At 41.1% G+C, this 288,358-nt stretch overlaps 2 protein-coding genes across 3 annotated transcripts; one reads left to right on the top strand and one right to left on the bottom strand.

Annotated features, from left to right (window-relative positions):
- The first annotated feature begins 34,654 nt into the window (after positions 1-34,654).
- Positions 34,655-96,107, top strand: ARHGAP8 (Rho GTPase activating protein 8). The gene is made up of 12 exons (XM_075051824.1): positions 34,655-34,755; positions 37,978-38,115; positions 50,367-50,454; positions 53,236-53,367; positions 56,348-56,434; positions 60,265-60,363; positions 61,500-61,610; positions 72,562-72,635; positions 84,581-84,658; positions 85,330-85,458; positions 88,545-88,648; positions 95,267-96,107. Exons 1-12 carry the CDS (start codon positions 34,719-34,721, stop codon positions 95,462-95,464), a joined length of 1,275 nt encoding a protein of 424 aa, XP_074907925.1. The 5' UTR covers positions 34,655-34,718; the 3' UTR covers positions 95,465-96,107.
- A 20,776-nt stretch (positions 96,108-116,883) lies between these two features.
- On the bottom strand, positions 116,884-283,917 carry PHF21B (PHD finger protein 21B). Of its 2 annotated transcripts, XM_075051822.1 has the most exons (14): positions 283,864-283,917; positions 283,204-283,236; positions 282,855-282,920; positions 158,098-158,190; positions 144,985-145,335; positions 143,082-143,204; positions 137,180-137,231; positions 131,305-131,381; positions 128,429-128,483; positions 124,816-124,838; positions 123,279-123,437; positions 122,168-122,243; positions 121,116-121,219; positions 116,884-118,731 (listed from the first exon to the last, which is right to left on the bottom strand). In XM_075051822.1, exons 1-14 carry the CDS (start codon positions 283,915-283,917, stop codon positions 118,507-118,509), a joined length of 1,491 nt encoding a protein of 496 aa, XP_074907923.1. In that variant the 3' UTR covers positions 116,884-118,506. The 2 variants fall into 2 exon arrangements, with proteins under 2 accessions (XP_074907923.1, XP_074907924.1); XM_075051823.1 differs by lacking the exon at positions 283,204-283,236.
- Between the last annotated feature and the right edge of the window lie 4,441 nt (positions 283,918-288,358).

Here is a 288,358-nt window from a genome sequence, read left to right as displayed (position 1 = left end):
CTCGTTAAATTTCATCCCATTAATCATAGCCCAATGCTCCAATCTGTCCAGATCCCTCTGCAAGGCTTCTTGTCCCTCAAGAGATCAACAGCACCTCCCAGTTTGGTATCATCAGCAAACTTGCTAATGGTGCATTCAACTCCTGCATCCAGATCATTGATAAATATATTGAACAGGACTGGCCCCAGAATTGAACCCTGAGGAACACCGCCGGTGACCAGTCGCCAGCCAGAAGTAGCTCCATTCACTACAATCCCACAGCTGGACAACTTGTCCAGAAGGATGCTGTGAGGGACAGTGCCAGAAGCCTTACTAAAATCCAGAAAAATTACATCCACCACCTTCCTTTCACCCGCTAGGTGGGAGACCTTATCATAGAAGGATATCAAGTCAGTTAAACAGGACTTTCCTTTTGTGAACCCATGTTGACTCTGCCTGATGATCGCATTATTCTTTAAATGCCTTTCAATAGTACCCAGTATAGTCTTCTCCTTATTTTTTTTTCCAGGAACTGAGGTTAGACCAACAGGTCTGTAGTTCCCTGGCTCTTCCCTCACGCCCTTTCTGTAGATTGGAGTAACATCGGCTAGCTTCCAGGCAGCAGCAACCTCCCCGGATTCCCAAGACCTGTGGTAGATGATAGAGAAGGTTCCTGCCATAACATCTGCTAGCTCCTTCCGAACTCTGGGATGAATCCCATCAGGCTCCGTGGACTTGTGAATATAATGAATCTGGTCTAAGCTTTTGTGGGTTTTTTTGACAGCCCTAAATACTGTTGTGGAAATCCTGGTCTTTGATGAAAATGGTAGTGCATGGGCAGAACACCTTATTCCTATTTGTATCAGCATCCATTTCTAGAGGTAGTTGTCCTGCAATAAGTGTATCAATACAGCTAAAGCAGTACAAATTTTTAGTGTTGGTAAGATGTTACGTGTCATTTTCCTGGGATGCCTTTTTGCCAGTTAGGTATATAAAAAGTGTCAAATACCATAAGCCTTTGAACTTACCTGGGGCATGTACTTGCTATTGTTAATACAAAGAGCAATAGTAGTACCACCATCTTCTGTATGCAGAATTGGCTGCTTACCTCATCCGCATGTGAAGTCCTAACTCCATTCATCACGTGCTCAACTAAGACAAGAGTTCTTTAACCACTCCGGACACTTTAAATCAACCTGCAAATATACAGGGAGACTTCTTCCACTGCACCTCCTCATCCTACGAAACCACAGCATCCAGCATAGCTTTTTCTTGGTCCTTTTTTACTTCACTGATGGATTATAGATATCATCCATGTAAGTCTAGCTGCTTATCAGTCACACTCTCAAGTTTCCCGTTATCTCAGTTGCACAGTTACAAGATCGTTAGACTGTCTAGCATTGCTTTGGCCAGCTCATGTTATTTAGCTTTAAGTACATCTATTCCACTGGCTTATGAATGCTTCTTGTCCTCTGAATCCCCTAACTCTTTTTTAAATAAAAAATTTTTATGTTTTAGGGTACTGCAGATGGGATACAAATTTGAGGACTTGTACGACAGCATCATTGGGTTTTGTAAATACGGCATTATTTTTTCATGCATACCAGAAAACGAGAACTGCCAAAACACCCCAGTTGTTCCCAAATCTAATATCTTCTCCAGATTACATTTGCAGAAAGATGTTCCATGGCCAAAATGTGTGATAGGATAAAGGCATCATACAGATTTAGCGCAAATTTGTTTGGGAAGATATTTTATTCTCCCCTTCAGGATTACAGAGTCTGTGTTTAGGGACCAGTCTTGTGCTTAGCATTCTAAGTGTTTATGCAATTTGTCTTCCATGCTCGTGCTCTGACGTGTCCTTTTCATGGGATGCTGGAAACTCATCCAGAGCAGAGGTGTGTTGGACAGCCTGTGAGTATGAGCTTTGTCCTTTTGCATTATCTTTGTTATCTAGATATGCTACTTTGAGATTTAGGCAATTCACCTTTTAGAAATTTCTGATGAGTGGTTCACATTTTCTCTACAACAAGCTCTTCAAACCCCTTTCTAAAAGATGGGTTTGACCTCTGTATTTCCTGATAGCACTTAGGTATTTACCTTTCTGCACCTCAACTTTTCCCTTTTCGGGCTGAGGCTGCAGAGGTAGGAAAACTAGTACCATATGTGTAAGCACATTCAGCAAAAAATGCTAATAATCTCACACCACTGGATAGTGATTTGTCTTTTTGGTTTCTTTTTGGTGAGGCCCCAGGGAATTTGCATAAATCAAGAGACAGGTAGGCATAAAACAGTGACGAATGGCTCCCTTGGCTTGAACGCTAAGCAGCAGCTCCAGCTTGCATGATGAAACAAGGGTACTAAAATGATACTTATACAACAGTAAGAGATGTCTTCTCAGGGTGCTTCTTCAGCACTGACAATTATCCCTGTTAATGATGCGTTTGCAGTGGAGCTTGCTGGACTTCTTGGACCCAGCTCAGGCCAACCACAGCACCACCAGCGTCAGTGGAACTCTGCCCATCTCAACGAAGCTGGAGTTTTTTGTACTGTGATTTACAACGTGCTGCTTGGACGAAAGAGAATTGCAGTTGTACACTGGCTTTTAAAAATATTTTCACTTTTGAAAGAAGCCTGATTGACAAAGAATATGAGCTATTGAATTATAACACACCAGATTTTACTCGGAACACTCTAAATATGCAAATTTATGGGAGGGGAAGCAATATTCTTACTCCTATTTAGGATGGGTTTGATAGACAGAAATAATTCTCTTGTCACTTGTTACAGAGAAGAATTATTAATTTTGCTTTGTCTGTAGAAAGGCAAAAGCCAGCAATCATGTTACAAAGTAGGTTGCATAAATTGGTTGACTTTCAATGCCTCTTTCCCCATCACATCTTAGGAAGAAGAAAAGATTTCTTAATGGTGCCAGGTTCCATTAGAAGAGTAGCGCAACATAGTTTTAATTGACGCATACCATGGCTTAGGAAAATAACAGGCAAACTCCCTGACCATTCAATTACCATATAAATAAGAATGTGCATATCTCCCCTCATATCAGCATCTTGCTTTTTTTGTTGTTGACGAAAATATGTTAATGGCTAAAAGCAGCTTTTCATTTGAATAATGACTTAATGCTTCTGTGAATTTCAGATGGTGGATTAAGCCCTTTCTTTAAAAGTTTGCAATTTCCCTATAGTTCACCAGCTGCCTTTGCTCAAGCAAAAAAAAAGAAAAAAAAAAAGGCAAATGGGAGACTTCAAACCTCAGCACCTGCTAGGGTGCTGCTGTGGTTTATAAATCTGCTTAGGGAAATGAAGCATGCGAGTCCTCTGCTGCCTCTTGTTCAGAAGACTATCATTGATGGGAGAGAGGAAAAAGCCCAGTGGTGTGTGTTTTACGGTGTAGACCAGCTTTCTTTTTTGTGCCTTGCACATGGAGGTGATCCTTTGCCAATACACACTTCAGGTTTACAAGATCACCAAGGAAAGAAGCAGCACTACCTTCTTTTGACTTGACCATAGGAGAGGCACCAGATTTGAGTCAAAATTAATTATGTGAGGGGCACTGATGTTAACTGTTCAAGCAGGTAATTATTTATGGGGAAACGGTGCTAGCTGTGCTAGTTGCATGCGATGCCTCCTTCATTCTGCACTGCAGTCCGTTCCCGCTGCCAGAGTTCCATTGTCTCTCTTCATTTTTCAGCAGTAGGAGAACAGAAAACCCATTTGCTTGATAGTCAGTGGATCCCAAACAGCAGCTGCCCCATTTTCACTTACTCTTTCCCATACTTTGGACAGCAGACATCAAACTCGCTTCGATCCAGCTAAAAAATCAGTAACGCTCCAGTCAAAATGACAGAAAGGGTGGGCAGTAGCACTTAAACCATCCAGGAGACGTGTCTTGTAGCCTACAAAGATGTGGTTCAACAGCCAGCCTCTAAGCCTTTCTCGATTTCTGAAGGAAAGCTCCAAGTTCAAACAGGTATTGCAGCTCAAATCACTTTCCTATTTTAGGAAGAAAAATAAAGGCAATACCAAGCTCCCCACACCTCGTTTCTGAAATAATTTAGACTTGAACACTGACTGCTTAATAGGAGTTTTGAGCATGCCAGGGAAAGTGAGAAAGTGGTTCGAGGCTCTACCATGTATCAGTGGAGGATCCCAATCTGTAGTTATACGCTGCGATATGCAGAAGCGCAGGGCTCTGCAAGTGGTGGTTACTAGACTAAACTCGCTGTTAAAATTGCAGACAGTTCTGAATCAGCTGTTAAAAAAAAAGCTTCCACTAGATGGAAGGCTCTTCATTCTGCTTTCTCCTCATCTCTTCCCTCTACTCCCTGAGTCTCAGACCTGAAAGCCACTGTGCTTTGATTGTACCCCCATGTCATTTGGAAAAGCACTTTCCTTGCATTGGCAATTCACTCCGCAAGGGCCATCTTCTATGTCTGATTTTCAAAAGATGTACTTAGCACACCCATCTGAAAAATCCAAGCTGTTAATTATTAGCTCCGAATGATATATATGTTCAGGCTGAAAGCAGGAAAAGCATCAGGCTTTTCACAATAGTGATTTGTTTCTCCCAAGTGAGTTCCTCAAAGTATCTATATCTTTCTATCCCTTTCACTGTGGAATAAGAATCTATGCCCATTTATCTTGCTAGAGAAGAAAATAAGCTACATTGTACTATACACTTGGAATGGTGCAGATAAAGGAATGTGTAAATAGACACCTTTGCTTGTATTTCCTGCCAGCAGCCTTTGTGTTTCTCTCCTAAGGTTCTATATTGCAATAGTTGTGCTATAACAAAAGGACCTGTTTCATTGGTGTAGAAGGGGCTTTCCTGGTAGTGGAGTAAGATTTAGCGTAAACATCTTCATTAAATAGAAAAAAAATTTAGTTGGGTTCAAGCAAGTATGACACTGATCTAGAAAAAAAATCATATTAAAAACATCCAGTTTAAGTTTTTTTACATACCTTCTGTATTTTTGGGCCATTGATAGTACACTTGGATTCCTAATTTCATACATCTATTTTGAAAAGCAAAACATGATACTCCATAATAGCATACAGAGAAGTTTCAGCATAATAAATAGAAGTCAGCAGAGGCCATATGGAACATGAATAGGATTGTCTTGCTTTGTTGCCCATTATTGTCTTGGTCTAGTTCCATATGGTGATTGAGCTCTGTTTACATGACTTTGATGTGTAGGCATCTATGTTATTGGAGCTGTTAACCAATTAATAAAAATCTACTGCCATATGTGCTGATTCTACAGTTCGCTGTTTTATTTGCATTGGAAACTGATTTGAGAAGAACAACTCTGTTCTCAATTCTGTTCTGATAATAATAATGTCCTTTTATACAGAAACTGCACTCACAGTTGCACTGCTAAGTTGTGCTTATTGAGAGGGGGCTCTTGATGCAAACTGATGCAGAGCTTTGGTAGAAATTCAGATTGAAGCAGTTCATGACCTGAAACAAGCCGGTTCTTCTTGGTCTGTAACTTGGGAACAAATTCTGATTAATGAACTCACATCAGAAATCAAAGTTTAAGTCATCACCTTACGTGTAATTCAGGTAGGTAGAAGATGAGGTAGAAGGAAACCCATGAACAAGTTTCTGGACAAGGACTGATGAAAACGATGAAAAGAACTTGATTTTGAGATTGTTCACCAGTTGTTAAAAAAATTAGAAAGGCATTTAAATTTCACACTGGTTGAAGGCCAGATCTTTTATTGATTCCTTTAGAATCTTCATGAGGGACAGGTTTTGTAATTTCTTCCTTCTAGAAAGTGTGTGACTTTTTGGACGCGTCTGGTACGCATTGAGAGGCAGGGCCTCGGCTGAGTGGACCACTGCTTGGGGTCAATGTGCTTCTTTCTGAAACCTGTGGTTGCAGAAGGTATTTCTCAGAAAAATCCATATCTGTAATCTTTCTCCATTGATCCTTACTTATCTCTGCCCTCCAGGAATTACCAGCCAGGCTCACTTTGCTTTTTGTTTACATTATCTACTAAAGCAACAAATGTATTTGTACAGCAGTGCTTCAGTAGTACTTGTGGGTCGTACCACACTACTCTTGCAGTTATTCTGTGCCTCATAATAAGCTTGTTGGAAACGAGAGTATGGATGATTTGCCAGAGTAAATTGTTTTGCTGCTAAATTCAGTGACACTAACCCAGCAAATGAGGATTTGGCCCATATTAGCGTTTATTTCCTTTAAAAGGGAATGACTTTGAAAAGAGCCTGTGGATTCACAGGACTGCTGTTACCATAGCTCACTAATGATAATTACCGTGGAATTTCCTGTTTGAGGAAATCCAACTGTGAGTTCATAAACATGTGTGAAAGCAATGGAGAGGAAAAACAAAATTCAAACAACTCTTCAGTCCCTTAAATCTTGCTTTCGATTTGCAGCTTTCCTTTGGCATTCAATTCTATTTTGTAGCAATGAAGGGCTCTGACAAGTTGCTTGAATGGGGGAAGTATTATAGAAAGAAAACCAGAAACCAAGCAATTCTTTTTTTATTGACGTATATTATTTTTTACTCTAAGTGGGGTAACAGGAATTTCTTCTCGCCTTTTAAATTAATGTTTTTGCTTTATTATCCATACAGTAGTACTGCACTGCCATTTTAGAAATTAGAGATGCATTGAAAGAATACTGGAGGTTCCACTGAATCTGTGTATTTATGTTGCATTCATTGTGGTAACTGATATGTTATACATCATAAATAAAAAGACACGGTTCTCCATATTAAGTCATTTTGTGTTAGAGGGGTCTCATTTGCAACTTTCTTGAAAGCAAATTTTAACAATAGTGAATTATGCTCCTTAAGTGAACCTGTATATAAATTACAGATTTAGAGATGACAAATAGCCTACATTTGGTTCAGGTTCATATGAAATGTAAGGCTAGAATATATACACACAGTAGAGTCAAATTTGGTACACTCTCCTAAATAGTAGTGTCTTATTTTGAACACAAAAAGGTTGCATGACTTATGCTTAGCCTGGTGAGATGTCACAGCCTTACTTGAAAACATAACCTTGCTGTTTCTCTTGATCTTTCCTCCAGTTTGCATAAGGTCAGCTGGCCTCAGCATTGAGTCTTATCTTAGAGACCCACCACACAAACTTACTGCACCTTGAGAGAAAACAGAGGTGATCTTTTACCAGGTAAAAATCTGCAGCCTGATGTTATTCCACTATTTTGTCAGCAAAACTTGCTTTCTGTGACCAAAGTCTCGTCTATGCTTAGCTTTAGATCCCACCTACAGAATATTGATCATCTACCAGCACAGTTAAAATAACACACATGGTATACACCTTGCACAGGCGTTCAGGCGTTCTGCTAACAGGAGAAGATGAACAGCTGAGTTAGCACTGAAGTCTTCCAGCGATGCTCCTACAGTCCTTAGTCATCGCTGCTCTGATTTGAATTTTGCTGCTCAGAAGAACTCAGTGACTGGAAGCACCCCTCTTCCAAATTTCTAGATAATCTTTTACAAACTGAGCTCAGTGCCACAGGATGGGGTCCACATAAAGCCATCTCTAAACAACCTGTTTATTCAGATGTGCAAAAGGACACAGAGGGGCTGAGGTACATTAGGGGAGAGTTTCATGCTGGCTGAAGGATATGGAATTACGGTGGTCCAGCCAAAAGTCTGGACCTGCCTTCCTCCCCTCCCATTTATGCTACTGCTCTGAGGAATTAAATGTCGCTCTCAGCAAGGACCTCACCATGGTCTTCTCCATCTGGAAGAAAGCAGCCTGGAGTTTCATATCAATTGGGAGCTAATTAAGAAAGTGGCAAAGTCCAGGGAAAGCAATCTCTTTTAAGACCAAACTAATGCTAGACAAAAGGCTCTCTCTGGGTTCTGTAGTGTAAACTTAACACTTTATCTACCCACAAGCTTCACTTCTACATCTCATTTTGAGGTGGCAGTTGGCTGCAAATGGAGATGAGCAAAATGATTTTGTTTTAAAGTAATAAGATTTATTCTAAATCCATTGACTGGACGTGTTCATAAAGAGGAAAGTAGAAGCAGTGTTCTTCAGCTGTTCTTTTTGGGTTGCAGACAAAATGTTAATACAATAAGAATACAAACATAAAGAAATGTATTTGAAATGGAAAAGAGGTATATGCAAAGAAATGCCAGAGCATTCAGGCTGCGTACATAAAATCTCAAAGGCATGATTGCAAGTAAATCTGGGAACTAGGCAATCCGAATGCATGGTTTTGCAAAAGAAACGTGTGAGGTGGGCTTTGAAGTAAAAAAATATAACATATGGGTTTTTTCGTCCCGAGGTGTTAGTCTAAAATCAATCACAGGCTTGCTGCGCCTTAATTTCAAGTCAGACCTAGTGGCCACAGCAGCCCAGGAAAGACACGGAAAAGTCTGGAGACTTTTGTGGCGGACTTATACTTGGTGAGAAAACGGACTGATCTAAACAGACTACAGGCTCTTTTATCTGACCTCATTAGTACACAAAGCTTTAGAACAAACTCTGAAGGAAAAACTAATTAAAGATGTGGAGGTATATGAAAAACTAGTTAAAATGCAGCAGGACTTCACCAAAGATAGAACATAGCAGACTAAGCCAGTATCTTTGTCTGATAAATCATTTTCTCAAACAATGAAAATACGGTAGATCAAATCTATCTGGACTTCAATAAAACATTTGAGAGGATGCCATGCGAGAAAATATTAATTAAGATGGAGAGATGCGGATGAATGTAAGAAATGAAAAGTAAGGACAATAGCGTGTGCTGAAAGGGAAACTCTAGATGGAAGGAGGTTACTAATGCAGTTCCATAGGGACTGATCTCAGAACTAATCTTAGTTAAAATTTTATTAGTGACCTTGGCACAAAAAACATGAGTGTGCTAATGAAATTTTCTGATGACATAAACCTAAGACCTGCTGTTACAACAGAAAAGGATTGGAATGCCCTATGGAAAGAATTGGATGAGTCTGTGGACAGGAGAAAGAGAAATGACATGCAATTTAATAGTAGAAATACAGAGTTGTGCACTTAGCAGAAATTCCTATTAATTTTAGTAAAGTGGGGTTAGGAGGAGGCTTCTCCAGATGGACACCAGACAGAAAAGATATTGCGTGCATTAATCCCTCAGAAGCAGGAGTGAGTCCACAGTGAGCCACTTTCTGTTTGGAAAAGACGGCGCGAGGGGCACACCATGCAGCCAAAGCTGTAAGGGCAGTTGTACCAGGTCAGACTCCAAGTCCCATAGCCCCCCTTTCTGACAGTGGACACCAGCATAAGCCAGGGAAGGTGAGTCTGGCAGGATTTTCCCGGAGCAGTGGAAGCATCCGGCAATTTGTGACTCAGTGAGGCAGTGTCCTTGTGCCTCTAATTGTGTTTTGTCCTTTTTTTTCCCCCTACCATTGACTTATCTCAGCTTACGTCCCACTCTTTTACTGGCAATGACAATTTCCTAGCATGAGTTTGAGGGAGTGTAAAGAAAATGGCATGATCCCGGTGAAATTGTGGGACAAAAGACCAACGTGGAGTCTTTTGTCAGGACGATGAGGGTAGTTTGGACCTCTCCTAACCAAGTGGGGACATGGGTAGACCTAGAGGAGCTACTGGTGTCACACACCTGTAAAAAAGATACGTGAAAAGGATAAATGCCTGTCGTTTTTACACAGACTGGAAAATTACACTGGGCAGATGGAGCAATGCCACCAAATGCTTGAAGTGTAGAGCCCACCTGTGCCTTACAGCGAGAGGCCACATCTGACTCCTCTTCCCTGCATCACTTGAATAAATTATGAAGGGTAGGTTTCCCCCGGAGCTCTTTGTCAATATGTTCCTTCCTCCCCGCTGTAGTCAGATGGCGATGCTCGGAAACTTGGTAACCGATTTATTTTTCCCCCTAAACAATAAAGAGGCAGTAAAAAGAGATTAACTTCCAGATCGTGCTATTGCATCTGGTTTTGTTTCCTCCCCCTTCAGTCACCCAGCAGGCCTGCGGGGTGGGCAGGGGTCCACGGGCCGGGGCAGTGCCGCCCCAGCCCCGCACCCCCCCGGCCGGCTCTCTGCTTCTCCTGCCGCAAAACACCCGCGGGAAACGAAACCGAAAGGCCGGGGCCGACGACGAGAGCCCCGCTTCGTCTCCCCTGAGGAGCCCCTTCCACCCCTCGGCTCCCCCCCCAACCCACGCCGCCTCCACTTCACTCAGCGGAGCCCGGTACCGGCCCGCCCGCCCCGGGCCGGAGGCGAGGGCGGCCACAGCGCGGCCCGCGGCCTCGCCCCTCCTCCGCCCGCCCGCCCGCAGGTGAGGCCGGCCCCGGGGCGGTGCTGCCGCGGCCCGCCCGCCTCGGCTCGGCCCGGCCGGGAGAAGCACCTGTGGTGCCCGTGAGCCTCTGCCGCCGTCAGGGACTTGGGCCGGCACGGCTGCCCGCCTCGGGGGGTGCGGAGGGGCCGCGGTCCTTCTTCTCCTCAGGGGCCCGGGGTCCTTCTCCTCAGGGGCCCGGCTCCTTCTCCGCAGGGGCCCGCGCTCCTTCTCCTCAGGGGCCCGGCTCCTTCTCCTCAGGGGCCCGGCTCCTTCTCCGCAGGGCCCGCGGCGGTCTCCCCCGGGGCGGCAGCGGTGTTCTGCCGGTGAGGGAAGGTAAAAGCGGATGGGGCTTCCCGGGGCGGGGTCGGGTTGGGGGGAGAGGTGGGTGAGAAACTCGCTGCCGGGGTGGGGGGGTTCGGGGTCGGCGGGGCAGAGCGGCCCGGCCCGCGGCTCTTGCAGCGAGCGCTTGGGAGGCGCGTATAGATAGGTGTGGGTGTGAGTCAAACCAAGCGCTCTTCGTGCTTCTCGCGGTAACGACCTGTTTGTGCGGCCCTGTGGATGAAAGGTGCCCTGTCTAAAGACAAAGCAACCGGTGGTTGGTTTGGGGTTCCCCCCCCCCCATTTTGCTCCATCGGGTAGCGGCTGCACCCCGCGGAGGGTGCCCGGGCAGGCTTTCATTTTTACTGTTTCCCACAATAATATTGTCCAAAGATCATAATGAGAGACAGGTTTATACCGTAACAGGTATTATGTGAGGCTGTTGTTTTACACCGGTGTTACACCTCAGTCTGAGAACTGTGGTTATATGCACAAGGATATGACTCAGCTGAATCGGATTCTGTACGTTAAGAACGTGTGAAATAGTTTGACGGGTTTGCTGGGTGATAGGTGAATTTGCACTCTTGTGGCCATCCCTACTGACTTTGTGGGAGAACTTCACAGGACAAAAAGTTTCTGGTATGAGTCCTATTGCAGAATTAGAGCTCGTATCAATACGAAACCTCACAAGAAACAGAGAAAATGGGGTGAAGATTATGGTATCATTGTGTGGTAGTCTAGATACAGTACAAGTTGTGCATGTTGAGATTCAACACTATAACTATAAGCCATAAAATATCTCTTAAAGAATATCTCTAGGTATATATTGATACACTGTGGTTTTAGGGTTTTCTTTCCTCCTCTTTGTTACCAGTCCTTTGAAAATTAATTCCTCTTCACCCCCTTTATAATAGATATATGTAGTTAGTTTACTTTTCAGCACTCTATGTGTTGCATCGTATATTTGGCACGTAGTTAAAGTCTGTATCAGTGTGCACATGCACGAGGGGCTGACTTCACGTGGTACACAAAACATTCATTCTGACCTTTCCAGATGTCTGAGCGATGACCTTGTTTTGTAGTAAGTTTTCCAGGCAGAAGGTGACACAGGGTTTAGTTAAGGCCGCTTTAACTCCTGGGGGGGGCTGTGGTAGGCTGGGAGGACAGACTGGAACCGGTTCCTCTTGTTCGCTGCCATTAGCATTCCTGCAATTCTTCCCATCCAGCCCCCCTGCCAAACACACCCTGGTTGAAGTCCACCAAAAGGCTGAAACCCTTTAGGGCAGACAAAAGAGGTTAAGCCTTTCTTCCCACACTTGCAGGGCAAGTAAGCAGCTCGCCTGAAATCTACGGGAAAGGCCTATTCCTGGTTAGATGCCTTTTCCCTTCCCACAAGGGTAACTGGAGTGCACAGTCAGGAGTTTCCTGTCCTTGATGCTGTAAGTTTTATTAATGACCTTGCTGGGGTTTTGGCATTTTTTTTTTCCTTTTTAACACAGATAAGCTGTTGGCCTGTTACTCGGTCTCTGAGCTGAATGATTGCTTAGCTTCTTTTCATCTGGTCCTTTACTTCTGCAAGTCCAACCTAGGTGGCTGGATGCAGGAGTAAAGCTCCTCATGGAACAGTAGTCAGGGCCATTGAAGGTAGGAGCCTTACTTTCAACACCAAAGCCCCTTCCAAGGAGGAGTGACCTCTGCTTTTGGGAGGTGTTTTGGCATCTAAGTGTGATTTTTGTCACTGATGTGTTATAGACCTTTAGTATGCTGCCTAAAAGAGCATGCCGATTTAGCAAATTTAGCAGTTTGCTGAGAGGTCTCTGAATAGATCTAAGTCAGGCAGTGATGTTTCTGTAACCAAAGAAATTATTTTTTAAAGTTGCTTTTACACAAGTAGCTTATTCCAGTGTCTTCAGAGAAAAATATGCACTAATGCTAGATGGAACTAGCTTTAAGTTAAATGAAACTGAGTTCCCTGTGTGGTTTTCTTCATTGTTAGAGCAGGAATTCAAAAAGTAAATAAACATGAGGAGATGTAAACTGTATTTTTAAAGTTATTCTGGATTGAATCAACGTTTAATAATAGTACTGCTGGGGAAATGTGTAAACAGTATTTTTTGTACTCCCCTGTGAACTCCTAAGCTTTTTTTTTTTTTTAAGAATACGGATAGACCCATGAAGTCATTGTGTGACTCTGCTGAATGAGTATTCTACATGCTTATGGAGGTATTGGTTTTTATCGGTTTTAAATTTAATAGGTTTTTTTCAGATAACTTGTTCAGAGTCGAAACAGTCCTTGGTGTAAAGGGTTTGTGCACAGTATAGCTGTGTTCGTGCTGTGCTGACTGGATTGGTTTAATTTTGAAATTGAGATACAACAGAACAGTCATTGTTTAATAGGCATTGTGTTATTGAAACTGTAACTCCCATTTTATTTAAAATTGATTTTTTTTAATTAAAATTACAAATGTTTCTTTTTTTTTAATGAGACTTGACAGAACATTATAATTCTAGGGTAAGGTCTGTTACCCTGCAGATGGTATAAACCACAGTCCAAGATCTCGCTGTGGCTAGGGATGTAGGATGCAGCTCTGAGAGGTGGAAATTAGGGAATCTAGGCAGGCTACTGCTCAGCAATGGGTCGAGCGACCAAGGCTGCCTGGGGGTGACTCCCTAACATTAGTTTGAATAGCTTTTGCTGTTCACCATGTCCACAGCTGGGGTTTCAGATTTCTTGCCAGCCTCCACACCAAAATAACCCACTGCCAGGCAAATGATACAGACTGCCTGTGGGAACCACGTGCAACCTGCTTGTGAGTTACACCAGACTGGAGTCGCACAGGTTGACCCCCCTTCACTTTTGAAGAAAAAAGAAATTACATTTGTATCTGGCAGCTTTCCTGCATATCCCCCACTTCATTGGCTCAGCTGAACTGCAGAGAAGCACCTATTTCATGTCCAGGAATGAAGAGGTCTGGTTAGGGTTTATATTAAATATGAAAAAAACCCCACATCATTTTTTTGTGAAAAACAGGCTATGTGGACAGTATAAAAATTTTAACAACAAAATAAAATAAATACAGAAAAAAATAATTTGGAAAATATAAAATCATATTGGTTTTAACTGATATTTTTTCCCCAAAAAAACCTTTAGAATATGTGGGTAAAAGTACTGATGAAGGGAGACTTTGAGTCAGCAGTATCTAAGACTGGAAAGGAATGAAAGTACAGAGTAATTATAAAAGCGTTGCCTAAAGACCTTTATTTTAGGAACGCTGTTGGATATTACTATAATAAGGCACAAATTCTGTTGTACATATACACTGTTCAAGCCTGACAGCTTAAAACCTGACAACTCAGTTGGTGCCTTTTCAAGGAGACAATTATCAAAAAAGCTTTCTTTGGATCAAATGAGAGACTGGCAGTTAGTATTACCAGTATACTAAAGAGTGGTTTAGTTGAACCATCAAATTTTCCCTGACCCTAACTAAAATAAGCCTTTTAGTTCTCTTTTAAAAATGCCTTATATTTTATAACAAAATATAATCATTGACTTATAATATCTGGTTTAAGAAACAATAACATTTGAGGGAGGAAAAAATAAAGAAGAAATGATTATTTCTTCTCTGCTTCTACTGGAAGTCTTACTTTGTTCATACGTACTGAATCTTTCATTCTTTATTACTGAATTCACTTTATATGATATTGATGCAATCTATATTCTTTGAGAGTTTTTCTCCTGCTCACTGTCTTTTGGAGGCATAATCTTTGATCTATGATGACAATAATTTTTACAGCATATGCAGACAGTGACTGCAGATGGGGAATAAGTAGCGTGAGCTGATGAACGTCTAAGAATTAACAGTCCTCTAATCATGCAAACATGGGATGTGATGGGTCAAACCATGCATTTGTAAGCAATTTTGAATCCTGTGAGTGCTGCCATTTACTACACCTGAGGCTTCAAGTACCTCTGAGAATCAAGGACTATGTGTCCAATGCCAGGTGCTCAGCACTGAATTCCAGCTGTTATTTGGGTAGCTATGCTCAGTATTCTTTTATTCTCAAGCCAATTCTTTGTCAGGCTAGTCTCCATATTCTTAGCTCTTTGAAGAGCAAAGCATCTCTCTCTCTCTGTGTAAAAATGGTTTTGGGGAAACCCAAATATATATAGGTATTCCTTTAAGCTATTTTTCATGCTTTTAAACTATTCCAAAAGTAAGGATTGTATTTCTATTTTCATCGTTCAGGGAGCATGGCAGGTCTGTCAGTCAAGGGCAGCAAGCTAGGATCAGTTCCCTGAGGTGATTGCTCTCTTCATATAACTTACGTGTTGTCTCTTGGCAAACTCATAGGTAGTCTTCAAATCATCCAAGAAAAAAGTTTTGTTTAATGACTTAGAAAGTATCTCATTGGAAATTGTTGGCAGAAGCAAACATGGATTCCAGATCCATGTTAGCTCTGAGACCATGCCTTCTCCTCTTCCCTGTGTGAGAGCTTTGCTGCTATGACTATATCTACTATGTTACTTAACAAGAGGGAAAGACAATCATCTTTTCAGTAGAAATGAACGGTTCTTCAGATCATGCTCTCCTGTGCCGAAGCTGAAGTAGGAATTGCATGGAAAGAGAAAATACTATTCTGAGCCTGTAATTAAAACGATGTCTTTGCACACATGCACAGGGACATAAAAACCATTGTTGAGTGTATTAGGTTTGTGTGGCAAGGTTTTGGTAGCGGGAGGGTTACAGGGGTGACTTCTGTGAGAAGCTGCTAGATGCTTCCCCCATGTCCGATAGAGCCAATGCCAGCCAGCTCCAAGATGGACCCGCTGCCGGCCAAGGCCGAGCCCATCAGTGACGGTGGTAGTGCCTCTGGGATAACAGATTTAAGAAGGGGGGGGAAAAAAGTTACTGCGGCACAGAAACTGCAGCTGGAGAGAGGAGTGAGAACGTGTGAGAGAAACAACCCTGCAGACCCCCAGGTCAGTGAAGAAGGAGAGGGAGAAGATGCTCCAGGTGCTGGAGCAGAGATTCCCCTGCAGCCTGTGGTGATGAAGACCATGGTGAGGCAGGCTGCCCCCCTGCAGCCCGGGGAGGACCCCATGCTGGAGCAGATGGATGCCCAAAGGAGGCTGTGACCCTGTGGGAAGCCTGCTCTGGAGCAGACTCCTGGCAGGACCTGTGGCCCTGTGGAGAGAGAAGCCCACGCTGGAGCAGGTTTTCTGGCAGGACTTGTGACCCCGTGGGGGACCCACGCTGGAGCAGTCTGTGCCTGAAGGACTGCAGCCTGTGGGAGGGACCCACACTGGAGCAGTTTGTGAAGAACTGCAGCCTGTGGGAAGGACTCATGTTGGAGAAGTTCATGGAGGACTGTCTCCTGTGGGAGGGACCCCAAGCTGAAGCAGGGGAAGAGTGTGAGGAGTCCTGCCCCTGAGCGGCAGAGACAATGTGATGAACTGACTGTAACCCCCATTCCCTGTCCCTGAGCACCACTTGGGGAGGAGGTAGCGAATTCGGGAGTGAAGCTGTGCCCAGGAAGGAGGGGAGGGTGGGGGGAAGGTGTTTTTAAGATTTAGTTTTATTTCTCATTACCCTACTCTGGTTTGATTGGCAATAAATTAAATTAATTTTCCCCAAGTCAAGTCTGTTTTGCCTGTGACGGTAATTGCTGAGTGATCTTTCCCTGTCCTTATCTTGACTCACAAGTCTTTTGTTATATTTTCTCTCCCCTGTCCAGTTGAGGAGGGGGAGTGATAGAGCAGCTGCGTGGTGCCTAGTTGCTGACTGGGGTTAAACCACAACATTGAGGCAAACTCACCTCTGGTGTTCCTGAAGGTTTTCCTGCTAGGCTTAGGAAGGCATTGATATTCTTGTAACAATTCTGTGGCTTTGGATCCATAAATAAACTTATAATTTTAAAAAACATGGTAATTCTATTGTAGAATATAGTATTGACACTAGTGTAGGTAGGTCATCATCAAGGCTGAATCTCAAGATTAGCTGTACGGACTTCTGCGTCTTGATGTGATGGAATAACTGATAGCAATTGTAGGCTGCTATTTCTGAGGCCAGGCAATGTAAGAGGATGTAGCAGCTGATGTGCTGATAGGAAAAAAAATGGTGAGACAGAACAATCTTGGGTTTCATTTCAAGCTACATTAGTGGGCACAGATTTTCTGTTTATTATCCCCAGTTGGGACTCATTCAACTTCTCTCTTATCTCTTCTCTCTTATCTTGTTCAAATCCCATTTCTTTCACTTAGCCTTCTCAGTAACCCTTCCTGAACTCCTATCTTACTCACATGCTTCTTTTGAGGTTGGAAAATTTCAGCCCACAAATAAAGTTGTGAAGAACTGAAAATAGAGTCTCAGACTTGGAAGTTTCAGGTGATACCAATTAGGCTATGATAGCAATCCTGTCCATAGTAAAGAAAATCCCCAGCAGTGTAACTTCATTGCCCTTCAGCAATGTCTGCCTTAAGGGCTTTTTCTTTGATTTGTTCTTTCTGAAGATATCTTTTATACTTTTTTACATTAATATATTCTGGAAATATTTTTAAATTGTAAATTCTTAGCAAGGACTGTAGCAGACATTGTGTGCTGTGCGGTGCTTGTATTTCACTAGGTTTTTCTAACTTTGAAATTAAGCCTTCTGAAGACTTTGGGCTTCCTCTTCTACATGGCTCACACAGCCATTAGGTAATACACTGTCTTTGGCATGATGCTGCAGGATTGTGGTGATAAAGCTGAACATCAAAGCTTCAAGAAGAACATTCACCAGAAATTAGTTGTTCTGTGACATACAGTGACGTTCTCTGACATAGTAGTGACATGTGGTGAGAGCATACCGCAATGAAGATAACACGTAACAAGTTACAAAGTATACCAAGTTTCTGCAGATGGAGACTTTAAACCGAAACAATTTAAACTAAACCTTAAACTCCTTACAGAGCTCTCGGGCATTTGCATGCCATCATAGTAGCCCTCAGTGGGGATTTTGCTGGCCATCCCAGGCTCACGCTGATGAGCATGGAGAACTTGGGCTAGGTGCGAAAAGAGATGCACAGGAAAAAGTTACAAGGTTGTTTACAAGGAAGTAGGTTTGTTGTGGTTTTTTTTTCCCTCCCTTATCTCCAGTGAAGAAGCTCTGTAAATATCCACATCTTCTTAATATTCTCCTGATATCCTATAACCTACACTATTCCTGTATTGTCTGATGTTGCATGTCTACTAAAAATTTTCCACTAAGATGCCTACCAGCTAAAAAGCTGTAGAGCCACCTCTGTGTGAACATTAAAGAAAACGTATTCTATTTCATTTGTTAGACCACCGAATATAAGGTCTATAAACGCACAATAATGTGTACACTGAGAAACCAGTGTATTGGATGCTACGTCCTGAAATACTTCCTGGTATCTTTTATCACGTAACTAAGAAAAACTAGAGAAAATTCAGAACATAAAGCTAGTGAGTCCATTCTTATTTTTAAGAAGGCATTGAATTATTGTGGAGGAATGCATAACCTGCCATACAAGAAATTGGAAAGACTAAGGTGTTTCTGTTCAGACTTTCCACATCCATCTTTCTCTTACTATTCAGTATTGTAATCTACCATGTGAGGCAGAAAACAACTGCAGAAAGATTTTTTTTTTTTGCTAGATACATAATCTTTCATGTGTTTACACATACCAAATATGTAAATGAATTGAAACAATGAAAAAAGCCAAGAGTTCTTTGGGCCTTTTTTTCTCTAAATCTCACTCTCCTTTCTCTTCTGGTTACTAGTGTTACTAGTGGAAGTCTGTAGTGTCATGGGAGCTTCCACTTTTGGAAGCTGTCCCAAGCTTGAGAAGCCACTTACTTGAAGCTTGAGTTTGAGGCTGAAATTCAGAAGTTTGGCATGTTCACTACAAAGCTGGCTTTGAACAGAGCCTGTGCACTAAGGGCTGATCTCTGTAGCTTCAGAGAATACTGACGCTCTTAGCAGCTCATTTATATCTGGCTTCAATACGTGGTAGCATGGAAACCATCGTAGCTTTAGCTTTAAATCTCAGTTTGATACAACTGCACTCTTTTGCGTGGCTGTAGCGCTTATTGTCACCTATTGGATGAAATAGGAATGAAAAGTCACTTTTCTGAAAAATAGTCTGTTGGTTTAGGTCTACGGGGTTTGCAGTCTGTTTTAGAAGTTGTGAACTGGCAGCTTCAACCTACTTGTTAAATATTAGCTGAGATTGTGTTCGTGGTGGGATGCTAGGGAGTCCCCTGCTGAAGCTGGGCGCTGTGGGGGTGACTTGCCACAGAAGGTGGATAATTCTTGAGTTCCTCAGAAGAGAATTTTTAGTATAAGCAATGATCCTGTGCTTGGGAGGAAAATACCAGACGACACAGGAGTGAGATCCTATCCCAACTCAATCGAGGTCAGTGTGAGTTGCAAGTTCAATGTGAGTTACGCTGGTGATTTCCTTGGGCACAGACTCTCGCTCTGTGTATGCATGAATGCCATTAAACCTGTGGGTGAGTTTTCATGTTAAACTCTGAAGCCAGAAATAACCAGTGCCTGAAGGCTTAGTATCATCTTTCCTGCCCTGGTATGTCCACGGGGTCTTGTATATTTGGAAATGTTTTTTTCATCTTGCCTTAACGGTAGGAAAATTCTTTTGTGACAGTGTTTAGGTAGCAGAGTAAGTTGTGGTTATGTTTGCAGCTTTGTTTGTCTCTGCAGCTGGACTTATACATACTGTTTTGCTTGACAGAAAGATTAAGCAGACTTGACAAACTCACGCTTGTAACCTTATCTTTGCAGTCAGAAGCCTACAAGTCAGGATGAAAGATATGTTATTAAGACTTGCAAAGGAAAACACTGCAGGAAAAATGAGAAGAAAAAGGAAATTTTTGTGCTTGATTCAACAGTTGTCTTTGCAAGTAGAGCTTGTAGTACTGCATATTGGTGTTATACAAATGCAAGTGATATTATAGGTCTCTTTCATGAGTCTTAAGTTTAGTTCTGGGTGTGGTGGCTTCACGGATTGTTTACTGTAACCTGGTGACATCCCATGTATAAATATATGATTTGCTGCAGTTAAAATGGAAAGAATGACACTGGTGTGAACCTGAAAGCTAGTAATTTTTAAGTAATTAATTGTAATTAGCTTCACATATTGCATTTCTTATTTCCTCTGACAACCTGGTAACTTTTCTCATCCCTTATTTTTTTTATCACTTAAAAAAGGTTTCTCTCCCTTCTGCAAAAGACCCATGCAAAGAAACTGATTGTTTACTGAAAAGTCCATGAAGATATCCAAGTATAGAATGGTACTAACTAGGACCCATTAAAAGTACCAACTAAAAGAAAGAAATTGTAAACTGGGGAAAAATCTTATCCTTAATTTCCTGTAGTTATCTTTGCTCTTAATTGTACCAACAGTAGGTAAAAGTTTTTGGATAGAAATGTCATTTTAATTATAAGATGCCTTTGAACAGTTAAAATAGCTTCTTGTTCCAGCCCTAAACCTAGTAGGGCCCAATTATTATAAATGGTATTATTATAAATTCACCTTTCAGTTTCTTTTTTATTTCCTCTCTCTTCTTTCTTTCCCAGCAGACAAGAAGTGTGAATGAATTGGCTCTAGAGCCAAATGATCCTTATCTGCCCTTGGGATAACTTACTGAGGATTTTAAAGTCAGATGGTGAGAAAAATTTACACAGATGTGTAAGACGCTTCATGAAAGCCTACAGAAGCCTGACTAAATCTATGAAAAAAGGAGAGGAATCATTAGAAGTCATATACCAAAGACTGGATGAAAAAGCAATAATACTTTACTCCCGAATGACACTTTTCAACTGAAGCTCATAAAGAGCTCTGATACGATACCGTTGCTGACACTGAATAGTACGCTTCTCCTCGAGAAGTCCTATTTTTTCACTGAGTATCTACCAGGTGGGCACAGGATGGGGTACAAGTCGAAGGTTTTGGTTCTAGCAGCTGTAGTTGGGGGAGTGGAACCAAATTTCATTGTAATCGTGGTATCTGTGAAAGTACTTTGAAGCAAAATATATCTCAACATGAGCTAAGAGTGGCAAGTTCTGATTAGGTGAATAGTGGCAGTACTGCTTCCTGATTAATCAAGCAGCTAATGCTTCTTCGAGGCATTGATTCATGAAAACCTTGAACACATAGTTCATTTTAGCTGGACTTCTGTTGAGCGTATATGCGAGCTGGTGCTTTATGGCTGTCTGGAATGCTTTCCTCAGTCTGAGCCTAGTAGGGCCGTATATTCATTTTATACTGAGGCATGGCAAGTGACTTACAGGTGTGTGTTCTTAATATATAAATAAAAGTGAAGAAAAGGATAAAAATCCATGTTTGGAAGGTGGCAGAATATGCTGTCAAGTGCTTTGTTGCATTGATGGGATTCTCAAAGTTTATGCCTCAGTGTGTTCTTGAAAACTAATCTGGTAAGCAGTGTGCAAGGTTGGTTTTTTTGTTTTGGTTTTTTTTCTTGTTGTTTGTTTTTTTTCTATGTGGGTGCTGTATAATTTTAATTGACCCTCTGAGAGAATGGAAGTCATCTTCATCCGAGCCTGAATTCTTTCCAGGGTTTGGCACTAAGCTGTTTCTAAAAAAAAAAAAAGCAAGCTGGCTTAGTAATACTCATTCCAGCTGTTTCATATGGCATTTATTGATTATGGCCAACAGCTATGACAAAGACAGCACATATATTAATCAGTCTAAAGAAATAATATTTTTCTTGCCAACCACGTTGGTAAAACAAGTGTGTTACGTAGCATTTCTGGTGAGGTAGGCTGTGTGTCCACATCCTTGGAAAGGGTATAAATGTTGCTCAAGAAAAACTAGGGATTTATTTAAAAGGTTAAATTTTGAATTATGGCAGTTAGAGGAGAAAAGCCTCAGCTGACAGCCTTATTCACTTCTGATCATTGCATTAATGAGTAATTTGTATGTTGTTCTCCTCTGCTATATGGCCTTGCTGTTTTCCACAGCTGACTTACGGTATCCTCGTGCCCCTGCTTTTTTCTCAAACTCTGCACTCTTATGTTTATATATTGCTTATTAAATATTTATTAAACATATCAAAGGGAATATTGTTGGAAGGTGCACAATATGATAAGTTGCTGGATGCACAAGCTTCTTTTTCAGGTCACCTGAAGGGCTTGAGTGCCTGAAAACCTACCAGTTGTTTTTTAACCCTGCTACATTCTTTGATCTAATAAAAAACATTATGTTTCCCTCTATCCCTTGCTTAAATTCAGACCTTCGGTCGCTTCTGTTGTGGTAGTACTTTAGCCTGTAACAACACTATAGACTGTAGCAACACTAAAGACTACTTCAGCATGTAAGTAGTATAAAATTTCAGTATGTTTTCCATTTTTGTGATGTGCTGACAGAGAAGAATAATGAATAAACAATGTGGTCTCGTTAGATGTTAGCACAGGTTTAAGTAAGTGTGTATACAACGGATGCACTCGTATCTTTAGATTTGTTTAGTGATTAGCATATGTATGTTTGAAAGTTCAAAAAGATCCGGATACCAGTGTTGTTAAGTACCTCTGAAGAGACTTCTGGTTGTGTTTCATCGAGATTAATGGGCTAATATGTGTTATTCCTGCAATATGTTACCAGTGTTAGATTTCTTACGTGGGAAATAGGATTTATTATTTTCCAGATGTTAGAAATTTTGATTCTTTCCTAAGATGATAATTTGTGCCTGTTTGGGGATGCAGTTAAAGAGAGAAAAGTAATAAACCAGGTGCAATGACAGCAAGTAGTTTTACATGACAGTAGGGAATTGGCAAGACTTCTTTTGAAGTTGACTTTTGTTAAAGTATAGAAAAGGTCTGATAGCAGAATTCAGTTAATAATGATAAGTCATCATTTCAGCTACCACGCTACAGCTATCGCTTCATTTCTTTTTCTACAGTCTTTTTACCTGAGAACTGCTCTGTAACATGCATGAATATAGACAAATACCTTTGGATAAGGTGATGAAGTCTTCAGGGTAGAAGCCTTTATAATGGGGCAATGGTTCCACAATCATTATTACTAAATATTACATGCAAGCAGATCAGCGAGCAATAAAAATTTGATCCAGATCATGCAGTGATGCACAATCCCATTTCTGTCAACTTAGTCAAAGTACATTGAGGCAGCAAAAAAGCATAAATCCTTGTTTATGTCAGCTTCAGGAAGACAGGAGATACTTGATGCCACATAAATCTTTCTGATAAAAAAGCTAACCTGCCAAAATTGTTTGAACAAATTTGAATTTGTAGAGTTTGTTTATGCTGTGTCATTTCTTTCTTTCATGTGACCTCAGTTTTTCTGATCCAGTACAGGGAACTTGAAAGTCAAACAATGTATCATTGAACCATGACACAAGACACTTCTCATGCAGGTTTTAGCTAGTCTTTTTGGAGCTAGTCTTCTGTATGCTCTACCAGGTAAGAGAATTACACCTCTAAAAGACATGGGCATAGAGAACATGGGACAGGAGGCCTTTTAGCCATATTTCAATCTTCTAAGTCTGACTTGAGGGTTGGGTTGTGGTTTTTTTCCAGCTTTTACAGTTTAATAGGGAAAGATCTGACTTTTCCTCCCTTTTCCTCTTCAATTAATTTTTCTTCCTCTAGTTCCCATTACTCCATAGTCTTGGCTAACATTTATTATTTTATTCTGCAGTTTTGCACAAACAAGAATTCTTTGTGCTCTTCCACAAACATTTCCTATCACAAAATTTTGCTCACAAAAGTGAGAAAATAAAGCGTGTATGAGTTGCTAGTGAGTTTTAGTTTCCATGACAAGATGAGGAAGAAACATTTTAATATAGTCTTCACAATTCTAACATCAAGAAAACAGTTGAAACTCTTGAAGTGTAAAATTGTTCTTCACTTTTTGTTCAGTGGTAATTCCAAAGCATCTATAGAAATCTAGCATGGGATGTGATTTTTAAAAATTAAGATTCTGAAGATGGGATGTGCTGATGTGAATAGAGGGGAAATTTGAGGTGGACTGAATATGGAAGGAAGTTGGGTTCAAGGTTGGATTTGAAGTGGCTGTTGTTGCTGCTTGATTATATTGCTAGTAGCGAACCTGTGAACTCTTTCAGGCCCCCTTAAGCCCCTTGGCACAAGCAGATCAATAAATGAGTTCTCATCTGAAACACTTACTAGACTGCTTTGGCAGCTTTGTGGACATTGTGCATTGAACTCTTGTAGTAAAACGCTACCAGGCTTTACAGTACTAAATTTCCTGCTTTGCACAGTAAGTTATGATAACTTACAAATTGGATAGGTGGAAAATGTTTACTCTTAATACTTGTGAATTAATGGAGAAATAATTGTGTCGGGCAAACCAACAACTAATTGGGTCTTCAGTGTACTGATTAAGAAACAATCCAGTGCAAATGGAGAAACATGGGAACGATAGGTGCTGTTACCATCATTTAACTTGATTTGGAATTGAGATTTATAACTAAACATAGGCTATACGTTCACCATATAAAATGGCTTTTGGAATTCGCCTCCTGTGCTTTACAGTACCATTTCATTTTGTTGCAGCTTGGAGGTGGGAGGGGTAATGGTAAGCCTGGGTTACATCTTGACAAGAACTGGAAACATTGGCCTGTGTTGCATAAATATAAGAAGAATATTAATTTATTTTAAAAGCCCTAATTTATTCCAGCCAGAGGAATCCCCAGTGAATAATTATGCAATTAAAAAAACCCTTTTCATCATAATACACCAACCCTTTGTCCAGTAACTTGTCAGATTAAGACTGTATTTTTTAATTAAATTAAAAATATACTTGTCTGCAATTGAAAGTGTGTAATCCCTTGAGATGGAACCGCTAGTTAAATATGAGTTCAGCCCAACATAATTCTGCCACATTAGTGTGTATTACAGTATATTAATTTAGAGAGCAAGTTCCATAGATGACTGATCATTAATGTTTATTATGATTACATTATAGTAATCTTTGTTTAGTCAATAAACATTTACGCTGAATCAAAAAATGGTGGTGTAGTGTGTCATATTGCAGCCACTTATCCATGTTCAGATAATTTTGTCCTAATGATACAGCAAGCATACGTGGCTTTCTGTTAATTGGTTATACATTAGGCACTTTTTTTTTTCCATGTGCTTGCACTGTGCCAGATGAATGAGTGGATGTGATAAGAAAATAGCTGCACTGTTTCAGACAACGAAAGAGTATTTCCAAAACCTCTTTGCTGGTAATGGGTAGAAATAATCCCTTTACTTTAGTGCTTTCAGAACTGGGAATGGGTGATACATGCAGATCTTTATATGCAGTAGGGAAACAATTTTTATTTCACTCTGACATGCTTAATTCTTCCCATAAATAGATTTTTGACTCCTTCCGGCAGAGAAGGTATGGCAGGGTGGGGGGAAGAGATTGTCCTTACATATTTCATGGTCAATGAAATGACGATGTGTCACTGGTTTTGCAGTAGAGGAGGAAAACTAGTGATGGGCAGCCTAGTAGAACTTGTAGGTTCAAAGTGTAACCTGCTTTGTTTACCTGCCTGCTCCAGTCCTGCAACAGAGGTGATCACAAGCATTACAGAGGCAGGCAAGTTGCACTGCATTTGAGATTGGACATAGTATATAACTGTGGGAAAATGTTTTATTAGGTGAGTGAGGTCTGCATGGCTGCCTGCAGTCCAAAGTTAGGTCTCAGAGGAGTGGACAGAGTTGGGTTTATGCATCTCGTGGGGGTTGTTAGTGGCCCAGGACAGCCTGTAAAGGACGTCCCAAAGTGCAACACAGCCCCTGCCACAGGAAGGGTGTGATTGTGCTACACCAGGCAGTAACCTTGTACTTTTGTATCTCTTTACCACTCCAGCATCTGTACCATTTTAGGTAATTATGTTCTAAATTTTCTTATAAACAAATGTGTATGTGTAAAAAACCCTAATGAATACATTGTTCTCCCCCAAGATTCTCTCTGGAAAGAAAAATTATTCTGTCCAACAAAAACTAAACTTCTTATTTCAGGAGTGTGCTACACAGTGTTTACCATCTTCCCTGCTGAGAATTCACTTTCTTGCACAGTGTAGCAAATGTTGCTTTATCTATTTTATATACAGTGGATGTTTAAATGAATGCAGTGCTGGTTAAAAATTACCCAGTTGAGGGCATCAGAAGATGAAGTCTGATTTATCATCAGAAGAAGTACAATATAGCATGTAGGCACCTCCTCCCTCCCTTCAACATTAATAAATTTTTCTTCTAAACAAGGTTCGAACCAACAGGGGTTAAGAGGGTGCTTCAAAATTACATTTACCATCTTTGCTAAGAATGCTTACTCTTTCTGTTAAGTTACTGGTATCTTCTATCTTTGCTGTTATACATCCAAGTGGTGAACATAGAGTTTGCTTTGTATTCACACTGAATTCACGCTGGTAACTCAGTGATGAAAATTGTTTGCGTACCAGGTTATTGAGTCATCAAGCTTCACCAAACACTGTATCACAAATGAAGACTGTTGCTTAGAAAATTACAGTTCTAGTTGCCAGTATAATTCTAAGTACTAAGGGAATACAAACAAATACAATTACTCATTCAGTCAGGTTTTATCATTAACAGTTTAAGGAGAAAAAGTATAGTGGGATGAATTCTTAAGCCTCAGTAATTTAGGAAGTTGTACAAATAAGATCTGCCTGCAAGTTTCAGTCAGAATTCTATTCTAACATATCAGAGTAGCAGTAAGAAATGTAGTGGACTAAAGAAATGCTTTTTCTGCAGTTATGGACTTTTAATTCTCTTTGTTTCTGGAGGGTCTGCAACCTTGGAGGTTCATTTATTCATGTGCAGCCCAAGAGCGTGCAGTCTGATTGTGCCGGGGAGTGAGAGAGATGAGAAGAGAGAGCGCTTCAGGCAGGAGAACTGGGACATCAGCAAAGCAGAGGGTTGTGTTAACCAGCAGATTTGGTGGTGGTTGCAGGTGAAAAATTATGTACAAGGTAACTAAACCAAGGTGAAGGAACTAGGGAGAAGGTGGAAAACAAAAGAGTTGCAGTGGAAGGGAAATTAGAAAAACAAATGAGAAGGCCAGACAGAAAGAAGGAGAAAGGAAGAACTTGGTGGATGGGAAGACAGGAAAACAAGGTGAAAGGAGTTAAATCAAAGGAGGAATAAGGAGCCACTTGAATGGGCACAAAGAAGTATGACTAAAAGCACAGTCATGGAGACAACAGCAAGTAGCAGGTCACTGACTCCCCCTCCTTCTTCACATTGCTAGCGAGGATTGGGTTTACCAGAGAGTTGGCATTTGGCTGAACAGAAGATGGGATTATCCCATCCCATCTTGAAGTGGGAGTGTTAAAAGAGTGTAAGCACAAAAAAACGGGGCGAGTTGTAGCAAAAATTGGCATCAAAACCAGAGTCCCTAGACCTAAGAGCCATAATGCCTCGGAGTAAGGAAGTAGGGATTGGGGTGCAGGCTCTGTAGGGAGGTCGTGCAGTGTGGGGGTGAGGACCATGCAAGTGCCAAATACCCATAGCACATTGTCCACAATAATTGCTCTGCCAGGTTGAGACACCAGCCACAATTTCTGCATGGTGCTAGGCTATGCTGGGTGGCTCTGCCATGGAGAATTATTCTGTCATGGCTCAGATGTACAATGTGGATGTGCTTGAGTGGCCCAGGTGTTGGAGGAACAAAGCCACGTTTCTGTGTGGCTTCAAAACTCCAAAGAAACAAAGCAATTCAGGAGTTGGGGGGGGCAGGGGGGAGGAGGTGTAATTAAAGAATAATGCTTTAGTATTATCCAGGAGTAAATACTGAAAAAACCCGGCAGCATGGGCTTGGGCTTCCTTCCAGGTTTAGGACAATACATACTATCACCGAGTAAACCCTATTCTCCTATTTTCCAAGAGCTGAATGGGTGAGCCTAGTAGAAAATTGCTTTCAGATAAATCAGTGCTGTTTGATCAGTGTGTAACTTGGTATGATAGAGCAGAGAGACTAGTGGCAGGGAGACTGTCTTCCTTTCTTTCTGATTTTCAAGGCTGTGTCTCAATCCATCACAGGAATTAACCTTTGTGTGTGCTCCTTCTCTGATTATTATATGAAAAGCAGCTCAAAATCCCCCAAACTAATGTGATATAGAAAGGATAAAGTCTTTGTTTAGTTTCTTTTTAAGGCCATATGCATTTAATTTTTATTTTTACTCTCCCATTTTAACATAATATTTTTCATCTTAGCCTTAAAACCAAACCTTAACTTCTTACATTATTTCTGGGACAGAGTAGTGATACTACAGCATAGTGTTATTTTGTATAGAGATTGATAGTTTTAACCATTATAAATTCTTTACTAGTTTTGTTAATTCTGAAAGAACAGAGCTATCAACTTAACATGTAAGAACCTAAACCGAGTTAAAAGTTGTGCACAAGGTAAATGCTGAACAGTTGCAGGAATATTTCTAATATTTTGCTTTAAATTTTAGCATGACATTTTTGTGTGTTAAGTGATATGGAAATCAATTTATATAGATGCAATTAAGAATAGCGATTATGCTTTTAAAGTTGATTGAAATATCCATACATAGTTGGATAACCTTTTGTAAGCTTGGATTGGACTTTTCAAAGTAATAATTTTCTAATTGTAAATATTAATTTGTCAACCTGTGTATCATCATCCTTCATATTCTTTTTTTTTTCAATTTGCTGAATTATTTTTTTCCTTTGAAAATGAATTTTTCATGGAAAATTTGGTTAAAAATGTTTTGACATTGCAGAGAAATGTGGCCAGTTCTAAGAATTTGTGTGTATTTATCTTTACTGCACCAAAATCAATGGAACTTATTACAGTAGTAAAATTAGTTTGGGATTAGAACCAAAATGAAAAATTTAATAAAATGAAAGCTGTTTAAATTTTCCTGAATTTCAGGGTTTAGTAACACTTCTTATCAATATTGATGTGTGGAAGTATCACTAGAATATTTACTTTTCCAGGCTTCACAGTATTTTCATTTTGAAAAGGGTATTTCAGCTCTGTGCAAAACCAGAGATGCAACCGTGCAGCTTTGCTTGCGGCATGCAAAGCCTCATTATGCAGCTGGCATCCTTGCAGAGTATGGGAGTCCAGGCTATAAGGTGAATCTGTACCGGCTCTCACTGTGGAAGCAAACAGGAGGCCCCCATTATTTTAAGAACAGTTTCATCCATCTGTCTCTTTTTTTAAAAATTTTTTTCTTTTTTTTTTTTTTTCCCCCCTTACACCCCATTTCTGATCTGGTCAGCATGGTAGGTACAGTTGGGTGTTTACATCACACATCTACACATCTCTATCACAAAGAACAGGCTTGACTTCAGGACCCTATATATTCTGCAAAAGATGCAAGCTGCTGTCAGCAAGCGTGGCTGTAGGTTATAGGCTCCCTCTTCCTTCATCCCTTGGTGTTGGCGGAAGGTATAGCAGCAAGGAGGGCTGTACCACATCTCCTCCCTACCTGCAGGCTCTTGATGTGCAGTGGTAGCAGTGCATTACCCACTATCATGATGCTTGGAAGGCAAATGAAGCACCACCTCTCGCAGGAGAAGTTGCAGTTTGCCCAGGAGGAATACAATACCAAATGCATACAGCAGTGTAGGGGAATCTGGGTCCTGTGTGTAAACCTCTGCTATGAGTTAGGTTACATATACAGTATAAAGAGTGGCCTGACAGAAGGAGGAGAGGAAAGAGGGTAGCTGGAAGTGTTAGTATGGCACCTATAGGTTTAAAAAAAAACCCCAAACCCAAAAACACTTTATACTGCCAAGTGAACTTAGGGGTTTCTATGGTATGATAATTTGTAGGAACAGCATAGAAGAAAGGATTTTCCATATTTTCAGCAGTGACGCAGATCTCAGTGCCAACATTAAAAAATATTGGTATTTTAAAATGAACGAGTATGTACTCCATACCCTTAGGCAGCCCACCCTGACAGCATTCTGCACAAAATAGGAAGCAGAAGATGGAAGAACAAGAATAGCTGGCTGGGCATTAGTGCTGCTGCAGCAAAGATCTGGGATGGGGAGCTTGTTGGAGGAAGAGGCTGTGAAGAGATGGTGAGCAGTGAAGGAAAGCTGCCATCAATTGTACTGCTTGTATTACTTGCATGGGTGTACAGCTGCTCTGCTGTTGAACTAGAGTTTCTTTTTAAAAAGCTAATCCATGTGTTGTATATGTGGAAATACGGTAATCCTCTTGATTTTATTTATTCATTCTGTCAGGAAAATCATTCTAGGTTGTGACAGACCCTCTGAGTAGCAAGGCAGGCTTTTGACATTAGCTGAACTAGCCCCAAATCAGTCCTTAAAATAAAAGAGGCCCAAAGAACCACAGCCCTGCGTGCTCTCGCTGGCAGTCCTGGTGTCTCCTTGCTGTGCATGGTGTAGCTGATTTTCACCAACATATTGCCAACAAAGAATGGTAGGTCAATAAAGAATATGAAAATAAATGATGTCAAATGCCTGAAAGGAACTGCTAATGACAAATATGGACTTTGGTTTTGGTAGGCATTGTGTAGGAAATACACTGAGGAAAAATACTATTTCGTGCAGACAACCTATGGGAAGAAAAGGAGGATGTTTTGAATACACTTTTCATGACTACATTATACACTCAGCTCATGTGTTGCTGTGTTTATAAATTCCATAGCAAAGTTCCTGCAGTATTATAAATAATAAAATAATCTTCTGAAACCACTTTACCTGTTTTTGTAGCTGATACCCCTTAGCAAATAACTGGGTTTACGCACAATTCTCATCCTATCAAAATGTAAATTGCAGACTGATGTTACACAGTGAGCTGTGTCACACCTTTTAAAAGCAACAAAGGATATCAGTGGAAGGCAAGAACATCAGGAAAAAAAAAAAAGAAGAGAAACCACACTATTTAAATTTGAAGAAGAATGTATCTGACAGCTGAGTGAACAAAAAGAATAGGCATCAAAGACGTCTGCGCCTTGACAAATGTTGGGAGGAATCCCTTGCCTTTGTTTGGACTATCCGTAGATGCAAGTTCATTATCAAGCAGTTGTGCGTGCGTGACTGCCTTCATTTTTGATATAGTAATGCTCTTTTAGGGATGTCACTAAATAATAACCTTGCCTGTAGAGGCATATAGGATGTGGTATTTTGTAAAATACTTCCAAATTTCTATTATTAATAAAAGGCTTGTAGTTTGGCTCTTTTTGGGGCTTTTTTTACTGCCTTTTTGGTGAGGTGAATTGGGGGAAGGCACTAAATCTGACAGTTTACTAGAAACAGTGATACGTGGCATGGAACGCTATTAAGGAGATTATGTTATCTCCCAGGAACAGAGAATGCTGCGGTCAACGGGAAATCAATTTCCGAGGGTGCTACAGTAAATTTGTCTTGTAACTGGAAACTTTCTAATTGCTGCCCCAAGGGAACAGTAAGCTGAAAACCAGGCAGATGGCTTCTTCCCCACTTCCCTTATTCTTTGATTCCATTTAAATTATTTCTAGCTTCCTAGTAACTGTGTGTTAAACATTTGCAAATGTTTTAACGCTATCATAGTTGCTCTCACTTGTACAGTAACTTTGCTGTTCAGAACCAGATGTTTTTCAGTAGGTTTTGGGAGAGATTTAAATTTGTCCTCTTTAGATTGAGCCACTACTTCTAACTATAGCGTTAGCAATTAGTATGAAGGAGAAATTGTTTTTTTTATTCAATACTATACAGCAGAAGGATTGTATCTTTTTTTTTCCTTCAAATGGGGGCTCATGGAGATGGCTTTTTTCCCTGTTCCATCAGTTCATTGAGACTTTCATTACTCATGCCATATGAAAAGCATTCTAGTGTCAAAGATATAGCCTAGTTTTAATGACTTATGATTTTATTTATGATTTATGGTTAAAATTCAATAGGATGGAAAGGCCTCATATAAATAGGTACTTTAGAAGGAAGGTAGAGTGCCTTTTCCTCATAAGAGCTTTGGGAAATATTTGGTTGGGATGATGTCTGTGAAGATCAGATATATTGAACATTGGCTTTCTTTGTTCTGAAAGTTTGGCTGAATGCAGGTGGTAGTCTATGAAAACTATATTGAAAAACGTAACAGAAAAATAAGTCACAAAGAGCTTATTGTGGTCAAGTTCCAGCTTCAGCAAAGAGCAGAAAGGCCTGCTTGAAATACTCGGTGGAGTTGGAGACTAAGAGGTGTGAATACAAGTGTGAGCTGTAGATTGAATTCGGAGCCCCTTGAAAACTTCTCAGTATCATTACATTCCTACAAAATGTAAAGATTTTGTTTAGGAAAAAAAGTTGGGAGGAAATTGTTCAGATAAGATAGAAAAAGTCAGCTTTCCATTTTTGCAACTACACTTTGCTTCAAAAATGTTAAATTTTGTTTATTCAAACTAGATACTTATGTACCATTTACTGCTGAGCATCACAGATACACATGATCAGATAATATACAAAGTACTTATGAGCAAACTATGTCAATTACTAAATCATCTACAATACCTGCTACAATAGTTGCTAAAAAAAGTGTGTTATCACACTAGTTGCTAATTGTTAATTTTAGAAATGCCTACTAAATACCACTCAATAAACAAATTAATTACTAGTTGGAATATCAATCACCAAGGGTTTTTTTTAATCACAATTTAAGAACAACAATGGAATTATCATTTTTTAATACCATGTGGTGAAATTAACATGAACTGCAATGTATCTGGCTGTCCTGGTTTCAGCTGGGATAAAGTTAATTTTCTTCCTAGTAGCTGGTATAGTTTTATGTTTTGGGTTCAGTATGAGAAGGATGTTGATAACACACTGATGTTTTCAGTTGTTGCTAAGTTGTGTTTAGACTAAATCAAAGATTTTTCAGCTTCTGATGCCCAGCCAGCAAGAAGACTAGAGGGGCACAAGAAGTTGGGAGGGGGCACAGCCAGGACAGCTGACCCAAACTGGCCAAAGGGGTATTCCATACCATGGGACGTCATGGCCAGTATATAAACTGGGGGGAACTGGCCTCGGGATCGCTGCTCGGGAACTAACTGGGCACCGGTTGGCAGGTGGTGAGCAATTGCATTGTGTACCACTTGTCAATTTTGGGTTATATTTCACTCTTTTTGTTATCTTCCTTTTCATTACTATAATAATAACGTTTTATTTTTTATTTAAATTATTAAACTGTTCTTAACCCACGAGTTTCACTTGTTTTTGATTCTCCTCCCCATCCCAGGGGGGCGGGGGGAGGAATGAGTAAGTGACTGTGTGGTGCTTAGTTGCTGGCTGGGGTTAAACCACAACACTGGCCCAGAATTGCTTTCATTTTTTTAAGGAAATTGTTGCTTAGTGAGAAATTGCATAATTTTATCTTTTGAACTTCATGGGACTTTTCTCTGTGTATGTGCTTTTAAGTTGAGAGTTTCCTGTAAATGGAGATAATTATTTTCAACAAGAAATAAAAAAGGTTGTTAGAAAATAGTTGGTAAGTGTTGGAAAATCTTCAAAGTCGTAGAACCATGTTCTTATTTTATCTGCAGTTCAGCAAGTTATGGAAGTGCATGATTGCCTTTGGTGATAATGACTGTTATATTAGTATCAGTTCTGTGAAATGTTTTGAAAAATTATGGAAAACCTTCATTAGCCATCAGAAGCTCTTTGAAATATTATGGTTAGCAGGTACTTGTTTTACTGTAGTACTTGGAAGCTGTAGTCATACACTAGGATGCAAATTTGTTTTGCCTCCATAAACTGAAACCCAAAGGATAGACTTTGCATTAGCTGGTTAGAGCCCAGCTCTGGTTCACACACGTAGTACCTGTGGTTGCTCTAATGACTAATACCTCCTCAGGAAAACAAGTAAACATATGCTTATAATTAAACAGATGTTTACTTGCTTTGTTGATGTACGTTTTATTTTTAGAAAATTACTTCTATATCCCTCCTCTGGTTAAAAAAAAGAAAGGATGGTATCTAGCTTTCAGATTTGTGGGTCTGGAATAAACCTACTTAAGCTTTTGGGATGTGCAGGGTGGGCTGCAGCAAGCAGGCAAACTGTCTGGTCTTTCCTTGGTCCAAAATAATTTCCCAGTTTCAGTGCTTTGAAGGAGCAATACGAAATGTAACCTCTTGGCAGAGAAGAAAATGCTTGTGTACATCTTTTTTTCAACAAGCAAGCCATGAATTTGCCTGTTCTCTTTTTATTTAATGTGTTTAGATAAAACCAAACTGGTATAAAACAAGGGTTTTAAATTAAAATGAGAGTTCTAAAAGCTCAATTTCTTTCTCACCTCCACACCTGAGTCTGGATTTTTAATTTAAGGGAAATACTTATTTTGCTTTTTGGAGCAGCTGCTTGGGGAAACAGATCTTCTAAATCGTATTCTTTGCTCCTGATGCTCACTTTGGGTGTGTTACTTAGTATTCTGTTTACAAAGCACTCTGCAGAGCGTTTGACAAAAAGCAGTGATTGCACACAGGAACTGCTGTTTTTTCAGTTTTTTATATGTTAATGCTCACTTGAAATTTTCATGAAGCTCTTTCATGTGAAATGTGAGGTATAGAACGTTTCCTGTAATAAAACTTACAACTGCTATAGAATAAGTGACTTTGGTGTAAGGGTATAGAGTATATAAATCTTCTTCATCAGAGAAATAAAATTAAGAAAAAATTAAGTTGTTTCCGGAAGTGACTTAATCTGCAATTCTGATGTTTATCATTAAAAATGTGTAATATGTAATTGTTTTGAAGAACACCACCCCACCCCCCACCCCGAAATAAAAACAGGTCAATTTGTTGAAAGTCTTGCTATTATACATAGCTTTTCTTTTTTTGGGCTGCTGTTCTAAAATACTTTTATAATACTCTATGTTGTAAGAAAATGGTGGCTAAATGCCAACGAGCTGGTTCCTCAACAATAATTGGGCAGTAGGATTTCTGGGGTGTTCTTTTGTTTTCTTTTTATATCTGTATAGTGGGTAAAAATATGCCACGTTGTGATGACAGCTACTTTTCTTTATTTTTGTAGGCTTGACCCAAGGACCATTTCATCCTGCAACAATCATTTAGCAAGATCTGCACAGACTTGTTCCTAAGGAGAAACATGTCTGAGATTGACTATGAGAAGTTAGCTGAAATAGGTAAATATTTTTTGTTATACTTCAAATGGCATCTGTGTAGAGTTACAGGTTATTTAATAGAGCATCTTCGGTAAGTGAGAGGCTTCACCAACATTTTGTAATACTTCTTGGAGCAATCCAATATGAGTTACAGCCACTGTACTGATGTGTACACTATTAAAGCCATTAGGGTTGAAGGTTAGTTTAATACATGCAGCTTTTATGAGTTATTGGTAGATGTTCCTAGTGCAATTCTAGGCTATTGGAATATCACCATCATCACATATTGTGGCACAAATGGGAGTCATTACTCCAAACAGACAAGTATTGAATGAGCATAGATTGCTGTATTGCATGTTATCTCCAAAGATGTTAGTTGAGCTGAGCAATATGACCATGGCATTAGGGGTATCATCATTTTGAAAGATCAGCATTACATTTTTTTTTCCTTGAGTTTTTGAGGATGCTAGGCTGAACCTCAGAGCAAGAGTCTTCCAGATTTTTTTTTATCTCTTCCCTCAGCCTCCCTTTCCCTGTCCCTCACCTTAGCTGTGAGTTCCCCACATCATGACTTTCAGAGGCAGCTGGCCTTTGTACTCCTAGGGCCTGATTCAAAATCCATTGAAAGCAATTTTCCCTTCAGCCTTGGCAAATGCTGCATCAGGCCCCTCATGTTGTCTCCCAGCCTCAGTTAAACAGCAATAACAGTGTGAGTAGTAACAGATGATGCTCTGCTGTAGCTCATGGAGCAGGGAAATAAACTCCTCTATCATTTGCAGGAGAAAAATGGAGCTGAGGTCTCCCTCAGTTTGGAACAATGAATCTTCTTTATTTGTGTTTATTATGAAACACCTCTTTGAGCTCCTGTCCTCTTGTTCACACATAAAAAAAAAAAACAAACAACAAAAAAAACCCCAAAAACCAAACTCAAAAAAGGAGAAGTATATACAAAGAATTCTCTTATTAGGTTAGGGTTAACTAGCTTTTCAGTCGATATGATTACTGTCGGGACTTCTTTAGTCCCTGTGAATAAGTGCAGGACAAATGGGCATGCGTATTTACTTTGCTTCTGTAGTTCTTCTGCACATCTCAAAACCAGATAGCTTGATACCTATACTTTGTTACAAATCCTTACCCCTGCTTTTGGAAACATGTCTATTTCTATGCAAAGTACAAAATAATTTTTTACAGGAGGAGTTAGCCTCTGCCTCTCTGTACCAAAGGCTGTAGTTAACGTATTGGTTGTCTCTGTTGTGTTTAACTTGAATATATGTTTCACTTTTAATGAAGCCTGTTAAGTTTCAGTCGAATGTGGTAAATGGTTCACATCCCCACAGACTAGCATTTTCTATTTCTTTTTCTTTCTCCCCTTTGCAACTTTTTGTTACTTTAGGTGGTTACAGTGCTCAGACATGAAAAAAGAGCCCTAATAAACAAAACAGTATTTAAAAAAGGAAAAAATTGTGAAATTCATATACTATATTATGTTTGTATTATTCTTCCCAGCTCTTGGGACAAAAACATTCTTTAAAGTGAAAGAATACTGTTCCAGTTAAGGTTAGTGTAACTTTTTATATATGATACACTTTTAAAGGGTAGAAAAATACACATTTTTGAGATAATAATAATTTAAACTTTTTTGTGTGTATGAAGAGGACTCTAATGGTGTATTTCTAAAGGCAGATTTTTTTTTTCCTATAGGACTGTTGATTTATTTTCTGAGGAGACTTTAACATAAATTCAGACATAAAGAGATGTAAAACTAGTACATGTGTTCCTGACTCTTCTTTGTCTTTGAGAAGCACAGCCACTAGTGGCATTTTTCATCCTTGTGAAATGCATTTTTGGTACAAATCATGTTAAAAATAAAAATGAGACAATAAAGCTTTCACGTGACTGTTTATAGGATAGAAAGACACTGAGAAACTGTGAGTAGAAAGCATTCCGAAATATTTCGTAAGAGTTTTTGTCTAGGACTTATTAGCTACTGGCACATAAATCTGGCTGAAATCAATACTTAATATATTCTCTCTGCCCAAGTTTCTTGAGTGGTGGTCAAGGCATATGAAATATGCAGATGCTCAGAAGGCAAAATGTTCTTGAAGTACTTTTTAAAGCGGCACTAATAATGTTATAGATAAAACTGTTAATTCTGCCTTATTAAAACTTGCATGATAACAAGAGATAGATGAGGTACAGGGATGATGCACCTTATCAGAACATTAATTTTTCTCTTTACCTGTGCCTTTTCTTCTCTTAAACCACCAAGACACTTGTGTGTTAGTGTGTCAATTTAATGTTATGCCTATCAGTTTCTAGAAAACATTCATCTGAATAGTGTAGAGGCATTAGTGACAGAAATTATCCCAGAATCTGTGTTCATTTGGATACATACTTAGGATCACCTCTTTTTGAACCTTACAACAGTTTGGAAAAAAATTGGAAAAAAACAAAACGAAAAAAACCTAGAACAAGATCAACTGACCTTGTGTTGCTCATTTCAGTACAGAGTAGATTTTAATTGTGGGATCTAGTCCAGAATCTACTGAAGTTGGGGGAAGGAAGCCCATTGATTTTACTGGGCTTTTGAGCAGACTTTTACACCTTTGCTTGGCCTCTAGCTGGAGTATATGCTGGATGGACATCTGGCTGCCTTGTCTATTGCAAGTTCAGAAGTTTAATGGATTTCAAAGAAACAGTGGATTTCAGGGGAGGTGAGATGGAGATTTGTTTGCAATTTGCTACCTTTATGCAAAGTAATAAGTCCGTTCTCAGAGGGCATTCACACAGGGTGGTAATGTGGCGTAGCTGTCAACGCACACGTTGGCATACTGAAACTTTGACTTCTCCGTTTGGGCAACCTTGAAATAAAAGGCAAGAAGTCATAGATGAATACAAGCAACAGATTGTGGGAGTGTAGAAAATGATGAGACAACACCTGCAGTAGTGAATAGCAAGATCACAGCATGCCAGCTGTCCAGTCATTGTCGAGATTTTTGTGAGCATCACAGTAGATATTAATCTTAAGGAGAACATGAAGGTAGCTTTGAGGTATTGAAGGGTTGCTTTTCCCACACATGAGAAAGGGTAAAGAACAAGAAACTGGTTTGAAACTGCAACAAATAGTGATAAAGGCCTGTGTTTTTGTCAAACTGAGCTAAAATTCAACCCTTCAATAATGTATTGGAGGCGAAAGTTTTTCTCTGTTCATTAGCACTTAAGTGTTCTTTTTTGCTCCTTTAGAACTGCAGAAGGATGAAGTGGAAGATACACAGTCAGAACAGGAAGAAACATTTATGCCTCCACCACTTGAGGATCCTGAGCTAAATATCAATCACCCCTACTATGATGTTGCAAGACATGGCATCATCCAGTTAGCAGGTAAGTTTGGAAAATACTACGGCTTTATGTTACTACACCCCTTACCACATTTTTCTTACTGTACTCCTCAAGGTGATGCATAGGATGTTGATGCTTTCAGCCTTCATCAGCTGAATAGTAATAGGTAAACTCAGTGCTTTTCTATGGATGAGTTGCAAGTCAAATATTTGAGCTTAATCTTGCTTTAAAATATAACTATAGCAATATATTATAATCTAAGGCCTAACTGTGGCTGTAACAGATCTGTACTTTATTTGTGATAAGCTGTTTTGTTTTCTGAATAACCTGAAGTGTTGTGTAGCCACATGTAATCATTTTTCTAGTCCTCCCTGGAAAGGGTGTGCAACTGAAGAGATACGGGTTACTGTATAAAAACTAACAAAAAGCGGAAAGGAAACTGTTGACATAAATGTTAACTGCATTTATCACCTGACTTTCTGCTGTGACATGGAGGAGAAGCTATGGGTACATAGAATATTTGAATATTGGATCATTTTAATGTTTATGGTTATTTTTAAAACATTCTGGCAACATATAAGACATGCAGGCATATTTATAGAATCATAAAATAGAATCATAGAATCGTTTAGGTTGGAAAAGACCTTTAAGATCATCAAGTCCAACCATACACCTAGCACTGCCAAGTCCACCACTAAACCATGTCCCCAAGTGCCGCGTCCACACGTCTTTTAAATACCTTCAGGGATGGTGACTCAACCATTTCCCTGGGCAGCCTGTTCCAATGCTTGACAGCCCTTTTGGTGAAGAAATTTTTCCTGATATGCAATCTAAACCTCCCCTGGCACAACTTGAGGGCATTTCCTCTTGTCCTATCACTTGTTACTTGGGAGAAGAGACTGACACCCACCTTGCTACAACCTCCTTTCAGGTAGTTGTAGAGAGCAATAAGGTCTTCCCTCAGCCTCATTTTCTCCAGCCTAAACAGCCCCAGCTCCCTCAGCTGCTCCTTATTAGACTTGTGCTCTAGATCCTTCACTGGCTTCATTGCCCTTCTTTGGACATGCTCCAGTGCCTCAAGGTCTGTCTTGTAGTGAGGAGCCCAAAACTTAACACATTATTCGAGGTGCAGCCTCACCAGTACAGGGGTACAATCATTTCCCTAGTCCTGCTGGCCACACCATTTCTGATACAGGCCAGGATGTTGTAGCCTTCTTGGCTACCTGGGCACACTGCCGGCTCATATTCAGCTGGCTGTTGACCAACACCCCCAGGTCCTTTTCCGCCGAGCAGCTTTCCAGCCACTCTTCCCCAAGCCTGTAGCGTTGCGTGGGGTTGTTGTGTCCCAAGTGCAGGACCCAGCGCTGAGCCTTGCTGAACCTCATACAGTTGGCCTTGGCCATCGATCCAGCCTGTCCAGATGCCTCTATAGAACCTTCCTACCCTCAAGCATATTTATGATATAAAAGCAGCTCTTCAAAATATGCATTGCATATTTTTTTCCTTTTGGCTTATTTTTGGCATCAATGTGTTTGTTAAAATAGCATTCATAATCACAATCCTAAACTAAAGAAATGTATACAATAAGAAACAAATAGTGGTATTTATCGCTACTCATCCTACTGAAGTCTAAGACTGTGTAATATTGTGCACACTTTTTGTACCTCATGCTTTAGTGAGCCTAGATTATGATTTTTCAGGAAAATTATGAACTCAGGTTATACATAGGTACCTTCCTGAATTTGAGCCATAAACAGGATGTCATCCAGGTGAATATCAACTTCAGTAAAACCAGTCCTCTAGTAAGCTATGATTGACTAGGGCAGTGAAATCTGTGGTAATTTCACTTCTGACTTATAGTGGGAGGAGAATTTTACACATAGTAACTTCTCTTCTTGAAGCTAGTTATACACAGGATAACAACTACCTTTTACCTGCTTCGAAACTAACCCCCAAACATAAGACTCAAATCCATAAACAAGGGAATAACAGGTTCACATTCTTGTGATTCAAAAGCTACTGCCTGCTAACCCACTAGGATGTTTCTCACTCAAGCACCAGTTTTGGGATGGGGGAAATACCAAGATATAAACGTTATTAATGAAACCATTGAAATCAAACTGACAAAGTGTGAAATAGATGTGTTAACATACACACTGGATGCACCAGGGTCACTATAACTGTCCACCTAAGATTTTCTTCCATCTGCTGTATTAGGCAGTGCTACATGATAATGCCCTAAAAAAGATCTTCAAGATGTTTTGTCCTGCTGGTATATTCAGCGTGAAATTATGATGGGCCGTGTATTTACTGCTACAACTTTAATTATGAACAACTATTTAGTAAATGTTTGTTGCTGCTCCTTGTTCTTTGTTCACTCAAAGCTGCCCTGGAAGTCCTAAGAACTTGGTATTTGTCTGTTTTAGCTGGTGTTAATTCTAAAGGGTCCTTGTGTGTTTATTTTCCATGGAGGAACCATTGTTATTTTTGCAGCTATGTGCAGAGCTGCCAGGTGATGAGCTGAAACCCCCAAGTCTGTGCTTAGACAAAGCTCCTCTTCTCTCTTCTCCATCCCTCCAGGCTGGAGGAAAAGGGGACAAGTTGGCAATCTTAGTAAGTTCTTATTGACTTACCAATAAGACGTTCCCTACTGATTTAAAAAAAAAAAAAAGTTTACTTACTACCAAGGCAAACAAAAACTGTAACTTTCTTAGTCTCAGAAGGACTCTGTTGTTTGACTTGGAAGAGTTAAATGGTGGGGGAACTCCAAAAAGGGGAAACTTTTAGAATGAGAAGATGAAATATACTGGAACATCTCCTTTTAAAAAATTCATGCTTTTATTGCTCGTGAAACAGAGAACATGTGGTGGGGACAGAATGATAACCAGCCTGCCCTTTCCTGAGCTGTCCTGCCTGGCTTCATCTGATGCATATGCCTTATTCCTATGTTAGAGAATGGGAATGTGCCTCAGTATAGTAGAGTGAAAGCCACAGGTTTTTTTTAAAGGAACCTACCTGTAGCTTCCATAGGTTCATCTTGGAATTTGCTCCGTATCAGTGTTTGCTTGGAATAAAGTCCAAACACTAGGTATACTCCTGGTTTAAATTCACCGGAGCAAATGGAGGTATTCACAAGATGAATCTTGGCTTAAATGTTGGATTATCTCTGATGATTTTGTCCTTATATGTTGGGTTTGTGTGGCAAGGTTTTGGTAGTGGGAGGGCTACAGGGGTGGCTTCTCTGATAAGCTGCTAGAAGCTTCCTCTATGTTCGATAGAACCAATGCTAGCCAGCTCCAAGATGGACCTGCCGCTGGCCAAGGCTGAGCCCATCAGTGATGGTGGTAGTGCCTCTGGGATAACAGATTTAAGAAGGGGGAAAAGCTGCTGTGGCACAGAAACTGCAGCTGGAGAGAGGAGTGAGAATATCTGAGAGAAACAGCCCTGCAGACCCCCAGGTCAGTGAAGAAGGAGAGGGAGGAGATGCTCCAGGTGCCGGAGCAGAGATTCCCCTGCAGCCCATGGTGATGAAGACCGTGGTGAGGCAGGCTGTCCCCCTGCAGCCTGGGGAGGTCCACGGTGGAGCAGATATCCACCTGCAGCCTGGGGAGGACCCCACAGTGAAGCAGGTGGGTGCCCGAAGGAGGCTGTGACCCTGTGGGAAGCCCACGCTGGAGCAGGCTCCTGGCAGGACCTGCGGATCTGTGGAGAGAGGAGCCCACGCTGGAGCAGGTTTTCTGGCAGGACTTGTGACCCCGTGGGGGACCCACGTTGGAGCAGTCTGTGCCTGAAGGACTGCAGCCCGTGGAAGGGACCCACGTTGGAGAAGTTTGTGGAGGACTGTCTCCAGTGGGAGGGACCCCATGCTGGAGCAGGAGAAGAGTGATGAGTCCTACCCCTGAAGAGGGAGGAGCAGCAGAGACAAGGTGTGATGAACTGACCCCAACCCCCATTCCCCGTCCCCCTGTGCCGCTGCAGGGACTAGGTAGAGAAAATCAGGAGTGAGGTTGAGCCTAGGAAGAAGGGAGGGGTGGGAGGAAGGTGTTTTAAGAGTTGGTTTTATTTCTTATTACCTTACTCTGATTGAATTGGTAGTAAATTAAATTAATTTTTCCCAAGTCAAGTCTGTTTTGCCTGTGACAGTAATCGTTCAGTGATCTCTCTCTGTCCTTATCTCGACCCACAAGCCTTTTGTTATATTTTCTCTCCTCTGTCCCATTGAGGAGGACAGTGATAGAGCAGCTCTGGGGGGGCACCTGGTGTCCAGCCAGGGTCAACCCACCACACCTTAATACTGCACTCTTTTGTAGGGGGAAAAAGTCCTCTAACTATTGTTTGAGCTCAGAAAGGAGTGACTTTAGCTGCCATTTCAGTCAGAAATATATGATGGGGTTTTGCAAGTCTACTGGACAATTTAAATGCAAAGCACAAGCCAGGAGCCGTGCTTCAGATGGCAGTCTGCACCCTCTAAAGCAGCTCTGATGGTGGGACGTAAGAGGAGAACGCGGAGGTGTGCATATGAATGCAGAGCACGGGGAAGGTGAAATATGATCCAAAGACATGCTTCACCTCCAGTGTTAACTGGCATGGAGTCAGGTTTGAATGTTTTCTGGGTTTAGATTCAACTGAGGAAAGGACGAGCTCTTCAGATCTCCTTCCCATCTTGGAAGAGGCCAGTCCCCTTAGAAACAAATAATTTTTAAATGATCTGTACCTAGTTTGTAATGGTTTTAATATCTTTGAATAAAACAAATTATATTTTCAGTTTTTGGAATGGTTGTATTAAAGCAATTCTAAAAGCAATTCCTTCAGTTTTAAGTCTGTTATTGAAAGACAATGAGATGTATTGTTTCAAGTGATTGAAGAAAAAGAAAGAATTTAGCTGAAAATATTTGCCGTAATTTATCCATCTCTTACAATGATCTAGTTTCTACAGTTAATTTAAAAAAAAGTATCTAAAATTCCTTCTTGCTTCTGACAAATTAAAATTACTTATACCTGCCTTACATGACAATAGCTTTGACTATATGCAAAGAAGATTTTTTTGAGCTGTATTCATACAGTGTGAAAATACAATTAATTAAGAATAGAGGACATTTTTAAAAAGATGTAAGCTTTAATAATTGTTTATTAATTACAGACTGGTTATGTCACAAATACCAGTGTGCAGCTGACTGCCCTAAGCATATGTTAATGCAACAGTGCTTCACTGCTGTGTCTTTTTATTTCTATTTTGAAGGAGAAATGTCAATCTGTTGCCTAAAAAGAAACTCAAGATTATTTTTCTTTGTGGAAGAAGGAACATATAAGCATATATGAGGCATCAAGCTTCCTTATTTTCTATAGTTTGCTTCCATAAGATGATCGCTGACCACTTTTTGCAGTACCTTTTTTTTGAGTATGTGCTCATTTAGTAGGACTCTGTCTCCGATGCTTGTGTTTTCATTAATTGCCAGTGACATCCTTTTATGTGTTAGACAAAACTTTTTAATGGAATCAAAGTCCAACATTGTTTTAAATCTGTATTTCCCTTCTTAGCCTGTTATTGCTTTTCTAGTTATATTTAAAGATTTCAGGTACCCAGCCTGGGTCTTTGTAGAGACTGTCCATATTTTTCTTCAAGATCCAGTTGATTTCATGCCCCTTTCTGATATTGAATCAGTGCATTAGAAACTGATTAGAATAGTATTATGTAGATCAGACTGTGAAAGGTAAAGTTGTAATTTAGTTTTTGTAACATGTAAGGAGAAACTGTAGCGAATTACCTAATAAGCCTAAGACACAAGTCCTGATAATTTTCAGTCCATCTCAGTGACAACTTTTCTACTTCTTGCAATACCTTCAGGGGCAGATCTGTAGTCTGTAAATTGCAGGCCCACAGGAAAGAACTGGGTTTAAAGATTTTTTTTTTTTTTTTCTTAAAAGATTTACTTTGTTAATTTTTTTTATTTCCATGGGGTGTTCCTGAAATCAGTATCTCTGATGTTATTTCATGACTACCCTTTTGGGGAAAACAACAAATCAACTGAAGAGACGTAAGACTTGGGCGCTTTTCAAGAAGGAAGCTGAGGGCTCTGGTTCGTAACCTATTTGCAGCACAAGCAGATTGTAATGTGGGCTTTGCACATTACAAAGCATGTCCTAACCATCTGGGTGTCATGTTTTTCTCTCAATTGCTATGAGAGGAGCTCCAAAATAAAGGTTGATATCAATGAAAAGTATTTCCTGCTCTAGTGAAGAGGAAACTTTCCTGAGTGATAGAAACACAGGTTCAAATCCTTTAGGCAGGAATTGAACTTGGATTTTCCAAATTCTGCACCAGTTTTCCTCTTGCTTCTTTCTCCAACTATTTTCTTCTCAGAATGTGAAAGGAAATAAATCCTTATTTACCACATTCCTTTCTTTGAACATCAGACTGTAAGTTATAGTGTCTTTTTTTAAAGACACAGCTGAGTTAATGGTATAAAAATATATGGACATGCTTTCTTGTTGAATCTGAGAAAATATAACAGGTCTGCTTTAAACATCACTTAGTAGAGCAACAGGCTTGCTAAAATAAATGATGGCTCAAAGTGCCAAATTCAAATGTGAATGTGTACTCAATGTTAGGTTTGGGTATCCTGACAATATACCATAAGTCATTCTATACCCAAATATAGCTTATTAAAAAGAAAAGCCTAGCACCATTTCCCCTTTACCAAGTAAATGTAAATTATATTCCCTTTCTGTTTGACTATTCTGCTGTTTCTTTGCTTTCCTTAAATTTTCTTTTATGCTTTCTGTGAAACATCAAAATACTTAGTTTTGCATCACTGAAAGCAGTTTTGATTTTCAGTGCTCCTTTTAAGACTAGAGCATTGTTCTAGTCCAGAGAGTCAGTCAGATAGAACTGTACTGACATTCGAGAGGTTAGCTTCAGTATTGGCTTTAACTCACCCTTATTTCAACTTATTTTACATACTTTAAGAGGAGCACAGATGAGATGTAAATAATTAATTATATCAAAAAGCAAGCTGTCCCTTTGCTTTCAGCTGATCCAAAAAAAAAAGTGCTATGGCAAAGTATTTCTCTTAGACAAAATTTAAAAGAAAAATTGATCATGGAGGAATCTGTGATGGGCAGTCTTTGCTTTCTGAGGGAAACGAATAAGGTCACTGATGTAGGAAATCTCCTGAACATTCACTTATAGTCATTCCTATTTAGAAAGACACCTGAGCATGTAATTGATTTTAATTGCACTTTTAGCACTTTCCGGAATTAGCCAGGTGCAGTGCAGGTGCAATCCTCTCACAGAAAGTTGGTTTCTAAATAAACAGGTGGATGTGAGTAGAATCCAGAGGAATGAATGCAAAAAGGGAACTTTGTGAAATCAAAACAAGGTGACTCCTAGAATTTAGAGTTGGTGTCATTCTTTGCATTTCCTTGGTGGATCTGGTCTCTATCCCAAAGGATGAACACTCCAATGGGTATTTTAATACTTCATCTTTAAGCTGGCTAATATCTGTTGTAATATATTTTCATATGACTGGCTGAGGTGATCAATGCCAGGAGAAAGAGGACTCAAATCTCTACAGCTAAAGATATAAGCTTCTTCTGCTAATGTTGAGACTCAGCTGTGTTATCTTGGATGTGTATTTCTTAACTGACAAAGTTTGCCATTATGGATGGGCAGAGATCCATAGTGGATTAGTTGTGGATGTATTTACTGTCCATTACTCAGCCTAGGCAAAACACAGAAGTTTCATAATGGTTTTTTTGAGACCCCTGTATTTTCCTGAGTTGTGGAGTGTAGAAGGAGGCTTGAAAGCACAGTTTGTCTTGCCATTTAACATAATGTAATTGAAGTTTAGGCTCATTTTCTCTAGCATAAATTCTATTAATGAAACAAATATGTGAGCAAGTGTTTTCATTGGTGTGGCAAGTCCCCTGGATTTTGACCCTGCTTCTACTCCCGTTAAAACCAATGGCAAAGCTTCTGTTGACTTGAGGATCTTGCTTTGCTGTAATGTAATAACGACAAGCTTCAGTGAAGTAAAATGATATTTCACTTTTCACTTATAAAATAGTAAAGTTTGGTATCATCAGAACAAAAGCTCTTAAAAAGTCATGCTAAAACTACAGCATCCAAAAGGATCGCATTTGCAAGTCGGAATGAGCTATATCGTTAGAAAAAAAACTTTTCATTTGCAAGAAGCAGTTAGGGAGTGCTGTGCTATCCAAATTCTTAATTAAAAAGTAGAACAATCCCCCTTCCCACTTGCCCTTCCCGTGTCTTACTGTAACTTTTTTTCCCTACTGCAGAGTCTGATATCAAAAGCGATGTATGATTCATGTCTGTTTCAGGGAAATCCAGACAAATGAAACCCCAGCAGCCAGCTTGTATTTTAATGTGCGTAAATGTCATTCGGGACAGCGTGCTCTACACATCCCTCTTTACTCACTGAGGACAGAGGAGGAAGAGGAGGCTGGCATTGCCGTGCTGTGCTCCCAGGGGTGGCTCTGCAGCCAGCACAGCTGATAATCCTGAGGCTGCCCAGTAATACGTCTGCGTGATAGCAAGTGCCTGGTTCAAAGGCAGGAGCCTCCTACCCATGGGCGAGAGAAGGCTATCGGACCTTTTTGTGCACAAGGGCAGAATCTGAGCTAGTGACTTTTAAAAAGGCATAGGTAGGTAGCTGGAGGAGTGTGAGTACCCAAGCAGTTAAGGCACTCAGTGTTTGGGAATGCCTCCTGAATATCTGGAGCTCAGAACCAGTCCAGAAAGATAAGGGGAGGAGCACATTTTCCAGGGAGGGTAGAACAGGTTATCAGCTTTCATCTGAAAGTGTTTGGTGACATTAGCCTATGAAACAAAGTAGGTTAATATAAAACTACATTTTTGACCTGGTTTTGCGGGATAAAAATATGCTGATTTAAAATCCAGCTACGCTCTCCTTTGAATGTGAAGATAACTGCCATTCCTCACCTTACCCTTCAAACTGCACTTTCACATGTTTGGGTAAAAATTAAATCCTCAAGGTCATGGGATTCAAACTGTTGGACTGGGAAGCAAATGCTGTAGTAAATGTGATGGGCATTTCCAAGGGTGCTCAGTGACAGCCCTTCTGGTGGAGGGCAAGGAAAGCCTGCTTCTGTTTTGATCAGCACTTCATATGTCATGTTAAAATTTGATGTTGTTCAAAACATTATTGATGCCTATGGAGAAAGAACAGCCTTTTTCCTTTCATTAGCTGTCATCACCAATGGGAAGCTGGCACTGCTTTATTTAGTTTTTAATGGAGTTGAGGTTCTCAGTCACCTTTTCTGGTTTGCTATTGTTGCCTGTGTGGCACTGTGGGGTGGGAGAATGAGGTGCTCTGCTCTGCTGGGAATTTTGAGAAAGTTTCTCTGCCTCAGTTTTCCCATTATCAAAACCAGGCAATTATGTTTGTGTATGTTCTAAGTGTATCTGCAGTCTTTTATAAAGCTGGTTATTTTCCTGCCTTTCAATTCAAGCAGTCAAATGTGACCACCAGTAACAATTAGTGACTCATTTAGTAATTTAACTGGAAACCTTTCTTAGATTTATTTTGCTTATAAAAATGATTGTCTCTAACAAATAAAATATTCTACAGTGCATTGTAACAGCAATTTTTTCACAAACAAGTCATGATTTAGAGAACAATCTTTTATTAATGTTTTAATTTAATTTTAGTACATCATTCATATTAATGCATGTCACGTAATGCTTTTATAAGTACTCTGAGAATATCAAATAAGACACTTAAAAATAACTTCAGGAAATAAAATTGTGGTCTGTTAAAGAACAATATGCAGACATACTTGAGTGCATATAATTGTGGTGGTGCGCACATTCTTTCTTTAGTGGTGCTCAAGCACCTTATTTAACACACAAGTCAGAATTTATTTTTAATGTGGGAAGAGGCACCAGGCCTTGTGGGATGAAAAAACACCTTTGAGAAATATAATAAAAATAAGCAGTCAGCCAAAAAGGAACAGGCAGAAAGAACAAGCCAGCAGAAAGAGCTGTGTTTTGGAAGTCAAAGCTACAGGACTAAAGTGGTAATTGCCAAAAGTCAAGCTGAGTTAGATCTTTAAAGGATGTTAAAGCAAATAGCAACAGGTTCTTTGGTTGTATAAATAAAAAAAGAGAAGCGATCTTCTGTGAGATAAGAGTGAGGTGGCCATCAGAGATAATCCAGCTATAACTGTCAAACTAAATTAATAGTTCATCTTGGTTTTCAGTAAATACAATGATGTTGATATTACTAGGAAACCTTTTTAAGTCCTATATGTGATGTTCATCTGAAATTTATTATCTAACTTTTATCACCCATGTTTAGGAAAGATGCATTCAGATTGGAACAGGGTAGAGAATAGATAGGTTGGGGAAGAGATAGATGATCTAACTTGTTTACAAGCAGTAAAGTACAGGCTGGGAGGGGATACGATTATTGTCGACAGAGTCCTTTGGGATGGTAAATAGTACTGAAGGAGAAACGCTGCTTCAGCTGAGTGATGTCATTGTCACATAAATTGGGACAGACTTGCTGTGACTTGTAGACTGGAATTGAGAAAGCAGGTTGCTAGTTGTCAAAGCAGTGAGCAGGAGGAGCAAGAAACAGAAAAACCTAACTTTTTTAAGATAGAGCTCAACAAATCAATGGAAGGATTATGTGGTACAGTTCCTGGTGATAACACAGGCTTGGAATTGATAATGCAGAAGATGTCTCTCAGTCCACGTTCACACGTGAAAAGTCATTAAACGTTAATCTCGCCTCTTTCCTCCCTTTTCTCCTCCTGCACCTGTAATGGAATGGGTTTAAATAGATGCTGTCCATCATGACCTTTGTAAGTACTATTGAGCACAACTAGGTAGGAACTGGACAAAGCTAATACAGGGTTTTTTTCTTAGTGTGGAATCCGTCAGGTGAGGACGGCCACCTCTTCCTGAGTTGAATGAAGGAAAGCATATTACTATCAGTGGTGGGTTTTCATGGAAAGTGTGTGTTTGTAAAGCTGGGAGGTATTCTGTTTGTTCAGATCAAGTAACTTGAACCAACTTCAGTAATACAAACTAGAACAGCTTAAGAAGTGGTCTGAAGCTGTTCTACCCAGTTTTCACAGAAATGCTCATATGATCTTATTTATTCATTAAGTGACTCTGTTACAGATTTAACTTCCCCCATTTTACTTCTTTTTTTTGTTTATTCATTACAGCTACTTACTTAATTAGGGGTGAAAGGGGAACAACAGAATTATAAAGAATATCTAAAACCCCACCAATTCTTAACTTTATTGTACTTCTGCTTATATCAAAGCCAAACTTTGATGTTTTGGTGGCAATAGAAGCAAGTATTAAATATCATTATTTTTAACCTTGAAATTAGACCAAGAATGTCTCAAATATGAATTCAGTCTAAACATTTTCTAGGATGATTCTGTATTGCTTTAAAAGGAATGGTATCTTTCATGTAGATATATGTTAAAATCTTAACACGTCACAGTCTTCAGTGCTGAGTTACTTTCAGTATGAGCATGACTCAACCTCTGCGCCTGGCTTTCCAGATAGAGGAACTTAGGTGTGGGTTGGGCACGGCGTGAACACCAACCTTGTCTGTACAGTCAGTGTGGGTGAAGCTGTCATGAGTCAGACTAAAGGAACTTAAATACAGCAATATATGCTTTGTCAGAGGAGCTAAGGGATGGACATTTAGGGGTCTTCACGTTAGAAAAGCATACTTGTATGCCTTGCTTGTTGTGTTTTAAATGCGATCTGAATGCAGCAGTGCTTCTGGAAAAGAGTGGGTAAGAAAGCCTAAGTTGGTTAAAAAAATCTGACTTGGATGTGTAACAAAGCAAATTGCCAAAGTGCTTGTCAGCAGAGTGGTATTCTGATAAATTCCAGATATAAAGCATGAAGAGTTTGAAAACAGGTCACTTCCAAGACTACTAGGTAAAGCAGGCCTGTTCTCCACCATGACTGAATGCTACAGGCGGACTTAAGAGTTCCCTATCAGGAGCTGAGTACCACCAACCACCTTTGAATATGACTTTCTCAGCTTAGCTTCATCATTTGCCCAGCAGCTGCTTCATTTCAATGCAGCAGTGGCGAAATTGCTTTCTGTAGGCAACATGTGATTTGACAGTGAAGTTTCACAGTATGTTTTGAGTAACAATGGGAAATAGAGGTAGCCCCAAATATCATAAGATAAAAGCCATTTCTTCAGACCACTGAAGTCCCATTGCATAAGTAAATGAGCGTTGTCTTTACTAACTGTTTTGTTCACTAGGTGATGACAATTCTGGAAGGAAAGTGATTACCTTCAGTTGCTGCCGTATGCCCCCCTCCCATCAGCTCAATCACACCAGATTGCTGGAGTAAGTTTGTCTCAATCTCCTGCGTGGACTACTTTACATTTTTATATGTGAACTTCTATTAGCTTGTTTCCAGGTGAATGAGCTTTCAGAGAGGAGAAGCAGGAGTAAGACAAGGAGTGAAATGAAAAAAGGATGCAAGACCGACTAGTGTTAATATTAAGTGAATGAGATATGGACGAAACTGCAAGAGTTACTTCACCTGCAATCTTGACTAGAAGCAGCAATTCACTGTGTACTGAAATAAACTTGTCGTCTTGATTTTATTAATGAATTCTGACCGTATTTAAAAAAATTGAATTTATGAGGACCAATGAAAGACAAATTCTAGTATTTTAGTGCTCCATACATATGTTCTTGTGAGTAGCAGTGTTTGCCTTAATTTATTGTACTTCATCTCCTAAATCACTCAGCAAGAGCATTATTTAGTTACTTACATCTTAGTGGTTTTCTTCTTTTATAAAAAGATCTGCATTACGTACAGTATGTTATGCTTAACATTTTTATATGTGTCTCACTTTGTAATGTTTGGCTTTTTGCGTTAGAAGAGGTTGTGAATATGTAAAAGCACAACATTCTTCTTTATTAAGTTGCTGCAGGAAAGTACCAGGACATGTTTCTGCCCTGTAGTTTGTCACTACAAGGAGATCTCTTCTGCCACGAGAGTCCTCTCCTTCTTAAGCATTTTAAACCTATTTGGAGCTCTTGTACAGCCTCCATTGCCAGAACGTTTGAGCACCTTTCAACCATGAGTACCCACCACCATTGGAAAGGACAGAAGTGCTGTTATCTCAACTTTTCAGAAACAAAAAGGGATTAAAAGACAGGTTACTCATGAAATGTGTTTGAGACCATCTTGCTTCATTTTTATCCTCTTCACAGCTAGAGTATTTCCACAGCCTTAAGCCAAAGTTTCCTGTGTAGCACAGAGGGAGTGTTAGCACCTAGGAGGAAGAGCCACACCAGTCAGCTCCTCACCTAGAGGAGCTGCTTGCAATGACTAATAGGATATGCCAAAGAAAGGAGTATGACGAGTTTGCCATCAGATCGAAGAACCCTTCCTCAGATCTGTGAGGAGCTGCCTTGATGAAACCAGGGTTTCCAGCCCTTAGACTCTTCTAGACTTGAACACTTACATGTTTTCTGAGTCCACATCATCCATGTTTTTGAGTCCACTTATGTCTGAATCCACATCAAATCCACTTTGGAAGTCTGCTAAGAGAGAACTGAGGGCAGGTGTCTGAATGTGAAGCTAGCAATATAAATATCGAGTGATCTGCTTTTGAGTAGTTAGATGTTGAATTCTGAGGAAAAGCTACAGATTGGTAGGTATTTTGTGATTAAATCACTTAAAGAATGTATTTGGTAAAGCTTTTGTAATGTCCCTGCAGTTCTGTTACAGTCGTCAATTAACTGTTCCAAGGCTGTACAAAAAGACTGGTTATTTTATGCCAACAAAACTCTCCCAATTTTTTTTAGAAGTACAGGCTTTCTGGATGCAATGTGCCAAGGAATTTACATGCTGTAAAATAAAACATGTGGCACTCTGTACGTAAGAATATCTGTTTACATATATTTTAATGTCAAACTTTTTTAAAAAAGTCTTGAATGACTGTTACTACTACTTCTTCTATTAAAATACCATTAATACTTAAGCTGGGGATCAAAACAGCATTATATTAATTGCAATGGCAGTCCTTGTCCAAGGCTATTCACAGTCTAAGATTTACAGTATGCTGAGAGAATAAGTAGATAAATGAGACTGTGGGAGTACAGTGTAAGAGTGAAGTTACGGGCTTTTGCATACAAAGGTGGATAGTCAAAGTGGCCTTGATACTTGCAGACAGCCACAGCCTAATAAATGGCACATGGAACTATCTATTTTATTGAATGAAAATTGCTTACATACAATTAAGAGCAATAGCTGGGGCTCTGTCGCAGAATAATAAGATAGCATCGAGAATGACATGAGAAAGTTGAAATCTGACACAGCAAGACATGAGGCCAGATTATACTCCTCCATCATTGCTTTATTTGAATCATTGAGCTGTGTAATAGGCCATACAGTGTTCTCAATTGTTTGAGAAAGGGAAGAGAAAAGCATCTTAAACTATACCATAAAAGAACGAACACACAGAAATCTGCTTATAAAACATGCAGCATTATTTCAAGATGGGATAAGTAGTGTAGTTCTTTAAATTAGTTTTAAGGGAAATGATCTATGAACACAGTCCCCACAATGCAAACAAGGGAAAGGCAAGTATATTGAAGAAAACAGTTACAGTAACAAGTTGTAATTGGCAGTAATTAGGACTAATGGATTTTTCAAGAATTTAGGAAGTTTTAAATCGAGAGGAAAACGCAAGATTTATTGTTTTTTATTTTGAAAAGTCAAAATGACATTGTTTGCTTGGCTAAAAGGAAGGAATTTACAAAGACAAGAAGAAAACAAAATAAGAGTCACTATCAGTTAAAATGCATCTTTTAAAAAATTTCTTGGAAAGCTCAGTCCCACATTGTCTTCATCTTTTAATGATTCATGAGCACCATAGTTTTTGTAGCTAAATATGTTCTTTCAAATTTCAGGCTTTGCAGTGATGTGGAATTATTGGCAACACTGCCACTAGAGCAAGATGAACTTGTTAGATAAATACATTGAAGCAAACGTAAATTTGCAGTCACTAGCATTCTGTGCAAAAATAGCACCATTTCTTTCTCAGTTACTGCTTTAAAAATCTCATCCAGTAAACTGTCTTAAAACTAAAATGTTATCTTTCTCCTCAGGTACTTAAAGTATACTCTGGACCAGTACGTAGAGAATGATTATACGGTTGTCTACTTTCACTATGGCCTGAAGAGTCTGAATAAACCATCTCTGAAATGGTTACAAACAGCCTACAAAGAATTTGACAGGAAGTATGCCTCCAAAATATTTGGTTTACTCTTTCGGTTGTGTAATGTCTGTAACTAACTTCCACGAAGGAAGCGAATCTTTCCTGATTTGCCCACAGCCAAATGAGTTAATTTTGCCATTGCAAATTCTTACAGTGATATCAGTACTGTTGGTTATCTTTTAAGTGTCTTCTGTGTAGTACTAAGGAATGGCCAGGGTGCTGCAGTGGTTATATAAAACTATAAAAACCCTTGGGAACAAAACCAAGAGCCATTGCCTTTTCTGTGCGCTATTGAACAAGATACCTCTGACACCTTATTGGTCATCATTCTCGATTATCTCACAGTTGCGTTTGAACCTTTGATCATCCCAAGGCTAGGCTGTATACAAAAAAGGAAAGATAGTTTTTAACAGTCCATATCTCACAGGCCTTGCAGTGTTTGTTGGTTGTTATATGTAAAGCCCCAAAGGGACCACTGTGCTTGTATATGCCTGACCTTTCAGGGTTGAGGCCAAAGCTTCTAGATAAATAGTATTTTAATAGCTGAAACTAAAGTTCTGATGTTTATTCTTTGAAAGTGCACACTTACCAACAAAGCTGAGAGTTCCTATTGAAATTGGTTACTCTTTTACTTGTTGGCAAGTTGTTACCTGCCTGTAGGTTGGCCTCAAGAGGGCAACATGACTGAAAGCAAAAATACAGGTCTTTTCTGAGAGTGAGAGTGTGTGTGCGTGTTGTGGGGGATGGACGATACGTGCCTGATTTTTCCAAATTGGGAGCTGGAACAAGAAGCAAATCTCAAAAAAAGATGTCGTGAAAAAGATTATCGGGTGTTTCTAGACTAGACTGGGAGCAGTCCCAGTGAAATACCCGACCCTGCTTTGAAAATTGAAGTTGATGTGTATACAACGCCTTTTGGTTGTCTAGTGCCAGAGTGCAGACTCTTTTGAATCTCACCCAATAACCTCCTGAAACTTTAAAACCCACTAAGCTAGAAGATGAGGTTGTGCATAGCAGCCATCAGAGTGGCAGTGGGAAGCTGTCATCTGAAGCCTCTAACTGCTTTCATGAGATACTGCTTTCGCTATCCACTCAGCAACAGACCAAAACCGCTTATTTTTGCTAGTAGGTTTCTGAATATGGTTAGTACCATGTATCTGTTCTTTCTGGGACTGGGTAAGGGAGAAGAAAGGCAGAGGATCTCTTATATTTTTGTCTTTGGTGAGAGATTTGGACTACAATACTGGTTTTTGTCATGCACTGACAATTCCTGAAAATAAAGCATCGCACTCTTTTTCTTCTGGGAGAATCCCAAGCCAAGTTTACAGTTGCTGTATGGGGAGAGGCAGTACAAGGGAAATACCTTCTTTGTTGCCTTTTGCCATGCCTACAGGTGCACAGTGTGACTCTCATTTATGCCAAAAATCTGTTCTTTCCATTCCCACACCCTGACCGAGAAAGCAGGAGACCCAAAGAGGAACTGAGAAGTTTGGGTAGCTGGGCAAAACTGTACACCCATCATTTTATTCACAGTTGGAACTTCTTAGCATGCTGTCATTGAGAAGCTCAAAGCAATATTCACAGCCTAACATGTATGTTCAGCTGTACTAGCCAGAGGAAAAAAAAAACAAAAATAGCACCTTTCAGACTTCTTCTGTGTGTGTGTTTTGGGATCAAAGGAAAGCGGGCACAGAGGAGAGTACAAAGGACGGTAGTAGTTAGCTAGCATCATGAAAGCAAATGTTCAACAGGAATAGTTTCAAAAGAGTAGATCTTGCATTGAGGGTTTACAGCAGAGGCTCAGTAAAGTATTTTGGGCACTTAATTGTAATCTAGGCAACTATGAAGTACGTAACCTTCCACAGAAGCAATGGCTTATGCCCATTGCTTCAAGGTACAAAACAAACTGAAAATGGAAAATTCAGTAAAACAGCTCAGGTTTTTTGCTTATTAGTATTTATTGTTGATTTGGGGTTCTTATCCACAGTGGTGCCAATTGCACAGGGATAGTTGTTTGCTTGTGTATGATAGTGGCTTTGTGAAAATAATGCCTTTTTCATTCAGAGATGTATGGGCCCAATTAAAACCCAAAAGGAAAAGCTGTTGTACTTGCAGACTTGGTCCCTTTTCCCCCTCTTACCATAACCTGTTACAAGAAGGTTTTTCTTAGAAGTTCACAATCATTTTTTTCCATGATCATTGTTTTCTAACAATGAGCAGTGAACACTTGGGAGGGCTGCTCCCTACTGGGAGGCACACTTGGCAAAGTAATAAGCAACAATTTTTATATAAAAGCAGGATATTTTGTTATGCGTTTCTCAATTTCATTTTGCAATAACATTGAATAAGAGCAGTCTTTTTGTGCAGCCTGGTTTCCATTTTGGTTTCAGCCTTCTAGAATCTATTGTTTATGTATCATGATATGACACTGTAGAATCAAGCAAAGCTATAATGGAGAAAGGTTTTTGTTTCATACGAAGGGGACCGTCCAATACAGAACAGTGTGCAGTTGGCTTCACCTTTAGTAATTACTAGCAAAAAAAGACAATAAAAGATTAGGTGTAAATTTTACATCTGAAAAGTTAGAAATTTTCTCCAACATGAAACTCCTGTAAGCAGAAAATAAAGGGAGATGAAGGAAAGTAATTTTTTTCATTACAGATTTTTTTTATAGACTCTTCATTCTCTTCTCAATATTTTTTTTTCAAGTTGCCAAATTTTCTTTCTGTCCCCCTGATATTAAATCTATGACACAGCAGACATTGGTTAGGAATGTAACAGTGTTATCTTGGCCTACTATTGTATCATCAAAACTGACCATTTTTTAAAATTGGGCTTTTTTTCATTTTACATTCCATTTCTTCTGAATTAGGTCTTTTTAATGTGTTTGAAAAGAATGCTGTATAATGTTCCTGTAATAATAGCTCCCATTCAGTTGCAGCTATTCAGTTCTATGATATTCAACAGTCTCCTAACAATTTCTTTTTTTTTTTTTCCCCCAGGTATAAGAAAAACCTTAAAGCGCTTTATGTTGTACATCCAACTAACTTCATAAAAATTCTGTGGAATATCTTTAAACCTCTTATAAGGTACTTGGCAATTTATTCAACACATTTTCCTGTTTTGTTTAAGGATGGTATGTTCTCTAATAAGTTGCTTTTAAAAAGGCTTGAGGTAAAATATGTCAGGTAACAGCACAATACCCATTTAAACTGTCTTGAACTAATGAGTAAGGTGAGCTTAAGCTTGGGTATGAATAATAGGGTAGAGTTCTTTTCTTTATAAGAAAAGGAAGTCTCAGTTCATAATAGTTTCACTGGTATGTTAAAGTAAATATCACTTTAAAACATAGTTATTCTGTGGACCATGAATGACTTTTTTATCCTGTTTAACAGCACTTAGCACAATAGAACTGGGCCCATGACTGGAGTTGCTAGGTGGTACGGTAAAGCAGGTAATGAATGGTTAACCTTTGGTCTGATCTCAAGTGCTGAGATGAATAGGAATGATACTACTTGTGTGTTCAAAGTTAATGAATAAGTCCTGAAGTGCCAATAAGAATTTGAGATGGAGGGAATAATGGTGGAGGTGGATGTATTTTACTGGTGTATTCTTTTCCTTTGCATGGTAAAAATTGATGCTGTCTACAAGGAACAGGCAACAATGGGTAGATATTGCTAAGTGCTAGGATGGTTGGGCTTTCATAGTTTCTGCTCCTGAACTTCTGTCACTTCCAAAGTAATTCTAACATTTTGCAGATTATATTATGAATGTCCTCAGGGCTGGAGGATGAAAACAGCTTATCCTGAGAAGCCATAATGAACCAACTAAAAATGTCCATTACAGTAATTTGCAATTGATTCAATTTCTGACTGGTAGAAAGCTAATTAATTAGAAAGGGGAAGTTTAACTTCTAGACAGATCAGAACATGTAAGGAGCATGTGAAAATAAAAAAGTAATTACAGCTAAAAATCATTCCAGAATATGCTGTTCTTGAAACAAGAAGACTAACTATAGATCTCTATTGTAACTGGCAGTAAAATAAATGCCAGAGATCCAGGGACATAGAGCAATGGTGAGAAAAGTCTGACAGAAGCAGGTTGTCCAGCAGCTGATGGTGCCTCAGGAATGGGGATGGATTTTCTTTTTTTGTTCCTGATTTGCTGTAGGATGGCTATGGAGAGCTTTCTAGAAAAAACAAAACAGAACAGGAAAACCAGAAAAACTTTTGATGGACATTACAACACTCAGGTGAAACCAACTTCTTTCTCAGAGGCAGCTGAGGGCTCCTTGGGAATAGCTCCAGGCAAGTAGTTTTGGGACACAGGTGGTTTTCAGTCTGTGCATGTTAATGCATGCAGTGGAGCCACAGCTGGACAACAGCTATGCTATTTGAGTTAGAGTAGTAATTGGCTGCTAATTCTTACAAAAGTTTATGGGTACCTGTTCCAAATACTCATTTGCCCTAGATCTTACCTTGTCTGTGAAGATAAGATGAATACTTTTTTTCCTTGGATCAGATAACGCTGGTAATTAAATCCTCATTTACCTTGAATGTGAAAATCGGTGATCCTGATAAGCTTAAGCATCATACCTAGCATAGAAAAATCAAACCAGGGCTTGTCATCTTAGATGCATCATCATCTTGACCTTCTGAACACCGTGCTTTCATCAGGATTGGCTGTTCCTGTTTGTACTCAACTTTTACCACTGCGTACCTGGATACTTGTTTTGAATCTAATTTAGTAATACTCTACTGCCTGTTGTTAAAGCATGTGACCAACAGAAACAAAGCTATTTGTACACTGGGACTGACAAAATAATTGAAAGTAAACTCTGAAAAGGTCCATAAGTCAGAAGGCAGAATTAGCTGAAGCTAGGAAAAAAACCTCTTTACTCCCTAAAATCTTTAACTGCCAAATGCTCACATGCATTTGTGCTTTGGGTTGACTCAAGTTTGGGGTTGTCAAGTAAGGGAAAACATAAGGATATAATTTTAAAACTGAAGTGTGAAAGTGCCCATGTACAGTTTGACTAAATTGTACTCTCATTGAAGACTAAAACTTATTAACATTGTTAATTTACTAGAATAGTACAATTTAAAATTTCTTCACAGTACCTTTTCCTTCTAGTTTAGAATAATCATATCTTAGCAGATGATGCTTTTCTTTAAGTGTCAGTATTAAACCAAAGTTCACAAAAAGAAGGGGGAAAAATCATTTGGACTTTCTCTTTCCTAGGTTTGCTGAATTATAGCCCAGACTCGTTTGTAGATAGTGTTTCCAGTAAAAGTAGCAGATGTAAAATAAATTTCATTATCAAGAAACATGTATTTATTTTTCAGAGGTCTGTCAGTACATTTGGTACCTGTTAGTACCTGGCCTAAGTACTGTTACCTGAACAAGTTCTTAGCAAACACTAAGAACTGGAAGAATGACAGAATTATTAGAGTGAAGAACAAAAGTGATAAGTATTTTAGCATACTTGTATTTGAAAGTATTTAAGAAAATGTAAATACTTGAAATTTTCAAGCTCCAGATGTTGATTGATCTCCTTTCCAGTCCCAAAAGAGATGAGCAAGAAGGTAATGTGTTAAGTCAAATGTATTTTCTCCAAACTGCAAAAAAACTGCAAGAGCAGCACATTTCTATGTGTGAGTCAACAGAAGCCACCTACCTGTTATCAAAATAATACACTTTTAGGTGGTGGTGGTGATGTGGCATTTTTAACAGCAGTAATTCCTAATTGCCCACAACTTAGTTACAAATTATGTATTCTATAACGTGTCCTGTATTACCAGAGGTGATTGGTTACAGGGAGTTCTGTGCTAGCCTGTGGCTTAGGTAAGATGTTGAAATTGCAGGCTGTTTTGGATAAAAGACACACTGAAGAGCTCTGAAGTTGTACATGCACAGACTGATATCTGTCAGTGTCCCAAAATCGCTTGCCTGTTAACAAAATTTAGCTCATTTCAATTAAAAGCTTCTAAAATGCTGAAGTGACATATTTGTACTATCTCCCACTAGAGGGAGTGTGTGTATGTGTATTTGACAATCCAGGGATGAATTCATCAATGCAAGAGAATTTTTCTCCAATTTTATTATCAAAGTAAGTTGCAGCAAAGTACACTTTTTATCATAAACATCTGTTATTTTGCTTGACACTTCATTACAGGACAGATATTTTGTGTTGTAGAAAAATATGAAATTATTTCAGACCGTGTATATAAACGTGTCGCTGAACCTTGTTTGAACACCTCAGCCTGTAAGTAGTATATTCTCGCTGAAACTCAAATCCTAACTAGTGATACTTGATGCTTCAAATTTGGAAATCTGTTTTGTACAACTTGTATTAAAATCTTATTATTCAGGACATTTCCTAGAAGCTATCCAACCCTTTGCAAAATAGATAAAGCTGGTGGCCCAATACTTCAAGGTTATATATTATCCATGCTTCGAAAATCTTGCCTGTTGCTTATTACTTTATAGTTTGTGTCTACAGCCCTGTTATTTCGTCTTTTGGCAGGGGGGAATACCTAAATCACACAAACATGTTGTTCTGTTGGCCGTGGAACATTTTCTCCAAAGTTAACAGTTCTTTTAGTGAGCTTTCTAATGCTGTGTGAAACCTGTTTTTCAGTGTTTTTTAAAGCAGTGTTTTTCATATCTATGCAAATCACGAAACATTCAGATGGTAGTCAGTTATTTTTATTCAAATCAGACTCTCAGGCATGCACTGTATATGTTTGATCATATGAAATGAAATACATCTTATGTCTCCTGCTGCTTCAATTACAGTCTAATTTTGAGTTGCATCAGCACTTACATTTTTGTAATAGAAACTGAACCCTTCGTAAATGTTCCTCCCATGCTGATTTTTATACTTCTTTGTGATATTTTTTTTTTTTTTTTTTTTTAGCCATAAGTTTGGGAAAAAAATCACCTACTTGAACTATTTAAGTGACCTGAGAGAGCATCTCAAATACGACCAGCTAAATATCCCTCAAGAAGTCATCCGGTACGTGGCAAGTTTAAAATATGTTGTCTCACCTTTTCTCAGGTAGAGTTGCATCCTGTTCACTGTATTCCAAGCAGAATCTAATCCTATTTCTTCAATGATTAGAAGTCTAATTTATCAATTTGTGCTTGGTTGGATTTAATTCTGAAAGCTGCATTGCCATCAAAGACGTGCTGAAGTGCATCAGGTGTTTAGAGAAGAGAACGCTATATAGTTTTCTACAAATTTGGAACATCTCCATCTCAGTTGTGGAGCGTTTTCTTAGTATAACTGCAGCTTCTGTGTGAGTGTTAGCAAAACCAGTCCACGTGTCATTACTGCTTATGAGTATCACATGATGTTCATGGGAAAAAATGTAATCCTGACCTCTTTGCTTGTATATTGTACCAGGTTAAGTGACTTCCTTTTGCTAAGAGCATTCCCAGTCAGCAGAGTCTTGATTGATTTTAAACTTTATGGATACATCTATTGTTAGCAGATCCATTACTTTTAATATCGTGTGTGTATGTGTATTAGGGAGGAGTATTGGAGAGGGGGCGGCAGAGGAAAAGAAAAAGAAATGCATAGGGCTGGAATTGTCAAGTGCCAGTATTAGTATCAATAACAGTCTTTTCGACATAGCGCTTTACATGGAAATGCTTTGATGTACTGACAGGAAGTGATTTTATGTCACTGCTGAATGAAAGTAACTGGAAGCTTTGATTATGACTGTTATTGATGCCTGGTGGGTTTTTACACACCTTTTGTGTAAATGTGGAATAACAGAAAATACCTTACAGCTCTAAGGTTATAAATTGGATTGCATGGTTGCCAAAGAAAGGGGAGTTATATTTTGAGTAGCAAATAGGTTTGAATTTTGCTGTTAAATTATAGTGTGTTCCTATTTTTTGGACACATTTATTACTATGCTCCATTGGCTGAAGCAAAAGAGCTCTTCTATGTCTTGCTTAAGTATTCTACCACAAATACTACTTAAAAGTTTCCCTAATGCTTAAATTAAATGCAAGCTCTGTAAGACCTGCAGCATGTACACTGTTGTCAGGAGATCAGCATCATAAGCAATACTGGTAGCTGTTCATGTATATACTTTGTCAGCCATGGTGCACAGAAATTCAATGATTTCTTGATTTTTGCAGGCATGATGAAAATCTTCGGGGGAAACAGAAGGGAAAACCGCCACCTGTGGTTAAGGTTCCTCCACCACGGCCACCTCTACCTACCCAGCAATTTGGAGTCAGCCTACAATAGTAAGCCATGAGATTTCTAAAATATGAGATATCTATACCCTGCAACCTTCTGTAACATGCAGATCCATCAGACAAAATGTCTGCAAATATTTTGTTTGTTATATGTTTAGTTTCTCATTCTCTTTGAAAGCCATGAAACTATGAGGCTAGACGATAGGTTTTCTGAATTCAGGACAGGTGTCTCTGTCCCAGTGACCTGCCTGGTCTTCATGTTTACAATATCTTTGTGGTAGTTAGTGTTAGCATGGCTGCACAACTTTTCTCCCAGTGGACAGAAATTTGCCCACATATGACAGAGCCCTGAGCTAATCTGTTGCTGATGGATGCTGGCAGTATGAAAGTGTTTTGGAGATATTTAAATGGTGGATAGCAAAGCCAAAACAAAGCTTCAGGCTCCAAAATGGCTGCATAAAGCTAAAATGGATGCTTGAGCCTTTATATATTGTTGTTTTGTTGCTCACATATTGTTCTGATCAGAGTTTTATAAAATGAATAAAATCACTCTCTTCCAGAAATGCCCTGACAGCTGTTTACGTAGATTACAGCACTGTATGTGGTATAAAAAATGATTTACTTTACACAAGGAATGGGATGGCAATAGTACTTGCAAGATTCAATTTTGGTAAAAAACACCCACCCCCCCTCCCCCCCCAAGCCTTCTAGCTTCCTACCCACAGTCATTTCTATCATCTTTCTACGGCATTCTTCTCAAAAATAGCTGAAGAATATTGTTCACATTCAGCAAAGGCAATTTAGGCTGTCTGATACATGGACATTTGTCGAATCTCCTCCCACCCTCAGTCTACTTCTCTGGTCCTAATGATTCAGCTGTAAATGAGATATAAAATATAATTTTTCCCTGGTTAAATGTTAAGCATTAGTCCTCTCTGGAAGGCCTGAAATTAGTACAATCAATATCTATTGTGTAAGAGCTACTATGACATTAACTTTTATGATACCTCTTTAAGAGTTCACCCTAACACTTGAAACATGGCTAACTCACTTCCCTAATTCAGAGAATATCTTTTAGGTGGGATCCACTGGGTCATTAAGAAGGACAATGTTTTATGTCGCCACTTCAGTAGTAAAGCTGGGACTGTTTGCAGGCATCAGGGCACACTCTGTCACTTGCCTCCAGCTCGGCTTGGCTGCTCAAGCAGCACTATTGAACTTCTTGCAGGCTTTTGTGATCAGACAGCATGTTGTGTGCCACTCTTGCCATCTGCTAGTCATATTTTATTTCTCTGACTGTGCCTGAACAGTAGACAGTGTCTTTCGCTGGGCTGCATGTGGTGAGGGTGGGTGGCTGCCCTTCCTGGCTCTACCGCTTTCCAGCTGCGTTACCATCAGCAAACCACATCCTTGCTGCATTCCTAGCTTTCCCAAGTATAAAAAGAGTGGCTACTTATAAAGAGCTTTTCTGTGGAAGATCTGTGGGTGGAGAAACACCGAGTGAGGCATTACTATCATTTTTGACCCAAAGAGTTCCAGTGCTGGCGATGGAGGCGCTGACGGACGAACAGCCTCTGTGTGTGGGTGCAGCTCACAGCGCTCGGGTGTCCAAAATGGATGTACATGTGGATATTTGTTCCTTCTGTTTGCCCACCCTTGTCCAAATTCGCTCTTGCAGAAGAGATGGTCCTGCATCACCACGTAAAAATCACAAATAAACAAATCCCCTATGACTTCTAAATGAGAAATAAAGGACTTAATTTAGATGGCGTTTGTGAAGAAAGATGAAGTTAACAAAGGAGAGGGATTGATATGTGTGGAGACCACCTAAAATCTGAACCAAAAAAAAGTATCAGCTGTCATCCTGATGAATGAATTGCTTTTGCTAATTCCCTCTCCTTTTATGAGCTCTATAGACTGTAATGGCAAAATGGCAGTGACCTCCCACCTGTCTAGCAAAGAGGCAGTCTTCTCCTGGGTGAGGCTCTTCCATTTTTCTGAAGAGAGCTACAGGGAGACCCTGATTTTATTTTGTATAGGCTTATGGGAATTTGTGCTTTGTATTGCATTACAGTTAGTAAAAATTGTAATGTCAGGGATGCTGCTGAGAAAGCTGCTGTTGTTAAAGGACTGTTTCTCTGTGGAGTCTTTTTCTTTAGTTTAAGAAAAGAAATGATAAAGCCCATAGGCCTGAGGTTTCATCAGATTCAGTAATTCTGGGATGATTATTTTTATTCAGTCAGTAGAAGATTGGGGAATGGGATTTATCCAAAGGCCTCATAGGTGGCCTAATTTTGATAAGATGTTTGATAATAGTATCCCAATGACTTCTAACTGTGGAAGGTGGTAAAGCCATACCCTTTTGAATGTGCCTCCCTAAAAGCAGTAGGCAATGTTATCTCTAGTAATGCTTCCTCATTTAACTTTTTTCTCAGTTTATATTGGTTAATACATTTGGTTTCCAGAGCTATAATTGAAAACTAGATGAGCAAAAAGTGACTAAGCATTGGTTCAAAATATTTCACTTTTGCCCAACAGACAGTGGGGGAAAAACCTGTTTTGTTAGGACAGCAAAATGAAACTGAAAGAAGTTTCCATCTAGACACTGATAAATGACTGTCTGGGACCAGTGCCTCATCTTGGAGGAATCTGTTAACTCACAAAGACATTTTTAACCTTGTGGAGTCAGATTTTCAAAATTACATAAGGCAACTGGGCATTTAAAAATCATGGAAGGTCTGTGAGAGCTGGGAGTATAATTCTCTGATATGTAATCTATACTGAATTGGGTTTAATTTATGAGCGAGCTGAAGGGCTTATTATCAGGTTAGATCAAAACTTTTCTTTCTTATGCTACCCCCCATCCACTTAGTGTCCAAAATCTGAATTTAAAATGGCTGCATTTGATCTCTTTAACCCCTCAGTGTCACCCTAAATTCTTTCTGGGGAGGAAAAACCAAACACACACCAAACTGACTTCATCTTAAGTGTCCGTCCAGCTTTATTTACATTTGATTGTCTCGAATTTAAGCATGTACTTTATGTTAGGCACAGGTGTGAAGTAAAAAACCTTCTTCCTCATTGTGAGCTCCTGTGAGGACTCAAAAATTTGGTCTTTGCAGCTAGAACTTGAATCTAGTACCAAGATGTCCTGAATTTTCCACTGAAACTACACTAATTCAAACAATAATAAGTGAGCTTAGTCAAGGCAGTTAAATCATCCAAAGGTGGCTTACAGGATGTCTTTAGAATAAAGTGTGGTGGACCAAAAAAGATTGGTTCTCTCCCTGTTTAATTCTTTGTACCTACACGTGTAGAGTAGACTTGCCCAGTTTGCTGAATGACATTCCTTCCATAGCATTTCTGATTCCCAGCCCAGATTGCCTGGTTGCCAAATTGCACCTTTAAAGGTTTGAGCTCATATTAAAAACCATGTGATTTTCTTGAAAATATAAAATAACACAACTGAAACTAATGTTCATCTTCATGGGGATATCAGACAGAACAGTTTTGTCCACACTTAATTTTTCAGTTATAATGTAATGGGATTCCACGCTCAGATTTGACAGGTATTTAAGAATGTGTAGCACAGAGTGGGTAGGATAGTGTGCACATTTAGTGTTTATTATGTCCTTCTCTAACTTGCTAATTCAGGCTTCTTATGTGCAGATAGAGTGAGGAGAATAGCAACTGTAATGAGCTAGTTGAAAGGTTTATCAAGCCTCATGTCATCTCTCCGATAGAGGGCAATAGCAGATGGTAGCAGGGAGCAGTGTTAGAGCAGGGCAAGCGTACAGGGGTACTACCTCGGGTATAATGTCCCAGCTTGTAGTGATCAGAGACTTGCAGAGGAGAGTACTACAGTACTATGGAAATTACTTTCTTTTACTCAACAGTAGCTATCGTTTTTATAAATCCAGATGTTTCAAAGAACGTTCATGTTATATCTTGATATAGCAAGACTATTTTTCTGTTCTTTCAGCGATGCTACCTTCACATGCGAAATGTAGAGCAGCAGCAATTAGCTATTCAGAATATATCCTCACTAGTGTGCATTGCATGTCAGGGTGAAAAATAGGATTTCTATTCTAAAAGCCATTAGTAAAGATTTTATGTTTAAAAAGGCAAGGAAAAATTCGGGGGACTCTCTGCTTGTGTTGGTCAGATAAATACAGTTAAAATGCATGAATGAAGCTTCCTAAATTTGCAACACTTTAAGGGAATCAATAATTGACTATATGGACCAAGCGGCATCATTGTCCTCTGCTGTATGTTTAGCAAGCTCCTATAAACCCCTGTTGCTGCACCCGATTGCCTCTGCAATCAAGGAAGGCTACAGCTGAGCTCCAGCACAGAGTTGACCTTGACTAGCTATTGACATTGTTCTGTTTTCTCTGACTGGTTTTAAAATGTAAAATTAAATATCTTATGTGGGAAAACAGGATATGTGTTGTTTTTCTATCTATTGCCATGGATGGGGAGAGGAGGCAGAGAAAATGCACAAAATTGCCACAACTGTACAGCTTTTGCTTGTTGAATTGTTATCATAAACATTTCAGGGTGTTTTCCTTTTGGTCATAATCTTTCCGCTTGTGCATGCTGTGCATGCGTGACCAGGGAGGAAGAATGCATTCTAAACCAAATCTCAGCATGTCTCAGCAGGGAAAAAATGAAAAGGAGAGGAAAAGCAAAGAGAGAGAAAGATTATCAGCCAAGAATATTTAATGACACTTCAAAACAATGTGTAAAGGTCTTTTGTGATAACTGTCCACTGTCTAGAAATGAGTCATTGGATATATAATGTGTTGCAGTAACTAATCATATATCCTATAGGGAGGAGTACTCATTCTCCCTGGCTACTGTGTTTACCAGAATAGATCCCTCTTGAATCTGGCATGTTGCTGCAATATGATTCAGATCTGTGAATCAGTTACAGAAAACTATACTCTGCACTGAAATGCTCTGTTACGCTCATCTCTTAAACAGAAAGAGTAAGAGATCTCTCATTTCAAATTGCCTGTAGTAGTGCCTGATCTCCAATGTCAGTTTGCATTGTCCATCATAAAGCACAGCTGCTCATCACGCCATCCCGAACAAGGCAAGAAAAATGCAGATTACTTGACAGGATCCACAAAGAGAGGATAGAGGTGTAATTTCATTGACCTCTGAGCTGTTCTGATTTACATTAGCTGAAGTAATGTTCCTATTATTTTCTGTCACCTTAGATCCAGTAAAATGAATGCTATGTCCCACATTGTGAAATGCTATGGAAATATGCATCCCAGCTTTCCCCAGTGTTGCAAAAAACAGAACAATCCTTTGCATGTGAGTTTCAGTGAATATCCTACTCTATTTTAAGATACCTTTTATCTTGAGGACCTCTTTCATTGTACTGGGAATGGCACCTTTCCTTCAAGGGAAACAGGAATCCTGTAGAAAATGGTAGAAGCGCAGAAATTGTATCTTTTTTCCTAGAAAAAGAAAAATGATGTGTGGGTTTTATTATTACAAATTATAGCCCAGTTATTTGTCTCACCTCTCTGATAGATAAACTAGTGCTCAGCAGGAGCAAGTGCTGTAAATAATCAGTTTGCTATTTATACACTGAAATGGGAAACACATTTATGGGTAACAATAATAATTAGAAAACATTTATAAAAAGCTGCTGGGTTGCTATTTGGTGCCTCTGGAGTGAGCAGCTGTAAGAAAGCAAAAACAATCAGTGCAACTTCAGAGAGACTGAGAATGGGTTCCATGAGCTTAAATTGTCAATAATAAAGATGTAACAGCTTCCAAGCAAATTAAAGTCTTGATGATGTTCCCATTTAAGTGAATTAGGCTTTCGACTAATTTTAATAAAAGTTGCCCCGAATGTTTAGGGTACTGATCTGAATACACGAAACAAAATTATTTGACACACACAGAGTGTGTTATAACTCCCTTATTAGAAAGGCTAAAATAAATGTGGGGTTTTTTTTCCCTTACCTTGATTTGCTGCAGGCTGGTATCCCGAACATTGACATTGGTACTGACCTCACCTCCCAGCCCCTTTTCTTGTTTAGTCCCTTACTAGGGGATATCATTTCACTGGGGATTTCAACTTTGCGTGCTGTGCAAAGAACACCTAGAACTTCCTTCCTCGTGTGGCTTATTAGCAGGGCTAATTTATTAATGGGTCTGCACAGTCAATGCCTGTTTTGTTCTATGTTGTTGCAGCAGGGTTGTTATACAACACTGATCTGCTGCAAGAGAAAATAATTCACACACAGAAGCTGCCTTTCAGAGCAGGGTAGAGGGTTCACGTGTTCTGTGTTTGCATGGCTGTGTTCCTTTTGCTGTGGCCAACTTTTGCAGGGACTGGTATGAGAGCTCATGGTACTGAAGCAAAGTTACTTGTTAATTTTTTCTCTCCAGGGTCTAGGTGGAAGGCAGGGGGAAGGGGAGAACAACCCAGGTATCAGACCTGGTTTGAGAGCGCTGCACAACTCCTGCTTGGATGCTAACACTAGCACTGATGTTCTGCTCTACAGTGTAAGCAGCATGCACCAAACTGCTGTAAGATTGTTGAAGCTGGAAGGAGCAGGAGAGGCTAGGAGTGACAGGACACACACCCTGAAAAGGGCTAAGAGGATTTTGCTGCTCAGAGAAATATTTTATGGAGATACTTGATTGTCACTGCGGGTAAGAAGAGGATGCTGCTCTGAGGACTAGGTCATAAACTTGGTCCTGGTAGCATTTCAAGCCATGGCCTTCTCTAACCAGTGAGGGGTATTTTTGTGAAGTGCTTAAGGCCTCTGGTTTAGCTCTCGTAAGATGTCTGTGATAATGGGGAAGATTGAGGTTGGACTTGGTCTTACAAGTCAGGTCATAAATCTTTCTTCTGGCCATTATCTTGTTGTTATGATACTGCAGAGAATGATTACTGCAGCAAGTCCAATACTGTTTCATATTGAAATTAATGGTGCCTTGCCAATGTGTAAGGACAAGAAGTTGTATCATTTTATCAAAAGATCATACCTGCAAGCAGCAGCAAATGATGAGAATTACTAATGTATAAAAGGTCATACTTTAGGATTATCTGAATTAAACTCGTTCCTTGCTGTTAGTCTTTTTCTTTCTGCAAATGCATTACATACGTTGTAGAATTTATGTGGTCAAATGTCTAAATTTATAAAGTTATAAACATGGTTTTGTGAAACTTGGCTATATTTTTTGTCAAAATTCCTACATATGTTTACATCAAGGAAAATTTCCCTTTCCTAAACAATTCCTATTAGATGTAGATACAGCAGTGTCCACAAAGCAGTATTAACGCACACGAAGAGGAGTATTGAATTTTATACACTTTAGATTTTGGTATGGATACTTTGTGGGAAAAGCAGGAAAAATTTGTTCAATGGATTGATTTTTAGTAAGGTTCACAGAAGAGCTATGGACTTGTGTCAACCAAATTTGACAGAGGAATGAAGGTCTCGCAAGTACTACAAGCTCTTAAAAATCATTGGCTGGAAGGAAAGAAGCTATAGCAGGAGTTCAGTTTTCTGTTGTCTTTGGTCTGCTGGTACACTAGTTAGTGTTTAGATGGTGATTGGTTATGAGGTACTCCTTACCTTATGAGGAAATATGAGATAAAGAGGTTAGGGGAAGAACTGAAAATACCTGTAAGGCAAGTGAGGTTATAGATGATATAAGGAAATGATCTCGTATTACTATGATGAGGAAAGAGGTAGGACATAGGATACAAATCCATAGCAGATCAACTTCGTTAGTTTTGCAGCTAAGGGAACAACTTATTTCCTTTCAAACAGCAGGTTAGTCTAGGTATTTGAAATAGTAGAATGAGCTCTAGGAGCTGGATTAACAAGCTTATTACAATCACATAACAAATTGTGTTGTTTTATATAGCACTAGGGGAAGTAACACACAAAATATGCACAGTAGAGGGGAAAAAAAATACGGTCTAGGAGAATCTGGGTAACATACAGACACACAGACATTAGTGCCTAGGAAGAGATTGGATGATGAAAATAGGAAAGAGAAAAAGTAGGACTGGGTGGGCACTGAAACTGTAACTGGAAGTAATGGCACTGGTGGCTCAGCATTGTGTCCCTGGAGTGATGAATGAGATCAAAATGTTTGATGGCTGAATAACCAAATAGTGTGAAGTATATTCTCCTGTGAGGTTATGAGTGAGAGGCAAAAGCACAGGGTGATTCACTACTTAAGTCATGATCCTGCTCTGAGTCTTCCCATTGGAGGAACACCCCCACCGCCCACACAGGTGAAGCTGGGGGTGACCAATCTCCTACGCTTGGAGATCCAAAATTAACCAGTCTACATATCTTCTTCTAACTCCCTTCATAGGCATAGAGAAAACATATATGAGGAGGAGGTGGGATTTGACAATTTCCCTACCCTTCCATGCTGCCTTATGTTGCTGTAACATTTATTTTAAAGTAGTTTTTATGTGTAGAGTAAACACAAAATATAATACCGGATTTCTGCTTTCATGCAACAATGTTACAGCAGTTGTATCAAATACACTAAAGTTATTATCAACTGTTTTATATTAATAAAGTAATAAGCAAGCCAACTCAGAGAAGAAATAACACTAGGAAAAGAAAAAGACTCTAAGAATCATTCTCCTCTGCAAGTTGTATTGGGTTTGCATAGCCAGGTTTTGGTAGCGGGGGGGCTACAGGGGTGGCTTCTGTGAGAAGCTGCTAGAAGCTTTGCCCATGTCTGACAGAGCCAATGCCAGCTGGCTCCAAGATGGCCCTGCTGTTGGCCAAGGCCGAGACCATCAGTGACCATGGGATATCTGGGATAACAGATTTAAGAAGGGGGAAAGAAGTTGCTGCGGCACAGAAACTGCAGCTGGAGAGAGGAGTGAGAACATGTGAGAAAAACAGCCCTGCAGACCCCCAGGTCAGTGAAGAAGGAGAGGGAGGAGATGCTCCAGGTGCCGGAGCAGAGATTCCCCTGCAGCCCATGGTGATGAAGACCATGGTGAGGCAGGCTGTCCCGTTGCAGCCTGGGGAGGTCCACGGTGGAGCAGATCTCCACCTGCAGCCTGGGGAGGACCCCACAGTGAAGCAGGTGGGTGCCCGAAGGAGGCTGTGACCCCGTGGGAAGCCCGCGCTGGAGCAGGCTCCTGGCAGGACCTGCAGATCTGTGGAGAGAGGAGCCCACGCTGGAGCAGGTTTTCTGGCAGGACTTGTGACCCCGTGGGGAACCCACGCTGGAGCAGTCTGTGCCTGAAGGACTGCAGCCCGTGGGAGGGACCCATACTGGAGCAGTTCATGAAGAACTGTAGCCCATGGGAAGGACCCACATTGGAGAAGTTTGTGGAGGACTGTCTCCAGTGGGAGGGACCCCACGCTGCAGCAGAAGAGTGTGAGGAGTCCTGTCCCTGAAGAGGAAGGAGCGGCAGAGACAAGGTGTGATGAACTGACCCCAACCCCCATTCCCCATCCCCCTGTGCTGCTGCGTGGAGGAGGAGGTAGATAAAATCAGGAGTGAGGTTGAGCCCAGGAAGAAGGGAGGGGTGGGGGAAAGTTTTTTTAAGATTTGGTTTTATTTTTCTTGTTTTACTACTCTGATTGGATTGGTAATAAATTAAATTAATTTTCCCCAAGTCAGGTCTGTTTTGCCAGTGACAGTAATTGCTGAGTGATCTTTCCCTGTCCTTATCTCGACCCATGAGGCATTTGTTATATTTCCTCTCCACTGGCCAGCTGAGGAGGGGGAGTGATAGAGCGGCTTTGGGGGGCACCTCGTGTCCACCCAGGGTCAACTCCACCACACAAGTACAACCTCAGCTAGTAGCACTAGGTTAAGGCTATGTTTACATGTTGTAGAAACATCTCGAGTTTTCTGTAGATGAGCTGCAGCATTTGCAGCCTCTCATGGTACAGTCACAGATCACTGTGCTGTTTTGTGCTGGTGCTTTAGAGTTTGTTAATAAAACTGGTCATCTTTTAAATATGAAATTGTACACATAAATATATATTAAGTCTACTTTAAAATCTGAGATTGGTCCTTTATTTTGTTGTTGATTACTATAAAAATGTAGCAGAATACTCAGCAGATACTGATTGTTTCTTTTGTTTCACTTTTTAAATGGCCACGGACTTTGTTTTTTTAAATAAGGAAGATAATTGCAGAATTTTTTGTGCTGTCTAGATCAAGAAAATGCTACGTTTGATTTTTTTGCCTCAACTGTTCACTCATGAAAGAGAAAGAAATCTCATTTCATGGGAGTCATTCAAAGTGTTAATAATCTTGCTGCACCACTTTGCCTTCAGAATAAATAGTACAATATCCTTTTAATTATATATACACTGTGGTTTAAAGAGAGACAAATGACAAAGAAAAATCTGCATGATAAAAGGCTCCTAAACTTGCAGCATCCCTTGATCAAGACTTACTCAGAAGCATTCGCTGCAAACCCCTTCTTTGCCTGCCTCTAAGCTGCCTGGAAACCCTGTTCTGCCAACAGCATCCAAGCAAATCCAGTCAGAGCCACCACCATCACCACTGCTGTCGCTGCGTCGTGGTTAAACACAGCCCTGCTGGGGCATGCCAAGTGAGGGCAACAAAGCTGGAGCAACACCAGTCTCAGGTGGGGGCAGAGTTAGTCTGGAACACTATTCTGCTGCTCTAGCCTTGGCTCCCCTTCAGTACAGTAGGTAGCACTTATTTATTACTTGGTGCTGTTGCAGTTCTACAGCTTTTCTAGTGAGAAGAAAGTGTTTAGGAATGTCTTTGAATAGAAGTCCAAGTCACCTGTTTCAGTGGCTTGTTCAGTGCCTGTTAGAGTTGTGGAGGACTCTTGTGTTTGGTGTAGGCACCAAGGTGCAGGCTCCTTAATTTGTGGAATTTAATGTACGCTCTCAGATATCTCTCAGGTTTTTGCTGAGACTGTTCTCTCTTGGTTTTGACTCTTTGTTTATAAATACCATTTAAAGGCTGTTACTTTTTTTTTTTTTCCTAACAGTATCAAGGACAAAAATAAAGGTGAACTAATCCCTCCAGTAGTGAAGGAAACTGTATCCTACCTAAAAAGAAAAGGTGAGTTTTGTGTCAAAAGGGGATGTGTCTTTCAGAACAAGGACAATAGTAGGAAACTATAGAATGCTCAGTGCCTGATTCAGCAAAGTTTACAGCTGCACAGGTTGTGTTTAAATCCTGAAAACTTGAGTGGTAATTGGGCACTGCCTTGAGAGCTTTGATGGATAGGGAATACTTATTATCAGATTATTGTCCCAGTATGAAAGAAACCCCAAAACTTTTTCCCTTTAGGATTAGATTAGGAAATAGCAAATGAGAGAAGCTGTCTTGAAATACACATCGTCAATCCATATCATATTGTTGGTTTTAAGTAGAACTCCCAGTAAAAATCAATGAGAAGTTCTGTTTTTACAGAACCAGTGGCCATAAAAACTCATAGAAAAAATGTGTTTCGCAGGAGTAAGCCTAGAGTCCTCCCTTCACAAAATATTTTTACTGGCATTTACAGATGCTTTGACTGCAATTCATATCTATAGTTACATTATATAGAGATACAGCTTACAAAGACCCTTACAGCTTACATATTTAAAATGGGAGCATCCAAACCTGAGTTCCCTGTATTGCTTTCACGTACAGGGCAAAGAGACGGTAGACTTTGAACTGCTCACTATACCACTGAGCTCCCCAGTGCATTCCTGACCAACATAAAGGACCAAATACCAGATGCTGTCTGTAGAGTAAGTGCACTGTATTCCCTATGTAGGGAGAAAGGTGCGTGCAGGGAGAAAGTCAGATATAAGGCTGCAGTCTTGAAATTCCTTTTCCCTATGTAATGTGATTTTACATTTTGATCCCTGATGTTTAAGGCAATCACAGCAACATCTCCATAGCCCTTTGTGCTCCAAGGCCTCAGAGTTTAACAAATGTTTGCTAAATCTTGCAGTACCAAATCTATAGCCTAGGTACATTGTCTTACAGGTGATAGAACAGAAATAGAGCATAACACAGTTGTGTGACTGGCACAACGTTACACAGTGGTAGAACTGGGAATAATTCCTAAGATCCCTGAAAGAAGGGTGTGAATTTTTAATAGGTGTGTCAAGTGAAGAAAACCAAAATGTGTTTGGTTCAGTTATTTAAAAAAAAAAAATAAAAGGAAACATCACTGGTGTTTAATATGCCATTAAGTTTGGTTAATGTTTGAACAAATATTGAGGATCAGCACAATTTTTTTTTAAGACAAAAACCAGACTCAGATTTCTATATTGCTGTTAGATGAGTTTTAACTGAGATTTTCCTCATTTAAAGAGCTATTTGTATTGACAGCACACAAATAATATGAATTTTGAGTAAATTATATTCTTTCATAGACAGGCTCACCCAAAACCTATATCACACAATATTCTTAATTTGCATTCTTAAGCTGTCCTTCTGAACAAGGTAAATTTTGTTTTCAGTATTCAAATAGCATGCATCATTGATCTCAGTTCATTTTTAACTATTGCCACTGGGGTTTGGTCTGAGTTTGAGTTTATTTGAACCATAAGTGAGAAATTTAAAACTTTTTAAAAACTTGTACTGAATAGACTTCATATTTGTGAAGACAAAGTGGGGGGGAAGGGCGGGGGGGGCAAGAAAAAAGTTGCTTCTCAGCTTTATTGCAGTTTCTCGAGAAATCCTGGCTTCATTTAAGTCCGTGCAAGATCATACTGATTGAAATGAGGAGGGACAAGACAGTGTCTTGCCCTCATTGCTAGCCTATGCTCCTTCATATTTTAGCTTCTGCCATGGTAAATAAGAACGTTAAATAACTGCCCATTTTATTTTTGTGGGGGTTTCATACCTTGAGTGAAGCTGATTAATGATATTAGGAGAATGAATATCTGAGTGGATACCTGGTTACAGTTTGCAAGCAGTGGAGCATAGCATCTATAGGGATGCTTGTATACAGAACAGGTAGCTCCTCACCTCTTGAAACTGCTGATTTATCTTCAAAATACCTCCAGCAGCCAAGGCCAAGTACTGCAGTGGGGCCAGTTCTGCTATTAAAGGTATCTACTGATCTGCAGTAGATGAAGAGTTCCTAATAGACTTTATTGAAGCCCTCTTGGTCCAAATTCAGGACTTCGCTCAAGCCCATAAAGCTGTTTGGATGTGCTGTTGCCAGACTGGTGCTAATGATGAAAACTTTGCAGGTGTAGCTTCTATCAAATATTATGGTTGGATACAGGGAATGTAAATAGTTCACTACTAAGAATGTTGAAGGCAAGTGACTGGCAGCTTGAGACAATCCCTGTAATTATAATTGTAAGTGGATAATTAGAGCTTGTGTAGTGTATCACTGCATGCCCCATCTGCAGATGAAAGCCAGACTTTTCCGTGTTTTAAATTGTTATGAAACAATCATCCTTACATATATTTAGCTTATCTTAATAGGCAAATACCTCTTTCTCACTAATCACAGGAGTCAAGAGAGCTAAAATGAGGATGAATGTGCACTAACATCATTACTTCTCACAGCTGTTATTATTTAGAAATTGAGGGAAAATTTAGTCACTAAAATGTTAATTGATTTAAACTTTTGGCTGTGCTTGGGAGGAGGGCTTTGCATATCTGGCACTTCCTTGGACCTATTTAAAGATTTTAAAGAAATAGGAGGTTTATGGCCATCATAGTATTGTGCTGGTGACCAGTAACTAGTAATTCTTGCACTGATCTGGCACAAACCCTCCTCCACGTCTTGCTTTTGTTCTTTTTGGGTGTTTTGTCTCATCACTATTGCACCAGTCCCATATTCTTCCCTCTCAACAATTGCTGAGTCCAGCTCTGATACCCACAGTTTTCTGAAGCAGCAATGCCAAGTGCGCAGTACAGGGAAAAAATAGCAAGTTTTAGCTCTCATGTTTGTGATAAAAGAAAGGGTTGGCTCAACTTTGCCATTGCAGAATTTCTCCTAGATGAAACGTTTGTTATTCTGAAAGCAGTAATCATCCTTGGGTTTTCTCCAACTTCATCTTTTTTTGGCTAAAAATTCATCTGTTCAGTGCAGTATCAGCACGGTTTGTAAAGGATCGTGTCTGAGGAAATGCGATGATACTTCTGAACAAAGCCTTTGTCCTTCTTAGTGCATCTATGTAAGTCAGTGGCATGGTAATGCTGGCCACCGATACGTAGCCCAGCCCATGCGCTTGCTAGCTGGACTGTCTCATTTTTTTCCCCAGCTCTCTGTCCTTCTGTGCCCCTAGGAAGGAAGGGCATGGGCTTTGTCAACGTTGTTATTTTCTAACTAAGCCCAGGTTTGCTCAGAGCTGTCATATTCCCTATCATAAGGAGATGTCCCCAGACCAGATTTCTAAGGAGAGATGGCTTGTCAGGTAGAGTGTTTTCTGACATTCTCAGCCAGCTGACGCTTGAAAGCCAAGTACCTGCCATGCCAAGGCTGTTAAGCAGTGGGTGATAGACATGCATTTTTTTGCACTTGATTATAAGTGTGCAGGTATCTGTTGTACCTGCTGTCTGCTATGATTTTAACTCTTTCTCTAAATCTGGAATATCTCAGTTCTGCCATCAGCTCCAGCGAGTGTCGGTTCCTGTGCTGACAGCCCTGGGAGGCTGACTGGCAGCGTTCTTTGCACTCCAGACGCGGCCGTGAGCACAGTGAAAGCTTCAGTTCATCTTCCGGAAGTGACAAAAATTCACTGTCATTACCCTATTCCATTTGATTTTGGCATAGTTTCCAGCCTCACAGAATTAGCAGAGAGTGGGTTTTGGTTTTCACCCTAGGTGCAGTATTTCCACTCCTCCTTCCCATTGCTAGATTTTCACGTCTACTTACCTGAAATCAGTTTCTGAAACTCTGACTTAGATCACAAAAGCTTCTGCAAAATCATGCTTCGTCAACAGGGTTAAGATTTCTTGAAACATCAGCGACCCTCTGACATCCATTAAGTCCATTCTGTACTGCTCAGGCTCTTATTTCTTGAACAGGTCTGATGCAGGAGCTGTGGTGGTATTGAAACTAGACACCAGCCTGCAATAGTATGCTACCAGGCTAACGAAACTTTCAGTCTTTAAAGTTCACCCAGCCTTTTTCATCTTAATGACTCCGATCCCTTTGACAGATTGCTTCATGTCACTTTTTTCCTCCTTGATGTTTAAATTTTCTGCCTCGGTTTCAGACAACACTGTTTGCAGAAGTGTTCTTCCCAGCGTGGAGTTATCCTCATCTGTACAAATGAGCCAAAACTCCCCTTCTTGTACTGAGTTATTGAGTGGGCTCTGACAGCAGCAAGCATGTCCTCATCCCCAACAGCCAAATTAGCGATACGACAGTGAGTGTGGGTTTCTTCCTCATATATCTATCCGACTGTGTATTTAGATAGCTATTTCTGAGCAAAATGACTCTCGCTGGATCCAGTTAGTAGGTCACCCAGTACCTTAACAGAGACTAAAGAATCTACCGTAAGCAGAGATTCCCCTACTGCTTCTATTATATAAATGAGATAAATATTTTATAAATGAGATTATTATGGCTGATACCTCAGACACTATTACAGTAAACACAATAAACTAAGTTTCTGAATTTCTATAATAATTTTCAGGTTATTTTTTCAAGAAAGGAAGAGAAAGTAGCCGTTTCACCACTTTCGTTCTAGCTCCACTGTAGAGTGAAAAATGTTTTTAATACTGAATTTTAAAAATGTTTAATTTCAGTTCCTGCTAACCTTCACAGGGAAGAATTGGTTTCCTAGAATGAGTTCTGAGTATCTGAGAAATCATCAGCTTAGTAAGACTAAGCCTCAGAGTTCATCTTCTGGACCAAACTGGAGAAGTGCTCTTAACTTCAGAAGGAAGGTGGTGTTGGATCATTCTGAACCCAACTGATGATTTATTCAGGCCAAAGAGGAAGGACAGGTTTAACACAGCACATTTGTGACTAGATCTTCATAGTAACCAGCAAACCAGAGGACATTTTTTTCTATGCTTAGCCTCAAAACCACAACCTGTTCATCTGTCTAGTTTATAAATGCAAGGCTTGACTTGCACTAAATAAGATATTTTTTTTTGTATGTACTACCTTATCTCTACCATGCCATGAGAAATTACCTTGCTTAATTAAATATTCACTCTCTTGTCAGAACAATTCAGAAGTGTTTCTAACCTGGTGTCCTTCCTTTGGCAGTAATGATCTCGATGCTTTGCTCACAGGCCCTTTTCTCCAAGAAGCCCAACTTATGCCACAGGGTAGTAATTTTCCTGCTCTGATTTATATGTCCCCACATGTCCTCAGCAACCTGTTTTGCGCTGAAGTGAGACTGTAAATGGGGGCTGTCACTTCTGACCAGCTATTTTGGTAACCAGGGATATAAGTAATGCCGTGCTATGGAGGATGCGTCTTTGTGCGTATGGCTTCCACAGCGCTCAGGGATGGGGTTGTGTGAGTGGTCGAAGCTGCTGGTGCTGCCCATGCCAACCCAGCAGGGCAGAGAGGGGTCTGCTCGCTTCAGAGCTGCCCAACCTCCGAGGCAGTTTTATCTGTCGGAGGCTTTAGGATTCAGAAATGCATTTCTGCTTTTAAATTCTAGTAAGGCATCACAGCAGAAGTTCCCTTTCCTGTCGTTTACTTACATGTCTTTTTTTCCAGAAAAGCAGGTTACAGACTGGATATAAGGTATCGTGATAAATTAAAAGCTAGGTGGTGTGTGGCTGGTGGTTTTGGTGTTTGTTTAGGTCACTAGTAGTACAATTCACCAAGCTCTCTTAGTTTTTAAACTCTGACCCACAGTTTGAGTGTACTAACTGATAGACGCTAAAAATAAAAATGCATGGCAAAATCCATATTTTGTTTGCAAACCCCCCAACATCTGGAGGTCAGGTGATGGCTTTTAAGGGAATTTCTATTCGATTCATTGTGGTGGGTATGAACTGCACAGTTCAGACCTGCATGAAGATGTCAGGTAGGTTACAAAGGGCAGTAATGTTGCTCAAGCCTATCTCAAATATTAATATACAGTCATTTGTATTGGTCCTATGCAAAATACCAATTTGAAATATATAGGTAGGATTATTATTGTTAATGTATTTTATGTTTTAGAGAGTATCCCCAAAGGTATAAACGACATGCTTCTCCATGTTTTAAACAATTTAAAACCAAAGCTAGCCTGCTGGGATTATTACTAAAATTTCCAAAATCTGTTAACATCTGCATTCTATAGAATGGCCATATAAGGAAACAGCTACAAAAAAAATTGCATAGAGAACTGATTGCTAAAGAGACCATGTGAGATCAGCAGCAGCTCAGAAGTGATGGAACAATAAACTCACGGTGAAGGAATCACACTACAGAATTATAAAGCAGAAAAGATAACTGTCCCCTGTAGGAAAATTATCTCGCAGTAGCCCCATTGCTGAATCTTTCTCTCTTACCTCATCTCTTTTGTTGACTGGAAGTACTTTGCAGCACAAAGTTTTTGTTTGATGTTGTCTTGTGGTACCACAGGAGAGTCCTGGGCGATGACTAAGACTTCTAAATGAAATGGTAATAACCATGATATAGAAGTTTAATGATAAAGTAATAAATGTCCTATGGTATGATTATAGTGACAACTAAAGCTGTCCTTTATCTGTTCAATAGCAGAAGCAGTGGTAAACAGCAATTAATCTTTCCTCCTCATCCCCTCCATGAAGCACAACAAATCTTGCTGATGGAGAAACTTTTGTTTCCATTTTTTAATGTGAATGAATACATCCTGGTGGTGATAGTCAGAATGGGTAAAGATGGATGGTTATGCATTCTGAATACATTTGGATTGCTGTAGCTTAGCGAGTTTGCCTCCTGGCCTCCACTTCTTGTGATCAATCAAATATCTTTTAAAAATGCAACACTGTGAAAGCTTGACATTGGCCATATAAACATTTCTGAGTTCTTGGCTCTTTTGTTTTCATGTGAATGTTTTTACCTAGGGTTCATGGAGATGAGAAATCCCAAGACTGTTTCGTATGCCATCAAATAAAAATGAACCTTGTAATAAGCACAGTTTGTGGTTTTGGTGCTCAGGCATTGTAAATAAATTATGTTCAGAGGTGCCAAGTGTAAACTGAGAATATTCATTCATAAATCCAAAGGCTAGAGACTATGCTGCTCAAAACTGCAAGGAGACAAATACACTTTGGGTTCTATGAAGGATGCACAGTTCTACATTCTTGCTTCTGCTGCTCAGCTTTTCAGCAGGGCTGGAACTGTCCCTTCTCTTCCCCTCTGCCCTTGATCTGCTGTGCACCTTCTCGCAGTGCAAATCATCTTTACAAACTGCAGACAGCACGCTCACTTGTTCTGTATTCATTGCAGAGTACAAGGGAAAGGAAGGCTGTGCAATCTCCTCCTCAAACTGCACTGTATTCTAGCTTTAAAAAAAAAAATCTCAAATTTGCCTTAAGCATAAAAGTTCACAGTTGCCACCACTTTGGGCATTTAAGACGTTACATTGAACGTGGAAAATTAAAATTTGCTATAAACTCATCAGTCCTTGTATTAGAAATAAATGCGTTCTTATTTTTAAAAAGGAATCTTACTAGAATTAGGTAATCTGCAAGAAGATGTCTAAATCAGTTGTATTAATGAAAATGAAAACCACTTCCAAATCAGGATGGACACTTCCTGAGACTTGGCAGGACCGCAGTCAAAAAAAAACGTTTCCAAACTCAATTTGGGACAGAAGGAATTCAGATCCTGACTCTTCGCTATTTCTCTTCTGAAAGCAGACAAATTAACAAAGGTTTTTGATGCCAGCAACCCTCAAATCAAGGATGATTGAAAGAAAAAGAATGTAAATTTCTCATCTCTCTTTATTTGACAAGTTTGCAGCAATGTGACAACGTGTGTTGCTTTAATTTATCTTTACCAGTTTTGATTTTTTGTGTCTTTCCTTTGGGACAACTGATGGGGGGGTAGAAGGGGGTTAAGTATTATTAGCAACAGTTTATTAATTCGGAGTGTGACACAATTGTGTCATTGCACTGTGAAATTTTGTTTGCTGTGGTAAAAGCCATCTAATTTCAATGTGGAATGAAGTGCCTGCCTGTTTTCATTTATGATTACTGACATTTAAATAATTACTCAGTTAAGTTCTCAATCGCAGAATCACTTTTCATTGAATACAGATGGCTCCTTCACTAGTCACATCACTGTTTTTTCTGTACAGCACTTAATATTTAAAATAAAATTTTGCTCTTTTTGGTCTGGAGAGTTTAGTGCAGGGTAGCGAAAGTCCACTGATCTCTATCTATCTTTCTATCTATCTATCTATCTTTTTTTTGTGAGGGGCAGGGCAGAGTTATCTCAACAGAGGCTCTGCAGCGTTGATAGAATATGTGAGTGACATGCAGCTGTGTGTTTATCAGAACTGGAAAGCCCAGGCTAGCTGCTCATGTCAGTCATCCCCTAGCAGTGTTCTGGCAAGCACTGCTGCTCCAGGGTTGGTATTCTCTATGGACTGTGTTACCCAGGCTATTAATGGCAAAAGAGTTCAACTTGTATACCAAAACAAAAATATTTCTTTTTAAAGAGACAGCTGACATGAGTCATGCTGTAAACAGGATTTGATTGAAGAATACTACTAACAGAAATTAAATAGCCTACTTCAGTATTATTTTTTTAAAAGGACAGAAATGAATGCTTTGAGCTACAATGCCCAGGATTGTCTTCAGCCAATTTTGTTTCCTCATCCTGTAACTTTCATGGGTCTCGCATGTATTTTTGTCTGCAAAAGGAAGACAAATTGATTAATCTTATTTTAGTGTGGGCACCTTGTGTTAGCTTAATTATGGTAGCTCCAAGAACTTGTTTTTTTTCCTGTAGTGCCTGAAAAGGAAGAGACAGGTTTGGAGAAAGTATTTCTCGACTGTGTTTAATGCTGTGTATTTATCCATCACAGTGGAATAACCAACGAAAGGCTTCAGGTCTCTTTTCTCCTTCCCATCCCTTATTATGAGACCCCAGTTGGGGGCACATACTAATGCTGTTCAGGTTATGCAACACGGGAAACACCATCATTCAAATCATATTTTCAGGTAGCTTTCCCTCGCCCTGCCTAAACACAGAAAGCACTGAGAGCAATTAATAGACTTACAGACTTCTAAACAAAGTATCCTGCTCAGTTACTATGCATCACAGAAGTTAGAAAAATATATTATAAAACAACTATCTCTGTCCCCAGACTCATCGTTTTCCCCCTTCAATAGCATAATGGCTGTTGACTCATATTTCTGTTTACCAGTAGGCTGAAGTTATGACCCATGCTTTATTTAAAAATCGCTATAATATATTATTTTCTGGTCTGAGCATCTGTTATGCAACAAAGATGTGGCTGTTTTGTTGTTGCAGTTCTTGTAGTTTAGAAGGAGAATATCGCTTTTTCTTTTTTCCTAAGAACTGCACTAACCTACATTTAATTAGTGTCATGTCATTTGGATAGGTTGCCCACAAATGTAGGAACGATTGGAGATGTGGGCTTTGGTAGTTGGCTTGTTGCCACCTGTGATCAAACAAATTGCTGTATATCGATTCAGTTTCAGCTGACCTGGAAAATGAATTCTGGAAGAAGCGCTGATATCACCCGTATCCCCGATTTCTGCAGATGAGGATAAAAGTTGCTTTTTCCCCCTCAGACCTCCAAAAACCATATCCAGCAAGAGCTTAGTGTTATGTGCCATTACAGTAACGTTGATGGGATACAGGGCCAGACAAGTACAGCTGCTGTCTATGCTTCAGATTAATGTCTTTAATTAGACTCTTGAAAGCTTAGCCAATAAAGGCATAAACATGTTAAAAATTGATATTTACTACATCGTAGTTTATACAGTGAGATTCACATCAGATTAAAGCATTAACCATTAAACCAATTTCTGCAAACTGAATTGCAAGCATTTATGATGTCCATTTTCTGAAAGGCTTGTTTCTACAGAAAACCTCTAGTCCACTGACAGCCAGCATAAAATTCTACAAATTCTCAGGAAAACATTGTGTTTCTTGTTTGCTGAGGGCAATGCCTTGACGAGCTAGCTGTTCACAGCTGCCACTTCGAAAACCATGTCTTTAGACAGGTTGTGCTGTAAATATAATGGAACAGTTTTGCTACAGTGATGTTATTTGCCATAACTTTATTCAACTGAAACGTGATCTGATCGGGAATAAAGCAAGTGGTCAAATAGATCATAATTATTGTCCATTTGGTTCCTTTAGTAACTACACGTGTCCTTAGATATTGTATTTTGAAGTGTCATACTCCTTCCAGAACTGAGTGCGTGGGCTAAGGTTTTAATATTCAACCTGGAATTTAACAGGCAAAGGCATAAGTACTTGGAAAGTAACTAGGAGCTCTATTCAGCTAAACTCCAGCTAAGCTTCTAAATCTAGTCAGTGGACCGCTTTCAAATAGAGCTTGGGGTTCTTTGCAAAAGTCTCTGAAACATGCCTATGAAAATTTACTTCAATAGTACATAGTCAATTCTTTTAGTATACCGAACTAAATTCCCATGAACTATTCAAATGCTATTCCGTAAGGAATGGGTTCATTAAGGAATTTGCAGTAATTTACTCATTTTTCCTGTATAAAATACACATGCAACCTTGGTGAATTTACAAGAATGACTGAGTATCTTTCATTAATGTATGACTCAAAATTTTTCTAGAACAGCATAGAGATTCTTGGTCATGCAACTAGATGCATGTGTACTTTAGTTGAAATACACAAGTATTGGTTTCAGTCTGGCTACTTAGCTGCTGAGAGGTAAGCATAAAAAAAAAAAAAAGTCAATCTGATCTTCCACACTCACATAAAGAAACATACAGCAGTCCCTCCAAGTCAGTGGGTGGTCTGCCACCCTTCTCAAAATGTCAGCAAGTTTCTTTTTTGTCAGACCAGCATAGGCTAATATTTTAGATTAGTCTGCTTCCAGGAGGAATCTCCAAGGGAGACTACATGTGAGCCAAATTGCATTACCTGCTGGGTGGAAGGAACAGCACAAATTGGAGAGAAGGAAAGAGAGAGAGAGACATGATAATTTTACCAAACTCAAAAGCAAGAAGTAGCACAAGTCTCAAGAAAAGTAACACTTCTTGTCCTCATCCTGTTTTGCATAATAATTCACATAAGTAACTTACCTTGAAAGCTGTGGTCCAAATTAGATCCTTGATTGGATGCATTTTATTGAAGTTTTTCCTCAGTAGCTGATGTCAGATTTCAGTTAGTCCAAGACATGAAAGCAAATTAGATAGGTACCCTTGGGGAGATTTATGATAAATATTTCAGAACTGTCTCAAGACTAGAATTGCGTATTTCAAAATACCATGGGCAGGCAGAGCGTTAAGTCCCACTGACTTCCCGAGAGAGGTGGAAGGAGCAGTGGTCTGCCCCAATCTACCTTTAAGCTGGGGAGGCCAGTATCCCTCCAATGGTAAGAAATAGGGTCTTCCATCCAAAGATCCTATGAAACATTCCCCAGCCTAATGGATCTTGTCTCACCCACTGACAGAAGAGGGAGCTTAGGAAATCTGTGCAAATGCCCTCTGTAGCTTGCTAAAAGTTTAAGGCATTTAAAAGGAGAACAGCAGATTTACAGGCATGGTTTGGTGCTCAGTTTGCAGATACGCTCAGTGAGACTGGGTACATAAGCAGCCTGGTAAATCTAAATCTCCTGCTTCTATGTCATTAGATGCAATTGAAAGCTACTTTTAAAGGAAAATTATAGTTGGGAAGACACTCTAAAACACTTAAGGAAAGGTGGTGGCATTTCTATGAGACATGTTAAAAAAAGTGCTGTAGGCGATGCTGAAATATGATTTGATCCTACATTCTATTCTCAAGGACTTTTCCTTCCAAAAAATGAGTGTATCAAGTAGCTTTGTTCCCAAACCTTCTCCCTCTGTTCTGTTTTCAACTGAACCTATAGAAAAAAATGAGAGTGACAGCTTTTACAGATGAGACCTGCATTAACTGTTTTTTCAGGACTACAAGTAGAGGGCCTCTTCAGAAGGTCAGCCAGCATCCAGACTATCAAAGATGTTCAGAAACTCTACAATCAGGGTAAGCTGTCACCATACTGTTACCAGTAATAATGTGAGGGCTTTGTTGATTTTGGTTTTGTTGGTGAAACAGAAATGCTAGCTTTTGTGTAATTAGTTAATTATAAAACCATTTCTAACATAAAATATCATAAGAGCACTAGTGCAGAAACCTGAAAGATAGCAACAGGCACTTAATGCTTACTGAATAGCAGGTCATCAATTGATGTCAGACCAGAGCTTACAAAATCTGTAGCAGCTAATGAATGATAAGGTTTGAGTCAAAAATGGTCTGTTTTTTCATAAACATTTGTATTGCCTCTCTGCCCTTTGAATTACTTTAGTTACAAAGTACAACGTCTTTGTGTCATTTTGCCTCTGGTGGTTTTTCATGGTTATGGCAGAGAAATATAATTTTACCTGATAATTTATGAAATGTAGTGAAGTAATTTTGAAAGTCACCGAATTCCCCATGAAGTCATTTTAAGAAATGCCATTATGGGGAGAATCTCTTATAGCAAGATTAATAAAACTCTATGAAAAATACAACAAGAAAATGCCAGGAGTTACCAGCAGCAGAAAGCCAAGAGGTTTTGTGTTTAAAATGTACTGTGAAACAGTTTTTAAGTAGTAGTTCAAAGAAAAAGTAAAACATCATTTGATTGAACACCTTTTTTCTTCTTTTTCTTTTAGGCAAGTCTGTGAATTTTGATGATTATCATGATATCCATATTCCTGCTGTTATCCTAAAGACTTTCCTTAGGGAACTCCCTCAGCCCTTACTAACATTTGAGTGTTATGATCATATCCTTGGAATCACCAGTGAGTATAAATAGGTTTTAGAAAAAATTATACAGCAAGTTGAACTGGACCTGGCTAATAATTCACAATCACTGCTGTTTGCTAACCATGACGCAATCATGGGTATATATTTTTAGTGCTTCACTGCAGCCACAAATGGACAACCTCATAATCTGTACCAGAGCAAGGTGGTCAGGGTTACCAAGACCCTTTCTAATTTTTACAAGGTTTACTGGTTTATCTATGTATCATACTCTTATTATTAAGACTTGGATCAGACTTCTCATTGTCAAGGCTCCACTTTTATGTCATGGCACAGCACTGAGTCAGTCTTAGTGATGCAAGGTATGTCAAAGCAGCTTTAGTTTTAGCAGCAGGATTGGCAGAATTGTGGAAACAAAATTTAGTTGGTCATTTGTATGCTGCTTTCCTTTTTTTTCCTTTTTTCTTTTGTGGGGAGAGGATTGTTTTTATTGCAACTATTCCCATGGGATAATATACTGGGGAAGAAAGGATCTAAAGCCATGAGAAGACATTGATTATCTAAAGATCTGGAACCACATGAAACTATGAATTCTAAAACTTTAATTATGTGGCCTTTGTTGGGGACTAGGAGGTTATAATGCTGGCAAGGCAACCCCCTAATACATGGGGCTTGAATATCTGAGATCCCAGAATATCTGGGAGTTAGTATGTAGTACTTGTGGAGACTGGTATTTTGCCATCCAGGCTATAGTCCCCAAGCTAGCGGGGAACCCGCAGGACTTCCAGTCACAAGTCACAAGCACACATTTTTCCAAAACTTGCTTTTTGAGGAAATTATATCTAAATGGAGTACAACTTCCAACAGAGTCCGTTAGCGTACCTCTGGTAGCTATGGGCTGATGCTGTTGCAAAGTATAGGTTATCATCACTATAATGACTGTTGCTGTTGGGGTGGGCACAAAAATAATTCGGATGTGGTATAAATCTCAATTGCTACATGTTTGTAAAGTGTAGAAGTGCAGCAAGTTTAGTGTACCTAGATATACCATATTCTAGGTAAAATTCTCATACTGCGCCCATCACTAGCATCTACATGTACTGTTTCATATCATTAACTTTATTTATGCTTTTCCATTAAGAACTTAATCAGGTCATGTTCATAATCCTCTGAAGGCCTGTCCTGGTTTTCTATTTGCAAGTCTGTATAATCACCACCTTTCAAATCAAGGATTCATCTGTCCACACACTAAATATCTCAGGGCACTGAGAAAAACAGGTCTGTTCACAGGTAGGTTGTAGAAATGAAGGGAGTAAGGATTGTCACTCAGAACTGAGGAAAGAATAGAGGAAATTTGGAAAAAGTATATATAAATGTTAATTTTTGCTGAATTAATCTTGTGCTGACTTTGTGGATATGGATGTTACTTCGTGCTAGAGCTAAGTGAAAAATGTGAACATGTCTGAAAAGAATCTGAGAGCAATGCATTGTCCTAGGAACGCTGGGAAGTTTTGCTTGGTAAAGCACCTGTGAAATGTTTATTCATGTTATTTTTGTTTACTGGTGTTTTAAATGTAACAAAATATGTTGAAAAGTGGAATTTAAGACAATTTCTCCTTGGGCTTTCTTGTTATGCAGTGTGATGTCCACTATCTTTTCTTGGTGCTGTGGTGATATCCTGATTTTAAAAGATCTTAAGCTTGAAAGCCAGGCTGGACTGCAGCAAAGTCGTATTCTCTATGAATACAGTGCAGAAGGGAGCTTTGAAGAGGTGTGATCACAGACAGCTGTCTTGGGATGATTTGAAAATTCTCATTCTGTCTTCTGGAAGACACCAGAGCAGTGTGTGATGTATCTATTACATCTCTTAACCTGCAGACCCAGAAATACAGTCTCTCTGCTTTACAGTACTTTGAAATGATAGTGAAGCTTTTCTCTTTAGTGTCTCATCTGAAACATTTTTTTAAAGAGTTATTGATGGGAGCTGTGAAATAAATTACCCAAGTGACTAACTAAAAAAATTAATAAACCTTGAAGCTTATAATTGTCAAAGAACTTCTTCTTTGGTCATGAAAACTGCTAACAAGAGTTCCTTTACCCAGTATTGCTACAATTCCTCCATTATTTACTCTGCAGAAGGCTGACAAAAAAATTCTTGGGACTCAGATTATTGTTTTTTACGGGAACTGGTAGCTTTGCAGTAGGAAAAATATCAACACAGCTCACCACAGTATAGCTTCGTGTATTTAATTCAGAGCTTGAGGGAACATTGAACATGCTGGAATTTTGTGCATGCACACATACTTATGCACACCTCTAGCTGTGTCAGGGAAGGGGAGAGAGAAACGCAACAAATGCAAGAAAAACATCAGCACAAATCGTCTGGTTAGGTCAGGCATGATTGTAATCATCAGGCCTTTCTCCAAATTGGTGTTAAACTTCGAGTACTAAAATAATTACAATATTCCAGCAAAAAAGAGAAAAAGTCACTTGGTACAGCATTTGAAATATAATCCAGTGTTAGTGTAATTCTCACCCAGACTGTCTAGATGATGCAAGGAGTTTGGGGTCCAGTTCTGGTTTTGTCTGTCTGTAGAAATGAGTTAATGAACCTGCTCAGGTTCATCTCTAGAAAATTCTTGCCCACGCAAGTGGCCATCTCATAAATTTTTGCCAAGACAGAGTAGTTTCCTGCAGAATCACAGAAGTGTTTTTAAAGTTAGTAGTGTGCCAGAAGAGCATTTTGTGCAGGACTATGTCTCAGCAAGAATAAAATCAGAGCATAAAAAACAGACGTCTGGATTCAGTGTGTGGAGAGATAATGGAATTCAAATCAAGACCTTTGAAAGTCCTCTCTAACAAAGAAATTATTTTGGCTCTTTCCCTGAATCAAGAAAATACTCTGGAAGTTAGTCTTAGCCAGATACAGGATAATACAAAATATGATAGGGACATTCAAAGGGATAACCTTAACTGTTACTGTGGTCGTGGAGGTTAGTAGAGCTGAATTTTGTGGTCTGTTTTACAGATGAGTATCTAAAGTAATTCCAGCAGATATAAATAAGGTATTATTTCTCGGTAATATTTTGATGGTTTGGAGTTAAGACTGACTTCGACATTGCAGGTGTGGAGAGCAGTTTACGAGTCACCAGATGTAAACAAATCATTCAAGGACTTCCTGAACACAATTACGTTGTTCTGAAATATCTGATATGCTTTCTCCATATGGTAAGTATAGGCAAAATTTCTAAAATAGTGCTGGTCTTTTCTTTCTAAATCTGTTCTTGTTAATGCAGCATTTAACATCTCCACAGAAAATAAAACTGAATAATTTAAAAGTATGGTGAGGTGGTTGTGCAGTACTTGCCAATGGAGTGAACTCAGGATGCAGAACCCTTCAGTTCTGCTAAGAGTCACTGCTAAACAATGGTCTGGCCATCCCTTCACCATGAAATTCTTTAGATGTAATGAAAAGTACAGTGTAAATTTAAGTGGAACTGTGCCTGCACTGGAATATTTAAAAGTCCTGTCCCTTCCACTCCACATTCACAAATGTATGTTTTTATTGATTTAGGTTTTTGGTTTTTTCCTATTTTGGAGTGAAAAAAAGCCTGAAAATAGTGGTTGTGTAATTTTCAGTGCTGGAGAAAAATTAGGTGAAATCACCTTTTTTCTCCAAAGTATAAATCTTGGGCAACTAAAACACCAAATAAGTTAGTGTCATTTTAGAAAATTATAGAAATATTAAAGAGCTTTGGAACAACAATCAGCAAAATATTTTATATTAAATCTTAAAAATAACATTTTCCTGTTTAAAATAGTCTTTCATTCTGTAATTTACTACAGTGTTAAATGAAAAAATTCCAATGTGCCATTTTGCAAGGATTTTTGGTATGCTTCATGATAAATGAAATCATGTGTCTTTTGTCCTACTTTTTGATTTGCTTATTTTTTTTAACCCATTTTTGGAAACCCCACAAGTCTGAGGGTTTGGGGAACAGCCATTACAAATAGTTCTACAGTTAGCCTAGTGATATCCTTTGGTTGCCAGTTTATGTGCAGGAAAAGACAGTAATAGGAGTGTAAATTTCCCTTCCTTCTGCCTTATCCAATGCATTGGGTTTTGCAGATTGCATTTTTCAAACCCAGGTGCTAAAACTGAGGATTATGGTGTAGCTGACACCTAAATAAAGTGATCTAGCTTTCAGAAGTCCTAAGAGCCCACCAAAGCGATCATGTATGTGGAATGATACTGATTTTCACCAGCGGGGGAATTAGCCCTCAGTAACTGTTCTTGGGCTACAATCATGTTTGCCATATTCTAGCAGTAGCATATCTCAGAAACGAGTACATTTAATCCCTTTTTCTATCAAAACTCTAGAGAAAAGCAAGATTAAAGGAAACACATTGATACAACCCTCACTCAGACAGCACTTGCAAGGTTCCTATAATACCCACATGTTCGTTTACTGTTGCTTAGCTGAACTCTAATGCTATTAAGGAAATCCTCGTGTCATTTGCTATTATTTTAGCAACTGATATCTCTCCTCAGTGTTATGAATCGTGTAAGTGACTTTGTTCCAATAATAGATGCACCATCTCAATGCACTTCTTAAGAGCTGAGCACTTGAGGTGTTAATGAGGTGTGCAAAAGTACTACATAGTGTTTTCTGTAATTGGGCAACAGAACATAGCATTATTTTTTAAGTGTGCCTTGTTATGTAAAGCATAGCGTCAAGTTGATACTAGTGCTCAGATCTGCAATTTTTGCTGATCCATGGCTTTTCATCCTTAATGTCTCAGGGAATATTTGCATTTGGAAAGGTCAAGGGAATGTGAAACAATCTAGGAGCTAGAGATTTCTATTCATTGCAGATCGGTGTGCTGCACAAGCTGCCACAATTCAAACTTTAACAGAGCACTCTACCAATAATCCTAGTTTTTACCTGTAAGCATCAACCTTCTTACATGTAAGAGGCAATTTAATTCTTCCATGAGCTCAGCCTCGAGTAGTGCAAGAGGTACTTGTGGTAATTTCATGAAGTGGGATGAATTGTAATCACTAGATACAGGTTTTGAACACTCCAGGTTTGATACAGGCTTGTGGAAGGAGAAAAAGAAAAAAACCCCTGTTTTCTCTGCAGTCTCAACCCCCTTACTTAATAAAACAGCTCCTTCTAGTCCCAGGGTGCTACAGCAAAACAGTGCAACTCCTACAGAAGTAACAGGCTTGAATTTAAAAAATAGGCCCAAATCCTTTAACCTTAGATTACTGATTTTGCCAGTAATGAGCCTAGTGTGCTGTGAAAGGTATAAGCTGTCCATCTCCACTTTGCAGTGCATCTGGCTGCTAGAGAGGGATTTGCAGGGTCCTCTTGGAGATGCAGTGGACTGAGTTCCCCAGGCAGAATTGGGCAACCGGGAGCAAGAGGGAAAACAAAGGCCGGTTTTCACAAGTCAGTCCCTGAATTATGTCTGTAAAAAATGTCTGTTCTTGCTCAGCTGATCTCACAAGAGAGGAGTGTGCACAAACAAGTGTTTGTTTTCCACAAGCCCCGCGTTGCATATGCAGTGAAGTGGATTTATGAATGCAAATGCAAACTTAAAGGGCTCAAAGTTGTCATCTTGCAAATTACTTGGCAAAGCACTCTGAGGGCTACAGTTATCCAGTTCTGAAGCCAGAAACCATTTAGTCAAAAACTGTAATTGTAGTTTTCCATGACAGTCCAAGGCTAAACAATCAGGAAAGTTTGTATAATATCATCTAGATTGTGTTTTTATAACCATGTCTTTGGTTTTGGTACCAGCTGGTACAGCCCCTTCTCTATGTTTACACACTTTCCTTCTCTGCTGCTTATTTCTGTCCCTGCAGTCATGCCTGATACAGGGGAAGGGTGGCTGACTTGGCTGAAAGAACATTGCAAAAACCTGCCAAATTCAAAAAGTCAAACTTGGACCAACTAGAAAAAATGCAGAAGGTTTTGGGGCCCATGAACTATGCTTCAGATCTGTAACTGGGAAGGATTAGATGACTAAGCCTCATGGAGCAGGTACAAGCAGTTGGCACGTCTGCGAGGTAGCTGAGAGTGGGGGCTAGAAACTTGTATTTCCAGTCAGTTTGTGGGGGTGTTTTAATATCTAGTAATTTTCTTTTGAAAATGTTTTGTGGAGTTCCTTTCAGCATTGTGACTGAGAAACCAAACAGGTGGTGATGTCCTTATATTTTTCAAATGTGATGGTAATTGGCTATTTCTACCCTCTGTATTTCACTGTTTAAGTTCACTAGGTAGTGTAGTGGCTGTCTGGTTTCACTCCTGCAGTATCCATGAGGGTGCTAGGATGCCAGGATGTGGAATCCAAAAATTGTCACAATTTTGCTAGGGGGAGCTGGGCGTTTATTCTGGGACGGTGAAGATGTGTATTTTGCATTTGTTGATGTGGCACTAAATCTTCAGTGTTTATTCCCAATGATGAGTTTTGCAACGTACAAGTTTTATCTTTCTAGCGGACGGACTTTTGTTACTTAATGAGTTTTCCATACATGTTCCAGTGAAAGGGGGGAAAAAACCAGCAAACTGGAGCTGTGTAGTTCTTTGTTGTAAAACTTTTCTGTGAAGTTCAGATGATTCCTTCAAAAATACAGTTTAGGTCCTTGGAGAATTGTCTTTTATTAGCTTGTCAAATTGACAGAGCCAGTGTGTTTTCACTTGAAACAGATGACGGTTGCTAACTTTGTGAGGGAATCAAAGAAGGAGTCGAGGGGCTTAGTTCAAATGCTAAAGATGTCATTTGTTTTTCTTAAGTAGAATGTAGCTTTGGATGCAGTTATTTAGAAGGGTAGCCCATAAAGAGGTTGGCTGACTGCATGCTGCCCTTACATCATCTAGTGTTGGAAGAAAACATCAGCTGCCCATGATGGTGTTGTAGATGAAGTGGATGTACTCACGTCATTTGAGAAAGAAATCTGGCATTGGAGTAGTGAGAGGGTTGAGATGGTGTGAAGCCTGATCCCCTCGGGGAGGGATAAAGCCATTACCACTGGTGTGACAAGGCTTCCTTGCTTGCAACTCTTGACGAGCTGGCAAAGATTATTAATTTGCACACTTTTTCTTGGATCTGCTGAGGAAGGGATTGCTGTGCATTTTGGAGTGAAGCAACATGCTGTGTCTCCCTTGAATTCCTAAGTGTCAGCCTCATTGATGACTCACAGATAAGGCTTAGTGTAGCTCTGCCTCAGATGATATAATCACTGTTTCATTTCATCTTAAGGATTTTCTGTCTCAGGAGAAGCTGTGTCATGGCTATTTTTGTTGATCATTTCAACATTGATTGTCTCCTTGAAATGCTCACAGAGTGGTGGTGGGTGGGAAGAGATGGTTTCATTTGGGAATTAGAAGCATTCTTTGAAATAGTTGGCCTAAAGAGAAAAAATAAATCTAGCTCTACCAGCAAGTCACAGTGTTATTGCTTTGAGCTGAAACATTGGCCTTTGAAGGCATCGGCTTTGTGTTTCAACAGCTGGGTGTGTTTCAACTAGCGCTTAAAGACAGCAGCTGTACATGACTTGTGGGATGGAGTGTGTCGGGGAACACTCCCAAAAACCGGGGAAAGACAACTGCAACAGGTTTGATTCCTTCCACCCTCCGCTGTCCTCCAGTACTATACCACACGCTTCTGTGCCATCACAGGGTACCTGCCCTGTATAGACTTAAGGTACCTGCCTTAGGATATACAGCACATAGCTTTGGTTTTGTGCAATAGAAAACACAATGTGATAGGCTGTAGCTCTCACATTATTTTAGAGACTTTCAACTGAAAGAAGCACCAAAAAATAATTTCTCCTTGGTCCACAGGGGTTTCACATGTACGACACTACACAGTGCGGATGCAGCCAGTATGAGCCACCTGACTCAAAGGCCAGAATGCAGTCCCTAACCTTGTATATTTATTAGTATCCAAACACCAGCTTCATTGTCCAGCTGCCTTCAGGGTACCTAGGTCTAGCGTCTCCTTATTAACAGGGTGCTACTCATCATTGTCCTAATCATTTTCCCTCACCAGTTATTTTGGTAGTAGTTTAGATTTTGCTACATTGCTGTAGTATAATGAACTCTTTTTTTGAGCTAATCTCATCTGAAGCAGATTAAATGAACAAGATGGGCTTGTTGGTTTTTCTGCGTAGTTAAATAGTGCACTGAGAGCAGTATGTGAAGGTCAGCAGGTTATATGTGGTTCGTGCTCTAGAGAGAATGATGTGGGTTTTGCATAAGGTCATGAAGCAGGCATTGCCGTTTAATCTGATGACTTTTTATTCTCAAACTGTGAAGTCAATCCTTTGAAAAGGTGGTTATGGCACCAGTATCTCCCTCCTTTATCCATCCCTGCTTCATGACCTTAAAAACAATTGAAGCCTTTAACATTGTAGCAGAAGTAGCATCATTGTAGCTCTCATGTCCCAGAAGTGTAAGGCAAAGATTGGAAGGAAAAATAGTACCTATTATTGGAAAAATTAATATGGTTAGGAAGAAAATTTTATGCTTTTGGGCACATAAGTGCTTCTTCATGTCCCTCAAGGAAAAGAGTTCCATCCTGTGCACCTGTCTAAAGGACATTACATGCCCTCATGGCTGAGCAAATAGGCTCCTTGGTAGGTGTAGGTAACACACTGAGGAGGGTGGGACTGTGCTGTAGGAGACAGAGGGGAATGGAATCTGTGGTACCGGGCAGAGGGCAACTGGAGTTTGTGCATATGCTAAGAAGTGTTCACATGATCATAATGTTTGGATTTTCCTCTAGTGCCCTTAGGCTTTTCATAGCACTACAGAGCTGCCTTTTCAGTAGGCTTTATGGCAAGGCAGAAATGGAGAGACAGTGAGAAGTAGAATTTTTGCTTTCCTATTCCACTTGAAATTGTAGCAGGAAGAATACATGGGAGACTTTGCCCAATAATTCCTTGTTCCATTCTGAGATGACAGCTTCAGAGTAACCCGTACATCGCAGCTTGTGACTGCATGGTCTTCCCATGACAGATTAGTGATCAACAACTGCAACCATCAGCCTGAGAACTGGATGAATTACCTAGGTCAGGAGGAATCAAGAGCACCTTCAGCTTGCTAGCTCTTTACAATAACAGAGAACTTGTCAGATAGGACATCCAGACCATATTGGGCTTTAGATACCAGCCGTGCAGTGCAGGAGAGCAAAACACAAATTCCCTGACAAACTCACACAGAGAAAAAAACTACTCCTGCTACCCAGTTCTGGGCTCACATCCACAGATGGGAGTAGGACACATCATCCAGGTGCAGAACAGATTTCAGTGCTGTGTATTTTACCTACAGCCCATTTTCACCTCCATTGCTTCAGAGGAATTGGGTGGATGTGGGGATACTTGGAAGTGAAGTCATGCATCAGTGGGAGAAAAAAAAAAATCCTTCTAAACCCTTGCAAACAACTTCAGAAGTCCTCAAGGTTTATTCTATAGAGGACTTGGTACTGAAGCAGGTAGGATCACTGTTCGTTTATGCTGTCCTTCCCTGCCCCTCAGCAGAGATATCCATAGATTCCATATAGAAAGGTTGAAAACAATTTATTTTCCTAGCATGAGGAAACAATTCAGCCCTTTTGCTTGACTTACTGACATCTTATCTTGTCCTTGAGGGACACAGACTCCAGTGGCCCCATCGTAGCTCTAGGCTGCATAGTCGGTCCCGAGGCTGTTAAGAAGCCAGTGATGTACCTGAGGCCGGGGTCTACTCCCGTCATTTGATCATCCTCGATACAGGGTGGTGTCTTGTCTCTCACTCTGGGGCACCTGTCTGCATATTCATGTTTATGTTTTTCCAGGTTTCACAGGAGAGCATATATAACAGAATGACAGCATCCAGCCTGGCCTGTGTCTTTGGTTTGAATTTGAGCTGGCCATCGAAAGGAACAGCCTCCCTGAGTGCTCTGGTACCTCTGAATCTCTTCACTGAACTACTGATAGATTTCTACACGAATATATTCAACTCCCGAACAGTGCCTGGTGAGATCTTACCTTAATGGTCCCAGAAAGGAAAATGGAGTATGGCTGCCTGAGGGAAAGGTCTCTGTGCCTCAACTGGTGGGAGCTTTATATTCGGGGCTTTCTCCTGCAAAGAAAACTTTCAAAACAGAGTAAAGTTTCTATAGCTTTCCGAATACCAAAGATGTTGGGAGGAGCACACTGCCCCATATATTCTCATCACATGGGGGAGAATATGTACATGAACATTCAAAGACCAGTAGGTCAAAGTGAATTCCCTTATGAAACTTGAGCAGCTGACAAAAACTGGTATGTTAAAAAAAATCATGACACTACGTGCCAGTCTGTCATTTCTTTGGGCATCTGGAGACCTTACTATGTGGCATTATTTTCTGCATGGGCAGAGCTAAGTTCTGGACCACTCCTGAATGTGCAGCTTTCTTCTTTTTTTTTTTTTTTTTTTTTTTTAATTATTTGAATGCAAGTTTGTTAGAAATTTCCCTATTAAGTTAATAAAGATGGAATCAATTTTTAAGATACTAAAATTCCTGAATTATTTTTACATATATTTAAGTGTCTTGTTTTACACAAAAAGGCGTGGGCAGTTGCGGCACATCAGGTTTGCAATTACCATGGAGGATAAAGTGTTTCCTGGGTAATTTGAGTTGTGCAGACAGCTAACTAATTATGCTTGCAAATATCTAATATATGCAGTTAATCACTGTAGCTGCACATGCAAAATGCGTGGAAGTTTTTTTCTTCCTACAAGTTCAAATGTGGAGCAATAATCTTATGGGCTTTTTTCTCTAAATACTTGGAATTTTCATTAGTGGAGCTATATCAGTGAGTGCATAATACAGAATATAGACAAATTTTGAGAAGAGTACCCCTAATGTTTGGGCTGCATGCTTTTGCTGTTTGAGTTGATAGAAATTTGCTCTTCAAATCAGTTTCTCTAGAAAGCAGTAAGAGCAACAACTTGGATAATATACCTAATATCATTTTTATAGATTAAAAGTCTATTATTAGTCCCAATGTGAATAATTAGCCAACATAAAGGGAGACTTTTCAGTGTTTTGTTTCTAACTATGCCATTAATATTGCTTGTATTTGATGAACTCTTAACACACGGCTATTTCATTGTTTAACACTGGTAATGGGGTGGTGTAACGAAGTTATCATTATAGTTGTCTGCAAAGCAAAAGAAAATTAACCAGTGGTAAAAACCATAAGTGGTATTTTCCCTAATGCTCTGGTCTTCCTGCTTCCGTACAAAGCTAACAAAACAGAGGGATTATTTAGACTCCAGTAAAAGTAATAGTCTCAGGAGGACAATTTAGGCATCCCCTCCTCTGCAAACACAGAGCCACTTTTTATCCTGTAGGTTCTAGTGAGTTGAGGGTTTGTACTTCTGGCCTTCCTCTTAGCAGTTACGAATTGCCTGCCTGTGTAAAGGGTGCAACAAAATCTTATTGCAGAGAGTAAAGAGGATTTGTTCTTGTCAGCAGTTTCAGGAAATAACCAAGTATTTTGAAGTCTGTGGAATGCTGGATGTGCCAGACCTTCATTTGCCCAGTAGGTGTCATCTACAGCATTAGGCAATGATTAAAATTTGAAAAATACAGAGGCTTTAGAACAAGATGTGTTAGGACCAACTTCTCACGTCACAGTTGTGTTTTCCCCGGTTCCTTATGTGTCTTAAAGACAACCTTTTGGCTTTTGAATAGGTAATAACCACCTATGACACCCATTTAAATATAAAATCTTGCATAATACAAAGAATAATTAACAAGTATTCATAACTGTTGCATTTCAGCAACGTGAGATTGCCAAGGGTAAAACTGTTGTAGTTTTGTATTGCAACTTATCGGCTTTACATATGAGTTATCAGTGACAGCATCCTGGCCTTCTTGTATTGTGAAGAACAAACACAATTACACTCAACACTGCTCAGCGACTTGGCAGCATGGTTCTGTGCATCAGCACCCTGTTCGTATAGGGGAGGAGTTTGGCCTCTGGGGATTAACAAAACCTGAGTATTTTGCCACTCTCTGACCTTGGTCAAAATACATATGCATTAATTTTGCTGTCTGTAAAAAGAAGGAGCACCTGGCATTAGAAAAGTGCTTTAAGTGCTGATAAGTCCTTCAAGATGGTTGTTTTCCATTTCCCCATGTCCTCTTCCAAAAATCCAGCAACATCAAATGGCATTTAGTCTACAGGCTACGCTGCGTAATGGGAATGTGAGTCCCGAATAGTTTTAGCACAGTAACATACCAGAGGCCCGTGGGATGAAATTCTGAGTTCATGGAAGTCAGCCTTGCTCAAGAAGTCCCCAGAGCCTGGGGAGCCCTCACAGACCCTCAGAGCCCTCATAGATTTAGTTCTCCAACTCATCGCAGGTTGGGAGAGAGCAGGAATTTGGCAGCAGCAGTCGTGCTGGTGAAGTGACCCCTTGGGGCACAGCTGCCTCTGACCCTTTTACTTTTACAAGTAAAAGGTACAAGCAACGAGCGTCCCTTCAGCTAATTTGCCTGCCTGTAAGCATGTAAGTTGATAGTTAAAACCAGACTCACTCTTTCGGTATTGGTCACATGCCAAACTGCAGGTCTTCCTTTTACTGCTTTGTAAACTACCATTTTCCAGCAATTTAAAGCACCTCTCATTTAGTGAATGAAGAGTAAAATGGCGTCTTCTCATCTCAAGGTGCCTTCTTCCTTTAAAGACCAGATAACATCTGTTACCTGCCAGTGCGGGTAATTTGATGCTGCTTAAGTAGAGGCTCTGGTTCTGACTGCCGTTAGCACTGGTGGGGCAGAGTGAGGCAGGGGGACGGGGGGCTCCTGCTCCCCTCTACCTTCCTGCCTCCCCAGCAGGCAGCCTGAGACAGAAGTAAGGAAGGTACTTACCTCCACCTCAGCCTTCCCCTGCAAGCCTGCCTGCCGCAGGGAAGTGACTTTCCCAAATCGAAGGCACCTTGGTAGCAAAACCCTCCTAGTGATGAGAGCCCACTCTGTCCCCCCTACCCCAACGGAACTGGCGAAATCCGCCATCTGCGGCAGAAGCCCCTGCTCTCTGTCCTGAGTGCCAGACTTAACGGTGACATTAAATCAGCTCTCATGAATTATTCAGAAGGGTTTGGAGTGAAATTCATGTTAGAGAAATATATGTTTCAAATTTCCTGACTCTAAGAGGAGTCCTGGAGGTGTCCCCTGCAGTTACTTTGATAACAGTTTCTCTTTACAAATGATAATTGCACGATTCAAGCTTTTGTACAGTGTGGCCTTGTGAACTCTTCTCTCATATCAAAGAACAATTTTCAGATCATTTCCATAGCAAAAAGAAAGTGATTATGGAGATAATCTGTTGGAAACACACATGCTGGATTTCAGTTTAAAACAATATAATGCAGTCATGGAATGAGAAATCAGGTGTTACCTAGCTGACAATATACAGAGAATAAATTGCCTAAGCATTTTAGTTTACTGAGCTGTTAGGAGTTGAAAATTGGTCCCAAGATTAGTCTGATTATCAGGATGCCTCTAGCAACAAGCACCAAAGGGGGAAGGGAATACTTTTCTACCCTGAATCTATGAAGAAATGTAAGAAGATTGAACAATGTCATTAACCAAGGGAGGTCTTTACAGTTCTTACAAAAAACTTCCATAAATGAATATCACTTACATGTGTGCAGATGATCTGTCTGTGTGTGCTGTACTCCTCGAGCGACATCCATTGCAGAATCTCTCAGTTTTAGAAACTTTAATATATTCATCCATTCATGAGAAGACTAATAACAGGAAAGCCCCAGATACTTTATTCACATGTTCAGTGTGTACTTAGGTAGCAAGTTGAACTTTTAATGGGATTGTATTGGGTTTGCATGGCCAAGGCCGAGCCCATCAGTGGCGGTGCTAGCACCTCCGGGAGAACATATTTAAGAAGAGGGGGGAAAAAACTGTGCAACTGCAGCTCGAGAGGGAGTGAGAATATGTGAGAGAAACAGCCCTGCAGATGCCCAGGCCAGTGAAGGAGGGGGAGGAGATGCTCCAGGCGCTGGAGCAGAAATTCCCCTGCAGCCCGTGGTGATGAAGACCATGGTGAGGCAGGCTGTCCCCCTGCAGCCCATGGAGGTCCATGGTGGATCAGGTTTGCTGGAGGACTTGTGACCCCGTGGGGGACCCATGCTGGAGCAGTCTGTGCCTGAAGGACTGCAGCCCATGGGAAGGACCCATGTTGGAGAAGTTTGTGGAGGACTGTCTCCCATGGGAGGTACCCCACGCTGGAGCAGAGGAAGAGTGAGGAGTCCTGCCCCTGAGGAGGAAGGAGCGGCAGAGACAAGGTCTGATGAACTGACCCCAACCCCCATTCCCCATCCCCCTGCGCCGCTGGCAAGGAGGAGGTAGAGAAAATTGGGAATGAAGTTGAGCCTGGGAAGAAGGAGGGAGGGGTGGGGGGAAGTTGTTTTCAAGATTTGGTTTTATTTCTCATTATCTTACTCTGATTTGTAATAAATTAAATTAATTTTTTTCCCCAAGTCATGTCTGTTTTGCCTGTGATGGTAATTGTTCAGTGATCTCTCCCTGTCCTTATCTCATGACCGACCCATGAGCCTTTCCTTATATTTTCTCTCCCCTGTCCAGCTGAGGAGGGCAGTGAGTGAGCAGCTTTGGGGGGCACCTCATGCCCAGCCAGGGTCAACCCACCACAGTATTGATGGTACAGTCACACTCCTCACCCCCTTCATTTCCTGAATATTTCGTCTTCACAACCCTGGAAAATGTAGGTTTGCCAACATTCCCACTTTTCAAGTGGCTGTGGGGGTGTTGGGGCGTGGGGGAAAGCAGTCAGAGTTACTGCCAGCACCTGTAGTTTGTGAGGTGAGAAGCTCATGTTCAGTTGAAGCTCTACTGGCCAGTCACATTCCTGCTCATATTCTATTCATTTCTAACATATTCTTACCTACAAAGAGAAGTCAGAAGCAAACATACCCTGCTTTAAGTAGGCACATCTCCATTGAAGCCAAAGGTATGACTGAGAGAAGTATGTAAATCATGTGTTGAATGATCCACGTGGCTGGTGTGTGAAGGGGAGTATTCTGCCTTTCCCGGTAGAGTAATACTCATTTTCACCATCTGAAGAGTTTGATTTTTCTCTTTATCCACGCACAGCCTGGAAAGCCATTTCAGTGTATTGCACCTAATATAGCAAAAGGATTCCAGTGTCCTCCAGCATCATCCGAGAGCAGTGGAGGATTGTAGTGGGGGGCTACAAACACCGTCTTCTTCCTTGCAAACCAGAAAGCTTGAGAAAGGACTGCCTTAGCCGATGAGATTTATTTGGGGTTATGTGGGTGACCTGGACAGTGAACTGGCCTGGAGACCAAGAAGGATTCTTGCAAATAGAACCAGGAAAAAAAACCTTTTCCACAGTGGGCCTATCGGCACCTGAAAGCTGTTACCCCGAATTGTCTGGCTCTGCCGCCCTCTGCGGTGCTCCGGAGCGGGGGAGATGAGCATTGACGCTTCCCATTCATGGTCTCTTTTGAGATGGCGTCACCTTTCCCCACGCAGCGTTGCAATTATTGCCAGAGGTAAGGCGGGAGTTCTGCTGGAGCCGGGGGAGATGACACACATAGCTGACTGATCATTAAAGCTGGCTTTTTTTCTGTGGCCCTGATTTCTCCATGGTGCAATCATCATGCAGAAACTGCTTTCCTGCATGGCAGTCTGTCTGTAGTCCCCAGAGCAGGACTTGTCACGCACAGGGTTAGGGCTTGTGCCTGTTGTTGGGAGCGGCTGGATCTGATGTGTGATCCAAATGCTTGGGGGGCAAAACTGCAGGCTGCAACATGGAAACGTGCTTCTCCAAAACACAGCCTGGTCTACTACCTGCCTCATTTTCTTTTGCTTTGATCCTCAAAAACTTAGTCATTTAAGCTCCTGCTAGCACAGACATTAATGCCAACCTCTTCAAGCCTAATATGAAATCAGGTTTTCTGCCTTTTGGGTTTTTTTTTTTCCTCTGTTACATGGATTGTGTTCCCCAATACTGAATTGTACTCTCAAATTATTTCTGCACTTCAACCTTTAATTGCCCACAAAAGCAGTTTACAGCCTCTTACACTTGGGCCATGAAAATTATCCCCTTAATTAATGGGACAATAAAAAGCAACTGTAAAATGCACCAAACTGCATCATCTTTAGTGTCTGAACTGGATTTCTGCAGCAGTCATGGAAGAGTCTTTGGATGGGTGGATTTTTGACGCTTCACCCAAGAATTTCTTGACCCAAAGCTCTAAAAATAGTAAGAGCTGTAGTAAGGTACTTAGTTTCTCTGTTTCAAAGGCTTCCAAAGAAACATGTTCTCCCCCTGTTTCACCTGCCAGTGTTGTCTTTTTTTCCCCCCCTATATATTTCCCACCCCTTCAAAGCTGCATCCTCTGCCTATTGCCGTTTACATCTTTCTTCATCAGCAGGCTGCCAGCAGGCTGCGTAAGTTGGGCGATGGTGTTTGCGCTCACGCACGTGTCCCCCACTGCGTTTTGTGGGGATAGGAGTGGTCCGAGGCTCCCGTGGCCGTTCTGCGGCTGGATGAACTGAACAGAAACCGCAAGAGGTTTGGTTCTGTGGGGGAGTTTCAGATTATGGTGTTTGAGTGAGTGAAATATTGCCGAAATCGTGTTTCCCCCATCTCTGAAGCAGAAAGGTGGTTATGCTTTTGATAACTAGATTGAGCTTTTATATCTAATAACCCAACACTTGTTGTGATGAAGGGGAAAAGAAGCTAGGAAGATCTTTTCCTTTCTGTATTTCCCACCTCTCCCAGCCTTCCTCATCAGCCTCTATCTTTTGAAAAACTTACTATACTGGTGCATGCATGAAATGCAGCCACAGCTGATGTCCAGTAAAGCTAATATTGTATTTAATAACCATGCCCAGAATAGAAACAGCATCTCATCAGGCTGCATAGCTCTCCACTCTGAACACGTGCATAGAGCTGAGCAAGGCACAGGGCTGGTGTCGGTGTCTGCCTTGTTCCATGTTAGGAGTTGTAGAGGGGACTTGTTTCCCTCCTCCCTTTCCCTCTCAGTACAGGAGCTCCCTCATGCTCACTGGGCTACCAAACAGCAGCAGCCACTAGCCCCCCAAATGCTTTCATGTTAGTCCCATCTGCTTGGAGTACTTAATGCTGCTGCAAAACCACTGCGCAATCAAGATGTGGGACTATCACAAACCACTTCCACCTTTGCAGAAGGATTAGCAGACCTACATTCTATTCCCATCCCCACATTCTGTTCTGAAGCTTGAATAAATCTTTTTTTTCTTATCTTTGGCTTGTGGCTGACCTCCCAAGCAATACTGTGCCAAAAGCCTTCCAGGGTTCAGAGTGCATGCACACTGCCAGCCCTGATGGGTTAAGTGGCCATGGCACAAGGACAAAACAAATCCATTCCATTACAAAATAACATTAAAATTCAGTGAGATAATATCACTGTCTTCTGCACCAAAAGAGCTTTTACAAAGTAATATAAATGAGAGGATGAAAATAATGTGAGGCTTTCTAGAGCGCTTTCACAAGCCCTGACACCCGGCACGCTCCTGCCGGGAAGGCAATAAACACCCCATTCTCTGCATGTCACAGTATCACAACTTCTCCATGTAATTACCACTTGAAAGTTAATAGGACTCTTCTCCCAGCATGACGGCTGTGTTTTCTGTAGTCACTGCATGTCCTACATCCACAGCAATCACTGCAGACCTGGCTGTGGCAGCACCATCGTGGAGGATGTTGGTTGAGGGTGCCTCAGAACTCAAGCTATTGATTTCCCTATAGGGACCCCATTGCACCAAGGCACTGAAGACAATGGACAGTGCAGAGATGGCGAGGCAGGTCCTCCTCCTCCTCGCAAGAGTCATGATGGAAAACACCAGTGAAGAGCAGGAAAGGGTGGGACAGATAAGAAGGAAATCAAAGCTCCTGGCTAACATCACAACTAGGGCGATGACAACCAAAACCAGTGGCAAACCCCTCAAGCTCCTGAAACTCAGCCCAGCACCTCTTCACTGCTCTGGGCACCTAACCACAGTCACTGGCACCTTTTTGGTTCTTCTAAACAACCAATGTTTTGGTCGACAGGTAAGTTAAAAACAGAGTAAAGCCGTACAGACTGGCCAAGGCAGGTTACAGCAGGCCAGATATCAATCTTTTAATGACCCTTTAATTCAGCCTTATGACAACTGCTGGAAAAATGCATGTTGGCCTAATAATTGTTTTGAACACCCTTGTGCGTCCAACTAAATTTAACAAAATGCAGTAAAACTGTACATGAGAAGTGTCACCTGAAAAGTCATCACAGCAGTTGTCAGACAGTGGCTAAGAAGCGCCGACAGTAGCGAAATGTGGTACCGTGGGAGTGGATTGCTTTGGTGGGGCTCCCCTGGGTGTCTGCTCCTGGTTAATCAGCTGGAGCTGATGCCTATCACACACTGCTTATGCGCCGTGATCAGAGCGGTTTGGGAAGTTTTAGACTAAACATGATCTGGAGAGAAAGCATTTCAACAGTAATACCTTAAATCATTCTTAACCTGTTTAAATACAGGCATTGGCCTGAGTATGCAGATCGGTGTAGGTGTCCATCGGCCACAGCAGCCAGCCAGAGCTGCTCTGCTGGAATCGACTGTCGTCATATCCCAGACCGGACCGTGTCAAGTATGAGTGGGTTGACATTAAATGTGGTATGTCAAGCTCTTCATACATGCATCTTGCGTCACACCTCTTTCGGTCTTCCCATTAGGGGGTCCCAAAGTTGAACAGCAGAAGAAAAGACACCATTAAGCTCATGATGTGTATCAATCAGAAGACGTGCCATACACTTTTTATACATCCAACCCTTCTGTCTTGGGCACATTCCTTTTGTCTTTGCACACATCAGTATAGCTAAGTGCAAATTAACGGTTGATTTTATTATCATCATGAACAAACGATCAGCTGCTGGGGAGAGGATTTTTCAAAAGCGTTTCTGTTTGTCCTTCATGCCAGCGAACTTCTCCATCTACCCATAAGAGGTTTGTGGTGCCCTGCCCTGCCTCTTGCCAGTGAGAGCCCCAAAACTGGCCACAGGCTGTCCTTGCTGCTCGAAGCCCCAAGCTCCTTCAGCTTCTAAAGGAGAGGAGAAGGTGAGGTGGGAAAGGGAGAGCACCTGGACAGACACAATTCTGGTGAATAGACGCTTAATGCTGTGAGTGGGAAACATCATAACCATTTTATGACAGCTGGTTAGGTGTCTCCACCTGCGCTCTGCCAGATTTGGTCCCCTGTGCACTAGTGTGTTCTGCTTCTTGCCTTCGTCGCGAATATCCAGCCAACCTTCTCCTCATGAAGCCAGCCTTGGTCTTTAAACCAGGCATTTTGTCTGGGCCTAATCCGGTTTGCTCCATTCTTTGTCCATGGAGAGCAAGGCTGGCTGATAAGCTAATATCAGCACACTGGGAAATTTTTCATTCCCGCACCTTCCCTCGCCCAGGACTTTGACAATCATTTTATTTGCCAAAGACTTCCTTCATGTTGTACAGAGAGAAATTAAAAAGATGACTGAAAATACCCAGAAATCATCTAGAAAAGAGAGTCAAATTAATTATTTAAAAAAAATTGAATTCCCTTTGTGGCTGTTTTTTTCTCCAGCTGCGCTATCAAAAATGAGCTATCAAAGAAAACTATCATTAGTTTTTAATTCAGGATGACTTCAGACGGCGGCTCCGGCGCGGCGCCTGATGGCTCCTGACAGCCTTCTCATCCCCGCCAGCTGCGACTGCGGGTCTGCCTGTGCCCACAGCCCCCGTGGGCCGGGGCACTGGTGTGTGCTGGGAGCAGCGCCCAGAGCTGGGGCGACGGCGCCTTGGGGAAGGGCTGCTGCAAAATGGTGGGAAGTTTCCTCCGAGTGGTTGTTTAGGGGCGAGGGGGAGGCTGTGACGGGAGGGTTCCCGCTACATCCATCGTTACCAGGAGCTCCGAAGACCTCCTGGCACGAGGTCTCTGCTGGTCCGCCAGCCCAGCAGGATGGTGCCAGCAGCCAAAGGGTGGGAGTCAAATCTCACCTCCAACTGGGAGCATCTGAACTCGGCACCCCAAATTTAGTATTTATAATGTAGGAACAACTGAGGCGATGATACAAAACAACAGCCTGGCAGCTCGAGCTGGCACCTATGAGACAAGATGCGTACCCATATGCACTGCTGCTTAATTTCTCCCTGGGCCTGGGAGGGGGCAGGGGACAAATGTCAGAGCAAAATTTTACAGAGCACACCAAGCATCTGCCTGGCAAAAATCCTTCTGTGCCACAGCCGTGGTGCCTAGCTAGCTGGCCAGGCTTGAATGGGCATTTCCAAGGCTGAAATATCTGGTGTCAGCAGAGGGTGGCTTTGGTACTCTGCCGAGAGAGTCAGTCCCTGAGGGTAAATCCTGCCTCTGCCGGCATCAGTCCCAGGGTGACGCTGGGGAGTCCTTGCACCCCTGGTCCCTGGCTGACCACATCACACTGCAGTCACCAAAAGAAAGCAGGCCTTAAGTAGGAAAATTTCTTTTTAGCTGTGGTGTAACCATGATGATTTGGGGCCAGTGATTTGTTTCTGTCTGGGCAGAGAAAAGCAAGTCTACACCCTTTCTGTAGCTTTCCCCAGCAGTCCAAGTATTTGCCCAGAGCCGCTAAAAGAGAAGCATAAAGCTCTTGTGACCTGATCCAGTGCATGGCTGGGCATCCCCAGCTCTTGGCACCGTAGCTCCTGTGCTCCTCCAGCTGTGCTAACAGCTGGCAAACGGGTCCTGATAGTTCAAGGAGAGTCAACTTCAGTCTTGGTGCTTTAAAATCTGCCTCAATCCAAAAATCCTGATGTTCATCAGGAGCTTAGGGCTGTGGGGAGACCCCACTGCTGGGAAGCACTGCCAAAACCAGGGAGCAGCACCCCAGGCTTTTAGGTTAGTGCTCAATTATTTTCTGCACTATTTTCTTTGAAGGCGCACATCTCTGGCACTGCTATTATTATTATGCCCTGGTAACACATAGGATGTTGCTTTTTTCTCTCCAAGAGAATTTAGACTGCGGTTTATTTTTCTAGGCTGTTAGCTGAGCTCAGAGACAAGGTCTGGCCAACCCACTCCTGGCTGATATACCCTTCAGGCTGGCAACCATGTGGCCCTCTCATAGCACCACTGCAGAGATACAACCCAGCTGGACCGCTGCCGGCAGACGAGGAGTTACCCCAGTGACCTGGCATTGCCCTGTGCAACCTCATCTTCCAAAATTCAGCAGGGCGAAGCCCTGCAGCGCATCCCTGGCTCCTTGCAGCTGGGATGGCAGGGAGTCCCACCACCCTTCGGGCATCTCCTGGGGGCTGGGGCAGCTCAGGGTGGTTAAACTGGTGGCCCAGCTCCATCGAGGGATGGAGGAAGACCCCCCCACTTCTACCTGCTGCTCAGGGAAGCATGTGGGGCTGTCCATCCATCCATCCTCAGCCCTTTCTGTTCCCAGGGAGACCCAATTCATTACAGACAGGCCAACGCTAGCATCCCTATAGCGTGATCTCTGCATATTCATGCTAATGACCTCCTCAGCAAGTTTCTGCCATGAGTGAGTGGCACCCACACATCAATGCCCCCTTACAGATTAAGAGCTGCATACGCTTGGTGCAGCCACAGCAGCTCCTGCTCTTCTGGGCACATCCCAGTTTTGTGCTCCCTGATGATGCGGTTGCTTTGATGTCACTTTTGCAGAGGCTGCCAGCCCGGCTGGCCAAGCCAGGATGGTCCAGATCCCAGGGGGAAATGTCCCAAATTCACGGTGCCCTTCCCAGGTGATCTGCCCCTGCCCTGCTCCCAGCTGGCCCTTGCAATGCCATTTCCAATAAACTAATTACCTGTGTTGCTCATTAAGTGAGCTTTTGACTGAGGAAAGCAATTTGATGACCAGAGGGGTAAAACAGAAAATGAGGCAAACTACCTCACATGAAAGCCCAGCAATCCCCACCTTCATCTGGAGAAAAAGGGGACTAATGCGGGCCGAGTGCCCCAGGAGTGGGTGCCCAGCCCATGGCACGGTGGGGCTGGGACCACATTTTATTTATAAACCTTGTGAACCCACTCCTGCCTAATACACAGCCCCAAAAGGAAGGGTTGTGCTAGCATTTTACCATGGAAATAAACATTTATGTTACTTGATAATACTTCATCTTGCCAGTATGCAAAGGCTTGATGTCATTTGTACAGGGATTTATTTGTATTTACAATTGTACAGCACTGAATCATCTCTGGAAAGCCTTACCCAGCTCCGCGGTGTTTTTAAATTTCAGCATGTGGTTTTGCCACAGCAAAACCTGCTGCAGCTTTTACACCATAGGTCTCTGGTTTTGAAGGCAAATTTGTGGAGTAAATGCAAATCGGGAACCACCGAGTTGAGACCCCTGGAGGCAGTGACATCTGCCTGTCTTTGATAAGAATTTCTAAGAGTGAGAGTAAAGTACGTACTTAGAGTGAAATTAAACACTTTGATCTGTTTTTTTTGTTTCATTATTATTTCATGTCTGAGGCCTTTACATGTGCCTTTCAATTCTTACTAGGCTGAAATGTTTAGTTACTGCTCCAGCGCTGCATGGGCAGGGCAGGAGCCGGCAGGTGACGAGCATTGCCGGGACTCCCCTCCTGGCTCCGGTCCGAGCCCGGCCAAATGAAACAGGTCACAGACACACACCCAGAGCAGCACTGCCCCCCAAAAAGTGCCCCTCTGGCCCAAGCACATTGGGTGACCCTCTGTGAGGCAGCCCCAAATGCCCAGGGCACAGGGCAGGGGTGATGATAGAATCACAGAATCCTTTAGGTTGGAAAAGACCCTTAAAATCATCAAGCCCAGCCATAAACCTAACACTGCCAAGTCCACCACTAAACCACGTCCCCAAGTGCCGCGTCCACACGTCTTTTAAATACCTCCAGGGTTGGTGACTCAACCACTTCCCTGGGCAGCCTGTTCCAACACTTGACAACCCTTTTGCTGAAAAAATTTTTCCTTATGTCCTATCTAAACCTCCCCTGGTGCAACTTGAGGCCATTTTCTCTTGTCCTAGCTCTTGTTATTTGGGACAAGAGACTGACACCCACCTCGCTACAACCTGGTTTCAGGTAGTCGTAGAGAGCGATAAGGTCTCCCCTGAGCCTCCTTTTCTCCAGCCTAAACAATCCCAATTCCCTCAGCCACTCCTCATAAGAGTGGCTTTTTGGGTGAAAGCACAAAACCCTGGTGTAACGCTTGAGTAGGGGAAGGCAACGGAGGGTGAGGATTTTGGCGTTCCTCGTCCTCGCCCGTAGCTGTCTCGGGGAGGGGATGGGGAGGCGCAGGGTGTGCGGCGGTCGAGCCGTGGGGGAGCGATGCGTCGGCAGTTCCCCTGCAGAAGAGTCCCCCGTCGCCCTTGGGTAGCCGGGCCGGTCGTCGTCGTCCCCGGGCGCTCGGCAGGGGCTTTTCCGAAGGCTTAGGGCAAGAGCCAGAACCGTCGCCGAAACAGCCCAAGGGATTCGATGGAGGACGGCGGCGCGGGGGCCTCCGCGGCGCGACCTCGTGCGGGAGGGGAAGGCGGCGCTGCTTTTCCAGCTCTGCCCGGGTTTGCTCCACGTGTCCGGACGCCGTAGTCGGCGGCGCCGAGGCGGGGACGGCTCGTGCGTGACGCGGGGGAGGAGGGACGGGGCCCGCCGGGTCCTTCCCTCGCCTCTGTCCGGTGAGGAAGGACTGGCTTTCGGGCAGTTTGGGCTTGCGGGCGCTTCGGGTTTCTTCGTCCAGGCGGACCCCGCGGCTCGCAGGGGTGAGCCCGAGCTTCGTCCTCGCCCCGCACCAGAGAGGGTCTGTGTTTCCGCGGCGCTTCTTCCGCGGGCAGACGTCGTCCGTGGGACCGACCTCCCTTCCGCGGCCAGACGTGGCCGGAACCGGCCCAGGGGTTCCGAAGGCGTCGGGGGGCCACGGCGGGAGGAGAAGGGGCCGGCCGGCGACCTCGGCGGCGTCTGCGAGCGGCCTCGGCAGCCGTGCTGCGTAGGGAAGGGCAGGGGAACGGCCGCCCCGAGCCAGTCCGGTTCCAGCTCCCACCGGGGACCGGCGGGAAAGGAGAGAGGCCGCCGGCAACGAGCTCTCAGCCGCCCCAGGTCCGTCGACCGGTTCCCCGTCCGTCTTGGAGGAGCGCGGGCAGATTGGCAAGGCCGGCCGGCCACCCCTGGGGCGGAACTGGGGGAGGAGGCTGGTCGCTCGGCTGCGCGGGTGGAGCGAGCCCAGGGGAGCCAAGGCAGGTCCCCCCGTGCAGGCAGATCCCCCATCGAAGGAAACACCATTTGCACAGCCTGTTAATTCTTACTTTGTTTTGCCACCCCCAACCCATGTTTGACAGATGGGGACGTGGTTCCCAACTAGGACCCTTTTGCCTTTGCTTAGGCAAGTAAGGGGCACGGCCACGCGTCTCGGCCCTGGGCGACAGTAAGAAAGCACAGGTCGCATCAGTGAAACTGCAGGGAGCAGCCTGGCCAGCTGACAGCAACCATCATAACCTGCCAGAGCGTTTGCCAAGGGTTGTTCACATACCACCGTGAGTGCCTCTACTACGACCTTTCATTCCTCACCCAGCACAACCCAGAAGGAATCCCACCAGGCCAAGTGGCTTTGAGCTGTCTGTGCAGAAAAGCTGCTTTGGGATCACGAGCCAGGGAGGAGGAGAGAGTTCACAGAGACTGAAACAATTTTCCCCTTTCCCATGAGGTGTTAAGCCCATCCCAGGCAGGAGCTCAAATATGGAGGTGACCATCCCGTGCTGCTCTGTGTGTGTCTGTCTGTCTCTCTCTGTCCCTTCATCTGTCCAAAGTAGAGATGCAAAACACGCTTCACCTTGCAGTGCTGGACACTGCCCAGCCTGGCTGGGGACAAGCAGCTTTGCGGAGAGATCAGGTTGATGCTTTGCTCCTTGTACACCTGCTCATCGCTCCACTCGGAACGCTGGTGGCCTTCAAAGAGCCCTTCATGCTCTGGGTTTGTAGATGGTCCTTGTTCTGCAGCTAATTACACACTTTTTATTCTTAGTTACCCCAAAAATAAATAACAAAGAACTTGGCTTGATGTTCTCCAGCTATTAAATAAGTGAGGGGTGGGGTAGGATTCCTGAGCTATCAGACAGATATTCCTAAGGGCCTGACAGCCCAGACAGACATTTGAGATGCGTCTGCCTGGCACGGGCTGAGTGGAGGGACCACTCATTACAAAATAGGAGCCTGCCCAGAGCCAGGAGGGTTAGCATCCACAGGCCATCACAATTTTGTTTAATTTTCTGCTGATTCCTCTTGTCCCTGCTCTCACCTCCCACTCCACCACGCTGGCGCCTGCTAATTTCTTCCCCTGGTTGCCATTTCTTGAAAGGGGACCTTCACCCCTGAAGTTTATGCCAAAACCTGACTTAAAGGTCAACACCCCTCACACTGGGTCTGAACCCAGAAATCCCTTGTTCCCTGGACCAACTCCAGGCTTTTCGATAAACAGGGGAGAGAGAGAAGGAGGTGGAGAGAGACCACAAGTGTTTGCTGGAAACAAGAGCCGTGACCTCCTGTACAAGAGTTAATGCTAGACATGAGGGATTGATAAAGCAAATGTCCTTTTGTCTAAGGGCCAAGTCCTGCTCTCGCTCACCCTCCTCCAACCCAACCGACTTGAGGAGCAGAGGGGAGAAGCTGTGCAACAGAGGGTCATCTCCTCTACTTCAAATATGTCATATTTGACCATGACAGTGGCTGGTTTTGCTTTGGAAGAATCACATCAAATCAGTGTTGCTACCCCAGCCTTTTCTAACTCCAACACTGCTCAGCTTGAAGCCGCCGAGTGGCTGATGTCAAATCAAATCCCAACTCAGATGAATTCATGCAACCTGCACTTGGCTGGTGGTGACTCTCTCCTCCCCCATCCCCGATGCTGGCTGGATGAGGCCCCCGGAGACCCTCAGCAGAGGGAGAGGGGAAGGCGGCTGGGGCAGCGGTGCCCAGCACAGTCTCAGCTCTTCCCAGGCTGCTTGGAAACCCTGAGATAAATTTCATTGGGAGGACAAAAAAAAACATGTAGAAATATGTTGTGTGAAAAGTCCTTGGAATAAGCCATTTCCATCAGGCTGGAGCCTCCCAGAGCTGAGCAGGATCGGACAAATGAGCCTCAACACTGAATACAGCTAACGGGGCTTGGTAGTGTCCGTATCTGGGCAAATCCTTCCCACAGGTGATGGAGCTACCGCCAGTTCTGTCAGTGGCCATGAAGAAGAAGGGATGTGCCAGGTTCTCCTTTCCACTCTGGGCTTGACACTTCTGCTTTAATGACAGACAAATTTTATTCTTTCAGAGCATTATGAGAGTGTCAGTTCGTAGGAAAAGGATGGGCTGGGCAACTAAACTGGGAACCAGGAACTTCCCAAGGTCAGCATTACACTGAGGTCCTGGGTAGCATTCAAAGCCATGTGCAAAGTAGAGCTTTAAAAAAAAAAAAAAAAAGGTAGGTAGAGACATAAACTTGTTGGGAGCTCTTCCAATGTGTATTCAAAGCACCAGCTAGGAAGCCATTAAACGGTCCCTTGTCTAGCCATGAGCTTAAGAGAAGCCGGATAAAACAGAGGGGCCGTCACAGGTGAAGTACAAACATACCAACATAAGCAAAAGCTCTCACTGGGATGGCTTAAAAGTGCTTGGCAGCGTCACACGGCATAGCACAGGGATTAGCTCCTGAGCTGGTAAGGCTCATGCTGATGTTCCCTAATGCAGCTCGCCCTTCGGCGGCTGCTGCCCAGCACAGACGTGGGCTCCAGCCTTCAGCTGGCAACCGGGACCTTCTGCAGCGGCTGTTGCCCATTGGGTGTTCAGTCGCGTGACAAGGAGCCTCCCGAGCCACAGTGAAGCCGGGTATTTATTTTCCCTTGGCAAGTTTGCAGCTAGAAATGATGCACCGTCGACCTCCTCCATGCTTTAAGAATAGGACCCAGTAATGATGCTGCAATGATCCAGGTGGTACCCCCAGATGAAGTGAACTACTGGGTGGGACTTGGTTTATTTTTTGCAGTCATGAAGTAAGCGAGGAGGATAAGCAGCATGTTAACACAGTAACTCAACATGTGTGGTGTTTTTTTTTAATGATGCAATTTCAAACCACTGGAAAATTTCCGAGTGTACTTAAACAATAACATAATATCCACACCAGCATTTCATTTTTCTCAGTTTGCAGTTTCGTGCACTTATTTCTAATGCCACCCCTTCCAAATTCTCCTTGGGTTTTTAACTAAGACAAAACAATAACATTTCCATGGCCAAACAAAGCAGAAGTGGCCCTAAGAAGCATACAAAGACAACTGGGAAGGGCTGCTGTGAAGGAACACGAAAGCCCATCAGGGTGAAGGATGCTCACGTCCACATCCAGCGGCACAACCATCTCTTTTTCAGCAGCTACAGCTTAACCCACAGCCCTGGGTTTCAATGACCTACAGCACATTGGCAGCGGGACAAAGAGATGTCCTGGATGACCAGGAGAGAGAGGGGGTTGGATTTTTTCAAAGACCTCTTAACTCCCCTGGCACCTTGGAGGTTGCCTGTGCTTGGGTACCAAGGGAGGAGGCTCACTGCTGGTGCTGCCCGGCACCTGTTGCTCCTCTGCTCGGAGCTTTGCTCACCCGTATGCAGGGATAAAATATCCCTTCCTGGGGCTGCGCGCGGCTCGTTCTCCCTTGTGCTGCTGCAGCAAACCTCCCCACTTCGGAAAATGAGGAGTGTGCATAGAGGTGGGGAAGATGTAATTTTTAAAGAGATATTGGGCTCACTCATGAAACTATTGTTTCAAGCCTCCTGAAATGGAAAATAATGAACCTAGCATCACTCTGATTTTCAGGGCACTGAATTAGCCATGATTCTTGCTCGGCACCCTGGGCTCTCCTTACATTTCCCTTCGGCTCCCCGAGAGGGAAGTAAGCGCGCAGGAGTTCAAGAGTGCAATGAGTGAGCCAGACCACCCGCTCGCCGGGCCAGCAGGCGACGGAGAGCCGCAATCACGGCGGCACTGCTGCTCTGCAGTCTAGCCACAACCGTAGTGGGGGGCAGGAGTACACAAGATCAACGAAACAGCGCAGTTCCCACGCGGAACGGACGAAGCGCCAGCACCGAGATGTTCGCGGCAAAGTTTACGTCTCGGCAACTGGAACTGGATTGCCGGTCAGCTATGTTTCCAGCATGAATGTTGAGGGGAAAGGCTATTTATTGCTGCATCTCAAGCCCAAAGATGAAATACAAAAGTGAATTAAAATTTCTGTGGTAATTGCTTAATGAGTGAGGCTGATAATCAAAGGTTGGGGTGTAGCATTTCTGCTGCATTTAAACAGCACAGAAGTCATCTGCAATCTGCCTGTACAAATGCAAACAGCAACTTCAAAGAGCAATGGCATCTTTTTTTTTCTTTTCCTGCTCCCTGGCTAGAATCTCTATATGCCTGTGTATGCTTTGTAGTATTTTTTTCTATCATGACAATTTTTTGTTTGCTTTTTTAAGGGAAGAAAAAAACCCCACTTTTCCTTTAATGATATTCACCATGGTGAACTTAAAAGTGGCTTACAGAAGCGGAGCCTGGCATTTTCTGTTTGCACCAGTCAGTCACTAGTGATTGATCTCAGAAGCCAGGCTTCATTTCCTAAGCAAAATAAGCTGCAGTTGGCAAAATCTGATTAAAGTGAGTGGAATTTTACCTGATGTGGTTGTTGCCACTCATTTCAGTGTAATGTCTCTCTTTTCAACTACAGAGGACCTGCAGAACACAGAACAAAAAGTATGCATCAGTTTATAATGCACTCTTCTAAAAGTTTAAGTGTTCCTAATAGGCCATCAAACTGCTAGGAAACCAAGCATGCGATGAGTATGTCAGCACGTAGAATAAACTCCTAATATAGCTGTTGTAGGGTTTGTGCTGTCATCCTTACATAGAGGGCTACCGCAAGAGAAGCCACTAGTTGGACTGACGCTACCGTTAAATCCATTGTGCAAAAATTGCTGCCAGTGATCGTGAGCTAAATATAAAAAAACAATTGAGGGGTCTTGACTTTGCTTCCTGATTTTTGAGCCTTTAGGGCATAGTGGATCCATCGTGGCTTCTCCCTCTAGGAGTATGAAGCCTGAAAAACATCTGAGATCCTGACACAAACAAGCCATGCCAGTGTTCCTCACTTTGCTTGCTGGGAAGGGCTGGCATTGCTCCGTGTTACTTCCCAACAGACAGAAGAGTTCCTTTTCCTCTCTTTTCTGAGGAAGGGAAGGCAGTGAGAGAAGGAAGAGTAGGCAAAATTACGTTTGAAGAGGTGCAAATATAAAACTGACAGGCTTGGAGACAACACGTTTCATTTGAATGGCTATTTGCAGAGCAGCTCCTCTGCGAGATAACTAATGGCATGTGAAAAGGTCCTACGCACAGAAAACAGTCTGTCATGTTAAAATAAAGAGCTCTGAAGCTGTGAAGTCTGGCATAGCTGTAAAAATAACTTTCGCTTGGGAGGGGAGGCTGGGAACCCCGCAGCTCCCGATTCTTTTCAAAGACAATGCCTGGTGCCGCAGCAAGGAACACGGAGGCTACTGTGGCTCCTACAAATCTCCACCAAAACCTTAATTTAAATTACTATCGAAGATTAAAGGCTAGCGTAAGCCTACGCTCCCTTGCAACCGCATTAATTATTAAGGCAACACGCAGAGCTCTGTAATTGGCTCCTGTCTGTTAGCACAGTGCTGAGTTTCTAGATTAGGGTGGTGGCAGGAGGAGGAGGAGGAGGATTACCTACGATTTCTGGCTTTGCTGGTTTGGGGGGAGAGGCGTCTTCTAAAATTGGAAGCAATGTTAGGAAAAATCAGGGTGCCCTTCCCGTAGCAGAGGCCAGGAGGGAGGAGGGGGCAGCCCAGCTGCAGGGGAAGCGAGGATGCAGCGCCGAGCTCCCCTGCTAATTGCAGCCCAAAATTAAACAGTGACGCTGCCAGGATGTGAAGACAAGTTAACCCCCCCCCCCCTTCTCAGCCAAACAAAAAAATACCTTTTCTCCCAACTCCTGGCAAAAAAACCCAAACCATTAGCCACTGTGGTAGGTTTTATGCAGCTGTAACGTCTTGCTTTCATTCGGTTCATTTTATTGGGAAGTTCTGTCCCTTCCACCAGCCAGAAACCAGACAGCCCCTGCGAGGGACCTCTCCCTCATTCTTTACTACGTTTACAAAGTGACTGATAAACAACTTCACAAAATGGGCCTGCCCCACATTTGAAGAACACCTGAAAGTGCAGGTGTGAAACCGAAGCGCCTGGCTCTGTCCGCAGGTCCGCAGCAGCTGACTGCGTGTCCTCGGTCTGCGGCACGTCTCCCTCCAGTGACCCGCTGCCAGCGAAGACCACGCCACCCACAAGCGCACAGAGTGGGTAAGGAGCACGTGCGGCCACCTTGGCCGACGTACGGCAGCACGTCACCCCGTGGTAACCACCTTTTTCTGCCCCGAAGCCCTAGGCTTGCTCCCGAGCTGACTCGGGTCATCTCAATTTGGGCCAAGCCCACCACAGTGTTTAAATCCTGGTGAAACCTTCAAAACCACAACCCACAAGACAGGCAAGAGGAAAAGGGAGAGATCTGAGGTACCGCCAACGTCTCCGCGTGCAGATCCAGGGAAGAGTGGGATGGGAAATTATTCCAAGAGGTGGGAAACCAAGAAAGGGGGTGGACAGGGTACTCCTGCCCGGGAGACACGACGGCCTCAAGGCAGAGGCCATCTTCCTGGAAGAAGGAAAGCAGCGAGTATTGTAGTCATTCCGGCATCGTTTAAATCTGAAAACTGAAGACGGCGCTGGAGAAACCAGCACTGGTCACTTCCCCCCCTCAGCCAGAGCCTGGCCGGGGAAGGGGTCACAGCAGCGGCCCTGGGCAGGCCATGCCGCATCCCCTCGGCAGCAGATATCACGACGACAACACCGCCATTAAATTGTCAATCGAGTTTAATGCATCATAAAGAAGTAAAACTACATTGGCATATTTAAGACAAACACTTTTTTTTTCTATGCACACTATCCACTGGACAGTCCCCTTTTCAAAATAACTACTTTTAACAGTCCAAGACACTTCTTCAGAAATTCTTCACATATTCAACCTTCCACGCTTTTCCTTTTTTTATTTGTCTGAGAAGGAAAAAAAATCATTAAACCTGAAAACATTTACATTGCAAGCCACATTAGAATGCATAATTGGCATACAATAACCAATGTATTACAATTGTGTTTTACTTAGTTCACTTTGTTCATCAATAAAAGAATATAAAAATCTTGTTCAACCGAGTGTTGTGTATTAAAATAGATTTGTATAGTACTGCACAGTTTCTCCCGGAGTTGTGAAAATGGTTGAAGGGACCATGTGCTGCCTAGTGATGGGCGACGGAAAAAGCCAGTCCCTCGTGTGTTTTTTTTTTATTTAAAAAAAAAAAGATATTCGGCACCATGTGATATGCTGATGTGAGAGACTAGCCTTGTGTCGTGCTCTGGTGGCTTCTCGCTTTCCTTAAGTACCTGTTGTGCTAATTGACAGAGAACTCATAAACGACAGAGACGATGGCATCTGGTGTGTGTGCGTGACCTTGAGAAAAACCGGGGTGCCCATCACTACCTTCCCGGGCAGGCCGCAGAGTGACGGGGGGCTGTGCCTACGGGGGGGCCAGGCGGACCCTTGCAGTATCAGGAAGACTAGCTAGTGAAACAAGCAGGCGCACTGGGATTTTCTCAGGCTAATGATAAACGCTTCCCAAATGTGCTAAAATCCAACAGAATACTAAAAAGGAATCAAGTTTCAAAAAAAAAAACCCAACAAACCCTTTACGTTTTCCATAGCCTGTCCCTCCCCCCAGAACTCTTGATATTATCCAGTACGAGAAACAACAACCCCTTGAGGCAGGTTTTTTTTCCTGTACCATTTCAGCAGATATTTCTGCAAGCAAAAAAGAAAAATAATAATTAAAAAAATCACGTTACATATTTTTAACAATAAAAATGCAGTACAAAAATGTAAAGTTATCTTTTTGGCATATTATCTGTACTGGCAAGAAACAAAAAACAGAATATTTATTTGCTTTTTCTCCTTAAAAAAAAATAATCCAAAATTAACAAAAAAGAAAACCCCCAAAATAATCTCTTTAAAAACCAAAACCCAACCTGCCAAAGATATCCACTATTATGGTTTATGCTAAATCTTGCACAAAAACTCCATGAGAAAAATACACCGATAGCAAAATAAGTAAAAAGGACCTGCAAAAAAGTAAGGAGTTTTACAGTCATACTTTTTTAAATACTTCGGAACGCATATACAGAAGCATCAGCATGAAAATACTTCAATATTTTACTAGAAACGCTAACTTCATACAGTTTCTTTATTTAAATATCTGCAATTCTCAACTCTAATAATACTGAAAAAAACCGATCTTTTGTTTCGAAGGCTCTGTGAGTGTCCGTGACGCCGTTCTGCTCAAAACGGCCCCATCTCCAGGTCACCTGAATCAACGGGGCCAACTTTGTTCCTCTGATAAGAATCCATGTCGAGTCCTAAGTAGTTCAGTTTCTGGTTATCTCACCGATTTCCCTCCCACACACAGCTTTCAGCCCAACTACTTCTCTACTAGCTCACTAACTCTTTGCATTGAAAATTTTCCCCTTAAAGCAGAACTGGAAACCTGTCTGCCCCCCCAAAAGGATATCCCGCTTCCTATCGGCCATACTTTTCCTGTTCCTCCTCAGTCATAAATACATTAAGGCCAACATAACAAAAGAAATCTCATTAGCACTGAAGGTCTCGGCAAATACAAAACCGCAGCACAACCCGCTCCGTGGGAACCTGCTGCCACAGTGACCTACAAACTGGACTGATTGGTTTGCGAGTTTCTACGCGTATCAAAACTGAGACTGTTCCTTCTCTCCTTTGTTTCACTTTAATCTCTCCTCTGCGCATGTGTATAAAGTTTTTCCCCCCTTCCTTCGCTCCCGCAGCCGGCTCTGTCAGTTGTTACCCTGTGATTGCTGCAAGGCTTTGTGCATGGCAGCGGAGGCAGGGGAGGGTTTGATCCAGGGGACAGTTAGCAGGGAGGAGGTGGTGGTGGTCGTCATGGTAACCTGAATCATCTGCTCGTTTTGTATCAGTCTAATGAGGGTTTTGAGACGTTCCAGTGATGACTGAGTCCCTTTCTGCTGGGCCAACAGGCTGGTTTTTAGCTCTAAGCATTTCTGTCAAATAAAGAGAAGGGGAGAGAGAAGGAAAGACTGAGAATACATTCAAATTGGTGTCAAACATCTCTCCAAACATCCTTTTGTGTCTTGAGCGCACGTCCTGCTCAAATGAAAGATATTCTCCTTTGGGGATAGCAAAACCACAGCTTAACGAATGGAGTAATCACCAGTGCTGCATACGCTGCAGCAGCTATCTAAGGTAACAATATTCATCCCGGTCCAAATGCATTCAGAGGACGTTTCTGACCTCATCCTCTAGGCAGCCTGGCAGAAATGCCTTCTGCACTCCAAAGAGATTACTGGCACGGGATTGTAATAGCTGTATTACTGGAAAGTACCGGAGGCACCAGTGAGGTCTCGAAATCTTGCCAAAAGGCACTGATAAACGCTTGAGGGATAAACCTCACCATGATGCGTTTTGTACGTGCCACACATTTTAGGGAGTCAGTACTGTGAAGGTAAGTTGATCTCTCTAAACACGATGTCAATATCTTTCTGGCAGAAAACTTGACCTAAGACACTACTGTTATACCACTGCAGTCACAAGAAAGCCTTTCTCCTATGGGGCGGCCAAAGCGTACCCCACAATCGCTTGAAACGTTTCATACAAACCTACATGAAAATGAGCACGAGAGCAGGAGCCAAACGAAGGCATCCCAAATCTCCGTCTTCTCCACGAAGAGGTAAGAAAGTATCAGTAAACCTCCCTTCCCTCCCCAGCTGCGTCCTGCTGCAGCTAACGTCCCATCCTTCACGCTTTCAGCTGACCTGCGAGGGACTATGTGACAGCCCAAAGCCCGGAGCCTATCTGCTAGATGGAAGGGGACAGTAGCCTCTCTAATATCTGAAACCTCCTGTTTTCTTTCTCCCAGTGGGCCCAGGGGTCTGGCAAAACTGGTTACTTGTCTGCAGATGGCTCCTCTTTGGCTACGGTCTAGACTGCCCGGGGTAGGGGGGGATTCTCCAGTCCTGGGGAAGTGGGAAATGCTCACTTGAAAGTCAAGTTGTTTGAAAAGCAACTGTGTGAAGCTGCTCAGAGGTTGGTTTAGACAGATGAAATCTCAGGTGAAGGATAAATCATGTTCTGTTTTTACCAAATAATACCATTGCACCTGTGGTGTGTATGAGAGTGTTCTCTTTAATGTAAATCTCTGCTAAGGCAAATGTCAGAAATTAAATTGCTCTGTGCCGGAACACCTTTAATTGCTTTTCCCCTTTCAAGTGGATATATCTCCAATAAATATAACGAGCTGATATTACCATTTAAATAAGACAGTGTTGCCCACTGGAAGAACCTGATTCTGCCTAGGTAGAAATCTTACAGATTTTGACAGCCCTGACATACCCCTGATAGCTGACTGCATCCCCAAATGCTTTTCTTTTTCCGAACACCTCATCCCCACTGCACTCTCCTACCTACTAAAGATATCCCGTACCCCAGAGTCACTTCTTCATACATATGTGTGTTTCCATTAGTGCTGATGGTGGCTATACACACTTACGGGGAATATTCCCCACTGTGATGTCTTTTAATAAGTTATTGCTTTTCTTTCCACTCTATTTTAAATGTGATAAATATTTTAACGTGCCTCCTCTGGATAACTGCAGTGGTAAAACGAGTAGTGACCAGTTACTCCTGCAGCTGCCACTTTGATTTTTCCAGAATAAGGAAGTTTCAAATATTTATTGAGACTGCCATGCAAGCTAACAGCTACCCCGTAAGAATGGGCCTGAGGTGAGGTAGCCCCAAATAAGTTCCTTCAGCCATGGAGGATAGGAATTACGGCTTTGAGCTCAGCCCAGTCATTATTGTCAGAGACTGGTCCTCATAGCATGGTATGGGTGGGAGACGTCTCCAGCCAACGTGTAGCTTTGAAATGAGTTTGCGGAAAAAACGATTGTGAATCCATTTCCAGTCATGGAGAGGTTGTCACAACATTCAGCCCCTGAGACAAATAAAGATGGTTATTTCTACCTAATCTCGAGAGTTTTGAGCTAACAGACAAGCAGCTACCACTGGAGGACATGCTTGTGACTAAACTTTTCACCGGGAAAATGGAAATGCCTTAAAGTCACTGGGTAGATCAGAGCTGTGTATGGCACTACAAGGCAGGCAGCCATGGCTATTTTGAGGGGGGGGGGAGCGGGGTGTGTGTGTGCAACAGGAATTCAGGTGATTTCTCCTCCTCAGCCTGCCACAGCAGCTTGTTTTTGTGCATAAAGGAAAACCACACGTTATTCCTCAGAAACACATTCACACTTGAACATCTATAGCTTGGGAGAATAAATCGTTTTCTAGCCACAAAACACCAGTTTTTCAGGCATAAATTCTTTATAAACATCTCTGCGGGAGACTCTGTGTCCCCAGTCAGGTGTCCTACCTTCACTGCATTGTTGAGAAGTCGATCTTTTTCTTCTAACTGTCTATGCTCACTCTTCAGCTCACTGCTTCTCTTTAATAACTTTCGCTTCTCTTCTTCTTTGACTGCAGAACAATAAGATTAAGGATGCAGAAGTTAAGAAAAGGACATGCAGCAAATCTGTGCACTTGACAACAGAAAGCAGAAGCACCTATTTTGAATGGTGAGTTTCCGGTCTCATTAGCCTTTTGTTGGCAGGTACAGCCAAATAAATCTGGAGTTTCTGCTTGCATGCATGTGTCTACATCAACGGCTAGCACACAGGACAACCCCAAAGCTATAGTGCACCTTTGAGATGAATTAAAATTAATCCTTGGACCACATGGGGTCCTGGAGGTCTCCAAGAAAGAGGTGAATGGTATTTAAAAACAGGTCATCCACCTGGAATGGCAATAGTTAGCGACCCTGGCTGAAAAGCACACTACTAACAGTACCCGACCTCTGCAAAGCTCCTGACAAATATGATCTAATGCCCCAGACAGCCCATTGTAAGAGTGCGACAGGGAACTAAAGGAAGTAATAGTCAGTGCAGAGATATCATACGACACCTGACACTAATGATTGCGATACCGAAACAATTAGGAGCTGATGTTGTTGTAGTATCCAAGACACTAGTCTGGCATCGTGCTACATACCCAATGACATGGCTCTGCCTAGCCTGACTGTGAGTCTCTGCCTCCCAGCCTGATATGATTCTGCCTCAAAATCCTGTTTTCAGCCCTGTTCTCAGGAAGGCACCACTTTGATGATAGCTTCCTCCACAGAGTGAAGTTCCTGAGAAATCAGTCTCAGCCTACTTAAAGACAGAAGATAGCGAAGGAGCAGACCAAGGGGAAGGGGAGAGAAAGTGACCTGCTGTTCCCAGTCACAGCCCCTTACGGCCCTTTGCTTAATGATGCCATCATACCTGGTAGCATTACAACACTACTTTAATATTAGTGCTGTGAAGGACTCAAATGGCATCACCCGTCACGAGCAGGGAATCCCTTGTCAATAGCTGCGTTAATCCCTACCTGTTTTATGAGTAACATAGGAGTGAACAATAGCCAGAGTTCCAGTCCATGGCACATTGTCATCTTTCTTTAACACCTATAAGCCCAGGAAATAATAAAAAGTTAGGACTCCATAACAACACACATTAATGTTTTTCCTCCTCCAGCCTCACAGCGCTGCAGGACCAGATCTAGGTCCTGGTCTCAGAATTCGCAAGCTGAAAAGTACCGAGAGAATAATATGAGTAGCCATCTCCATTGGGGCTTACTCCTTTACACATCACTATAAGCAGTGCTACCAAACAGTGCTAAAAGGGGGTTACAAGTCTTCTGTTTCTTGTTGCCATGGCCAGAAGACATTCTTCAGCCCCTGCCAAGCAGATCTCCACACTGCCAGGAGCGTTGTCTCCTCAGCATGGGAGAAGTTGGTAGTCCATATGAAAACATGAGAGCGTGGATCTAATCCTGGGCTGCTCTGCTCTCTGCAACTGCATACTAGAACTTCCCCTTGACATTTTCAAAAGGAACAGAACAGTGATCTCAATGCTAAACACAAAGAACTCTAAGGCACAAAATCTAAGCCTCCGCTCTACAATTTAGTGACACCGTACTGTTTTAGTAATTGTTTTCCTGTTCGTGCAATCAGCATTATTCACAGCAACTAGACAAATTAGCATTTCTGACATGACTATGATCAATAGTCGTGTGTAATAAACATGATTTAAAGAAAAGGAAGTGTTCTCCTCACAGCTTTCAGATCCACTGGTGAACAGTGTCTCCTTCTGACACTGTCTCCCTCATCTGTAACATTTACATTACTTGTATGGCAACCCTACATGCTGGCAGCTTTATGGTAAAGAAAGGAAACAAAGGAAGTTAAGAGACATTTTAAAAGGACAAATCCCAGCAGATGCAATTACAGGGAAGCTAAGGCACTCAGTGTATGTTCTAACTCTAGGACGATGAAAATAGCAGAAACAAATGCTGCAAACTGCACTAAAAGCCTCTCAGTGTTACTTTAGCTACTGTAGTTCCCTAAGCTGTGACCAGAGGTTAAATTAGTTTAGCGGTACACAAATTCGAGGTCTCTCCCATTTTCTTTTCTTGGCATGCTGTGCTCCGGGTAGCTTACCTTCTGTTGGCACTTTGGACAGACCCAAACCCCCTTGGGGGCAGTTTTGAGGGGTGGGTCCAAGCAGTTGAGGTGATATGCTCTGGGACATGTGCCACAGGGCTGCAAGTTAACGCCGCGCTTGCAAGCAGTGCAGTGTTCATCGTGGTGGATCTCATTCTGCAGGAGAAGAAGGATGGCTTGGGTAAAGTCAATCCATTGAGAACTACTCTCTATACAGCATTCAAAGCCGCTATTGCAGCAGACAGGCTCATTCAAACACAAAATCTAATTGTCAAAAGGACCCTGGCCGCTGTAGAAGACGACAGAAATAACGGTGTATGATAGCAACAAATACAAACAAACAAAAAGCCAGAAGGAAGTTCCTTAAATTGAAACAGATAGAAAAATAAAAACCAACTAATAAAACACAGGAGGCAGTCAACGAATATAGCCAGCTTGTGACGCATAGCGTCATGGTTTTGATAATGTGTCACTCCAACGCATGTATCACCATGCACAGCTCTAGTCTGAAGCATGGGTCAAAGTCAATATGTGGATCCCTTGTCCTTCCACTCCAAACCAGAAGGAAGCAAGCAAGAAAAAGTTCTGGGGAAAAAGCACAGTTCCATGTTTTATGCCCATTGCCTCAATTAGCAGGTAGGAAAACGGGACGCTTGAGCAGAACCTTCTGCTGTGTACCCTCTCTTGTGAACTCCTCTAGAGGGCTCCTCTGTCCCTCTGTTCTCCCTGGCACTAACTGTTCTCTGTTCAGACTTGCTCTGACAACCTTTCTCCAACAAGACTGATTAGTACTTTGTCTGAAGCAATATATAAAATGAACTAAGACTCATCAACAAAGTTACAATGTCATGTAGTAAATTGCTATGCTAATCTGGTGGCAACATTAATTACTCTTTGTATAATTAAGTGCATTTTAATAAAGGAGATACTGATTTTGAAACTCTCATGGCTTGTGAATGATTATAAAACCCCTAGATTTTCCTTGTGCTTTTCCAGGAAGGAGAATAATAATTTTGTATCTTTCTAATTCCAAAAGCATATTTTAATTTTTAGGGATATTAATTATAATGTTTCGTGATAGTTATAGTCAGGCTTGTATCTTGAATTCTAACTCAGTCCTGTCAAAAAACTGCTCTCCAAAATATTTCTCTTTAGAAATTACCTGCTCCAAAAGTCTTAATTTTAACCTCAATGTAAAGAGAGTCAATCTATACAAATTAGAATGGTTACTCATTTTTCTTAAAATTTTCATTAAACCCACAAATCTGGACTAGAAATTTCTCAATCAGTGGATTCGACAAAGGCATTAAACTCAAGCCTTGCATATGAAAGCCCAAGAGTTCATCTCTTTGAAATTCTAACTTAGGGGCTCAAAGATTTAGTTAAGTGGGAAATGTTTCACACAAGCAATATGAAAGGCAAAGAGAATACTGCAATTTTGTACCTTGGCAGAGACTACAATAATCAGAAGCAAGCAATGAATTACACAGTAATGAGAAAGACACTGGTAATACGTAAATTTTGCTACACATACCTTCCAGAATGGATCCTCATTTGCTAGCATATGAAAGAAGGGCAGAGAACAGATTAGTGGGAAATACGTAGCTGCAATGAATGCTAGTTCTCAGCTATGGGAGTAATTTTAGTGAAGCTGTGACACAGGGGATCAGGACATTGCCAAAATTAACGTGGGCAGGAAAGAATGCAACAGGAAGCAACGGAGTTACCATTTGAGATTTAAAAATTTACATTGCAGGAATCCCATGTCAAAAGGTCTGATGCTAAAATGTCGTAGTATGAGAAACACATTCTATTTCAAATTTTCAGAAATTTTCATGCGGAGCTCCTCTCCACATGCCAGTAGTCAAAAAGTCTTTCTTAAGGACTTCAGCCTGCTGGGTGATAAACAGTCTGGCCCTGAACCAGCAAGGCACTTAAGCAGGCGCTTAACTTGGAGTATGAAATCAGTGCCACTAACTTACCGTTAAACACATGTTTAAATGTTCAGCTGATTCATGGCCAAAATGGTCAGCTACTTGTGGGAGTGAGCTTTATGTTATCATCAACTCTTTATCATCAAACTACTCCCACCCAAAATGCCAAGATTTCCTGACCTTTTGATGAACTGAGTCTGTAGTGATTGCATTCACAGCCTGATAAGAACAAGAACCATCAGAGCTCACCAGAAAGGAGGCCAAGCCTTTCATAAAAATATTTCTGAAATTCATCACGCTTTGGTCCAAAAATAAAAAGCCAGAAAATTTTAACAGCTTTATGGAAACCGCAGAGTGGGTCGTAATGTTTGCTGCTGATTTGTAAGAGGCTGGTGCACACTGTCCCAGTGACAAACAGCTGATGGAGAGGCCTTTCTTTGGGTTAAAGTAGAGACAACTAAACTGATATTTCTGTCCTTCTTCAGCTCCCTCTCTGATCACAGTGGGAATACAGCTGCCCCCATGTGATCCCTCATATAAAGACCAACCTGGGAGCTGCTTCCCGCTGTTACACATTCATTTTATACACTGATGCACGCATACACATGAAGATGCAGACACATTCAGACCTCACACACATGTAGAAAGAGGAACATAACAATGAAGGAACAACTTCACTGAAGTTAGACCAAAGGCTATAAAGCCCAGGGTCCTTTGCTAACAGCATTCAGTGCTGCTACTCACGCACAGAGTGCAAGAACAGGGCAAACAGAGTAAATTTTTCTACTCCAGAGGTATCCTTCCAGACACTAGCAGTTTATGGGCTTCCCTGACCTGGAGTTTGCATCTTCATTTTTATATTTAACAGCCTCAGATAATTTTTTTTTTTTTCCATAAATTTGTCTACTTTTCCCAACAATTGTAGCATCCTTTGGCAATGAGTTCCATAAATAATCACAGACTTATAAAATCTGTAGATGTCACTTCATATACACAAATACACAGAGATCCACCGTGATATGACACCACAATTACTCAGGGGATATAAATGTTATTCAGATAAACAGAGGCTTGATAATTGAAGATCTTTTCTACAAATGATACATGTCAGGGGATGTGACCTCGTTTCAGGTAAGACATTTTCAGATAAATGAATCCTGATTAATTGACATTTTGCTCAAAATTTACAAGAATTGTTCTCTTCTGCTTTTCTGGAAATGACAGTTGTTTCCTGTACTTCATAGGGATTTTGTTAGTTTGTTTATTTCTCTTTTCAGCTCACTTTAGAGTAAAAGTTTTAAACATTTTAAATTATGTTCACTTCTGCCTTCTAGTTGCTGAAAAATTAAACTGGAGACAATTTTTGTAAAGGGGCATTTTATAAGAGCAGTCAGCTCTGCACCTAAAGTGGACAACTACATCCCTACAGTGCCAAGCTGTCTGGGACAGCGTCCGTCTGCAGTTCAGAGCTTGCGCAGCATCTCGCACAATGGCTCTTGGTGCACGTAGTTAACAAACCCTAACAGAGGGGGGGAGTTCTGCTGTAAAGAAGTCCAGCTTAAAAATGTCAGAATATGCAGAATCCCAGCACAGATTCTGGATGCTGGAAAAACCAAAGCTACAGGATTTGGAGAGGAATTAACAATTAAGGAGAGAGAGAGTGCTGATTTCCAAGCAGGTCTGAGACAGCTGCATCATTGGAGCTCTGTCACTTGCCTTCTTCCTTGCAAATAAAATGGGAAACACGTGGCAGAAAGAAGGTCAGAGATATCAAACCCTAACTTAAATGAAATCCACCGAGGGGCTAACAGCACAGCTTCCTAACATTGCCATTCTCTCCTGGTTTTTCCCATGTGTTTACATGGGAAAAACAAGTGCTATGATAAGACAAATAATAAATTATAATTTTAATTTTGAAGATAAAACTAAGCCAGGAATAATGTTCTTTCCACTGGGGCTCACATGAGCATGGGCTCCTGCTAAGAGGCATGTCATCATAGCTGTTTACCATGTAATAACCTCTCTTGTCCTCTGAGACCCTATGCATGAGAGGCATATGGTAAGTAGGCCAACTGCCTGCATCTAGCACATGAAGTTTTGAAGGCAGAGAGAAGCACCGCTGCATTTCAGTTGGCGATCACATGGTGCAGGAACTCACGGCAGGGCCAGTAAGGTGAATCTCAAGCACTGAACATGACACTTGACAGGGATATCGAGCAAACGCTGAAAAACTGCCAAAACTTCATGTCATAATTGAAATTACCCCTGTAAATGCTCCTAATACTGAAATACTATTTGGCTTAGAAAAAGGCCTGTCCTCCCTTACCGCTAATGCACCACAGTAGAGCCTAAGTTATAAAGGCAACACGAGGGCAAGGACGTAATCACATTTTTTACTGGATTTCTCTCCTCTTCTGAAATGCAACTCAAGCTTCTCACTTTCTCTCTTAAAATCCTACATGGGCCTTGTCTGAAGAATTAAATGGTACTCAGTGTTCTCTGTGTTTCATCTCCAACCTCCCAACTCCTTGCCTTCTCTATATGTTGCACATTTTTCCTGGAATGGACTTCTTCACAGGAGCTAATCATCATCATCCCCAAATGGCTCCTCTGAGTTGTTCATTCTCAAGGCTTTTACCATGAAATTTTCAGCACCTGAAGTTCTTATAAATACAAGATTGGAAGGCATCTTCAAGGCCATCGAATCTAGATTTATGGCTCCAGCTCTTGGAGTCAGAACAATTGTGTGGTTTTCAGCCGTTGTTTTTAAAGCAAAAACGTATGGTAAATTTCTAGCCTTTGAGGATGGACAGCAGTTTCTTAAAGCTGATGAAAACAGGCAAATGAAAAGCCCAGAATAGTAATTATTTTTTAAATCCCAATTTTTCAACATATATTTTTAAGTACTTTGGATTGGCAACACTGCCTTCTTCAATCAGTCCTCTCACTGCATGGTGCTTACAATACTAGAGATTGGATTTTCCACTGACTGCAGAGACTTTGGATCCGTTTCTACACAGTTTTGACCTTTAGCCTCATCCTTCAATTGTTTTTGCAGGAAAACCATCTATTTTCACTGCACACTAAAAAGTGCAGGGACCTTACACGAAGTAATGCCCTATGGTACCCTAGCAGTAATTCATATGAAATCCTACTAATAAATATTTAACATGTCATTAGAATAGTAGTATATTCATTTAAAAATACGCTTACCTCTTGTTGAAAGGAACAAGGGGTTATTCAAATAATTTGATGCAAGGCGTTTCCGCTACAGGGGAAAAGAAACCAAGCACAGGGTCATTGAAAAGTGCTCTGGTCGTCTCTTACCATTTCGTATCAACTCTCTCCATGAGCTTCCCTCACACATAACCAGCTATCCAGAAGCCATTTCTGTGACCTGGAATATTCCTTGCTAACCCCTGAGACAGTCATACAAACGGTTGCATTATTTACCTTTCTAACAAGTTCTTCACAGAGCAGTTAGATGTGCATAAGATTTTATCAACCAGAGAGAAATGCAAATTGCAAATGTTATTGATTGGGTTGAAGGATATGTTACAGAGGTCGCTAAGAGCAAGGCAACGGCAACAGCAACTCCAAGCCTCGCAGATAAACAACGTCCATAAGGGAAAAACCGTGTAATAAATTGTTGCTGTGAGATGACATCTTTATTTGCGTATATAGAAATGGTGATGGGCTTCTTCCCACCTGCAGAAAAACATCACTACCTTCTGTGACACGTGCCTACAGTTCGTAGGAACATACTTTGCTTGCAAGCAATGTATTAGGGCCTAAGCAAAATATTCCTCTTTCAGAAGTTAAGGTGTACGACCTCTAGGAGCTGGCAGTGGTTTCAATCTGCTGAGAGCACCAAAGATTTTCAAACTTACAAACACAGACCACTGGAAATCCGTCTGAGATATTTAACTAATTTAATGCAGCCCATCGCCGACTTGTCAGATGGTAAAAGCTGTTCGTCAATAGCAAGCCAGGCTTCATTAACAGTCTATATAACCCTTAATTGTTTCTCTGAGCCATCCAATACTTGTACAGCAGGACTGGAAACAATACCATTTTCCTCCATTAAATGTTGTTAGACTCTGCTTGGAGGAAAATTAGAGGGTTTTTGCTAATAAATGATTTATTCTGTGGTGAGTAAACTGTTCTCTTATACTCTGGTGCCTGCCAGTCTGTTAATGAATTTTGAATAGATGTTTTTTCCTTCAAAAAATACCCAGCCCGAAACTTAACCCTTTCCTATGTGGGGGAAAAAATAAAAAAGCTACTGAGGGTGGGAAAATAGAATGGTATCTCAATTTTTTTTGAAGAAAAAAGCTTTGAAAAGAAAAAGCACAACATTCAAGTGAAGACATAAGACTGTGATCACATTTTTGTAATCAAGGAAGTTAGCATCACCACCACAGATGCTGAGCTCCTGCCGTTTTGAGGGGCGTTGGCAAATAAAAAGTCTAATTTATATGCAATTTCAATTTAAACAATCATGAATTAAAGATCATTCAGTAGACTAACCGTAAATTAAACTGCACCAAAATGCCTGAAATGCCACAAAATACCTCAACTCACTGATTAGCAAATCAATCTGAGCAGCTAATTGATCAGAGAAAAACCATCTGCCTCCATTTTACTTGAACAGCATTCCCCATGGTCAGTACTTAATGACAACTCCTAATGAGGACACAGCTGATCAGCCACAGGACTCTTGCACAGACATTTCTTTCTTCATGCCATCTTTCACTTCAGGATATGCTTTTGAGAATAGATATAATGAGAAGTATGAACTAGGGGTGCAGCAGACCTCCTCCATCACCTCCTCCATCCCTGCTCCAAGCTAATTGAGTTTCTCACAAACACTGATCCGACTACAGCCAGAAAACTCTGCTGCAAGTATTTTAATAAACTCATTGGGACAAAAAGGTCTAAAAGAAGACACTACAAATTTCATGCTAGCAAGGCTAAGGTTCCTCCTGTGTCAAATACTGGACATATGGACATCAGTATTTGCTCTGAAGAGGTTGCTAGAGAAAAGTTGAGGAGTTCTGAAGAATTCAAGTGCCCAGAGCTGCTCTGCACTATAAAAATCTCCAATACTTGAAAAAAAAGAACAATCATGCCACTAAGCAGCTTGACTACAGTGGTGGGTTTCTTCTTAGCCTCATCTGTCTGCTGTCTGCCAACAAACACAGAAATGTGAAATGTTGGCATACCAAAAATTCTGCATCGCTTGTACCTAAATAAAGAAATATCACTTTCTTTAGGCTTAAAGAACTCAGAACACAGACAAATCTTGCTTAAATGGAGAGCTGGCTGCAAATCAGTTTCATTCCTGTAGGAAATTCAAATAGTAACCCCAAACTGTGGTGAAATTTTAAAGGTGGAATTTTAATAAGCTGAATAAATGCATATATGTCAGTTGAGAAACAAAGAAAAAAACAATTTCAGAAAAAAGTTAAGTCTATTTAAATGCTGCTCTTACACCAGGTTTGCAATCCAATATTGTGTAGGACCAAATTTTGCTACTGCTATAAATGTTAACAGCATAAGTGTAACACACAACAGAGATTATCCAGAGCATTTTATTTTTAATTATGCATTATTATATTTATTATGCAGGCTTCCATACCCCCTGCAGAGTACACTGATTCTTAAACCAACACATCCCTTTTATGAATGTCACTAATAAAAAAAAGCAAAGTTCTCCATTTATTATTTGGCACGTAGGAAAAGAAACAGCAATGCAAGTTTGAACATAATGCAGCACTTCTGTTCTTCAGGTCTGACCTAAAGGGACTGTCTGCATGGGTGAAAGAGTAATTAGGTCCCACATTAATTTAGTCCTTTCGGCCTTTATTAAAACTAAGACGAATTTTAGTTTGAAGCAGGTGATGTTGTGGGGTGAAAACCTGTTGCTTAGATACTGAGATAAGATCTTTTCTTTCTTTTCCACATCAATATACCTTTACAAGTAAATGTGTGGTTCTGCATTCATATATACTTTTGTAATAAGAAGCACTTAAACCTTTTATTGCCATGAAATAGAACTGTGGTAAAAAAAGTGAATGATATAGTACCTCTGTTTCCAAGAGTCCACTGTAGGCTGGATTTGCTGTGCTTCTTCTCTTTCTTTCCTGACGCTTGCTCTGAATTTCTGTAACCATGGAAAGAAACATGAATTGTACGTTTCTCATTCATCAGGGAAAAATGTAGATCTAACTTGTTAAGCAAGATGCTCTTACCCTCAACCCCTTGGGCTTTGTGTTCAGTTTCAGTTTCTAAAGTATAATTGGGTTGCATCAGCATTGATATTTGCTGCAGTTCAAGGTTTGACTATTAATAAGCTTTTCCTTATAGGATTCAGAAGACAGGCATTTTTTATTTTTCCTTCTTTCAAGGTGGACTTCTGCTGCCCTACAAGATTTTTATTATGATCCCTTCAGACACATATTCAGCAAGCATCAACAGAGAGCTTTCAAAATACCATCAATGTCTGCTATTAACAAAAATGAAGCATTTAAAGTAGTTAAGCCTTGTAATTCGTATCAGATGAAAGCATAGAGATCCTTTTAGATTTAATTTACATTACTTTTCATCTGTGGAGGTTAGAAAAAGCACAGTCAGAATGGCATGGCTAGATTCAGTTCTAACTAGGGCGTGATGATTTATCCATCAAAAAATATACAACTTCACAATCCTGAGCATGCAAAATGTTGTTAGGAGCCGTAAATGTATTTGTGTCACTGGAAACAGCAGCGCAAAGATAGGCTCATTGAATTGCAGTCCTGTTTGGAAAAGGGTAAAACACAAGACAACTCCCTTCTGCTACATGGTCACACCTATTCAAGACGGTACTTGCTGAGGACTGCAGTTAGCAACAATTAGCCATGTGCATACTTCTGTAAACACACACAGAAGGAGTGAGCGGATTCCTCGACCACTGAAATCTGCAGGTTTAATGATACTTTTATCTGAGCTAGGATTTCATTTCCGTCATAAGGGATTTCTTTTTCCAGCTCTTGACGTCAGTTCAGAATGGTGAGATTATTACAACCATGTATTTTACAGCCTACTTTTTATTTTGATAATAAAGTAAGAGCAGACATACTTTAGCAAGGAGAGCCACCCAGCATCCATCTCATGACATGAAGCCTGCACAGCTGGGCTGATGCTCTATTCCAAAATGTTTCCTATGTGAATATTGTAAGGCAAAGTTTAGACTCTGCACTGAGGTGCCAAAGGCATCTTGTTAGTCTAAATGCCCCCGTGATGGTGATACCTCCGCTCTGTCTTGGTCTAAGTAAATCTCTCAGAACAAGAAGAACTGGCAGGAGCACTAGTTCGTCAGCCCAGAGGACCAGGAGCACACCCAACAGAAACTCAGGACACCATCTGGTTCTGCAGAAGGTCTGGCATCTTTCACCAATGTCTGAGCTAAAGAGGTCTATCTCAGAGCACCCTCAGCACCAGAAAATGGTGTTCAGGGTGTTGCGTACTATCTCCCACTTGCAATCCAACAGTAAGATACAGTCCAGCTTTCAGGATGTTTACGATACGTGCAAATTGGATTCCCAACACATAGTTCCGATTTCCAGGCACCCTTTCCAAACCTTGATCACTTCCCCACAGAGTAAAAGGGGCCATATACCACTTTAAGCGTTACTACAGTAAATGGTATTAGTATTCTCAGTCACGTCATGGACATGGTGTCCCTAGAGACGAGGCCAACACTTTGCATGGATTTTGTACTGGCCTGAGTTCCAAGATATTGATTTGAAACTTTTCATTCACAAAAGACTATTGGCTAAGCCGCCACTCTTGGAGTGATGGATGTATCAGAAGGAAACTGGATAGCCAAGAAAAACAGAAGAGCAACTACTTGCATATTCTGGCTGGGTTTTCCCACTGGCACAGGAACATGTCACCTCTCACGCTCAGAAGGTGTCTTCTCCTAGGGCAATTCAAAGAGTACAGGCGGGTCTGTATTCGCAGTCTGACACGAGCTAGACATATGCTGCCATGTGACTCAGAGAGGTATACAGAATCTCACTACCAAGAAACGTGTGATCCGAGGCTGTGCCGAGACGTGCGATAAATGCCATGGCTGCAACCACTGCCAGCATCTTGTTAACATCCTCGGTGCTATGCAGACTCCAAACCGGAGGATCTTGTATGGGTAACAGTTCTGTCCCACTGTGAAAGTATTTCCTATGAAACAGTTGTCTGGCTATGCTGAAATCTCTATCCTGAAGCTTCCAGACCCTTTGGCATCCTCTAAAGGGAATCGGGTGTCTAGCAGGGTAAGTGCTAGACACGGATCCCGTAGCCTGCCGCAGAGCCACCAGAAGAGATGGTTGTTCTTGATGGCAGCATCAGTTCCTCTAAGGGGAATGCTCTTAAGGCCAAAAGGTGATGGAGATGTCACAACAGAGGAACCATCTGCCTTGATGCTGGCAAAGAAATGGAGGAAGCAGCCCTCCGCTGACTCTTTGGTCTCGACGGCGTGAGCTGGAGCCTCGGTTCTCACAGCCAGGCTCAGTAACCCACGCCACGTCGTCAGTGAATCCAGGGCTTGCAGGACCTCGCCACCCTTGTGGCAGCGCAGGGAAAGAGTTAGGGCAGCCCACGCTTAGTCTTTCAGAGGTGGTCACAGGGATACAAGATCGGGACTTTTCACTGGCCCAGAAAAAGAAACAAAGAATTTGACGCGGCAGAGCTTTCTCTGTCCATAACTGGACCAGATGTCTTCACAAGAGGACTGTGATGGATCTGTAGCTCTCCGCCCCTTTGGGTCCCAGGTTTAAGAGAGAATTTCTTCAGTACATGCTCTCACCAAGGCAACAGAAATATTTGATGGAGTCTGACTCACACATGTGGTAGATACCTGGAATGCAGCTTTGGAAGAGGCATCGCTATGGTACAGAGATAAAAGCTGGCTGGGGGAAAAAGTAAGAGCAGTGGGAATAGATGGAAATAAAGAGAAGGAGAAATGAACTGAAAGGGCTCTAGATGTACTCCACCCTACACAGCCATCAGGGAGGGAGAGCACGATTTCAGCACTTCATTTATGGAAACTGTGAACAAAAAATATCCATGCTTGTGATATAAGGAGTAAGTACATCTAAGAGTGTATCCGTCCATAATCACACCAAGATAGAACAAAAGCATACGCTGGCATACTATCTTTTGTTACTTGTTCCTTCTGCTGAAAAGTATTGTGTACGTTTCAAAACAGGGGTTAATAAAATTAAAATAATTAATTTGTTTTAACTGATTAAAACATTCCAGTAACCTAGATGGAAATATTTCAGGGCTTTTATTTTGCTACAGTAAAACAAGATGTGCATTTTTAGAATGACCTGAACTAAAGAATTCTTTTAAAGTTTTGCTTTCTATCAACTTTTTTTTTTTTTAACACAATGGTAATGCTAAAAGGTGTTCTAATAACCTAAAGAAAGAGATTTAATATGTTACAACCATGCACTGCATCACAGAATTGGGCTATCTTATTCCTTAGTTTATTAATTTAAAAATTATAACCCAAACAGAAAAAAAACCTCTAAACTGTAATACATTTGACAGACGTGAATAAATTTGAAGACAGCTTTATGTTGGAGGCAAAGCTTCAGGGAGCTGCTGCCTTCGTCAATAAACCCTCTGTGTGGTCATTCTAAGAGGCCCATAATGACCATTTATCTTCAGGGAAGGCTGTAGCTCACAGAATGTCAGTCACTGGAAGCGGCGGTGTTCAGTTACTGGTAAAGGCCTCAAAAGATCCCTCACACTGGGACTCTGCAGAACAGAGCTCTTTTCCCAGTAAGGGGAAAGATGCTTCTCAGGACATTGGGTGGAAGGGCTGCTAGGCTGATAGAGAAATCCATATAGAAGTGGATCATAGCCCTTCACCACAAAATTAATAAATAAAATGAAGAAAAGCAGTAATACTGTGAATTAATGATACTGAGTGAATAAGCTCTTAATGACCCAATCTTGATACAGTTTAATTCCAAAATTGTGAAATCGAGAAATACATTAGAAGTACTAAAATAAACTGAACTGTGTAATGACCGCTCCTTCTTGATAAACAGCAATGGCTGTTAGCCGTAAATATGACATAGCACTAAAATAATAACCTTTAGCATGTGAAAGCTATAAGGGTATTTTTGACAGTTGTAATCACCAATACTCATGAAGAAATACCCTTTCCATAGTAAATAGCTCTTGGTGGGAGCCATTTATTTAAAGCTAGTAGGAATATAAAAAGTGAATTTGTCTGAAAGAATTGATTCTGCAGGATTAGTATTGTAGCAGTTAGGTTCAAAATGTGCGTCTCCACACTTACTGTAGAACAAACAGAGCAGAGCGGTACTTGGCGTTTTGAACATAAGCATTAAATCCACATAAACAATTTATTAGTTCCAATAAAATCAAAGGGTAAAGAATTATTCAAAATGAGGTTCTCTCTGTTGTAAGCATAATTTGCACTTCAGCATAATTTCAAATGTTGTCCTATTTTCCTTAGACAAAGAAAACAAGAACCAGTCATCATTTGCACTTTTTGGATTACAAATCTTCTCCCAAAATTGCTGTAGCTTTTTCATTTCCATTTCAATCCATTACCATTAAGGGATTAAAAAGGCCGATGGCTTAAAGTTTCTTTAAACTGCTTTCAAATTCTCAGCCACTGGCACATTAAATGATTTTCTAAAATGCAAATTTAAAGAGGAAAGTCACTGAAAAAAGGCAATGAGACCCACAGAAAACCTGCTGCATATATTGAGAAGACCTTACAATTAAGATGCTATTTTCTTCCTAATTCACAACCTCTCTTAAAACCAAGGAACAGAAGCACGGGGAATCTTACTAAAAAGAAATCAAGGTGTAAAATGGTAGGTACCTCTTGAGTCAGCAAGGTATCTAAGCATGTGCCTAACTCTAAAGCACATAAAACTTAAACTCAGTGCACTGGAAATTCCTAAGTATTTTGCTGACGGTGTTCCATGGGATGGGTGGTAAATGTCAATTATCATTAACATTTTTTGTGATCAAGAATCATTGTCAGCTGATGGATACCAGATTTTTCTCCTTATGCTGGTGGAACCACACCAACTTGTATTAGCTGAGCAGGTAACTAAAACACATCAAGCTGTAGACTTTTTCTTAAAAATAGCTGTGTCTTCTCCGTCCATGAGAACTAACCCATTCTGTCAAGAACTGAACACTATGCGACAGAGCATTTAGTTTATGTGCAATATTTCTTTGAACTCATATTCAGAAGCCTAGGAAGGCATGCTAGCAGATCTTGCACAAAAGCAGGATCAGACTGGAAGTTTGTTTATCTTTGGCTAAATGGGGGGGGAAATGGAGGGAAGGAAGTCTTTGTGACAGGTAGTTTTCTAATTTGCTTAAAATCTTATAAAACAAATGCCAGATTTTCACCACTATTTTACACATTATTCTGTGGAACTCTAGAGATGACAGATGATTAACTCAAGAAATGAAGATCCACCTCACATGGGGAAAGAGGAGAGGGCATGCTTGCTACAGAAGATCTGGGTAAATGTCTTTGAACCTCGCTGATTCGTCAATGAGATCAGTGCTGGTCAGAGCCTTCGCAGGCTTTTTGCTTCACTATCATCCTCCAGTTGTTAATGTCCTTTAAAGGACCATGACGACTGCGTGAGCCCAAATGCCAGCTTATGCTGAGCCTGCAGGTGCTGGCTGCAGAGCCCCTTGAGCTCATGCCCCTTGAGCTGTGCAATGGGGTAGGAGGCAGAGCAAAGTAGGGTCACCCATTATTTTGAGGCTGAAAAGCACAATTGTGCATAGGTAACATTTCACCTGATTTTTCACTACCCTTCAGAGGACAGAATCACCAGTTCCTCTTGGCTGCAGAACAGAGAAAAGATTTCACTCAAAAACTGAACTGTAAAACAACATATGCCATCTTACCTTCCAAATGTTCTGTTGTAACCAGTCCTAATGCTACCATGAAGGCAATTTTCTAAGGAAAAAATAAACAGGGGTTAGATTTTCTACTACAACAATCATGGAAGAAGTAAGTAAATAAATAAATCTAGCACTGCCAGAACAAAACCAGTGAAGGTCGTTTAGAAATGATTCTTATTTGAATGCAGAGTAATATGAAGAACTTTAATTGATGATTTGCTTCAGATATGCCTGGTCAGTCATGTCCTACTTTTACGACTATATGAACTTCAGCAGTTCAGAGACTTATGAAGCCAATGCTGTATGACTACTGATTTTATACAGCACGTGACCAAAATTCAGTCAATTCAATCAATTCAATTTCATATTGCTGGCTGCTTTGTTACTCCACTCTTTAGAGAATTAATTGTGTATTATTACTACTTTCTGGACATGGCACTGCTTTTATTGGATATGAGCAAGCTGTATGAAGTAAAACAAGGTATGATACACTTCCACTGAACTTTACAACACTAAACAAGACATCTGAAGCATATTGAAAGTCCCCTCCCCCCAACAAAACTTTCAGAAATTTCTCTTCCCAAGTTACAGAAAGAATATCATGTGCATGAATTATGAAGAGGTACACTGATCCAATATTTTCCCTCAATGGGGGAGTGAACAAACATCTCCCACTGACACTGGTGAACTCATTTTGTAGCAAGGAATCTGATCTAAAATATTACTCAGAACTCTTGCACACCGTATGTGCACAAAACACATCTTCATACTAACAAATCTCCAAAACTTGCCGATTCAGCAATAGAACAAGTAGTAGAGCAGATTCTAAATTTTGTGTCAGTGGTTTTTTATTGGGAAATTTTCCCTTGTGGGAGAAGTTTTGCTGAAGCTTTTATTCCATCTTTTTGATGGAAAACTGAAATTCTGCTGTGTTGTTCCAAGCCCAAACTGAACTGAACTCCTGGATTTTGAGTCACATCTGTGGTACCATGGGGCCTCCAGGATCTCCTCCTCTTTCTGCTGTGCTGGACAATCTTGTTGGATCATGTTACCCAAGTGGCATTTTCACAGGGTGCAGTTCCACAGGAGAGACAATCTGACTACAAAACCCAAGCTATTAGGAAATCTAAGCAAGCAAAGCCCACAATCCAACTCTGATAAAGCATCCAAAGACTATAGGAAGATGCAATTACCATACTCACCTAAAATAAAATGTGTAGATTCAGGTCAAACTAAAATACATTGTTTAAGCAGTAGAAGGTCAAAACATTCTGTTTCAATCAAAGAAGTGTCAGGAGAACATGTTTCAACACTTCCAAGTCAAAATTAGTTTGACCTTCTTGTTTTGTGAAAAGCTTGATGATTCAACTTTTCATTTCAGTTCAGGATAAAATCAACTAGTAAGTCACCAGAACTACCATTTCCTTTGCAATTCTGAATTTCACATAGTAAAATTGTGAAAGCAAGCACATCCTCATTCTGTAGATGAAAAGATCTAGTTATGGGGTGGGTTCTCCAAATCTGAGGGTCAGGATTGGACATCTATACCCCTCTTGTATCTGTGAAAATATCTTTGTCAAACAGGTGAACTAACAACCTCATAAGACAGGAATATTTTCTTTCCACAATCTCCTAGTATGCCACTCTCCCTGTAGATTAAAAAATGGTGATGTAGAATCTCATCACTGGCAATTTAGATATATTCATGCTATATTTCTGCCTTCTGTAACTGTGGTAATGACAAGCACATGTGTTCATTTGCATGTCAGACCTTGATTTCAATAATGTTCACTCCTTATAAGTCTAAAACACCAGCTAGACACAGTGGGAGCTCCACACCTGAAGGGAAAGATGAATATTTGATCCGAGATCCACTGTGCAGATCTGAGAAGAAAATTAGTCAACTGAGTAGAATTACAAGCTTCACCTCACCCCCAGCAAAAAGTAACTTTGTGGCAGGATACATCTCAGTGCTCTACGCAGAAGTAATAGCAACATTTAGGTATAGAATCAGAAAGTCAGAAGAGTTAACATGCAATTGTATTTTCCCAGTGGAGCGCAGAATGCCTGCATTACCTGAAGATTAAACTGTAGGGGGAGCACACATTTTCTGACATCTAAACTAAAATTATTTGAGTACTGGAATGCTTGTTAAACCATTTCCTCTCTTCATGCTAAAATTATTTGAATACATATCTAATTAAATGTAATGACAGCATACTTGCTTAACATAGGAAGAGCCTTCATAAATGGACTTGATAATTATCTCACTATTAAACACAGGAAGGGTTAGCTTTTATAGATATTTGAAAGATGGTTCCTTTTAAAAAAGTCCCAGTAGAAGCTGTGTTCTTTTTCACAAGCATATTATATTAACAGCATATTTGTTTTTATGGGTTTTGCTATATCACAGTCATATAGCTCGTTGGATTCAACTCAAAATACTACTTCCGCTGCAACGCCTTTCTTTCAATTATCACAGAGTCTCTTGGTTCTCCTCTGTGCAGGAATCCACAAAAGCGAGGCTTCAGTTTCTCCAGATTTTCAATCCAGGCCTAACACTAGCATTTAATTCACAATTGCAATTTGTCTCTCTTGTCCTTCTTAGGTGGGATTAAAACCACTGTTAGCTAAATAACCAGCACTTATGGCAGTAATTTTTCTTTTAAATAAAAAACTGCTAGACAGTCCTGGAAAACGTTGCCAAAAATATAAAAATTTACTAATATAAATTTTTTAAAAACTAAAGATTTGGGGGCAGAATTCTGTTTCTGTCTGTGCTGAACTCGGTCATTTTAAGAAAACAACAAAACAAACCAAAAAACCCCCCAAACCTCCAGGCGCTTGCTTCCCAGAGGAGCAGCTCCCTCGCATAATTCCGTCATTTCTTTGCAGAAGTCATTCTGGTGGGAGAAGGCCCATCACTAGACAGGCAGTTATTGCCCTCCATCCCCAGCAGAGCCCTGCCGATGGCAGGCAGCGGGTGGCCCGTTCCTCCCGACCCCCCTCAGCTCCAGGGCGACTGAACCCTCAGGGTTTATAGCCCAGGAGAGGGCTCTGACCGCCGGAGCTGGGACACCCTGGGTGGCGGAGACCCTCCATCCCGCTTCTGGGAACAGCCAGGCATCCCGGCATCCCGGCTGCAACACAGCGGACGTGAGGAGGTTTGCTCGAGTCTAATGATGACGTACTTGGGAAAAGGAGAAATCTTCGGCTTATGCAAAAGGCATACGTATTGCAGGGGGCTGTGTCCAGGATCGGCTTCACGGCTTTCCAGCAGAATGACCGAGCCAAGAAAAAAAGACAGTAATTATGCTCAGTCTTTTTCTGTTCATTCAGGTATGCTCAGTAACTGCATATGGGATTCCTGGCTACTGGTAAGTCTGGTGATTTCTGGTTTATTTGTTTTAAATTTTCAATTTAATTTGTTAAATCCCAGTCTGTCATGACTAACATTTGTGTAGAGCCATGTTGGAGTTCCTGCCTCTGTTTTGTGCTTTGAAGATAAATAAAGGTGTGGAGAGAAGTGCCTAGCGTGTTTATTTGCTTTTTAAAAATATCATGGTATCTTTCTTACTCTTTGCCTTAAATTTAATCATCTGTTTAAAAGCCATGAGTGCTTTTAGAAATGCGCAGTTTGTCTTTTCATGAAGCAAACCAAAGATTTTTACAAAACCATTTCATTTTGTAATTACATGTTCTATTTATGTCATTACATGTATTTACACTAATTATGCTGTTAGTTCTAATTACACTAATTGCATAAATACATGATAATCAACTAAAGTTTACTTTCAAAGAACAAAAGAGATTAACTCTAGACCTACATATTTATGACCATGAAACAAATCTATGAAAAGAAAAGAATCACCCTACTTAAGGGCATAGCTTCAGCATCCTACCCAGAAAATTGTGCCTGCTAAGACCTCCAGTATACACAGCAGGAACAACGTTATTGGTTACCGAACAGGTAGTCAGGATATTCTAGTTAGCAACTTAATGAAAAGCTCATTAAAATTATGAGTGCTGTACCAAAAAGTGTGCCCAGTCCCACGGTCTCTTCCTGCATCTCTCTGGAAGATTTTTGCTCAATGTCCTTGTTTCTGCTGGAATAAAATTAATTTTCTTCCTAGTAGCTGGTATAGTGCTGTGTTTTGGATTTAGGATGAGAAGAATGCTGATAACACACTGATGTTTTCAGTTGTTGCTAAGCAGTTTTTATACTAAACCAAGGACTTTTCAGCTTTTCATACTACCGTGCCAGGGGAGGCTGCGGGGGACACAAGAAACTGGGAGGGGACACAGCCAGGACACCTGACCCAAATGGACAAAGGGGTATTCCATATCATGTCACGTCATGGCCAGTATATAAACTGGGGGGAGCTGGTCTGGGGGCACCGTGGCACACATCAGCTTGGGGATTGGCTGGGCATCCATCAGTGGGTGGTGAGCAGTTGTATTGTGCATCACATTATTATTATTATTATTATTATTATTATTATTATTATTATTATTATCCCTTCCTTTTCTGTCCTATTAAACTGTCTTTATCTCAACCCAAGAGTTTTAATTTTTTTTTTCCCAATTCTCTCCCCATCCCACTGCAGGGGGATGGTGAGCGAGTGGCTGCGTGGTGCTTAGTTGCCAGCTGGGGTTAAACCATGACACTCAAAATTCTTTCCATGGGGATGAGTTACAGGCAAAGAAAAACAGATGGTTTTTCTCACATTCTCTTTTTAAGCAGGATCTACTAGCCTTTCTGCCCATAAGGTGCCACACAACAAATAATCTTTCAGAAATACCTCCCTAAACAAAACAGGACCCTACAGTCCCATCATTCAGTGGCAATGAAGATTCATATGAGGGTCAGATTTTAAACTTGGGAGGTTTCCTAAGTGTAGTTCTGCAGAGCTTCTGCATAAAGCTGTGATATTCTAGGCTAAAAGCCACTATTTATCCTTAACACTGTTTTAACTATACGAACCTCTTAAAATGGTAAAACAAATGACTGTCCACATGCCTCAAGTAACATCATATATTTATATTGTAATAATCCTCTTAAAGCTACAGCTCCAAGGATGCTTTCATGCTACACATTTATTAGACTAGTAAGGTTAAGATTTTACATGAGCTGAGCATTTCCACAATAGAAGTAGATTCAGTTTGTATAAATTCTCAAATTTTCTCAAAAGTAGACACAATCTAATGTGAATACATCTAGTCAAAACTCAAAATGCCTATTAAAGAGAGATCCCATTTCTAGAAGGACTTCTGATTTATATTTTTAGTTTGCATTGCAAATATAGTTCATGAAAGAGATTTAATCTTATAACCTGCTTTCTACTCTCTTACTTAATTTGAAGGATTTTAAGGTGTTTCAGACTAGAAGGAATCTGTGTACATGTGGGAAGACATATACACAGCAAATGCGAGAAACGGTATTGTTAAATACAATCTAAAAATTGCAAGATTCATTACAAAGAAGATGTAAAAGCTCAGCTTACAAAAGAAATGTTAATTTAACCTCATACTCTGCCTGTAAACCCAAAGTTATATATTTGTTATCATAAAAGAAAATATCTTAAGCTTGTATACACCTTTCATAAGAAATACAGCTATACACACACAAGGTGCCTTGATTATTATGAGACCTCCTATTCTTAACATTTTGTGACACTGGAAGGTTTGAATGATGCAAACCAAATTTGTCAGAGCACCTCACTGGTGGGGACATCCCCCCAGTTGCAGTGATTGGGTAGAGAGATGAACAGCTGGCAGAACCATGAGCACAAATGCAGTAATTACGTATGCACACAGAAAAATGTTTAGAATTGGCCTCCATAATTTAACCACACTGTAGATCACTTATTTAAGAAAAAAAAAAAAAAAAAAGAAAAAAGATCACCTCTGGATTTTCCTCCTTTTTCTTTTTGGTAGCAGGGGGTCCCTGAGCTGACTCTTCAGGAGGTTTCTTTGTCTCCACTTTACTTTCTGTCTGGGTTTGGACTTGAGGCTGAATAATGATAACCTAAAAGACAATGTACAAATAAAAGAAGAGAATTCACTATATGAAACTGGATTTTTCTGCCTGAAACCTTTGATTCTTCTTTGAAGTGTTACTTGATACCCCTACAGACAACAAATGCAAGTCACAAGCCAAAAAATATAAAGCTGGATACCTAGGTTAGGCTTCTAAATCCATATTTAACTTTCTAAAAATTATTTTTTATTGGTGCATTATAAGCCTACTGCAGCCTAAGGGAGCCACTTGATCAGTGCCTCTGAAAATTAGGACACTTTCTATTTAGAGGACTTCTGAAGCTGACTCAGCAGCCTAGCTTTAGCACTCCTGTTGTCAGTGATTTTAAGGTCTTTCCTTTGATTTTATTTTGCATACAGGTAGAAGAGATGGGATTACTACACATTCAAAACCACACTCTGACCTTAGTCATATCAGTGTTATTTCAGAGCAAGTACATGTGGATGGGAAGGAAGATTACTCTTCAGTACTACTCACGTAACTGAGATCAGAGTCCAGTCCTCAGCATTTATGTGTTATGAGCAGTGGATGTCCAGTTTTACATAAACAAAATAAACTATATGTGTTTTAACTTAAAATTAATTCTGGTTTAGTACCCATAGGAATAACTACATGGATCTCTTCTACATGCATGCATGTTAGTGTATCCAGCTGCTCGTATTTGAATTACCACATGAAGATTTACACAGTGCAGATAACATTATCTCAGAAGCTATTAAGTTAAAAGGAATGAAGGACGATTTCTGACCACAGAACTACACGTGTGATTTTATACCAATGATCAAAGCTTCAAGAAGGAGTATGGAAGACCTTCCCAAGCTCACCTTCTTGATGAAGGTTATTGGATTCAAATACTGGGCCTTCTCCATCTATGTCATTGCTAACTTTCAATTAATGTTATTTAATTGTTACATACTTTTTCTCAACTCAGTCACTCTAGAAGATTCAAGAGCATAAAAAGGGATGGTTTTCTTAGTGAGCAGCCAGTTTAAGTAAGAGAAAATAAATTATGTTAGAGATGTAGGGAAGAGATGCCTGCTTTTATTTACCTCAAAAGCCATCCTACATCCTGTATTCTTTTTTAGAACTGCTTGAGAACCTGTGCTGCCAACAAGACCCAAAGTAGTAGGATCCCAGTAGCAAATTACAGTGAACGTCTGCTGGGTACATTGGCAGCCTTTATTGAACCTGTTTCTGGTATAAGAGTGGTGAAGTACTTGCATTTCAAAGCTGAAAAGCAGTACAAAGAGGAAACAAGTAATTCATAACTTGATTTTTTCCTACTGATTCATCTGCTGATCATTTTTGAAACCCTGAGCTCTCATTTCATTTGGTCTTCCCCTGAAAGTGTAGAAGGGAATGCCTGATTATTTGATATAGTCCCCCGGGGTCAGTCGATATCACTGTATCACTGTGTAATTGAAGAGGGAGTCCGTAGGAAATTTGAGCCTGCACAGAATTCAGCGATATTATTAGTGAGGACTGGTTTAAGGAAATGGAAGATCATATGGTGCCATTAATGTCAGGCTACATAATGATGCATTTTATTCCCACTAAAAATTATGCTTGTACACAGACAAGATGTCTACTAGCATCCATGAGTCCCCTTAAGAATTTTCCTTGGTTTCCGATTATTTTCTTCAAAAGGAACCACTGACACCACTCTGCACAGGGCTGTGCACTCCCAGCGGAATATTCTGCTTACATCTGCAATGTAATTCCTGTGTTTGATAACCAAAAAAAAAATGCCGTGAAAAGCAGAACTTACCTTGCTGTCGGCACTAATGAGGAGTGGTTGCACTTTAATGCTATCGTTGACCACAGAGACAGTCGCGCTGGTGCTGATAGGAGTTGCATTGTTGGGGGAGGTGGAAATGATGGCGTACGCCACACCTGCACTGCTCAGAGGTGATGAAATAGCTGTAGACTCGGTGACACTTTGTGACTGGCTGTTAGGCGTCTGTACATGGCTGACGGTGTTGTTGGCAGTCGGGAGGGCAGGGCTGGGGTTTTTGATGCTGACTACGGTTGCCTTCTGGAAGGTAGGAGGCTGCTTGGAAGGTTGGTCTCTGCACGGGGAGATAGGGAGGCTGTCTGGAATCAGGGTCTTTGGCCTAACCTACAAACAGAGAGTTAGACGTTGTTAGGCACAGCCTCACACCATAATGAACAAACACTGCACACATGCACTGTCCCAGTAGAATCCCTAATTGCATTAACCATGGAACAGGAGCATCTAGAAAAACATGATGTAGCAACTCGAAGTAGCCAGCCATTCATTTACTTGTAGATATATTCCCAGCGCTCCTCGGTTGGGTCATTTTGGAGTCCTTTAACTCATTGCAATGCTGAACAAGAAGGGGGGAAAAAGTCAATTCCTCACTTTTATTAGCACACATCCATACAAATGCTACTCGAGTCACATCCAGTTCTCAGTAGGGATGTTTAAGCCAAAGCCTCTGCAAAGAATGGAAACCCCAGACGCAATGATTTCCTGTTCTGAAGGACACAACACTCTTGCTGTGAATTAAGGAGTGGGAACTGAATCATTAAGGGAGTTGTGGGAAAGCATTTACAGGAAGAGTAAGCATATGCATTTATACTGGTGGATCAGTGAATGAAGATCCACACATTTTTTAAGATGTGCCTTGTCTAATGGAGAGGATATCAGTCATGCAATCACTCAGCTCACCAAAAAAAAAAAAAAAAAAAGAAAAAAAAAAGTGAGGGGAAGAAAAGAAACCCACAACCATCGAACTTCATATTTTGTTGCTACGAGTAAAGAGCTAGTTTGCAGCTGCGGGTGGATGCAGAAGGAACTTCCATGGATGGAGGGGAAACCGTTTGCCAAGATTTGCAAAGGCTGCGGCTCTACCCAGAGCCATGAATGATAGCTGCGAACAATTGTTTTCAGCTAATGTGATGTGTTTCCAGTGGGGTAATTAACGTCACCCTGTCAACATGGCTCTGCCTTAACAACATGTTAAGTACAGTTCCAGGACTGAAAATAAATAATTTAAACTGCTTCACATGAAGTTAACTTCACTCCCAGCTTATTCGTTAACACGGCCAGATAAAACAGTCGGTTCCCTCTGTGCTTATTTAGTCCTGTCACTTCTCGCACCTTCCATACTGTGAAACAAAATGACAAGTTGTAACAGACAGACATGGGAAACAGCTGCCTGTGTCACTGCACTGGAGTCTACAGGAGCCCTTCCAATGATGCCGACTTCAATCTTGAGCCTAAGCAAGCAATTTAATGAAAACGCAGGGATGTACTGATGTGCAGAAAATCATCTCCCAAGGCTGGCCATCATCCTCTATCGCGTCAAGGAGGAGCCGTACCCGTTTGTCCCCGCAGCAAGTAGGAAGCGCAGCAACCCAGGCACTGCGAGCTCTTTGCGTTTCGATAACTTGGCCCTCGATTGCCGATAGGATCCTAATACCTACGAGCAGCGCAAATGCGTATCGGAGGCACGGTCCTGCTCGGGAGCGTCTAAATTGTCAGTAACCATGGTAGATGGAAAGTGAAAGAGGAAACGGAGCCGAAGAAGAGCGAGGAGGAGGGTTTGCCTGAGGTCCTGCAGCAGGCTCGTCACAAAGCCAGGGAGCCGCTGTGTCCGGCTCACAACTTCGGGGTAACACTGGAAGGCCTCGTAGACCCACTGTGAAATGATGCAAAACTGGGCTAAACTATGACTAAACATATTCAAGATACACTGACAGTAACTGAAGGGGTTTTTGCTCTTTTTCCTCTATCCCATCACTTTATGTAATGATTATTTATTTAGTTAAGATACCAGACAAATATGCTGCCCGAGTTGTTTAAGAGAGGAGTCTATAATTAGCTTCATTTCCATAATTAGTTAATGTTCTTATGTTCAAAAGTAGTGCACAACAGATTGACTTAAACCCATCTTGGCCCAAGCATTCTGCAGAACTAAGGCTTCTAAGATAAACAGCTCAGTGCAATAGGAGACATGATACTTAAAGCGACTTGTTCATGTCTGTATCAGAGTCAGTTATACAAGCAGATCTTGTAATATCAACTTTTATATTTTCATAATAATATCCTTTCCCTCCTATGTTATATCTTATATAAGTCCCTTGTATGTAAGCCTTTAACAAATTGCTCATGCTCATGTGCTCAGAGACACGTTCACAGAAATAGTATCATTATTCAGGAAAGGAAGTTTGAGAAACTTGGCAAAATACAGTTAAAATGTATTACCATGGCTAAAAAATCCAAATGTAATTCTTAGCTGCTCGGCTAACATATAAATTTTACCACCTCTCCTTAAAACAAAATCATTTTCTTGTAAATTAGTATAACATCTGTTACCAACAGAAATACTGCAAACACACAGATAAGCACATAGAGAGAGAGAGAGAAAGAAAGAGAGAGAGAATAAGGAGTAGTTCAGATCAAAGATTTAATAGAACAGTCACTGAGATCTTTAGAAAAAATCAAGTCTGACAAAAAATCAGCTCAAGAGTTTTTCTAGCCAAAAACTGTCATGTAGTCTACCAGGATCTACTGTATCTGTCACTCTTAATTGCACTTTTATATTTAATCAAAAGCTTAATTAAAGCCAAATGCGTATATATATTCCAGCTATATAATTATCTTTTCTACACTATTACACATATATATTGACTGTCAGATGTAATACCTCAATGAATCCTATACACGCCCTTAATACACATTCTGCAAGTTGTGGATGAATGCATACGACTTTGCTATAAAATCAGGTCTTCCTGCACAGACAATTAAACAGACTTAATTTTCCAAAGTAACATATTCTCTGTAAAGGGCTCCATGCTGAAATACCTGATACGACTTGCCAAACTGGTACAGCACAGGACCATATGCCGGGCGTTTTCTGCCACCGTGTGATACAAAGGAGGTATAGCGGTCTTCAGAGCCTCCGCCTCTGCAAACTCCCTGGCAAGTTCAGCTAACGTTGTGAGAGCGTATTTATTTGCAGTTATAGAATAATAAAAAGGGATCACTACAAAAGAAGTTTCAGGTGCTCCTGAGTTAAAGCTAAAATGAGTTAAAGTTAAAATAATGTTTATTTCTACAGCCTGCAGGCATGAATCCAAAAGAGAAAGCAAGCATAGAAGCCCCTCGTGCTCCAACACCTACGAACCTTCCCCCCATGAATATAAACACTAAGTGTAAGCACTTAATAAACAGCTAAGTGAAAGACCTTTAGCAGAGTTTCACATTAAAACCCAAACTGCTACAGTAATCTGTGAGAATAAATGGTGTCAACTGGGAAGAAAAAAATTAAGGAAACAGCTAGAGTAAATTACTTTTCCTCAGGGCAAAACTGTAGCTTAAATTTGGGAGATGAAAGGAGGACAGTGGCACTAGCAGAAGTTTGGAAGTTGACAGTCACTGAAGAAGAACTGGAGAAAAACTAGGGCAGGGCACGGACTGCGTTTCACATGAAAGGTATCAAAAAGATGTTTTCTACTGGAAGTAGCACAGCTTGGATGGCAGTGGTCCCCATTACAAGAGCCACAGAAATAAAAGGCGCAAAAGTTCAGCAAGGGACGAGAAAAGAGAAAGAATAACAGACAGCACGTATGTTACCAAGCGAAAACTGCAACTGTTGGCGAGCGCTGCAAATAACAATTCTCCTGTAGCTCAACCCTCCTCTCCCTGAATATCTTTCATTTAACTTCTGACAGCTGTCAAAACAGAATGTGATACTACCAGGGCTCTAAATGCAGGAGGAGAGAGCTGCTTCTTGAATATAATGATTTTACAAACCCATGTTGTTCTTGAGTTTCCTCAATACCCACAATAACAGAAACATTTGATTTTAGGCGGCAATATTCAGATGTCCAAAGGCTTCCATTACACTGAAACATCATTCCAGCTCTCAAGAGCACAAATTGTTGAATACCGCAGAGGTGAGCGAACTGCTGAGTGGTGGAGGTGGGAGAGCCTGATGTGTGTCACCACTGACAAAGGCAACTGTGATCACGGGCAATCTATTTCCTGAGCTACATCCCATCAGGTGAGCCGCTCCCATGCTGTAGTAAAGCAAAAGAAGGTAAAAAAGAAAAACTCTTACAAGATAAGCCCTCAAGATCCAACCCAAACAAGTATGGGGGAAAAGGAGGAGAAGGGAAGGAAAGCACACAATTCCTCCCATCTCTGTGGGCAATTCCATGTAGTCCTAAAGGACAGGATTTAATTAGAACAGTTACCTCTGTGCAGATCTGCAGGTGCTATGAGAATTGTTAAGGGCAATTCTGGTAAATGTGTTCTCCTTACGGCCTAGCAAAGAAGGGAAGTTAACAAGTGCACTTCAATTATAAAACCAAAAGGGATCACCATGATCCTCCAGCTCATAGACTGGCCATAGAATTTCTCCCAGAAACTGAAGGTTGATTTTAAAAGAAAATACTAAAGGCTTCTTAATGATTAATTCATCACGAGCCCCAATAAACTGTTATAATATTTTATTACGTGCATGACTGGCATTTTATTGCGAGGTTGAATTTGCCTAACTTCAGCTTTCAGTCCCTGGATCTTGTTACAGCTTTGTCAGCAACACTGAAGAGCCCTCCCCCTCCCCAATATCAGATATCAGCTGGATCGTGCTCAGCATCAATCAGCCCTTCATACTGGCAGGGCCGATCTGTATGAGACTAAATTTTTCAGCTCAACGCAATATCACATTGCCTTTGAGAGAAAGACCATTATTCACACTTTATTTTCACTTCACCCTTGTACTCGGAGCTTAAAAACAAAAACTCAAAATGGATTTGGCACAATTCATATGTCACAGAGGCAAAGTGCTGGGAGCAGCAGACAGAGCTTTCATTCTTGAAAAGCTTTAGAGGATCACATAGAAAACATTAGCAATGGCTGATAAAATGAGTGCAATATGGGGTAATTATATCCTTCACCAGAATGAACAGATGCACACTGACTTCAGTAAAGCTGTGTCTATTTATGCCAGCTGCGGACCAACTCTCTCCTTTTTTAATCAATAAAAATTATGCAAAAGAAAAGGTTCTGCGCAACTTTGCAGCAATGACACACCCTAAAATCCAGGTTGCCCAACTGACCTGAATACAAGTGTTTCCAGCTTGGTTGATTTTTGGTTCCTTTCCTGATAAGCTCCTATTATCTTCAGCCTGGTTTGAGGCCACAGGCAAAATAAACACAGTTTATTTTCTTGCCGCAGGGGGAAGATTTAAAACCACACCTGACCATGGATCCACATACACTTTTCTTCCTTCCCCTTGATGGGACTAAACAAAAAGGAAGTTACTCTTCAGCGTGTATCATGAGGAAACCCCAGGCAAGATGACCCATTTCAGCGAATTCTGTGTTCACATACAACATAAGCCTCTCCTTAGCATCTACCTGGAATATTAGCCTGGGAAGCCACAGAAGAATGATATGAAATGCAGGGCAAACCCCAAGCAACTTCTCCAGCCCACGTTTTCGATCCTGCTGCTCTGGACAGCGAGGACCAGGGAAGAAATCTTAATCTGACTCAAACCAACAGCAACTTTGAATGGACTTCAGTAAGGCCAGAACTGCAACTCGCACCTCGAGCCAAACCCCAGTCTCTCATTTTACATGCCATGCAACCCAAGAAACACCCTGTGGTATGTTCACACATATTCAAATTATGTGCACTATATCAGACATTTTCCACTGGAGTGTATACCTACTGTGCTTTGGTATTTCAATTTGTTAGTCATGGATAGCCAACATCAGTGTAAAGGTGACACACAGATAATATAACCCCTGTGCAATTTTTAAGCTATTTCATTTAGTTTTTCTCCTCCTTCAGCTTTGCTTGATACTACAGAAATGGAAGTTTTGCTGAGAGGGATGTTTGTGTGGGAATCTGCCAGCTCTGCTTTTTGTGGATGTTGGCATAAGGCAGTCAGGTGGGAGTTCTCTATTAAAAATGTTATCAGTGTTTTGAACACAAAACTGTATTTTCACAGGGACTTGACTGACTTTTGCTAATGAAATATACATTTTCTCCTCAGCTATACTGCCTGTATTTTCTGGTTTGGCATTGCTGCTATTGACTTGATGATTCATTAAGCGGCTCTTTTACATTTGCGAAGGGGAAAACTACTATTAAACCAGCAACTTAAAACCAATATTATTCAGAAAAAAACAACAAGGAGGGGTTGAAGTTGACACGGATTTCTGCCTTTTTTCCTTCTGCACAATGATTCTGTCCTTGAACATGCAGTTATCTATGTGCCTGTGAGGAAAGAATTTAATCCTTATTGTTTAGGATTACAGTAGAAATATAAAAGCTAGACTGTGATTATACACACCAGTCAATAACTTACTTCCATTTCTACTCTTTTCAGCGTAACAAGTCAGCTTGCTTCTCTCGCAGATACTCATCTATGATTAACTTACTTCAATTTAAATATAAAGTGTCCATGAAGCCTTTAGGCACAACCGAGTGAACATCTGTCTGCTTTCCTCCTATCCGTACACTTCCATAGGCGAGCTCTGGACTAATCCCCGCAGCTGGGCATTCGCTGGAGTCAAACTCTGGTGTCACTTTAAAGACCACGGATGTCACTGCTTTGGACTGTCCATCACTTTAAGAGCTTTTCCTGCTTCTAGGCAACAATAACGGCACATTATAATGATTTGACCTGCCTTAACTCATCAGCCAAAATCAAAAAACTTGGAAGACAAAATAATAATAAAAATAATGACAAAAATTGTTCTGTCTGCTGACAGCCTGAGCAAGATGGAAAACGCTCAGACATCAGGAGATGAAAATGAAGATCTTGGGGACAGGAAACAGCGCGGTGAATTCCTCCAAGCCCCTGCTGAAGTACTGCAGACAGAGAAAACCTTCCTGTCCATCTGTCATTTGGCCAGAGGCCTGCCGCAAGCTTCTACATCTGGCACAGAGGCTCAGAGACACAGCACAGTCCAGAGCCAAGCCAGACACGGACCTGAAGCCACATCGTTTGCAGGGATGCCAATGGTGTCAGCGGAGAGAAGGAACATTTCTTCTCATCTTCCTGATACTCTGCAAAGCAGCATTTAAGTTTTCACCTGAGCAAAAGGTACCATGTCAGGTGTTAAAATGGCTTGAACCTTTCCTGGGGGTTGTATGGATACTTTAGGCTCCTATGTGCAGACTATCGTGGAGAACCTCATCACTTTCTACAATAAACATTTTCTATGTTACACTCCTCTGACAGAAATATATAGTGGCATGCAATTAATAGTAGCATGTCTATTAAAAATAAGCAAACTGATAAAAAGGAAGCCTAAGCAGAACTCTCAGCTGCACGCGCTTCTTCCCAAAGGGAAAGGATAAGAGAAGAAATAGCTTACAACAGATGTTAATCTTTGTGCTTAACACATTACCGGAAGGTGCTTCAAATGCAGTGACAAGCACGGTATAAAAGCTTATATAGAATAAAACAGATTAACAACTATATTTATTAAGGGCTAGCCAGGCCTCTGCAAACCTTTCTTTTGAAAAAGCAATTTTGTTTCTGTTTTCTGCACACATACAGTCAATGAATATTAAATACTGTTGCAAAACCCTTAGCTTGGTTATATACCACGCTGATTAAGTTACCTTGAATTAGATTATCTCTCTTCTCCTCCACTAGCATTCCAACACATCCCCCTGGAAGCGCTGAGGGTTATATACCAGAAAGGTGCATGACATCCCTTAGGGGATTAGAGTCCCTTTCTCCTCTGATATTGTAATATCGACTTTACCCAATTCAATTATTCCTTACTCAAACAAACAATGAAGTGTTCTTGTCTCTCCATTGCACAATTCTGTGTAACTTTTTATACAAACATGTATATCTGCTAGCTTCTTCTCTAGTTTCACAAAAGGCTGACTTGCATTTAGTAATATTTTTCCACTTTCTAATGGCTATGCACAGTCTTAAAACATTATACTTAAAAATAATGATTAGGTTAGGGTTTTTTCAGACTTATGATGCAAACAGAGAGAAGCTTTGCCACAGACCAATCTGTTAACACATTTCTTCTACAGTACACAGTGGCATCATGCAACTTGTGTTCTGTCTATAGGAGTCGTTTTCCTTTCAAGATATCTTCCAGAAGCCCTATCGCTGGGGAAGCCACAAGTAGTGGTTGGTTTTGGTACACATGTGAAGAGAAGCAGCTGCTATCAGTGGAACTACGCTCATGAAAACTATGACACGAAATTTTAAAAATGAGAATGTGCGTTTAAGTGTTGGGAACATCTAGAGACCGCAGTCTCTGGCTGGGCTCGCACGGTACCCAGTGATGAACAAACACACGGTAACAGAACGGCCCCTATCCCAAAGCCGCCTGCAGCCCAGTGACTGAATTCAGACCCTACTGATATATGTATATTAAAATCACTACGGAAGATAAAAAATAAGCAGCGCTTGACAGCAGAACTGGGTAGAGCCGATTGAAAAACACGCACATTTCACCTAAAATGGTTCTACATACCTGTTTCTTTTCACCACTAACCTACGTGATAGCTCCACCATAGGCATCTGGTATGCGACTCTCTGCTCTACTCTAATCAGCATTGTCATGAGCAAAGCCATCCCAAGCCCTGCCTTCAACCAGGACTGGAAAAATAGGTCAGGGAAATAGCGTTATAATCTGATTTAGCTGTTATTCAAATCATCACAGCCCCTCCATTAATTTGAACGAGAATTGGATTGGGCCCAAATTACTGACAACAAAATGGGAGGTTTATTTTAATATCTTTACTGTTGCATTTAAAATCTTCCATTTGAAGAACAGAAAATAAGATTTCCCATGTGCCTTCAGGTGGCTACAGTCTGACTTCAATTTTTATGTAAACCAGTTCAAAATAGACAGACTGTCTGCACTGCAGCTGGAATTTGGAGCCCCAACTTGACATAAGGCCACTCTCTCCTTACAGTTGATGGGTGCCATAAAGCAGAGGAACAGCTCAAGAGTGAGAGAGTACATCACCCCTGTGTTTGAGTACTAGAACTCCAGAATTTGCTTCTCAGAGTGCAGTGGAGAGTCTGCAGTATCAGAACATGTCACCCAGCTCTAAACCTCAAAGGCCAAAGTAAGAAGAGAAAGACTATCTGGAATTAACTTCCTACACATCACAGCTCATAGCAGAAATGTTGTTTATCTGATGAAAGCAAAAATAACTTCACATTCTGTAAGAAAAAAATTAAAAAAAAAAAAAAAAAGAAAAGAAAAAAGGTCTGTCAAAGAGGCTTGTTTTGGCAAATAATGAATGCCTAAAGAAATATTGTTTGTATTGTGCAATGAACATGTAATTAATGTTTGTTTGCTCACCATTTAATAGCAGTTCTGCACTAAGTGATGGGATTTTGCTGCCATTTGTGAATGTGCAGATTTTGAAACTTCATTCCCCATATGGAAGAGCTCCCAGGGGGTCATATCATAAACCCATTCAAATGAACAAAACAAATGACAAGTATCTGTAAAAATGTGGAAAATGAGAAAGCTGTATGTATTATTTTACATAAGTATTGTTAAGTGCCTCAGTTTACTTGTGTGGTATTTTCTTGCTTGACTGCATAGAGGTAAATCAAAAGAGGCTGTCTAGATGAGGAGAACAAAAGCATCAAAAATGTAAAACTCCTTTAGATGTGATGAGAGACCCTTAAATGGAGGAGTCCCCTGTTTCTTTCCAGCCAGCCTGGCAATGTCTATGCCTGTCATGCCTGCACCCGAATCTAAAGGGAGTGTGAAATCCCAAAGAAATGATGAGATCAGCCAAAAGGAGAAATGTCAGGTAGCAATTGGTGTGCGGTCAAGAATGCAAACACTGACCTGGATTAATCCCACTTATCTACATGCACCTGAAACAGAAGTGCCATCCGTCTGGCTAAGAGTGAAGCGACTTCCACAGGGCGACTCAGTGACAAGTAGGCTCCTAACACGGCAGGGGTCCCCAAAGGGACCCAGCCACACTTTCCCCCCCTCCGTAGACAAGAAGAGAGGCAGCAGCACGTACAGACAAGACTAAGCCAGCTTCGGCGATTGCCACTGTGCCTGTCACTGCACTCGCACAAACTACACCTAGCCTTGGCCTCTTGAGTAAATAGGCAGGCATGCAGGTGGGCTTACTGAAGCCTTTGCTGCTATGGTTTCATTGCTATTAGGGCTCTACACAATTCCCTGTTAAAGCTGGACGTCGCAGAGATGGCGGTCGGGAACGGTACGATAACTTGCAGAACAAGATTCAGCTACAGCTAACGTGCATGAGTGCAGACATTGTACTGCTTTACTTGTTTGTGCGAAATCCTGTGGACTTCTTGGTAGAGGAGTGATCAATATTGTTTTGTTTTGAAAAAGCTGTCCTTTTAATTTGCTGCTACACAGGCACCCAAAGTAAAGTTTTTAGCAGATGCCAAACTCAGTTGGACCCTGCTTGTTAGTATGCTTGGGAAATGGTGGCAAAGCTGCCTCTCAGAAAGTCCGTCCTAGAATGGTCGGATTGTGCCACTAACTCCGAGCAAGGCACAGGAGCCATGCCTGTCACCCAGGGGACAAAAGGAGGTTAGTAGCCAGCCTGCTCTGTAACCAAGTCTGATGCATAATAGGATCACATGGACTGTGATAGGATTTAATTCTGCACATTTTCCAGTTCCTACTGGAAGATACTATACACCCCTTAATTTCCAAATTAATTTTTAATTTGGTGATTGTTTTCTCAGAGCGATGAGGGAGAAGAGGGAAGAGATGTTCTTTAGCATAATACCTTCGCGGTATTACATGGCCTTGCTTCCTGGCATTTTTGTATTTCCATCTGAAGTTCCCAGTTCTCCTGGACCACTAATTCCTACCGACCCTCAAAATTTGCCACAGATGACTGCACACTCACCTACAGTTATTACAAAGGAGAACTTTCACAGTGATACAGTGCTGCAGCTTACTCACAGTGGCCTCCCAGATCACCCGTATCCAGCTGTATCTGAGGAATGACAGCTTTACATCACTCTGACTTATGGCTGTATTAAATGTATTTTGGAGACTATTTAGTTAGAAGCCAAACTTTCCACTAATAGATGAAAACTTGATCTCTCTTTAGACACCAGGCAGAAAGCTTTGAGAGGTGGAAGCAGTTCCCCACCAGGAAACAATATGGGAATTCTAAACTTCTCTGTTAGCTTTGAGTGGGACAGGAACATATAGATGATGATGAACTGCAAAGGAGGACACAGCCTGCAAATGGGACAGGCTGTTGCTAAAGAAGGAGGCATTGGCCTGTGAAAAGCCAGGAAAAACTCAGAACATAAGAAGTACCTCTAATAATGTGGTCTTACATACAGCTGCCTACTTCATTTTTAGTTTTGACAGAAATGAGATTGCTATGTGGTTATTTCCCATGATCTCTACATGAAATAGAAAATTTAGCAAACTATGGCTTAGGGCTGCTGAGGAAGTGGTGGTGTTTCATTAGTATTAAGTATGATTGGATAAACAGGTCTGAAATTGAAGGTCATGCCAGGAAAGGAATGAAACAAAGTGAAATACAAACAAAAATGTTGCCATGAGCTAAACAGCAAGACAGAAAGGGTATGTGTTCTTTTCAAAAAGTTGAAGAAATCAGCTTCCTTCACTTTTTCCACTTCTTCAAAATTGAATCTAACACTGAATGAAAATTTTTCCACTTAACAAAAGCATAGAACATTGATGCTTCTCTAAGTGCAGCATTTGCAATGCCATCATCATTGCTGAAACACAACCTTAATGATAATTTAAGCCACTGTTACAGGTCTTTCAGCTGCTCTTGAACTTCATCTATTTCCAGGAGCAATCTGCTCATCCTTGACACCCCGAAATGGCAGAAATCAATGTGTTATTATGCTGTAAGAACAAATGAAAAGCAAAGTCTTGAACTTGATAAGAAAACTATAACCTTTCTTTATGTTCACAACTTTACCTTCCACAAAATGTAATTTAAAGAGAGAATTTAAGAACTTTATCTTGGAAATACTCCTTCCTCCAGGCAGATTTAGCTCACAGATCTTCTACTAGATTCTGCCACTAAGAAAACATTAGGGGGAAAAAAAAGGAACAATAGGAAGACCCAACATTGACTTCAATGCTAGAAAAGTATTCACATAGGAGAAATAGACCTCTAAGGGCCACACAGGGAGAAATATATTTATACTTAATTTATACTTAATAATCATGAATCCGAAAAGCAAACCATAGAACTGCAGCAAAACACGTGTTGAAAATGACATCCAAAACTTTCGAGAAAGGGGGTTGAAATGGGGAATAAAGTGTATGGTTAGGGAAACAGTGATGGATATTCAGAAAAGAAAACACGGTTTGAAAAGTTTTTTAAAATCTATGAATGTAACTCTCCTCTCACTCCTAGCCAGCCAATCTGGCCTCAGTCTGGCACCTGGGTTAGTTGGGCCAAAACTTTATGCTGGAATAGACAGGGATAAGGCTAGTAAGTTAGTAAAAGAATGTGTGAGTCTAAATCTTGAAGAGAAGGGTTAATACTTCCACCACTTTTTTTAATTACAGAATTGCAGATTTTCACTTCTGTGATTTGTGATTCATCTCATAAAGCATAAATTTACATTTCACCGTATGTACTTTGTTCTTCCACAATGAATCTACAAGTTTTTTTATAGCTTTTCATTGTGCTAACAGTATGGTCCCAGAAGAAAACTGATTTATCTTTTTTTTTCATGAAGTGGAGAAAATCACAACTCTGCTGTTCCACTCACTGAAGGTGAGTCTTTATTCAGCAAAATGAGCGTGCTGACCTACCCAGGCCTGGGCACCAGACAGGAACAGAGTAGAACACATATAAAATGACACAACCCCCCACTTTGGAACTGTATTTTGTACCTGAGGTAGCACTGCTGGTCCTTGTCCTGCCAACCTCTGCAAGGAGCTGACCTGAGGAACCTTAATGGGCACTGCAGTGATAGTTCCCAAAGTCTGTTGGAAGAAAAACAGTTGGACACAGCTTAAGACACTTGCACAGCTTCCCCAGATGGAATCTGCCCGACCCAGCAGTTCCCCTTCCAGCTCTTTGTCTCTTCCCAACTGGCGACAGAAGGGTATGATATACACACCAGCCCATTTGAAGCTCTCTCTCCTGCCTAGAGAGTCAGAGAATCTTCCTCCTCTTTAACCTTCTCTACAAAGCACTGGTAAGTAAAGCCTATTGTCTCCTTAGAGCATTTGGTAATTCTGAGTGCAAAGGATACCTCTCATTGTTCTCAAGTTTTTTTGGTACACAAAGAAAATACAAGTGTGCTGCCATGGCTGAAGGCTGTCTAGGCACTCGCTTGTTTTCAAAGGAGATCTGAAGAAAGGTGAAACACACCACAGTGAGACTTCAAAATGTGCATTGGTAAGACGATGCATTTCATGGTAGCCAGGGTCACAAGAGAAGTTCACTGTGTCTTAGTAAATAGTAAATACTGAATTATTAAAACTGAAAGCTACCTATAAATCTACTACAGCACACTGTAACATAACATTCAGCTAAGATGACATCCATTTGGGCTAACACAGCAGCTATTACTATTGACGTTTCTTTTCTCTACTCACCCTTCTTTTAGTTGTATAACAATTTTATTCAAAGCTTATTTAAAATACTTGAGGTAGCTCCTTCTATGAGTAAATATATTGCTGTATTCTACACAAAGTTTACATTGTAGATGGAGAAATGATATGTTAACGCAGTATTATCTTTAGCCCTTATGAATAGTTAGATACCAAGAGTAAGCAAAATATGTTTTTGTAATAGAGAGTCAAGTACATACAAATTCCCCCTCCCCCAAATCTCTGTGTCTGTTTAGCCCCAATCCTTTTCTGACTTTTTGTCTATCTGTAGCGATACAGATATCTATAGATGTACATTTATGAGTTCTGTTATAGATGGCCTGAACGGCACCTCTTTTTCAAGCCTCACCTACAGAGGCTCTTAAAATACTGGATCTGAGATGTTGTAAATAACTTCTACATTATTTTCTCCATTAAAAAGGACAGATAGCTTATAAATTTAAGATTGGGCCTTAGGTCTAAAGAACATAGCTAACTTTTGCCCTTCACCCTCTTTCATTCCTTTACTCCTGAATACAGTTCATTTTTTCATTAATTGGCCAGTATTCTTGAGACAAGGTTTTGTAACTTCTATCTAACATTTCTTAATCACTGTTGGGACAACATGGCAATATAAGCAAGCAGATGACTGTCATTATAAGAGCAAGAGGCACTTAATCACTGATCACAAAAACTTATCAGGCTGCTAGAAATGGATAATAAGGAAAGAAAAACAGATTCAACTGAATTTCTCTAAATGTAACTCCCCTCAGAACAAAAGTATCGTATCACAGCCAGTAAGATAAAGTATGCTGTTATTACCCCAATCTGGTAATGAAATTTGTCAATAAAAAGGAAACTACCATGTAATCAGCTCAAGGAAAGTAAAACTGTGTCAGGTCCGTGCCAATAAATTCTCCTCAGACCTCAACAACAAAGGGGTAAAACAGTTTATTTCATTCTAACTACAGTGTTTGATAAGAGTACCATGCATTTTCATGCAGAATATTTTTAATAAACTTGTCCTACAGAGTTTATATTTTTAACTCTGCTACTCCTGTTGGAGACATTTGGGGGCGTGATGTTATATATTCAGCAAAGATTAAAATTTGCATAAGATTTGCCTGAGTTAAACAACAAGGAGAGCTGTACAGTTATAAACATGCAAGACAACTTTTCCTGAGTACTCCTGGGTTATCAGTACCCTGGATTATCCATGGCAAAAGAGACTCCATTAAAATTCTGTCTTGAGCCAAGGGTAGAGTTGGGGACGGGGCATGGAGAAAGCAGTATTTCTACCCATGGATGCCAGAACAAGTAAGTTATACCTTCCTGCAGAAATAAAGGTATTGGCAGCAGAGTGAGGAAGAGAAGGGGGTATTTCCACTGCAGTTATCCCTATAGGGTGACACATGGAATAAAAACAGTGGGAAGGATACTATAAACTATCTGAAAGAATGACTTCTTTGCCCTGTCTACCATATCACAGCCTCACACATTGGGAAGGACAACATGATGAATTCCTGCGGTGTGGAGAGGAGAACTTGAGCGGCCACCTGCTGCTATTGCCACTGATTAGACATATCACAACTTCCTGCTTTATATTAGCATGAACTAAAATTAATTCAGGCCAGTTATTTTGCTTTTTAAGGTGAATACCAAAATGAACTTTCTAACCCACACTATAGGAACTGGAAGTTTATCACAAGTATGATCTATATTTTCCCTCCATCCCAACACTGTTTATAAATAGAATGAGTTTTCTTTCACAATGCAGTGAAACCTGTTTTCCCTGGAAACACCAGGAGCACCACAACTTCTCCTGGGCTGCACATACGTCCTCTACAGAAAGTTAAAACAAGTTCTTCCTTCTGGAAGGTCGTGCTTCAAGTGTGGCTGCACCTCTTGTCATTTTTATATATGCTACCTCTGACCTTGAAAACACACATCCTGATAGTCCTATTCCGACCGATACACATGGATTTGCAAGGATTTTCAAACTGGCCAACAGAATACCATGTATTACAATATGAAGTGCTGACACTGAGTGAAATTGGGAATTGACTATAAAGATAAGAATCAAATTACTCAGAAGCTAGATAAGATACAGTTATCAATTGGTAGGATGCACAAAACCTCCATGTCTGAGCAACTAATGTCTTGCCTTGTACTACTTCAAATATCAGTCACAAGGAAAAAAACAACACACTAACCCTGCCTAGAACAGAATGCCTCTGTCCTGTGAGGAAGGAGCTCATCTCAGCCCCTGGGTGCATCGTTGGGCCAATTCTGTTTTATGTTTCAAAACACTGAACAATTGAGCCAAAAGGAAGGGGAATGAGAGAAGAAACAAGGAACGCCATAAAACTACTCTGCACTGTTCTTTTAGCTTCACTTGAAGACAAAGCCAGGATGTATTGTCTGTGGGTATCAGAGAAATGAACTATCATTAGTTCTGTCACCTGCACGCTCACAAAATTCATCAGATTTATTTTCCTGAAGTAGGAGTTCTGCAGTGATCTCGAGAGAACAAAAACAAATTATGGCATTCTTAGGTTATGAAATTTTCAGTGACAAAGATGCAGCCTCCTGTTTACAAATGGTTTTATAGTAAGGATCTGTTATTTAATATTCAAGGAAACAATCTCAGTATAAAAATCATATGGCCAAGGGAAAATTCAAAATGTTAATCTCACATTAATAATAGCACTATAGTATGTTAAAACAGAGAGATATCTAAGAATCTATTTTACTTTTCACTATTTACATTGTTTTGTTATTGTTTCCCAGCTTGGGCAATAAATAGTTCAAGCTGTTGTATCAGCAGAATTCAATGACAGAAACCTCTGTACTTTTCCTGTAACACATTTCATCTGTTATCTCAGGGTACTTCACCTAGGTCAGTATTATTGTCTCCATTTTAGTGATGAAAAAAATCGAGATTTAGAGGTAAAATAATGTTGTCAGAGCTAGACTGTTGTACAGGTGGAAATGCAAGCCAGATTTCTTACTTTAGGTGTCCCATCCAAGTGACTGATTAACCTCATCTCATCTGTTGATGTAGAGTCACATCTGAGTTGCCTAATTTTTAGGTCAGATTTTAATGATCAGACCAGGATGTCTCCACGATGATGGGTGAAAGAGGTGAAGTATAAAACAGAGGGAATCGCAGTTGTGGTTTCTGCAGTGAAGGAGGTGCAGGTGCTAGAACGGATGGTTGGGCAGTTTGGCTCTGGGTACATTTTTCAGTGCATTTCAGAGCAGTGCTTTGTTCCAGTTTAAGTGGTAAATAAACGAGCAGATAAAACCACTTGCCTGGCAAACAAAAAAGTAAACGTCCTTATCTGATGTTCTTGGCCAGGCAATGAGAACTGGACTAACTCCCCATGGCTCAAGCTATAACAGGACAAATACTGCTCACGCTCACCTTAATACTTCAGTTCTAGCTGGGTCCTCAGCTCAAGCTCATGGGCTGCAAGAGGTGAGTAATAAAGGTACCTCCCCCCAAAAAAGGGAAATAAACTTTTTTCCTCCTGTTAACAGTACCACCTATTTTCAATCACAAACTGTCCAGGCTTGCCATGCTGAGCCTGGTGGATCAAACACTTGTCACTCACTGATTCCATACTATCATTTTCATCCATGTGGGCCTTTTTCTTTCTCCTTCCTTTTTTTCCAATTTGCCCGAAGAGCAAGCTGGTGCACATTCTTATAAACCTTTAATTAACAAGCTGAAAAGACATTTTTCTGGCAATGCCTGACCTTTAAGCACTTTGTATGAATTTATCGATACCAGCAGAAACAATAATTTAAAAGGTTATTTTATGAGTGCTGAATAGTTTATGGCAGCACTTTTGCCAAGATAAATGAGTTTCTTATTTCTACATTTACAGCTCTAAGCATTTTAATAAAAAAGGTCCATAAAAGTCAAAGATAACTCCAAATCTCTCCTCTATCTAAGTCTACTTGGGCTTTTCTGGTGACCCCCTGAAACACCTACAATGTGGAGGGAGCACTGAAATGTGCAGTGATGGGGGAAAGTGAAGAGCCAAGTTTCAGTTTGCCTTAGAATTGTTTTGATTTGATTGTATGCATTTAAGCCAGACTTACTATCTTTATACTGATTTTTTTTTTTCCAAATAAAACCAAATTCATCAGGTGTATCTCCTATGGTTTAACTCACTAAACTTTACATTCAGTAGCACTTATTATCCCAGGCAAGCATCTGGGAGATCATGACTCCTTGCTAACTTGTACTTCAAGCCCAAGTCCAGCCCCAGCCCTGGACTGGACCAGGAACCTCAGCCACTGCATCGCTGTGATGGGTTGACCCTGGCTGGATGCCAGGTGCCCACCAAAGCCGTTCTATCACTCTCCCATCCTCAGCTGGACAGGGGAGAGAAAAAATATAACAAAAACTTGCGGGTCGAGATAAGGACAGGAGAGATCATTCACTAATTACTGTCACGGGCAAAACAGACTCAATTTGGGAAAATTAACTCAATTTATTACAAATCAACCAGAGTAAGGTAATGAGAAATAAAACGAAATCTCAGAACACCTTCCCACCACCCCTCCCTTCTTCCCGGGCACAACTTCACTCCCGGATTTCTCCACCAAGCCCCCCCAGGGGCACAAGGGGGACAGGGATGGGGTTTACGGTCATCACATGTTATTTTCTGCCGCTTCACCTCCTCAGGCTGAGGGCTCATCACACTCTTCCCCCGCTCCAGCGTGGGGTCCCACCCACGGGAGACAGTCCTCCACGAACCGTCTCCAACGTGGGCCATTCCCACGGGCTGCAGCTCTTCACGAACTGCTCCAGCATGGGTCCTTTCCACGGTGTGCAGTCCTTCAGGAGCACACTGCTCCAGCGCGGGTCCCCCACGGGGTCACAAGTCCTGCCAGAAAACCTGCTCCACGGGCTCCTCTCTCCACAGGTCCGCAGGTCCTGCCAGGAGCCTGCTCCAGCGCAGGGTTCCCATGGGGTCACAGCCTCCTTCGGGCACCCACCTGCTCCGGCGTGGGGTCCTCCACAGGCTGCAGGTGGAGATCTGCTCCCCCGTGGACCTCCCTGGACTGCAGGGGGACAGCCTGCCTCACCAGGGTCTTCACCACGGGCTGCAGGGGAATCTTCGCTCCGGCGCCTGGAGCATCTCCTCCCCCTCCTTCTTCACTGACCTGGGGGTCTGCAGGCTTGTTTCTCTTACATGTTCTCACTCCTCTCTCCGGCGGCTGTTTCTTCTTGTCCCAACTTTTTTTTCTTCTTAAAAATGTTATCACAGAGGCGTTACCACTATCACTGATTGGCTCGGCCTTGGCCGGCGGCGGGTCCATCACAGAGCCGGCTGGTATGGGCTTTCTCGAACACAGGGGAAGCTTCCAGCAGCTTCTTACAGAAGCCACCCCTGTAACCCCCCCCGCTACCAAAACCTTGCCGCACAAAACCAATACAATCGCCCATTGTAGGAGTTAATGGCTAATGAACGCATGAGGCTGCAACACAAACCACTTGCCAATCCCTGTCACCAGTGACCTATACAGAGCAGACAGGTATTTGGCATGTCAGGGACACCTTTTTTGCTTGAGCAATCCACACACGCCCTCGGACAGGAACAGCAGCAGGCCCACTGTATAGCTGACCTGCAATCTTAGGTGCTGGGTAAATGTCATCCAGTAGCATGCTCCGAAGGGTCACATTTTGAATTGCAAAAACAGGTGAAGAGATGCAAATGAAATAATCTTTTTCAGTGGTCAGTTTACTCACTGAGAAAATAGTAATAAGAATTAAAAAAAAGAAAACCAACCCAAAAGCTCCAAAACAGGAGGACACAGTTGCATGAAAAGCCAAAAAAAGCAGCTACTCCCATGTAACCAAAAGAAAATGAAAAATTTAGAAGATATTGCCAAGTGCAGTTAAAAAAGAAAACCACTTCTCGCCCTCAATTCTTCTATTAATACCCAATAGCATTATAACTATTTGCTATATTTTCTCCTCCTATGCTTCTCCCACATTAAATCAACACCATCCCTAGATCAAGGTTCTCAAAGAAAGCCAAGGGATAGAAGTGTGGGGATAGCGGCAAGAGGAAGACATAAAAAGTGAAACAAAAAAGTATGGTATGGACCAAGAATAAGAATTCAAAGGATGAAGGCTAGAGATGGTTAGAGGATAAAAGGATGCTGAGGCAGAAACAAGGATGAGATTTACATTGTCGATGCTCAGACTAAGGGCCATACATTCAGTTTCCTACTGTTATGTTCTGATTTCTTTAGTCAATGCCTGAATTTTTAAATCCATGACTTACACACATTTGTGATTTTAGTAAACTTCTGCATTTCAGCCCTGAATGAAGACACATATATAAATATATATCTACAGATATGTATCTCTACTTTACTGAAAGATATTTACATTTTACTCAGTTTGGCTAACGGCATTTGTCAGACCATTGCTATGTTTGCTTTGAATTACAAATTCCTTTCCCCTCTCATTTGGATGTACTAGCAAACGCTTAAGGACCTGTTCCAACAAACTCATTGTTGAGCTTGGGTACATGGGCAGTTTAGCATTGTATCACAAATGCAAAACTGTTAGGGGACACAACTCTCCTCCCGTTCCAGAATTATACCAGTACAGATAAAATCACCAAAGTCAATCACTGAAGAGAATCAGACTCAATGAGTAACAGAAGGTTAAAAAGCCACACAGTTTCAAAAGCCTTCCACTACAGCATGTTACCAAAATAAATACTTAACGCAGGAACATACGGGTTTGTTATGTCTTAGCAGAACAGTTCAATTATTTGAGTTCAACTCACTGCATTGCTGTATTATTTGCAAACTATTTTATACTGACATCAATACTGCAGCACAAATATTGTGTTCCTACAATGTATTATAGAAACACTAATCTTTTTCTTTTTAAAGTACATATGCATCTCTCTAAGATCTAGGTCTTCTTCATGTTGCAAATAAGACACCTAAGCTATTAAAAAAAATGTTTTTGTCTGTTATGTGTTCAATATTGGCAACAACAGTTTTACAGAATGGATTTTTAATGTGGTAGTGACAGGGGAACAGATTGCTATGGCAACAGCAAAGATGAAAATTCTTAACCTGAATGGATCGTCACTGAAGTAATTGCAGGGTTTTTTTACCCATTCTACATCCATTTTACAACTTGAATGCTGCATTCAACCTTGAGCTTGCTTTATATAAATGCCAAGCACTATATGCAACCTCCAAGTTCATTTGACTTAAAACTTGCTGCACCTTCCCTCAATAATCCAGGATAGTTGCTGTCCTTTGGCTAACCTAAACATCTGAATGCTATTATTTTTCCATATAGTCCACCAGTAAAAGCACCATGTGCTTGGATATAACTTTGAGGCTCCTGGAAGACGTGTACGCATACATATTTTTTCTTGCCTTCTCAATTTAACTTCTATAAAAATCTGTGGAAACCATTCTTCATTTTCAAAATATGGTGAAATCACTGTGCACGGTATTTCTAATAATCTGGTGGAATAATGGCCTATTTCAGTTTCACACTCAGATTGCATCCCAAAGAGACTGCACTTCAGACACATATGTTGTGTAAACATAAATTTAATTGGAATTTCATAGAAATTTAAAGATTTCTCTCCCAGCTTTTAAAAGTGTTTGTTTTCCCCACTTCCTTTCTCTTTACTCAGAATTCATTAGTCATGCTCCTGTATGTACATTTATTATTGTTATGAAGTAGACAATCAGAATCACAACAAGTCCTGTTGCTTTTTTAAAATACCAGTACTTTTGAAACCACCCTTTCTTTGGGCACTAAAAATACCATTTAAACCAACCCTCATTATAGCCAATTAATGATGTCTCAAACTACACCAGATGCTTTTGCACTGAAACGGCCTACGACTGCTCTCATTGCCTGTTACAAGGCCCAGTACCAGGGTAGCCAAATTCCACACTGCTTCGAAAGCCATGGTGTGACCAAATTCTTAATTGCTGCTGAGGTGTTCGTACTCATCCCTCTCAACACCACTCATCTGCAAGGAAACCCACAGTTGTATCAAAGCTCATGAGGGTTTCAGAGGAGCATATGCAGAGATAAAGCAAAAAATCTTCTGCTTTTACCGTGGCTTTTAGGCTTTTCAGAGCTCCATCTAATTTACCTCTGCTTTTACCACAGCTCTCAGACTCTTCAGACCACTATCCATACTTCTTGCCACTGGCACATTCCCATCTGGGTAAACTCAAGAATACAAACTCTGTTTGAACACACTGTGGGTATGTACTCTGGCAAAGGAAAAACATGATGAATAAAGTTCATGAGTTTCCCTGGTTCAGAAATTCCACTGGTTACTCATGCGGGAGACAAGATAGCTGTGCCAAACATCTGTTCCTAAACACAGCTTCCATCACATTACTTACTGGTTAGTATTTTTTTTAAGGCACCATTATTTTTATCAAAGGAAACAGCCAGGATTTTTCCACAGTCATTAGATCACACTCTAAATTTCTGAAAAGAAAAAAAAGAAAAAAGAAGAAAAAAAGTTTGGCTATGTGAACTGCATTAGCATGCACATACCTGTTCTGTGATTTGAAGCTTTATTCAGAAATCGTATTCAATTAATTAAGTCTCCACCTCCTGAACAAATTTGTATGGTCTCACTGAGTTGCAACACCACCACTCAGCAGCTGTGATCACACCTATAGTCTCTTGCTCAGCTGATTCATAAAAGATTTGCTGTTTAACTACTAAACTGTTCCAGGTTGATGTTGGCTTTAATGACTTATGTCTTCAAATTACTTATTCTCTGTTCACAGTCTGTGGAAATCTTTCCAAGTAAAAGGAGAAAGGCAGGCACAACATGTCGCACAAAGCAGTTTCTAGCCTCTCACTCAAGTGAGTTCAAGCACAAGTGACAATCTTCAACAGAGCCCCAGCAGCTGCTAAAGTACTACTGCTCTACCCCAGTTACAGGACATGAGGATTAGGGTATGGAAAGAGAAGGCAGGGGGAGGAAAAATAAAGGAGGAAATGACCATCATTCCTTAGCGATTTAGGAATCCTCATCTATCAGAATGGTCCATGCAGCCTATTAGCAGCTACTGAAAAATTAAGATTATTTTCCATATCATTCCACCTTAGCACCCATAGGGCTCAGAGCTGCTTTTGCAGTTCTTGCTCTGAGTTTTATTATGCATTCTTCAGTCACTTTGAAGAACTACTGGAAAACATGAGGGAAGCGACAGCCTGAGACAATCTAATTGCTTACTGCCACACAGTCCCTTTTGTCAGGCCCTGAGCTGAGCTAATTCAGCTTGCTAACCAGGATGAAGAAAGTTTTCTGCTAGTTGAATTAGCTTAGGAAAGTATCCAACAAGCCACAGAATAAAGACGAGGGAAAAAGCAATGTTTCTTAGCGGGGAGGGGGGGAAGAAAACCCACAAAGGAACAGGAACAGAAAAATGGAATGATGGTTCCAACCTTTTTGGAGAAAGGAAGCTATTAGATCAGTTCAGCTGTAATAACTGGATGTTGTTACCTAAAGTAACTTCCCTGAGCATAGAACTTGGGGAAGGAACATGAAGACTTTGCCTGAATTCCATATAAAGTGTGTATAAATATGACTGATCTTAAAATTCTACTGTTAATATAATTAGTTAGAAAAAAAGAAGCAATAACTTTCCCAGGAAATGTTAATTTGAATGTGCAGAACATCCCACAAGCTTCCTTTATTTTTTTTTAGGCAGACTACTCAGCAATATTGAGCCACTTGCCCATCAACAAAACCCAGTGGAAAATACTGCTTTAGCACAGCATGGATGAATTACCATTGCTATTGAATTCTTAACTTCAGTATTCCACAGTTCTAGGATTGCAGCTGTGAAAAATCACTGCAGATATTGCTACATAGGTGCCTCCTTGTAATTAAAAGAAAACACTGAAATACAGCAGCACCTTATTTAGTTTTGGAGGATGATAAACTCTACAGTATTCACTTAAAAATGTAATTGATTCTTTGATGATCCAAATAAAAAGGCTGATCTTTTCTGTTGATTTGTTCAGACAGTAACAGGATTTGGCAAATTTATGCTTATATAAACTAACACATAAATATATACATAAGATACATATATATACACTATATGTATGTGAATACACAAACACACATTGCAGAACACATAATAATATATTACACATAATATTTTTGCAGAGTTGCAAATATACCTAAGTGAGCACCAGTGTTTCCCTACAATGACAAAGCCAGGAAATTTTAGTGTTAGTAAGTAGAAAATCTCTTCTTCTTCCTGAGATGCTGCTTTAATATTAGTGCTAGCAGAACTAGCCTCATAAACACTAAAGTCAGCAAAAGTTGCTTTGTTTCCGAGCCTAGAAATTGTGTCTGTTCCTGGAGTGCAGAAATTATAAGAAGAAAAACAGGAAAAAAATCAAACCATAACTCTGGTCTACTATCTAGCCCGTGTGACTTTTTTTGGCTCCTACTTAGGATGTTTCATCATGTTAGTCCCAGATAAACCTGGATACTGGGACATCTTCTAAGGTCCTAGGAGGCTGAGTTTCAGGAAAAAACCCAATGTGCCTGTGTCCAACCCAAATCACCTTCTCAACACCCCCCCACCCCCCCAGCCCCCCCAGCTGCTGTCAAGCCTTAAAGACATTAAAATCCCCATGTGCTTCAGATTTAACCATTAATATTCCCTGGACACCTGAAGGTTTGCTTCTTGGCAAGCCTGGAAACATCACCTTTGAGGTGTCAACAACTCAGTGCCTAGAACTGAATCCACAAACGCGTGAAGGTATTACATGGTACAATGCCCAGCTCTTAGGTGCCTTACTGCAGTTCTTAATTAGGCATCCAAGTTTCCCTGTGTAGGGTATCCAAAGAGTATGACGGGGCACCTTGGGAAAAAATTTGCAAACCAGCACCCTAGGGCAGAAGATAGATGTCTAGGTAGATGAGTTCAATAGGAGTATTTTACTGCGTTACTGACTCCAGGCCTTAGTACTTTACTCTGAAAGATCAGACCTGCTTCGCTCCCACTGGGATTCACCTCCCTGAGCCCCCTCCTGGAGACTATGCTGTTCGACCACTTTCATTCAAAACACGCTCTAAGAAAGCTGTGATTTCCTTTCTTCCTCCTTCCCAACTTTCCCTTCAAGCAGTTTCTCAGGAGTTCATCATCTACTCCAGAGAAGGAAGATTTCAGTTCATACACTCACACGTGGCTCTGCAAGCCATTTAACTATTAGAACATTCCTGGGAGAAAGACTCCTCTTTCAAGCTTTTCTGCTAAATTAGTCAGTGAGACACGAAAGAATGTGGTCTCATGGCCCAGCGGTTAGGGAACGCTTGGGGGAAAAGCCAACCAACAATTCCAGTCAATGCTTTGGCCACCTTTCGTTCAACCCTGTTAACATGACGGGAGTTCTTACAATGCCCCAGTGCAAACATTTTGGCACACAGGGAATATGAGTAGTAGAAATAGAGGCATGTATGGATTTCACCTGGGTCCAGACTTGATCGTTACTGAGCAAAGTTTGGGGATCTCAGTTTTGAACCCCGGACAGCTAGGTGCACTTCAACACTGAAGGACTTCCAAAGATGTAGTCTAAATCTCTTTTGCTAGAAATAAAAAAAGTACGGAGAAAATATGTCCTATGTTTTCAGCTTGCATAATTTGCAAATTAGGCAGCACAACAATAATGTCTTCATAAAGGCAGAACCATGAACCTCTATAACTCTTAACTCAGTTCAATAAAGGTCTGTGCATGTATCCATACGATGATCATTGCAGAGATCAGGACTTCAACCCAGTCATTCCCAGAGCTAAAAGGGGAAAAATTGTGGTGGGTTTTTGTGTTTTGGTTTTTTTTAATTGGACAATGGTATTTTAAATCCAAAATAACTTCCAGGGAGATACAAAGAGAACTTTACTACCTGAAATTTCTATTAATTTTTTAGACTGACTGGCTCTTACTCAAACAGGGTTATTTATACATGCCATTGACCCCAAAAGCAAAATGTTGGTATGGGATGCTACTCAGGTCTTCAGTTATCTTCTACTTGCAGACATGAAAGTTCTGTATAGTCTACAACCTGACACTGTAAATTTAAAAAATATAAATATTAGGATGAACAAGTGATAAAGATGTTGGTTTTTTTTTAAATTAAAAGTTCCTTTTCAAAGAAAATGTAATAATAATAATCATTAATGGCATACTAAGCCTAGTTTATTGTCACAAGGAAAATGGTTAGAGACATGCTAGTGATGTAACCTTGCAGATTAACTCTGCTGGTATGAATCTAGCTTCACTGTTCTTGACTTCAGTGGAGATATTCCAAATTCACACATAGGAAAATGCTCATAAAATTTGTTGAGTAATACTTTGTTATTACAAGACTTATAAACTTAAACTTATCGAAGGACATCATGTATATCAAGGCATAGGTTGATTCTGGTCCTATGTAATAACTTCTAAATTCAGAAACAATTTCTGGACTCAGGCTAGAGGAACCAGAGTTTGAGCTCATATTCCTCAAGACTTGAGGACAAAGTGTAAACACTTTGAGCCATCATAGTAGCAGTTCAAAGCCACTTACTCTGGCTTTAAAGCCCACATTAAGAACACAGATACAGCAGAAACCTGAAGCTTTTTATCTTCTCACACTTATTAGGGCGGTTGGGCTTTTCTTTTCCAGCAATACTAACAAATGCAGTGTCTAATTTCCTGTACAACAAGAAATGTTTAAAAGTGATACAAGTTGACAGAATATAGATTATTGGCTTGTATTTTGAAAAGACGAGTACAGGAGGAAATGAATATAGTAATGTTTCACTCTGAAGAAAACATTGTGAAATCAGTGAATAGAGTGGTGGGATTTTATTAGAGCAAATGCTAATTAATTACCACATACAATTTTCTAAAATCATACCCTGTAGTATCCCTGCTAAATTTCTCCAATATTCTCATTACTAGTATGCTAAAATAGCTGTCTTTTTAAAATATTTTAGTGTACTGATTCTCAAAAGAGAAATTAATATTACCTTAAATTAAACAAGGCTGACTTGTGTTTTTATTTTACACCCATAAGGACAGTAAACATTTAAGGTAAGACACCCTTAAATCATCATTATCACTTCAGCAAACTGCAGGAAACACAATGTTACTTAAATCTTATCAAAGCTGTCATGCACTTTCTGGTATTACCTATTCAATCACTGCTAGTTCAGTGATCTTGTATGTAAAAATGAACTTATCTCCAATCCAGCCAGTCTCATTGTTTGATTCAGTGAGGGATGCAACAGTCAAATTGTTTGTAAATATCACAATCCATCACCATATGTGCAAATTTGATGACACAGTCACTGAACTGGGGTCTTAATAACATCAAACACAAGAAACAGGTTAAAGAGAGGTCTATAATAAGGATCTCACTGAGAAAAAAAACCCAACAGTTATACCCATTAACTAAATGTCTTGTATAAAAGCACTGGGGACATGTTCTTGCTTTCACTAGTCAAATCTCCGAGGACAATATTTGGCCACAGAATTAGAATAACCAAAAAGATTAAGACACCAGCACAGAAAAGCAGGTAAATACAAACTCAGTTACAAGCACATGATTAATCTTACTGAAGACATGTGAATTATATACATGTTAAACTCAGGGTTATGCTCAAGTGAAGGATAAACTTCAACCTGTTTTCTGAAATTTTTGATATTGAAGCCTGATTGCAAGATCAACAAAAAGAATTTTGGTTTGTCTTACCTTGCCTGGTACCTGGCTTATTTTAAAAGGGTCTATGTTTCAGTTTTCATAATGAAAAAAATCCAAGTCCAATGCAAGCCTTTCTACTCAGAGGGCAAAAAACGTGACTCAAGACTACAGTGCACCTTCTGCACAAGAATTATCTGCACTGAAGGAACATCAAGCCCAAGAGTGATTTACAAGCAGTCAAAGAAGAAACAGGCTCATGATAAATAAAAGTTAGTAACTAGTCTTTTCCCACCCATACACACATATATGAGTATCAAAAACACACGATATAGCTGTTAACAGGCATCCGCCAACACTCTGTCCTTGTCACTGATGGAAATTGAAATATATCTGTCTTGCCATTCAGCTATTCTCTAAATTTAGAGATGAACAAATTTGGTTAAATTTGGATCAGATCACTTTCTGACTCACATTATCCTGCAAGTTAGCAATCCTTCACACGTCACACAAAAAAGGCCACTGAATGTAATACATAATCTCTTACCCTTATGAGGCACTGCACACAGGCAAAGCAAGGAATACAAAAAATATATCATTAAACAACAGGAAACCCACACAAACAATTCTGGTATAAACAGCAGAACAGTGCTTAATGTGTTGAAATATGCATTCAGAGCGCCAACTCTTTAACTAGTGGAAACTCACAGAAGTCTATCATTTTGAGCACAACTCTCTAGATTCCTAGGCAGCGAGGGTCTGCCCTTCCGTATAGGAATGTCTCCACAGACAGATTTTTTTTTCCTCTCTCTCACATACACAAACACTTTTAATTGCTTATTGTGTAGCAATTTAACTTGAATTTTTATAAAACGGCTGCGATGTGAAGAAAAGATAACAACTAAACCCTAACATCAATAAGTGCTAATAAATATTAATATAACATAAGCACCACTTTTATTGCAATGTGAGACCAGTTTATTATCCACAGATGAAATCAAATTGCTGCCTTTATTACTGTCAGGAATGACTTCTAAGATATTTCTATTTACTACTTGAGTATTCATCAGCACTCTGTATTTACAGCATCTAGTCTCTCTCTCTCCCCCTCTCCCTCCTCGCCCCCCTTTATACATGAAATAATTTAAGAGCAGTATTTTCTGATACAGTTTTCCAATTAATTTAAATATAGACACAAATGCACATTATGAGATCAGTAGCAGACCAATTGCCAAATCCTGATACAGTTATAACACCAACAGGAAATCTTATCATGCTTGTGTTTGCAATATGAACATTGAAAGAAGATAAATACAGAGTTTGCAGTCTGGTATCAAACACTCAAATTCCTGTAAATTATTCAACTACCTCACAAACTCCACGGATAATGAAAAAAACCCACCTTTTGACGATAAATAGAACTAAGACGTTTGGCGATATTCCAAAGCCTTTCATTTCCTAAAGTGGTGCCTTTTATTAAAGTAACAGTACATGTAGAATAAGTGGATGTTTTTATGCATCCTGTAATTTAGAAAACCTAAGAGGTGATTTCCCCACCCCCAAAGTTGATCATCTTTCATTATTACAAGCTGCATTTCTAGTTTGAATCACACAGGCCTCAAATTTTCTATCCATCCCCTCGCATTCTTTCTCCCCCATTTTAAATAGAACTAACTTGAAAATTCTGACATTTTAAGAATGCTCGCCTGGTAATTTCCGTGAGGCACAGACAGCCTCCAATTACAATGAAATAGCTATAGTGTATTACCATTTTTAGAGCATTCTTTCATTTTCTGAAGTGAATCAAAGCTCTCCATGGGAGCTACTCTGATTAGCGTCAAAACAATAATGTGCTAAAAACTCTCAGCATCAGAACAAGGGACTCAGAACTTTGTTTACATGGATGATATATAAGCGTGTATAAAAATATCACGGAAACTTCCATGCGGGGACTGCCTATATATTCCTACATTTTAAGACTTCCTTATTAGGGAGTTAAAATAGCTCCCAAGAAAAGGCACGAAATTCAAGCAAATGCATTTCCCTTCCTTAACCTGGTCTCTTTTGTTTGGTTCTCTATACACAGTCCAATTAATTACTTCTGGCTACAAGGACCTAGATATACAAACAGGCGGAGAACTCCATCCTTCTCCTGCAGTATCAGGAGTCATCGACAAAGCAAAAGTAGTTTTAGTTAATCTCCTTCCACTCGTGTTCCTTGGTAGAGACTCTTCCCAGACACTTGCAGGAGAAAAATCCATTCCATAAACCCTGAAGTAGCACATCCATAACTACATCCCACTTGACATGAACCTGCAGAGGGGACGTTTAGTGACACAAAGGTTGCAGAGGACAGAACCACAGTACGGTCTCCAAAATTGGGACTTGCTATTTTTTCCTGGCCGTTTAAGTTCTTGCAGCATGGTGTTTGTTTGCCAGTCCCTACAGAAACAAATTTGGAAAGGTTGCTCTTAGATTCTTACAAGGAAGCATCAGTTAGTGTGAGTCCACTTTTTCTTATCCTTTCCTGCCGAATACTCCACTGCCTTCACTGGAAATTTTGGCTATGTAAGGAATACCATGTTGGGCCTAATCAGGTTTTATTCAGTTCCTGAGAGTCTTTATTCAGTCTTTGATACCAGCAGGTGTTTGACCCTATTGTAGACCAAATGAAAATGCAGATTGAGAAAAGCAGAAATCCACGCACTTTAGATGTATTGACCATATACATATGTCTGGGATATTTAAAAGGAAGCCATTTATAATCAGGAAGCATAAGTGCTTATTCTGAATCTGACATTTAAATATCCCATCAACAGCAACCAGCATTGCAAAATGGTTTAATTAACCTGAAAGGATGTAATTTTATGCTATTTAGCAAGAAATACAAATTTTAAAGTGCTTTTACGCAGTATATATCCGAAGTAGTAAGGTCAAATCCTGCTCTTAGCCACCCATATTTAAATATGGAGTAAATTCATCTACATCCCTTAATAAACCTGCAACTAAGATGGCGTAAATACAAGCAGAACCTGTCACACATACTCTATAATCCATTTCCTATAATTACCATGCTCTTTATAACATTCTAATGGTAGAGTTAAAAGTTAGTAAAGCCCCAATGACAGAATGGATCACTGGATGGTGTGTGGGGCCGTGAATCCTTGGGGTTCCCCCTCTCCTTGTCTTTTTCTTTCTTATTATTTTTATTTTAATTTGGCTGAGCCACCTCTCCTCTTCTACATTTGCAAATATCTCCTGAAGATAACTTGCCTTAAAGCTATCAAAGGATGATCCAGGGGACTGAATATGTGATATTAAATCCTTTGAGTTCCAAAACTAAAATAATCCAATATCTTTGTCCTACTCGTACTCACAGTGTGGCTGACAGCCTTCGGAAAGCCTGAGAGGTGTGGTCCACTGGACGAAATGTAGGACTGTGATGGATGAATCTGGGCTCTCTCCTGCTGTGTGACCCCAGAAGTCACTTCATCTCTCTGCACTCTGATTCCCCCACAAATTTGTCTTGCCTGCTTGGATTACATGCTCTTTAGCAGATGCTCCCTCCAACAGGTATGCCTTCCGTGTCTGCCATGGAGACCAAACAGGAAGGCTAATTTGAGTAGTTAATATGCTAATAAGACTCTGCCTCAACTCTCTGCTCTATAAGGACATCTGTGTGTCCCCAAGCAAGACACTTGGGCCCAGGTAGCACAAGCAGAACTTCCAATGGGATTTAGGACAGGGAATGCTTCAGAGAATGTCAGTCTCTACCTCTGCCTGTTGTAATCTCTGCAAAGTTCTTGATGCAAAATTCCCTATCTATGCTACTGTTCTTGAGAGCAGCTCAGGTGGGATCCCAGAGAAGGATTTTTGCCCTCAGGAGCTCTCTGCAGGTTCCTCTAACACTGTAGGACCATACTTCAGGATTCCGCTTTCTACAATAACTCTGGTTTATGAACCCCATGGGCATGACGGCAAGTGCAGTACCACAGCCATCTCATCCTTGGGCCTGCCTGTTCGAAATCTTCCTGCCACAGGCTTTATGTGTAGTTCTCTCCTGTATTGTTATTTCTAATAGAACACTTACCACACCAAGTTGTCCTCATAAACTGGCAGAAGCAGATAGCTCAGAGTGCTAACTTGGCACCTGCACTGGCCCCCATTTCACGTTTGAGGAGATCATAAAAACCAGCACAATTTAGGGGAAGTCAGTAGGAACTGTCACCCACCCAGAGCAATCATCATTCTGTTCGTCCAGGAGAGACATCCAGAAACCAGCACATTGCCAGATAAAATGAAGCTCAAGCAAATCCTCGACAAAACTCTTCAACATCTTGAAATTCATGAGCCATTGCTGATCAGCCTGTACCTGGAGAAAGATATAACTGGTGCGACAGTAACACCAGAAGCCGTGAACTCCAGAAAGGCAACTATTTTTTTGGTATATTACAGACAGCCCGGTACGTTTCTGATGCCAACAAGACTGCTGGACCTCCTGTAGATTGCCAAAATGACCATGGTAGTCATAATCCATAATGCAGTGTCTTCCTTCTTCCCCTCCCCTAGACCTACGCAGAGCTTCTGGATCTTTCTTTTGCTCTCTTTGCTCACTAGTTCTCATTTCCACCTGCATCTTGGCACACTTGAGATCAATGTGGATGCTGAAGACTGAGCAGCAGATCAAGAAGTAAGTATGAGGCAGATAGGTAAAGAGCTATGGCAAGAGCTAAAAGGGGCCATAGCATGCTCCAAGGACTTGTGGGACAGTTCTTGTTCCCAAGGATGCCATGTGCAGCAGTCTGAGGCATTCTCAAAATGACCAAAAAGGCCAGTAGTGTGGCTGCCAATACAGGGATCCTGCCTAACGCAACCCTTGGGAGCTTCCTGTGAAGAAGCGTAAATGGATCCTTTATTTCTCAGTTTTCCAACAGCGAAACGTGGAATAATAGCATCTTAGTCATAATAACTCCATATTCTGAGGATAAATTAACTATTGCCATGTACTCAGACAGTGTGGTAACATGGATCATAGAAAAAAGCTATATATAGCCACATAACCAATACAGATAAATATATCTATAAATAAAACCTCTAAGTACTACTGCAATACAAATAATAAATAAAAGCCAAAAAGACTTAGTCATACACGCAGGTGGATTTCCAATTATGGAGGAAGCACTTTTACAGAGAGCAGAGTGGAGCACATTAAGTGGGATGGTGAAGATAAAGGTAATAAATCACTCTACAAATAAATTCTTCTGAAAAATGGCCATCACAGGCAGAGGTATGTTCTTAAACTTCTGGAATGCAGTTTTTTCTAGTAAATGGAATATACAGAGAGCAAAGAAGTATATATGAGCATCCTCCTACACGTATAAAAGCCACTTTTTCCTGGAAAAAAATGGATACCCATGTAGCCTGCTCAATCTAAGCAGGGATACAAGTACTTCTTTGAGCTGTGGAGTTAATGAAGCATTTGTGGAGAACAGTTTACTATCTTGCCAAGAATTTATAGCACTATAAATCCTCGCACTGTATTTTACTTTGAAATAACCTCCCTGTATAGACAAGACCCAAGGCACAACAGCACATGTGCATGGGGAAGCTTGCCAAACTTTTCTCCAGCTGACCCAGGGAATACATGTGTGGGAAGGAAAGCACGGAGAGGAGCAGGAGGCAGATTTTATGCTGTTGCTTGCGGAGTCCTGATGGACAGGGAGTCAGTGCCTTGCTAAGATGTTTTCCGAGAGCCACGTAGAGTAATAGGGGACAGAGCATCACAGCAGGATCACAGACAAGAGACAGCTCTTTTATTACAGCAGTATCCAAATGTTCCTGCACCTAATATCTACTTTGCACTTTGGAAGCCTCTGGGACTTACGGTAGGTGAACAGTGCACACAGAGCACACAACAGGTATATACAGACAAGACTGTTTATGTTGACAAAGCAAGAGCCGGTTCTGGCAGCACTCTCACGCCAGGGTCATGGGTAAGTTTAAAGCCAGCAATGCTGGGCTGCGCAGAGATAGCTAAGCTAGCTGCAGACAACATCTCCCTGGAACTAAAGAAGTGGAGCTGCCTGAGAGGCAAAGGTTACCTTGAGCAGTACCCAGCGTACTGCTTCCAGGACACCGACTACCTCTGCAGAGCCACTCTGTGCCACGTTTCTGTGGAGGAACTTTGTGTGTCTGTATCATGGTGCTTCGTGGCCCAGTGCAGATATGCCCTTCCAGTGCTTTTTTCTTTCACTGCAGCTCCTGAAAAGCAGCCAAGTGGTCTGACAGCTGTATTCCCCCCTCTTTGCTTGTTCTCCCACTAGCTGGCTCATCCAACTGTCTTTCAAATGGCCAAAAGGCTTTCTGCTTTCCCCAAACTAGGTTCTGGGATGCCTGCTGGCCCTCAGTTTTGCTATTTAGAAGAGAATGAGGAGGCAGCAGAGGGGCATTTTCTTTACCCGGTACATTGTTCCAGCACAGCAGATGGGACTTTGTCCTTCAGCAAAGCAACCTCAGATCCTGCCTTCAGTCAGGAAATGGTGGCTAGGATAGGAAATAGCAAATACCACATAAATACAATTACAACAAAAAATATAATTTGAGAGGTTTATATTAAAATCTCTTTATACCAAGAGTACTTTGTAGGTACAGGCATGCTGGCAGCCTACAACTATCCAGTAGCTCTAGGGCATTCTCTATACAGAATAGCAATAGCTACTCTCTGAAGGCAAAGCATTCCTAGTGTGTATATGGCATATGCCAGCAAAATTCAGCTTATGCCAGCAAAATTCTGCTTTTGCCAACACACCTTGCTTCAGTTCATCCAAATGAAGCTCTAAGCTTCATTTCCCTAAGTGGGAGAAAGAACTATACTCATGACATCCCTGCACATACACTCATCAATGTAGCTCCATCAGTCACGTCTTCATATACTGGGTTGACACTGAAAGGCTGCCAAGGAATAGCGTAGACCTAGCACTAGTTTCTGGAGCTCACAATTTCCAACACTTACAGATTTCAATCATTGTTAATATCACAACATCTCTGGCTTCTAATAAAAGATGTGATAAATATCTAAACAATCCTCCAGTATCTGTTATGTACATATTTATTTAGATACTTTCTTCAATGCAGATATGGCTTCCATTAGAGTCAACAATGAAAATCACTTTAAAAATCTGCTGGGTAAACAACAGCCTAAAATGAAAGTGCTGACACGCAGCTGCCCAAATGAAAATTCTGTAACAAACTTACATTTAATCCTATCTATATTTGAAAGTTCTGTATTTAGATTATAGAGTTTGATGCCCTATTTTTTTCTGCTGAGTTTCATTTACCATTTCATTCTTCCTGCTAGATACCACTTGAGATGACCGTATCCGCATCCTGATCCCCTTAAATGCTTTTGAGCAGAAACCACTGTTCAGAAACTCATAACATTACATTTCATGCCCTTGCCCTTTCCCTCATTTTCCAGATGCAGAGGAGTAGGCTACACTACACCAGTAATCTCATTTACTACTATCAGCTTGCCACCTTAACCCAGTTTGCAGAAGGTTGTCATTATCCTCCATCTCACAAACAACTTCATACATTTCAGCAGGAAAAAAAAATACTTTTCTGAGCAATAACAATGCCACAAAAAAAAAAAGAGAAGAGAAAGTAAATGCTTATTAATAAATGTCAACAATGAAATTTCCCTCCAACACTACAGTGCTAGCAGCTGAGGTATTACTACTATTGATTTGTAATCACCACTCCGGGAACAATCAAGAATACTCAGCATGAAGCAAGAATAGATTTTTTTTTTTTTTTTTTCCATTGGACCAGAAAAAGAAACCTTGCAAAACAAATTTAATTTGGGTAGAGGAGTGATAATTAACATGCAATCCAGCACTAAGCTTCCTGACAGCTTAGGACCAAAGGTCAGCTTGCATTTTTTTATATTTACAATTCAATATTTCTAATTGTTTTTATCCATGCCTGCTGACTATTCTCAAAAGATGAAACCACTATAGTCCTCTGCTTCAGAAACTTGCCATTGCTCAGCAGCTTCTTCCACAAATTACTAACATAATCAGAGATACTAAATCACAAAACCACAGCTGTCGAAAACTTGCACTGTGAAGACATTTCTAAAGAAAAACACTGGACCTCTTCCTCTAGCAAAACCAAGGGAAAGCCAAATGCTGGACAATGCTCCCATGCTATTCTAATAACAGCAAGCTTCTGCTTAAAACGAAGCTGTTCTTTGTGAGAAAAGTTGTAATGCCAGGGCAAATACTGTTTCAAGTTTGAGACTGTAGAACAGAAACATGTGCAGGAGCGTCAGGGCTTTGCCCCAGCAAGTTGCAACACACCGCTGACCACAGCACGTCTGGCGACATGGAAGGTGAAGTGGGACCTGTTTGCCCTTTTGAAAAGATAAATGGGAAGCACCATGGATAATTTAACAGCAGGCCAGCTTACCAGGTTAGAAAGTCTTTTCCTCTAACAACACTTGCAGAAGTTACAAGTTTGCAGCCAACTGTTCTAACCAGCACTGTTCTTCAGCACCTGTGACTGTTATTTCACTATTCAGGGTCTAAATACATTAAATATTATTTCAAGCTTCTTCCTTCACTGTTTTGATTCTTTTCTTCTTATGGCTCCTGATAGTGACAGTAAAAGATAGTCCTTCACAAAATGATAGACCATTGAAATACTGAAACTTTTATCTTTTATATATTATCATTTATATAGTTATTTTCTAGGATTCTAAGAAAAATCTACTGGGATAGCTTCACGTATCTTTTCAATAAAGCATAAACAACACTTTCAATAAAGGAAATTACCCAGCATGAATACAGAACGGAGATTCAAAATCGGATTCCCCGCACAGCTACTTTAGCGTAACCGCTAAAGACAATGCCGTTTCTCCAGAAAAAGTGACAGGACGATTTGGTTCCCGAAGCGGTTGGATGTGCTTTCCATTTGTTAGTGGATGCAGTAGGTGACAGGCGTTCCCTGTCCAGCGTTTAGGAAGGGGCTTCCTGGGTATTAAAAAGCCTCATGCATTCCAACATCACCTCGATTTACAAATGTCTTCAGGTGTAGTTTGCCCGTTGCCCGTATCCATATCGTGTTAGAGATTCGTATCCTGAACTTGTGAAGGGGAACTAAGGCACCAAAACCCCAGACTACCACAGCCTCTATGTGCAGAAAGGAGAAAAGAAATCCACACTTCCAGTGTTAGCAATAATAGTTTACATCCTCTTCTCCAAAGTTTTGGGAAGGCTTTGTCACTTTCTTCACGTGTTAACTTCATCAGCATCATTTCCCTCTACTGACACGCACCATGACCGGAGCGAGAACGTCTCTTTTGTGGCTGTTAACGGACGGCACGAAACGATGTGTCTGGCAAACAGCACCCCTTCTTCTTCCGCCCTCCTTTCGCTACCTCAGTCCATGTATTTCCTACTTAGAGTGCCGCGAACGCGAGCATTGAACCCACACAGATACACGCCCGGACCTGGAGGCAGGAGCCTGCCACTCCCGTACAGTTCGTGCTTCTGCTCCCCCTGCCTAAGGGAGGGAAGGCCCCGGCCCCACACCACGGCTACCTGGCGGCGCAGCCAGGAGCCCCTCGCCCCTGCCGGCGGCACCTGAGCTCACCAGGCGGCAGCCGACGGTTTCCGTACGTGTACCTCGCCGGTTTTAAGACCCCGCTCCTTCCGCAGAAGAGTAGCGGCAGAAGGCGGGCAACTGGGGGCAAGCGACAGGAGGCGGCCGCCCGCCCGCCCGCCCGCGGCTCAGCGCACCTCTCCTCCACCGGGGCCCGCGTCGACCCGCCCGTCCCCCCACCCCTCTGTCCCGGGCAGGGCTGGGGAGTCCGTGTGTGTGTGTGTCCCCAGGGGAAGGGGGCGGGCGGCCCCCCACCCTGGCTGCCGGGCGGAGGGTTCCGGCGGCACCGCCGGGAGAAGCCCCCCTCCCCGCTCCGGGGCGGCGGGGCCGCTCCCCGCACCCCGAGGGCGCTCGCAGGGGGCGGGCGGGCGGGTCTCCCTCCACCCCCTTCCCCGGCTCCGCCGGCGGCCGGCCCCGCCCCGCCGGGGCGCAGGCCCCGCCCCCCCGCCGCGCAGGGCGCCGCCCCCCGCCCGCCCGCCCGCCCGGCGTTACCTGGGCGTTGGAGCCGAGCTCGGTCGGGCGGCGGGCGCCGAGCGGCTTGGCCGTGGTCTGCAGGTTGATGGGGCCGCTCTGCGGGGGCTCCACGCCCGCGGCGCTGCAGCCCAGCCCGCCGTTGAGGTGCGCCGTCACCATCGCGATGGGAGCCTTGGCCGGCAGGACGGAGATGGCCAGGCTCTGCCCGGGGCTGCCGCTGGGGCTCCCCCCGCCGCCGCCGCCGCCTCCGCCGCCGCCGGGTGCCTTGAGGAGCGCCGGGACGCCGCCGGGTTTGGCGCTGCCGCTGGCGCCGCTGCCCACCAGCACGGCCGCGGGGCAGCTCCGCACCGCCAGCTTCTGCCGGGAGAGAGAAGCGGCATCGTCACCCGCCGGGCTGCAGCCGGACGCCGGCCCCCGCCCCGCTCCCCCGGCCCCCCGAGCTCCCCTGCTGCCGACGCGGATTTGGGTGTCTTGCCCCTTTCTTTTTTTTTTTTTTCTTAGATACGGTTTTCTTCTTGGAAAGGACAGCCGGGCGGGCAGGGGAAAGGCTGGGCTTCCCCTGCTCGCTCGGGAACTCGTGGTTTCACTCGGAGGGGGGAGCGGGGGTTCAAAGTCTTTTTTTTTTTGCTTTCGGTATCTGTTTATGCCTGGAACTAATGATCCCGGTATAGGTCTAGATAATACTGCAGCTTTAATTAATAATAGAGGGCTTAAAGAATGCTATTTTCAACTTTCTCTTCTGTCAGTCTGAAAATCCATTACACGTGCTCGCCTCACCCCAGCGCTTGGCTACTTCTCGCATTCTTTCACCCTGACTTACTTTGGAGTCGGTTTGTTGTTTTCCCTTTAACTTTTTTTTTTTTCCTCACAAACTTACACTATTTTTCCAGTGTTTTGGGGTTCTGTTTGTTTGTTTGTTTTTTCCAAGCTAAATTTTCTCCAGAGCACCCATTTTAACTCCCAGTTCTCTGTTTTTAACAGTCGTACTGTTGCTACAGAGTGGCTGTTCTGTCATCTGTAATAGGAATACATTGATTATGATCTTGTTATAGTATCTCTTACAAGACTTGTATTTGAGATTTCTATAGGCACTGTGAAGTTGCCATATGGTAAATGCCGGTGTCTGTGTAAAATGCTCACTTTTGAAAAGAAAAACAAAACTTTTATAAAGCTGTTGCACTTTAAATAGTCTCAGAAGCTGTTCTTATTAATGCCATTTGGGCAGGTTGGGTATATGTGGGGAAAAAAATGTTGGTTCAATTCTCTTTTGGTACTTTGAAGTAATAAACATCTCATTTTTACAAGACTTGACATCAAAGGTACTTAATCCTGCAAAGACTTCTGCCCGTGTTTAACTTTATTTGCTGACCAGTCCTATCTGCTTCAATGCAACTGCATCTAACGCGTAGCCTTTCTGGAAACTTCACTGCCTGCCTAGGTCTGCTGCTGGACTATTAAAGTCATTAAGAGTTTTGTTGTCAACCTCGCTTGTTACAGTGTGTGTATCTATATGTGTGTGTGTGTATGAAGTCAAAGATGTGCTTAATTCTTTCCCGAATCAAGGCTGAAAATCACACTTCTGGGCATAAAGTAGAAGCCTTGTAGTACAAAACTAACTGGCTTTTAATAAAATACCTTCCTTCTTACCTTTAAACCCATTATACACTTTAAGGCTGTAAAGCCTTAATTGTCAAATATGTTTGCTCCAGGAACTGTATTTTTTGTCTTTATATGAAATAGCAAGCATGCGCTTTATCAGAGATACCTGCTTTGTGTTTTAATATAAAGAAGTGTGGGGTTTTTTACATCAGCATTATTCTAGCAATCTTGACTTCATAGAAATTGTTTTAAGCTTTGTTCATTTTTGCCTTTACCTTTCATTTTCCTAACAGTCATCCCAAGGAAGCACAGGCAGTATTTTCCTTAAACTATGCTGTTGCATGTCATAGATGTTTTGAAGATGAAAGAACTTTTCTTTCAGTACAGAAACACACCTGTCTATTAGTTTAAAAGTGCTCAAGTGAAAGCCAAGAAGCTCAGGTGTGTTTTATGTAGGTGGAAAAAGTTGCTTATGACAAAACTCTGTAAAACCACTATTTGTCTATTTGTTGTCGTACAGTTTCCCACTGGTGTTCCTTGTACCGATTCAATGCCCCAGTGGTATGGTGCTACAGATGCAAAGCAACTGCATGTAGAGGACCTGAACGCCACCTTGCCTGCTCTACTGAAAACCTCCTGGCACGGCACCTTATTGATATGTACAGTGATACAAAGCTTTCACGTTAAGGGTTCAGCTTTGTGGTTGTATTTCTGTTTTGATTTGTGTGAAAAACACTAAAATCTCACAGACTGTCGGAAAGTCCTGTACTTGGTTACAATGCTATAAATCCATTATCTAACTGGAGTTAGTCCAGGAGTGAAATCCTAGCTCTGCTGCAGACAACCGGAGGTGTGTTGCTGACATCAGTAGCGCTAGGGTTTCTTTTTTTTTGTGAAACTAAGAGTGTTTGCTATCCCTGATAGGTCACTGTATTGATGAAGTGTCTTTTTAACATTTGTCCTCAGACGTGAACATTTGGATTACTGAATGAAAAACTTCTCACAGAAATACTCAGCGTTACTGTACTGATTTCATATTTTCACTTAAAAAAAATAAAATTCCTAATATGTAATACTCTAGCGGTATTAGTACAGCTTTACTTTTCTCTCGGGCAGTTCAGCAACAGAAAATGTCTAAGCAAACAAACTCCATTATCCCACAAGATGCACAATCTTTGGTAGCTCAGTGGAAAAAGCAAGTAAATGCGTAGGAGTAGATGATAACTTTCCTGACAAAATTCAATAGCAAGTAATTGCTTTTTGTCTTGTTCCAAAGCAGGAAACCGTAACAAGAAGTAAAAAAAGCAGAAATTCCGTAAACAAACAAACAAAAAAATTCACTACTCAAACCACCATCCATCCAATTTCCACTGTTCTCCCTATATGCAAGAAAAGTAAGTTAGTTTTGTGTGCCTTTGCACATGATGTGTGTTAGTATTTTCCTAATAAACTGACAAACCTGTCTGTTCATGTGTATGCAACAAAAAAAAGCTAAGGAAATAAGGGTTACTGCTTGTTTCAATCTAAGTTTAGATAAATATTAAATGCTTGTAAAATTGAACATTCATCTCCTAATGGAAAACTTTCATTTTAATTTAGGTTTGGGGGCTTTCTGAAGTAAATACAGGGAAAAAATTGTGACCCTGTGATAGGCTTGCAAGGACCAATCAGCCCATGCCAGTCACCTCCCCAGGGAACGACACTATGCTAAATTTATTTAAATAACTGCAAATTTTAGAAACTAAATAGGAAAGCATATACAAAGGATCAGGTGCTCAAGATTAGCTTCCAAAAGAGAGTTACAGAAAAATTGTCTGTTTGGGGAAAAGCAGTGACAGTATCTCTTCTGTGTCTCATTCACTAATTTTCTGAAAATCTACCTACCAAAACTTAAAAAATAACCGCCTTAATCAGATTACATTAGTTAGGAGATAAGCTATTATGCGGTTTTTCTTTGTAACAACGATTTTTACTTTATACCCCCCTGAAGATGCTGATAAAGGAGTGTTGGCAGAAACAAAGATTATGATATGAGAGGTTTAAAAAATCCTCAACAAAACCTGCATCTGCTGTATTCTATTTCTGCCAGATTAATTAAAAGAATAGTCTTGGTTTTTAAAGAGAAAGAAAATCTGCATTTTGAGAATCAGTCAGCATAACGTATTCTCTGACACTTTTGGAATGATGAATAATAAGAAAGTAAGCAAGCTTTGGACACTGCAGCTGAAAACATGTGCTGGTATAATGGAAGAGCCAAAAGAGAAAAAAAAAAAAAGAAAAAGAATTTTGGCTTTAAATGCTGGAAAGCAGGTCGCTGCTTCTCATCCACAGCATAACAGTCCCCACAATACACCAATTTTGAAGCAGCGCCTTTTCAATAGCAACACAACTTTCATTTTCACTGCAGGATGCCACAGGCAAACCGGAGTTTGAAATATGTATGCCAGTCACATGCAAACACACTACAATGTCCTGGAAAGCTGCCGCTTGTTTATGATTTCCCATCTTGTACATGGCATGGTCTCAACCATTCAAAGCAGAGCTAATATTTTTTCCATATGTATCAAAATAACTCTGGCCTTTCTATTTATTTGTACATGTAAGCCCTCTCCCACCCCCTCCTATCTATCGAGGTCTCTGCTGTAAAGCTTTGCAGGTGAGAAAGCAACCGTGCAACAGTTTTAGCCTCCCTACTAGCCATTACTCAAACCCTACTTCTCCCATCACGTACCACAAATCATTCTGTTTAGTGAATAAAGAAATGGAAACAGCAAAGGGAGAAAGGATTTGAAGGAGGCTGTGCTGTTGTGATACACACACTGAGTGATACGGTACACGTACGCACGTACACATGCACAGAGACTCCAGCCAGACCCAGCGTGGACAGCATCACTTTTAGGGTAAGGTTTCGGTTCCTTCATTTTTACTTTGCTGCAGCTTACATCACGTCTTCAAATCCTTACCGATCTGATGTCAACTTTACTTCACACATACATCTCAAGTAAGAATATGGTCATATTCTACAATGGAGGAATACTCGGCTAGCAGCTGCTCTTTGCTGTGGCAGTGATTTAAAAACCTTCACGTTTTTCTAGTAAAATATGAGACCTGTTTAAAAAGGACCTAAAATTCACTGTCCATCACATTTATATTTTAACACCTACATGCTGTAGATAGAGACTTCAGTCCATTAATCTTTCTACAACGATGCTCTCCTGACAAAGCAGTTTCGCTGTGAAAAACTGCAATTGTTTTCGGAGCAATATCAGTTCTTTTCCTTAGTGGCCCCATGGCTAAGAGAAAACATTTGGCATAACCCTGAGAGTTTATTTAGCTTGCAGAAGACTGGCAATCCACTTTCAAACCAAAATGATGGCTTGTCAATGAATAATTTAACATTCAGAACTAATCTAAGGCCCTGCATGCAAAACAGCTGAACAGACTTCTCCAGCAATGAGGGCCATGACCTCTGTTCATTTACTCAATTGTCACAATAAAATTCTCTTGAACAACGGAATATTTAATATTCAAAGAGTGACAACACACAAATTCATTGTGGATGGGCCACAGCTATGGCACTTCAGTAGAGTGTCTTAGGATTTTGGTACAATCCTATGAATTTCCATGTATTTCCAAGTTGCTACTTACATACACGGCTGATCCTGCCTGATCTGTGCCTTAAGTCATGAACTAACCATCTGCATAACTTTACACACTGAAACAGAAGCGAGCAGGGCTTCAGCTGAGCATATATATGTAGACATACATGGGCACCCACAGGAGTTTGGTGATGTTTATGGAGGCAAAAGGCTCCCTAGTCTGTATTTTATCCCTGAATTCCCACAAAAAATGCTTCCCTTTGCACACAGCCCTTGGGCACCAGGTTGTCTGTGCCCAAAGAGAAGACATTAAAATGTGTTTTCGTACAACCAAGGATGAAGACCCTTGCATGGAAAAGTTTTACGTGCTGTTCCTGAAACACTGTATTTCGATGTAAGCGTGTTCAAGACGTGCAACCGAGGAGAAGGAGGAGCATTTTTAAGGATGGCTGGGGTAGTTCCTCCTGCCAATCTCTCAGAAATGACCTGTCAGTTTGATGCAAGCGCTCCCCCTGCGACGCCCAAGCTGGGGCGGGGGGAAGGGGTGGGGAGAAAGGAGGGGAGGGAGGAGAAATTGCTCAACAGAAGTATTCTTAATGACCTCCATGGAAGGGTCACCCCGGCGCGGGATGATGTGCGGTACCCGGCAGCAAGAAGCCTTCCTCCTCCTCCTCTTCCCCCTGCAGGCCAGCGGTGTGCCGAGCTGAGTGGACACCCCCTTGGCTGCTCTGTGCAGCAAAACCCTGTCCCCCGTGCCCTCTCCTAAAGGAAGCCCCCAAAAGCGCAATTAATAAATAAGGAGGTAGTGACTGCCTGACTAGGTGTAACTCAGGTGTTAGCTTTTGTCAGGAGGATCAGAAAAATAGCTGAAGAAAATCTGGGACTCGATTGAAACAGCCTTTCCAGGGGCGGACTTTCAGCCAAAGGAGGCCGAGTGTGAAACACGGGCAGGGAGGTTTACGTGTGCTGAAGTACAATCTCAGCATTATTATTTTTTTAAAGGCTTCTTTTGTCTGTTGGTTTCTTCTTTTTCTTTCTCTTTTTTTTTTTTTTTTGACAACTTCCTGCCTGCCTGTCATTAGAAGTAAGAATGTATTCCTTTCTCTATCAGATCTCAGTTAATTAGCCATCGCTGCAGCAGGCTCAAGGATTTAAATTCAAAGTGAAACTCATTCTAATCAAAACTGCAGCAAACTGGGGGTTTTGTTTGACTTTAACCTGAAAGTCAGTTATTGTACCACTGATGTACATACCACATTACCAGCTGAGTGCTTTCAGCATCCCTCTATCAGTGTGAAATATTTAATCGGCACAAGGATCCAATCAGCACAGCAGAGGGGAATCTAGTGCGTGCATTAATTTACTTTCAGTTGAAAAGCAGTAAAGCAGGTCAGAAACATATAACCTTCTCCCCCCACTCCCCCTTTCCCCTCCCAAACAAATACACAGCACATCAGAAGAGTTTTGGTGGCGGGGGAGGGAATGAAAGCCACCCTGTATGAATTCAGATTGCAGAGTCAGACAATAAATCAGTCATTTCTGCCAAAGAATGACAAATGCTGCCTGAACAGAAGAGGGGAACAACCCCTCCCTCTAAACATACCCCCCCAAATCACCTCTCAAATTAATTACATTGGGTAATTGTTTGTTTTTTAATCTTTGACTCTTTTTAAGCTAGAAAGATGGCTGAATGATTACCCCTTCTGTGCATGACATTAATTAGAAAGAAAGCAAATGCCAGAAAATAACGAAACAGTCTTTCTATTAACGTGCAATGGCTTTGGATTTTCTGACCAGCCACGCTCTCCAGCAAAGGCTTCCATTAATATTATTGGTATTACAAATCTGTTTTAGAAGCATTCCCAAGCTCTTCTACACATCAGCAATTTTATATATTGCAGAAGCATACTGCAGCATACAAAAGCTAAACTTTTTCCCCTAGCAAATCCACCCTTGTCTTTCTCGCTTATTCTCTGAAGAAAATCAAGTTCCTTATCTCCTTGACATCGTAACGAGAATATCGACACTCAATTTTCTTTCACAAGGGATTATTTACAATGTGAATGTTACGTGAACAAACTTGTACAATCCTGCAAGCAAAACTGTCACGCCAAAATGCGACAACAGGCAACGATTAAAGTTGCACCAAAAAACCCCACCCCAGCTGGTCAGCCTGATGCGGCCAAAACTCTCAGCGTGGCTGCTGTCCAGGGTAGGGCTGCAATGAAGAATTGGCAGATTTACGTAAAGAGAGAATTTTCCAAACTGGTAAATACCCTAATAACAGTAACGGTGGGCTTAGAAAAGCACATATTCACTCAAGTGCAATTAGCCTTTAATTTCTGAAACCATTAAACAGCTTGCTGACTGAAAAAACCAACACGTTTTCAACTGTATTGCTAACTGGCAATCCGCTCGTCAAAGCTCGGAATTATCTGCTTAGTGACTTGTAAACACCACTTTTTAACTAACAAGGAGTAGGGGGGAAAGAGGACAATATTTAATGAGAAAAGTCAGATTCATATTATGGAACATTCTGGAAGTGCCTGTGCATCTTGAAGGAGAGGAGGAGGGGGAGCTAGGGATTTTTTTTTTTTAATAACCTCACAAATAATCCCTCCTCCTTTCTCTCTCTCAAACCATGTCAATGATCAAGGAAATGAGAACAAGGCGCTTGATTCACAGCTGACTCTCTCTTCTTGTTACATCAGATCAAGAAGGAGCAGTCTAACAGGGGGGGAGATTTCTGCAGGGGAAACAAATCTACAAGCTGGCATTTTGTCTCCTACTCCTATTAATTAGCCTGCTTTTCTGTCAGAAACAGAGCTTTTAAAACTTGCAGCGGAGTTACTTGTGTGCCCACTCGCACATACACTGCATATATGCATCCAGAAAACTAAATATTATGCATGTGGGATAAACCCCTCCCAAAAAAATCTTCAAGGAAAGCGCAGTTGGTTTCCTCTTTTATTTGATGGATGGATCTCTATTCTTCCCCTTAATCCCAAGAAAAACTGCATAGTAAACTGCTAATACTAAGATGCAGCCCCTGCTAAAGCCCCGGTTAATGACAGCCTTTGGATGGGGTGCATTGTGCTCTGGATCAGGTCCGCAGCGGCAAGACTGCAGCTCAGTCTGCACGTCTATGAAATGCTTCTTTTAAACACAAACTTACAACAAAGGAAAACTTTGGCTTGATCTCACTTCGAATAAACCAGAAAGCACACAGGCATCCTCTTGGCAGGTCAGAGAAGGGTTTAAATGGCTCCCCGCTGTGTAAATTGCGTTCTCCCCTAGCCCCAAAGCTGGAGTCCTACTTGCCATTAGCAGCTCAAAATTTACATCCTTTTGCTGTTGCCAACTTAAGTTTCCCATGATTTGCCATGTCCTGTGCATTCAAGACAACCGCATTCATCTGGTTTATTTAATGTTAAAAACCAAAACCAACTCGCCACAAACAAACACACAAAAAACCAAAACCCGAGTGTACACCACATAAACACTAATGTGCTTCTAATTTAAGTTTTGAAAAAACAAAGGCAGAGTGATTAAAGGCCAGGAGCATGCAGCTCAGCATATGGAGCCACAGTAAGTGCCCTAGAACAAGTTGAATGTTTCCATTGTGTGAAAGACTCATTCATTATAGCTACAAGATGCAGTGCAGACATTTGCATTTTTAGAGGGGCATCTTGTCATTTTTAGATAAATCATGGGCTCCAGACCCTTTCTAAATGGCATCAAAGCTCACATTTCTTGAGATCCTGCCTCCCTTTGTTTCAGTACTCTGCCTCACTATTTTCTTTTCCTCTGCGTGAATGTCATTAAAGTTTGCATCCTAGTATGTCTCCAGACCAAGATGTGAACTCACAGGCTTCTCATTTTTGCTTAAAAATGCACTGCTTCCTATGATTAAGCCAGGCAAAAAGAGATGCAACTGCATGCAATCAGAAAAATAAACAATAAATTAGAGTAATTTATTGTATCCAGTTTCAAAGCTGCTGCCTCCTGATTCCCATTCCCTCCCCCCCTTATTCCTCCCACCAGCCCCCCCTCACCCCAGACCTGGTAATAATTTCTTTGATTCCTCCCTCCTTCACCCCAGCTTAAAATCGAATTTGGAAATGCACATCTTCCTTGGTGTGGCAGGAAGAACTGGCAATACAATAAACTAAGCGAAATCCTTTTTTTTTTTCTCTCTTTTTCCCAGATAACACAGAATCCTCCTGAAATGAACAAATGTAACTGTGAACAGATACAGACTTCCCATGGGATCAAACTATCAGTTCCTCGGTATACATATAAAGAAGAAAGAAGTTAAATGGTTGCATTTCCCCCAAGGGAAGGCAGAGCTTCAGTTGTGAAGTATTCCCATCAGAAATTCTGGATAAGGTGCAAAGAAAAAGAAATCCCTGCCTCCTCTCCAGACCTTGTATAGACATTTCCCCAGCAATTCTACATATGCACATTTCATCCCGACAGCATGAGCTTTTAGTATTACTGTGTTACTCTGGAGTGATTATTGTTTTCCAACGGCAGGCATATTTGCATGGTAGTCATGAAACTGCTCAGAGCAACCTTTCAATTTCCCGGCACTCCAAAGTATAGCTTTGGTGAAAGCAAACAAAGGGGAGGCGGAAATCAAGAGCCCAAACTGAGTGCCTGTGTCTAGGCACCTCAGTCCAAACCCAGGCTTTTGTGTCGACACAGACAACTGCTAACTGGCACAGGGGCAGCAGCGGCCAGAGGCAAAGTCACCCTGTGCTCATGCCCCCTTAACCCAGGTGACTCTGCTCATTTTTGCAAGTAAATGTTGGTACATGAACGAAACTGAGCTCTAGATTTTGTCGCAAATCCTGCAGCGAGTGCTTAGTTCAGAGGACAGAAGAGGAAGGCAACATTATGAACAGGGTTTTCTTCAAAACCCATCAGCTGTTAGCACACCTTACTAATGAAAAAGCCATATGGCTTGGCAGGACAGTGAGTGGTGTCCTTCCACCCCCACCCCTGGCTGGACCTCCCTCTACTTCTGGCTAAGCACATCAAAACTGAAATGTAATTGGAGGTGTCTTCTAAGATTTAGATAGATCCTTTTGCCTCAGTTTCCCAACTTGATAACATGTCTTCCTCGCAAAGGTATTGTGAAAATTAACTGGCTAGCATCTATTAAATGCTGTTGTTTGTTATTAGAGGCAAGTTAAGTCATATGATCTCATCTTAATCCAACAGGATTATGGCTGTCAAATCAAAGGTAGTGCGCTATCGCACTGTTTATCTATTCTTGCCTGACAATATTTTCTAACATCCTCCAAAGGAGCCCTTGTGGAGATGAAGACGAGACTTCACAGCTCCAAGTATTTTTCTGGGTCTGTGTCTGCAGGCCTGGGCACATATTGAACTAAGTGGAGGGCAGAAAGTTAATTACATGTCTTTTCATTTCCACAAATCGCATAAAAAAGCAATCTACAGATCCAGAAACATAGCAAAGCCCAGAGCCAGAGATGACAAACACACAACTGATAACTACACCTCTAAAAAGAGGTGCTACAAGTCTGAAGAAGAAAGGTGTTCAAGGAAGATGGAAAGAATGGGAGAGGAGACACACAGGGCGCCAAATTTCTCACGGTAGCACTCTTGGAGCTCTGCTTGTCAATGGACAGAAAAGGGTTGAAGTGGCAAGCCTCTGAGAGATTTTCCTCCTGCATCATAAGATAAAACAATTTATTATAAATTATGGAACGAGAACGATGTACAATTGTGCAGGTGCTTTGCACAAGTAAATTAGGATGAGTTGACAATGGACTTCCATCTCAAGGCTTCCTACACCTTAATATACAGAGGATGACGGTCTCAACACCTTTCTTTGTCCCTTGCCAGGATCTCCGAGCATCCCTGCATCATTCATAGAAATCCCTTTGATCCAATGAAAGCCCTCCAGAGGTAGCAGCTCTGAGTACACCTAGGGAAGGAAGCCGCATGAGCTAAAACTGTGGCCACAGAGACACACTCACATGACCTATCAAGTCAAAGCTGGAAATTGAACCTTGATGTCACAATCCCAAAACTTTAGTCAGCAAGAGAACACCCTCACTCCTCACTTCATTTTTCCTTCAGTTGCACCACTTCATTTGCCATGTACCCTAACCAAAACGTAAATCTGAATAGTCAAACCACGCTGTTTATCCAACCTTATGGTTGAATGTGCAGGCAGGGTGGCTGCCGCAGCACTTGGGGCAGCAACAGGAATGAGTGGTTTTTTCTGCCTTTCAAGAAGTGGGTGTTCAAAATGGTAGATTATGAAACAATGGATTATCAAAACTACAAAGTAATTTTCAACACCTGGCTGAGTGAATACCGCCTGATCAAATACCACCCTTACAGAAGTAGGGGATACTGGAAATTAGGAACTCCAAGCCCTCTGTCATGTCCTCAGACCACTATGCAATGCTCTACTTTTTTTATGGGGGACATATAATGGCCTAGTTCCTCTAGGGAAATGGGTGGTTTAGACAGATAAAAAAAAATTAACCTCCCATCCCTAATCTCCCCAGTCTGACAAAGAATGCTGTGTAAGTACATACATGTGAAAAATTGAAAGCAAACTTTTACAGTTTGAGAATCACAAGTAAAACCACTTGACTAGATACAGATAATTGATCAGTCATAATAAGAAGGGGATACAGCATGTAATATTTTTCTTTTAATGAGACTTCAGAGAATGCATGAAAAAAACTATTTAGAATGACTGAACTGTACAAATATATTAGCAGATGTTGAAAATACTGGGTAAATTTAAGAAACAAGGGAGTGATATGCTTTCACTCTAACTTAATGGAAATGCAAATGATAAGATAATGCTTAAAGGGAAAGAAAGGTATACAGCAGCAGTGTTGGGAAAGAATATTAAAAAGAGACAAAGGAGCTGCTAATGAAGGACTGTGTAGATCCTAGGATGAAAATAAGACACTACACAACCATTATTCCAGAGGCCAAAGAGAGAGTAACGAGCAATAAATAATGCAGATCATGCCAATGGCAGTAAATAAAATGGAACGTAGAAGACAGAATGAGAAAGAACAGACCGGGCCCACTTCAAAACAACAATAGGAGAGGAACACAATGGCTAAGGAGAAAGCAAGGACACACTACACAGTAACTCTGCTGTTGCCTTCACACAGAACGATGGAGATGATTATAGAACGCACAGATAAAATGGAAATTATCTGCAAAATTTAGACACTAGTTTGCAGTTGTGAGTGTCTGAACTAGTTTCTAAACTACTCCCATGAACAGTGACAGGAGAAAGAAAAATATTTTGTATGTTGATTTTCTTGTTAGGGTAGTGGAAAGCACTTAGATACTTCAGCCATGAGAGCTATCTATATAGGGAGCTGCACAGAGTGACACAGATCTGTGTGTATACTTAGAAAGGATTCAAGGGCACAAAAGAAAGGCGAGAAGAGAATGAGAGAAGCTTTAGTAAACTTTCTGACAACTTTGTTACATTTAAGGATCAGAATAAACAACGTCCTCTTGGCCTTATTTCCCATTGTGTGCTATGGAGGGCAAAACATCATAGCCACTTAATACAAACTCTACCTCAATCAGTCACTCAGATCCTTTGCTTGGAACATTTCTCACAGCTGATAGCTTTTCTTCCGATAAAAGCCATCTCGCAAAGAAGCTGAACACAAAAAAATGACAGGGTGGTCAGTACAAACAGATGCTCTGGCTCTCCAGTTCTGCAGCGCACCCTTTTTTTTTTTTACATTTCCATTTGGGCTAGCCTTTTCTTCTGCAAGAGTGGAACACTCTTCAGAGCAGAAGGCAGGGATTAGGACACGGCCATGAAGTCCTGTGGCAGGTTTGTGCAGCAGCACCTAGAGATCCGAGTTCAAATACAGGGCAAACCGTAAGTGGGAAAGAAAAAGGAAGTCCTTATTTCAGTTCCCATGTTCCAAAATAATCTGGGGTGTAACCCCCGCCCCAAGATAAGATTGGGCTGCAGTTGTGTGAACTGCAAAGGCATGATGTAGAAAAAGAATGGGGCAAGTAAGGGGCAAAATGATGCTTTGCTCATTCCAGTGGATTCCAGCTAAGCCGGAGGTGAGGGTGTTAACATTCAATGTGGAAGAAGTAGCGCTCTGCACAGCTTCTCTATTGATAGTGTGACTGCATCCAGCCCTGTATCATTTTACTCCTGCTTTCACCCCTGCTTTTATTCCTTTTTTTTCCCTAAAGAACTAAAGCCTTTAAAAGGAACTGTGGAAGAATAAAATAAAGCCTAATAATGATGGCCTTCTCCAGGAGGTGAGGGGAACAGGCCATGCTTTACCAAACGTTGTACGCCACTATAAATTCGCAGCGCTTCCAAGGGAAGCCGTCTCCTGGTCTCTTGATCCTCCTCCTGTGCTATCCCGACCTATGTGACTGCACCAGCATTCAGATAGCTGTGCAATAAACCAGTAGCTCTACTAATTAAAGCTAACCTGGCAAAGAAAAAAAAAACACCTAGGTTTTAATGCAGATCGTTTACCCACCTCAGTTCACACCCTAGCTGCAGAAACAACTGGGCCAACGCAGCAGGAGGCGGCAGTGGGGAGGAAGAGTGAAGCAGGAGGGAAAAGCACCCATCCAGAAGAGTGCTGGTGCAGTGTTTGGGCAGCTCTGTGCACAGGCTTGGCACCTTCACAATGAATTGTGAGGAAACTGGGAAATATAAAAGAAGGGATTAAAGAATAAAAGAAAGAAACAGAACACGTGCAAGAGCCCATTAGGACAATGCACCTTGGCCAAAGGAACCAAGTAAAAAGCCACCATGCCTTTCACTGCCAGGCCAACTAGTTGTAATAATACTACTTCCAGTAGTAATCAACACTCACTTTCTTCACTTGGGTGTTTAGCAGCCTGTGTGGAAACAGTCCCACTTCCAGCAGACCGCTGCCTACAACATAACCAATAATAATAGGCAAACTCAGCAGAGAGGCTAAAGACTGCATGGACACAGCGAGTAAATTACCCTCTCAACCCTCAGAGGATTATAGGTCTCTGTCAAGTCATTCAGATCTAAAATTTGACCTGTCTTAAAGCATTCATTGCTTGCCAGGGAATACGTTCTGTATTCTCAACAGCCATTTCAAGGAAAATAAATCTCTCGATTATAAAAATTATTATATTGTTATATTTAATAATTCTAGTAACAATTTCTGTCTACAAACAACCTTTACCAAAAAAGCTTATGCACTGCAAGTTCACACCTCAGTTTAATACACTAAGGTCCCCGTGTAGACACATCCAGCTACAAGACACTACCCTGAGTCTTATGCTGACATGAAAAATAAGAAATAAACCACAAGAATGGGAGCCATCAAAAAAACAACTCAACAAAAATGATTAAAAAAAAAATCAGTCAAATGCAAAGGGAGAGAGCAGACAAGAAACAGGACATTAAGGGAAAGGCATTCAAAACTTAAGACTTTTTGGCAGCACTCTTTCCAGGAACAAAAGCCAAGATACACTGGAATGCAGTGCTGTGCTAGGCTAAAGGCAAATGCATTTGATTTTTTCACTAAAAGTTTCAGGAAGAAGTAAGTACAGCATCAGAGATGTTTTCTTAATGTGAAGGTGGACAAAGTGGCAAGAGACAAAGACTGCTGAAATCAGCAATAGCTAAATCTATAAATGGGAAATGCAATCTGTAAATGGAAACTTTTCCAAGATGGAAAGAAAGTGAAGCTCCTAAGTATTTTAGCAGTGAGCATGACTGAATCTCCTGCTATTTATTATATCAGTATCATCCATTAACATCACTGCACTTAACGGCTTATCAGCATTTCCATTCTAAAACTCAACATGATAGAAGTTTATTAGTTGATTGCTTATCTGGGGAGGGTGTGGATGAATGAAAGATGGCACATATGTTGGAACAGGATACATATGTTCTCAGATGAGAGATTTGTGTTGTTTTGTTTTTTTTTTTAAGTGCGCTCTAAGACATGTGAGCAATTTCCTAAGAGAGTTTGCCAGTTAACATACAGTCTGTGAGTATAATACGACTTGCCGTGCCACCCATGCATAAGCTGCAGAAAAACAGGGCAAGTCCAGGGCAGAATGACTGGAGTACAGGGGAAAATAAAACCAGGCTTTTGATGCTGACAAACATGGCTTCACAGCAGCCAGCCAGTCTTTATGCTGTTCCAAGAGCAACTCTGGGTCTGAGGAAAACAGAAAATAACCCAACTGTTTTGGACTAGCACATGTGTATGTCCAGACTAGCCTCTCTGCTGGCATAAAGGGGAGATGAGATGCCCACTCCCAGAGCAAGACAGCTATTGGGCCAAGGAGATGAAAACAGAGGCTCAGATTTTGTGATACTTACTCATCTTTCAAGATCTATGCCTCTGCAGTTCCCTCCTCACTGAACTCACTAACTGCAGATTTAAAACTGGCACTCCTCCAGCTCAGAGCACTGCTGGATTACAGAGTCAGAAGAAACTTCTACTTTAGTTTACGTGCTCACTGAGCTTTATTCTTCTCTCCTACAGCAGACTAACACCTATCAACTTCAGCAAAATTAGTCTTGGTTCAAACTGGCATAGGAGCAGAAAGAAATCCAGCTGAAAGTATTTAAATGATTCTGCTCCTTTCTGTCACTATTTTCATAAAGGGTAATGACAAGCAAGGCTGACTAGCTTGATGAGGCTCTCTCCACTGTCAGTTGTGAGAACTAGCTTAAACATGGAGCAAACCATGAGGCTCCTCAGTCACCCTGTGGGGACCCTACAGACCACACTGTGAGTTGATGGACCTAAGGTCTCTCTGGGAACATCCTACTAGTGCCTTTACACGGAAAGAGAAAAGCACCTCAGAGGGAAAATCACCCCACCTGATAGGTGAACTCTCCTCTGAGGAGGTCTGTCTCCCACCACTGACACTGGGCACATAGGCTTCTAATTTAATCATCCCCAGTAGGTGATGCAGGTTGGAAAATTCAGGCCCAGAGAACTAAGCAGTGCAACGTTTGGTCATGCAAATGCACTGTTCTTTATCTTGGGAAATGTGTTTGTATAAAATTGGGATATCTCAGTGGGGAGTGAGCTGCAGGAATTCTGTTCCCAAACCACAAATCAGACTCACCTTGCCTTAGTCCAGGCCTTTATGCCTTAGACCTTGAACATCTCCTGATGTTCAGAGGAAACTCCTGAATAGCTGATGTTAGCATTTAGCTTGGCTTCAAACATCTTAAGAATTAGTCTAAATGAGGAAAGCAGGAGAATTTGCATATTGATCTCAGGGACAGTCAATTTAGGTATAGATATTTCCTGTCCAGGTGTTCAGGACCCAGACTGATGCAGTCATGATGGTGCATAACTTGCCATCTGACAAAACACCCTGCCATCCCTGACCTGGATCTGCTGTCACCATGCACCTGCAGCAATAATCTCCCACACACATGGATGGGCTGCTGACTAGCCAGCATTCCCCAAGGAGGGGACAACATTGCCTGTGAAGCTTGGTAGCCTCCCTTTCCCCCTTTCTGACAGTGCCAGTTAGTTGTTCCTGCTTCTAAATTAAAGGCAAAATGCAAAACAGCTCCTAAGAATTGTTCCCCTTGGTACACAGGCAAGATGCGACTTTTTGGCACAGCCTTGCGTAGAAGTCCTCCCACCTTGGAAAGTTCTGGCTTTCCTTAAGAGGCTGCAATGTAATATGAGAATGATTTTGGTTAGGAGGTAGGCTGATACTGTTAAGGTTCCTCATGCTGAGCAATGAAGCTTGGGTGTGATCTTATCAACAAGAATTTTTACAACCATGCAGGAGCAAAATGATCTGGACAAACTCAGTGTCCTGGCAAAGAGCACAAGAACAAGCAAACATTGACTTATGGCAACAAAAATCTACCCTCACATCATTGTGACTAAACTATAATTAGATACCTCAATTTTTTTTTTAATCACTCGTGATTCTTTTTAAGGGCTGGCAATATGAGAGTAAATTTCTTACAACTTGACACAGACATATTGTTAAAGTGGCTTTTAAACTCTTTTCATGCTCAAGTAAAAAAAAAATTCTCACAATGCCTAGTTTCTCTCAACTGACCGATAACTAATAGGACAGGTGCTGTAGGCTTTGGGCCAGGTACAGTAAGAAAAGGTAAGTGAGTTTTAGGACAATTACTCTGCATTGCATTACATTAAAATATCAGGAGGCATGTGTCTGCTGGGCAACCACAGAAAACACATTGTTTATGAAAAAGACAAGCCCTTCAAGGGCAATAACAAACTTTTCACAGCCATCTGCGGGAATGGGAATGCATTTAACCTTTGCCTGTGTATTGGTTTTATGTGGCAAGGTTTTGGTAGCGGGGGGGTTACAGGGGTGGCTTCTGTAAGAAGCTGCTGGAAGCTTCCCCTGTGTTCGAGAGAGAGCGAGCCCATACCAGTCGGCTCTGAGATGGACCCGCTGCCGGCCAAGGCCGAGCCAATCAGTGATAGTGGTAACGCCTCTGTGATAACATTTTTAGGAAGGAAAAAAAAGTTGGGAGAGTGAGAAACAGCCGCTGGAGAGAGGAGTGAGAACATGTAAGAGAAACAAGCCTGCGGACACCAAGGTCAGTGAAGAAGGAGGGGGAGGAGATGCTCCAGGTGCTGGAGCGAAGATTCCCCTGCAGCCCGTGGTGATGAAGACCCTGGTGAGGCAGGCTGTCCCCCTGCAGTCCAGGGAGGTCCACGGTGGAGCAGATCTCCACCTGCAGCCCGTGGAGGACCCCACGCCGGAGCAGGTGGGTTCCCGAAGGAGGCTGTGACCCCGTGGGAACCCCGCGCTGGAGCAGGTTCCTGGCAGGACCTGCAGATCTGCGGAGAGAGGAGCCCGTGGAGCAGGTTTTCTGGCAGGACTTGTGACCCCGTGGGGGACCCGCGCTGGAGCAGTGTGCTCCTGAAGGACTGCACACCGTGGAAAGGACCCATGCTGGAGCAGTTCGTGAAGAGCTGCAGCCTGTGGGAATGGCCCACGTTGGAGAAGTTCGTGGAGGACTGACCCCGTGGGTGGGACCCCACGCTGGAGCAGGGGAAGAGTGTGATGAGTCCTCACCCTGAGGAGGTGAAGCGGCTGAAAATAACGTGTGATGACCGTAAACCCCATCCCTGTCCCCCTTGTGCCGCTGGGGGGGCTTGGTGGAGAAATCCGGGAGTGAAGTTGTGCCCGGGAAGAAGGGAGGGGTGGTGGGAAGGTGTTCTGAGATTTCATTTTATTTCTCATTACCTTACCCTGGCTGATTTGTAATAAATTGAGCTAATTTTCCCTAAGCTGAGTCTGTTTTGCCCGTGACGGTAATTAGTGAATGATCTCTCCTGTCCTTATCTCGACCCGCAAGTTTTTGTTATATTTTTCTCTCCCCTGTCCAGCTGAGGATGGGGGAGTGATAGAACGGCTTTGGTGGGCACCTGGCGTTCAGCCAGGGTCAACCCATCACAGCCTGCCACCACGCCTAACTTCTAACACAGGAGACAACAGGAAGCTACACCAGCATTTTTATTTTCCTTGGCCTCTCGCTGTGTTTCCTAGCACATGGGCAAGAATGAATGAGGGTTGCACACCTTCATTAGCACCTTGAGGAACTGTTGTCCCTGAAAAGAAGTCACATTTACCTTGGAGATTGGCCCAAGGACTCCAAAACTGGTTCCATTTTTCTTGGGACAAGCTCCAATGGAAGAGCATTTGCAACAACTGCTAGAGGAAGCCTGTCAGATCTGTAGGGCATTTCTTATTTGCTAATTGCCATCAGTGCCTCAAGCCACAGGGCGTGAGTCAGGTTCCAGCCCCAAACTGCTTAACCAGACATGCACAGTAACACAAATCTACCAGAAAATCTGTTGAAGGGACAAAAGTGATCGGTGCAGGTACACACCAAAACTCCTTTGGACCACCATTCTTTCCATCTCATGGGCTATCACATCCTGGTGGTTGTTATCACAGAGTGGTCTGGACATGACTATACGCACAGCTAAATGTTTTAAGGCAACTTTAGGATTATTTAACTAACTGATCACATAGCACCAACTGGAAAACCTAACTCAGGAATTCTTGCATGAAGCTTACAATTTCTTCCCAGAAGCCATTCTGAAACCAGAGTTAAACCTCAATTTAAGGATTTCAAGTAATAGCATCTACTACTTTACTAGGTTAATGATAATTTGCACTCTTAAAAATCCTCATCTTATTTCCAGCGTTAGCTTCTAGCCACTTACACCTTTTCCCAGCTACAGAGAATAGCTGCCTGCTAACCCAGATGTTCCTTTCCCAGACGACAGGGATGATGATTCTGTTTTTCTCCATGAGGACACCCATACCCACAGAGGGCACTGCAGTTGGGATAGAAGATAAGGGAGCACTTTTGACTGCTTCAGCTTATGTCTGGGGCCAAATCAGCTTATCATATTCCTGGGACATGCAATGCTTGCTCTACTGATCCCTGAACCCAGCTCAATACCTGGACAAAAATGAACAAGGCCAGAGGACCCGCCAGCAAGTTATATTTTACTTTCAGAATTCTGCACACTGAAGCCAAATTCTCTTGATTCAGGTCAGGAGTTTTTCCCAGGAGACAGTTGCCTCACATAAAATTAACTCATTATATTAACTAATGGTGTGTAAATAAAACCCATTTCAGTTACACTAAATCTATATTCAATGAACAGTTATTCGTAATAAAGAGCTGAGTCAGAGGGAAGCTCGCCTGTGGCACTGTGTTAAACTTTCAGTAAGATGCATTGCTCTTTGCTAAAATAGCTTTGCAAACTCTTTTATCACTGGTTTTGCTTTTAAACCTACTAATGTAACAATAATAACTAGGAGCAAATTAAAAGAATATAAGCACACCAACCAGGTACCTGTAACATGCACAATCTACAGACTTTGAAGATTTAGCAGTACACTTACAGACCTATGCTGGAACTAAATGAATTCCCCTCAAAGCAAAGACCAGTAGTAGTAGTAGCAGTAGTAGTACAGCAGAAGGGAAGAAAGCCCAACACATTGCCATGCATAGATTCTCAGGCTACAAAACACGATCAGGCCACCTAGTCTGATATCTCATGTAACTCCACCATAGCATTCAACCAACCAGAGACTAATAACATATTTTCAGGTAAAGCTCTACCTTCCAGAGAAGGCATCCTGCCTTGATATGAGGCTCCCACGAAATCGCAAATCCTCTATTTCCTTTGGTCATCTCTTCAAACAGTTAATTCCCCCCCCCTCCCACTTAAAGCCTTCAGCCTGATTTCTGACTCAATTGCTCAGGAGTTTTACCTGCAGTGGTTGCTAGGCTTGCTAGGGCTACCGGGCCTCTAGTATGGCCAGAATTTCTAATGGTTGCCTTGTTGCTCTAGGATTTCTGTATTTTAATCAGACTTAGGGAGCCAAAGCAGGCTGAGTGTGCAGAAGCATGTGGTATTCATGTGCAATGCAGCATGCAATCCAGCCTTTCGCCTAGCTCTCAGCCATTCGCATTCTGGCAATATCTCTCTTTCAAGTCCCCAAATATCCCCAGCCCAACAAAGAACAAATACCAGCTTCTGTGAGGCTACAGCAGAGAGAAAATGGTAGCTAAAAAACCGCAAAAGGCCAACTTCAAAGTTGTTGAATTTGGTTCTTTGGCTTTGAAAAACCTGTCATTTGGGAGGAAGGGTGGGAGGCTGCTCTTTCCCCCTCCTTTTCATTAAACAGCTCTTCAGAACTTGGGAGAGCTACTGCTCTCATTATGCATTCCTCCTTCTGGAAATAAATACTTGTGTGGGTTGTCACATTAGTCAGTAGATAGATGTCAAAAACAAATTACAGCCTGGCATGGAGCCAAACATTGTGTGTGTGTGTTATAATGGAGTATCTGCTATTAAGAAGGTGGTTGGTTCTGCATGTCAGAGGGTGGAGCCTTTTCCAGAAGCAGAAGTCTTATAATGAGGGACTTTCTAAAGAAGGAACAGAGAATCACGATCTTGTTTCATTCCTTTCCCCACAAGGAGATATTACACAAACTCCCCATATGGCTCATCGCTACACAGAGAAATCCTACTCCTTCAATGTTTCTTCCAGCTCTGTGAAGTCAAAAACAAGCTAAGCAGTCCCACAGCTCACTTCAGCCTTTTAATAAGCTGGGGCTCTCCGGAGGGATGGGAACCAAAAACTTATTTGTCCTTTCCAGGTCCAGAGAATTTCTCCCCCTGCCCCTTCTCTCTCTCTCTCATTTGACAGGTTTAAATCAGTTCTGGTGTCAGTTATGATGCCCAAATCAAATTCTTTTTAAAAAATAACAACATTTAAAAAACATACCCAGCATCCAGCCCTCACTCTGAACCACTAGTTTTTTCCATCTGAGAGATCAGCATCCTGGATTATTACCAAACTGGTCCTCTGTGAATAAGATGCGCCACAGTGCACATCCCTGCCCCCACGTTTTACATGTGCGTAGATGTGAGCTAGGGAAGGTATTCAACAAATAGTCAAAATCCTGAACTAACCCTGATAAACAGAGGATTGCTTCTGAGAACCTAAAGGCAGAGGAGACTAAGTTCCATAATTAGATTATCTGATGAGAATATTTCACTGAATAAATGGAGTTATTTCAGTTATTCCTGGAACTGTTTGAAGATCAGCTGTTGTTATGACATGCCTTCCCACTACTGTGCTATCATAACTCTGGAACCATAGTGGAAACCAGAGTGCAGGGTCTACAACTGCATCGTTCTTCACCAGAGAGATGAGAAAGAAACTCATAGGCTTTCTTCCAGTTCAGCAGATACCATGTCTCTAATCTTAAGATACCTTTACATGGGCCACGTGTCTAATCTTAAAATACCCTTACACACTGCAGTGTAAAGACTACACCTGACTTTTAATAGGATGCCACCAATAACATCACTGTTCAAATATTTCTGAACCACGTCACCAATAGTGAATGTAAATGAACAAAATCAAAAAAACCAAAAACAAACCACAAAAAACTTTATATAATTTCATTTAAATTCAGAATATTGACAAAACTTATGTATTCAAATATTGTAAATGCAACTAATCACAGAAACAATTTAAAAATACAAGACTTTTAAAAAGCAATAAACTATGAGGTCTTTTTTCCCCTCTAATAATCCATTCTGTAGGAGTGGTGTTGTCAAACTTTCAGGAAAAATCACTAGAAATATAATTATTTATACAAATTAAAGTGGAGGATTTATACAATCACACGAGTCCAACAGCTAGGGCTTTAAAAATAAAGTCAAGTATTGTGTGACACAAAATATCCCTGCTACAGTTGGCGGTGCTTCATTTATATGCTGTACACTCAAACTGGACAATGAAAGTAAATTTTCCAGCAGCATTTTACCTTATGCTGCTGTTCAAAACTTGTATTTCAGTCCTTACTCATTCTTGGTGAGTCAGAAGCTTTTCAAGCTTTCAGATTTCACCCTTATAACATTTGCGTATCAAAACAGACCAGGACTTCAGTTACTGTAAGGAATGACAGGGCACAAATGTTTCTCTGAATCATCAGTAATCACATGCACATTTGAAGGACTGTGCACGAGGGTTAAGGCCTGGGTATGGTTTATAAATGTGAATTTTCAGATGAATTAAGTAAACTGAAGCGAATTTTGCGCCCCCTGTGAATCAATACTCACACGCTACTCACGGTTTTAAAGACTACGCCTGGCAACATTTGTCAGCTTATGACATCTCAGCAAGGACACTGTGTCCTGGATTCACATAGAGGGGATCTTGAATTCCAAAGTCCTAAGTGCTTTTGTGACTTTGGGCCCAAGTTTTCTTATAGTGCTTAACACATAGAATTACCTGCTAGTGCTATATGAAATACTAATATTATGTGATTAAAAAGCCCTCCTCAGTTTGAATCACTTCTTTGCTAAAAGACAGCCACACAGCATTGCAATGTTTGTCTTACCAGCAACTCAGAGTAACATAGAGGTATGTTTACTTGTGGGGTTTTTGTTTGTTTGTTTGAACAAAACTGCAACAATAAAAGACAATAATACGGGCAGTAATGACCTTTTGTTTACAGAGATATAATATTGCCAGATTTTATGCTTTACAGTATTTTGCTAACTGCAACAAAGCTCAGAAAGAATACAAAACAGTTTCAAAAACTCCTCTCTATAAAAACAACAAACCCCCCTAGTTAACATCCACGACAGGGTACTTGGAACCACCAGGTAAGAAAGTATCGGTTTTCTTACAGCTCTTTTATTTTTCAGCTATCAGAAGAACTAACTTCTACAGCCCATTGCTAGCACAAGCATACACAAACGCACATTTAATAAGTGCCCTTGACTGCATCCGTGTAGGTCTTTCTGTCGTAATGATTGGTCTGTAATAAAATATTTTGAGTCACTGGGCTGTCTCACAATATACATCGCACATAAATGCAAATCACATATGAAATACAAGCACTGTCTTTCAGAGAGCTGCAAGTCACTGCACACTCTCCTGTTTTTTTGGTGTTTTTTTTTACAACAGTAATTAATTATGACTGCTACAGTGGACTTGTAATCTTCAAGCTCTCCCTTTTCCCCTCACTATATCCATTTCAAAGGCTCTAGACTAAATTCATCAACATGCTTAAATTACGTGCATATGCTGGTGACTTTTAGCACTCCGTGTTGTCCTTTCAGAAGACTACACCTGCAGGAGCCTTTTTCTGGGTGTCATTACTTTCAGTCACTGGGGACAACTGCTGGGAATGAAGTGCTCCCATGTCTGAATATCAAATAAGATTTGGGGATCTGGAATACAGTGAATCAGATCACACCACTCTATCGTATTTGAAAAGGTATCTGGATGCTGGAATCAGGGTGGAGGAGTGAACGCCTTACTATATCTGGTTTAATACTTTGGGTTCTTTCCTTCTCATCTTTGAATGCATCAAAAATAACATCAGCTTCTCAACTGTAAAATCAGGGAAAGTTCCTGCACTTCTGTTGGGAACCCTCCAAGCACTGTTCTAAAGGGAACAGCTTCAATGCTGAATAGTTAGTCTCAGAGCATAAGACCAAGGCTTTATCAGAAATGCTAAACCAGTTAATAAATAGCACACAGTGCTTTTGGTTTGGGTGACAAGTTCTCAAGCCTTTTTAGAAAAAGCTGGATAATTACGTGTAAATTAAAGCTGACGGGATATTTTAGATTGTCCAGTCTCTGCTGTGGATTGGATCTGTGGATCTGCTGTTCATGAAATGAGATTATTCATATAGCTTCCAACTGTGGTCCTAATTCTGAAAACTTGGCAGGGAAGGCCAGACACCAGGAGGAGTATCTCACATGACTAAATATGTCAAATGAGGACATAGAGTAGAATTGGAAAATAATAAGCTCAGCAAGACCAACCTACAGGCATGTCTTTATCTTTGAGGGCTTATCCATTTAATAGGAGATTTGGCTATATGGTTTTCTTTCAAAGCACAGAGCCATGGCTTTGCTCAAGGGAGCTATGTTTTAACAGATATTCCAGAGAATCCTGATATGCCTGTGTTTCATGCCTTTTGCACATCCAAAGTGCTTTTTTCATTTGATTGCCTCCTTCTTTCACTGAGGCCATCTTGGCATGTATTAACAATTTGGGCATGATGAGGTTTTTTTCAGCTTTTTTCTTCTTTTAACAAGCCATTCATATTCTAACTTTCTAAATTTTGTATTACCCAATGGACACTTTATCTGGTTCTTAAAGTTGCATACTAGGAGAAAAACTACAGATCCCAGTTTGTGAATATCTAGATAAAAAAGGTTCCTCCATGTTAAAAAAAAGGTTAAGGTGAAAGACAAATTTAAAAGAAGCAGCTCAAGAAAAACTTGCAGACCATTTGTATTCCAAATACAAGTTTTGCAAGGAGGAAAGAGAAGAGAAAAAAAATGTTTATAGTACACAACAGTAAGCCATCTACAGTCTCTGCTTTTCACTTTTTCAACTCTTCTACCATGCCTTTCTCCTCCCTCCTCTTCCTAGGGAACCCTGAATTCCTCTCCCTTCCTCCAAGTCCTGCAATTTTAATTATAAAGTTCTCCATATTTCCTAACTGGTGGGGTTTTTCTTTCTGAATTAGAAAAACAATTAAAGGGAAGGTTCTGCTGTAACCAATTTCATTCTCCATATGATAGACAAACATAAATGAAGCAGATTATAGATTAGAGAAGCAAGTCCTGACATTCTGCACCCTGACTAACTGTTCTGATTCTACCATCGCAAAAGATTACTGTTTGAACAGGAAAAGCTTCAGAGGTCAATAAAGTACTGAAATAGCTTCATATCACGACCAAAGGTAAGGAATACCTTTTATACAAGGAATGACTAGAATTATGATTCTTCAGTTTTGCATGGAGCTGACACAGGAGAGTACGAGAGAGGTTTGCTAAATCTTGAGTGGCTTGGAGAAAGTAGGTGGAGATTCATTGTTTATGTCTCGTCCAGTAAGAACAACGGGCCATCAAATGAAGCCAGGTTCAACATGGAAGAGCCTTTTGAAAGGACACTGTGGGTGCTGAAAGCTCACATAGGGTCAGGGGAAAACTAGACCTGTTCATGGTAAAGAACGCCACTGAGGGTGTCTAAATACACGGAGACTACTTTGGGCTCAGGAAACCTGAGACAGAACAGTTGATGGCTGGGGAGTCTTTGAGAAAGTATCCCATATACTTGTCTTGCTCTTCTATTTGTCCCTACACATTCACTTCTGGCCGCTAATGCAGACACGATGCTGACCTGGATGGACATCCAGTCTGACTCAGTGGAACCATTATTATGTTCTTATACTAGTAATCAGGCCTTTGGTTTTTAACTTGATTTTCTGGATGATATGTAATTGAGAAGAACTCAATTTGCAGAAAGCAGGATAGTTTTGAAGTTATAATGTTTAAGAACACCAATTTTTTCAAATGCAAACCTGATTTTGAATCAGTGAGAGCTAATAAGTATGGGACTTCATGGTGCCAATTACTCTGAATCATTTTCAAGGGGTTAAAATGTGGGTATTTAAAAGATATATGAGGAGGACGAAGAGTTCAGTCCTTGCTGATGATGAAAAAGAAAAGTCAAAAATATTTCAGGAGTCAATGGAACAACAGCTGTAATTTTCAGAAGGGCTTATTTCTGATTATGGTCAATCAGAAAAAAAAATCAATGAATCATTTTCTTTTAAGGAAGACCTTTGTTTTCTAATTAATTTAATTCCTTTTGAAAAATCTTTCCCTTTCACTCAAATGCTGTCATCTATATTTTACCTCATTGGTTACTGTGCTTCTTTCAGCCTAATGTCAGTGATCAGAACTGGAAAAAAAAACAACACCAAAAAACCAGCAAAAGAGTCTGGTGGGAGAGTGAACCATTCTCCAAATATGTGCTATCTGAATTGAGAGTATGAAAGAAACTGTAAGCTGGCAAAAGTTTTGAGGCCATTCCTGCATATTCTGCTGGCTGACTGGGGTCACTGTTTTCTCTCCTACTAGATTGGCATTTCTTCTGTTTCTGATAGAAACTGAAGTAAAAAACATAGTGAGCTGTCTACACAGTCTTTGAGCAGAAACAAACTGAATGTGCTTTCAGTACTATACAGCTGGCAGATGTCAAATCTCTTCCTCATCTAAATTGGGGTTAAGTGACACAGTGGAGGTGGGGGGGGACTTTTGTAACTACACAGTAAATGGTTATATTTCCTGCACCAGTTCTACCTTTGAATACTCCATTTTTTCCTCTTTTTTTTTCCTGGTGAGTGCAAGCAACATTCAACTTTGATCAAATGCCAGCAAGATTGTCAAGAAGCCAACAGCCCCCACCACTTCTGCACACGACATTTAAACAAATTAAATCAAGCTCAGGGAAGACTGAAATGTTTGACTTGTGCTGAATTGGGAGGTTGTAATCAATTAAAGCACTAGCTGTGTCTTATATCCTGCTGTAGGACCCTGCTCTGCTTCTGCTGAAGTTAGAATTTCATCAATAACTGCAATCAGATGGGAACCTTCACCAGCTACATCTGCTTTTTTTCTCCCATAGAGTGATACACGTGATGGTTCAAAGGCCATTAGACAGTGCTCTGCTATTCTGCACCAGGGTGGTTAAAATTACAACACTTCAGGGTCAGTCTTTACTCCATTAAAAAGTGAATAATTATGTTTGTATTGGATTTGGACTACTACTAAAATGCATAGGGAGTTATAGATGAAACAATAAATGTAGATTATTCCTACAGTGTTGGCTAGTAGTTAAATACTCTCAATGTCCTGTGTTTTTAGGTCATGTAATTATTAACAGGCATGCTAAGAAGTGACAAGTTAGCAGCATCTGCTGTGCTCATTTTACATAGCCACATGCAACACATTGATTTTCTCTTGACACATTTCTAAAAGGAACAATCAGTGCATACCTGTGAGGTAAATGACTTTCAGAAAGTGAAGGAATAGAAATTCAAGGAAAAGTGTGAAAAAGTCTCCATTACGTTTCTCATAACATCTCTACTGGAAACAAAAGACTTGTCTACACACATAATTATTCCAGTTAGCTGTGGCAATTTAAATTTACATCCTAACTTAAACAAGTGTAAACAAGCTGAAATGCTCTAACAGACATCAAATAATGAAACCAAGGAGATAAATACACACATACTTTTATATATATATGAGAACATACACATGTAGATATATATAAATTTATGTGTATGTATGTATATATATGCATGTATATGCTAAAATGAACTGCTTGACTGATGTGTACTAGGATAGGGATTGCTTTTTTATTATTTTGAGTACTTTTTATTCTTTTATATTACGAGGAAATTGTACAATGCAGCCTGACATGTTAAGTATCATTTCAGTAATTAGGTAATAAGTGCATCAGCTCCTCGATAAATGTCTCTCCACTTTGTCTTTGGCTGATTTTCTGATATTAATTTCTTACTCGAGGATCTTAAATATTATTCATATGAAAGTATAATGAAAGAAACCAAAAAACTTGGTCTTCAAATACAAAGGTTTTTTTTCCCTAGTTTAATCTTCTAGAAGTAAAAAGTTTGGATCTGTGGAGTAAACCAGTGAGACTCATGAAAGAAATGTTTCATATTTCTATAGTATCTTTGCTCCAGAGGATCACAAAAAACAGAGGATGGACAAACTCTTGACTTTTCTCTTTGTCAAACTACCACTTTTCTAAAGGGCCCAACATATGTGTTATTTCTGACTCAGGTTTTATACGGTATTTTGAAAATGGACTGCATATTTGTATTTTAAGAACATTCCAATCCAGGAAAGCAATAGGCATAAAAATAGGCAATGCAATGTGTCATTATGCTTCTCAATCTTCCTTTGGATACTACTGTCAGTGTAACATAACAAAAGGGATTGATTTTAAAGAATGACAGAGTCTATCTCTGGCCTTTTAAATCTCTCCTTGGCTATACATCCATACATCCAAATTTAGCGAGGGAGGGGAGGGGGGAAAGCAGCCTCCAAATGTCATGCCAAGAAAAATGCCAAGTTCACATACAACAGCATTACAAAAGAAGATGCAGTGCCGCAATGGCAGTGACACACAAACCAAGCCTTCTAGTGCTCCTCCACTTTTTGCCTTTCTTCTTCAGTATTCATCCATTATTTTAAGCCTAACCCCATGAAAAAGCACAAGCTTGTTTAATAGCCCACACTGAACCTTTCCTGAGCCACGAATCCAACTATATAACCAGTTTCAAACAGCATTCACAGAAAGACATTTGTAGCAGGAGTTACGCACACAGCCAACTCCTGGCTAAGTAGTACTAAACATTCTGTTCTCCTCCAAGCCTGTATTTTTAGAAAGAACAGCACGTTTTACTGGAAATGTGTAGTAAGTTGAAAATCAGCTTCAGACTTTTAGTTAAAATGTACCAAGAAAAAAAAAATCTTACCATGCTAAATATAGTGAAAGATTACTTTTACAGTTTTAGTTCTACTGAAAGAACCTCCACTGTTTTGACTCCACCAGAGTGAATTGATTGGGCATTTTCTCCAGGGAGACCTAGAGTAGCACTGGCTGTTTCTTCCATTCTTTTCAAGTACTACATAGAAATGCCATCCAGGAACTTTCCTAAAGCTTTATGAGAAAAAAAATCACACTGCTGTGCTAGAGGTACAAAAAGAGAATTCAGTAATTGATATGTTGATTAAAAGGTTTCTTGTGGATAATATTTTTTTTTAAACTGTAGACTCAAATCTGTTCCTTCCACTCTGGAGACCAACACAATTTTCTTTGTGCGTTATTCACATTTATTCAAAGACCTTGTTTCAGAAACATGTGCATCTAGTCAAACACAGTGTTTTTTGCAAATGATGCAATATAAATACTTCACTTTTCTGCCTTATTTAGACAAAAAAGTAATGTAACTTCTAATTTTCTCTTCTCATGCATAATGTCATACTGCTCCACTCTCCAGGACCCAGATTATACTCACACTATTTTAAATTTTACCATACGACCTCCCACTGGAGAAGCATGCACTAAAACTGAAAATTGTTTCACATTTTAAGTGTGCTGTGTCCCTCTAATGATACTATCAGAGATTATTTTAACACACTCATTTTATACCTTTTAGCATCTCTTTGACACCAAGCAATCCAAAAAATACAGGAATTGGGGACAATACTAAATCAGTGGCAACTGATCCAAACCAAAGAACGAAAAAAAACCCAACCCTGCTGACTCTTGATCAAGATTCATTCATGCAAGCAAAGCAGCAGTAGATTGATTATTTTTTGGCCTCTTGGCACATTTACAGTTAAATTGCTTCATTTGAAATGGAATCAATATTTCTAATTATGTCAATTACAGTATTAAAAATATAATGATCTACATTGGAAGTGAAACAAGGGAATAACCTGGTAAAGAATTCTGGACATATTCCAGTACAGTTTTTAGATCAAGATACATTCTTTACGCAAATAAAGAGATAGAACCACAGAAAATGTTGGGTCCCAGAGACCTTAGGCAGTCATCTCTGCACTCCTGCTCCGAGGCAGGCTCAAATGCACTCAAGTATATCTAGACATTCCCCCACAGATGTTTGTTTAACCTACCCACTGAAAGATTGATTCTACAGTTGCATTCAAATGACTGATGCTTTTTAATGCTCATTAAAATAAATCCACCACCTTTTTCACCTCAGCTTCTGAACTGATATTCCTAGTTTCCCAGGTTCTAGAAAAGACAATTTTTTGAAGTGACCTTGTGCAGCATTCTTTTTTAATTGCTGTAACTTAAGAAGCCCTTGATTTCTAAATGTTAAAATATACAGAAGCATTTGCTGTGCATGGCAATGCAGGAGACTGCCTGCGTAGAGCTCTGGTGTATGTCATGAGATGCTGCATCACGGAGTGCCTTGGTGTTTACAGAGCCTGCCCTAAGCTGACAGGACTTTTTCACGCATCTTCCAGCCTGCAGACAAGAAATGGCTGGTACATCTTGATGGCTCTACCTCGAGTGGTTTCACTTGAGGTGGTGGAGTGGCCGAGGACTGAGAAAATCAGCTTGGCTGTACAGTATCTGCAGGGGATTGACTGAAAGGGTTGCTTTGGGGGTTGTCTAAAGACTTCCCAGAAAAAAACAGAAAGCCAGTGTAAAAGCTGGAGCTTGGAAAACTAGCCTGAGAAACACATGTAGCATGAGCATATTGAGGAGCAAAATCATGCTGCCAAAACCAGAGAAACTGCAGGTACAGGTGAAGAAAAAAAAACACATCAGAGAGCAAGCCATAGCCAGGGATGGGCATCCGTGACTTGCTAAGTAACATCCAAGAGCAAAGAGAGAAGTGAACCAGGGAAAAAAATTGTAAGCATTCATTATTTTGCCAAAACCTGTATATTTCTAGTGCTAGTTAAAAGGTGAGTGCTTTTGTGATCCTTACAGAATCGATGTTTACTGCTTTATACAATGACAAATTCCCTAAGAGGAAAATCGTAAACAAGGTGTTCAATGCTACAACTCTCCTGGAGACATGGATAGGAAATACATGCGCTCAGCACTGAAGAAAATTAAGACATATTTGTCTAATGGTAATGGCATTTACCAATCAGCTCGAAAAAAATGGGTATTCATCTGCACCTACTGGAAACTTTCCTCTGCCCAGCCCAGTGTTTTTCAATGCTGCAGCGTTTTGAGCGCAGTTTACAAGGATGGGCTGAGTATGTAAATGCACCTCCATAAACCCAGAATTGGGAAGTTCTGTTTCCCTTACAGTTGAGGAAAAGAGCAGTTACACACTGTATTTAGTGTGTAAATTTAGTGTACACAAAATACACTGTATTTAGTGTGTATTTTATACACCCTACTCACTAATGCCCCGGATTCTGTGTCCACCTTGCTCAAATTCAAAATGAGGATCGATCCAAGGGACTGATCCCAGAGATAGCCTGATGGTGAAACACTTGGCTTGACATAATTATTTTCACACCATATAGATTAATCTGAGTACTTAAATTCTGCTTGCGAGTTCCTAACTAACATTACTTGACTGCAGAATTTCTAATTACAAGTATTACCATTTCTAATCTTCTGAAGCTCTGCCTGCTGCGTCTGCATCCAAGTCATCACATTACAAGGTCCTCTATTGTCTTGCTGCATTCTTCTCAGGCCTTCAAATGTTAATAAACTAGAATAATGAAAAAGGAGGATAACAGTAGCTCTGAGTAGGATGATAGTACATTTTAATTTTAAATTTGGGGCTTTCTAGTAATGGGGGACAATTGAAAGCTAATGTGGGCTTAACATAGGGAGACATGAGAAAATACCGAGATTTCCTGATCACACCACAAAGAACCTGAGCTGAAGCAAGCAGAGGAGGAAATCAAGGTGGAGATCACTGACAAATTTGGATTAAACATAGGCACTAGTGTGCCACAAAAATAAATACAATGTATGCCAAGAAGAAAGAAGTCAAGGAGAAAAGATAACTGACCCAGGCATAACCAGCCAGACACTCCTGCAGTAAATAACATCTCTGGCAGAAGTGGCACCACACGGGCCAGGGCCAGAGGGACAGCTATGGCTATTGCATCAGGGCTTCAAACTCCCTATCCTTGAGCCCACTCTCTTTGCCAGACTTTGAAGTGGTCTGTGTACCACCCAGGAGACACACATACCACCTTTTAGGTGCTCCCAAACCCAACAGACAACGAAGTGATACAGAACAGAAAGCATAAAGTAATTTTGGAATTTGTGACAATAAAGCCTTATGGTATCAATCCAACTATGAAAATGCAGTAAGGGAAAGGCAATATAATTCCGGTACAAATCAATAGAGTATAACTGCAGGGGGAATATTAATGTTATTACGCAGTTAATCCATGGCTGAATTTATCTTAGTGAGTTGTTAATGTTCTTCCTAAAACAAACACACCAGGTCATTTTGCTCCTTTTTACCTTGGCAAGCTCCTTTCATTACATCTCAACATCCCTTTGAAATAAGCCACACCGTGACTAGTTTTTAAATCTATAAAGCTAAAAACTTCTACAGTGGGGAAGAGGAGCAGCAGAAAATTATAGTTTGCATGAGTAAAATACAGCCTGCCAAGAGAAAAAAAGTTTAATTTGTCAATGCTGGGTTGTGGATTTGGAGTGCCAAAATTATTAAGGTCAGAACGCTGGACTGAGTGGTAGGCATAACAGCTTCTCAGCATACATCCATGAACCTGAGTGTACACAGCACTGATCAAAGTCAGCTTTGAGAGGACATGTAACAATGAGATCGTCCTTCAAAGAGGAAAAGAAGAGATTTTGTGGAAAGGTACTGGCCAAATCCTCTATCATCAACGAGAGAGGAATGCCTGATCCCTTTGATAACAGGCCTACTTCTACAGCGAGGGAACTACCAGCGCATGTGGTGACTCTGCATTGCAGTCGGCTGGTAGAACAATGCTGTCACTTCTACCCTCCACCTGTAGCCCTCAAGGTGAACCAGTCACCTCTGGGGACAGGGAACACTGGATCAAAACATATCTATTCCACTTTCCTGACCCCGCCTCAGTCCCCACTGAAACGATTGCTAATACTGGAACTGCACATTCAATCACTGAAGCAGCTTTATACATGTCAAGCCTGGGGCCTCATCCTTAGACTAACCATGGATGCTAGTGAGTGGCTGGGTTTAAGAACCACTCATCTTGTAATCGACAACCTGAGATAGAAAGCTCAGTCCCGAAGACTATAAAACTGATCTCTGGTGATGTCAGAGGAGGAGGAAAAACTGGGGAAAAATGACAGAGTCTGTGTAATTTCATTTGTTCTTACACATCCTGTCATATATAATTACTGAATGATACCATTGGAGGGATAAGGTAAGGTTGCTTTGGCTTGCTTTAATTGCGCCTCTCTGTAACTAAACAAGGCTTCAGATATTCTTTGAGCTGACCTTGGATTTCCCAATTTTACTGGTTTTATTTTCTAAGAGCAACATCCTGTAGTGATTTTTACTTTAAGACTACTTACACATGCTTTCAAGGTTTAAACCACTTTACTATTCCCATCTGTAAGGGAACAACAGAGGGAGAAAATTTACACTTCAAAAATCTTGATAAAAAAATAGTGAATATGTTCAAATTCCATCTTTCTTATTTTCTAACCAATAATAATAATAAAATCTACTGGTGTCCCTCCTGTCCCATATTTCATTTCTTTCCTCCGCCTGTGAGATCTAACATTATCACAGACGTATAATATAACATATTCCAGCTCATGCAAACAAAAGCAGCACAAAGAACGCAAAGGAAAAAGTACACAGCAGTTTTGAATCATTCTTCACAAATAACACTAACAAATCATCTTCTAAATGAGCTTGATTTTCACCAGCACTTTGATTGCCTATTATGCTAGGTGGATTTTTGTTTGTTGCCCACCAATTGTTATTTCAGAGTCACATGGACACCACTGTTCAACATTTACACTGCATTGTCTTCCCCTGATATATTCCTCTTCCTCCCTTCCTTTCCCACTTCATATCACTCTTTGTTCTGCCTGTGCCGAGGGCCCAGGCACACAGAAACCCAGTGGGACACAACTAGAGGCAATAAGGATGGCAGTAAAGCAGCAGGGCTCTGTGTAGTAAAGTCTGTTGCAAAGTCTATTGCTTACCCAGGTGCCACTTAGAATGGCTCGGAGAATTCCTCTCTCTCATCCTAAAGAAATCTCTCCGAAGACTGAACCACCTGGCTCACAGGCAGCTCCCGAAACTCACATGTGGCAGCTTTGGACTGAATTCTTGTGGACTTTGCTCTGTTAATGAAAAGAGGCTTGAAGTGCAATGTAACACTACTTTATAAGGGTTTTAAGACCTCTTGGAGCATGGACAGAGGGGAGTAAAGGAGCTCTTTTGTATAAAAGAAATATCTTTTCAAAGTGCCCAGTTTAACTAACAATGCTTGTAATACCACTACATGGTCTTAAAACCTTAATGCAAAGCAACAGAGCTTTTCCTATTTGTGCACTCCTAAAATTTTCCCATGCATATGTAAGGATCAGGACAAAAATTTTAAGCATAGCAATAATATGATTGGCTTCCTCAGACCTTCTGAGCCTTTTGTTACCTCTCTCAGACCCCTCAGGTCATGCTGAAAACCATTGATCTAGTTGTAACCTTTTCCATGGGGAAGCAGAAGCACCAGTCACAATAAAGCACCAGTAATAAACTGAGTCCTAATGAAGCCAATTTCTTCCTAGAATCCCAAAGAATTTCTCAAACGCTGATGAACTGCATCACACCTCATCCCTTGCAAAATACCCAAATATTACTGTGATTATTACTTCTGTAGAGTAGACAGAGAACTAGGCTTAGGATTATCAATGGAGACAATCTATAGGGTGAAGTGTATTTCCTAGACACTCCTACATATGTCCTGAATAGCTACCGAGATCAAGCAGAACTAAGGACACTTGGCACTGTGTAGCCATACCTGTCTTTTCCAACCAAGTAGAAAGAGCTGGTGACAGGGGCAGGAACTGAGCCAAGACTCTGCTGAGAAGTTAATTTATAAGAAATACACTATAGAAAATGGATCTGGAAAACCCATATCCAGTGAAAAACATTACTGAACTCAGGACACTTCACAAGACTGTTTCACTCATCCACTCTGATTTGGGAATTACAAAACTCTTTAAATCTCAGGTGGGGTAAATTCTGCCAATGCATCTTAGCTAAAGCAAAGGATCAGAAGAAATTAACTTAAATTCACTCCAACCTCTTTTCTAGCCATTTTACAGTTATTTACACATTGTCCAGAAAGGATCTTTAAGCATCTGTGCTTTCTCTGCCTTAAAATGCAGAGACTAATGAGTGAAAGCTGATTGTTCTACTGTTACGTCAAATCAGAGCTGACTTTGGACTCTAGTTGGAGATACAACTGTGTGAATTACAACAGTCCCATTCTCATTCACATGCATAATGACACAGCTCCTATTAACATCACTGGAAACACAGACGAGCTTGGAAAAGGAGAGTGTTCTCTTCAGCCAATATAAGGTCATGTAAATCTATTGCCTTTAATAGCTATAAGCAAAGCAACACCAGTGGAGGATCTTTTACTTTACATGTTCAAAATTACGGCTGGAATAATACTCATACAGCCATTTAAGAAAAGTAAAACATATTACGTAATTTTAAAGATGTTTTTCCTACTTGCTCCTTGCTGCCTAAAAAGTGTAGCTACATTGCCCTGAATGCCTTTGAGAGCCTCCAGGGATACACTCACTTATTCTTCACGTTTGTAATGAAAGATACAGCAGAGCATACTATACAGCCTTCTTTGTCTCTCATCGTCAGATTTTCAAAACTTACACACTTTAATTTCTGCTACTTAAATCGGAATATCTAATAAAAACTGCGTTAGCAACCATAAAACCAGCATGCAGTGGGAGGGGGAGGAGAGGAGGCTAGCTTGTTGGCAGCTGGCACTTTTATTATGAGGCATTTAAAAAGCCTGACAGCTAATGTACTTTACTAAGACACTGTGAACTACATACCTTCAGAAGAAATTATAATAGCTAATGAGGTTTGGGTTTGCTTGTACATTATATTCTCTACTTTTCAGGGAGACGGATGCAGCATTCTACATACCCTCTCTGTGCAATATGAATTCAGATGGTAGCTGATAGGGATAGATTTGGAAGTAAGATTTATCTCAAAGTATGTTTCCATGTTTACACACTCAGCATCGTTTTTCATATCCACCTTTAACCATTATTCCTCCTTGGCAGTAGAAGTCAGGTTCTTAATTATGTGAAATTTTTCATTGTAATGAAAGGAAACATAAAGATCCTTGTGAACACACTCACATTTATAACTTATTTACAATGTGTTTTCAGAGTTCCAATAATTCATGGTGCTAAAGGTGGAAGACTCCACACACTAGCTGCAGTATTAATGCTTTGAAAAATTATTAGCCAAACTAGGAATTTTATTAGTCAGCTTTTCATGTTAGATGTGCTCTGCTGGGATTTTGCTATACCAATGCTTACTTCATGTTCTGACAATTTTTCTAACCAGCCTAAGATATTATTGTATTAGATGATGATTTACTCATTCTATTAAGCCCTGACACTAAATACATTTTATGCTAAATTAGTCCTTTCTTAAAAAGACTTTCTTCCTGCTAGAGAAAAAAAGAAAAAGGAACCCTGTTCCAATTAAGAGACAAAAGTAAACCTCTGCAAGATCTGAAAGATAATGAACTTATTAATTGCCCACCCTTTTCATGAAAGAAATACTTTACTTTCACAGAAAAAAAAAAATGATGACAAGCTGCTTTTGAGGAAAAACCCATAACAGGATCTATGTCTCTGTAAGTTCTCCTGACAAAGAGTACAATGTTGCAGGAAAGTCTCAGTACCTCTTTTGGTTTTTGTTTCTAATGTAAAAAGGAGCAGTACCTAACTGTTAGTTGTGTTGTCAGGAAGGACATAGGAAATTAGGAGTCACCGCTCCTGACTCCTGTGGTGTCCAATGAGTGGCAATAGGTGAGCAAGTCATAGCTCAGTTAGTAAAGTTTCTTACCTCTGGATAAGACCAGCAGGACCATTTTGTACCGGGCTCAAGGCTGCACTGCAAAAACTGTGGGGTTTTTTGTCCAAAGTAAGCCTTGTTCAAGTATCACAATAAACCAAGGGCCTAACATACTGAAAGGGAGGCAGAGCTCAGCTACAGTGTCAATGACAGGTAGGATTTTGTACACATACTCAAAGGACAAGGGCTTTAGCAAATATGGATCTAACAAAAACCACTATTTCAGATCAATCCGCTCTTTTTTAAATGAAAAATTCCTGACTGCCATTGAGAACTTCCCTTGGTCTGAATGGCTGTACTCATAAATGTTGATCATCCTATTGCAGCCAGGTCTGTTTGTGACAAAACTAAATACATGCTCCCTGATGAAATCGGTAAAAATCACAGTTATTTGTAAATTGTTTTCCTAAGTGACAGAAATAAGTGACTACTTCTATTGCACTAATTATATCATTTTCATGAGGAAAGTATTACTGGCTTCTATTTCAGACTACTGGAATGTAGATACACATTTTTTCTTATCAAAGAAAACATGGATCGATACCTCTCTTAATCTAGAAACAACAGAGAGAATGCCATGAAGATATTGGCAAGGTATTCATCTACCTATCATATTAAGGTTTGGAAAGGAGGATTTCATAGTCTGTTACATAATTTCTACTTTTGAGTGATGGCTACCCAACAATAGATGTCTGACCCTGCTTTTCCTTGGTTGCTGATGTAAAACATTGCTGCCAGACTGCTTGTATAATAAGATTTTATTTGAACACTGAATTTCTGAAGACCTAAGGACTCGCTTCCCCTGCAGGAAATTTTGGCATGAACACCTCAAAAATCAAGCACAAGAAACACAAATCTCTTGTGCTTGTTCTTTGCCTCCTCAGACAGGACAGACACACCTGTAGCCATGACAAACTAAAGGTACAAGGTCTGATTCATACGAAGTCAGACACACTATCAGAGAACAGAATCACATTATCACCATTTAAGCATACTTGGTGATTTCCAGGGCACCTTGCTAGGTTCTCCACTTGAACAGATCAGTGCAACTCCACTGATACACCAACTTACACCTGCCAGTGCCCTGTTTACTGTCTTTTGACCAAGCATCTCATAGAAACTTCTCACATATAATTCTTGCCTCTGATTCTGATTTATTCTCACAACCATGAACATTTTATAATGCATTCTGATTAGATAAACTGATACTTTCAGTAATTTATGATGAATCTAAGGCCTGGTCTACACATACAGAAATTACACCGATTTAACTAAATCGGTTTCTAAATCAATTTTGTTAAATTGGAGCAGCTCCCAAGCGAGGACACATAAATTGGTTTAAGAATGGCTAATATCATGTTAGCTTAATTCAGTTTTAAGAATGTCTGCACAAGGGGGTTGCAATGATTTTATTAAATTGATTTAGAAACCAATTTATTTCAACCAGTACTATTTGTGTGTAGGCCAGGCTACAGAGACAAGCACAAACTGCAAAACACAACATTAATTGTCAGTATTATTGCTCCCAGGAACTAAAGAAGGAATTAGTTAGAATAAAGTTTTAACTTAATTTGTTAATGAACAGCACATGTGCCAGAATAAAGCTAACAAACAATGTTTTGTTTACATGATACTTTTCCTCAGGCAGCTGATATGTCATTAGTAATGAAAAGTCACACGTTGTTACATTACAGCCATAGTGTGAAAAGGTTAAAATGTAAATATATTTAAACATCTTGGGGCTACTGTGATTAGTGTTAATTTTTACTTATACTGCAACACAGATGAAAAAAAAACCCTTCACTTTCCATTTGTAACCTTATATTTTTCCTTAATTCTAGGTTTTGGATAAACTGATGCCTGAAGAATTTAATGCTTATTTATTTCAACAGACATGCTAAGAAATTAGTCTTTTGTTTTAAATATAAAACCTACAGATTAGTTAATGCTGTGGTGGTAAAAGATAGAGATGATTCCTCTTCCACCCTAATCGACTACAACCAGCTAGAGGCATCTGAGTAGTGGTTCAGAATGTACTGAACAATATTCAAACGCTTCCAGTGCTAACTCCAAGGCAAAAGGCAGAACTTAAGTTTCCTAACACAAGGGCAGTCCCCTTAGTAACAGTGACCTGAGTTTGAAGAGAGGTCAAACGTCTTTTGGTCTGGAGGATATCAGAAAATAGCCAGATTAGAATTCCCTTCTATTCTCTTCTGGTAGCAGGGATGTAATCATGATGTCATCTAAGAGGAAGAAGACATTTATGTGAAACGCTGCCTCACGTTCCACAGCCTTTAAAATCATTTCACACTAGGCAATTGGAGGTGAGTGCAGAAAAACTGATTTTGTACCTCTTTTTCCATAATATACAGGAAGCCACTGAACAGTGATGATCACAGGCCATTGAAGTGTAAATGTCACTTGAATAGCCTGGACAGATGGGTCTTTTCATGGAGAGATTAGACTATGGCTATATGTCCTGGGGAGAGAGGCAGACAAGACTTCTGTGCATGTATGGTAGCACATGCAATGTCTTACGCCTTTTAGGTTCATAGATATAAGCAGGTCTTTTTTCTTGCTCAGGATGCTTGCACCTCTTGCAGGTACTTTTTTTGATCATCGCATTTAGAAAACGCAACGATTTCTTGACAAGCTCTAGGAAGGTCTTAGAGATTAATAGCTGTTCACATCAGTCATGACATTCCCCCTCTCCTTTCAACCAGTCTCTCGCCAGCCCCTCCCCACATACTGTATCTTTCACAAGATTCCTTCCAATGCAAGACAGGTCCCAGGGCCCTTCCCCTCCATCCTGCACACCTCCCAGCTCTAATCCTAGTAGCTGCAGACTTTGTTGCTGCCATGTGTCTCAAATGCTTACTGTACTTGGCTGTCTCACTGCCTTTCAAGGATCTGTTCAGGATCTGATTAATTACTTAATGTTTACAAAGCACTTTGAAGACTAAAGGAACTGCAGTATCAATGGTAAGTACGTAAGTACCATGATTATTTAATCTTCTGGCTTCCCTTTCTTTGTCCTAGTAGAAAAAATGGTCACCACATAGATTTTGATCTATGAACAAAAAATTGCATTTGGCCTGTGGAATTCAGCAGCACGCGACACACACAGTCTGTGTCTTGTCAAACCAAGGAGGCTCACATTTAATTTCTGTCATCGCATTCTCATGTGGTGGCCAAGACTGTTTCCAGATAGGCAGAATATCTCAGTGACATGTATTTAACAACTAAATATCACTGCTGTTTTTACAACTATTGTTTTCTCACTTGACTGAAGACAAGAACTAATTCCCAGCTCTTGAGGGTCTAGTCAAGGAGGACACATAGGGTCACTACCAGCATGCAAAAGCGAGCCTTGGTCCAAGCAGCCTTCAAAGCAACTGGAACAATCTGAAAAACTTGGGGATGAGTCAGGGAGGTACAACACAGATATGGTATCACCAAGAACAAGGAAGGAGCAAAATGATGTGAAAGACAAAGGAAGAACTTTCAAGAGGAGCTTAGAGGAACTCTCACTTCTCTGTGAACACTTTGTCCCAGGATGGGCAGCTGAAGGTATTCAAAAGACTCCTACCCAAAAATGCAGTGTCCTCATCAGAAAAAGATACTGTTGTTGGTTTATGCTGCTTCATTCTTGTTCTCTAGCAGACCAGCCTGCAATCCACACCTGAAACACTGAAGTCACAGAAGCTTCTAGATGATTACCATGATGACTTCAACATACTTGGGAATTACGCTAAGTTTCCATTTCTTTTCACAGCATTTAGTACATGGAATATGTAATTTTCAAATGAAAAATATCCTTTCTCCAAATTTCAGCCTTAATCCAAGGCTTTCCAAAAGTAGGATTAAAGAGAGATATTGTCCCTTGCAAAATGAACACTTTACTTGAGGCAATAAGTGAGAATTTCCTTAAACCAACTCAGCTCTGACCTTCCCAGGTAGTCTGGCACAGCCACTGGCTCTCTTGGCTGTGATTGCAAATCTCCTGAGAGCTACTGAATGAGTGGAAAAGTGTCAACTTTGATTTAAAAAAAACAAAACAATAACAAACGGATCGTAACTACACAGCAGACTGAAACACCAGTGCCAGCATTAGCAATAAGTGAAAGAAATATTGTTATATTATAAGGTGCTGACTGCTACACAGCTTAACTGTAAGCGTAAGATATGATTAGCTGCAAACAGGTAGGATTGCTCTTGCTGAGTTCAATTATAAGAAAGAGCTGATGGATACACAAAGAAGTTTGGTATGACTGCACATGCAACGCACATTCAACTTGCCTACAGCCAAAAGCTGCACCTATTTGAGCCATAAATCACTCCCCTGACACCACACTTAGGCCCAGGGGTGTGGAAGTACACTACAGACGGTCCTTGCCTGCCTCTAAGATGTTTCACAATTAAAGTTCAGCAAGAGTTTCAGTCTGTAGCACTCCAGAATAACCTCTTCTGAATCAAATGGAAAGCCATGTTCCAAATGAATTTTTAAAGAAAGCAGTTAAAACTCCCTGCTGGTGGAGGGGTGACATTTTGCACCATTAAATGCACTTGTCTTTTAAGAAGTTCCATGCAACGTAGATGAAATTCAGAGTTCCATCCGCATGAGGGCAAGAAGGATGCAGACATTTAAAGGACTTTTTTGCTTAATTATGACTGAAGTGCAGTTCCTTAACGACAAGTGCTTGTGGATTTGTTGTTTAGAGTTGCATCTGTCTTTGGTAATTGGGAGCAGAAGTCCATCTGCCAGAACGTGTTTGGTAAGTCTCTTTGCAGGCTGCCATTTTGTGAGCAAGGATGTATACATCCCCCTGGGTGACCCCTCCCTAAAACCATTTGTATAACCTGCCAGCTGTTCCTTTCTCTGACTCTTCCTCCAATTATCCTTTAGGAGAAAGTGGAAAGAGGGAGAAAACCCCGTACTCACCTACATGTGCACATATGCATCCGCAGCCATGAGGAAGATGAGGGGGACAAGAAAGCATCCCCTTGACAATGCAGACTGGCATTGTTCTGGTGAAGAAATGGCCAGGCAGCAAATCACTCCTGCCACTGGGGGGTCTGCTGCAGCAGCAATGCAACCTGCAGTCTGGCTTTCTTCCCTTATGCTTCCCCTTCCCCTATGCTTCATTCCTTCTAGAGCTGCGTGGCTTGAAAAACCCATCCTTTGGGTGGAAGAAGGATAAAATGCATGAAGGAAGTAAAAGACAGAAATCTCAGTGAACAACCTTCCTAGAATGAGCTGGTGCAAAATGCTGCTCTTAATTACATTAATATTAAAAGACTCCCTGGAAGATACTAGATGAACAATTCTTTCTGGACACTTCAATAGATGAGCATGGCCTTCCTTTTCCCACTTCAGAGTGCTCTTTATTAACTTTTTAAATGTTTTAATTGTTTCTAATGTTTCTTCTAAGAGAAATTTCTTGTAGTGGAGGAAAAATGTTTGGTTTGGTTTTTTATAAGTAATTCTCAATGGAAATTCTCATCATTAGAAATCTGACCTTACATTTAAAGAGCTGCAAGGAAAAAAGCATAATTAATTAGTCACATTATTTTTCCTCCAGCATATTTTAAAAATTAGCAACCGGAGAATGAAGGAGATGGGGGCTGATCCTGCAGCCCTTTCACACAATAGTCATTGCACTGATGCCTCCGGGAATGTACATAGGGACAGCAGGATCAGGCCCTTAAGCATAAGCCAGGCATAAGTAAAGCCTGCAGACAGGCACAGATCAGGCCTCCTGCTGTAGTATCCTGAGCACTCTCATTCCCCATTAAAGTCAATGGGAACAAAAGAGGTTGTACAGGCACGTCAGTGGGTACCTGATTTAAAATCATCAGCTTTTTATGGCATGTGGACTTACCTTAGCAACTGGCAGTCCTCCTAAGAACGCAAGGCACTGATTCTCCACCCCCATACACAGCAGTTCTATGCCTGTGCAATTCTATTGATTTTAATTGTATGTCATATCAGCTTACTCCAGCGTAACAGAGCTGAGAAGCAGGTCCTGAATATCTAATCCACAAGCAACTGTACTTCAAGTATCTCTTTATTTGCATTTCTACCCTGAGGCATCATTTATCATGAGAACTATTCAGAACACAGGATTTTAGAGTTTTATGCTCCTGACATTTCACCATTCCAGTAACTACCTCTCCCAAAACAGAGAAAAGCAGCATTTCATGATAGGAACCGTGTTTAAGATTTTGATCTGGGCCTCAAGATTCAGTTGTGTTGTCTGCTCACTCCTAGCTCACAAATATGGAAACACCTTCTATGCTTCAAAAATCACCAGTTTTGAGATCTCTGACTATCATTTAATTCTCACTATTACAGAGATATAATAGCAACTTTATGGCTGCCTAGCTCATGCAATCAGAGAACAAGGATTCAAATTTAGGCCAAAACTCTATCTTAACTAAAGGTCTGGTGGGCAAAGCTCTAACTGGAAATCTGGATTAAGTGCTACCACTTTTTTGAAATCTAAAGTACACCCCTCTCTGCATCAGTTTCCCACGTGTAAAATGAGGATGATGCAACCCTCTTTCCCCCATCTTTTGTTGGCTTCATCTAAATCTTGAGGTCAGGAATTCTTTCAGTCCGGGCATAGTCTAGCAACTCCAGCTTTAGCAGTCAAACACTTTATTGCCCTCATCTGTCCTCACCCAGGACTACCATTCCCTCAGCAGAGTTTTCGAATATAAGGTATGTAGTTGTTCCCCCTGATTGTTTCAATGCAAAGTTCAGGCTTAGATCAAACACAATTTTCATCATTAGTTGAAGCAAAACTTTTGGACTTTATATCCAGGAGGCTGAGGTGAGTTCACACAGTCCTAACCATTTCACAGAGGGCACTACTTCCAGCTCTGGCTTGGTGAGAGACCGTTTCAAAGCAGTAACATCACTGCAACCTGTCCTACTACCAACTGCCTTTCTATAGGTTGTGGATTTGAGATCTCATGTGGGACATCTTTAGAGGCTACTCTTTTTAAACTGATATTATTTCCAACCCAGGCATCCAACAGAACAGAATTCCAGAATCTTTCTATTCTGGGAACTGTTCAAAAGGTTTTCAACATTTTTATTACCCGTGAAGGTTTTCTGGTTTTGGACCAGCTTATAAAATTAAAACATTTCAGTAAAAAATTTAATGTGCAGAAATGATTTTAAAAACCCTCAACAAACCCAATACCAAAAAGGTTTGCAATATTCAGCCACGTCGAACAAAATACCCCATGTGAGGATATTAAAATGAAGATAAATCTAAAGTAACCATTTCAGAGTCTCTGATTCCAACTACCTACTATCTAGAAAAGAAGACTGACAACAAAAGCAGCAATCAAATATTGTAATTACCTGTTTTTCCTTTCTGTCTGTGGTGAACCTGGTTTACGTTTTCTTTCTTGACACTAGTAGCTTTACTCACGGTTTTGAATAAAGACACATTTGTTGTCCGAGATTCATATCTGGCCAATTGTCAAAATGCAAAGAATTGCTACGGACTTTAAAAAAAATCTATTCACTCTGAGAAACAGGAAGACAAGTCTTAGATGATGTTAATCAGCATAATTCCACTCACTCAAAAGGAATTACATAATTTACACCAGCTCAGGATGTGGTTCACCATTTTAAATTAGGATCTTGGTTTATTTAATGTCTTATTGCAGAGCTCTGAGACTCCAAAGCCACTCTGTCCTTACTTTTATCTATTTACAGATAAGCATGTTTCCTTAAAACAGCTTCAACTACCACAGTTAAAATCTTAAAACCTGCTTAGGTCTAAAGTTATTACTTCCTGCTGGGAATGTCTGAAAGGAGTTGGAATATTAATCTCTTTAAATAGGTCTCCTGGGAATACATCAGTGTTTTTCCTCGATAGGATGCTTTCTGTGGAATTTGATAATCCTTGGCATTTTCAGCATTTCACACAAAGCATCATTCTTAAGGAGTGTCTTATTACACACTAGCTTTAAAATGTTCAGAAAGGACTGAGAGACAGTTCTACCTTTACCCTGAAGACAGATTGTTTTTTCTTCATTCTCTAACAGCTATAAAGGCAGGATTTCTAAAAGAGCTGTTTAAAGGAAGGTTACCAATATGAAATCTTCTGTTTGTTGGCTGTGTGTACTCAGCTTTTTCAAAAAAATGGCTATAGTTTCTAGCTTCTATTCTCACAGATTGTTTTGTGTATTTGGTCCTACGCTGTCTGTTCTTCGTTGCCACTTGTACCATACCAGAGCTCTTCCCAAACATGCAGCTGTCCATCCCACTGCTGGAAACATAAAATCTCTTCTCTCCTGCAGAGTCATAGTTCTAAGAATTCACAAGTCAGAAAAGGGTCTGCAGTTCAAAGATTTCAAGGTCAGCAGGGATTGTTTAGTCTTATCTTCTACCTTGTGAGCAGGCATCAAGTCCCACTGAGAAACTCCTACATCTGCTCAATAACTTCTGATTGGGTTCTAGCTCTAATTCCCAAACAATTGGCCCAAATTCATGGTCCATCAGTTGCGCCAGCAATCCACAGCTGCTCTGAAAACCATACTCCTGAAATGCGTTTTCAGCTTGAAAACAACTAGAAGTCTGGAAACAGCAGTATCTGCTGAAGCCCCAAAATGTTCAGGGCTCATCATAGTAGGTGGTTCAATAAGGTATCGGAAACACTGAGAAGCAGCATGATTTTTAGAAAGATATTCAGTCTCAAAGACAGTGTTCAGAGATGTAAATGCCTTAGCCTCTAATCATAGCTGAAAGAGAAAGAAGTCTTTGCTCAATGAAGAGCATGATCTGCAGTTTTGCCTCAGCTGGCCATCAGCGCATTCTATACAGAGGTTCTCACATCCTGCCAGTGGTCATTTAAAACTAGCTGCACCCAAGTATTGAACTGTTTGTTAACACTTTCAGCAATCCATATATTTCAGGCTAATGACAAAAGTCACCGTTCTCACACTATGCAAATTAAGACTGTAAATGTATTTCATTGTGTTCTAATTGTATGATAAGTTCACATTTTTAATGCTTTTTTTCATATTCACTTTCATTTCCTTTTAGCTGATCTAATTTATTAATTAATCAGCTATCTTGAAATATAATCCAGCCACAGTGTATTTCATTTAATGCAATTAAAAACCCTGAATATTTTCTGGAGGGAATGTTTCTCAAATGGAGTAGGTCTTCCCTCTGGGAAATGCTGAACAATTTAGAGCAATGTAATCCAGAGACAACTGGTCTCACTGATGAGTAATTTTGTTTGTTGATACTTTTCCCATACAGAATCTCCTTTCTGGGCAAGATAAAGGAGAAAATTCTGAAATCTTTACTCACTTATTGAGTAAATCTTTCACTGAACTCGTTCCCCACAGTCCTCAGTCCTGTTGTTTCCTTCTCAATTTACACTCAAACAAATTCTCAAGAAGTTCAAAGGAATTTCAGCTAAATAAGGTAACTGTGAAATTCACCCCATGCAGGGGGCCAGCACCCAATCCAATCTACTATGTCAGTCTACTTTCAGCTCTCAAATTGTATTTTAAATTGGAACTGAGTGGTGGATTTAAGTCCTCTATTAAAGACATATGAAACAAGTATCATTAAGTTGCCTTAACTGAGGGACCACGATCAAATGAAACTTTAAAATATTGTGTATGTTTATCCAGACAAAACCACCAACTGTTGAGAGACTCATCAGTACTGCAGAATACTGTGATATCAGAATTACTTACAATGCTGAGATTATGGCACAAACAGAGGGTTAAGGCCTCAGTTGTATAATAATAAACATCAGGATTAAATTGTGAAGTACATAAGGGAAAGAAGGGAAGATAAAAGCAAAGATATACTTGTCGTGTACTACGTACATTTGTTCAGTCTGTTACTTGCCTATCATGAGTCACCAGGTAGTAAATGAAATTCAGATGAAATTGTCTCCAAAGAGCACAACTTTTTAGCCAACCTGTAGCCACCTGCACACACATAAACTGCAGCAAGCAGAAGGCCCAACCTTGCTTTTACTAAAGTGGGGGAAATTTTTATCCAAGATCAAGAATGGACCAATAAAAATAAACCTCTGGTACCAACTTTCAGAAATTTGCAGCAGTTTAATTTGCTGCTCCAAATCAGGGCCTGCACAGTCTTTACTTACAATGGAAACAAACAGTTGGCAGGGTCACACTTTTTTTATTGTCAGCCAGTAGCTGCATTGCTGTAAGGGTAAATTTTTTAATTCCCAGGCATCATTAAGTCACAGAATGGCTGCTTTTCAAATCGCATTAAATTGTTTAATAGATATTACCTGCTTTAGGAAAGGAAGGCATATTCTAGATGATCACAGGTATGGTTAGCTTATTAGTTTTGCAGCTTCTCAGTTTTCAAGTTACCATTTTCTCTATATTAGCTTGATTATCATCTTAAAAAGAAATCTAAGCTGTGCCATTGCAGTCAAACTCAAAAAACATCCAACATGCAGAAGATTCACTTAAAACTGCTGAATACTGGGGGGGTAGGGGGAGAAAAAGTCTGATCCATTTTGCCCTGGACACATGAAATAATTCTTTATCTGTTACACTTGCAAGCTTTCTGTCTTTCTATTTTATTCCTGCAGTCATCACTAAGTTCCATTTAAATTTTAGCTGTCATCTCTAATATCTACATTTGCAAACATAATTCATTTAATTAGCAAATTATCTAGTGGCTTTTTTACCTTTTTTCCCCTCAAGGCTTACTAAACATTTGCCAGGAGCAATGAAAGCACACCACATGGATGATAGTTATTTGAAGATCTCAGATCCACATTCCTTATTTCATAACCCACCTGGGCAAGCGAAGACAGGCAAAGCAAGTATCTCGCAGAAGTACAAACTTCATTTAGCACCTTTGCCAACAGACTAGGATGGGGTTCACACACTGGACTCTTCTGTGCGCTCAGTGGAACATGCAACACTTCACAGCATGGTACCTCCACGGTGAACATATTAGTTTAATTGGCATGGGGAGATAATGTTAGGTAGTTCACAGTTTTAACTAGCAGCATGCTTTTAAATTCTCTACCCTCTAAAGCACAAATTTCAGTCCGAAGAGCATGCAGAGGGCTGTCCCAGCAGATATCGGGCCTGAATTTGAACTCCTTAACGTTGTCTAAACCAGGCACAATTCTGCTGAGGTCATTGCCCAGGATGGGTGGTTACATGAAGGACTGTCCCTAGAGCAGTGGGGCCACAGTCTTACAAAGGGCTTCACAAAGCCACCCCAAAGACCAGACTCACTGCTGCTGGGGAAAGCAAACTTGGAAGCTCAAGCTCAGACATAGCCTCCGGACCAATGTACCTGCATGCTACCAGACCTGCCTGGGCAGGGCCTTGTCTGTGAAACAGCTTCGGGTCACCTGCAGAGCAGGACTCCCTACATGGGACGTATCATGTGCAGATTACCCAAGCACAAGGTCAAGGCAGATGCTTTGATTGCAGCGGCCACCTAGTGCTTGTTCCAGCAGGTCCAGCCACATGAGGAAGCCTTCATGCAGGTGGCTAGCCAGCTGTCTGCCATCAACAAACGGCACAAATCGGGCCTGCCATGCTGCAGCAAGGCTGAAGGAATCTCAGTGCCTCTTGCAAAGCCCTGGATGACAGGTGGGAACTGTCACAGTCAGACCGCAAAACCTGACACAGGGTTTGTTTCCACCTCTTTCATCCCGCAACTGATCTTCCCCTCAAAACAGCAAAGCAGAGAACTTTTCACATCAGCTTACTTTTTTGGATCTAGGAATAGGAGATGGAAAGTCTGGGCCTGCTGCTACTCCTCTTCAAATAACAATCCAGAACCAAACCTAGGAGCTAGGTCTAGCGGCAGCTGCCAAGTTTAATGCACTGCCAATTCCAAGGAATATCAGTGTCACTGTCCTCTCAAGAGCTAGCTGCCCTTTATTTTTACTGTCATTTCTCATAGGTTGTGAGCACATTGCAAAAAACCTACAGACCTAATGGCTTAGCCTTAAAAGCCTCTAGATGGTATATGGCAACACAGACTCCCTGTAATTACATTAAAAGTCAGATCATAGGTTGTTTAGCAAAGGGACTTCATTTACTGTATTAAATTCATCCCAATCTTTTCGGTGTAGCTGAAGACTGGGATGATACAGATGCATGGAAAGAGAAGTCAGGAGTTGACCACCTAGAACTGAAGAAGACCTTATTTGCAGGAGAAAACAACTAAATAAGCAATACTGTAGCAAAGTTGAAAACCCAGAAGGCATTAAAGGCAAACAGAACCATTTTAATAGTTTTTTCTATGCTTGCTGTACCTCACAGCTTCTTTTTAAATTTAATCATCTTAGAGCAGACTTCATCATACATAGTAATGGTGGCATTCACCTGCAGAGAGCTACTAGTTTGAATGCACTGCTGAGAAATCCTCCATTTCATGAAGAAATGTGCATGCAAGGGAGAAAAATGTCAGTGTCGTGCAAACAAGAACCTTTGTCTGTTCCACACTCCAGAAATATCCATTCAAATGAGAAGGATGAGAAGATTTGAAAAAATAAGTTCAGCTGAAAAGAAAGATTTAAATTCTATCTGATCTCTAGGTTTTAAACAAGGGATAAGGTCAACTTCCCACTCTTTGTAAAGAACACACTTTGCTGTCCCTTAGAAACCCAACAATTCTGGGAGAGCAAAAACTGGAGAATGCCACTAGCGGTGGTTCTGTACATGACTTGTTTGGATGCTAAATAGTGCTGAGCACCTGAAATGCCACTGATTTCAGTGGGAGATGACAGCGCTCAGCACTCCATGGGAACCAGGCTTTTTTCTTTTTAAATGAGAGAGCAGTCCCCACGAAACAACAAAGCTTTCTGCTAAGGAGGTGTGGATTTTAACAGAGTTGGCAAAGTAATAAGTGAAAAGGAAAAAGAGAAGACACTATATGTGTGTCTGAGTCACATAACACTATCCCAGGCAAAACACAGCAGGCCATGTTACTTTCTAAGATAAGCTTGCAGAAGGCAATGTGGTTAATGAGAGCTGTATCTGGCCCATAGGCGTAGCTGTCCTCCGTGGCAGAGCACAAGCTCTCGAAAAAGCACCGATTCCTTCTGCTAGCTCTTACAAACATTTCTGCTGGAAATGGAGTCAAGTTGGGTCTCTTGTAGACAGAGTATTGAGGTTACCAAATCGTGCCATGTTAAAAGGGAGGCAAGCGCTGCAACAACAGCTGTTCCTAACAGCTTTGTTACAAATTTATGAAGTGGAAGTCCTGACACAGAAACCCAAGATGAAGTCAACTCCCTTACTCTGTCAAGTGCATATTTTTCTCATTATTCAACACTTAACAGGGATGACAGCCAAGATTAAATAGTCACTCATCTTCTGCACCGTTATAGCTCCTGCATGATTGCTTCAAATTAAATCTAACAGTCAATGAAATAGTCAATATTTAATTTACTCATTGCAGGTGGCGATTTAGCTCCAGTTACGATATCATTTAATGACAGAAATATTGGTATTTATCACTTTTTATGAGTCTTCAGAAGATATGGAGTTCCTTCATTAGGCAAAATGTCCATGCAGCTTTAAGTCATATGTCAGTCTTAGAGAGCGCGGATTTTGAAAACTAAGGGCGTGTTCCTTTTCCCTGCTTTTCTGGGTGCTCACTATCAGTGAAGAGGCATACGGGTGCTGTGTGTCTCCAGAGACCTAGTAAACTAATCATGACAGCACCTACGCTTCCATTCTTCTAAGAGCACCTGCTGACTAGCTAGTGGTGCAGAACATTTGGATTTAGAAGAACCTGATATACCAATGACAGTCCAGGGCAATCAGTGTTAATTCCTACTCTTTTGACCTTGCTGGCTTACTTACATAAAAGCCATTACACAAGTAGGGGGAGTCCAACCAGAAACATTTTGGTGACATTCATTACTGACCTTTTGACCACTTAAGAGTTCATCAACTGAAGACAGATCATTTTCTCCCTGTTTCTAGAGGAGAAAACAAGCAGCAATGTTATTGCTCCCTTTTAATGAACATGCCACAATTTTTTGCTTCTTGTTAGCACTATTTTGGGTGAACCAAAATATGCACTTCAGCTCCTGGATGAGACAGACTTAACGCTGAAACCCCTTCCCCCTGAAAAATGGGGCTTCTCCACATATCATCAGTTACTGCAATATAGGAAACCTCATCATATCTGTCATGGACAGTTTAGCTCTTGCTTAAAGGTCAGAAATTAGAAAGAAAAGGCACAACTAGGCTCAGCATTCAACTTCCTCTCATCCCCTCCCTTGCTGAGAGGGGACTGAGGGCCAAGTCTGCCTTAATCCCCACACACCTCAAAGGAGTATTTGCTTGTATAAAGACCCATATTCAAGTGACTCCCTGGGGGGTGAGTGAGGAAGTATTTGCAGGAGAGGGGGAGGCTAGCAAACACCAGGTGAAAGCTGGTACAGAGCATCAGGAGACAAGCACAAAGACTTCAGCCCTTCTTTCCTCCTGAAAATCTACAGAAGCTCATCTGTGCTTTGGGACCAGGGCAGCTTTGTAGGGGGATGCCCGAGGGTGGCCTCTACCACCCCCTAGTCCCATGCGATTTTCTGCCCACAGAAAAATGCAGCTGAGTTTTGCCAACATCGCCTTGAACAGGGTCCCTTCTGCCCTATGAATACTGGCAGCACATTATTTCTCCCTTCACGCAGGCTCAGCTGCAGGAACTCACACACGAGAGGGCTCTGCACATCCCTCGCTCCTCACTCCCCACTGGCTTGAAGTGAGAAATCCTGTGCTCACAGCAGCCACTCACAGGCAAGGCTTCCCAAACTGATGCTAGGACAGAAAAAGGTGTCCCCTCTACCTGCCTGCAAAGCAAGAAACAGCTCAGCCCTAAGACAACATTACAACCTGTGCAATGACATAGTCGATAAAGAAAGTCTCAGGAAATGTGCTTTTGCTTCCTGTAAGTGATTTAGTTAAAAAGCTGCTTTGGGATTAATTTGGGTAACAATCTGTTTTGCTAATCATGTGTTTGCATATACTTGTTTGGAATTCCATGTGTTGTGTATGTCATTACGGAGCACACAGTTATCATACTTTGCTTTCTGTTAATGTGTAAAGATCTGGTTAAAAAACAGGCACACTTCACAAAAATATATCTGAAATATTGTCCCTATTTCCCATCACAAACACTTCAATTGGTTGGTCCTGTTACAAACGTTTGTACCAAACAAAAAAACTTTTCTGGTTATAATTTAGAAATTTCTCTCTTTAAATTTTGAACCAGACCAAAAGTATTTCTAATCTTTATTAAATTGACATAACGGAATAATGAGTTTGAAACTACAAAGATTTTTATGCTTCACAACACCAGGAAATTCTAATAGTTTTTATGGTGCATTGAATTTCCAGGTCTAAACACAGACTGATTATCACTGCGGGGGGAGGTGCAGCAGAAGAAGGGAGAAGATTTTTGTAGCCATATGGTCATTCTCATAAAGCTGCACAGTCAATTAATGAATTGAATAGTTTCATATTTGTAGCTATTTGAAAATAAAATTGTGCCTATAGCTGAAGAGCCTTCTTTCGCTTAGAGATCAATTTTTATTTATCTGAACTTTGAACGTACATCCCTACAAATTGTGGGTGCATTGTTTACATTTGCGCGTGTGTTAATGATCCCCTGCGAAAACTACAACCCTAACAATGGAGAGCCAGATTGTATCTTTGCCCCAAGCACCGTGGATAACTCTGCCTCCTCAGCATCAGCAGCGGAAAAGAATCAAATCTCTGCCTCCCCTTTGCTCCAAGGGCTAGTAATTTGCTGCTGATCTACGGCAGCAGTAAATTACAATGCACCAACCCCACTCTGCAGCACTCACAGATACCCCCGGGTGACTGAGCAAAACCCTCTCCCACTCCTCCATCCATCTGATCGTGGCCATGGGAAGAGGCAGGAGGAGGTGCACCACACCTGCGTGGCTGGATAGAAGCACTGCTCCAGGGATTTGTAGGTCAAGTGACAATTTAGCAAGGGTTTCCTCTACATTTACCACGCATGCATTTGCAGTCTGACCTTGTGCTGACCTACGGGTTGTTCGAATGTTTCCATTCACTGTATCTCAGGCCCAGCTCTGTCACCTCAAACTGCTCCAAGATGCCCCCATGGTTTCCAAATAGTCCTGCTGGCACACAAATGCCTCAGCAAGTCCATGAATGGTGCATAGAAGTGTAGGAGGCGGAAGAATAGTTGGGCAAGAGAGTGCTTTAAGGATAGTGTACTGTAATTTATCAGCCACCTCTTCCAAGCTTCTAGCCACGGATAACACGAAAAGCCCCACTGTGAGAAAAAGCACAGGTCTCCAGGCATAAACGGGGTGCCCTTGGTTGGGAAAAGCATGAGGGCTGGGAAAGCAGCAGCAGAAGCAATAACCTGCTCACCCAGTGAGTAGCTCTGTCTCATGTGGGTCAATCACACACAGGCTTACTTTGTCTGCCCTCAACCCCCTCAACTTTCTTCACTCCCACTCTGCCAGCCACCACTCCGCTCGGATCACCGCAACAGCTTGGGGCTCATTTGAAGAGCCCAAGAGCACTAGAAATGACTCCTGAATGTCTGCCAGAGCTCCTCAGGCTGCAAACCTAAAGGCCAACCATTCAGAAACCTCTCACTAAGGGTCTAAGGCAGATTTTCAAAAGGGCTTCACAGATTGGGCATTGAGCTGCTTAGAAAATCCAACTATCGTCTTCCAGTGACAGCTTCGGGTATTGAGCACTTTGGAAAATCTGGCTGTAAATCCACAGTCCACTCCTTTTGTTTCATTAATTGGCTGTGGGTTTTAATTTCTTCATCTCACTTTCTCCCCTCAAGTGTAATACTATAATGAGGGCAGCCGATACGGGTTCGTGTTTCTGAGCACAGCTAGATACACTGCCTGTGGTGATTCACACTTAGAAATATATTCTGGGTTATCCAATGGGCCCCTGGCCTTCAATATAAATATGCTTCCAAAATTATTTCAAGTCCAAGTAGGCAAATGATTACTTGAATTTTAAATAAAGACACTGCTAAGGACCATTACAGAGATGTTAGAAAAAGACCACCTCTGGCTCAGGAAGTCCCTGAGCCACAAATTGTGGGAGGTTGAGTGAAGTATCCCTGTTTAGCTGCCCTGCTCTAATACCCTTGCCTTGTACCTTTTACGGGCCACTCCACTCTCAGAGATGGGGTAGTGGGCTAAATGGACCTTTGATTCGACCTTGTAAATCACTCCTATTTTCTTATGGATACTCTTGTTTTTAAGAAGCCAGCATCAGGAAGAACTGAGGATTGAAAAAGTTCAGCCCCAATACTAACTGTTTCAAGTCCTCATCGCCAGAATAAAAAATACCAACTTGGCAGGCACATGATGAACTCTGACACTAGGTTCTCATTTGACTGGCACCAGAAAGAATGCCTAACCTTGACTTTCCAATATTTCCTAGCATTTCCACAGCCAGAATGATTTCAGATACTACAAAGAGTACTCTGGAAATTACATCTTAAAAGGAGTTTATTTCTCCAAACATCACAGGCAAAAATAGCAAGCTGGATCCAGTAAATAGCTGTGGCTGTGACTGCAATTCGAAAATAAAAAGCTTCAGCTTATGTCTTCTCACTAACTTACTTCCACTTCAGGGAAGCCTGCAGAATAGACAGCATAGATAATTCTAAGTTCTTTCAGGGATTTTAGAAACTTTTCTTCCCTCCAAAAGAATCTGACCCCTACACTACTTTCAAAGAAATTATTTCAAAGAAATAATAACCTGGGCTGCGAAGGTACAAGCTAGTATGAAGCTGGAGATAAAACTTTAAAAGCTATTTAGGTGCTTGTGCTCTCTTTGATTTCAATGAGCGTTAAAAGCTATCGTGTGCCTAAAAACCTCGGACTACAATCTTGCAGTGGTATATAAAAAGCAACACTGGCAGCTCCAAACATCAAAAACTCAAGACCTAGGCCCCCTTCCCCCCTCCCAAGAACAGTTATGAGCTTGAAAACTGTAAGGTGTGAGCAAAATAATTCAGGTGGGCTCCTGTAAATGAATTGAGTTTTCAAGCTTCTTTCCACCATCAGGTGAGCTAAAAACTTTTCTTTTTTTAGAATGAAAGTTTAACATTTGCTGACAAAAGCTGAGTCTTAATCCGAAAAGTATTCACCACTGTGAGATCTGTGATAAAACCATGAGGGCTGCCAGCAGTGTAAGCCTCAAAGAGTCCCAGCATTTTAAATTAGGGCATCAGTCTGCATTTGAAGCCTGGGTTAAATCACAAGCAGTAAAATATGCATTTCATCTCATCCTAATCCCCATCTGTCAACATCCCAAAATCACAAAACATAGTGGGACAACTAGGAGTACCTCTCCAAAAGAATCCTGGAATTGCAATAACAGGATCTCTGCACTCACATCAGCCCATGATGGAAGGATACTTGCGAGACACATAGCTGTGTCCAAAGTAAACGTGACTTTTCCACTATTTCACTTCAACAAGCAACAAACTTTACATTAGAACAAAAATACAAAACCAAATAAAAACCCGAGACGGTCTTGTTGACATCTGTAAAATATAGGAGGAAAAATCATGGGGGAAATGTCTTAAAATTAAGCCAATGCTTTGGGTGTATGCTGCGAGAATCCCAGCAGCATCACTGCCAAGTCAGTAAAGCAGCCAATTTCGAGGTTATGCTGTCCTTCTTTTAGCAGGGTGACTCTGCCACAGAATGAGGTGGTGGTGGGAGACACAGGGGAGCTACCCCACTGCTGACAAACATGAGCCCAAACTTCTCCAAATGAATTTTAGGTGATCAATGAACTGTGGCGGAATTTGTTCTTTTTCTAGTCGTGCCAAAAACTCAAATTGGAGACACTCACTTCTGGAATTGACCCTGAAAACCCAGAGAGAAGCAAAAGCTGATTCCACTCTCACCCGCCTCAATCTCTCGCACATGCCATTATACCTCATCGGGCTCCCTGGTAATCCTATATCTCATGCCAGTAGGACACAGGGTAATAATTGCACAGGAGTGTCTCAAAAAAAGTAAACCAGTAAATTCAGACAGAAAGAGTGACTAAATTCAGTGTGATTAACCAACACAATAAATTCTAATGACCAAGTAGCTTGGACCAATATTTACCAGCGCATGCTGTTGAGTTGATCAGAATACAGAACTCTTTGTGCATAAAAGAGATAGTCTGTTATCACGCTGCAGCTTGTCTTTCACACCACATGCACCACTTACTACACAACTGAAGCACAGCTTAGCAATTTTATTCAGCTGGTCTGCCACAAAAACTCAATTTAAAAACTGCATTATTGTAACTTGTGGATATGGATCCCATTAACTAGCTCCTTGTCACTTCATATAAGCACCATTTCTTCACATTTAAGGTACAATTTTAGTAGGAGCTTTTCTTTTCTTTTTTTTTTTCCCCTTCTCTCTCCTGTGTTATCTCAATCTGACTAAACTTTTTCTATCTGCTTTGCTGTACTCTTCCCATCCCTCTGGCATTTTAAGACAGGAGGTACATTTTTAGAAGCCTGTTTGTTCACTGGAGAGGCACATCCTTGCTTAGTATAAAGGGGAGGGGGGAGGAATCTCTTCAGGTATCATGGAAGGGGTTTAAAGACACTGTGTTGCTCTCCAAGATTCTCCATTACTCAACAATATAGCATGAACACTAAATAGAAAACTCAAAAACTGGCATTTTAAGGTTTTCAGTTCCGGGCAGGTAATTTCATACCATTAGAACATGAGACATGAACCTCCTTTAGCATCAGGTAGCCTCTCCAGTGAGCCGGGTGTTTATACCTTGTTGGTCACCACGCCATCCTGTTACCTTTGCTCCCCTATCTCCTTCTCATCTCTGCAGCCTTTTTTTTTGTAGGAGCTAAAGCTAAACTCCATGCTAACTCCATTGTGAAAGCTCTGCCAGCCCTTCCCTTCCAACCTCTCTCTCTTTTTTCCTCTTTTTTAATCTGAGACTTCTCTCTCAGCTGATTTAACAGACTGCTCTGAGCTGAAAACATGGGAAGCATTATCAATCCTGTAATATTTTCATCCACCAAATATTAATTTATTTTGCACTTTGAAAAAAGTACTTCAGCACAGTTCCAGCTCATACATACAGTCAGCAAGGCAGAGTCTGGCCATTTTTATAGTCTTTATACTGTGCCCTCTTCAATTTCAAGCTGGGACAGTGGTCTGAAGGTTGCTTGAACTTGCATCACAGCCTGAAAGCCAGGGAGAAGCGAAGTGCCAAAGTGACCTACATTTCTCTCACAATTCCTTAGCTTGACGGAAAATCAGCCAGACTTGAGGCAGGATCTCAAAATCCTTTGGCTTCATTCTGTGCTCTCAAAGAATCACAGCGCTGAGTGGGGAATAACAAATAAGCAAGGTGCTCTGATAAGGGGTGTCCTGGCAGGCAGGTTGCACAGGCTGGAGGGTTTGTGTGAAGGGCAAGACTCCGTGCCAGTTGGGAGTTAGTTCCTAACAATGCTGTCAGCATTTTTACAGGTTCTGTAGCAAACTAAAAATAATGGAGTAACACAAGTATTTCTTTGTATTATAAGATTACATTTTTCAAAACAAATGCTGTCAGCGGAAAGCTGTTTGCATATGGGGAATGCCTCATTCATCCTAATTCACTGTCTAGGATAACAAGGCCAATAAGAAGTCAATTTTAAGTCAATAATATTCATTCTTCCTACTGTTTGCTTCTATTTTGCTCAACTTAAGCACTGACAGATCAGTTTCCAGTTATAGACAGGTTGTCATAATGCTGCTGGACACTGGAACATGCCACTAAAGGCACGTGAAGAAATGTCAGTCCTGGCAGTTAGTGAAATTTCAGTTCCCAGTTAGTAAGATTGATATATAAGAAAAAGAGCAAAGCCTTGACTCTCAACACTGAAAGAATTCGAGTAATATCTATGCACGGTGTATCAGTCATGTCCATTTTTGAGGATTTATACAGCTCAAGAAGGAATTCTAAGATTGCTGACCCAACTTCTCTCCCCCAGCACTTGGTTTGCATGGGTTCCCACCCCTGTACACTTCTCATTAGACAGCATTTTCCATAAGGATTTGTGAACAGAGTAGTTAAAGCAACCAGGCTGCAGGTCAATAGGCACATACCCTGGTTAGAGTAGAAGGTAAAATCAGTTAACAGTAAAACATTACACAATTGGAACTCACAGAAAGGTACTTCTCTCTCAACCTGGTCATTGCATTTCCTTGATATTCAAAAGACAACTTCTATGTAGGATGACTAAGGGAAATTAATATCCTGTGGAATAGCATTTGTAAAGTCTATCTACGTTATCTAGCCCTATACAGTCGTAAGCAAATCAAATGGGCTTCTAAGTGATCCTCATCTCCTGGAATACCACATCTCACATTGCCTGCAAAATTCCTTACATTCTACAAAAAATCCTGCAGCAGTTGACCATCACGATAAAGTATCAAGGACTTCAGTATATCTGCTCAAGTTCTTCCACTACCAATCTGTTTGCAATAAACTGCATACCTAACAGTGACAATTATTAGTGATACATGTACGTGGCTGTCTTACCCCATGCAATTCCTTTACCAAGTGTCTCATGTTGAAAAAAAACATAATTAATTTTCTTTCTTGAACTTCATTTGCTCATTTAATTACCATCAGTATGTGGGATTGAGTATCTTCTCAAAAGGAAAAAAAAAAGACATTGTAGTACTTCGTCCTGATTTCAGCTGGGTTAGAGTTAATTTTCTTCTTAGCGGCTGGTACAGTGTGTTTTGGATTTAGTGTGAGAATAATGTTGGTTAACACACTGATGTTTTAGTTGGTGCTAAGTAGTGCTTATCTTAAGTTAAGGGTTTTTCAGGTTCCCATGCTCTGCCAGCAAGCAGGTGTACAGGAAGCTGGGAGGGAGCACGGCCAGGACAGCTGATCCGAACTAGCCAAAGGGATATTCCACACCACAGAACGTCATGCTCAGTATATAAACTGGGGAGAGCTGGCTGGGAGGGGTGGATCACTGCTCAGGCATCGGTCAGCAGGTGGTGAGCAACTGCACTGAGCATCACTTGTCTTGGTGTTAGGTTTTTTTCTTTTTTTTTAATATTCCTTTTCATTACTATTATTATTATTATTATATTTTACTATTATTATTGTTAGTATTATATTTTATTTTACTTTAGTTACTAAATTGTTCTTATCTCAACCCACAAGCTTTACTTCTTTTTTCCGATTCTCCTCCCCATCCCACTGGGAGTGGGGAGAAGTAAGCAAGTGGCTACGTGGTCCTTAGCTGCTGGCTGGGGTTAAACCACGACATACTTTTAAAATGAAACTTTCAGTACCCCATGCTCTAAAAGACAGTATTTGAGCATAAATACTCCTTTTTGCAAAGCAAGAACTCCTTTGATTTCTTTGCTGCAGTTAATTGATACATTTTGGCATGTCAGAGCACCAGGGGGAAAAAAAAGACAAACAGCCTGAAATTCTAACAAAGGCTGAAGAAAACCTTTTCTCCTTCTACATCCTGTACTTATTCTTTCCACGCTGGTCCTGAAAACAAAAGCCCAATTTTCAAGGCAAAGGACACCTAGGGGGACTTTATAGGCAAAGTATTTATCTTCTTAAAGCCCTCTTTCACAATATTAAACCAATGGGTAATGTTAATTAAGCCATACAAAACCCGCTCCAAATCTATTCCCCTCATTAAAGCACTACAACAACAAACCATTGGTATGTTCCGCAGATCTTTAAGAATGTACACAAAAAGGCTGAGTCTCGATACCAAGTTTGCTGAGACTTTCATATCTTCTGCATGTAAAAATTGCAGGGCTGGAGCCTCAGTTATCAGTGAAAGTCCTAGTTTGGAAGCTAATGATATGCAGGCTTGGGCTGCTAGAGGGAACATGCAGCAGTAATCACACTAAAGAACTGTTACTAAGGCAGATAGATTGCTTTGCCATTGTATGTATTTAGCAGTTCTACCCTAACCTGTCTCTACATTCAGACAGTTTAGAAAGGGAAAGCTCTCTGTTTTAATCAGCTTAATGCAGTGGGCAGTTCAGAGGATGCATTAAAAAAAAAAAAAAAAAAAATAGTTACAGATTCTTTTCACTTAGCTTTTAATTAAAGGAAGGAGAGGTGAGTTCTTAGATGGGAATGAAGCAAGCCTGTGGGGACGCGCTCAGGACCCAGAGCGCAGCACTTAGATGATGTCTTCCACACACCAAGCCTGAGGACGGACTGTGACCACTGGGGTGCTGCTGCACTGGCCTGATTTACTACGGCTTCTGCTTCAAGTGGTCGTCAAAGCAAGTTCAGGCACGGTTCATCATTATTATTTCATCAATTAAATGCACTATGCTCAGCTGGCAGCCAGTGAAGTAGGCTGTCACAGATGCATCCAAATCCAGGTCAAAGGGGGTCTTTGTTCTTCAAAAAAAAAAAAAAAAAAATCCACTGTGGAATGAGATGTTCCATACTAATCAAAACAGAAATGGTGGAAAAACCAAAACCTTAAGATCTAGCAGAAGTTGACCAAGGGGAAAAAATAGCATACTTCTGTCTTTCTTCTTATTCACTAGAAACACTTTATCTTCTTGGGTTCAAAGAAACTTCCATTAGGCAAAAATTCAATACTCGGCACTAGTTCAGCAAAATGCCCTTGCTGCAAAAGGCTTGGGAAAAATCCCAGGCATTTGAGGAATTTTTTTCTTCCCCAGAAATCTTATTGTTTTGTTTTGAATGCAGGAGACAAATGAACGATACTGCCTAGTCACTGGAATGCCCTCTAAACCTCGCCACAATGCAAAGCCTCTGCTACAGGCAGCTTTGCTCTCCCAGGGTGCTGTTAGAGGTGCAGTGACCTCAACAGACCTGAACCACACAGGTTTTCTTCTCCTCTGAAACAGCCATCCACAAAATTCCTTTATGAGCCATGTCACCACAACCGAAGAGCAACTCAGGCATTGCTGTTATTTTTAAAGCACACCTTTCCTTTGCTCCAGAATCTATTTTTATATAACCTCGACCTTACAGATACGTTCAGTGGTCAGCACTGCTGGCCTTTGAAATCTAGCAGCTTTGGAGCTGTTTAAAGTTACTGTAGTGTCTGTTTTTACAAACTGATGGCGATTATTTGAGGCATCAGATGGTTCACAGAGACTTTTCGAAGGAGTTCTGTGCATTTTGTACTTCAGTTCTGTTAGCTCGTATCATGGATATTCTCATTTGTTCCAAGTCATTATATGCGTGGCTTTACACAACATTGATTGTAGGGGTGGGTGACAAATATGTTTTCTTTTCAGAGGTTATCAGCTGACAAATAACTACCATTAATCTTGGCTCTCCATCTAAGACGTAAGGATGTAGCCCCCATCTCCTTCAGAAATTTATATTGGAAAGCAGTTCAGAAAAGGAATGGGTGTATCCTTCCTTGAACAGCAGCCAATGAACTAAGGTACCATGTGGGAGGAGGAGAGTGCAGCTGGCATCATTAAACTAAAAGCCCAACCCACATGGCTGACAGGACTTCATTTGATCATAAGCAGCAGCTTAATCTTCACTGCAACAGCGGAAAGGCAGGCCAAAGAGGCCCTGCTCTGCATTGCTGAGGAGTCTCGCTATTATTTTTTTTCCAAGTGGTAAGATAATCAATACCGAAAATGACAATAATCAATAACAGTTCCAAACCTAATTACAAGCCATTCTCCACTCATACAAAACTGTCAGTATCATTAATAAAAGCATAAGTGCTCTGATCTTGCTCCCCTTTCAATCAATAGATTTCAATGGGTGCAGCTAGAGTTCCCGGTCATAACATGTTGTTGTTAATCCTTTATTCCTCTTCTTTTGTATAAAACATAGCATTCACTGCCTTGCTTCTGCTATCTACATAAAAGGTCTGGCCACACAAAATCGTGATACAGTAGGCATCTCCCGTATTTGAAGAGAAAATAGTAGTGCAGTAACTTGGGTAGAAGTGACACAGCAGCCTTTTCTACGCATGCATCTCAAAACATTTGCACATTAACTATTACATTAAAGCAGAGTTTGACTACCCTCAGCAACAGATGGGGACACTGAGGCCAGAGACATGTAATGATTTGCCCACAGTTAGAGTTGAGAAACTGGAAGGTGGACCCAGTGTTGGACTGCAGGAAACATACAGGCTGCTATCACTGAGCTGACCGTGTACAGATGTCAGAAATAACCAAAAGCTTGATACAAAGGCAGCAGTAAACAAAGAAACACAGATCTTCAAGGTATGTTGGAAGTTGTGGTCTCTGGAAAACAGTGATGCTTCTATATACAGTTTCCTAGCTGATCCCAACTTTTCGTGACCTCCCAAGGGAAGCTACAGCTGTTGGTATCTCTGGTGTCACCACCACTCTCCACCCTAGCTCAGCATCCTGGCATCCATTTCAGTTCCTACAGCTCTGACAACAACGGGAGCAGATCAATACCAGGAAAAACTTTCAAAAACTAGCTGAACCTCACTCCTTGGATTTCAGCACCATCTTGAATCACGTGCCAGGACAAGCAAGCACTTAAGAGAAGCATGTCTGTCAGGCAGTGCATTTTCTAGCAGGACTTCTGTATCAAGCTCTCCCCTGCCCCAGCCAGCTGACCAGCAAAGCATGAATCTGACTAATGTGCTGCATCTGGCACAGATGATCCTGGAGCAGGACACTGGCCACTGTACAGTGCTGCACTTGAGTGAGGTGTTCAGTCTGCCTGCAGGGGAAATGGAAATGAGAGGCAAATTCTTTTGAGACCCTTCTCTAAGCAAGACGTGATGGATCTGAATGCAAGACGTGAGCCAAAACCCTCTGGAATCAATAGGATTGGCTTCCCAAGCTTTGAATCTTGCCCATCCAGTGCAGCACCTCTTTTAAACTACTCCTCATGTATTCAGGAAAGGTATTAATGACCATTGTGCTCAGGACAAGCTTGCTTAAAACACACTGTTTCAACTAAGGTTACCCAGCTAGAGCTTGTGGTAGTACGCATTGACAACAAACTCCCCAGTGGAGAGACAGGATGATAAAGAGTCACACAGCACAATTACCAGTCAGGGTTCTCATGACAAGCTACTACTCCTTGACAAAAGACTCCAGAATACCTAAGACTTTACTGGAGTTTCAGTATTGGCATTTTCACAACTGCAAGGAACATGGTTCATTTTTCTTAATTTAAAATTCATTTTATTATTCATGTAAAAATATATTATCACACTTGTCTAGAAGTCAGTTCATTATAAAAGTACCTTACTGCATTATTTCACATCATAATAACACTGTGTGCTAATTTTTATTATAAATGAAGGTAACTCAGACTGTAAGATCTCGGGACTGGATCTATCCTTTTTGTTCTGCATTTCTGTAAAGAGCAGGAGAAAGGATCTTGAGCTGTGACTGACATTCATAGGAATTGCTGCAATACTTATAAAGTAACAATAAGAAAGTACAAATTCTGTGTTCCCATTATTTGTGTTAAAATGCCACAGCCGATGCTATAGCATCTCTCTTGTGCGTTTTAGCAAGTTATATGACAGAAAATGAAGTCACCCTTACTCTGTCCTGAAGTGATAGCACAAACACAAATATAAACATAGGCAAAGGACAAAAGCCCTCCTTTGTTTTGAAACAAACCAGATCAATCAAAAACAGTGGTATGAACAGTAAATTGTAGTAATCACAATTGTATGATTAAGGCCAGACACTGCTTGAAGGCGGAGTTAAGAACATCCATGTGGCTAAACGTTGCAATTCCATATTAAAACATGCTTGATACACTTCCAAACTTTAATCTTTTAACTCTGTTTCTGTGTATGCATAATAGCTATTTCTGGGATACTTACAACAATCATGCAACGTTTTACTGATTTTGAAATATGCACAAGATTATAGCAAATATTAACTTGAACTGCAAAATACCAACATAATTAATCTGCGTGAACACACTGAACTTCATAACATTTAATAGACATCCACAACCTTTAGCATTAGTGTCCTGGTTTCAGCTGGGATAGAGTTAACTGTCTTCCTAGTAGCTGGTACAGTGCTATGTTTTGAGTTCAGTATGTGAAGAATGTTGGTAACACTGATGGTTTCAGTTGTTGCTCAGTAGTGTTTAGACTATAGTCAAGGATTTTTCAGCTTCTCATGCCCAGCCAGGGCACAAGAAGTTGGCACAGGACACAACCAGGGCACCTGACCCAAACTGGCCAACAGTGTATTCCATACCATGGGACGTCCCATCTAATATAGGAACTGGGAAGGGGGGGGCGGGGAATTCGCCGCTCGGGGACTAACTGGGTGTCGGTCGGCGGGTGGTGAGCAATTGCACTGAGCATCATTTTTACATTTCAATCCTTTTATTACTACTGTTGTCATTTTATTAGTGTTATCATTATCATTATTAGTTTCTTCTTTTCTGTTCTATTAAACCGTTCTTATCTCAACCCAGGAGTTTTACTTCTTTCTTCCTGATTTTCTCCCCCATCCCACTGGGGGGGGGGGGAGTGAGTGAGCGGCTGCATGGTGCTTAGTTGCTGGCTGGGGTTAAACCACGACAATTAGTTAAGTAGCTGTACACATGTACTCAAGATAGTAAAGGACTATGAAATACGTATCTCGTCAGTGTTACATTTCAATTTAACTTAGAAAAAGAAATATCTGCTAGGTTGGAGTTCAACTGCTCCATGTTTTTCAAATTTCACAACAAACTATGCAAATGATAGTCTCAAATCAGAATATTCTGTCTTTTGACAAATTGTCCGAAACCCTCACATATTCTTTTTTAACATAAATGAATTGTCTACTGCCCATTAATTTTGCAAAAGTAAAAAAAACCTGAAACTCAATTAAAAAAAAGAGCTATTCCAATCTTTTAGAAGAAGCATATGTATAATATATACGGAAACTGCAGTACTGCATATTAAACACATAACAAGTGGAATTAAAATACACATTAAATGTTCAACAAAATGGCTTCAAAGAACCAAATCCTGTCTCCTGAATGAGGACACTCAGGTAACTACATTTAGTTAGGGACTTTTGTGGGCTTCCTGGGCAAATAATGTGCTCTAATCTCAGTTATTCACAATGAAAAGAAGGCGAAGTCATAAAATGGCATTAAAGGCACATTATCTGCCAATACAGCCTACTCCAAATGTGATTATTACTTGTAGAACATCAGCTTTAACAAGAAACCCATTTGAAATCACTAGATTTTTTTCATTAGTGTTTGTTCTGCCATAAGTCAGTCAGTTGTGATTCCTGCATCCCTCTTGTTCTTAATAGCATCTGAGAGGCTTCTGTCGCAGAGGGGACATGGGTGGTACAATACCTGGCAAATAGCTTGGGTGCTCCATGGGGCTCTAGTAATGCATGGGGAGAGCTTTCCTGCTCATGGCCAGAGAGCTTTCCTGAAGATGGGTCAAATTAAAGACTAATTCAAAAGTGCCTGTTATTTACTAGAGAGGTCTCTTGTATATCACATTAAAAGGCACTTTTCTTTTTTTTCTCTTTTAAAAACTCGAGAGTATTCAGTTATCGTTCATATATAAATATATAATTTTAGTATTCTTTTTGTTATTTACATGTTTGCAGGCATACATCTAAACTTTTTCCAGGGAGCTCTCTCTACACAAACATTACTGGTCAGAACTGGAAGCTGAAGCTTTGGCAAGACAGATCTCTGGTTAAACCTCACTTGGCTCTTTTTATGAGGACTTGTTACATGCAATAAATATGTGAAAGCTACCAGTCTTTTATGGTTGCCAAGCAAAGAGCTAGATGAGGCAAAATCTGTACACAATAACAGAGGTTTACCCACCGTGTCTTTATTTGGGGTGTCACTGTGTCTTTATTTGGGGTGTAAGATTGACACAGATTAAAGGGCCTGAGTTTTATAAACCATCAAGAATCTACCTTTTCAAGATTAGGCACACAAGCAGGTTTCTGAAATCTGGTTTGGGCTGCAGTGAGGGCCTACTATCCAGCCAATGTGGTGGCCCCCAGCCTCCTCGAGCCTATCTCCCCCCTACACTACATGCACCCCTCCCTCTCTTGCCCAGCACTGCAGTCAGTCAACCTTATGGCCAGCAGACATGACTGCTGCACAACTGTAAAAGCTGAGGGTCCTCACTGCTTCTGCAGATCATGCAGATCATCCTCACACCATGCTGTTGGCAGAAGCTGAATGCAATAGCATAGTTGTTAAAATATTTCATCCACTGAAACATATTTCTTTTCATCCCTTTCCAAAATCCCAAGAGCCAGCAGATACTATTATATGCTAAATGTTCCCCAAGTACAACATGGACCAAGTTTTTACAACCATGCACACAAAAAAGCCCTTAGAAGAGGGGCATTTATGTGCTGACACAGTTGGCCGTAACAGTGACCACATAAAAACAACCCTGCATTAACAAGACATTAAGAGTTCTGGAAGCCAACAAAGATCCCAAAGTGCAAGGAGAACTCTGACCAGCCCACGCCTAGAGGGAGTGGGACTTTGGGAAGTGGGGGACTGTTGGCTCGGGTTTACTGAATGACATCTGTGGGTGCAGTGGCACCCAAGTTCTGACCCTGCCAACAAATTCTGGAAGCTTGCTTCTATTCACCTGACAGCAGAAGTGTCCTGGGTCTTAATGACCCAACTGTAGTGTGGGATCCCAGGAATTCCCAAAATAGAAGCCAGCCTGCATGGCTGCATTTTGGAAAAAGACACAGGGTTTGGGAAGGCTGCTGTTATAGAAGAATAACAGAAGAGATAATATAATATCAGAAGAGATACATTATTGTCTTAGCCAAAACAGAGAGACAAACCACAAAATGCTGTCATGGTATGACAGCATGACTCTTACTTGCTCCCCTTTGCAGCTGGTACCATTTAAAGAAGCCAGATGGAGGCTGGGAGCCTTGTTTCTGTCAGTAAATAAAAGCAGCATCTATTGGGACTCGATTACCCTGCATCAGGACTGGATTATTTTAATGAAACAAGACTTAATGTAGAAAGAGATTCCTAATGACTATGATTCACTCTGAAGTCTCGGTGCTGTCTTAGAGCAGATGAAACTCTGAAAGAAGTTTAGAGAACTTCACATAGCATCCTCAAGCTGAGCTACAGCACGTTCTCTTTCTACACATTACATACATGCAAATGGAGAGGGACAGTCTATAAGCTGTAGGAAAGCAAGAGCAAGTGCACCACTCAATAATGACACCAGGGTTACTGTCACTTTAACAAGCTTCTACTATAGTGCTATTATCATTCAAAGCTCCTTATCACGCCAAGTGCAAATATTATGACTAGCTGAACATCTAGAGTAATCATTGCCGTAACTGTGTACGTACATTTGTATTTAATATTGAGGGCTGTTGCTGTCACCAGGCTATAAAAACCAAACTGGCATTAACATCAGTGCTGAGGATTTGCATAACGCTGACAAGGATAAAGACTGGCACATTGCTTGATGTGCGCTATGCAGGCAGCTTCTCATTGCAGCGCAGAGCAAATGGCTGACCAATACTGGCCAAGATTAGAGGGTTTCTCAGCAGATGCCAACTTGACAGCCAACTGAATAAAAAGGGCCATAGCAAATAAGCATCGTTCAAAACAGAGGGAGCCCCATCCGCAAAGCTAGAAATGATCTTGTGGCTGCCTAACTCAACAATGATTAAACAGAATCTGAGTTGAAACTCCAACATGTCTGGCAAACAGGGGCCTTCCCATGGGGCTCTTTCAGGTGGGAGGCATGCTGGTGCAGGGACCCTTTGAGGATGGGCTGCTACCAGATCACGTCTAGTAAAGCTGCCAGGGAGAGTCTGAGATAACACACAGTCACCAGCCAGGTGCTCGAAGATGAAGTGTAGGTTCTTATTTTCCAAAAAAGATCTACCAATCGGATTTTGGTAGATTTTCAGAGCATGAAAGCTTCCAAGCTGTGCCTTAGCCATGGCCCACTTACACTGGTTAATCCTTTGTGATGTTACCCTGGGACTCAAGACAAGGGGTGTTGTGTTCACCTCTGCCACAAAGCTTCATCTTCCAGAGTGGCCAAGGGTTCCCACTGACAAGAGTGGGGGAAAGTGTCGGGCATTCCTGAAAATCTCCCCATTGATCTCTCAGTGCCTCAGCGTGTAAAACAGTAACATCTTACTGCCTGGGAGACTGCAAAGTTCAGACACTGGAGAAAAGGAAAAGAGGTACAGTGACTGCAGTGACCTCTCACTCTTACAACTACTTCTTTAATGAAAGCAGTGCAAAACTGTCTTAAACATGCAAAGGTCTTGTATCACTGTTCAAATGTTAAAGTATTGGAAAGACTTTTGTCAAATTTATGTCCAAGTTAAACTCACTGACTTACATCAGAGGCAAACTTGGCTGCTGTCATTAACTAAGCTCTGGTCACAAATGAGGTGGATTTTTGCAGTTTCAATTTCTTACAGAAAAAAAGAAGCAGAATGTTCTGTGAATTAATTTATAGTAGGATCACAGAAAACTATATCCACATGGTGGATATAGAAATCATGGACACATGATCACTCGTGTAACACCTACCATTACTGACAGCAGCATGTTACTACAGCTTCCATTTTGAGGAACTCACTCTCCAGAAAGAAAAGTGCACACAGTAAAACAGTCAGGTTGAACAGAAGAGGAACGAGTGTATGCACTGCAGCACTGGGTGTCTGTAATGGAGTAAGGGCTCTGTGTCACAGAAACATACACTTCTTTTGGCTGGATTGTTTCTATCTTGCTTTTCACTGGCACTAAATTCATCAATATGAACGTACACAGTTGAGAGCCCTTAACAGTGGCACTAATTAATTTTTTTAAAGTGATGTTAAATCCTAAATCAGATTTTGCAAATTGCTACTTGGATCACTTTTGCTGGTACCAAACGAACTGAGTGATTCATAACAATGGCACTAATCAAATTCTGAAAAGCCAAGTGACCCCCTGCTCTTGCTTGATAACCGGGAAACGGTGCGAGAGAGGGCAGGAGGCTGCAAGATTAAAGTTAAAGAGGTTCAGGAGGAAATTGAAGCCAGCAATGCTTTATGTTGCACATTGTGCTAGGAAAGCATGCCAGCAGATTTGCTGTCCTAGTAAAGGAGAGGGAATTTGCAGAAGTTTCCAGTGCACAACTTCTAGAAAGCAACTGCTCAAGTGTATGATATAAAACACAGCTATATTTTGCAAATGTTTTAATACATTCAAGTCTTTTGGATATATGCTTAGATGTTTGCAGTGCTAAAACACAACTGCATCATTTCTAATGACTTCAGGTACATAATTCTGAGCACAGCAGTAACTAGCTCTAGAAAATAAACATCAGTGTAATATTCCCTATCTGTGAACAGCAGCAAATGTCTGCTCCAAGAGGTAACTTCGGACACTTCTAGATTTTTATTCTTTTGCAAACAGATAGACAAATATACATTTACTGTAGGCCTCATTCAATTTTCTAATACAGCTGCACACAGACATCATAACACACCTGGCTGCATCAGCTTATGTCTGTGTTCATTCAGTCCGGGATATTACCCAATGTGACCTAGCATAGGACACTGGGTTCAAAAAACACTAGAAAGTAGAAGAGAAAGAAAAATGGCTCTTTTAAATACTAGGCACCATTCCATTCCACCTAGAAGGGCACTTTAAATCAGTATTTCCTAACTATGATAGTAATTGAAATTTAACAGGGCAAGTATTATATAGTGAACACCGCTAAGTATGTTTTATATAAAGATTAGATCTAATAAGACACTTGTCATATATTCCACAACTGCCAAATGATTTTTAAAAACAGATTTATTGAGGGTGACCAGCTGTATAAAAGACTGTATGACCTGTAACACTGTAGTTAAAGCAACATTATCAGCTTCAAAAAACAGTGAAATTACTTTATCTATTATGGCTACAAATGGTGACTAACTCTGTTCCAACTGAACTACACTAGCAAAGGGAAAACCATCCCCAGTATTTTTTTAAGTAAGCTTCATTGTACATTCAACAGCAGTTCGTATTTAGATGGGTTCAGAGTTTTGCTTTTGATTAGTTGTCTCAGGCAGTAGCTATCTGGGGTTGCTATGCTCATATCCATTTACTTCCTCTTGGCAAAAGATTCTTAGAAGCATCACTGGGGATACAGAATAAAGCTTTTATATTTTAAAATTACACATTTTAAAATAACTCAGTTGGGGCCTTTATTTTTAAGGACGTTCTGTGAGTCAGGTTCAAAGACTTGAAAACTTGCATTGACTCTAAGCTTTATGCTCACACCGAGATTACATACATATATATGTAAAAATACGTATATGTATACACAAAAATTAATATACATAATCAAGCTATGAAATCCAAATCCAGCTTCAGACTTTGATTTTTAAGATACCATCCTGAGCGGTAGAGGGACTGTCATTTTGCCAAGTAACTAAGAAAAGATGTAGTTGTGAAGTTGGGCTCTGAGCTGATTTGGTTTCTCCAGGCTTTCTACCAGCTTTCTGCAAAGAGTACAGCAGGTCATGACAGGCCCTTAATGCAACATTCTGATCAGTGCAAGAATCCAAGTAATGTTTTTTTTAAAAACACAGGTTTCAATAGCTTGGTATAAAGTTGTCTCTAACTTCACTTTTAGGCATATCTGTAAATTTATTTTTTTTTCATTAATGAAAATTCATGCTCTTATGTTTCAGAGCTTTCAAAGAAACAGTTGTCAGGGTTGATCACTACAAATGTACACTGTCAGCATGACACCATTATCACCTCTTCCTAAATTAATATCAGGTAGTTTACTCTATCTCAAGCATATATCCTGAGACAATCAGTTTAATGTCCTATGCAGGTGCACTGCCAAAATCAAGACAGACAGAGCAAGACAGCCAGAAGGTTACCTTATGTCTTTTCTAATGTCTCATTTTAAGTTACACTTAATTCTGCAAATCCAATTTTTCCACATTTGAAGCTTCTCTTAACAAGATTTATATCACCTACCCTTTTTCTCCTTCATTTAAACTTCCTGTTTCAGCTGACCAATAAATATGCCACCTTCTACAATTCCAGTAAGGGAAGTTTTCTATGGGCTGCTGTCATGACATTGTAGTTTACATACAAATGCTCCAAGGAAACCACACATTCACAGATGGCTTTCAACTCATTATGTCGACCAGCTAACTATAAGCCTGTAAGACTCAAGCTAGAGAAAAGTATTCCATTTGCACTGGGAACATGCAGGAAAGTTCATATACTGTTTAAAGAGATACTGTGCAGTTCCTGTTTGCTACAGCTGCAAAGCCACATGAGTGTAATTATTTCAGTGAAGTCTCTTCTGCTGACTAGGTAGATACCACAAAGACAGTGCAGCTGTTAGAAATAAGGTCCAGATCCATAAACATATCTATAAGCCTTTGATTTCAAGGGGCTATTAGCTACAAATCACCTCTGTGGATCTGCATACAAGTCAGATTTCTTCCCACCTCTGCCACAAACTCTTAGCATGACCTTCATCACATCACTTAGCCTCATCCTCTAACGTCACCTACCTGTGAAGAGAGGAAAGGGGGACAAGCATTATCTACAACAATGGCTTGGGGAGTTTGGTATTAATTTGTGCTCATTAATTGCTTAGAGAGCTGAGGAAGAGAGGGAAGTGTAAAAGCAAAGTCTTTTTATTAAAGGAAGCTGGAAGACAAAAAGTGGGACAACTCCGTAATCCTGAAGGAAGGCTCCCAATTGGGAAAGGGTGCACAAAGGGAGGCAGTGATTGCAGGAGGAGCACTGTGGCACATTTGCCATCAGGCTTTGCAACCAGTCAGCCTCCTTCCTTCATTCCTGCCTTCTTCACACTCCCCCCCTCCCTGTTTCTTAGGTACTCCTGAAATTTATTTCATTTCACATTTTGTGTACTTCTCCCAACCTCTGTGATTGTTTTCTCCTCAAACAAGACCAGAGCTGGCACTTCGCTCCTGCTGCAGCTCACTGCAAGCTCTGGGCTCAGTCCTGCCAGGTGCTGAGCTCCCCTCTGAAATGCCCCACAGCCAGAGAAGTCAGCAAGCACCAAGGGTGCTCAGAGCTTTGCAGAGGGGCAGGATCTTACCATCAGAGAAAAAAGTCAGCAAACAAATCTCTCCTAACATTTCTTGACAACATAGGTTAGCTGATACTTCCTTACTTGCTGTACAGGTACCCTGATTTTACACTGCAAACTAACAACGGACCTGGAGAACTGTACAAGGTACAAGTCACCCAGAATGATCCCCAGTACATCACAATACAAGAAAATCCTTCAATGCTCAAGGTTATCAGAGCAGTGGCAAGGAATAGGTGATCTGCCAAATGAAACATCCAGAAATACAGCCTTATTAGTAGAGAATGTAAACACCTCATCTCTTGAATGATCAGACAGAGTCTACATTTTATTCTTTCTAATTAAAATTTGACTCATAACTTCACCTGGCTGGAAATACACACATATTTCTAAAAGAGTTGATAGGCATGAAGTGACTGGTCATGCAATATTAGCAACCAAGGCCTTTCTACAGAGCTAGCTGTCCAGAAATCTTCAAATGTTTTTCACGGGCAATTCCAGATGTTCAACCTCTGGCTTTTGCTACTATACTAATAAGTAAGTAACTGTGTCACACATTTAAATGATCCCTTTTGCTGTGACCTATCATGCCTGCCAACTGATAGAAGTACTTTGTAGTCTGTAAACCCCTGTTTTGAAACAACAAGCAAAACGTGTACAATAACACAAGATGTATGTTTAGGAGAAACCTGGAAACATTGGGCTTGTACAAATCCATATTTCTAGCTTATCTATCCCCAAACAGCTCACAGACGGTGCACAGGTCTTTATTAATACATACCATAATGCACTTCATTCTGGATGACTGATAATGGGATTATTGCTCATACACCAAAAGCAAGACATCCAAAATTGTATCAGTTTATTCCTAAGGAACAGAATGATTGTCAGAGCCTAATATGTTTATCATCATGAGGCTGAGCCAGTGGGGTTAGCTCTATATAGTTGCTGGAAATTAGAGAACATGATTGTGTCACAGGATTCATAGTCAGTTTTGATAGAGCAACCATCTATAAAAAAGGATACCCAGTCTGAAAAGTGATTCTCTTTGGAGCAGTACCTGCAATTCACAGGAATGTTTCAGGACCTTGTAACTAAGCAGTGACTATGAGGTGGTTTATAGAGACATAAACTGTAGCTCCTGAATACTTATTCTCCTCCCTGCTTGCTACTCAGTCTGAAAATGGCAATTTGGTTCCCATGTTTCTCTGCACAGGTGGGCCTGAGCAAGCCAGCTGAAGAGGTCATTTCCTCCCTGTGGGATGTGGTCCCCCAAAAGGTTTTACTCTACCTAATCCGACCCTGAGAAACACCTTTTTGCTACTAATCCTGACAACACCAGCCATCCCTACTGTGTTTTACAGAAACCAAGGGCTGAATGGACAGGGAAGCTAGATTCCTCTCTTGCTGCAGGCATCTGATCCAAAGTCTTTTGCAGTCAAAGGAGAGACTCTTGTGGTATTTAATGGGGTTTGGATCAGACTTCAAGGACAGGGCTGATAGGCAGTAGCAGGGATGATGGGCTGGGCTGTAACTGTTTCCACAGAGAACAAGAAGCCTTCTCTAAGGCTGTCAAGCATCAATACGAGAAGACGCATCACTAAGATTTATTCTCCCAGTTTAAACTTTACTTTTAAAGGAGTATTTGTATTTGCAAAGCCACAAATTACAGTAGCCACAGTGGAGACTTCATTAGCAAACAACAAGATGAAGATATCACCAGAAGGAAACCTAACAACTACCACAAGGGTAAAGCACCCTCCTATTTCAACACTGTACCACAGAAAAACATCTGTCAAACAATATTGCAGTCTGAAGTAATCAGTGCAACTAATTATCACTAATTGTAATATAGTTTCTGTCTTGCTGCTAATACATTTAGACTTGCTAATCAAATCAAACTATTCCACCTTGCCGTGCTGCTTTCAAATAAACATTTCAGCAAGGATAAAAAATGAAGCTTTGTTCTCATTTTTTTGTTATGGCTGTCTGGAGAGGCCAGTGGCTTTTTTCATTTACTTCACACTGCGACAAAAGTAGTAGAAAATGCCATCAGGAAGACTATTTGGCACTCTGAATGTTTTCGTTTAAGAGCCAGAGCAGGTGAGCGGAGGCATGCACAGGTACTGGGCTGCCTCTCAGCCTAACACAGCCACCGCTGCTGTTGCCCACAAAGAAGGGGAATGGCTCAGATCACTCCCAGCAGAAGTGCAGGTGAGCAGCACCTTCGGAGGATGTCCACACACCCACTCTGCTAAGGAGCTATTGAGAAACACCTGATTTCAGTGGTAGAAGGTGCTAATTGAAAGACAAGGCAGTGTTGTGGGTAAACCAATAAACTAGACGCAGAAACCCTGGTTTCAGTTTCCAGTTCTGCTGCAAACTTTCCAGCACAACCTTGGCTGCCTTGCTAAATACCTCTGTGCCTCAGTTGCCTGTCTGTGGAAGTGGGATTATAACATGTCTTTGTCTAAACTGAAAGCTCTTCAGATAGAAAATGTTCTCCACTGCATTTCTGTGCTTGTGTTGACACAAAGAGACCCCTAACAGGCTCGTGGAAGCTCTTTTAATAAAAATAATTAAAACATGGTTTCCAGAAATGAAATTACATTTGCAAATATATGATTTTCCTTCACCCTGAAAAAAAATTAATGGAACTTATTCCTTTAAAAATTGCACTGTTCTATACATTTTTAATAGGTGACCAACCTACTGGGGACTTTATGGTGTACTAGAGATCTGCACATTCTGGAAAGGAGTTTCAGGCAAGTAAAAAGGCAGTTCCAGAGTACTGATGCTACTGAACTGAACTCCACTATTGCACCCACAGTCCTGCACAACATAGAGCACAAATTGCCACAGACACACACTTCACACTGAAGTAAGGTTGAAGCTTATTCCCCAAAGTACCAATAGAGCCCCTGGAAATCTTTAAGGTTCCTGAAAGATCAGACTCTCATACCCTTCAACTTTTTCAGGACTTTCTCCCAATTAAATCCAACTAGTTCCATGTATGCAGCCAACAGCTTTCTGAGGAAAAATCAACAGCCAACTTTTTGTATTGTGTCACAACAGAAACACATGTCCTCAAAATGTTGTCATCAGTAAACATGCAGTCACTTAACTCCTGCTCCAAAACACTAGCTACTATTTTTACAAATGCAAATGAAGAAAAGACCATAGTTATTGTAACAGTGGATCTGTATTTGAATATTTAGCAGTGCCTTAAAAAGCAATGACCAAATTAACTCGCAGCTACCATTAGTCGCCAATTTAGCACAAATGTTTGACATTCCTAACAAAGAAGAAAGAAAACAATTAAATATTTTATACTGAAGAGTGCCTCAGATTTTAATTAATTTTTAGTCTTTGAACTTTCCAAACAGCTACTTGTAACACAGTTTACAAAGGCCATTTAAAATTGTGATGTTGATCTAGAAATCAATGTGCTTTCACAAAAGGCAACTCATTAGGGGTAAACATTTGTAACTGCCAAGTTTTCCACATACAAGCAGCAGCACCTGGAGGCTACTGAAGCATACAGTAATCAGGGGGATTTAAAATTGTGACATGATCAAAATTAGATGAATATAGACATTAAAAAATCTGACCTGCTTAAGAAGACTTTAGTATTCCTAAAAATCACAGCCTGTGTCTGTTCTCCCCTACATTCATTTAAAACAATTGTTTTGGAATGAGAAATCTCTGAGGAAGCCTGACTGTGCTGCGAGAGGCACTGGCACTCTACTAAATGCAAGAGTCATGCATACCACAGAACAGAAAGTGCCTGACAAGCTGTAGACCAGTTCTGTAAGGCGCTTCCTAAGAGGTACTACACATCCTCAACTCCCTGCAGTTCAACAGGATTGTGAGGCACACATCATCTTTCTGATGTTTGACATGAACAAGATAAAACCTGGGGCAGTGGACAGATGTGACTATGACTATCCTGCACTTTGGAGTGCCTAAATTCCAACACCCAGAGTAAGAACCCATTTGAAGAGATGCAGGGTGTATCTAAAAGTCTTTCTAAATGGCAATGTTAGTGTCAGTTTGAGTATATAGCTCAACCTACCAACTGTACTTACCTGCTGGTTCCAGCTAGGAAACAGAAAAATAAATTTCTCATGGTATCACCAAACAGAATACGCTTGGAAAGAAACTGAAGCTCAAAGAGGTACTAGGATGTGTGGTCAGTGCCTACTGGAAAGCTTCATCCCAGAACTACAGAAGCAAAGACAAAACTTCACCAGGACCTTCGTTTGGCCAAGAAGTCCTTGCCTCCACCCCACCAAAATCAAATAAAGTCTACAAAGCAAGCCACAAGACAAATATTACAGTTCAGCAAATCACGTAACTTCCAGACAATGCATGCTTTTTATGTAGACTCTGTATCTTAACACCAGTAAACTATGCATGGTTAAGATTCAAGAAACTTAGTAGAGAACCCTTTCAACAATATAAATCACAGAAAAAAAATCAAACTTTCTTTGGTGGAGGATCACGCACTACATCAGAAATTAATTTAACCTAAGGTGTGATAAGGAACTGGAGCTATTCTGGCTTTGAGAAGGAATCGATGCTGTGGATGAGAGTTCACAGATGAGTAAGTACAAAGAAACTGTGTGGGAAGGAACAAGAGCTTGCACAGTACACATCTGTCAGCTCTATCAGATTTCCAGCTAAAACTCCAGCATCAATAGACACCCCATGGATTTTTGCATGACTTGTTGAAGGTCTATACAACTGTAAATTACCACCCTGATTGCACCAATCTATACATGAAAATCTCTATTTCTGGGAGACAGAATATGGATAATACTCCTCATTTGAATTTTTTTGTGATTATTCATGTAAAAATTGAAGCATAATTGAATATTAGTTACTAACACAGTTATAAATAGTCTTTAGTTAACTGCTACAGAACATTGTGTGAAAGAAAGCAACAAAATGGAAAGATTTTGTATGACAGGTCTGTGGGATTAACCCACTCTGTGGCATGCTGCAAACCTATCAGTAAAATACCAGGCATGCCACGTGTTTTCTGGTTGTAACAAAGCTGCCATTACATTACATGCGACATTGTTGATCTGCGTGCTGTGTGCCATGTGCTGCAAATTAATACAGCCCAGTTCTGCTTTTGTAAAGCATAGTTTGGGCCGAATGGCAGCCATAATCCTGCACAGGGTTTTATTAGCCAACCCATAGCCTGGGGGAAACAAATAACTTTTTTTTTTTGGTAAGGTTAGCTTTGGCTGAATCAGCTCTCTAAGCAGGCTCATCACATCACTGCAGGAGCATCATGTCAGGGCAAGGTAAAAGTTAGCCACATCCTCACTTAAAATAAATAAATTGCTTGCTATTTATTTAGCATGCTAAAAATGTGAATGCTTCTGATAACTGTGCTGTTGCTGAAGAAAAATGAAGGCTTGCCACTGATGTCAGTGACAGCGAGAACTGTAATTCTCATGAAAACAGGGCTCCTTTGCGGGCTTCTAGAACAAATAGAGTCTGTGATACAATGAAAACATTTCTCCTAGCTTCATTTGGTCCTTGCCCAATGCATAAGTATACAAAGAACTCTTGACAACATATTGACCTGAATTAGTCCACCAGGTTTTTGGACCTCTCCTCAAATCTTATTTCAGTACTGTTGACAGAAACAAGCCCGTGAACAGCAGTGTGGTTGTACCTTCTGAAGGGAGGAAGAGCTTTGTTTTGTATTTTAAAGAGAGAAGGTGCTCAGTTTCTCTGGGATTTCTGTGTTATATATCTTTGAATTTAGATATTTAGAGATCTTTGAATTCAGATATTTATATGACCATGGCAAAATTACAGTTATATCATTTATATGTATAAATGTATATACACTGCAATCGGACTACTCAGCATTCTGATACTCAGTAATCTTGAAGGTATTTACTCTGAAAGTATACTACCATGATTATTTGAAACAAGAGTGATCTGCTGTTTGCATTTTAAAAATGGGAAAGGAGGCTCAGGTGCCTTAAGGGACCAGCTAAATTACACACAGGAAGAAGCCATCAAAACAAGGAACTGATCTTATATCTCCAAAGACCCGAGCCAACAAGTCAGCCACTAGAATATTCTCTCCAAGTCACATCAAATCTGGGGCCTTTCTATACCTTCTTGTTCCTCCCTTTCTTTGTCACTGTCACAATTAAATTAAGCTTTTACCTAGCTACGAAGTGGCCAACTGTTCTGCTGCCCTTATTCAGAGTTAGTTGCTAGACGGAGGACAAAGATAGTAAACTCTCTGAAGAACAGTCTTAACTGTGTCTTAACTTTGGCTGCCATACCACTCTGCAGCTAAATAATAATACCAAACCAAAGTCCTACAGGTTCCAGAAGACTTTTGCTTCATTCATGAGGTTCTCAGAGTGGCCTCCTCTGAGAAGCAAAGCCAGCCTGAAGCTCTGCAGGGGAGTAAAGCAGGGTGCTCAGCCCAGTCAATATGAGGGGTTTCTTACAGCTGCTCTTACCCTCGTAGCTGTTACCTAGACCCCAGAGGGGAAACTAAACAGCTGATCTATTTTAAAATTTTACCACCCTGTGCAAATTCCAATTCAAAATGCAAAATACAGCTTTAGCTGCACAATCTGGTGGCAACAGCATAGACAGAACAAAAGCCAAGCTCTACTCCCATTAGATGGAGCAGGGACATGGCCAGCAACTCCTGGAGCAGGTGTCCTGGCCAAAGCCTCATCCTACAAGATTCTCAGCCCTTCCCGGGGATGGTTAAATGCCACTGCTGCATACTGAAATAAACGGAAAAGTAGAAATGTTGTTGACTAGTGCTGAAAAGGATGCAAAGATTCTTCTTATGACTTACTAAGTAAGTAGGAAAGAACACCAAGCTGCTTATAGCAAGGGCACATTTTCAGATCAGAGTCCACCACTCCCATTGGATGGCAGATGAAACTCTTAGATACAACACAGCTTAAAAAAAAAAAAAAAAGTATCAAAGATATTTTACTAAAACCATTTTAAAGCTCATTTCCTAAGGAAGGGATACTTACAAAATTACAACACCTTTGTGTGTTACTTTGAACCTATTGTGAAATTTCAACAAAACTAGACAGAAGGGTAGACATCCTGAGGATATTAAGTTACCAGCAAGCTTCACAAAAACATGAGGCTCAGTATTTGGTCTAACTGAAGGTCAGGCACCCTTCAACAGGCACTAGTAAATTAATATTTGAGAACACCTTTGCATGCCCCTGTCACTGCAAAACCTTGAAACAGAGTTTGCCTCTTCCTTAAGCACCAAGATAAGGCACAAAACCATCAGAAACCTAGCTTCCAAAGTGTTTATACTCACAGAATATATTTAAGAGAGCAAAAATGCCATAGGACCCTTAGGCCTGAAGAACCACAGCTACACATTCGCAGCAAGTTGAGACCCACATGATTTTGGTAGCCTGACTTAACTGAGCCATGTTTCTAAAGTATTTTGAAGGTCAACGATATTACAGAAAGCTTCCTGTGGTGTCTGTTAAAGAAGCAAAACAACACCTATTATAATTCTATTTCCACGCATGCATAACTTGGCCTTGGAAACATCTGTTCACAGAATTAATTCTGATTCCAGGTTCCCAATCAGATGAAACCTCTCTTTGCTTTCCTTTGCTTTGCAGCACCAGTGTTTCACTCTCATCTGCAACTTTTCAGGTCACTGCTTGACCTCTGCCTTTAGCATTGGGCGTTTTCTTAATCTGAGCCAAACCCTTTCAGATGTTTGGGGATTTCCAAGAGTGAATGTAAATACATCTTCCCCATTTTAAACCCACATTGTCTCAGCTGTCAAGGACAGTAAGACTGATCTGTAGCCCACTGAAGGCAGCGAGAACTAGTGTAACTGGTAAAGAAGTTAAAGGTAACTGGGAAAAAAAGTCACTTCTGAACACGATCCTTGGGCAGTTCCTACAAATTTAGTTAAGTTTAATGAGCATCAGCGCTACTGTCTATTGTCCCTTCCCAAGCAGAAAATGCCAGGGGTTGCTGGACTAAGGCTGACACTGGAGACAGGATCAAGGGCTTGGAGACAGGGACCAGAGGTGCTGCTGTGATCAGTCCCTTCTGGGACAACGTACACATGGGATTGTAGTTACAGATAGGTTTCAACAAAAGCTCTCACTGTAGAAGCACTTAGTCTGCTTCAGCTGGAGTCAATAGTAAAACTCCCATTGACTTCAGCAACAGATAGTATAGGCCATTGTTGAGAGCTTTTGAAAATCCAATGCTGCATCATTAAGCTACAAGGCAAAAAGCAGATCTGTTGAGCAAGGAAAGCCTAGCTGTACACATTGACACTTCTCAGAGCAGAGCTGCACTTAATTGTACTACTCCTTATGCCATAAGGAATACACCAAAGAGCATACTGGAGGGGCAATGCAGCTACAGATACAGAACTGCATTTAAAACCCGACTCCCTGTATTCCTTACAAGCTTGACTGTAATCCTGTAATGTTAGCTTTATACATGCACTGCGTTTCCTTCCCCCACTGTGGTTAGTGCAGTTTCAGTTTGAAAATTACATTTTGTTACATCATCTATAGACTCTTCATACTTGGAAGCATCCCATATGCATAGTGATTCACATGATACTGCACAGATATAAAATTCCAGAATGATCCAACACAATGTTTACTTCTAACTAGTCCAATAAAGCCAGAAAAAAAGAAAAACAGAAAGAAGAAAGAGTCTGATGCAAACCTTCCTTCAGTTCTTTCAGACTGTGAAAATACATGGGCAGCTTTTCTAACCTGCCAACCACCAGGGAGTTCCAGCATCCTTAACAGATAGTCTGAGATCCCAGTTGAGATGAGTTACACCAAACAAGTTTGAAATAATTATCCAATGCCCAAAGGCTGTGGTCAACAATGTAAAACAATTACTGCCTCTTTATGTACATGCAGATTCTTTGTGAAATGAATACACATCCGGCTTTAGCATGAAAATCCAAACTATACACTTTTGCAACTCAATGTGCTTATGTGTATCTCTGCATCAGAATACAGTAGTTACTACAGAAAATGAAAGACAGCACCTGAGAGATGAAGAGTGAACTGAGTGCACTTATCTGATAGTTCTGTTAAAATCCGACCTTTACCCATACTGAGCCAAGTTCTCCACTAGCGTAAATGTACTGATCTCAGAAAATCTTAAACCAGCAGAAAATATGACCCATCCCCCAGATGTCACTGTACGTTCAAATGTCCCATTTACAGAAGCAAACCTACAGGATGGCAAAGAGCAAATTTCAAGTACCCCTGTAAGTACTGTGGTCAGTCTAAAAGCAATTTCAACATTACAGCACTCCACCAGCTTCTGCGGTTACTCCTCGTGTGCATCAGAATCAGACTCTATATCAAGCTCTCTGCCTCAAAAATTCATCAAAGACAAAGTCACAGAGTTAAACTCAACCTGCCCTTAAAAAGGAAGTACCAGTGTCTGGATAGCCAATGACAAAAAAAATAAAAATCAAAGCAACTATGTACTATCAATCTTAACCACATAGCTCTTCTATGAATTTTACAATGCAGTGGTTATCAACCACAGCATGTCACATGCTGAAACAATTATGGTAGGGGAAATAGTTTTAACCAGTTTTTCTCCTGTCTAAATTTATATCTGTACTAACTAATTTTTAACTAAGAATTTGTATAATTCTTTACATTTTTGTAGTTCTTTACACTTTCAGAAGGCTAGAGAAATATTAATCAATTAGTCCATAATCTCAAACTGCTGCACTGAAGTACCCTTTCATTACACTGGTAAAAACCTTCACCAGTTTCAGCTGTGTGAAAGCCAACTTTGGGTCCAGTAAAGTAGAGGCAATCCTTTTCTTTCTATATCGGATCAAAAGATAAAAATTTCCTTTCAAATGTGCCCACATGCATTACTGCCTTTTAGTAGCCTCCCCGTTTGAGCTTTTAAAACACAAAAAGAAGAACCTAAGTGTTTATCTGCTGGCTCAGTTCATTAAAGTGAAATTAACAGCATCTTGTCCCTTCACATCACACACAGCTCTTCTCGCATTCTCCTCTTCCTCCCATGGGAGAAAACAAATACACTTCTGTCTTTATTTGTAAAAAGCAGATTATAATGTGCATTGGTCAGGCTATGGTGACTCAGAGAGCCAAAGCTCCACCAATTCTCCTCCTCCTTGGATGGCAGCCGGGACCCCTGCGCATGGAAAGGAGGTGTGGAAGCCTCCTCCTCTCAGTAAAAATGTTGGGAGGCCACGCAGAGCCTGCTAATACTGCAGAAATCTCACAAACACAGCTATTTAAAAATACACTCCTACTTTTTCTAACATTAGGATTGTTAAGATGAAACAAATACTTTTACACCCTGAATGTCCAAAGCTAGCAGACTCTGGCACTTCAGTTATGATGGTGAAATAGTTATCTTAATACCCTGTGCTCCTCACAGCATTTTTTTCTGGGAACTGAGGGGAGAGAAGGGGAAAGCGAGTGGGATAAGTTCGGTGCCTTTCAGGGTTGAACTGACAGATACAGAGGAGGTACAGAAAAATTTACATCAAAATTCTTGAGAGAAGGTGCCGTCTTTTCCAGTTACCATCAATACCCTTTTTTGTCAGGCTGACCTTTCTGTGTATGTTGCACCAAGATTACATCACTCTTGCTTTCTTTTCACTTCTCCCTCCCCTTTTCTGTGCCATTGAAACTCAGAAAAGGATAGGCAAATAGGCTGGACTTCACTGCTGTCCCTTACTGGCAGAAAGAAGAAATAAGGATTAAAATATTGCATGTTGCTGCTTTTCTTTATGACAGTGTTTAACACCCTACCCAAGATTATTAATAGCAGTTTCACAAGCTCACTCATTCATTTTCAAGCATGCATCTGTACAAACCATGCCATCTTCTGGTGCTTCCTGGCAGCAAAAAAGAAACACCAGTGTTAGAACTTAAACTGTCACCTCCATCTCTGACTGACTCTTTACCACCCTGTATCTTGAGTGCAACACTGCACTCTGCAAAAATGTTTCACAGCTCTTCCAGGTACCAAAATCACAATGAAAAATGAAGTGCAAGAAACATTGTGACTTACTGTGAGAATACCAACTCTGTCCTGCAAACTAAGTCAGCAACCTCTGTTTTGAAAAAGCTCTGTATTCAAGTTATTATAATAAGACACTCCTATGACTGATGCTGTAAGAATCAGAACAGAAAATAATTTTGAAATCAGTTTCTTAATATGACAAAATCATCTGTGCATCAGGAAATTTATGACAGCTGGAACTGACTCCCTACATGCTGTAAATAGAGATTGGCTAACATGTTGAGTTACCCTTTCATCCCTTAACGTTTTTCTGTATCCTGCAGAAATAGTACCAAACATTATAGCTCACAAACAAGTGGCTGCTATGTGTTTTCTTACCCTGCAGCCAGCCAAGGTTTCTCAACACCTTTGCATGTCATAGATTCCCCTGGATATTAAGAGACTGGTCATTTGCTTCCACTTTCTCTATTGGAAAGTTGTTGCAGAATCTCATTCTTCTTGTCACTTCTTTGAAGTGACACAAGACTCAACCTTCATTTCTATTGTAGTTGCAGTAAGATGACCACTGTATAATTTACCTTTACACACCACGTATCCTACAAGCTTTAAAGAAATGTTTGTTACACACCAAGCATACCACTATACACTAATCCCTTAGCATACATAGTTCTCCTTTTAATTGTGTGATGTAGTCATGTGTTTCTATGTAGACTCATTACTGTGGAGGAGGAGTGTCACGCCACTGAAAAACATCCTGACAGCATGAAATCACGACTGTGTGTCAGGCTAGAATTGTATAAGGTCAACTATACCTGTGGTATCTGAGTACCTGCTCCACAAAACTAGCGGTCAGCTACATTATGGCACAACTGCCATACCATTTAGGTCAGTGTGAGACCTAACCCAACCTACACAGTCCCCAGTATGGTAAGGGGAAACACCATTAGCATTTTGATGCCCTACCACGCTGCTTACACAGGTCCTACTAGCACTGAAGGTCTGCAGTGGCAAAATTTTGGGTGAAAGAATGCTACTTTTTAAAAAAAAAGAATATTGGAAGACTACTCATTTGTTCCCTTGTTTTATAACAGCCAATATTATTTAACATTAAAGAATGGCACTAGTATGCTTTCTTCCAATTATGTTTGCTTACTTTTCCATAGTGAGCAAAATGTTAAGAGTAAACTAAGCCAAGTAAGTTTCGACTGTGTTTATGAGTCACACTGATTTTTCTGGGTCTCATGTACTGGATAATGCTACAAACATTAGGAATCTGAAAAGAAAGGAAATATTTCCTACTGAAAAATTGAATTGGTGACATTTTCTTCAAGAAATATAAGGAGTTCCAAAGTGTCCCTCTAATGTTATATCCAAGAAAGGTAACAAAATTGATGGATGCTAACTTCTGTTAACATAGATAAATTGGTTTCAGACTGCAATCCAAAATACTGCTATGCCATGGAATAGACTTTCTCCTTGAGGGACACTGTTCCCAGCCATAGTGCGGTATAGGTCTTACATCTGAAATAAAAAAATAAAAGCTTTAAATAGGATTCCAGAATTCCATTAGACCTGAAATGGTCCAGGGCTCAGGGATGTAAAACACTTCTAGCCCTCAAAATAGTGTGGGAAGAGATAACAGCAGTTGTTTCTTCCTTCGCTTTCCCTCCACCATGCAGAATACAGAGCAATACAGTTGATACAAACCATGCTCACGAGGAGGTCAACTGTCTTCCTCCCTCCTCTCCATTCATGGCCTGTGATATCAATATGAAGACAGAAGGGCTGGAGTTGAGTAGTGCTGTGTTAAGTGGCAGAGGAACCCATCAGCAAGGAATACATATTGGGTAAATCCACATTAATTACCACGTCCAAATCAAGAGCTCCCTCTGAAGCAAATCACCCAGTGATCTGCTCAAAGCAGATCTTGTACTTTGGTTCACATTACAAAGTCATCTTGGAGTAGACCAAGTGGATTCTTTTTGGATTAAACTCAATAGAAGAGTACACTTCCAGAGCACAGTTAACATGTTCCACGCAGTAACAGACACACAGTCCCTGGAAGCCTGAACCTTCAGGATGTGAACAGCATCCTCAGCACCGACAGGTCCTCAGCACCAACTGTTCTGCTCTCCAAATCTCCTTCCATTGCACTGCACTGCTCGTTGATGTGGGCATAGCCATCATCTTCCTACGAATGCCAAGAGACTAAATAAAAGAGTATCTTATAGCAAGAAAGTGTGTTTTTGTGTTTCAACCTAAAAATCCTTCAGGGTGAAGGAGCTGAGACCATGCAGTAAAGACAGGAAGCCAGCTGGGAGTCAATCCGACTACCAGTGACTAGTGAAGTTCAGTTTTCACTGTACAGTTACTTCCACTACTCAGAGAGCATTATAAACGTCCACATTAGAAACAGTTCATCTTAGTCATGGCAAGTGTGAACATCAGATGTGAACATCTCTCAGACAACACTGAAGTATTTTCTTACTTGCCCAATGAAAGCTGAGGTAGGTTTATCTACCTAAGCAAAAAGAGAGGGGGTCCCTCATGCATTTTGCTAGATCAGCTTTATAATACCTCTTGGTACACAGGTAAGGGTAAGAAAACTGACTCATCCATTCTGGGAGTTAAGAGTAAGTGCAAATGAAATGATTTAGCTTTAAATTACTACGCTGAGCGGAGACATCGTAACTCTAACTAGAGGGTTAATCAAACATTTTAACATGGACATCTGAATATAGAAAGGCTAGTAATGACACTCCAGTAGAGAAAAATCAATCTCACCTCCAGTTATAGCTGGTAATTAAAAAAAGATGGAGTATATTAGCCTTAAGAAATAAAAATGCACAGCATTTTGACAATTCCAGCCACTACTGGTTTGAGTCACACTAAAACTCAACTCCCTGCGCATTTCCCGGGTACACACTCAGCAAAAGTTTGTTCCATGCAAGAATGGATCAACGTCATGCAAACTGACAGATTAAGACTGAAAAGCGTGCATAGGAGTATCAATCCTCCCATCTAACACCAAACTTGCAAAACAGAATTTCGTCCTATCATCATTAGCTAATTAGTCTTAAAATGTTAGCTTCTATTTATTCTGGGAAAGAAGGAAGTGTGGGAAGAGGAAACTGCTCAGACCTATGCCAGTTATGGCTATGCATACAGTTACAACCTGCCTGCTAGTAGTTCCGCCACAGAAACTTCTCAGCCTCCCCTTTGCCGGGAACCAGGAAAGACAATCACCTTCCCATCTCAAACACTTACCTATCCCTCTTGATTTCCTGTCCCAATACTGGGGCCTCTCTGTTGTGTTCACAAAGAACCCGTAAGCTTAAACTTTTTTCCCTTTGTTCCAGATATCATGTCTTACTCCTGTTTCTCATGCTCTTTGGGTGTTTTGATGTCCGTACAGTCTGGAAATGTCTTCTCCCAGGAGGAGGCGATTTTTTCGCCTTAAAATATGAAGGATGCTTATGCCAAAGTCCTTGAGTTTGGCAGAATCTGGCCCTTGAAACATAAATCTCTGTGTCTACTTCTCCTTCTAAGTCATTTCCACTAAAAAACATTTTGGATGCTCTTAGTCTAGACAGCAGACAGTTGTCTCAGAATAACGTTGGATGGGATTGTAAAGCAACCAAATAATTTTTTGTTTAAGACTGATTCCTTGCACATTCAGCATATCAAACCAAATTCCCACAGAAGTCCAGTACTTTGTTAATGCTAATTTCAAGCCTTTCTAAGCTGAAAATAATGTAATGATTTTGGGGGAACTGTTCCTACCTAATGGATCCTTAACCAGGGAAGGTAAAATTCTTTCAGTGGATCACAACCCAACAGACTATAAGAGCTCTGAGCTCAGTCGTGTCAAGAATCTGCATCTTAATAAATCTCAGGTCATGTATGTGTCTAGTCTGAACTATGCATTTTAAAAGCTTTATGTATCTACATGATAGGTTACAACAGCCTAGCTGATGAATACATAAGTATGTGATGATCAAAAGATCTTTTTCAAGCAATAGTGAATTGTTAAGTAAATACATACTAATTTTCAGCTAGTTATTATTTGGACTTTGTTCTGGAAGAATAGTATTTTTAAAGCTATTTTTTAAGGGAATAACAGCAAGTGACACCAAAATCTGAAGGGTTAGCCACAGTCTTTAGAGAAAGACCATCAGTGGCTTCACTTGAAACTAGCTTAAAGAAAGACTAAGAAACTGAGGGATCAAGTCACACATTGTATCAGTGTTTGGTCAATGTAGGGTCTTTTTTTTTTTAGAGAGAGTAGTTTGGGGATGGTGAGGGAAGTTATGTCCACCTGTCCCAGATGCTCGGGAAGTATCAACAGTCACAGCTCAACTGAACCCAACAAAACTACAAAATCTTGATCTGACTGATGTCATGCCTTTTCCTTCTTTTATTCTTTTTTTAAATGGTGAAGCAAAATGGAAGACTATCAGAAATTGTAATTATGGACAAAGCTTTTTCTCACCACTGTGCCCAGCTACACTAGTAGAACTAAAAGATGCCATAAAGTAGAAGGATCTTCAGCAAATACATTAGTGGATTTCAGTCCAGGTTTCAGGACATTGGATCATCTTACAAAAAATCCATCATTACCATTTGACAGCACTCAGTTTAATAGGTGAAAATTTCAAAGAGTAACCAGGGACTGAACTGGAAAAAAACAAAAACCAAAAAACACCACCAAAACTAAACCACAACAACAAAAACCCCAAACCAAAACAACAACAACAAAAACTCAAAAAAACCCCAAACAAACAAAACAAACAAAAAAAACCAAACCAACTCAACTTTAGGAAAATAACTATATATATTATTTCCTATAAAACTGTAAACAACTTTATAGGATAGCAAATCCATAACAGTAGATGGAGTGGACCACTTCAGCCAGCCTAAGCCAGGAAAATTCCAGCTTATTTGCTCTATATTTGTAACATACTTGGCAAAGACACTCAAAGATGAGTTTGGGGGAAAGTTTATTCTGCCACCGTGTGTGGCAAAATATCAGCTACTATTGCCTTCAATTTATTGCTCACTGTTTGCATTACCTTATGGTCTGGGGGTCCTGGAAGGGAATCTTATTAAGCCAAACACTGAATGCACACAGGACAAAGAACGACCCAGATCTAAAGAGCTTATAGTTCAGCACTTTTAGGAGAATGACTTTAATAAAGTAAATCCAACAGGAAAAAAAGAGAAAATAACTAACTATTGCCAAAATTTTTCAACCAAGAGGCCTGAAATCCAGAGCTTAAACCCAGATTTAGTCTCAAAAATAAAAATGATAGATCTAAAGCCACCAGAAATATAAGTTCCTACTGAAAGCCTTGTAAGCTCTCTGACTTAAAAACCCACGAATGCAAACAAAATCAGACCCACGGCCAAGAATACAGACTGACACTCAAACTCTATTCTTAACAGGTCTTTGGCCTTTCCTCCACCTACTTAAGCCATATATTAAAGCTAAGTGTTGGCCTAGATTTCAACCTAAGTTCCACCAGTTTTATGAATTTACACCCGAGTCTCAACATCACTGCGCAGGAGCTGCTGCTGACTTCCCTCTTTAATCATCAGTGCTAGTCCTCTGTGTGTGTATGTTTGCACATACACATGGGGGGGGGGAGAAGGGATGAACCTCCAATGTCAAAAAATCAGCTGAATGCTGCACTCCCACACTGAGTTTGGCATATGAAAATCATAGGCTTTTCACAACCCTCAGTTATATTATTCATGCAGAATGCACTCAGCTTTCTATTGTTCCTGCTCTCATTGTTTATAAATGAGTCTTTGCTTCATCTAGGGATGGAAGTTCCTTTAAGTTTCCCTTAGTAAAAGTACTTGTGTAACGAGGTGCAGTGCTAGTGCTCAGAGGGTTAAAGAAGTTTCTGGAAATGTTTGTGCTTCTGAAAAAAACAGTATTTTCTTTCTTTTTTGAAGGAAAAATGAACAACTGGAGCCAGTTGATTTGTTTCGGCCAACCTGATACACGGGTTCCTAATTGCTTCCTAAATGTTTTGGAAAATAACTAAGTCCTTCATTTTGTTCTCTGTTACTGCAACATTTGTGGAGGAAATTTCTAAATATGTTAAGACTCTTGCTTTTACACCTCACTTAAACATTCCCAGCACTACCACATTAAAAAGAATGACCCTGAGACATGGTCTTCAAATGTTGTGCATAGCGTAAATATTGTTTTCTCATGACAGGACATGAATTGTACCAGAAACTGCTGGTCCCTTCTGTTATGGGCAATAGAGCTGCAGAAAAACATATAACCCCTTTGTCTACCAATATTGCGAATTTCATGATTTAGCTTGTTTGACAGTTCAGGCTGTCATCATTAATCCTGGTGGTTGTGCAAGATTCTGATGCGTTCCCCCAGCTTAGAGTTTTTTCAATCCAATTTCAGTTAATAAACAGTGGACTGAATTGCAAAAGAAAAAAGTAAGTTAATCATATGGCAACTTAATCGCTTTTGGCTTCAGAGGACATTCTTCTGTTTTGGGCCTAATATCACAGCATTTTAAAGGTAGGTGGGACTGTGTCTTTTACTCCTCCATTTGTGGTACACTTTCTGTTTTTAAAGTTCAAAGGACTTCTTTTATGCTCCTAATAAAGCTGAGATATTGCAGATCCAAAGGGGACAACAGGCAGACTGTCACCTGACATACTGAAAACAGAAAATTGGAGTCAAATTCATCCATCCATCCATCCATCCATATTTTGGAATGAAAAGAAACTTCTGTTTTGAACTAAGGACTCATGAAACTTAACAGTTTGCCAGTTAACGGAAATACATTTACATTTAACTACTGTTAAGCATAGAAACAGTTCCATCTCTTTCAAAACCCATCTCCTGTCTACTTGCAAATATCAATGGACTTTATGAAATGGATGGGTTTTGTCTTTTTAATATCAACCCCTAACATATTAGCTCTTAACAGAAGTTTAATGAAACCATCCCCAAGAGCAGTATCTCTAAGACAACAGTCTCCCATCTTCTGTGGGTTCTCCTAACACGCTGGACTGCCTTCATCCGCTCTCTCCTCTTCTCACCTGCTTTTCTCCATCTGGCCAGATTCTGATTTTTATCACACCAGTGCAAACTCTGGATAACTCCAGTGAACTCCAGGGAAATATATTTCTGGATTTACACCTGCCTAGCCAGCAGAAAATGTAAATTGAGCTGAGTAGTATTTAGTTTGCTCATAAAAGGCATTTTTTCCCTTTAATTTATGAGAAAAAAACAATGAAGTCTAGCTTCTATTTCTCACACCCATCTTCAGTAGTACCGCATTCTTCAACAGACCCTATTGAAAAAAGCCACCGACAGACTTTTTCACTCAAAACACACAAGCGGAACTTGGTCTGCAATTAGTAATGGAGAGAACAAAAAGTATTTCTTTCAACAAAGACAAGCACTATAGGTCATTTGAAGGAGTGACAGTAGTGCAGTATTTCAATTGGTTTTAAAACAACAGTTATTTTTTTATATATTTGCAGTTTAAGTACCAGGTTTTGTCTAAGAAGAAAGAAAAAAGATTGCAAATGTTCCTGTCACTGCTATATTCTAATTAGTTTTAGAGGAGTGAAAGACGATAGATTAAAACAACCCCATGTAACAGTGGAGAGTAAATAACCTACAAATCTGGAAACTCGCCTGTGTGCGTAACGAGGACTAGCACTGAGTGGAACACATACAAGGAAAAAAGTGCATTGAAAGAAGCTTGGGTTGTTTTTAATTTAAATCCATGCCTATTCAAAACAGTCATATCTGAATTTCTAAGAGCAAGCAAAATCACTATGCATTTACCATACTAAATGCCTTTTTCATCAACTAACAAAACAGAACAGATACAAATGAACCAATCAGGGATTTCGAGTGAGCTATCAGTGTTAGAAAAGCTACTCTGCACATTCCAGTTGAGTCACCACAGAGAAGTAGGAAAAAAAAAAGGGGAAAAAAAAAAGGGGGGGAAATAAATTACTGTGTGCAACTCCATCTGCAAACTGCTTCTCCCGCACTGGTATGTAATAAAATGTGTTGCTAAGATACAAGCTGCTAAAGAAGTTCATTAAAGGACACTTTAAACAAAGCTGCCAGACTCTTTTCCCTTTAAAGACTGCTTATTTGGTTCTGTCCCTTGTGTTTATAATTAGATCCTCTATATGAGAGATTGTGCTCCATTCAAGCCTACTCAGCAAAGAATGTTAATAAAATAATGTAAATAAGGCACTGGCTTAGGTTATATATATTTATGGGCTACGGAGCTGTTGATAGAAATACATCTGGATTCCACTTGTATTTTTAAATGCAAAATAAAGCTTTTCCAAGTAGCTTCTCCCCAAGCTGGAGAGCAGAAATGTCAGCTTCTACACCCAGCACTACTAACCTAACTCTTAGAAAATACTTTCAGGCAAAGAAAACTGGCTTCTTGCCTAAAGTTTGGAATTTGAGATGCCTCTCATATAAGCTTTTACGTGTGAGCCTTTGTTATCTACACTGAAATAAAGGCCAAGATTGTTTATGTCCTTCACCTGGCAATCTTTTTCCATCTGTATATGAGTTTCTAGATGTGTGTTAACTATTTGCAGAATTTCCTTCATCTTAATGTATTAAGGACACAAGTAAGTCTATTTTGTTACATTTTATTGCCAGGAAAGATATGTTATCAAAGAGGTCTTTATCTGACCTTATATAAAATACTTCTAGTCTCCCTAGTAACGTTTTTCGTGGTAGGTGTGTTTTGGCTTTTGTTTTGGTTGAAGGGAAAGGAATGGGCAAGGCTTACTTTGCATTCACTCATTGTGGTGAAATTATATCTAAAGAAATAATTTCAGCATTTATCTGTTCGGCACTTAATAACACATGAGATGTATAAATCACAGATGAGAGTTAGTATCAGTGATTATATAGGAAATGTTACTTGTCACTTTGTAACCTGCATCTCATATTAAATTCTGTATCACAGTCCCCAGTATGTATATATTTTTAATTACATTTTCAGGCTCATTTACATGCGCATATTGGCTTTCTGCCTGAATGATATCAAAGAGAAAGACCTTATGCTCACACCGAACCACACACACACACAAGCACATTTATACACAGAGACACTCAAGTATGTACATTTCTGAGAATGGAAGCTTCTCTCGCCTTTCTCATTCTTAGAAAAGCTTCAGTTCGCCAATAAATCTTTAGGCAATCTTAGCTGATTCAAAGCGCTTTACAAAAATGGAAAATTACAGAAAATGCAGGTTAATCTCTGCTGCATGTCAAAAGTATCAATGATTCTCACTTGACTCATGTTAATCAAAATGTAATATACATTTTCACTTTCTGTAACCTTGTAAGATTTGTCATCAATAGCTGAGTTTGTGCAGAAAGGCTATTCCATTCCTTCTCTCTGGATAAGAGGTAAGCTACATCACAAAGTACCAACATGATCAAGCTAAATCAATATGGATGGGAAAACGACCTATATACTATATAGATTTAACTTCTGTTTCAAGACCAACTGTATGCTTCGCTTGATTAAATGCAAGCAGTCAGACAAACTTTCAGGTGAACACCCTGTTCTTGCCAGAGCTTCAACACCCAGGCTCTTAGGACCAAATTCCAACTCTGAAAATAAGATTGCCTCTCAAAAACTCAAATTAACACCACCCATCATATCTACAGAGTTCCCAGATACTTATTGTTTTGATTTTACTGCAGCCACATTTGGGGCCAGTTCTCTGGTTTACTTTCATTCAGTCAAAAGGGTCATTTTTTAGTTTAAACTCAGGCATATATTTAACTCCTCTATGGGAGGAAAAAAAGAAAATACATCCTCCTGTTTTTCCACTCTCTGTATATTAACCAGAAGGGTCTGCCTGTACATGTGCAAAAAAGCCCTGTGGTACATATTAGATTTCAATAGATGCTTACTATTGGCAGTTGCAGGTTGTAGCTAGAACTAAGCCGCATCAGCAGTTTCATATGACACTCTGGAAATTGCTACTACATAACAATAAGTAGCTGATTCAAAAAAGGGGGGGGGGGGGGGGGGGGAAGAGGAGAAAGCATGTTTAAGGAAGTACATTTTGGCTCAAGAAGAACATTTCCAAATGAAAAAGTTGTACCACCTTAAAATAATAAAAAAAAAAGATATACATACATTTATATACATGCATATAAGGGAAGTGTGTTTAAGGTGATTCAACAACAAGGACTGGATAGACCAAATATGAGTATGTTAGGTTGAAATAACTGTCTATTTTAATGGCAGAAAGACAAATTTGCATTTCAATTAGTCCAATTCATTTTTTGTTCTTCTTTGTTCTTATCTTAAACTTGCAGCCCATTTTCATACTTCCCTTACCTCCAACTACTCTGCGTGTACAAATTGCCCTCTTTGACATCGTGGGCACACATACACCATTTACCACGGCCTTGTCTTATTGATTTGCAAACTTCTACCCTTTAACTCTATTGATTAGAAATTGTGTTGATGCTTCAGATTTTGTTTTGGTGGGCGGAGAGGAGAGGGAGGTATCATTTTATAATCAAGTACAAATATACTGCATATTTTATCTTTGATCACAAAGAGAAAGGCATAGAGGGAAAAGTTAAAAGTAACTCTGTATTAACATGCCTTTATACGCCTTCATGCTTTCAACTTGAAAATCAAATCTGGAATGAGATGAAAAGGGATTTTCTCTACTTGAACGTACCAGAAGTATTTAGAGTGATGCAGTATCCCATTGGAAATGTGATTTAAAATCACCGTTCAAAACCCCTTCTCTACCATCATGCTATGGAAAGGAGACATTTAGAGACATATTCCCTTTTTCTTCCACAAGCAGAATGACTCCATGGACCAGATCCTGAAATAAGGTGAACTGGTATAAACATCTGACATCATACACTGTTCTGGATGAGCTGCACCCATGGCATGAACCAGTGGAGAATTTGTTCCATTAAACCAGAGCTCTGGACAAAGACTTCTGCAGAAGCACCACTTTTAACTGTCCAAGCATCTACTAAAAAATGAAAACAAATTCTAACTCCAAGACATAGAGTTCCTATCTAGCACTAAAGTTTCTTTGAAAGGGTGTCTCTACCAAATTATCGTGTACATCTGAACAAATACCTGTTTGCTCCAAGTATAAATTAGATATTTTACAATGTGTAACAGGTAGCAAGTACCATTAGTGTAAAACCAGAAGTGAAATAAAAAGGTATTGTTGGCATAATTCCTTTTTCTGAATAGACAAAGGCATTGTAAGGAAAAAATTGCTAAATCACAGGGATAATCATCATAGCCAGCTCCTCTAATGAGGCATCATGGGATTACTGGAGTTATTATAAGAGTCATCTTATTGAAGAAATTCAAAGTTAATTGAAATCAATTGTACTGTTCTGACAGCAGGTGTTTTAAGTGGCTAAAATATCAAAGTGAACTCTTTAAAATGGTTAGAATGTAATGTTCACTTTTCAACCCTTAGCCCTGCCAAGCGATATACTGTACAAGTACAGAAAAGTGTACAGTCAAAGAAAAATGCTGGAATGAAGTAGCATTTCACATGCCAGTCAAGCAGCTACCAAACAAAAGGTGGTTCTAACCCCCTCCAGTACACATTTTCATTACGGATGTGCAATTTCCACGAATCTTGTAAGGACAACCTAATGGAAGGCAGAAAGCCACAAGTATACGTATTTCCATTGTGTTTCACCTCTACGAAAATGTCCTTTATTACCCTTTTTCCCCAATATGAACAGGGAATCTCAATATGGTATTACTGAAAGCACAAACAGAATGCTAGGATTGCTATTATGCAAACTATATTCCCAAGTTTCTCCTCCAAGGAGCTGAAGGTAAATTCTTCCCTAGTTTTGTCACTTTTTCTACAGATGGCAAAGCAACCAATAAATTACTAGCTGATTCTAGCAATAAAAAAAAAAAAATAAAAAAAAAAAAAAAAGAACTGCAGCTTTCTGAATTACAATCCAGAACTAATCTTTACTTTGATCCAGTAAGTTCATTTGATTCTGCAGTTGTTCAGGATTCCCAGCAAAGTCAGCGGGACCTCAACGTGTGGAAGAACTGCAAAGTCAAGCCCATATTTAATACCTGTTGTCTTTGTGTTTAAAGACTCAACACAGTGATTGAAAAGTTTAATACTTTAACTGGGAGCTCATCACCCTGTCTCCCTTGACTTCAGCAAGTCATACATAGATGCAATTCTTGCCACAACAAACAGGAGTGCTGCATGTACCTTGGGACAGAGTTTGACATTAGGTTCAACTTGATTTGGAAACACCTTTCAGGTTTTACCTCCGTTTTCACTGAAGCTTATAACCCTTATTTTACTTCAACAATTTTGAAAGTGCCCAGCCGTATGGCATACTGAGCTTTGGCAAATGTCAATAATTTACCCTTTAACATGTGTAAACAATGCTGCCATTTCCAGGCACAGCGCAGCATGAATTTCAACAAACCAAAAAAACACTTCCTCCTTTTCCCCAAAACAAAGATGCAACATCAGTAAAACCAGACATCTTGAGCTAAATTGTTTCCAACAACTTGCATAAGAACTGTACTTAAATTCTAAGAATTCTAACGCTTTCCACAAACAGGCTTTGCTAGTGATCACCACAGGCAAAATACAGTCAGCGATTTAATTTCAGATATACTACCCAAAAATACAAACCAGCAATAACACAGGCTGGGAGACTCTGCCTGAAACTAATGTTGATTTTCTGCATAGATAGTAAATTATGGTAAAGAAATGAGGCAGTGCACAAGTGAATGGCATATACATAATGTCTTTCAGGAAGACATATTTTTATTACTGCACTCCAGGACAGGCTGTCTGAATTCAGAGTTCATCGCAGTCGAAAATATAGTAGCCCACACATGCTCATTGTTAATTTTTAAGACCTGGCTTACCACCTAATACTTACGCCAGTAACAAGTAACTTCCAACTGGAGGTTAAAGGTTTGTGTATTTCTTTGTCTTGATCTATTAATTAATAAGAGACAACTTTCTAAAATTAAAACACTCTTGATGACTCTTTAAGGACATAAAGAAAGCAAGAAACACATGCAGCAGAGCACCTCTGGTGTCCTTTTAAGGCCAATGCTGGCTCTTATGATAGCTCTTTTATTTACATATAAATGCTTGTTGCTTGAAAATTTAGATAAAAATGTTACCGCTGCTCTGCATGTGCTGTAGATTGAAGGTGTAAAACCACTGGACCAACTAATGGAGTCTTCACACATCATATCTTGTTAAAGAAGAAGTAACCCACTCTCAAAAGCTATTACAATTCATCAAAACTATAGTATACGAAAGATACACTCCTAACAAAAGTCTAACTTTTGTCCTTCTGAGTTAGATGCCAAATTATGTATTGACTGAAGCTGCACCTTTTCAATAATGAAAATGATGGCTCTACAGTACTTATTTGAAAACAATGAGAAAATACTAAAACTACATTTAATTCCATATTCCTCTAAACCATCAACATAAAAGAAACATCCATGACTGGCCAGAGATCCTTAATTAGGTTGCAATATAAAATCCAACTGTGCATGCACCAGAAGTTCAGTTTGTCATTCAGTTCTTTCTGTCTTTATTTGTAACTTTCTGGAAAAGGAAATATTGCCACAAATGCCAATGGCCACAATGGAAAACTGATGAATAGGGGTATTGAAAGATAACGCTCACTACTGCTATATTTCTAACAGATGTGGATGATGTGATCATCCATTCATTTTACTATCTGTTTCATCATCCACATGTGCAGTTTAATTGAAATGCAATTTTAGCATCTTTTGTATTCAGTGCATGCACAATCAAAGGTATACATTATTGAATTATGAATTAGTTGTGCCCAAACAAATCTTCGGGGTGGCAAGGAGGGAAGGAATGTAAATACATATGTAAAAATAACCTCCCTACTTACACTGCCTACTTAAGTTAATACCAGTGTTTTGGTATAGCCACAAAAGCAAGAGCTTGAAACTACTAAACGGCTCCAACGTTAGCCTATCTATTGTCTCAGTAGCCTTCAGTGCACTTTCTTCATGCCCTCAAGGACCGATAGTTCATGTATAAGCCATTACCTAAGGAGCAACTACTAATTATAGCAAGTCTGCAAAGTTACACGATGGTTTTGTGACTTGGTCAAAGGCTAAGACCTGCAAATTCATTTCACTTGTGACCCAAGAAAGATTTCAGTTTAGGCCTCCAGAGGTGGCAGTCTGGAGCAAGAGGACACCACATCACCAGCTAGTCTCTTATTTAAAAGCTCTTGTTGCACAGGATGTTGAAATCAGTAAAAGAAATCTAGGGTTTTGCCTAAAAATACTAGATTTCCTGCCAGGCCAAATTTGCTGTTTACAGAATTTAAGTATTTTATGTTTAATTACTTCACAGCTTATAGATTTATTTATAAGATTACAAGAAAGGCAAGTCATAAATACACGACGACTGTTTACTAGTTAGCTTGGCTTATACATAAATATGTTGCGCAAGCTTAGCGAAAACCTTTTTCACCAAGCTGAATCAGAACATTCAAACTGTATTTTCAAATGTGTCTCTCTGCCTTATCTAAATTCCAACATGACACATAATAAATAGCTTCTCATTTACTATCATCATAAAAATTTAAACAGCCTTGAAATAGTTGCTACAATACAGGGGAAAATGATCAAATGTATGTTCTAAATACCCACTTAGAACAGTAAAACTATTTCCATATTGAAGAAAGAACACATAAGGATGCATTGTTGCAGTAAAGGCTGTTACCTTGTTTAAAAAAAAAAATCTTCTACTCAGTGTAGTAGTATTAGAGTCAACAACTTGCTGTTTTACACTGCAAAAAAGGACTAACAGCCCTTAGCTATCATGTAGTGTCAGATTTGCTTTAAAAAAGAAAGTATCTGATTTGATTCTATACAGTGATTAAACATCTTTGTGCTCTGCTGAGTAGGGTATTCTATCCCCTCCCCCCTCCAAAAATGGCATCAAAGCAATCAAAATGGTAATGTTCAGCATGAATGGGGCCCCATCCCCCACCTTCAAACTCTGCAGACTTTTCTCCATGTTAGAAGAAACCAACACCCCTTCTTCACAAAATGGAAGCTTCCACTACCAAATTGAGAGTGCTGACAAATTCTGATTACAATAAACTGGGAGGAAAAGGGTGGCCTATAATCACCATCACCTATGGGCACAGATTATATATGCAGGGATCACTTTTCAACTTTAACCACAACTCCAGCCAAACAAAACAAAACAAAACAGAAAAATCAAAAAAAAAAAAAAAAAGAAGGGGAAAAGGGGGGTGGACTCGCACACGTGCCCCCTTCCCCTCTCCCCCGGAGGTCCCTGGCCGGGAGGGAGGCGCCGGCGTTGGGGCCGGCAGCCCGGCGCCCCGCAGGCGCTGTCCCCGGCCCCGGTGCTGAAAGGGCTGCTGCATTCCGGAGGAACGGCGCTCGCTCCCGCCGCCGGCGGGGCCGGGAGCCGAGGGACCGGGAGGGGAGCTCGGCACAGCCGCGCCGGCCCCCCGGGGAGAAGGAGGCGGCGGGGGGTGGGGGTGGTGGTGGTGAGGACCAGGGGGGTGGAGAGGGAAAGTTCACCCGTGGGGAGGGGGGGGGGGGGGCTCAAGCCGGCAGATCTCCCGGTGGCTTTGTCAACTGCCCTTCCTGCGCTGGAAGTCCTGAAAGTGGGGAGAGGGGCCGGGGGGGGGCGGGGTGTGCGGATAGTTGGGCGAGTGTGAGTGCGAGTGTGCGGGCGTGAGTGTGCGCCCGGCGGCGGCGGCGGCGCGGCCGCTGTCCGCGGTGCTGAAAGCCCGCCGCCCCCCGCCGCGCCCGGCAACTTTCCTCCCGGGGGGGGGGCGGGGAGCGGGTCACGGGCGGAGCAGTGGGCCCGGGGGTCACTCGGCACAAAAAGAGAGATGAGAAAGTTTGGGGAGGGCGGGGGGGGAAGAGGGAGGGGGAGGGGGAGGGAGGAAGGAAGGTTTCTGGTTTGTTTTGTTCCCCTCCTCCGGTGGGGTTTTTTTTTGGTTGGTTTTTTTTTTTTTTCTTTTTTCCCGGCAGCTGAAACAGGTTAATCTGTTTTTATTCGTATTTTTGGAAGGGGGAAAAAGTGAAAGTGCCTAAGTGAACTCGAATCAAAAGCTAACACGTCAGATCAGACCAAGGGAAGAGAAAGGCAAGTGGGGAGAAAAAAAAAAAAAAAAAGAAGAAGAAAAGAAATAAAATAAAGTGATCAATAAATATCAGTTTTGTAATCAAACCCAGAAATGGCTCCGAACTGGGCTCCAGCCCCCTCCCTCCCAACTCTTGCTCTGCACATTACACGGAAGTGCACAAAGTAGCCCAAGACAGGAGAATTTTCCATATTCCTAAAACATGTCGACCAACTCAAAATGGACGCCTCATTTTTTTTTTTTTTTACGTTTTAACTACTGCTTATCTTTTTACTACTAGTACTAAAATCATCCTTTCCCCCGGCAAGACATCCGAGAATCCGACCTCATTTTGAAAACATGCATTTTCTTACTTTACGCTTAGGAAAATGGATGTTATATTCTCTGCTGTCGGTATTTTTCAGCTAACGCAGACACTTTTCGGATGTTTAGATAGTGCATTGTAAAAACAAGAAGAAAAACCAAACACAACTGAATCGATCTGTTCCTTACTTGTTTCTCATTAAGAGCTGCTATTCTTGATTGCCTTTCATGGATTTGTTTCTTAAGATCCCCGTTCTGCAAAAACGGCAATAAGATGCATATTAAAGGCAAAGTGTAAACTAACCCCTGTAATGAATAAACTTGCGATCTAGAAATTGTTCAAAGGCAAAACCGTTCCACCAAAGCCGTACGAAAGCATGCACACACAAAACACCCTCCTTAGTAAGAAAGCTCAGTGCAGACTACAAAATGAGATCTCTTACTGATAAAGTTTCTCATCCTGCTGTCCCAGCACAACTGCGCTTATTACAGCAGGGATAAAATACTGAAGAAGAGAAAAAAAAGGATCTGCATTTACCTGTGGATCTTGCTTCATCTGTGCAACTAGTTTCTATAAAAAAAAAAAATCACCCCCAAAAAAGGAGGAATTAGAAACTGTTTCAAGTTTAATGGATTTTTTTAAATGTATGTATGTGTGTGGACGGGGGAGGGAGGGGGGTAAGGAACAAAGAGGCAAGTAAACACTGCGAGTCAGTTTCAAGCAAAGCTCATAAATATTCAAGTCTCGTCCTAATCTCTCCAACACACACACACTCGCACACACTCACTCACACTCACGCACACGCATACACACACACACACACACACACACACGCTCTCACACAAGCACCGACCGCAACGTTAACTCCGCATCCCCACACCACGCACACACACACACACAAAAAAAACTCAGCCAAACAAGCCGCAAAACTACTTTGGCGAAGTGCTCGCCATTGCCGCGGGGGGCCGGGGGGGCCCGGGGGGGGGCCCCCGCCGCGGCCCCGGCCTCCCCCGCCGCCCCGGCCGCGGCCCCGGCCCCGCTCCCCCCCCCCTCCCCTGATCGATAGACCCTGCGACAAGAAGCAAAGGCTACTTGCTAAGCATGCAACACTGGCTCCCTTCCGATCCTCCTCTCCCTCTAAAAAGCACCGGGGATAGAAGAGCATTTTTTATTTGCTTATTATTTTATTTTTTTTACCTGATGACATTGGATTTCCACTTTTAACGCCTCTTGCAAGCTGTGTAGCTCCATCCCTGCAACTTGCCAGGCACTTTCCTGCCACTTTCAGATCCGAATGAAGTTTTTTTGTTTGTTTGTTTGGTTTGGTTTTTGGTTTGGTTTTGTTTGGCTTGCTTTTTTTTTTTTTTTTTTGCTCCCTTTCTTTTCTTTTTCTTTTTTTTTTTTGGCTTTTTTTTTTTCTCTCTCGCTTTTTGCAACCGACCCGCCAGCCAGCCAGGCAGCCACCCCTCCCTCCACGGAAAGAAAAAAAAAAAAGTAATTAAAAAAAAAAAAAAGGAAGGAAAGAAAGGCCAGGAAAAATTAAAAAAAAAAAAAAAGGAAAAAGGAATGGCAGTAACGACAACAATAATCTTAAAAAAAAAAGCGACAACAACAATCGAAAGAAACAACTACTCAGTCTGCAAAGCAAGTTCTTTGCCTCTTTGCTGGGGACACAGACTCATCACTCACTTTCCGCCAAAGTAGGGGGGCCCCTCCCCCCGCGCCCCCGCCCGCGCGCCCCCCCGCGCCCCCCCCCCGCCGCCCCCGCTCCGCCCCGCAGCCGCTCCGCCGCCTCCCGCCGCCCCGCCGCCCCCGCCAATGGGGACGGCAAAGGGCTGAAAACGGGAGGGACTATATTTCCTCGGAGTGCGCGCCTTGATTTCACTTTGCCTGGGGAAAAAGTTGTGCCTCGGCTGTCAATGCTAATTCGGCGGTGCCCGGATGGAGCGCGGGGGGGGGGGGGGGGGGGGGGTGGTGGAGAGGGAGTGAAGGCTTGCGGCCCGCGCATGCGCCCTGGCGGCCCCCCGCCGCCGCCGCGGTAAGCGAGAGAACAACAAAGTGCCGGCGCGCGCCCCGGCGCGCGGGCCCGCGGGGAGAGGGGCGGGGCGAGGGCGGAGGCGCGGGGCGGGGAGAACCTCCTCCCTCACCCACCCCCGCCCCTCCGACCCCCATCGCCTCAGGGGTTGTCGCCGCCGCCGTTTCCCGGTGGCCGGGCTGCGTGGCCTGCCTTCCCCGGCCCGTGGGTGTCCGCTGGCGGCTGCCCGAGGGCGGGGGAAGGGACACCCCCCCACCCCCGCAGCTTGGCGGGAGACAGGTCCCAGCGGCTGAGGAGGGGGGAAGTTTCTTCCGCTCCCGCCATCTTCTCCCCGCTCCCTGCTCCCCTTCTCCGCCCCTGCCGGCACGGGATTAGCTGCCAGCCGGGGAAAGCCGTTCCTCACCCCGTCCCGCCACACGCCGCTGGCGCCTCCCGCTGCCGGCACCGGGGCTGCCCGGCGAGCCGTTGGTGAGGGCGTGTGAGGGACCCCGGCGGCGCGCGGCGAGCCGTTGGCGGGGGCTGTGAGGGACCAAGGCGGCGCGAGGCGAGCCGTTGGCGGGGGCTGTGGGGGACCCCCGCCCTGGCGGCGAGCTGTGAGGGACCCGGCAGCGAGCCGTTGGCGGGGGCTGTGAGGAACACCTGCTCGCCCCCTGGGCGGCTGCGCGGCGCTGCCCGTCCACCCGCAAAAAAAACCCCCAAAACTTCCCCCAACGAGCCTGGCTCCTGCCGGCGTCCCGGCAGTCCGGGGGAAGGCGGGCTTGTGCGCGCAACAACCGGCAGGTAGAGCACGTACTGGCTTGGACGCCGAGCGGGGTTTCACCCACTTCAACGCACGACTTCAGGCAATAGGCAGCCTGGCCTCAGGGAGGGTTACTCTCCCCTCGGCAGCGCATCCGGTTTAAACTGTTCCCCGCGCAGCCCGTCCTCGGCTGCCGCTCACCAGAAGAAGCTGCCGTACACCGGGGTTGCGCCGAGCCACCGCTGGCGTTCTCCCACCCCAAAACGGTATGTCGAACCCGAGCAACGTTAAAAAGCAACGTATTTTTAGGGGAGCTAAAGTTTGCTCGTAGGCGAGCTGTTCTCAGGTCTGCGACAAACTGAGCGCGCAGCACCCAAACGGCGAGTTGCAGCAACTAAAGGGGAAAGGGATAGGGAGCGTGGGATCCTCCGTCACGCAACCCGCTCAAACAAACCTGCTGCCGAGGGACAGCAACACGCAATCACGGCCTCAGTTTCATGACTAAATAACAGGAGCAAGACTTTAGACTGGCACAGAAGGGTTGGCTTAAGTGGATACTCCAGTTCAACCAGGTCAAGCCACAGTTCCTTGGCTGTGGGTGACAGATACGTCTGCCACTGGGCCACCCTGCACCACAGATGTGGTCTAGATCAGGTGTGGACAGAAACGCATCACCTTTATCTCGCTTTTGTTCCACCAACTTGTGACCTGACTTCAGGTCCTATGGACAGACACTACCTGATCCAGCATCAAGCTTGCTGTCATTTTTTTAAAAATACATTTAAACCAGCAGCACAAATTTATGTGAAGTCAGTTTTGCTATGTAGCTGTGGTATTTTCGATGCAGTAATAGGAGCTGTGTAGTTAGATTTACTGTCGTCTTGACGCATCGCTGGAGTGGGGTTGGAAGCCAAAAATAATGCTCAGAATAATTTTATTGATGACAGTCAAAATTTAAGGCACGTTTTAACAAGCAGTTAGCTGATGGAGTGCTAGGAACAAGAACCTTGGTGCATACATACTCCCATTCCTGCAATGATTGAACATTGATATTTTATTTAAACTGCACAAAAACTTTAAGTTGAAACTCACCCTAAAGGATTAGTCAGGATGTAAAACACCACTGTGATCCAGATGTGCTTGGATGCCAATTTTAATAACTAATTGAACTCAAAACTAAAGACACCAATATACACCAAAACCAACTTAAATCAACTATACTGTAATTAAAACTGTTCTGAGATATAACATGCTGGGAGTCCAAAACAATATATCCAATTTTCATTAAACTTCTCAAATATATTCTGTCCAAACATAACACAACTTCTTACACTAAAATCGTATGAAGATTCATGGTGAAATATTCTCAGCCTGCCAAAATTAGGAATAAAGACTAACTTGAAAATTTCTATTAACCTTATAATTAAAGAAATTACTTTAGAAGAGCCTTATTCAAGTTAGCAACGTTTGTTATGGTAACGGACTACATTTACAGCATTTGTTTAGTGTCTGCCCACGGCTTGGACAGGTAAAATCAAGAAGCTGGTGTCACTGTTTTCTGGAGATAATGTCTTAAGTCAGTTTGTTTTCCATAGTGTACTTGGTGTCTGGATTGAAAATATCAGAAGGGATGTTTAACTCTCAATCAATAAAATGGCTTAGCTGCATGGGGGAATTTTAAAATCTAAACTCTACTCGCATTTGTAAAGACAAATAGGTCAATCCTGCAAATTCTGATGAATATGAAAATGTTTCAATGTAGGATCAGTGTAACTTCTCACGCATTCTGTACAAAGATATTTTGTGGTGCTAGACCCAACAAAGGTAGGGCTTTGCAAGGTATATAAATACCTGATAAGACCTGACATCTGAAGTCAGGTGCGTGAGTAGGCTAGGCTTCTAAGCAGTTATTGAGAAATTTAAAGTGGCTCTAAACAAGCTAATGAAGCATTTGAACTAACTTTTGAAAAAGGGAACCCTGAAGGATTTTGTAAATTGGGAATGTTACCTTTGTAACCTCTGATTATATCAGTGCAAAACTTCTGTGAGTTCAGAATCAGGCCATCAACTAAAACCGACTAAACTAGTCAAGTATGATTTCTTTATGTATTAGTTGTTAATTCACTGACATTATGCTGGTTGATTTGTTTTAATGCATATTTCATTGCTAGAGCAAAGAGACTTTTTGTCAACATTATAAAACAGTCACTTGTTCATCAGAATAAAAACAGCAATTACTGTTAGCCTAACTTCTTGCAAAAAAGTGTACAGTTTCATGAAGTGTACAATTTTATGACATTACCTGCAAGGGGTGAGGGTTATTGTGTTGTCCTTCCCACATTAGTGAGATGCCAACAGGAAAAGTTTAGAAATTTGTCTCAACCTGCCTGCCATTCAAAAATTGGTTTATATATCTACAATGCTATGATGGGTCACAAATTTTAATAGAAATATAAATTATAAATTATGAAACATAATGAAGTATATTGCTTTTCATTTATTGATACTGCTTATATTGTTTTCTAGGGAAGTTGTGTAAAATACATTAATCTGTCACATACATTTTTGCAATAACATTATGCAGTCACCTATAAAAATGTTAACAGCTTTATGCAATTTACTTGGAGATTACAGTGGCAAGAGTCATCCTGCTTGCTGGAGGGACATGAGAGCTCAGTGAGCTTCCCTTCCAGCTATTCGTCTGCATAAGGGACACTTAACAGTTTAGCTGGAAGACGCAAAGGGAATGGGAGACCAAATAGAACAGCTGGCAGCATTTCAGAGGGGTCTGCTTAATCACGGAAATTTATGGTCGGTGCTAACCAAAAAAAAGTAATGTTATATGAAGTGTGACATGTCATGTGATTAAACACATTTTTCATTGACCCCTGGAAAGATTATCGTTGCTCTTTGAAGTT

The sequence above is a fragment of the Buteo buteo genome, chromosome 19, assembly GCF_964188355.1.
Source record: "Buteo buteo chromosome 19, bButBut1.hap1.1, whole genome shotgun sequence".
NCBI lineage: Eukaryota > Metazoa > Chordata > Aves > Accipitriformes > Accipitridae > Buteo > Buteo buteo.
The sequence above is the reverse complement of the archived record's forward strand: the minus strand, read 5'-3'. Positions and strand labels throughout refer to the sequence as shown.

Bases quoted from the DNA above. Each gene is read 5' to 3' on its own strand.
- PHF21B (XM_075051822.1), bottom strand. From the start codon at position 283,917: ATGGAGCTACACAGCTTGCAAGAGGCGTTAAAAGTGGAAATCCAATGT. The intron at 283,237-283,863 runs GTAAAAAAAATA...TTTTTTTTATAG, and splicing joins TGGAAATCCAATGTCATCAG to AAACTAGTTGCACAGATGAA. The intron at 131,382-137,179 runs GTAAGATGGCAT...CCATGGTTACAG, and splicing joins TACAACAGAACATTTGGAAG to AAATTCAGAGCAAGCGTCAG.
- ARHGAP8 (XM_075051824.1), top strand. From the start codon at position 34,719: ATGTCTGAGATTGACTATGAGAAGTTAGCTGAAATAG. The intron at 34,756-37,977 runs GTAAATATTTTT...TTGCTCCTTTAG, and splicing joins TGAGAAGTTAGCTGAAATAG to AACTGCAGAAGGATGAAGTG. The intron at 61,611-72,561 runs GTAAGCCATGAG...TTTTCCTAACAG, and splicing joins TTTGGAGTCAGCCTACAATA to TATCAAGGACAAAAATAAAG.